The sequence below is a fragment of the Lissotriton helveticus genome, chromosome 2_1, assembly GCF_964261635.1.
Source record: "Lissotriton helveticus chromosome 2_1, aLisHel1.1, whole genome shotgun sequence".
Taxonomy (NCBI): Eukaryota; Metazoa; Chordata; class Amphibia; order Caudata; family Salamandridae; genus Lissotriton; species Lissotriton helveticus.
The window spans coordinates 2047641198-2047929555 of record NC_136059.1 but is presented as its reverse complement, the minus strand read 5'-3'; the positions used below and the strand labels follow the sequence as shown (position 1 = coordinate 2047929555).

Sequence of the window (288358 nt, the reverse complement as noted above, 5' to 3'; positions counted from 1 at the left end):
GCAGCCTACACAGGTCTTCTCCCACTTCAACTGCCCTTCAACACCCCCCATAGAATGTTGCAGCGCAAGAGCAGAGAGACAGAAGTTTGAAAGAAAACAATTCTATAGAATAACAATACATGTGATCATGACACAACACATCTTCCCCTTTTCAGAAATAAAAATAAAAACACAAAAAAGTCCAAAGAAAATATAAATAATAAATCAACAAACAAAATCTTTCAACCATTTAGGTTTAGATACAACACGTTTCTTCAATGCAGATTGTATAACAGGAGTTGCAGAAGCAACAACAGAAGTATCTGTATTGTTAAATGCTTCAGGTGATATAGAAGTTTCATTATCACCAACATTTTCAGATAAAACATTTTCAGATGTATCAGTGGAAGTTTCAGATGTATCAACAGAAGTTTCAGAAGAATCAGATGTAATCACATCACCTTGTCCCTTCTCAACAAAATTATCAAATGTGTCTATATTCTTCCTAGTGGAAGACACAGAAACAGTATTCTTACCTTTGTAAATAGAAATTCTTCTAATGTTCCATACCTTCCCATCACTTAAAAGAACTGCATTGCATAAAACTTTTTTTAATTTTAAGTGGTTGGGAAAACTGAGACTCCCCTTTACAAACTTTCCAAGGTATTTTAACTTAGACCCATATTCCAGCTTTAACATCAGCAAAACCTCCCCCAAACTTGTTGCCAAAAGTACATTTATACTGTAAGTGTTTCTCAAGAACATTGTTGTTAACTGAATTCATGCAAATGTCATGACACACATTTTTATGCAACCAATCAGGATTACATTTGGTCCTAGCTGTATGTCCTCTCATGATATCAAAGGGAGACATTTTCAAAGCATCATGGATGTTAGTTCTGCACGTCCAAACTGCTTTAAATACTTGAAGTTCCCAATTACCTCCTTTTACTCCAGCAATTTGAATTGCACTTTTGAGAACTTTATTAAATCTCTCACACATGCTGTTACCACTAGGGTGATATAAGGAGGTAGTTCAATGTTTAACACCAATTCTTTCAAAATACGATTTAGCCAATTTAGATACAAATTGTACCCCATTATCACTGATAACTTGAACTGGAAGACCTTCCTCAATAAAAACTCGATCCAAAAATTGAAAAACCGCAGCAGAATCAACCTTGTCAACAATGGTGATACATGGCCATCTAGAGAAAATATCAATGATCGATATAATGAATTTCGAATTGGGGCCAATAGGACCCATGATGTCTATAGCAACAGTGTGCCAAGGCCCATCCGGAACAATTGGTTCACACATATCAGGTCTTAAAGTTATAAGAGCCTTGTCTGAGTTTGCACATACAATGCAATCCCGCACCATTCTTTCTGCATTTATATCCATACCTGGCCACCAATACCATTTTTTAACATTCTGCTTAGTCTTGACTATTCCACAATGATCCCCATGACACAATTCTAAAATAGCATTTCTTAAGGATGAGGGAGGAATAGCCTTGTCTCCTCTGAAAACAGTAATGTCTACAACAGAAATTCAGTTTTTAACTTCCCAAAAGGGCTTGAGATCAGGGATTACTTTAGATTTTTCTGGCCAACCATTCCAAATGAAAGAAATGAGTAAAACTAAATCGCTTTCCTTAAGATACTCTTCACTCCATTTTCCTTTTTCAATACAAAATTGGATATCATCATGAATTAAAGCCACTTGTAACGAATCCCATTCATTAAACTCACATTCTTGTAATTCAGATGGCATGCGAGATAAGAAATCCGTTAAAACATTACTTTTGCCTGGAACATACTCAATTTTGTAAATGAATTCCTGTGACCGCATGGACATCCTAGCAATCCTAGCTGAGGCTTTAAATAAACCTTCAGTAGTTAAAAGTTTTACCAAGGGTTTATGGTCAGACCTAACCGTACATTCCTTTCCCCATTCAAAACTTCTGAAATTTTCCAAAACCCAAACTACTGCTAAGGTTTCCTTCTCAATGACTGAAAACATACACTCTTTACGTAAGAGCTATAGATGCATAAGCGATTACACATTCTTTACCACATTCATCAATCTGTGATAGAACACCCCCAAGCCCTTATTGCTTGCATCAACTGTGACTATAGATTTCCTATCCAAATCAAAAGCAGACAAAACAGGGGCATGAATAATAGCTTCTTTGAAGGAGTTAAACTCATTTTCACACTCCTCAGACCATGAGAATCTAACATTGGACTTAAGAAGTTGTCTGATATTAAACACTCTACTTGAAAAACCCTGGACAAACTTAGAATAAAATTCCACCATACCTAAGAAAGACTTAATTTCATATTTGTTTGATGGAGGATGAGCATGCTTTATATCCTCAACCAATTTAGGTTTGTTGGCTACATCATCGGCACACAAAACATGACCTAGATAAGTAACAGATTTAACAGCAAATCTACATTTTGAATGTTCCACGGTCAAACCCTTCTCTTCCAAAGTGCTTAAAACCTCATTCAAAACAGAATCATGCTCATTTTGATCTTTTCTGAAAATGAGGATATCATCTTGGAAAAATCATACTTTCGGGTGCTTGCCAAAAAGTTGGTGCATAATGCGCTGAAAAATGGCAGCAGCAGACGCCAACCCAAAAGGCATTCTTTTAAATTGAAAACACCCCATAGGGGTAATAAAGGCAGTAAGATGTTTGCTCTCATCATTTAATGAAATCTGATGATAAGCCGATGACAAATCAATCGTAGAAAAGAATTTAGCATCTTTAACTAGAGACAACATTTCGGAGATTTTAGGCAAAGGAAATTTATCAATAACGATATTTTCATTTAGGTGGCGTAGGTCTATGCATAAGCGGATTTTACCATTAGAACGTCTTGCTACGACAACTGGTGAAATCCACTCAGAGGACTCAATGGGTTCTATTATATCTTGTTTGACCAGTTTATCCAATTCATTTTCCACTTTCTTGCGTAATGTGATGGAAATGTTTCTAACCTTGTGGACTTTAGGGTTGGCTTTTTCTTTTAACACAATACGATGAGAAAAATCTTTGAAATTACCAATTTGTCCACTAAACACTTTACTAAATTTCGAAAGCATGGAGTCCCCAATACCACTTCCATCTTCAATCACCATAACAGGGTCAGAGCTATTGGGATTCAAAATGATGTCAAGATGTCCTTGTTCCGTCCATCCAAGGACAGAAGGTCCTTTTTTTGCGATGTACATTTTCCTAAAGATTCCCTTCCTTTAAACCTAAAATTCAAAAGTCTAAATTCAATCAAATCATTTTTTTCCCCTGAATAACTTTCAGGAGAAATATCAGGAGCGTAAAGTGTGTTACCCAAAAATTTGGAACATTTTAAATTCCACACTTCTTTACTAATAATAGTGTACGGGGATCCCGAATCAGCATATATATCAATGGATATACCTCCAATTGACATATTACAGATTGTTTTTTTAATCAAACTTTTGTTTCTAGGGTCTCTAATGTTGAATAAAAACAGTTTTTCCTCCTGCAAATTTTCTTCGTCTTCAATAGAACAATGTAAAATTTTCTTAACAATAAATTCATCTTCACTAGAACTGGAATCACAAACTATTTTAACTTTCTTGTTCTTCTTTCTAATACAAGCTTTAGTAAAATGTCCTCTTAGACCACAATTTAAACATTTTTCCTTAATTGTGGGACACAATTTACTATTAGCAAAATGTGACTCACTACCACATCGGAAACGTTTTAAAACCGAATCTTTTCTAACTGTACTAGATTTGTTCTTAAATTGTGGTTTCAGTTTTTGCTTGTGTTTGTCTTGAATTTTAGAGACGACTTGTTCCAAAATGTCCTTATTCTCTTTTTTATTAGCTTTGGCACTGCGGCCTGAAAGCTCAGCTTTTCTAACAATGACAAGGACATCCTTTAAGTCAGCTTCAGCATGGCTCCAAAGTCTATCTTGAATTGCTGGGTCATTGGCATGCATAACTACTTGGTCTCTAATGAATTGTTCCTGAAGGTGATCAAATTTACAATCCTCCACAATTTTTTTTAACTCAGCTACATAAACATCGATAGTCTCACCTGATTGTTGTTTCCTGTGGAAAAAAATATACCTTGTAATGCCGATGCAAACCTTAGGAGAAAAATGGTTATCAAAGTCCTTTAAAAATATTAAAAAAAACATTAGAATCACCCCCACCAGAAGTCTTGACCATGTCATCATAAACTTTTAAACCACCAGCTCCAATTGAATGTAGAAATAATTTCTTTTTCCTTTCTGGTTTCATTTTATCTTCCTCATCAATTGTCTCAATAAAGTACAAGAAATAGGCCTTTCACTGTAACCATTTCATGCTAGGTTCCGGGCCAGAAGGCCAGAAGGCCAAAAGGCCAAAATGCTTGAGGAAACAGAATGGTAAAATTTTGTGTGGCCATAATGTGTTAAATATATTGTACTTAAATATAATGAGAACGATTTTCACATTAAAATACACATACTAGGAGATTCAAATAAAGTATATAAAATGTTTTTAAGTATGGTTTGAGATCGATGCTCACAGAAATATAGACCTTTAAAAATGAAATGCACGTTTTCCACTTTAAATGCACTCACTTGGAGATCGACGTTAAAGAAAAAAAGTTGTTGTCAACAATCGTCGTGAAACACGAATAAAGATGTCTCAAGTGTGCGTGTTACTGAAATTATTGCGAGTGTGAGCGTGTCACAGTGGTAACACGATACGGGGAAATACTCCGATGTGTAAATCTTAAGTGTGCGTGTCACTGTTGTTGTAACACGCTGTTTATAACATTGAGTAAAAAGTCAAACTTGCAAAAGTGTGCGTGTCACTGAAGTGGCACGCAATATTTCAAATTCACATCAAAGATGGCCGGCACGTTAGACGCGATGAGGTACTCTCGCGTTGAATCATGGGTAACTAACGTCGTACGTCTTCAATAGAATACAGGAAGCTGAAATGGACGCTGCACTCCAGAGCGAAAACACCTTCGAGATGGTGAGTGTTCCACAAGGTACTTCAACAATGAGGTGACATGTGATCACTCGTGCAGGGTTATGACAGCTCTGTTAAAGGCTCTAGTAGTATTTAAAAAAAAGCTAAACTAGACGTGAAGTTTTTAAACAGTAAACATCATTTCCGGAGATGCAAGCACTACTCAAAACAGCTTTTAAAGTCTTCAAAAACACTCCAACACTTTGTCGATCTGTCAGCGCCCAACTATTTCTCAAGATTTAAGAAAAATAAAAATTCCTTAAACTTTTGGCAATATTAGGGGGCGCATAAGATAGAGTGCTAGTTTCCAATCCAATATTCAATTAAACGAAAGATGGTAACTCTCAAAGAGCCACAGTAAGCTTGCAGTAAAGGTCTCTTAACGTTTAGCAGAAGTATCTTCAATAATTAAAAGGTTAGATCCATCTAAGTGACTGAAGAAGGTTAGTTAATCAACTATTCTTCACCTTAAAATAGATCGTAGTAAATTTATTCTTCCAAATAAAATTATCCAATGAAGAAAGTACTCACATGGAAGATTATTTTCAGTTCAGTTCCAAAGTAGTTCACGTTGAAGGCAATTTTCTAAGAAAATTTACGCGATAAAATTGTAAATTTAAACGGGTTTGGTGGTGTCCTAGTGTTCACTGCGAAGTCCTCGTAGCCAATTGTAAGATCAGGACACTGGTTATTTAAGTAATAAGAGGTTTATTACAGGAACAAAGGAGCAAGGTAGAACGTAGCCTACACAGGTCTTCTCCCACTTCAACTGCCCTTCAACATCCCCCATAGAATGTTGCAGCGCAAGAGCAGAGAGACAGAAGTTTGAAAGAAAACAATTCTATAGAATAACACTACAATCATGACACAACAGCCACGCCCCTTTTTACACCTCTCTGCAAGGCAGCCCCCTGGTGTATACTGGAGGTTCCTGACACCCTAGACCTGCTCACAGGGTCCCAAAAGCATCCCCAAGGCCCAAAAATGTTTTTTTTTTAAATCCCGGGATACGCGCAGGGTACGCGTACCCTGCCGATCCCCCAAAAAAACCATAAGGCACCACTCTGCAAACGCGCTTGCAGAGGGGGAAATAATTCCCCTTGAATACTAGGGGTCCCTGTGGGCCAAGTAATGTAAATGTATTGCGACTTATATAGCGCACGTATCACCCGAAGGCATCAAGGCGCTTGCTTAGGGAACCCGTCCTGGTATTCCCCTGTGAGATACCCCGGCAGGGTATCCACATGGTGAAAGCCAGGCATCCCGCCACGAGGGGCCGTAGTGGAGATTAAGCAAGCTATTGCCCAGAGTCGCAGAGTGTGACCCCGTGAGTCAAGTAGGCACCAGAGCGAGAATTGTCGAGTCCGTGGAATTTTTGAGCCCGAGTCCCACCGAGGCGTGGAATCGAACCCTGGTCCACGGCCGATCTCAGCTTCCGGGTCTGCTGCCTCTAACCACTGAGCCACGCTTCTCCACTGTAGCCCACCAGGAACCTCCAGTATGTGCTAGGGGACTGCCTTGTCAAGATGTGTAAAGAGGACACGCCCCTTCTCTGCAACACAGCCCCCAGGCGCATACTGGAGGTTCCTCGTGGGTTAGTTGGCCTCCAGGGACCCCCAGTATTCAAGGGGAATTAGTTTTCCCTCCACAAACGCACCAGGGGGTGCGTTTGCGGAGTGGTGCAATCCGTCACCTCAAGCCCTGCCCCCTCCCTGCACCACTCTGCAAACGCGCGTTTGAAGAGGGGGAAGTAATTTCCCTTGAATACTAAGGGTCCCTGGGGGCCAACTAGCTCACCAGGTACCTCCAGTAAGCGCCACAGAGCTGCTTTGCAGAGTGTTGTAAAAAGGGGCGTGGCTTCATTACACCTCTCTGTAATGCAGCTCCCTGTTGCATACAGTAGGTTCCTGGTGGGCTAGTTGGCCCCCAGGGACCCCCAATATGCAAGGGGAATTAGTACCTCCTCTGTAAACGCGCCAGGGGGCTGCGTTGCAGAGAGGTGTAAAAAGGGGCAGGGCCTCCTTACACCTCTCTGCAATGCAGCTCACTGGCACATACTGGAGGTTCCTGGTGGGTTAGTTGGCCCCCAGGGACCCCCAGTATGCAAGGGGAATTAGTTCCCCCCCTGCAAACACGCCAGGGGGCTACGTTGCAGAGAGGTGTAAAAAGGGGCGGGGCCTTATTACACCTCTGTGCAACGCAGCCCCCTGGGGCATACTGGAGGTTCCTGGTGGGCTAGTTGGCCCCCAGTGACCCCCAGTATGCAAGGGGAATCAGTTGCCCCTCTGCAAACATGCCATGGGTCTGCGTTGCCGAGAGGTGAAATGAGGCCACACCCCTTTTTGCACCTCTCTGCAACGCAGCCCCCTGGAGCATACTGGAGGTTCCTGGTGGGCTAGTTGGCCCCCAGGAACCCCCAGTATTCAAGGGGAATTAGTTCCCCCTCTGAAAACGCATCAGGGGGCTGCCTTGCAGAGAGGTGTAAAAAGGGGCAGGGCCTCATTACACCTCTCTGCAATGCAGCTTACTGGCACATACAGGAGGTTCCTGGTGGGCTAGTTGGCCCCTAGGGACCCCCAGTATGCAAGGGGAATTAGTTCCCCCTCTGCAAACACGCCAGGGGGCTGCGTTGCAGAGAGGTGTAAAAAGGGGCGGGGCCTTATTACACCTCGGTGCAACGCAGCCCCCTGGGGCATACTGGAGGTTCCTGGTGGGCTAGTTGGCCCCCAGTGACCCCCAGTATGCAAGGGGAATTAGTTGCCCCTCTGCAAATGTGCCATGGGTCTGCGTTGCCGAGAGGTGTAATGAGGCCACAGCCCTTTTTGCACCTCTCTGCAACGCAGCCCCCTGGCGCATACTGGAGGTTCCTGGTTGGCTAGTTGGCCCCCAGGAACCCCCAGTATTCAAGGGGAATTAGTTCCCCGTCTGAAAACGCACCAGGGGGCTGCCTTGCAGAGACGTGTAAAGAGGCCACGCCCCTTTTTACACTTCTCTGCAAGGCAGCCCCCTGGCGCATACTGGAGGTTCCTGGTGGGCTAGTGGGCCCCTAGGGACCCCCAGTATTCAAGGGGAATTAGTTCCCCCTCTGCCAACGCGCCAGGGGGCTGCCTTGCAGAGACGTGTAAAGAGGCCACGCCCCTTTTTACACCTCTCTGCAAGGCAGCCCCCTGCCACATAGTAGAGCTTCCTGACCCTGTAGGCCTGCTCAGGGGGTCCCACAAGGACCCCCAAACCCCCCCAAAAAAATTGGGGGGGGGGGAATCCCGGGATACGTGCAGAGTACGCGTACCCTGCCGATCCCCCCCAAAAAAACATTAAGGCACTACTCTACAAATGCGCCCCTGACGCGTTTGCAGAGGGGGAAATACTTCCCCTTGAATACTGGGGGTCCCAGGGGGCCAAGTAGCCCACCTGGAACCTCCAGTATGCGCTAGGGGGCTGCCTTGCAGAGACGTGTAAAGAGGCCACGCCCCTTTTTACACCTCTGTGCAACGCAGCCCCCTGGCGCATACTGGAGGTTCCTGGTGGGCTAGTTGGCCCCCAGGGACCCCCAGTATGCAAGGGGAAGTAGTTCTCCCTCTGCAAATGAGCCAGGGGCTGCGTTGCAGAGAGGTGTAATGAGGCCACGCCTTTTTACACCTCTCTGCAATGCAGCTCCCTGGCGCATACTGGAGGTTCCTGGTGGGCTAGTTGGCCTCCAGGGACCCCCAGTATGCAAGGGGACTTAATCCCCCAACTTAGAACGAGCTACGGGGCGCGTTTGCACAGTGGTGAAGGTAGGGGGTGGGGCTTGAGGTGATATGTGTGCAAACATGCCCTGTGGCGCGTTTTAAGTTGGGGAATTAATTCCTCTTCAATCCAGAGGTTCCCTAGGGGCCAACTAGTCCAACAGGTAACTCCATTAAGCGCCACGGAGCTGCGTTGCAGCGTGTTGTAAAAAGGGGGTGTGCCCTCTGAACACCTCTCTGCAACACAGCTCCCTGGCCCGTACTGGAGGGACCTGGTAGGCTAGTTGGCTAACAGGGGACCTCAGGATTGAAGAGGAATTAATTCCCCAATTTAAAACGCGCCACAGGGCGTGTTTGCACACATGTCACCTCAGGCCCCGCCCCCTTTCTTAACTATTGAGAACAATATTCCTCTAAAATCAGCGGAACTACGAATTCCAATTTACTCACCTGTTATCACGAGAGACGTCAGTGATGCATCTTTGAGCCCAGTACGGACCCTGAAAAGTAAATCTAAGCGTACTTACCAATAACTTGTATTTCCTTCCATAGGAATCTATTGTGTGGTTTTCACCAGAAAAGTTTCTAAGTGTCTATTTTTGAAACGTACAAATATTACTCTAAAATCAGCCGAACTATGAATTCCGATTTACTCACCTGTTATCAGGAGAGAGCTCACTGCTGCATCTTTCAGCCCACTACTGACCTGGAAAAGTAATTCTAATCGTAGTTACAGTAACTTAAATTTCCTTCCATAGGCTAACATTGACTCTTTTCACATGGAAATTCTTCTAAGTGTGGAGTTTTGGAACTTTAAAAAATTCCTCAAAAATCAGCCGAACTACAAATTCTAATTTACTCACCTGTTATCAGGAGAGACCTCAGTGCTGCATCCTTCAGCCCACTACTGATCCCGAAAAGTAATTCTAACCATACTTACAGTAACTTGAATTTCCTTCCATAGGCTAACATTGACTGGTTTCACTTGGAAATTCTTCTAAGTGTGCAGTTTTGGAACTTAAAAAAATTCCTCAAAAATCAGCCGAACTACGAATTCCGATTAACTCACCTGTTATCATGAGTGACCTCATTGCTGCATCTTTCAGCCCACTACTGATCATGAAAAGTAATTCTAATCGTAGTTACAGTAACTTGAATTTCCTTCCATAGGCTAACATTGACTGGTTTCACTTGGAAATTCTTCTAAGTGTGGAGTAGGGGAACTTAAAAAAATTCCTCAAAAATCAGTCGAACTACGAATTCCAATTTAATCACCTGTTATCAGGAGATACCTCAGTGCTGCATCTTTCAGCCCACTACTATTCCTGAAAAGTAAATTTAACTGTACTTACCAGTAACTTGAATTTCCTTCCATAGGATATCATTGCCTGCTATATAAAATATATATAAATTAAAAAAATATTAAATAAAAAAATAAATATTACAATTTCAATATTTTTAAAAACATTTTTTTTCAATTTATATTCAAAATATGTAATGTAATTTAAAAAATAAGATGTCTAAAAATAAATACTGTAAAACAATGTAGTAAATTAGTATAAAAAAATATATCAATTAATACATTTAAAAATTATCATTTACAAAACCTTTCAAATTCACTGAAAAAACCATAGGTTTCAGCCACGTTAAAGTTAGGAATTAGCATTTAAATAACCTTTGAAATTCACTGAAAAAAACATAGGTTTCACACATGTTATAGTTAGCTGGGCATTTCACTATACAAAACCATTGAAACTCCCCTGTTATAGTTAGTTCAGCCAACTATAACTCGTGCGTCCGCAATGCACTGCTCATGACATCACATATTACATCCTTCACGACATGGTCAGTGACATCACTCATGTCATGCCCAGCTAACTATAACATGTGTGAAACCTATGGATTTTTCAGTGAATATATATATAATAATTCATATATATATATATATATACTTAAAAAATATATATACATATAATTTAAAGAAATGATTACAATTATTAAATAAACATTACATTACTTTTAAATATCATTTTGACACAATATTAGTGTTACTCGATATTAAAGTTCACATTGTTGTGTTAGTGAACTACTTTGACAAATACATATGAAATTTTGCAAACATATATCATCCACCAAACAAATCTGTGTCTGCATGTTATTCCCATCTCAAGGAATGAATACTCATGATAGCAGGATTTATGTGTGGTTATACTGGCCAAAACTTTTATTTCTGAGCACATAGTGTCCCTGAAGCTATAGCTGGTCACCTTGTAATGCAGGTCTTAGGGCCTGATTACAACATTGGCAGTCATGAGCCGGTTTTCTGCCGACACAGCACCGCCAAAGCCGTGCATGGTCCACCCGCCAGATTATGAGTTCAAATCTTGTCTGGCAGGCTTGTCTTATGCCGTTCCCACAGCAGTGCCATGAAAACAGGCACTGAAATGGGAACACAAACGCATTTCCAGCACGGCATAGACTGTGAAATCCATGCTGTGCTGGAGCTTAGGGTGCATGCAAATAGGGGGGCACATGTTCGGCCCCACTGAATGCATACCCATGGTGGCGGAGCCCTGTATGGCCTCCATTTGTTTCCCCACCACCAGCCTTTTCATGGCAGGCTCACCGCCATGACAATGGTGGCTTTGGGGAAACATGGAAAATGCTTGCTGGACAGTGGCAGTCCCGTCTTTTATATTGTACACCCCTGACCACTGCACCACCACCAGGGAACATTGGTTCCCTGGCATAGCCAGCACAACCAGAGCAGTGGGAGCTACTGCTAGAAAGTGGGCAATTAATTTTTTTCCGGAAGTACCTCTCTCTAGTGGATTCCTGCTAGGGGTTCGCCATAGGAGAATGATCGCCAAGGAGTAATCCACCCACTGCACTCCAGTGAGGAGGGGAAGCAGCCACCCGGGAATGGGAACGTGCCCCCTCCAACTTGAAAAAAAATAGTATTTGTGCCCTACTTGGGGAGACAATTGGGAGTTTACCAACAATCTCCGCAAAAACCCACTAGATACCAGAGAAATAAAAAGAAAAAAGAAAGAAGGGATGGTGGCAATTCATCCTGACATTGGTACAGCCTTTGAAATATGTAGATACCCATTAAATGGCACAAAACATATGCACTTTAAAAAAAAAAATTAGACTGTAGCCCACACTAGCTGTAGTATGTGTCTGAGCCCCTACTATGCACATCCTTCAACACGTGGATATGTTTTTACGGACAGTCAACTACCCTCATACACCAATGCACCATTAGGTGTCACACAGACTTCACCCTGTGCAAAACTCTTCAAGGAAAGCACTTTCCATCTAGAAAGCCAAGCGTGTTAGGTGATCAAAGTCCTACTATGTACAGTCCCCCCTACATTGCTCTTCACTGAGACCCACTCCTTCTGGGCATCCAAGCCTTATTAGGTGTCAAACCACCGACTAAACATAGCGTTCGACATGTGCACAGATCTTCACAGTGCGCTCACTCTCTAAAGACACCCAAGCCCCATTAGTTAGGTAAGCACCTACTACACATAGATTCTATCATGACTCTTAATGGAATTAAAGAGACCACTACCTCCAAACATCCAAACCCTATTGGGTTGCAAAGCCCTTACTATGTGTAGCTGTGACCCAGTGTTCAGCGTCTCACAGAGAGGTCACTAATTATTTGCTGGTTGTTTTCTGACAAAGCGTCTTGCCCTCAGGATGGCGATAGAAATGGAATAATCCTTCAGGGATGCTGGACAGCCCCTTGTCTAAGAGACTATGGCTGAATATATATTGTGATCAAGTCCCCTTTGTGGGACAAAACGCCTCATGGCTGCCGCTGCATCGCAAAAGGATTACCATTAAAATTTGCAGCTGATTTAGCCCATGTGGTCCGCGCTCTTTCTTTCACGCTGGATGTGAAAATAAGGGGGAGAGTTAACTGATATATATATATATATATATATATATATATATATATTCACTGAGAAAACCAAAGGTTTCAGGAGTGTTATAGTTAGTTGGACATTTCACTCGTATAAAACCATTGAAATTCAAAACAGGGTTAGGAGACGTATGAATAGGAGAGGGGGGATCATTTTTGGGTCTTTTTGGTTTAGTGCCTGTGAGGGTAGATTTAATACTACTAGCGTCATGAGACATGGCAATGGATGGATATTACTGTAGAAGTCAGAGAAATAATAGACAACTGAAGAGAATGACTTGCAAGTTTAAAAAAAAAAAAAAAATCAACAAAAAAAAAAAATCGCAGAAGCACAAAGTTGAAGGACACAACCGCAGAACAGCAGCAGAGGTATAGCAACTGCAACTTACATCTGCATTTTATGCTCAGAAGCCACAATAAAGGAGGAGGGTGGGGTCTTCAACCTTTTATGGCTGCCACTAATGAGAAACGTAAGCAAATTGAGGGTTATGGAGGGTAAGGTTCTGAACCTGGAACAGCGCGTCAGGACATACAGGATGCTTCTTCTAAAATTCCGCAACTGGAAAAAGAGATTAAAATGCTCAAGCTTCACACAGAGGACCTTGAAAACCGCAATCGAAGAAATAACCTACATTTATATGGGATTCAGGAGAATGTTGAGGGGTCTGATATGGTGTCGTTTGTCTGGAAATTCCTGCATGATCTCTTGGATCTCCAACCTGCGTCTCACCCTCTCAATATCCAGCGAGCGCACCGCCTAGGGCGCCTTCATCCTAATGCTTCCAAGCCTCATGGTATCATTGTATTATTTTTGGAAATTACTGAACTAATGACTGTGCTCAAATCTGCTCGTCTTAAACGTAGACTTGTTTGGTCGGGTCATAATATTTTTATTTCTCAGGATTTTTCCAATGCCACCAATGCCCGACGAAAAGAATTTTTGAATCTTCGTCCTCAAATGCGACATCCTTGTTTCTGCAAGATCACCCATAATGGACGGACCCGCTCTTTCGATGATCCCCAGAAGCTCCACGCTTATCTACAGTCTGCTTCCTGAGCGGACATGGACACTAACGTCTAATTTCTATTTTACAGGCTTGCATTTGTTGTGGTTATCTGTTTGCTCTGCCCCGCCATGGTTCTTTCCTTGTACCTCCCTCCCTCTTGAGGCTTCTTGGTTTCCCTTTCTTTATGCCCGTTCTTGCTCTTCTGCTGCTCAATGGGATCCGTGTCCTCTTTGGTGCTTCCTAGCCCCCGATGCCTTGGCTATTTCTGTTCTCGCAGACCTGGCTTTTCTGCCTTGATCTGTCTTCTTGTTTCTTTTCTGTTTCTTCGTTCCTTTTTCTTCCCTCTCTTTCTTGCGGTCTTTTCCTCTCCATCCTTCTTCTGATTTGGGCATTTTTCCCTCTCTCTCTCTCTAGACAATCTATACTTCTCTTCTCTTGGTTTCGCTGGTTTTTGTTGTCAATCATAATGTTTTTGATCATATTGATTCTGCATTTTCTTCTTGTACTGGGTTCTTTGTACTGGTGTAACGTTTTGCTTTGTTGTGTCTTATTTTGTAGCTGTTTTCCTACAGTATGTCCACACCGAATGTTCTGCCCCTTCCTTTCCTTCCGTCATGTGTAATTTTGTGACGTGGAATGTTCGTGGTCTTGGTCATCCTGTCAAGCGTCAGAAGGTATTGTCTCATTTATCTAAAATTAATGCTCAAGTGGTTTTTCTTCAGGAGACCCATTGTACTAATGTTGAATCTTCTAAGTTAAAAAGGCACTGGGTGGGTCAAGTGGTTTATTCTCCTGCGGTCGACAAGAAGGGGGGGGGGGTTGCAATTTTGTTCCATAAGGGATTGTTGGTTCAAATTTTATCTTCTCAGAATGATGATGAGGGACGCTGGGTAATGGCAAAGGTTGTGATCCACAATACAACCTTGGTTCTTTTAAACATTTATGGTCCAGTTCGACCAGATCCCAAATTTTGGAATGAAATCAAAGTTCTTATATCTACTATAGAGTGCCCTAATATTGTCCTCGCTGGTGATTTTAATCAATGGATTGACCGATTTTCAGATAGACTTTCATCCCATAAATTGCAACCTGATAAGACTCATAGATGTTTCCAATCTGCCATTACCTCGCGTCCCTTTTATGATGTATGGAAAACATGTAATCCCGATACCCTTGAATATACTTTTTTCTCGAACGTCCACCATACCCGTTCTAGAATAGACTATATTTTGGTTAGTAGATCCCTCCTTCCCTCCATTCAAAAGTCCGATATTGGATCAATTTTTTTGTCTGACCATGCCCCTGTGCTTGCGACCATTGACTTTACCATTACATACTCCAAATTTAATCGTTGGAAACTCAATACATTTCTATTATCTGACACGGTTTATGTCAAGGAAGCTACGGCTTTTATTAATGAGTTTTTTATCCTTAATGACCCCTCTGCCACCTCTATTCCTAATAATTGGGATGCTTTTAAAGCTGCTCTTCGAGCATTTACTATTTCTTATGTTGCAAAAAAGAAGAAACCTAATAGACTCAAATACGAAGACCAACTTAAGAATATTAAATCTCTCGAACATTTGTATTTTTCCTCAAAATCCAAGGATGCCCTTCAGAGTTTAATTAAAGCCAAATCTGAGTTAAATAAGATTGCATGTAACACCCTCTTAAAAATTAAATCCAAATATCATGGTGGCCAAAACAAAGCAGGTAAAATGCTGGCAAACTATCTCAAAATCAAATCTGAACGTAAAACGATTGGCCCAATTTTTAATGATCAAACTAATAAGTTGGTATCCTCGGATGAGGATATTGCGGAAGTTTTTCATAATTATTATCACACCCTCTATACAGATGATACTCATCCATCAGACACTAACTTAACGTCTTTCTTTGAGGGTCTCCCCTCTCCTCCGTCCTTACCCGATGAATTTGCCCAACTGGAGAAAGCCATTTCCTTGCAAGAAATCCTTCAGGCCATCTCTTCCCTCAAAAAGTCTAAAGCTCCAGGTCCAGATGGACTACCTATTGAATTTTACTCGGCTTTCCCCACTATATTTGCACCTAAATTACTTCAACTTTTCAATTCCTTCATCTCCTCTGCTAAAGCCTCTGGCTCATTTTTAGAAGCCCTAATTATTATAATTCCCAAACCTGACAAGGATCACTCCCAATGTAAGAATTTTCGCCCAATCTCCCTAATTAATTATGATTGTAAAATCTTTGCTAAAATTCTTGCTTCTCGTCTTGAATCCCTTATCCCCCTCCTGATTAAAACTGACCAGGTTGGATTTGTAAAAGGTAGATTGGCCTCAGACAATGCCCGTATGTTTACTAACATAATTTCTCACAGTAAATCCTTTAAATATCCCCTTGCTGCCATGTCTTTGGACGCGGAGAAAGCCTTTGATCGGATTAACTGGCAATTTATGTTCCGATCCCTGCAATGGTTTGGTTTTGGTCCCTCTTTTATTTCCTTAGTTAAGCTGCTTTACTCTTCTCCATGTGCTAGTATTTTTGTTAATAACCAGTTTTCTAGATTTTTTCCTTTGTCTAGGGGCACGAGACAGGGTTGTCCTCTTTCTCCATTATTATTTATCTTATGTCTTGAGCCCTTTTTGGAACGTATTCATAATAACCCTAATGTTCAGGGCTTTAAATTATCGTCTGTTGAAACAAAAATCTCTGCTTACGCAGAGGATATCCTTGTTTATATTGCTAATCCGGCCTCCTCCCTCCCATATTTCATTGATGAAGTTCGTCTCTATTCCTCCATTTCAGGTTACAAACTTAACTTATCCAAAACAGAAGTCCTTCCCCTAAACTCCGCCTGTTACCAATATATGTTTGACTCCGCTGACTTTACTTGGTGCCCATCCAAAATAAAATACCTTGGTATCTGGTTTTCCATTTCTCTCATTGACACACTTAAGTTCACTTTTGATTCCCTTGTCAAGAAACTCCAATCCCTCCTTCAAAGCTGGTCTCCCTTATTTTTATCTTGGTGGGGTAGGCTTGATACTATTAAAATGATGATTACGCCACATATTCTGTATACATTATCTATGCTCCCCATAAAAATCCCTTCTTCTTATTTTACTCGTTTGAATTCTCTATGTTCTAAATTTTTATGGAATGATAAGCACCCCCGCATTGCCTTACAAACCCTCATCCGTCCCAAAACTGAAGGTGGTGTCCGTTTCCCCAACTTTAAATTATACCATTCTGCCTTTTTGTTAAAACAATCCTTCTCTTTAGCTTTTGATTTTTCTCTTTCCCCAGTACCCAGTTGGGTGGTGTTGGAACGGTCCTTATTGAAGGACTTCCCTTTTCAGCATATTGTCTTTATGTCCAATTGTTCCTTTTTGCCCAAACACCCAGTTCTAAAATACTCTCAGTCGCTGTTACATGACACATTTTCCAAAGATCTATCTCCGCTTCAACGCTTCCTATCGTCCATTGTGTGGTATAATAAGTTTCTCAAGTACAAGGGCAAGTCTTTTTACTACAAATACTGGAAAGAAAAGGGAATTTCCTTTGTGCACCAATTGTTTTCCAATAACTCCCTTCTTTCTTTTCATGAGTTGCAGAATACTTATCAACTGCCCCTTTCATGTCTACAGGAGTATACCAACATAACCAATGCTATTGATGAAGGGTTAAAATCACGCTCTACCATCTGATCACCAGAAAGAGCATCTCATAGCTATCTTGATAGCAAAATGTCACATATGGCCCTGCCAGAGAGAACCTGAAATATGCTTAAAAACCCTCAATTTTTGCTATGCATGATCAGCATATTAAATCCCACTAACTCCCTGAATCCTGGGGTTATAGACCCAAGGCTGAAGCCAAAAAGACATGTCTTGGGCTAACAAAATGCACCAGGCCACAATAATGTTAAAAATGCATTTCTCTGCTGCACTGAAAAATAACGTGGTAAATTGGCATAATGTGAAGTAGTAATTTTCCACAGAGGCCAACGCCCACACACACACGTACACCAGACTCAGCTGGCGCAGAGGCAGATTGACACATTTCAGGGACTTTCCACTGAAGTCTTGTTTTTGAAACTTAGTTTGTCGAAAGAAGCCACAAGCTTCTTGCAAAACTAGCACCTGGAATAAGTTTCCGGTCACACGTACATCTTTAGAAATATGTACAGAACAAGATGTTCTCGGCCACAATGTACAGAACAAAATGTTCTCGCATGACCCACCAACTGTTAGGACACCTGACCGTCCCCACTGTCCTAAGACAATGCGGTCAAAACCACCTGCGTCAGAAAATACATCAGGGCAGTGTTAGTTCCTTATTTTTAGGTATGAGAGATCCACCATCACATTTAGAAGGCAGAACTTTCCAAGCTGACTTTTTGGGCTGTTCTCCAGTCGACTGAAATATCTGATTTGGGAACACGCAAACCTACTCTACCAGGTGATGCCTTCCTGAATGAGATAGTAGCTTGAGCTCTCTTAATGATCTCAATTTGCTAAATGCTTTTTCATCAATACCCAATTCCTTGCAATAGTCATAGGTATCTTTCAGCATTAGATCTGCTAGGGTTCTCTCCCCTAGGCAGGTGCTCTCAGGCACTAGGCCTGATAGAAATGTACTTTGAATAATCAAGCTGAAATTCTAGTATGCTTCTTTAAGAATCTGAACCACTGTTACTTTATTCTTGCTAAAATGTTTAACCTGCAATGATAGTTCTCGGCGGAGACATTGTGTAAAGGCAACGTACTTCCAAAGGCAACGTACTTCCTCGAACAGTTAGAAGCCTTCGTAAGCGTTTCCTGCTTACACTGAAAGTCGTCTTTTAATAGATAGCCACTTCTGTTTGCATCGCAATAGCTTTTAGAAATAATTGATTCCTAGCATACTTCCTGGCAGAGTGAAGCCAGAGCTTTTAAGAGTGATCTCTAGCATTATGCGTTATTGATACACATGTGTTTGCAATAATAAAACGTGCCACTCCAACTTGAACAGTCGTCATCTCACATTATTGCTCTTCCTTCTACCAGTGCCTGATTGAAACGATTATCCAGACCACAGTGAGCGTGACCACACCCTAAAAAGGGGCTCGAGGCCTCTTATGCCCTCTGTCAGCTGGCGCACCACGAAACAGATCCTGCCAAGATTTTGCCGCCATTGGGTCAGGAGTGCAACAGCGGATTGTGCCACAGGGTCCGGTTTCCTCTGCTGACCAGGGGGTAAGTCAAGGATTTTTGTTTTTCCCTTGGGGTCTGATTGGAGGGGGCAGGTTCTCTGGGGCCTCTCTGCTGCCTCTTGCCCCGCTGTCGACACTCTGTCTGGCCAGGAATAGTACCCTCTACCCTCTCTATCTCTCTCTTTGTGTGGTCACCATTTGTAGCTTTTTCGCTAATACCAGTTATAATTTACTGTACCCGTTTCTCGCATGTGGTTCAGTGTTTCCTGTGGTTTTAGAAATTTGCCTTCCAACGCCGTTACTTTGTGGCTTTCTCCTTTTGGGCTTACCCCTGCCGGTTCTAAAGCCCGGAGGGGATTGAGAGATTTTGTGGTGTACTCCTACGGTTATATATTTACGCACCCTCGGCATTCCTGTTACTGCACGGGGTCGGTTTTTGGTTTCCGACTAAACTTAGTTTTGGGTCCTACGCATGCATGGCGTTGAGGTGGTATTCCTCGACAAATTCTAGGTTTATACTCCCTCAGCAGCTCGGGGTATGTATGGGGTCCAGGGTTTTAATTCCTGGACAGATGATTTGATGTGCCTATACTCAGTGTGATTTCCCTGTACAATAATACGACTGGTGTGTCTCACTGCATTTCCCTGTCTTACATTCTGGTTTCCCTTCCGTTTTATATTTGATAACAATGTCATTTACTCTTCATTATGCTGTAGTATATACAGACATCATTTAATGGTTTTTCTCATGCTTTCAAAATTACCCGTGTCCTTTATGAACACGGCCTTTCCCAATTTCATTTCTCCCCTTCTTTCTTCTCCTGATTTGTTTCTGCAAGGATTGGGTATTCTTGTTCACGGAGTAGGTAGTGTTGTATATCTAACACTTCACATTGTCAGAAGGCAGAGACGGCAAGACTTATTGCCTTTGTCAGCTTCTCCTTTACACGCACAGAAAGAGGAAGGGCTCTGTGCTCTTTGTAGACAACACCCTGCTGTGGTCGCTCACTTAATAGCATGGCACGTCACACCAGACGACCCTGAGCACCTGTCTCCCACAGCCCCCATCTACTGACCCCCCAAACCCTTTCCTCTCTCCTTCACTACTCCTTCGTCCATCTCTACATTTCTCTCTCTCTCTCTCATCCCCCAGCCCCCCCCTCTCCTCTACCCTCTGCATCGGCACACTGCCTCACGTCTTACTTACCTTTTTCTGCCTTCTGCGAATGCAGCCTCACCCGTGGCTTCATTTCCTCCCTCCCCTTTAATATACTGACGCATGCACACACTTTCAATCCAATTTTTCACCTACGACATTTTCTGACTACATCGTTTTTTTCTTTTAATAAGCATTTTTTGCTCCAGCTAAAAATACCTTTTTCATTGTTTTTGCCTTCCGTCTCCTGTTTATGTGTTGTGCTTCATGTTTATGTCTGATGATACAGGTCATAAGTCTCACTGCTTGTGCTCACGGTACCGGTGCTGCTTCTGTGCCGTGCTTTATGTCAACAGGCTCTGCAGCTGTGCTCGTAATATTGGCCCCATTGCCCTCCTTGCCCCGCACCTCTCTCCAGCCCTCCCGATGTCTGGGGTGCATCCTCACTGACATTGCCCTTATTGCACTCTCGCTAGGTAGTCTCGCCTTCTCATCTACAAACTCCACCCGTGCCTCGCCCTTCCCCCACTTCCAGTACATTCTTTTGCCTCTCACTTGCGCATGCAACTGAGTGCCAAAAGAGATGGGCTACGAACTATCTTTCGTCTTGGACCTTGCCCCCCGGTTTCTGCCCCCCCACACCGGTCATGCTCCGCTTCTCCCTATTTCCGTAATGTCCAGCACCCCCCCACATATACTTCATTGCACTATTCAGTTCTCACACGGCAGGCCTGAATTAATTCACAATACCGCTACCAACGTATTCACTTCCCTTGACGACGAACTCCGCACTATACTCACAGACGCCTGGGCAATTTTAGGAATTACCCCTACGCCAGGCACCCAGCTTAACATCTCTACCCAATCTCTTGACATCCTCCCAGACATATTTCTTGCCCCACCATCTCCAGACACTACAGACCCTCAGCTGCTGTATACAGAAGAGGCCTCTGATTCTTCCACCCTGTCTGCCCCCCACTCTCTTCCCCTTGGATACCCAGGGTACCCAAACAACCCTGCTACCTCACCCATCCTCATCACTGATGACGAGTCTTCAGTAGACTCCATAAAGTCTGGTGCAACATCTGAAGTAGCGTTCATCCCACCGCCAGAAGGGAAGGGCCCAGACTCACCCCCGGCATCCGCCTCCAACTGCTACTCCTATCACCCACACCTTCAAAACGATACAGCACCGCTTTTAAGAGCTCTACTGACCGATTACCCATAAAATACTGTGGGCCCTGCATTCTGCCACACCTGCAGAACCCATCTCACTGTTCCAACTTCACATAAGGGAATGAATAATAATACCACTGACAATATCACAATATTCCTGATCAACAATAACGTTGTAGGCATTTCCGACGGTCAACCATCTTGCTTCATCCACGTCACACCCCTCAGTAGCTCTGTCCTTCTCACAATATTTCAGGCACTCAACATTGACTACGCCTACCCTCGCCAAGTCACCCTATCTCTCGCACCAGCATTTTCACGCCCCGCCACGCCTACAGTGAAGGCTCTCTCGCACCAGCATTTTCTCGCCCCACCGAAAATATAGTAAAGGCTCATAGCACTTCTCACCACACCTCTGGACCACCTGCCTGTCGCTCACAGGAGACAAGCCCCATGCAGGCTCTTCAGGCAGTATACGAGAAACGAATATTTGGCACTTCAGTGCATAAAACACCAGAGTGGATCTACATACGGATCCGCCTACTATCCCCAGGCCTAGAACTACCTACCGTATTCACGTCCTCCTGGCCACGGAACCCACTGCAAAGCAAAATTCACAATACCTTTGCCCGTCACAATCTTGAATTCCCTGACTTATCCCCAGAAGGAAGATACAGGGGACCTGATGAATTAGATTTAAGATTCATACTCTACAATATTGTCTGTAATGAAATAGGAGAGGAACTTATCAGAGATCTGCATCCTCACGTCTGTAGCCCTGAAAACATCTAGGCAGGGTTTGTCTGTCCCTCCATTCCAACATCAGACTGTATCCCACACAGTGTTGCCCAGCAACAGCATATGCATTGAGTAACCTTATGAATAGGATACTGAATTCCACTGTGTATAAGACACCTACTGGCTATTATATATATTTTATTTTGCGCCTTGCAAGTTGGGAAGGACCGACAGTCCTATCAAGCGTTTTCCCCTAACACCCATAACAATATAAAATAGCTGACGCTTGCTTTGGAGACCAACTTCTTTTCCCCGGGTGCACTCCCTTCCAGAATATTGAATTACAAAGCGCCATATATGACTGCATCCTTGAGGCAGTAGCAGGTGAACTTATACGTGACCTCTAGGACCGCACAGACCGCACCGCCCCCATTGCAGAGCCTAATTTGCTTCCACACAAATATCTCATCATGGCAACACCACTCCAACATGTCCTGAAAATGTTTAGTAGCCAGGAACAGTGCATACTCAAACATTGTAGGGAGCTTCACAAGTTAACTAGAAATATGAACTATCGATGGCCCTCAGAAGGAACTTTTGACGTAAATGTCCTTGAGCACGCCACCACCTTCCTAGACACCAAATACTCCGGCACCAAATTACAAAAAAGGAAGGCCACCTTAAGTCTCTGGCGTATCTTTAAAGAGGACAATACGCCAGAACACACTGCCACCCGGCCCACTGCCCCTCCTGCGCCCCCACCGTACCAAGCCAATGGCATGTATCCCGCAATAGCATCCGGCGAAAATAAAGAACTGGACTTACAGTGTACAACTAATAATATGCCAACTGTAGGGTATAGTCAACTCCCGAGTGATATCTTTACCACACCCGCCCACCCTCCACCTGTCACTGACGATAGTGCTGCCCCATTGACAACACCCGGCACCAGCAGTGGCCCAACAATACCCGTTACAGTGCCAGCCACCATACCCACGTCAGCTCCAGCCCCAGTCAGCCCCCACCTGGTACACTTGCCACCAGTGGCAGTCCAACATTGCACGCCACGGTCCCAGGGTTACCAGGGCAAATAAATGTGCAGTTTTCGCTACAACTGAACCCCACTTCTGTCTCAGTCCTGCCTGTTGAGGGGGAAGAGGAGGCGACCAACAATGTGTCCATCGCCTCATCAAACCACTCACGCACGTCATCTCACCACTCATCCGACTCGCCTCGCCAAGCACTCCCCCACTACCCCGATCTGAACAGCCTCCGTGACACCAATGCTCCACAACTTCCGGAGCAGGAGGCCACCTCACAAGACCATATGCCATTCTGCGGTCCAAACACAGGTGAACCGCTGATCACATTCACCACTGTCCAACAACAGAATAAGGATAGAGAAGTACAGGGCCCGCCAGCACCATATCTAGTCCATTATGACAACTGGAGAACAGCCACAGAATTCAATAAAAGCTTAGAGTGCAGTCCCAATGGGAATGCCCGAACTGACATGTTCATCCGAGAAAGGCCACCCAGCCCTGAACACGACGACATATCCCTGGTGGTCCGACGCGCCTCACTGAAGTTAGAACAGATAAGTGACAGATTGTCCGAGACCCTCAAGCTTGCCCACTTTAACTCACCGAATACCCAAACAACAATGAACACTTGGCGACAACTCACCGAACAGGCAGACATCTTTAAAAGCACGGGAGGGATTGGGGAACTAGGCCATAGTAAACGGCAGACAGCCCATTTCCCCTCCACACCTTTGCCAAGTGCGGGTCCCTCTCGGGACATAAGAGATTATGAAGGCCGGCCGGAAGTGCAGTACCATAGGTCCCCCTCCCCTTGCCGCCAGACAGCTGCGCCAGACAACACACATACGACGGCTGAAACAACTCAGGTCCAGCCTACACCCCCAGACATACCCCCACGGTGCCCCGCACCTGTAGCAGACCCGTTTGCCCCACCATCCGCCACAGCCATGACAAATTCCTCCAGCCAGCCACACGCCATCAATGGGACAAACACATCAACAAACCCGATCTACCGACATCAGGAATTCCAAAACTCGGGGGTTGTGGGCGGGACCAAGAAGAAGAGAAAACAGAGGTAGAAAGACTTGCAGTATTGGGAACACACGGACGACCAGAGGACATCGCATACGATGTCCCTGGCACGGACGCTCACATTAACTACCAGGTCACTGGCACCGCCTCCATGAGGAACATTCGAACTAGACCAACTATGGCATGTTCCTCAGCAGGCAATGTGCCCTGCGGGACAAGGACTTAACTCCCAACAAAATAGTGACAATAGGCGAGAATTCAGATTACGCTGTCATCCCCTTCACAGACAATTTGGCTGAATGGACAGAATCCTTGGCCCCGCAGATGATCCCCTGGCCAAGAGAAGGGTCCTTCGACCCTCAGCATATGGCCACTGCAGTAGAACGTATACTGCAGGGTGCAGGGGATGAGGATTGGGACTATGATAATATGGAAGCCAGTCTCAAAATTTGGCAGAAATATGCTATACGATATGACACCACAAGACCGATGCTCCCAGGTGTAGGGATTAGCCGCCAGATGCCGCTAATATACAAAACAGCAAAAGACCCCCCCCATATATAACTGCTGGTCTTATGCGGAAAAGGAAGCCATTAAAAAGAACCTCCCGCCCCTCACGGAGGGGGCCAGCAAATGGATAGTGGCCCTAGAGAAAAATACTACAGGCACCAAACCAGGGGTTGGCGATATGAAAAGTTTGCTAATTTCCTTAATGGGAGGGGAATCAGAGGAAATTTTCACAAGTATCAGTAGAGGACTGATAACTATGAACGACACAACATACGATGGAGAACCATTTGATAAAATTAGGGCGGCAGTCTGGACCAAATTGCGATTAAAATACCCTGATGTGCCAGATATTGGATCTCTCATGTCACTGACTATGCAAGCAAATGAAGACCGGATTAACTTCATTTCCAGAATGAAAGAAAAGCGGCACCAGGAGTTAGGTGACTCCTGGAATACAACTGGAGGAAATAGCAGACTCTTTTACCACATGGTCAAAAGAGGGCTGCCAGACGATGTGCAGGAAAAATTAGATGGGGTAGTAGCCATGGAAGGAAAACCATGGCCTGAGATACAAGACCACATTATACACTTCTGCAAAAAGAAAATAGCACAGGAAAAAAGTAGACAGCTAGCTATAGAAAATGCAGCTGCAAAATTGGTGCAGCAGAAGCTTAATAAGAAAAAAAGACGCCCTAGACACTATCATGTTGGCTGCACCTGTCAGCCAAATGACAGCAGTTACCACCTTTCCACAGGCCGCCCAAAATGCGCTTACTACCAATGTCCAGTCCCCACAACAAGTGCAGCAGCCTGCCATGCAGCCTGTCATGCAATATGTGCAAGCACAGACACAACAGCAACAACAGCCCGACATACAGTACTCGCAGGCTACACCACAACAAGCAGTACAGTATGTACTGTAGTGTAGCTCCTATTTTCCCAATAGGCTCTGCGCATTGGAATAGTACCTACAGCAGTAAAGGCCTAGACCAGACGTTAACTAGGTCTACTACTGTCGATACTAGACTTAATTTTTGGGTTTGCCAGCTAAGCTCAGAGTTCGCTAGAAACTTTCTCGAATGTTCAAGGAAGGAATTAACTCCCCTGATTAGACAAGAAGGGATTTAGTTTCTGACAACCATAGAACATGACAACTTTGCTCTCCCCTAATCAAGAGTCAATCTCGAGAGTCGTGTGAGCACAAGGCAATTATTTTACTCAGTCAGTACGTGCATTCTTAGTCTCATCAGATTGTAGAGAAAAGGAAGAGACGGGCGTGTTCAATAAAAAGGTGTTATTTATTGATCAGTCTCTTTTCTCATACATGAGAAATGGATCGATATTATTGCAATACTTATAGTTAAGTAAAGTGCATACATTAAAAGCAATAGTATAAAATAATACTGTAAAAACATTGATATGGTTTCTGAGCCATATGATGTTTAAAATGATTAAAATATATTTACATACACATATACATTTGACTAAACGTACTCAACTGGTGTTTCTAAATACGCCTACCCCGTGTACCTGACCTAAGTCTAATGCGTGGGCGGGAATAGAAAGTTACAGTTTAAGTTAAGTTTGTTTTTGCCAAGTGAATAACTAAAGAATTCTCTGTGAGGGGTTTCAGTTCTGTACCTGGAATTTAGGATGGATGAGGAATAGTATCTCTTTCTCTGCTCTCGATATTCCAGGCTGCCTGCGAGGGCTGCCCAGAAACGCCGGTGCTGGGTCTCTCGGCTTGAGATAGCAGCGCGTCTCTCAGCGCGTCAGGAAGGCGGGGCTGCTGCCAGCGGGGTCTGCTTCTGCTCTCGGCTTCGGCAAGTATGGCTGCTCCGTCTTGTCACCACGCGTGTGTTTGCATAGGGCAAGGTCGGCAATATTTATACCTTAAAGGTGCCGAGATTGACGTAAGGATGGACATAGATACGTCAATAAAGATGTCATACGACTTGCTCGTTAGCACATTCTTTACTAAAGTTCTCTGTGAAATCAAAACAATGGGCGCACGGATTATCCAGGTTGTCATAGGTTTGATTTGTTATGAGAACGTCGTATGCCTTATCAGGGGCTGGAGGAATGTCGCTTGTCTAATTAGATCTCAAGCGTTATGACCTAATCAGATAACACGTTCCTGTGCCGTAGTGTGACTGCGTCAGATAACGGTATCTGCATCATGGGGGTTTTCTTGCCTCATGGGCTGACTGTTAGTTAACTTGATAGTTAGTGTAACCAGAATAGGGTCAGGAATAGGGGGACTGATTCAGAACCTATAGGAATACACGACACCCACTCCACGCTAACTATGGTCATATCTACTAATCTATGCATAGTATAACATAGTACAACATACTATAGAGTATAGTGTATACCTTACCACCCCAAAATACATAAATGCATTTCGAAATTTTCAAATATACTGAAAAATTGCAGTCATATATATTGTATGCACTTAAGCTATGAATTAAATGCAAAAGTAAACACGCATTTTTATGCATTATTGCTTATTGGTATATGAGAAATACACATGAAATGGCTCTCAATATGGCTATACAGAAAGGAAGTTCGAGACCATTTCATCACATAATAAAATATTTGTGAACATACCAGCGAGCAGCTAAAGTCTATAAAGTATCTAAAAATAGAAATTTTTTAGTTCTCTAGGAATAGTTTCTTACTTTAAGCAGAAGATCAGTGTCCCGGGAAAAAAATATGTAGAAAAATATTTTAAGGGGCTTGCTGAAAAATATTGCTGTCCGTGAGCTGGAGTGAAATTGTTCATGTAACTTTATTTTTAAAGTTGAAGGCCGAATTCAGGGAACGCCGTGTGCGAGTTTACTCAAAAGTCTCTATTTCTGTTCTGGAGAGAACATCATATCATTCAGGCTTTCAAAAAAACTGTCAACAGCTTCATGGGAAAGTTCCACTAAGTCGGAAATAGGGGTAACCATGCATTCGTGCGCATGATTGTCTCCATTGACATTCTGATTCGCATTGCTGACAGAAGGTCGTACCTGTTCGATGTTGCTTTCATCTTGAACTTCACTACTCTTCAATCGTAGTGGTGAAGATTCCAGGAATGCCGTCATCAGGATTGGCAGCCTTTGAGGGCAGCACAAAGCGTGAACCTTGGTAGGAACCAACAGTGTATCTGCATCCACTGGCGCATCCGATTGTAGCGTCAGACAGGTGTCTAACACGCATTCTTCTCCGCATAGCAGACACCTTAGTACAGGTAAAACACACCTTTGCCACATTGGTCGAAATGATAGAAACCAAGTCATGTTCAGGTCTCTAAGCCGGGAGAGTCCCAGGATTTTTGATATCCGGTCCCGGTATCCAATGGCTAGGATCGTATCTTCCATTGTCGCGAGAGTTTGATCTGTGACATGGGTTGCGAAAAATAAGGACTAAGAATAGGATTCCTGCAATTAGTCCCAGGATCAGGGGAAGTCCGCCAAAAATCGAATGGACGAAATCTGGAAAAATACCCAGTATGGCTTTGAATGGTGTTAATGCCATCGAAAATACTGTCTTAAATACCTTTGAGACCCCAGTGGTATCAGAAATATTTAAGATTTCGCTCAGGATTTCCGCGAAATGTACGGGGGAATTAGTCGATAATAATGTATGTATCTCTGCAGTCGTCCTTGCGACTTGTAGATCATACGTTTCTTTTGATGACGTGAGCCTTGTAGGCGTCTGTAGAAGCACTGTTTTCATTCTGCTTAAAGTATCTATTCGAAAAGAAGTAATTTTCAAATTGGGCCATGCCCTTGCCTCCCTGTCTGGGAAGGAGCTGGGGAATAAAGAACGTCCACAGCACTTGACCTTCGCCGTTGTAGTGACTAGATAAGGAGTCCCGGGCATAAGACTACAACATCTGCGGTCTACAATAAGAATGTAACTCCCATTATAGAGTCTTTGAAAGAATGGTTCTATTTCAGTTGCTGGTGCGCCTTGCTGTTGACATGAAAGGTTGTATGAATTCCCTTCACAGGTTCCATGCAAACTAATTCCGTTACACAGAAGCGTGCCGCTTAGTGACATAGCACAATTGTTGCCACTAAGAAACACTTTCTGTCCTTTATTACTGACACATGCATGTGAATAGGGCAGGTTCCAAGTTGTTTTAAGGTACCCTTTTCCCAATTTCTCGTACATGCCAGCCTGTATATATTTTTGGCAGTATTGAAACCTGAAGGTTGAGATTGGAATATTTATGATTCCGTGGATTATCCATTCACTGACAGGTCGTTCTGACATTGTCAACGGTAATCTTTCTAGTTTTTCAATGCTCAAGATTGTATAATCAGCACCATTTTGCGCCATACCGATTTGTCTATCAGTAAGGTTAAAGATTTGGAATAGTGACGTTGTGTTGATTAAACGCCAAGGCACATAGCCTGAACGCAGATTTTGTAACGTCCAGCCAAGCTGTACAATGGAACGCAATTGTGACTGACCATGTTGTAATAACAGTAAGTCTTGCGATAATATATCGATTGCTGAAGACACAATGCTGTCCAATGAAAAAATTCTGGAGGACAGAGTCATTAACCCATTGTCCACTACAGATAGTGATTTTTCCAAATTAATACGGTCAATTTCCCGTATTCTTTCTGCTGTCTCAATTTGAGTAACCTTCCAGGCCTCATTGTATGCTGCATATACAGAGGCTGCTATGAAACGCTTTTGACGCTGTTTGCGTGGTCCCAGTATGAAATCACGCAAGTCAGCACCATCAGTAAGTAAAGTTAGGTGTTGCTTAATTTCAGGCAGTGTGGAAGTCTGTAGCCATTGAAGGCATAATTTGCCCACACTGTAGGTTGTTATTATCCCTGGGTGATGTCTTTGGGGATATCTAGGGTCTGGCCTGGTCATTTTGAAACCCTGTGTTTTATTCAGGAATCTATCTTGACAGTGATTTGTATCTGTGGGCCAGATCAACCATTGTTTCCAATCAGGATGTGTTCTGTTTTGGTTTAATATATGGTTTACGTCTATCTCTTCATCTGTATCAGAGCTATTGCTAAACATTGTTGGCTTTGGAATAGACGGTTTATTTAAATCTTTGATTTTGGCTAGGCCAAGACAGGTGGTTTGTTGAACAGTGTCATTTAAAAATATCATTTGTTCTGGGATCATGCAGGCTCTAAACAAAGCTTCTATACCCTGTTCTTGCCATTCTTTTGTACCCCAAACACTTTTCAAATCAACATTTTTGTCCCAATAATCAAATCCAAAGGTATTCATTTTTTCAAAGAATGAATCTGAATATATCAATTTTGTGTTGGTTATCATGGTTTTCATCCCTGTCTTGTTTGACAATTTAAAATAAAAAGTTTCAGCATTACTTGTGTTAAAACCTGAAAAATATGAATATTTGTCATAAATGGTTCTTGAGCTCCCTTTTGGAGGTGTAGCACAATGTTCCCATTGATTATAATTTAAAACATTTCTAGGTTGTGCGGATTTATGCAAAAAATGGTTACCATAGTGGTTATAGCAATACATACTGTCATAATTTGTAGAACCTTGCAAATAATCATGTTTTGTAAATTTAGCAGACATTACTAAGTCAGACATCATGTTGTTAATACTTTCGAAGTCCCAATCATCAGCAAATGAGTTTGGTTTTGCAAAATCACTCAAGGAGATCTTGATTTGGTGTGGATATTTCAGGATCTCGACCGGACCATAAATTTCATAGTCAGTGTTGTCCCAGGCTACCCCACCAGGTATCGGATTGGCTGTGAAGTTGGCTGAAGAAAGTTCTGAAGAAAGTTCTCTTTTCTCGACGTGTGAAGATGTGTGTGGTTTGAGGATCAAGTTGATGTTCTGACTTGCTGTGTCCATTTTAGCATATTTTCCCTCAATGAAGCGTCCCAAAGTAAATACCATGATGAGACAAAGTATGAGGATAAATGCACCAAAACCCACCCAAAATTCAATCCATGGAGAAACCAGATATGTTTCTTTCAGATGTTTCAAAAGTTCCTTAGCTTTGTCTTTAAAGGATTTTGATGATGGCTGTGTCTTTGATTCACTGAAGCCGTCAGAGGAATCATCGAAGTTGATGAAGTAACCGGATGCAGTTCTGTCAATTGTTCCAATTGGTTCAGGATTTCTGTTTTTTGCATTTTCACTTGGTACTTCAGTATAGATTGGTGTGTCTCTGCTAAATGTCTTTATTTGGGTTTTCAGAGGTCTGAGTTCTATTGCATTGTTGCATAGTCCTTCTTGTTCTTCTTTAGGCGTTTCGAATGTGATGAGCCTTTTTGTTAGGACCTCTGTGCTGGTAGCAAACCTTGGTGTTCTGCTACTTATTGGGAGTCCACTTGGCCTACTGTTTGTTATTGGCCACATGTTGTGGTTTTACCAGGTCGATGGATACAACTCGGTTCTCCTTTTTACCAGCAAGTGGCGGTAGTACAACTGATCTTGTCCCGTTGACAGACAAGACAGGAACTGCTTTTCTGTAAGAAGGCCCAAATTCCTTCTTTACCGCGATCTTCTCCCTGACTAGATCCCCGACTTTTGGAATCCAGACAGGTCTTGCTGGGACAGGTGGTGATTCTTCAGTGGTCGTTGGCTGTTGTTTCAACTGTATGTTGCTCAGGTCTTTTCTTGTTTTGTTTAAGTCCTGCAAAATAGCCAAACGGTCTTTGACATCAAAGGTTTTTTCTATTACCACTGAAGTCTGACTATCAAGGTCAGAGATCAACATCCTAGTTCCGAATAATAATTCGTACGGACTGAATCCCTTCAGAGAATTTCTTGGCAAGTTATTTAGACTACGTTGGACACTTATTAGATGTTTGACCCATCCAGCTCCTGAACCTAATATCCTTTCCATTATAGATTGCTTTCTGCCTTGGTTTTTTCTTTACACCATCCCGTACCCTCAGGAAGGAAGTGATAAGATTCCTGCTGGGCTGTGCTCATTTGGCCATGTTTCCCCCCCAGACTGGATTGCCTGAGTGAAAACAATGGTCGAACGTAGCATGCTCTTAGCGTATATGCCATTTAGACTCGCAAATCTTGTATAATAGTCCGGACGTCAGCCGAGTGCTGAGGATCTACATTATAAGTGGAAACTAGCCTGTATATGTTAATCGCAAGCCATTCTTTTTGCTGGTAATATTATCTGCCTTGATACGACGAGGTATTAAACTGCTTCTCTCCCCACTGCGATCTCTGTTGCAGTTTGGGCAGTTTTTTACAAACATGGTGTAGTGCAGGCTCATGCCTGGCCACCAGTACCGTGATTGTAATTCTTCCAGAGAATCTTTTAATTTAAGGTGTCTGAGACCCTCGCCCATGTGTGCGTCTGCGATTAACAAGTTTCTCCTGTCCATGTTTGGAATCACTCTATCCCCCACTCCAGGGATTCGAGCAAAAGGGACGGAGTTTGCATCGATTATGTATGTATAATTGAGTGGATAGTTGATCGGTAACGCTGAGCAGTAGCCTTTTAATGACGTTTTTACCGCCAGCAATGTTTCACCGTCAATGTATTTTAATGTACGCTTTTTTCGATCTACGGGAGCCGGTTTAGTGGCTGCCGCTGCGGCTGTTTCAGCCAATGAATTCCCTACAACGTGAACGCCATCACGTTGATGACTCAGTGAGTGAGTCACGTGAGTCTTTGGTAGTTCTTTTTGTAAAAGAGCTATTTGTTCCCAGAGCAGTTTCTGTTTTATTTGTGCATCTGTGTCATCTTTGTAACCGTTTTGAATCCATGTCTGCAAATCGCTGTTATATGATTTGACGCAGTAATATGAATCTGACACTATAAGTGTCGGGAATTCGCGATCCGCATTATCTAGCGCCATTTTCAATGCTATTATTTCAGTTTGTTGTTCTGAATTAGTTTCTACTGAGTGTGATTTTGTTAATAGAGGTTTTAATATACCTCCGCGCCACACTTCTTTTGTAATCTCACATGTGGGGTTGTATGCTTGTTCTCCCCAAACGGAGGGTTGAGCATGTCCGTCTGTATAGATTACACAGGCGTAATGTCGTAGAGGAAGAATGTCGATTGGCAGAGGATACGTCTTTTCATATTTTAGATTTTTTAATTCTTCTAGTTCTGGATCAAAGTAGTAGTATACTTTGTCCGTTGTGATTGAGTTCACCCATTGTATCCATTCCGGATTCAATGTTGTTGTTGGTAAATTACACGGTGTTGTTAGTGCCTCAAAGGCTGATTCTGCTGTTCTGACTGGGATATGTCTACCGTCAGCCATGTCTTTTTCTCTAGCTATTGCGGTTTGAACTGCACGAATTATTTTTTCTGTATTACTGAATTTCTGTTCAGCTTCTGTGTACATGTGTGATTTGAATGCAATTGGTACCGTTTCTCCCTCATTAGAGGTCAGGTATGTGAATCCGCATCTCCCTGGGATGACTCGGATCACAAGGTTGCGTGTGTTATCACGTGTTTCTAATTTTGTTTTAATTAGCATGTCTGTTTGTAAGGATCTCAAAATTTCTGTGTGTGTTTGAGTCCAATTGGATCTTTTAAAGTCTGGTTTAATTAGATCATAAAGGGGTTTGACCCTTTCTGCGTAATTTGCAATGTATGTTCTTCCGAAATTTAGGAAGCCTAGAATTGACTGTAGGTTTTTTAGTGTTTTAGGAGCTTGGATTACGGCACATTTCTCTAGGAAATTGTCTGCCAGGCTTTTGCCTTCACTTGATAACTCATATCCTAAGAATAGGACCGTCAGATGGGCAATTCTGGATTTTTTAAAGTTGAATTTGTAACCCTCTGCAGCGAACCCAAGTATTATGGTGTTCACCCTTTTCAAGTGAGTCTCCAAGTCATCATCTGTTAAGTAAATGTCATCGACATAAGATAATGCTTCATCATCATATAGTTGTAGTAATTCTGTTACTCTCGCTGAGAATACCCCCGGACTGTTCTTGTACCCCTGGGCTAACCGACAGAATTGTTTTTGAGTGCCATTTACTGAGAATGCAGTTAAATATCTGCTCTCTGGTGCTATGTTTTGACAAAAGAATCCATTGGAGATGTCCAAGGTTGTTTTGTATTTTTTGCGCACTATGTTATTCATTAGTGCAGCACTGTGTGAGTTTTGCACTGCAAAGGTTTTGCAACATGTGTTAAGGTGTCGGTAATCCAAAACTAGACGATATGAATTGTCTGGTTTGGAGACCGGAAACAAAGGATTGTTCATTTGTGAGGTGCAAGTTTCAATCACCCCCTGGTATTCTAGCTGATCTAGTATTTCATTTACCTGTTTTTTAGCTTCTTGCTTAATTGGGTACTGCCTTTGTGCAGTAGGTTGTGATTTTAACTGGATTTTGTGAGGAGGAGAATCCTCATCCCATCCTACATGATTTTTATATAAAGCAGGTGCTAAGGCCACTGCCCACTTTCTAGCAAGTGTGTATTTTTTATGAATCGGTATTTGATTCGAGAAGGCAGGCATAATTACTTCTTCGCCATGAGGGCACTCCCTGACAAACTCTGGTGGCCAGTCTTTTTCAGCTAGAAGGATGTCATAGCCTTTGGAGAGGTTATCCCAAAATAGTCCCCTTATTTTCCTAGTCTTATCTTCCTCTATACGTAATGTTATCTCGTATATCTTGTGGGGCTTGCTAACTCTGGTGTCTGCAGTTTCCACTTGAAGGTATTCATTCGTGTCCACTGTCTCCAGATGATTCATAAGGACTTTGCGAGCTATGCTCACCTCTGCTGCGCTGTCTAGCATTGTCTGAGCCCACTCTCCGTTTTTCAGTTGTGTCCTCAGTATTCTCGGCATTTTTAACTACCTTGATACTGGCTACCTTCTTTTTTGGAAATTGTAATTTCTTTTTTTGTTGAGCAGGTTCCTTGTCTTTGGACTTGGCGTGCTCTTCTGATCGTCCTCTTCTTTCCGATTTCTGCGAGGAATTCTGAAAAGATTGAGAGGGACGTGTATCAATGTCTTGATATCTATCAGGTTTTTTAATATTATCCCTATTTCTAAGGTTATATCTATTCCCCGAGGGGTCACTCTGCGGTGACCTCTGTCTTTGGTTTGGAGATTTCTCTCTTCGCCTAGGAGACCTTCCTCGGGACTGGAATTTCTTTTCTTTAGGATTGGATTGTTTGTTTCCATCCCAGTTCTTTTTTGGTGAATTATTATTATTAAAAAATATTTTTTCTGGACTTGTAGTCAGTTGCGGTTTTACTGGTATTCCACCTAGACTATCTCTGCCTAGTTCTTCATAGGATTTTTCTATGATTCTTGCAATTTCAGCTGGTTGGTCTGCTATATCTGTCTCTTTTAACCTCTGGCGGATCGCCACGTTTGCTGCCTCACCTTTTATGTTGGCTAATAATATAGCCGAGACCTGCTTGAAGTCTTTTAGTAATTTCATACCAAGAGTTAAAGCAGGTTCTGGACCGTATTCATCTTGAATTTGTTTTAGCACATCTGGTATTACCGAAATGGATGGAACACCGTGCGTTTTTGTGTAGATGGAAGCAAAGACTGTACCCCAAGTGTCACAGTCCTCAATGTGTGGTGCGATTCCCATTGGGAGACATATAGTCAGAATCCTGTGTTTTTCTAATGGGGTGGTGTCAGGAAACACCGCCTCTATTTGGGTGATTTTCTGTGCCAACCAGAATGGTATCTGTTCCCGTTTAGCTGGAACTTTACCTAGGCAGGATTGGATGTTCTGTGGTGTAATTTTATTTGTGTTCCCCTGGTGAGGGGTCAGCTGTGGAAGTTTAATCGCTGGCTGAATTGTTGAAGTCCGCATTACATACTGAACTAATTGTCTATGAATTTTTAGTAGTTGTTTTAGCTGTATTAACAGCTCTCCTGTAGACATTCCTTCGATGTCTGGGTGTGGTGTGTATCCGGCTAAGACCGGCCACGTTGCTCCTGGTCTACCTAAAGGACCGAGCCTGGTGATGTGATTATTATGTATTAGGGCGCCATCAAATAAGAGCAAATGCTCTTGGAATTTGAGTGGTACTTCCACCTCCTCGAAAGGAGTGTAAATGTCGGGTGGAACCTCTATTTTGTAATAGTGGAAGTACTTTGTTACAGCATTTGCTGCTGGAAAATGTATCCATGTATAGTATACCTCTGTCTGCCGATATTCGTGTGCCTCAATTACGAATATGACTGTGCCACCTCTAGGTGTCAGTCCATTTTCTATAAGTTTTAAGGTTATAGATCTCCTTTTAATGACCGGAATGAGTGTTATATTCGGGTCTGCTGCTTGCATGGTAGCATCAGCATCTGCGAGTTCAGTAGCTAATCTAACTGCCTCTCTTTCTTCATCACTGTCTCCCATTTTACAGACAGGATGGTATTATGTCTATTTGCAGATCAGGTTTCTTTGTGGAACAAAGATTAGATGCACAATATTTTGGAACTGTTTATCCTTCAACGTTGACTTGACCAAGAACCATACATAGGAGTTCCCTCCTGCGAGGTTTTGGAGGATATAACCTTTCACCCACTCCAGACGTCTTTGGAGTATTTGGGAAAAGGGGTCTGAGTGAGAAAGCACGACTGAGTTACTCTAAATGTCTTACGTTAGTTTTATCGCCCTTTCCAAACGCGTTGGGCGCCATGTAGTGTAGCTCCTATTTTCCCAATAGGCTCTGCGCATTGGAATAGTACCTACAGCAGTAAAGGCCTAGACCAGACGTTAACTAGGTCTACTACTGTCGATACTAGACTTAATTTTTGGGTTTGCCAGCTAAGCTCAGAGTTCGCTAGAAACTTTCTCGAATGTTCAAGGAAGGAATTAACTCCCCTGATTAGACAAGAAGGGATTTAGTTTCTGACAACCATAGAACATGACAACTTTGCTCTCCCCTAATCAAGAGTCAATCTCGAGAGTCGTGTGAGCACAAGGCAATTATTTTACTCAGTCAGTACGTGCATTCTTAGTCTCATCAGATTGTAGAGAAAAGGAAGAGACGGGCGTGTTCAATAAAAAGGTGTTATTTATTGATCAGTCTCTTTTCTCATACATGAGAAATGGATCGATATTATTGCAATACTTATAGTTAAGTAAAGTGCATACATTAAAAGCAATAGTATAAAATAATACTGTAAAAACATTGATATGGTTTCTGAGCCATATGATGTTTAAAATGATTAAAATATATTTACATACACATATACATTTGACTAAACGTACTCAACTGGTGTTTCTAAATACGCCTACCCCGTGTACCTGACCTAAGTCTAATGCGTGGGCGGGAATAGAAAGTTACAGTTTAAGTTAAGTTTGTTTTTGCCAAGTGAATAACTAAAGAATTCTCTGTGAGGGGTTTCAGTTCTGTACCTGGAATTTAGGATGGATGAGGAATAGTATCTCTTTCTCTGCTCTCGATATTCCAGGCTGCCTGCGAGGGCTGCCCAGAAACGCCGGTGCTGGGTCTCTCGGCTTGAGATAGCAGCGCGTCTCTCAGCGCGTCAGGAAGGCGGGGCTGCTGCCAGCGGGGTCTGCTTCTGCTCTCGGCTTCGGCAAGTATGGCTGCTCCGTCTTGTCACCACGCGTGTGTTTGCATAGGGCAAGGTCGGCAATATTTATACCTTAAAGGTGCCGAGATTGACGTAAGGATGGACATAGATACGTCAATAAAGATGTCATACGACTTGCTCGTTAGCACATTCTTTACTAAAGTTCTCTGTGAAATCAAAACAATGGGCGCACGGATTATCCAGGTTGTCATAGGTTTGATTTGTTATGAGAACGTCGTATGCCTTATCAGGGGCTGGAGGAATGTCGCTTGTCTAATTAGATCTCAAGCGTTATGACCTAATCAGATAACACGTTCCTGTGCCGTAGTGTGACTGCGTCAGATAACGGTATCTGCATCATGGGGGTTTTCTTGCCTCATGGGCTGACTGTTAGTTAACTTGATAGTTAGTGTAACCAGAATAGGGTCAGGAATAGGGGGACTGATTCAGAACCTATAGGAATACACGACACCCACTCCACGCTAACTATGGTCATATCTACTAATCTATGCATAGTATAACATAGTACAACATACTATAGAGTATAGTGTATACCTTACCACCCCAAAATACATAAATGCATTTCGAAATTTTCAAATATACTGAAAAATTGCAGTCATATATATTGTATGCACTTAAGCTATGAATTAAATGCAATAGTAAACACGCATTTTTATGCATTATTGCTTATTGGTATATGAGAAATACACATGAAATGGCTCTCAATATGGCTATACAGAAAGGAAGTTCGAGACCATTTCATCACATAATAAAATATTTGTGAACATACCAGCGAGCAGCTAAAGTCTATAAAGTATCTAAAAATAGAAATTTTTTAGTTCTCTAGGAATAGTTTCTTACTTTAAGCAGAAGATCAGTGTCCCGGGAAAAAAATATGTAGAAAAATATTTTAAGGGGCTTGCTGAAAAATATTGCTGTCCGTGAGCTGGAGTGAAATTGTTCATGTAACTTTATTTTTAAAGTTGAAGGCCGAATTCAGGGAACGCCGTGTGCGAGTTTACTCAAAAGTCTCTATTTCTGTTCTGGAGAGAACATCATATCATTCAGGCTTTCAAAAAAACTGTCAACAGCTTCATGGGAAAGTTCCACTAAGTCGGAAATAGGGGTAACCATGCATTCGTGCGCATGATTGTCTCCATTGACATTCTGATTCGCATTGCTGACAGAAGGTCGTACCTGTTCGATGTTGCTTTCATCTTGAACTTCACTACTCTTCAATCGTAGTGGTGAAGATTCCAGGAATGCCGTCATCAGGATTGGCAGCCTTTGAGGGCAGCACAAAGCGTGAACCTTGGTAGGAACCAACAGTGTATCTGCATCCACTGGCGCATCCGATTGTAGCGTCAGACAGGTGTCTAACACGCATTCTTCTCCGCATAGCAGACACCTTAGTACAGGTAAAACACACCTTTGCCACATTGGTCGAAATGATAGAAACCAAGTCATGTTCAGGTCTCTAAGCCGGGAGAGTCCCAGGATTTTTGATATCCGGTCCCGGTATCCAATGGCTAGGATCGTATCTTCCATTGTCGCGAGAGTTTGATCTGTGACATGGGTTGCGAAAAATAAGGACTAAGAATAGGATTCCTGCAATTAGTCCCAGGATCAGGGGAAGTCCGCCAAAAATCGAATGGACGAAATCTGGAAAAATACCCAGTATGGCTTTGAATGGTGTTAATGCCATCGAAAATACTGTCTTAAATACCTTTGAGACCCCAGTGGTATCAGAAATATTTAAGATTTCGCTCAGGATTTCCGCGAAATGTACGGGGGAATTAGTCGATAATAATGTATGTATCTCTGCAGTCGTCCTTGCGACTTGTAGATCATACGTTTCTTTTGATGACGTGAGCCTTGTAGGCGTCTGTAGAAGCACTGTTTTCATTCTGCTTAAAGTATCTATTCGAAAAGAAGTAATTTTCAAATTGGGCCATGCCCTTGCCTCCCTGTCTGGGAAGGAGCTGGGGAATAAAGAACGTCCACAGCACTTGACCTTCGCCGTTGTAGTGACTAGATAAGGAGTCCCGGGCATAAGACTACAACATCTGCGGTCTACAATAAGAATGTAACTCCCATTATAGAGTCTTTGAAAGAATGGTTCTATTTCAGTTGCTGGTGCGCCTTGCTGTTGACATGAAAGGTTGTATGAATTCCCTTCACAGGTTCCATGCAAACTAATTCCGTTACACAGAAGCGTGCCGCTTAGTGACATAGCACAATTGTTGCCACTAAGAAACACTTTCTGTCCTTTATTACTGACACATGCATGTGAATAGGGCAGGTTCCAAGTTGTTTTAAGGTACCCTTTTCCCAATTTCTTGTACATGCCAGCCTGTATATATTTTTGGCAGTATTGAAACCTGAAGGTTGAGATTGGAATATTTATGATTCCGTGGATTATCCATTCACTGACAGGTCGTTCTGACATTGTCAACGGTAATCTTTCTAGTTTTTCAATGCTCAAGATTGTATAATCAGCACCATTTTGCGCCATACCGATTTGTCTATCAGTAAGGTTAAAGATTTGGAATAGTGACGTTGTGTTGATTAAACGCCAAGGCACATAGCCTGAACGCAGATTTTGTAACGTCCAGCCAAGCTGTACAATGGAACGCAATTGTGACTGACCATGTTGTAATAACAGTAAGTCTTGCGATAATATATCGATTGCTGAAGACACAATGCTGTCCAATGAAAAAATTCTGGAGGACAGAGTCATTAACCCATTGTCCACTACAGATAGTGATTTTTCCAAATTAATACGGTCAATTTCCCGTATTCTTTCTGCTGTCTCAATTTGAGTAACCTTCCAGGCCTCATTGTATGCTGCATATACAGAGGCTGCTATGAAACGCTTTTGACGCTGTTTGCGTGGTCCCAGTATGAAATCACGCAAGTCAGCACCATCAGTAAGTAAAGTTAGGTGTTGCTTAATTTCAGGCAGTGTGGAAGTCTGTAGCCATTGAAGGCATAATTTGCCCACACTGTAGGTTGTTATTATCCCTGGGTGATGTCTTTGGGGATATCTAGGGTCTGGCCTGGTCATTTTGAAACCCTGTGTTTTATTCAGGAATCTATCTTGACAGTGATTTGTATCTGTGGGCCAGATCAACCATTGTTTCCAATCAGGATGTGTTCTGTTTTGGTTTAATATATGGTTTACGTCTATCTCTTCATCTGTATCAGAGCTATTGCTAAACATTGTTGGCTTTGGAATAGACGGTTTATTTAAATCTTTGATTTTGGCTAGGCCAAGACAGGTGGTTTGTTGAACAGTGTCATTTAAAAATATCATTTGTTCTGGGATCATGCAGGCTCTAAACAAAGCTTCTATACCCTGTTCTTGCCATTCTTTTGTACCCCAAACACTTTTCAAATCAACATTTTTGTCCCAATAATCAAATCCAAAGGTATTCATTTTTTCAAAGAATGAATCTGAATATATCAATTTTGTGTTGGTTATCATGGTTTTCATCCCTGTCTTGTTTGACAATTTAAAATAAAAAGTTTCAGCATTACTTGTGTTAAAACCTGAAAAATATGAATATTTGTCATAAATGGTTCTTGAGCTCCCTTTTGGAGGTGTAGCACAATGTTCCCATTGATTATAATTTAAAACATTTCTAGGTTGTGCGGATTTATGCAAAAAATGGTTACCATAGTGGTTATAGCAATACATACTGTCATAATTTGTAGAACCTTGCAAATAATCATGTTTTGTAAATTTAGCAGACATTACTAAGTCAGACATCATGTTGTTAATACTTTCGAAGTCCCAATCATCAGCAAATGAGTTTGGTTTTGCAAAATCACTCAAGGAGATCTTGATTTGGTGTGGATATTTCAGGATCTTGACCGGACCATAAATTTCATAGTCAGTGTTGTCCCAGGCTACCCCACCAGGTATCGGATTGGCTGTGAAGTTGGCTGAAGAAAGTTCTGAAGAAAGTTCTCTTTTCTCGACGTGTGAAGATGTGTGTGGTTTGAGGATCAAGTTGATGTTCTGACTTGCTGTGTCCATTTTAGCATATTTTCCCTCAATGAAGCGTCCCAAAGTAAATACCATGATGAGACAAAGTATGAGGATAAATGCACCAAAACCCACCCAAAATTCAATCCATGGAGAAACCAGATATGTTTCTTTCAGATGTTTCAAAAGTTCCTTAGCTTTGTCTTTAAAGGATTTTGATGATGGCTGTGTCTTTGATTCACTGAAGCCGTCAGAGGAATCATCGAAGTTGATGAAGTAACCGGATGCAGTTCTGTCAATTGTTCCAATTGGTTCAGGATTTCTGTTTTTTGCATTTTCACTTGGTACTTCAGTATAGATTGGTGTGTCTCTGCTAAATGTCTTTATTTGGGTTTTCAGAGGTCTGAGTTCTATTGCATTGTTGCATAGTCCTTCTTGTTCTTCTTTAGGCGTTTCGAATGTGATGAGCCTTTTTGTTAGGACCTCTGTGCTGGTAGCAAACCTTGGTGTTCTGCTACTTATTGGGAGTCCACTTGGCCTACTGTTTGTTATTGGCCACATGTTGTGGTTTTACCAGGTCGATGGATACAACTCGGTTCTCCTTTTTACCAGCAAGTGGCGGTAGTACAACTGATCTTGTCCCGTTGACAGACAAGACAGGAACTGCTTTTCTGTAAGAAGGCCCAAATTCCTTCTTTACCGCGATCTTCTCCCTGACTAGATCCCCGACTTTTGGAATCCAGACAGGTCTTGCTGGGACAGGTGGTGATTCTTCAGTGGTCGTTGGCTGTTGTTTCAACTGTATGTTGCTCAGGTCTTTTCTTGTTTTGTTTAAGTCCTGCAAAATAGCCAAACGGTCTTTGACATCAAAGGTTTTTTCTATTACCACTGAAGTCTGACTATCAAGGTCAGAGATCAACATCCTAGTTCCGAATAATAATTTGTACGGACTGAATCCCTTCAGAGAATTTCTTGGCAAGTTATTTAGACTACGTTGGACACTTATTAGATGTTTGACCCATCCAGCTCCTGAACCTAATATCCTTTCCATTATAGATTGCTTTCTGCCTTGGTTTTTTCTTTACACCATCCCGTACCCTCAGGAAGGAAGTGATAAGATTCCTGCTGGGCTGTGCTCATTTGGCCATGTTTCCCCCCCAGACTGGATTGCCTGAGTGAAAACAATGGTCGAACGTAGCATGCTCTTAGCGTATATGCCATTTAGACTCGCAAATCTTGTATAATAGTCCGGACGTCAGCCGAGTGCTGAGGATCTACATTATAAGTGGAAACTAGCCTGTATATGTTAATCGCAAGCCATTCTTTTTGCTGGTAATATTATCTGCCTTGATACGACGAGGTATTAAACTGCTTCTCTCCCCACTGCGATCTCTGTTGCAGTTTGGGCAGTTTTTTACAAACATGGTGTAGTGCAGGCTCATGCCTGGCCACCAGTACCGTGATTGTAATTCTTCCAGAGAATCTTTTAATTTAAGGTGTCTGAGACCCTCGCCCATGTGTGCGTCTGCGATTAACAAGTTTCTCCTGTCCATGTTTGGAATCACTCTATCCCCCACTCCAGGGATTCGAGCAAAAGGGACGGAGTTTGCATCGATTATGTATGTATAATTGAGTGGATAGTTGATCGGTAACGCTGAGCAGTCGCCTTTTAATGACGTTTTTACCGCCAGCAATGTTTCACCGTCAATGTATTTTAATGTACGCTTTTTTCGATCTACGGGAGCCGGTTTAGTGGCTGCCGCTGCGGCTGTTTCAGCCAATGAATTCCCTACAACGTGAACGCCATCACGTTGATGACTCAGTGAGTGAGTCACGTGAGTCTTTGGTAGTTCTTTTTGTAAAAGAGCTATTTGTTCCCAGAGCAGTTTCTGTTTTATTTGTGCATCTGTGTCATCTTTGTAACCGTTTTGAATCCATGTCTGCAAATCGCTGTTATATGATTTGACGCAGTAATATGAATCTGACACTATAAGTGTCGGGAATTCGCGATCCGCATTATCTAGCGCCATTTTCAATGCTATTATTTCAGTTTGTTGTTCTGAATTAGTTTCTACTGAGTGTGATTTTGTTAATAGAGGTTTTAATATACCTCCGCGCCACACTTCTTTTGTAATCTCACATGTGGGGTTGTATGCTTGTTCTCCCCAAACGGAGGGTTGAGCATGTCCGTCTGTATAGATTACACAGGCGTAATGTCGTAGAGGAAGAATGTCGATTGGCAGAGGATACGTCTTTTCATATTTTAGATTTTTTAATTCTTCTAGTTCTGGATCAAAGTAGTAGTATACTTTGTCCGTTGTGATTGAGTTCACCCATTGTATCCATTCCGGATTCAATGTTGTTGTTGGTAAATTACACGGTGTTGTTAGTGCCTCAAAGGCTGATTCTGCTGTTCTGACTGGGATATGTCTACCGTCAGCCATGTCTTTTTCTCTAGCTATTGCGGTTTGAACTGCACGAATTATTTTTTCTGTATTACTGAATTTCTGTTCAGCTTCTGTGTACATGTGTGATTTGAATGCAATTGGTACCGTTTCTCCCTCATTAGAGGTCAGGTATGTGAATCCGCATCTCCCTGGGATGACTCGGATCACAAGGTTGCGTGTGTTATCACGTGTTTCTAATTTTGTTTTAATTAGCATGTCTGTTTGTAAGGATCTCAAAATTTCTGTGTGTGTTTGAGTCCAATTGGATCTTTTAAAGTCTGGTTTAATTAGATCATAAAGGGGTTTGACCCTTTCTGCGTAATTTGCAATGTATGTTCTTCCGAAATTTAGGAAGCCTAGAATTGACTGTAGGTTTTTTAGTGTTTTAGGAGCTTGGATTACGGCACATTTCTCTAGGAAATTGTCTGCCAGGCTTTTGCCTTCACTTGATAACTCATATCCTAAGAATAGGACCGTCAGATGGGCAATTCTGGATTTTTTAAAGTTGAATTTGTAACCCTCTGCAGCGAACCCAAGTATTATGGTGTTCACCCTTTTCAAGTGAGTCTCCAAGTCATCATCTGTTAAGTAAATGTCATCGACATAAGATAATGCTTCATCATCATATAGTTGTAGTAATTCTGTTACTCTCGCTGAGAATACCCCCGGACTGTTCTTGTACCCCTGGGCTAACCGACAGAATTGTTTTTGAGTGCCATTTACTGAGAATGCAGTTAAATATCTGCTCTCTGGTGCTATGTTTTGACAAAAGAATCCATTGGAGATGTCCAAGGTTGTTTTGTATTTTTTGCGCACTATGTTATTCATTAGTGCAGCACTGTGTGAGTTTTGCACTGCAAAGGTTTTGCAACATGTGTTAAGGTGTCGGTAATCCAAAACTAGACGATATGAATTGTCTGGTTTGGAGACCGGAAACAAAGGATTGTTCATTTGTGAGGTGCAAGTTTCAATCACCCCCTGGTATTCTAGCTGATCTAGTATTTCATTTACCTGTTTTTTAGCTTCTTGCTTAATTGGGTACTGCCTTTGTGCAGTAGGTTGTGATTTTAACTGGATTTTGTGAGGAGGAGAATCCTCATCCCATCCTACATGATTTTTATATAAAGCAGGTGCTAAGGCCACTGCCCACTTTCTAGCAAGTGTGTATTTTTTATGAATCGGTATTTGATTCGAGAAGGCAGGCATAATTACTTCTTCGCCATGAGGGCACTCCCTGACAAACTCTGGTGGCCAGTCTTTTTCAGCTAGAAGGATGTCATAGCCTTTGGAGAGGTTATCCCAAAATAGTCCCCTTATTTTCCTAGTCTTATCTCCCTCTATACGTAATGTTATCTCGTATATCTTGTGGGGCTTGCTAACTCTGGTGTCGGCAGTTTCCACTTGAAGGTATTCATTCGTGTCCACTGTCTCCAGATGATTCATAAGGACTTTGCGAGCTATGCTCACCTCTGCTGCGCTGTCTAGCATTGTCTGAGCCCACTCTCCGTTTTTCAGTTGTGTCCTCAGTATTCTCGGCATTTTTAACTACCTTGATACTGGCTACCTTCTTTTTTGGAAATTGTAATTTCTTTTTTTGTTGAGCAGGTTCCTTGTCTTTGGACTTGGCGTGCTCTTCTGATCGTCCTCTTCTTTCCGATTTCTGCGAGGAATTCTGAAAAGATTGAGAGGGACGTGTATCAATGTCTTGATATCTATCAGGTTTTTTAATATTATCCCTATTTCTAAGGTTATATCTATTCCCCGAGGGGTCACTCTGCGGTGACCTCTGTCTTTGGTTTGGAGATTTCTCTCTTCGCCTAGGAGACCTTCCTCGGGACTGGAATTTCTTTTCTTTAGGATTGGATTGTTTGTTTCCATCCCAGTTCTTTTTTGGTGAATTATTATTATTAAAAAATATTTTTTCTGGACTTGTAGTCAGTTGCGGTTTTACTGGTATTCCACCTAGACTATCTCTGCCTAGTTCTTCATAGGATTTTTCTATGATTCTTGCAATTTCAGCTGGTTGGTCTGCTATATCTGTCTCTTTTAACCTCTGGCGGATCGCCACGTTTGCTGCCTCACCTTTTATGTTGGCTAATAATATAGCCGAGACCTGCTTGAAGTCTTTTAGTAATTTCATACCAAGAGTTAAAGCAGGTTCTGGACCGTATTCATCTTGAATTTGTTTTAGCACATCTGGTATTACCGAAATGGATGGAACACCGTGCGTTTTTGTGTAGATGGAAGCAAAGACTGTACCCCAAGTGTCACAGTCCTCAATGTGTGGTGAGATTCCCATTGGGAGACATATAGTCAGAATCCTGTGTTTTTCTAATGGGGTGGTGTCAGGAAACACCGCCTCTATTTGGGTGATTTTCTGTGCCAACCAGAATGGTATCTGTTCCCGTTTAGCTGGAACTTTACCTAGGCAGGATTGGATGTTCTGTGGTGTAATTTTATTTGTGTTCCCCTGGTGAGGGGTCAGCTGTGGAAGTTTAATCGCTGGCTGAATTGTTGAAGTCCGCATTACATACTGAACTAATTGTCTATGAATTTTTAGTAGTTGTTTTAGCTGTATTAACAGCTCTCCTGTAGACATTCCTTCGATGTCTGGGTGTGGTGTGTATCCGGCTAAGACCGGCCACGTTGCTCCTGGTCTACCTAAAGGACCGAGCCTGGTGATGTGATTATTATGTATTAGGGCGCCATCAAATAAGAGCAAATGCTCTTGGAATTTGAGTGGTACTTCCACCTCCTCGAAAGGAGTGTAAATGTCGGGTGGAACCTCTATTTTGTAATAGTGGAAGTACTTTGTTACAGCATTTGCTGCTGGAAAATGTATCCATGTATAGTATACCTCTGTCTGCCGATATTCGTGTGCCTCAATTACGAATATGACTGTGCCACCTCTAGGTGTCAGTCCATTTTCTATAAGTTTTAAGGTTATAGATCTCCTTTTAATGACCGGAATGAGTGTTATATTCGGGTCTGCTGCTTGCATGGTAGCATCAGCATCTGCGAGTTCAGTAGCTAATCTAACTGCCTCTCTTTCTTCATCACTGTCTCCCATTTTACAGACAGGATGGTATTATGTCTATTTGCAGATCAGGTTTCTTTGTGGAACAAAGATTAGATGCACAATATTTTGGAACTGTTTATCCTTCAACGTTGACTTGACCAAGAACCATACATAGGAGTTCCCTCCTGCGAGGTTTTGGAGGATATAACCTTTCACCCACTCCAGACGTCTTTGGAGTATTTGGGAAAAGGGGTCTGAGTGAGAAAGCACGACTGAGTTACTCTAAATGTCTTACGTTAGTTTTATCGCCCTTTCCAAACGCGTTGGGCGCCATGTAGTGTAGCTCCTATTTTCCCAATAGGCTCTGCGCATTGGAATAGTACCTACAGCAGTAAAGGCCTAGACCAGACGTTAACTAGGTCTACTACTGTCGATACTAGACTTAATTTTTGGGTTTGCCAGCTAAGCTCAGAGTTCGCTAGAAACTTTCTCGAATGTTCAAGGAAGGAATTAACTCCCCTGATTAGACAAGAAGGGATTTAGTTTCTGACAACCATAGAACATGACAACTTTGCTCTCCCCTAATCAAGAGTCAATCTCGAGAGTCGTGTGAGCACAAGGCAATTATTTTACTCAGTCAGTACGTGCATTCTTAGTCTCATCAGATTGTAGAGAAAAGGAAGAGACGGGCGTGTTCAATAAAAAGGTGTTATTTATTGATCAGTCTCTTTTCTCATACATGAGAAATGGATCGATATTATTGCAATACTTATAGTTAAGTAAAGTGCATACATTAAAAGCAATAGTATAAAATAATACTGTAAAAACATTGATATGGTTTCTGAGCCATATGATGTTTAAAATGATTAAAAAATATTTTTACATACACATATACATTTGACTAAACGTACTCAACTGGTGTTTCTAAATACGCCTACCCCGTGTACCTGACCTAAGTCTAATGCGTGGGCGGGAATAGAAAGTTACAGTTTAAGTTAAGTTTGTTTTTGCCAAGTGAATAACTAAAGAATTCTCTGTGAGGGGTTTCAGTTCTGTACCTGGAATTTAGGATGGATGAGGAATAGTATCTCTTTCTCTGCTCTCGATATTCCAGGCTGCCTGCGAGGGCTGCCCAGAAACGCCGGTGCTGGGTCTCTCGGCTTGAGATAGCAGCGCGTCTCTCAGCGCGTCAGGAAGGCGGGGCTGCTGCCAGCGGGGTCTGCTTCTGCTCTCGGCTTCGGCAAGTATGGCTGCTCCGTCTTGTCACCACGCGTGTGTTTGCATAGGGCAAGGTCGGCAATATTTATACCTTAAAGGTGCCGAGATTGACGTAAGGATGGACATAGATACGTCAATAAAGAGGTCATACGACTTGCTCGTTAGCACATTCTTTACTAAAGTTCTCTGTGAAATCAAAACAATGGGCGCACGGATTATCCAGGTTGTCATAGGTTTGATTTGTTATGAGAACGTCGTATGCCTTATCAGGGGCTGGAGGAATGTCGCTTGTCTAATTAGATCTCAAGCGTTATGACCTAATCAGATAACACGTTCCTGTGCCGTAGTGTGACTGCGTCAGATAACGGTATCTGCATCATGGGGGTTTTCTTGCCTCATGGGCTGACTGTTAGTTAACTTGATAGTTAGTGTAACCAGAATAGGGTCAGGAATAGGGGGACTGATTCAGAACCTATAGGAATACACGACACCCACTCCACGCTAACTATGGTCATATCTACTAATCTATGCATAGTATAACATAGTACAACATACTATAGAGTATAGTGTATACCTTACCACCCCAAAATACATAAATGCATTTCGAAATTTTCAAATATACTGAAAAATTGCAGTCATATATATTGTATGCACTTAAGCTATGAATTAAATGCAAAAGTAAACACGCATTTTTATGCATTATTGCTTATTGGTATATGAGAAATACACATGAAATGGCTCTCAATATGGCTATACAGAAAGGAAGTTCGAGACCATTTCATCACATAATAAAATATTTGTGAACATACCAGCGAGCAGCTAAAGTCTATAAAGTATCTAAAAATAGAAATTTTTTAGTTCTCTAGGAATAGTTTCTTACTTTAAGCAGAAGATCAGTGTCCCGGGAAAAAAATATGTAGAAAAATATTTTAAGAGGCTTGCTGAAAAATATTGCTGTCCGTGAGCTGGAGTGAAATTGTTCATGTAACTTTATTTTTAAAGTTGAAGGCCGAATTCAGGGAACGCCGTGTGCGAGTTTACTCAAAAGTCTCTATTTCTGTTCTGGAGAGAACATCATATCATTCAGGCTTTCAAAAAACTGTCAACAGCTTCATGGGAAAGTTCCACTAAGTCGGAAATAGGGGTAACCATGCATTCGTGCGCATGATTGTCTCCATTGACATTCTGATTCGCATTGCTGACAGAAGGTCGTACCTGTTCGATGTTGCTTTCATCTTGAACTTCACTACTCTTCAATCGTAGTGGTGAAGATTCCAGGAATGCCGTCATCAGGATTGGCAGCCTTTGAGGGCAGCACAAAGCGTGAACCTTGGTAGGAACCAACAGTGTATCTGCATCCACTGGCGCATCCGATTGTAGCGTCAGACAGGTGTCTAACACGCATTCTTCTCCGCATAGCAGACACCTTAGTACAGGTAAAACACACCTTTGCCACATTGGTCGAAATGATAGAAACCAAGTCATGTTCAGGTCTCTAAGCCGGGAGAGTCCCAGGATTTTTGATATCCGGTCCCGGTATCCAATGGCTAGGATCGTATCTTCCATTGTCGCGAGAGTTTGATCTGTGACATGGGTTGCGAAAAATAAGGACTAAGAATAGGATTCCTGCAATTAGTCCCAGGATCAGGGGAAGTCCGCCAAAAATCGAATGGACGAAATCTGGAAAAATACCCAGTATGGCTTTGAATGGTGTTAATGCCATCGAAAATACTGTCTTAAATACCTTTGAGACCCCAGTGGTATCAGAAATATTTAAGATTTCGCTCAGGATTTCCGCGAAATGTACGGGGGAATTAGTCGATAATAATGTATGTATCTCTGCAGTCGTCCTTGCGACTTGTAGATCATACGTTTCTTTTGATGACGTGAGCCTTGTAGGCGTCTGTAGAAGCACTGTTTTCATTCTGCTTAAAGTATCTATTCGAAAAGAAGTAATTTTCAAATTGGGCCATGCCCTTGCCTCCCTGTCTGGGAAGGAGCTGGGGAATAAAGAACGTCCACAGCACTTGACCTTCGCCGTTGTAGTGACTAGATAAGGAGTCCCGGGCATAAGACTACAACATCTGCGGTCTACAATAAGAATGTAACTCCCATTATAGAGTCTTTGAAAGAATGGTTCTATTTCAGTTGCTGGTGCGCCTTGCTGTTGACATGAAAGGTTGTATGAATTCCCTTCACAGGTTCCATGCAAACTAATTCCGTTACACAGAAGCGTGCCGCTTAGTGACATAGCACAATTGTTGCCACTAAGAAACACTTTCTGTCCTTTATTACTGACACATGCATGTGAATAGGGCAGGTTCCAAGTTGTTTTAAGGTACCCTTTTCCCAATTTCTCGTACATGCCAGCCTGTATATATTTTTGGCAGTATTGAAACCTGAAGGTTGAGATTGGAATATTTATGATTCCGTGGATTATCCATTCACTGACAGGTCGTTCTGACATTGTCAACGGTAATCTTTCTAGTTTTTCAATGCTCAAGATTGTATAATCAGCACCATTTTGCGCCATACCGATTTGTCTATCAGTAAGGTTAAAGATTTGGAATAGTGACGTTGTGTTGATTAAACGCCAAGGCACATAGCCTGAACGCAGATTTTGTAACGTCCAGCCAAGCTGTACAATGGAACGCAATTGTGACTGACCATGTTGTAATAACAGTAAGTCTTGCGATAATATATCGATTGCTGAAGACACTATGCTGTCCAATGAAAAAATTCTGGAGGACAGAGTCATTAACCCATTGTCCACTACAGATAGTGATTTTTCCAAATTAATACGGTCAATTTCCCGTATTCTTTCTGCTGTCTCAATTTGAGTAACCTTCCAGGCCTCATTGTATGCTGCATATACAGAGGCTGCTATGAAACGCTTTTGACGCTGTTTGCGTGGTCCCAGTATGAAATCACGCAAGTCAGCACCATCAGTAAGTAAAGTTAGGTGTTGCTTAATTTCAGGCAGTGTGGAAGTCTGTAGCCATTGAAGGCATAATTTGCCCACACTGTAGGTTGTTATTATCCCTGGGTGATGTCTTTGGGGATATCTAGGGTCTGGCCTGGTCATTTTGAAACCCTGTGTTTTATTCAGGAATCTATCTTGACAGTGATTTGTATCTGTGGGCCAGATCAACCATTGTTTCCAATCAGGATGTGTTCTGTTTTGGTTTAATATATGGTTTACGTCTATCTCTTCATCTGTATCAGAGCTATTGCTAAACATTGTTGGCTTTGGAATAGACGGTTTATTTAAATCTTTGATTTTGGCTAGGCCAAGACAGGTGGTTTGTTGAACAGTGTCATTTAAAAATATCATTTGTTCTGGGATCATGCAGGCTCTAAACAAAGCTTCTATACCCTGTTCTTGCCATTCTTTTGTACCCCAAACACTTTTCAAATCAACATTTTTGTCCCAATAATCAAATCCAAAGGTATTCATTTTTTCAAAGAATGAATCTGAATATATCAATTTTGTGTTGGTTATCATGGTTTTCATCCCTGTCTTGTTTGACAATTTAAAATAAAAAGTTTCAGCATTACTTGTGTTAAAACCTGAAAAATATGAATATTTGTCATAAATGGTTCTTGAGCTCCCTTTTGGAGGTGTAGCACAATGTTCCCATTGATTATAATTTAAAACATTTCTAGGTTGTGCGGATTTATGCAAAAAATGGTTACCATAGTGGTTATAGCAATACATACTGTCATAATTTGTAGAACCTTGCAAATAATCATGTTTTGTAAATTTAGCAGACATTACTAAGTCAGACATCATGTTGTTAATACTTTCGAAGTCCCAATCATCAGCAAATGAGTTTGGTTTTGCAAAATCACTCAAGGAGATCTTGATTTGGTGTGGATATTTCAGGATCTCGACCGGACCATAAATTTCATAGTCAGTGTTGTCCCAGGCTACCCCACCAGGTATCGGATTGGCTGTGAAGTTGGCTGAAGAAAGTTCTGAAGAAAGTTCTCTTTTCTCGACGTGTGAAGATGTGTGTGGTTTGAGGATCAAGTTGATGTTCTGACTTGCTGTGTCCATTTTAGCATATTTTCCCTCAATGAAGCGTCCCAAAGTAAATACCATGATGAGACAAAGTATGAGGATAAATGCACCAAAACCCACCCAAAATTCAATCCATGGAGAAACCAGATATGTTTCTTTCAGATGTTTCAAAAGTTCCTTAGCTTTGTCTTTAAAGGATTTTGATGATGGCTGTGTCTTTGATTCACTGAAGCCGTCAGAGGAATCATCGAAGTTGATGAAGTAACCGGATGCAGTTCTGTCAATTGTTCCAATTGGTTCAGGATTTCTGTTTTTTGCATTTTCACTTGGTACTTCAGTATAGATTGGTGTGTCTCTGCTAAATGTCTTTATTTGGGTTTTCAGAGGTCTGAGTTCTATTGCATTGTTGCATAGTCCTTCTTGTTCTTCTTTAGGCGTTTCGAATGTGATGAGCCTTTTTGTTAGGACCTCTGTGCTGGTAGCAAACCTTGGTGTTCTGCTACTTATTGGGAGTCCACTTGGCCTACTGTTTGTTATTGGCCACATGTTGTGGTTTTACCAGGTCGATGGATACAACTCGGTTCTCCTTTTTACCAGCAAGTGGCGGTAGTACAACTGATCTTGTCCCGTTGACAGACAAGACAGGAACTGCTTTTCTGTAAGAAGGCCCAAATTTCTTCTTTACCGCGATCTTCTCCCTGACTAGATCCCCGACTTTTGGAATCCAGACAGGTCTTGCTGGGACAGGTGGTGATTCTTCAGTGGTCGTTGGCTGTTGTTTCAACTGTATGTTGCTCAGGTCTTTTCTTGTTTTGTTTAAGTCCTGCAAAATAGCCAAACGGTCTTTGACATCAAAGGTTTTTTCTATTACCACTGAAGTCTGACTATCAAGGTCAGAGATCAACATCCTAGTTCCGAATAATAATTCGTACGGACTGAATCCCTTCAGAGAATTTCTTGGCAAGTTATTTAGACTACGTTGGACACTTATTAGATGTTTGACCCATCCAGCTCCTGAACCTAATATCCTTTCCATTATAGATTGCTTTCTGCCTTGGTTTTTTCTTTACACCATCCCGTACCCTCAGGAAGGAAGTGATAAGATTCCTGCTGGGCTGTGCTCATTTGGCCATGTTTCCCCCCCAGACTGGATTGCCTGAGTGAAAACAATGGTCGAACGTAGCATGCTCTTAGCGTATATGCCATTTAGACTCGCAAATCTTGTATAATAGTCCGGACGTCAGCCGAGTGCTGAGGATCTACATTATAAGTGGAAACTAGCCTGTATATGTTAATCGCAAGCCATTCTTTTTGCTGGTAATATTATCTGCCTTGATACGACGAGGTATTAAACTGCTTCTCTCCCCACTGCGATCTCTGTTGCAGTTTGGGCAGTTTTTTACAAACATGGTGTAGTGCAGGCTCATGCCTGGCCACCAGTACCGTGATTGTAATTCTTCCAGAGAATCTTTTAATTTAAGGTGTCTGAGACCCTCGCCCATGTGTGCGTCTGCGATTAACAAGTTTCTCCTGTCCATGTTTGGAATCACTCTATCCCCCACTCCAGGGATTCGAGCAAAAGGGACGGAGTTTGCATCGGTTATGTATGTATAATTGAGTGGATAGTTGATCGGTAACGCTGAGCAGTCGCCTTTTAATGACGTTTTTACCGCCAGCAATGTTTCACCGTCAATGTATTTTAATGTACGCTTTTTTCGATCTACGGGAGCCGGTTTAGTGGCTGCCGCTGCGGCTGTTTCAGCCAATGAATTCCCTACAACGTGAACGCCATCACGTTGATGACTCAGTGAGTGAGTCACGTGAGTCTTTGGTAGTTCTTTTTGTAAAAGAGCTATTTGTTCCCAGAGCAGTTTCTGTTTTATTTGTGCATCTGTGTCATCTTTGTAACCGTTTTGAATCCATGTCTGCAAATCGCTGTTATATGATTTGACGCAGTAATATGAATCTGACACTATAAGTGTCGGGAATTCGCGATCCGCATTATCTAGCGCCATTTTCAATGCTAATATTTCAGTTTGTTGTTCTGAATTAGTTTCTACTGAGTGTGATTTTGTTAATAGAGGTTTTAATATACCTCCGCGCCACACTTCTTTTGTAATCTCACATGTGGGGTTGTATGCTTGTTCTCCCCAAACGGAGGGTTGAGCATGTCCGTCTGTATAGATTACACAGGCGTAATGTCGTAGAGGAAGAATGTCGATTGGCAGAGGATACGTCTTTTCATATTTTAGATTTTTTAATTCTTCTAGTTCTGGATCAAAGTAGTAGTATACTTTGTCCGTTGTGATTGAGTTCACCCATTGTATCCATTCCGGATTCAATGTTGTTGTTGGTAAATTACACGGTGTTGTTAGTGCCTCAAAGGCTGATTCTGCTGTTCTGACTGGGATATGTCTACCGTCAGCCATGTCTTTTTCTCTAGCTATTGCGGTTTGAACTGCACGAATTATTTTTTCTGTATTACTGAATTTCTGTTCAGCTTCTGTGTACATGTGTGATTTGAATGCAATTGGTACCGTTTCTCCCTCATTAGAGGTCAGGTATGTGAATCCGCATCTCCCTGGGATGACTCGGATCACAAGGTTGCGTGTGTTATCACGTGTTTCTAATTTTGTTTTAATTAGCATGTCTGTTTGTAAGGATCTCAAAATTTCTGTGTGTGTTTGAGTCCAATTGGATCTTTTAAAGTCTGGTTTAGTTAGATCATAAAGGGGTTTGACCCTTTCTGCGTAATTTGCAATGTATGTTCTTCCGAAATTTAGGAAGCCTAGAATTGACTGTAGGTTTTTTAGTGTTTTAGGAGCTTGGATTACGGCACATTTCTCTAGGAAATTGTCTGCCAGGCTTTTGCCTTCACTTGATAACTCATATCCTAAGAATAGGACCGTCAGATGGGCAATTCTGGATTTTTTAAAGTTGAATTTGTAACCCTCTGCAGCGAACCCAAGTATTATGGTGTTCACCCTTTTCAAGTGAGTCTCCAAGTCATCATCTGTTAAGTAAATGTCATCGACATAAGATAATGCTTCATCATCATATAGTTGTAGTAATTCTGTTACTCTCGCTGAGAATACCCCCGGACTGTTCTTGTACCCCTGGGCTAACCGACAGAATTGTTTTTGAGTGCCATTTACTGAGAATGCAGTTAAATATCTGCTCTCTGGTGCTATGTTTTGACAAAAGAATCCATTGGAGATGTCCAAGGTTGTTTTGTATTTTTTGCGCACTATGTTATTCATTAGTGCAGCACTGTGTGAGTTTTGCACGGCAAAGGTTTTGCAACATGTGTTAAGGTGTCGGTAATCCAAAACTAGACGATATGAATTGTCTGGTTTGGAGACCGGAAACAAAGGATTGTTCATTTGTGAGGTGCAAGTTTCAATCACCCCCTGGTATTCTAGCTGATCTAGTATTTCATTTACCTGTTTTTTAGCTTCTTGCTTAATTGGGTACTGCCTTTGTGCAGTAGGTTGTGATTTTAACTGGATTTTGTGAGGAGGAGAATCCTCATCCCATCCTACATGATTTTTATATAAAGCAGGTGCTAAGGCCACTGCCCACTTTCTAGCAAGTGTGTATTTTTTATGAATCGGTATTTGATTCGAGAAGGCAGGCATAATTACTTCTTCGCCATGAGGGCACTCCCTGACAAACTCTGGTGGCCAGTCTTTTTCAGCTAGAAGGATGTCATAGCCTTTGGAGAGGTTATCCCAAAATAGTCCCCTTATTTTCCTAGTCTTATCTCCCTCTATACGTAATGTTATCTCGTATATCTTGTGGGGCTTGCTAACTCTGGTGTCTGCAGTTTCCACTTGAAGGTATTCATTCGTGTCCACTGTCTCCAGATGATTCATAAGGACTTTGCGAGCTATGCTCACCTCTGCTGCGCTGTCTAGCATTGTCTGAGCCCACTCTCCGTTTTTCAGTTGTGTCCTCAGTATTCTCGGCATTTTTAACTACCTTGATACTGGCTACCTTCTTTTTTGGAAATTGTAATTTCTTTTTTTGTTGAGCAGGTTCCTTGTCTTTGGACTTGGCGTGCTCTTCTGATCGTCCTCTTCTTTCCGATTTCTGCGAGGAATTCTGAAAAGATTGAGAGGGACGTGTATCAATGTCTTGATATCTATCAGGTTTTTTAATATTATCCCTATTTCTAAGGTTATATCTATTCCCCGAGGGGTCACTCTGCGGTGACCTCTGTCTTTGGTTTGGAGATTTCTCTCTTCGCCTAGGAGACCTTCCTCGGGACTGGAATTTCTTTTCTTTAGGATTGGATTGTTTGTTTCCATCCCAGTTCTTTTTTGGTGAATTATTATTATTAAAAAATATTTTTTCTGGACTTGTAGTCAGTTGCGGTTTTACTGGTATTCCACCTAGACTATCTCTGCCTAGTTCTTCATAGGATTTTTCTATGATTCTTGCAATTTCAGCTGGTTGGTCTGCTATATCTGTCTCTTTTAACCTCTGGCGGATCGCCACGTTTGCTGCCTCACCTTTTATGTTGGCTAATAATATAGCCGAGACCTGCTTGAAGTCTTTTAGTAATTTCATACCAAGAGTTAAAGCAGGTTCTGGACCGTATTCATCTTGAATTTGTTTTAGCACATCTGGTATTACCGAAATGGATGGAACACCGTGCGTTTTTGTGTAGATGGAAGCAAAGACTGTACCCCAAGTGTCACAGTCCTCAATGTGTGGTGCGATTCCCATTGGGAGACATATAGTCAGAATCCTGTGTTTTTCTAATGGGGTGGTGTCAGGAAACACCGCCTCTATTTGGGTGATTTTCTGTGCCAACCAGAATGGTATCTGTTCCCGTTTAGCTGGAACTTTACCTAGGCAGGATTGGATGTTCTGTGGTGTAATTTTATTTGTGTTCCCCTGGTGAGGGGTCAGCTGTGGAAGTTTAATCGCTGGCTGAATTGTTGAAGTCCGCATTACATACTGAACTAATTGTCTATGAATTTTTAGTAGTTGTTTTAGCTGTATTAACAGCTCTCCTGTAGACATTCCTTCGATGTCTGGGTGTGGTGTGTATCCGGCTAAGACCGGCCACGTTGCTCCTGGTCTACCTAAAGGACCGAGCCTGGTGATGTGATTATTATGTATTAGGGGGCCATCAAATAAGAGCAAATGCTCTTGGAATTTGAGTGGTACTTCCACCTCCTCGAAAGGAGTGTAAATGTCGGGTGGAACCTCTATTTTGTAATAGTGGAAGTACTTTGTTACAGCATTTGCTGCTGGAAAATGTATCCATGTATAGTATACCTCTGTCTGCCGATATTCGTGTGCCTCAATTACGAATATGACTGTGCCACCTCTAGGTGTCAGTCCATTTTCTATAAGTTTTAAGGTTATAGATCTCCTTTTAATGACCGGAATGAGTGTTATATTCGGGTCTGCTGCTTGCATGGTAGCATCAGCATCTGCGAGTTCAGTAGCTAATCTAACTGCCTCTCTTTCTTCATCACTGTCTCCCATTTTACAGACAGGATGGTATTATGTCTATTTGCAGATCAGGTTTCTTTGTGGAACAAAGATTAGATGCACAATATTTTGGAACTGTTTATCCTTCAACGTTGACTTGACCAAGAACCATACATAGGAGTTCCCTCCTGCGAGGTTTTGGAGGATATAACCTTTCACCCACTCCAGACGTCTTTGGAGTATTTGGGAAAAGGGGTCTGAGTGAGAAAGCACGACTGAGTTACTCTAAATGTCTTACGTTAGTTTTATCGCCCTTTCCAAACGCGTTGGGCGCCATGTAGTGTAGCTCCTATTTTCCCAATAGGCTCTGCGCATTGGAATAGTACCTACAGCAGTAAAGGCCTAGACCAGACGTTAACTAGGTCTACTACTGTCGATACTAGACTTAATTTTTGGGTTTGCCAGCTAAGCTCAGAGTTCGCTAGAAACTTTCTCGAATGTTCAAGGAAGGAATTAACTCCCCTGATTAGACAAGAAGGGATTTAGTTTCTGACAACCATAGAACATGACAACTTTGCTCTCCCCTAATCAAGAGTCAATCTCGAGAGTCGTGTGAGCACAAGGCAATTATTTTACTCAGTCAGTACGTGCATTCTTAGTCTCATCAGATTGTAGAGAAAAGGAAGAGACGGGCGTGTTCAATAAAAAGGTGTTATTTATTGATCAGTCTCTTTTCTCATACATGAGAAATGGATCGATATTATTGCAATACTTATAGTTAAGTAAAGTGCATACATTAAAAGCAATAGTATAAAATAATACTGTAAAAACATTGATATGGTTTCTGAGCCATATGATGTTTAAAATGATTAAAATATATTTACATACACATATACATTTGACTAAACGTACTCAACTGGTGTTTCTAAATACGCCTACCCCGTGTACCTGACCTAAGTCTAATGCGTGGGCGGGAATAGAAAGTTACAGTTTAAGTTAAGTTTGTTTTTGCCAAGTGAATAACTAAAGAATTCTCTGTGAGGGGTTATTCAGTTCTGTACCTGGAATTTAGGATGGATGAGGAATAGTATCTCTTTCTCTGCTCTCGATATTCCAGGCTGCCTGCGAGGGCTGCCCAGAAACGCCGGTGCTGGGTCTCTCGGCTTGAGATAGCAGCGCGTCTCTCAGCGCGTCAGGAAGGCGGGGCTGCTGCCAGCGGGGTCTGCTTCTGCTCTCGGCTTCGGCAAGTATGGCTGCTCCGTCTTGTCACCACGCGTGTGTTTGCATAGGGCAAGGTCGGCAATATTTATACCTTAAAGGTGCCGAGATTGACGTAAGGATGGACATAGATACGTCAATAAAGATGTCATACGACTTGCTCGTTAGCACATTCTTTACTAAAGTTCTCTGTGAAATCAAAACAATGGGCGCACGGATTATCCAGGTTGTCATAGGTTTGATTTGTTATGAGAACGTCGTATGCCTTATCAGGGGCTGGAGGAATGTCGCTTGTCTAATTAGATCTCAAGCGTTATGACCTAATCAGATAACACGTTCCTGTGCCGTAGTGTGACTGCGTCAGATAACGGTATCTGCATCATGGGGGTTTTCTTGCCTCATGGGCTGACTGTTAGTTAACTTGATAGTTAGTGTAACCAGAATAGGGTCAGGAATAGGGGGACTGATTCAGAACCTATAGGAATACACGACAGTACATGCCCCACAACAGCCTACAGTGCAGTATGTACAACAGCCCCCTGTACAATACGTGGCACCACTGCCTGCTTATGGGAATGACCAACAACAGTACCACAACAATGACAGAAACTACTCCAACAGTAACATGGGCATGCAGGGACGAGGAAATGGAATGGGGCAACAGAGGGCCCAACAACAGGCAGGAACACGCACTTGTTTTTATTGTCACAAACCAGGTCACATGATGAGGGAATGTCGCACTAGACTTCGAGAGCAAGGCCAGCAACTCATGGCCCCATCCACCAAGTCCCCATCCAACAAATAGTACCACAATTACAACAACAACAGACGTTTTCACGACAGCCCCAGATGTTGTATGCTTATGCCCAGCAGGCCCCACAGCAGATGCAAGTCCCCATGCAGCCACAGCAGATGCAAGTCCCCATGCAGCCCCAGCAAATGCAAGCTCCCATACAGCCGCAACAGCAAGTATCCACGTACCAAATGATGTCCCAAGCCCAAAACACAACACCTCAAGGAGGAGTGGTGATGACTCCCAACAACTCCTTCACACAGGGCACAATCCAGCAGTACCAAGCTGGAGGATACGCTCACTAGGACAGCCCACAGACAACTCTTGTGTGCCCAGTTTTATCATGCATCATGAGCGGTGAAGATGACCCCACCGTTCTGGTCACGATAAATAACAAAACTTACAGCTTCCTCATTGACACAGGCGCCACATACTCCTGCATTACAGGCGGACACCTGCCTATTTCTGATCAAGTAGCGGACACACAGGGATTCTCTGGGGCAATAGCAAGGGTCCCCTTTACGAAGCCAGTACCCCTACAAATAGGAGACCGGGTGCTGGAGCAACAACTGCTTTATTCACCACACTCTCCAGTCAACTTGTTAGGTAGAGATCTCATGGCAAAATTAAACATGACAATTCACTTCCATGAGAACGGTACCATGATTTGTTCTATGCCAGGTACACCCCTAGCACGGATGATGGCACTTACGGTGGACTCTTCAGATCAAATGAGGGCTCGCTCTGTGGATGAGCAAGCGTTCTCCACCGCGGTGCACATCGTTATAGCCAACACCCCTGAACTACACCAGCGCACTGTCCAACTCCCAAAGGAATTTCTCCTCCGCCCACAGTCCCAGCACTACCAAATATCGGACAAAAGTATGATCCTAGGCATACTCGCTCTTCACATTACACCTACTTATGGGGCATTCCTAGCAGGAGACGACAATATGCGCTCCTGGGCCTGTGTAATTTTCATCGAACCAGGACACCAAGTGAGAGACATTGCAGATGACTAGCTCTTTGGTGATCCTGACAAATACCCCATAAAAGAGATCATCTATCAGTATGAGGTACCCCTCTCAGTGACAGTGGAATACAGAACACCAGGTGCCCCACCAACATTTGATTCAGTGCGTGAGGCAGACTTGGCACAAGTCCCGCCGCATCTGTGGACCACTGGTCCAAATGATGTAGGCCTCATCCGTTCAGCCACTCCTTTTAAAATAACACTGAAACAAGGCGCGATTCTACCCAGAATTAAACAGTACCCACTTTCCAAGGAAGCAGAGGAAGGCATTGCCCCAACAATACAATCCCTGCTAGAGCAAGGAGTCATATACCCCTGGGTATCTCCAGTTAACACCTGTCTTTTTCCTGTCCGAAAAGGCAAGACCAATCAGTTGCGTTTAGTTCATGATTTGCGTTCGATCAATAACATAGTGGTACCAGAGTTTCCCATCGTCCCAGACCCTTCAGTCATCCTCACCAATGTTCCCCCGAATGCGCAATACTTTTCGGTGATCGACCTGAAAAATTTGTTTTTCAGTGTTCCCCTTCACCCAGACAGTCAGTACCTATTGGCTTTCTCGTTCGGCGGGGTGCAAATGACGTACAGACGACTCCCACAAGGGTACTGTGAGTCTCCCAGTGTCTTCAACAGTCGTCAAAGAGGACTTATCGAACTTCCAATGTCATAGCACCTTGCTGCAGTATGTCGATGACATTTTGCTCTGCAGCACTACAGAACGACAGTGCAGAACTGATACAGTCTCTCTGCTCACCACGCTAGCCCACAGAGGTTATAAAGTAGACAAAAACAAACTCCAGTACTGCCAAAGAGAGGTACAATATCTAGACCAGATACTCTCAGCATCAGGGAGACGAGTCACGCCAGACAGAGTTGAAGCCATAAAAATTACACCTGAGCCACTAACTGTAAAAGACATGCAGAAATTCCTTGGACTAGTCAATTATGTCCGTCAGTGGGTCTTTGATTTCTCCACCATAACAGCCCCCTTGCTGAAAGCCGTTAAAAGTGCAAAAGACAGGCGAAACAAATTAGATTGGACACCTGAAATGACAGCTTCCTTCAAACAACTCAAAGATGAGATAACAAACGCACCAGTGTTAGGCACACCCGATTACACAAAGGAATTTTACCTGTTCACTCACTGCAATGGTCAGGTCATGACTGCAGTCCTTACTCAGAAATACCTCATGGGCCATAAGCCAATTGCCTACTTCAGCGGGATGCTAGACTCAGTCATGAAAGGTCATTACCCCTGCGAACAAGCCCTGGCAGCTGCAGCCTTTGCTGTAGAGAAAAGCACCCCCATTGTCATGGGATCCTCGCTAACACTGTACACAGAGCACGCTGTCTTTGCTATAATTCAGAAAGCCAAGACAACATTGACTACACAGAGAGTTTCAGGTTACGAAGTCATCCTGTCACTGCCCTCCCTAAAGGTTGTCAAATGTCACACAGTCAATCCTGCCACCTTCTTTGCCCATCCCATTGCAGCATCAGACGACGACACTCATGACTGTGCCACATACTCCCCAGATGAATCAGGAGCAGCAAAAGAGGACCCCCTGCCGGACAGCACAGTATACTTTGTTGACGGCTCCTCCACCATTGACCAGGAAACAGGGATCAGGTACACAGGAGCCGCAGTAGTTAGAGCCCAGCAGCACGAGTCCGCCGATTGCTTTGACATTGTACAGCACCTCACATTGCCCCCACATTACTCAGCCCAAGCTGCTGAATTAGTGGCACTAATTGCCGTTCTGAACTGCGGGGCCGATGACTGCATCACAGTCTACTCAGACTCTGCATATGTCACCACAACGACACACTCGAGCATCCTGCGCTGGAAAAGGCGCGGGTTCCTCAAATCAGATGGAACACCCGTGTGCCACAAAGATTTGCTGGAATACTTGATTGAAGCACTCACACTTCCAACTGAGGTAGCCATTGTCAAATGCGCAGCACACACGAATGGACAGGACTTGGTTTCCAGAGGTAACGCCCTCGCAGATTGGGCAGCTAAAGCTGCGGCCAGGGGCCCCTTACCCGTACCTGCACCATACCACCCTATCTTACTTCCTCAGGCTATTGCCCCGTCACAACAAACAATTACACTAGCGGAACAAGCGCAAAGGAATGACGATGGTGTAGCTCCAGCTCACCACTCAGACACAAATAATGACAATTCTGACGCACCTGGTTTCTGCCCTATTGATGACGCACAACAATACGATCACATTGCCCAACTACATCTTAGAGAAGTACAAGAAAGTGCACCACAACAAGAGAAAGAGCTATGGAAGAAGAGGGGAGTACAGCAGGACACTGCTGATTTTATCTACAGACAGACCATATCAGGGAAACCAGTCATGCCACAAGCCTTACTGCAAGTGGCACTGGACCAACTCCACCATCCCGCACATGTCTCCCGAGATAACATGTCCACAACACTGCAAGCAGATTGGTTCATTCCCAATGCCCACAAACTAATACAACTCTTTGTTAATAATTGCCTCATCTGTCAACAGTATTCACCTAATCCAACGCTCAAAACAGTCACTTCCACCATTCCCAAACCCTCTGGCCCCTTCAAAGAACTCCACCTCTACTATGTGGACATGATTGATCGGTGCCAAAATTACCGATATCTCATTGTGGTGGTATGTCCCTTCTCGCGATGGATCGAAGCTGGACCTTGCGTCCACTGCGATGCCAAAGCAGCTGCCACATTCCTACTACGTGAGGTTGATAGAGCGCGCGAGGCCACCCGGCCAATAGTTTTCGCCGTTTCCGGCTTCAGGGCCCATATACTTTTCAAATCACCATATACATCGATCGGGTGACTTCACGAGCTCTATCAAGTTGGTGTGTGTGTGTTCCCTGCTACCAAATTTCGGTGCACCCGACTTACCATCCACCGATGCGGGTGCCTAATAACCACAATGAATCAGGGAGCTAGCTGTAAAGGAAAGGCAGCAAAATACAAACCCAACCAATAACATTCAAATACTGTTTAAATGACCACGGACAACTGGAAGTTTTAAAATGTTTATCTAAAGTTCAATATTTTCTTGCATGAGGTACAGTAAAATAAGGCAATCAATAACCAAGATAACGTAAATCACATAGGCAGAAAGAAATAATGACAGAGTAATCATCAAGGTACAAAATAAATGTAACGAGAAAATACTATGTAAGTCAGTATTATCTAGACAGGGATAGACTAAGTGTGTGTGACTATAGAAGAGTCTATAATGAATAACACGCTTCACTTAAGGTGAAGGGGCCTTTGAACAACCTAGGCAACGAAGTTCTAGACCATATCAGAAAATGACACACTGCTATGCAAAATATGATTTCCAACAAATGAGAAGACATAGGAATAACTTTGCAAAATTATAAATGACTGTTCAATAGTTGCGGAAAGGCATGGAAATATAACATATGCAATGTTGAACTTTATTTAAGCAAAAGTTAGAAAATCAGAAGGTGCAAGAATTTCAAGAGGTTCAGAGTAATATTTACCTAGAAAAGGTGTGGAAACCAAACCCTGGCCACGGGTCAGTTAAGGACAGGAAACCCTCAAGGAAGATACCCCTCAAAGGACAGCAGGTGCAGAATGGACACCCAGGACAGGACAGGATACCCTCGGAAAAAGGAATCAGGACAGGACCTCAGGACAGGACAGCAAACCCTCAGGACAGGACCCTCTTCAGGACAGGACCGGAACCCACAGTTCGGAAGCAACGCCTGCGCTCCACCCGCTCTGCAGCTATCGATCAAGACCCCGATTGGGTCAGCGAACTCCCAGCTAAGTGCTTTGCCAGCACTTTAAGGTTCAGTAGAACCTCAGTCTATGGTCAAATTCGGACAGAGTGCTCCGCAGCGCTCTGTATCTTCAGTCACCTATTGAGTGCGTTGGGTCAGTGACAGGTCAGCTAAACCAGACAAGTCGGACGGTTCACTAGGTGAACCCAGGGTAGATATACAGTTTGGGGACAGTGTACCACCCCCCAATGTTGCAAAGTGTCAGAATCCCTCAATTTCGATTGGTCCTAAGGTAGGGTTTGGGTAACACACCAATCACAATACACGATTTGAAGCCTTCATTTACATATTTGGGTACCGCCTAGCAGATTTGGGGTTCCCATGAGCTAACAGTAGCGCAATATAACAATGTATCATATAAGAAGCCACATTCGCTGTTCTCGCAGGGCAGAGGTGACTTTCTCAGGAGCATCTCGCCCATCACTGCCAGCTGGCTATGTTCCATCAGCCAAGGTCCCTCGTGCTGCCGAATGTCGCACAGGCGCAGAAGGGACCCCCAATATGGCTCTCCTCTCACTCAGACCCCCATTTCCCGCGGTACATGAAAAGTAAGCGAAAACAAATTAATACATAATAATGTCATTAGGAAAACACATCACAGGGTTTGTACTTTTAACTCATCATCAAGAAATAAACTTAATTGCATTAAATGTTAGCTACATTGACACGGACACAAGAGCAGTGGCACGAGCTGTACCACATGATAAGCACAGCTATGAATTACGCATGCGCATAACTTTCCCTCCACTTCTGCAGACGCGTCAGGACACGTGAGTGTGGCTGACGCATGCGCAGTAACTAAAATACAAGCGGCGGCCATTTTAGAGGACATGGATTAAATTCATTAGAAATACACATAGGCAAGCGTCTTAAACTTTGCTCAAACTTAATATAAATGTTAGTAAGACGTACATTTATTACCTTGTTATACATAAACGAGGTTCTTGATTTCGGCAAGCCGCAAAATATGCGAAGCTTTGCTTCATCAATCCCCTCTTTGATGATATTTACTATCATCACAAATTATAATGGAACCAGATGCCAACTTTCTTTCACACTTTATAAAGTTCTATTTCTTCCAGCAACCGCTCTAACTTTTCTCTTTCAGTTTTAGCAGGGTGAGAAGTTTTCACCTTTTTGTATATCTGATCATTCACTTCCTCTAATTCAATCTCATCCACACTTCGTTTCACTCCTCTTGCATTAACCTCGTGCTTTTTGGTGCGCTTGCGGTATTTACAGCATAAGAAAATGGAAAGTATAATAAGACCTATAATACCAATTGGCATCAGAATTTTGAATAATAAGCTTTTACCTATGCTAGCAAGCCAATGACCTACATTTGAGAGACCATCTACCAGTCTCTTCCAGGCACTATCAACCTCGAGTGGTTTGAGTTCCTTTGCCAAATTAGTAATGTTTTTCACATATCTTTTGATCTGTACACTTTTGTCCGGAATATAAGTGCAACAATGTTGCGCCTTCAACATCCGGCAGACTCCGCCCTCTTTCGCTAATAAGGTGTCAAGAGCAAGTCGATTTTGTAAAACCATTGATCTGATCGCAACCATTTCGGTATTGACCAGCAGAAATCCATGAGCTGTTTCAGTAGACAGCACATCTACTATAGTAGACAATTTGCAAATTCTGTGAGTGTTCAGAACCACTCCCACTCCAGGTATCAGTGCACTGAAAATACTACCCATAATTTCACCTATACTTTCTCTTTTACTACGCACTAAGCCATTAGTATCTTCATTGCTTCCAGCTTTTCCATTCACATGGTATATTTTCGGGAAAACAATGCCAAAGTAGCAGCTTCCATACCAGTGATCCGGCAATTTGAAATAAGCCTTGTCCCCACAAATATAATAAATTCCAGGAAACACAGGCTCTGACCCATTTTTGAAACCCCAACCTCCAATTACCTTGTAATTATGTTCGCATTCACTGGAACCAATGAAAACATTATTATAATAGCTAGTCTTCTCGCGGTGAAGACATAGCTTGCCTTTCTTTTCAAAATCCAGCAACAGAGCAGGACCCGCTCCACCAGATGAGGTGCCTTCCATGTTTTCTGCCCACTTTGGCTTTTTCTGACTTTCGTCATTAGCCTTCTTCTGAATTTTAATTCTCCTTTTCTCTGCCATGTTCAGGAACATCTTTTCCTGCTCACGCAAAGAACAAGTCAAGTTATCTCTGTGTGCGTCTGCTATGTCAATGTTCCCTATAGTCAGAAAGTAGTCTCCCATATATCTTATGGTGTCAGTTTTGGTATGTACAGGATTCAGGTTCCCACGTATAGGAAGTTCAGAAAAGATCACGTCATTGTTAGAGTAATAATACTGTAACGGTCCCCTTTTGTAAAATAAACTAGCTAAAATGCTACAGGAAATTCCATATGTTAATGGCAGATGATGGTATGTCACGCCTTCAGCCACCGAAGTAGGTAGCTTCATGCAGACATAGCAATCTTCAATTTCCATAGTCTCTACATAGTGTATTAACAAGTTTGCGAAAACATTCAAATGTGTCCTGTTTTTCATTCCATGGTAATGTAGTCCTTTCTCATCTGATGCTTCTAAGTCTCGTTTAGTTTGTCTCAATGCTCTCTCATGTCTTTCTACACTCTGTGTTGTCAGCTCCTCATTGTCAGTATTTACAACTTCAGTAGGGACAATGTTAGTATCTTTACTTACAGCAAAGGGAATGAAAATTGTTAATCCTATCCAGATAACTATCAGCACTACTACACTACATATACACACCTTGCAACACGTCTTAAAACGGCTGCAACTAGGACTACCATTCACTGTTGAATCAGACATTTTAGCTCAGTAGGAGTGTTCTCACCCCTCTTTTTTACTTTTTACACAACTAGCTTACTTTGTGCAAATTCACGGTGGCTCGTCTTCCTCTTCAGCTGAGTACTCTGGGACAGGTTCTCCGTCGCTTACGTCAGTTATATCAAGATCTTCAAGTTCTTCCAAAACCAGTGTCCATTCAGGAGACTTGTACTTTTTGTTTTGTCTTTTTATTCGCTCACTCCTTCTTTTGGAAGAGTCTTCTTCTTGTTCTGCTATTCGAGCACTTCTTCTTGCTTCTGCACGTTTTTCTTCCACTGTCTTTATCCTTAGTCTCAGTCTTTTTACAAACCTAGGCTCAAGGTTGTTTCTTTTCTTTAGTCTCTTAGTCGGTACTTTGACTTCACTTTCTTTTCTTATTCTCTTGTTTTCTTTATCTTGTGGTAATTCTTCTCCACTTTCTTCTTCTTCTTCCCTTATCTGACTAGTTCCAGGGCTAGCATCAAATTTTTCTGCCTGGTTACTAATCTGGCCTTGTTCAGGAATATTTTGTTTTTGGCTTTCAATTGTCTCTGTTTCTGTTTCTGTTTCTGTTTCCTGAACCCGTTTTTCTAACCCTATCTGATCCTGTTCAAGCACTTCGATCTCTTGATTTTCTTCTGCTCGAACTATTACTCTATGTCTAGTCTGTCCCTTATCCACATCAGGAGTTAGCGGAGGAGTATCAAACACTTGCTCTGTATCCTGCACTTGTTCAGTATCGGGTATTTGTTCAGTCTTATTCACTTGATCTGTATCAATCACGTGCTCTGTCCCTGTCTGACCTTCTCCTTCCTCAGTTTTGATTTGAATCTCAAGTGGCTGAGGATCTTCGCCTGTGCCTTGCTTTTCCTGACTAGTCCACTCTCTACCTTCACTAAGTCGTTCTCTTGTTCTGATAGGATCTTCGGTCAGATCAATCATCGGTATCCATTCTTCTGGCCATATGCTTGGCAGCTCGTCTTCAGCTACTCCTGGCTCAGTTTCCTGGACCTCTTCAGCAGGCTGGTTTCTTGGCAGTTCGCAGTCAACTACTCCTGGGCCAACGTCTGCTGTTCCTGCAACCTGACTGGTGCTGGGCTGCTCGTTGTCAGTTGCTACTGGTCTGACTTCTTCAGGGTCCTCTGCTGGTTGCCCTGGTTCTTCAAATCCTTTGTCGGGCAATACCTTCTGGGTGTGTCCGGCGTGGATCCACTGGGGAACACCTGTGACTTTCACTGCAGTGGTTGTCACCAGGATTACTTGGCGTTTCTTTCCCCACCTTGGTGCCAGACAGCTTGATCGAGTGTGCTTCTTTATTTTGACCCAGTCTCCTGGAACCAAGTTGTGGAGAGGAGTCGTTGGATTGAGGATGCCGTCGTCTCCAATCTGGCGAGAGATAGAACGCACTTGGTCACCCAATCTTCTGCAGTATTCAAGCACCAAATCATCAGTAATACTCAACAGTTTGCTTCCTGGCACCCATGCTTGTCTCATCACTCTTCCCATAATGATTTCATGGGGACTTAGGCCTGTCTTGCGGTCTGGAACACTTCTCAGCCCCATCAGGACCAGGGGCAGGGCCTTCACCCAGTTCATGCCAGTAGCATCTGTCAGCTTTGCTAGTCTGTTTTTGATAGTTCCATTTACTTGTTCCACTATTCCAGAAGCCTCTGGGTGGTATGCACAATGGAGTTTCTGCCTTATTCCAAAGGCCTTACAGAGTTCAGCCAGTATGTCATTCTGGAAATGTCCACCCTTATCTGATTCAATAATGCATGGTATTCCGAACCTAGGTATCAGTTCTTTTAGTAAACACTTCGCTACTGTCAGTGCGTCACTTTTGGGAGTAGGGTAAGCTTCTACCCATTTCGAAAATACGCACACAATGACAAGGACATATCGCTTTCCTTCACAATGGGGCATGGTGATGAAATCAATCTGTATTTTTATAAAGGGACCCCCTGACCTCCCAATCTTGCTCAGTTCAACCATTGTCCTCTTGCCTGGGTTCATCTGTTGACATGACAGGCACCTCTGGCAGAGGGACTCTGCTACCTTCCTGAACTTCTTGCTGTACCAAGTCTGTTGAAATACCAGAATCATGGCATCCCTACCAATGTGTGATCCTTCATGTATTAATCTTGCCATTGTGCCAAGCAAGTGTCGGGGTAACACAGGCATACCAGTTGGACCTATGATGACACCATCCACACGTCTCGGTCTACATCCATCCTCTTTCCATTTCTCTCTTTCTTGCCAAGGAGCCGACTCCTGCCACTCTCTCACCTCATCCCATGTAGGCACTTCCTCAAACACCTGAAGCTGGCAGCTGGTTCCTGGCCCCCCTCGTTTTGGATTTACAATATACCGATCTTTGGCACACCATTGAGCCACTCGATCAGCATAATCGTTTCCCAGAGATACTCTGTCCATGCTCCTTTGATGAGCAGTACATTTTACCACTGCCAGTTCTTTGGGTAACTGGATGGCCTCTAAAAGGTCATGAACAACTTTTGCATTCCGAATGGGAGTACCTGAGGAAGTCATGAATTCCCTTTGTAGCCATAATTGGCCAAAGTCATGCACAACGCCATAACAGTACTGACTGTCAGTATACACTGTTATGCGTAAATCCTTCCCAATTTTGCAAGCCATTATCATGGCTATCAATTCGGCTACTTGTGCAGACTTGATGTTATATAGGTAACCTGCTTGTTCAATTTTTGTGAAAGACACTACTGCATAAGCAGCACTCAAGCCTCCTAATTCATGTCTTAGGCAGGAACCATCCACAAATAGTTCTTTATCATGCTCAGGCAATGGTACTTCTTTTATGTCAGGGCGTGGCTTAGTACTGAACTCTGTCAGATCAATACAATCATGTTCATCATCATCCCCACCTTCCATTTCCAAGGGGTCGGGGAGTAAGGTGGCAGGGTTCAGAATACCGCACCTAACAATGCTCACATTTGCTGCACCCACAAGAATCCTCTCGTATTTAGTCAGCCGACTAGGGGTGAGATACTGTGTTTTAGTTCTGGTCAATAGAATTACCACTCCATGTGAAACATACACGGTCACAGGATGTCCCATGACAATGGACTCACTCTGCTCCAAACTTGCACAGGTAGCAGCTACTGCTTTCAGACAGCCTGGCAACCCAGCGGCTACTGGGTCCAGTGTGGCAGAGAAATAGGCCACAGGCCTCCTGGTCGTGCCATGTTCTTGAGTCAGGACAGACAATGCGCAATTATCGCGAGTGTCACAGAATAGGGCAAACTCTTTGGAATAATCTGGCATTCCCAACGCAGGGGCTGTACACAGACAGTTTTTCAATCTTGTGAAAGCCATTAGACTTTCATCGTCCCACTGTACAACCTCTGGCATTCCTCTCGTGGTCATTTTTATCAAGGGCCTGGCTAAGGCTGCAAATCCCAGAATCCACTGCCTGCAGTACCCTAATACACCCAGGAACATTCTGACTTCTTTTTGAGTACGGGGCAACTGCATTTTTTGAATTATTCTCACTCTTTCTGAAGTGACTTTTCTGACACCCTTTTCTATCTGGTGTCCTAGATATTTCACTGATTTTGCACAGAACTGTAGTTTGTCAGGGGCCACTTTATGCCCTTTCTCACACAGGTGATTTAGGAGGGCAATGGTGTCAACTACACAGTCCCTGTGACTTTTAGACGCCAATAGAAGGTCGTCTATGTACTGCACTAACACAGAGTTCCCAGGCAAGGTCAAAGTCTCTAGACATTTTTTCAAGATCTGATTAAAGATAGAGGGACTCTCTGTATACCCTTGAGGGACCCTGTTCCAACAATACACGTGACCCTCGAAAGCAAATGAGAAAAGAAATTTTCTGTCGGGGTGCAGGGGTATCGAAAAGAATGCATGACACAAATCAATCACAGTGAACCACTCAGCATCCCAAGGAATCTGGTACAGAATTACTGCAGGGTTCGGGACAATAGGGCAGCAAGGAACTACAATTTTGTTAACCTTTCTCAGGTCCTGCACTACCCTATACTTGCCACTAGGCTTTTTGATGCCCATAATCGGTGAGTTGCATGGGCTGCTCATCACTTCCTGTATGATGTTTCCTTCCAATAATTTTTGTATTTCCAGAGTGACACCTGCTTTCACTTCAGCATTCATTCGGTAGGGCCTAGTGTTAGGATATACTGCATTGTCCTTGATGGCTATTTGTATGGGGTCCACATCTTTCATCAACCCCACATCCTTTCCAGTGAAATCCCACACCTCTGGCTTTACGGCTTCCTGTAGTTCTTGGGGCAAGTCCTGCAGGGTCAATCTTTTAATTTCTGAGTCAGGTCTAAGCAACAATAATTTATAAATGCCATCTTCATCTGGGGTCTGTATTTCAACACCTTTTGGTGTGCAAAAGATGGTACAGTTCATTTTGCACAGCAAATCACGACCCAGTAGATTCACTGGACTGGTGTCACAGACGACAAATCTATGCATCTGTTTAAAATTTCCAATTGAAATCTCCATTGGTTCGGTAACAGGAGTACTAATCAATTGATTAGATACACCCACTACTTGGATATTTTCTCCCGAGAGGGGTAGGTTTGGAACGTCCACTGTTCTTACAGTAGAACGGGTAGCGCCAGTGTCCAACAGAAAGGTGACATCATTTCCGTCAACCTTTCCTTCAATATATGGTCCAGACTGGTCTACCGGCAAGGAAGCGCCAAGTACGCACTCCTCGTCCTCCCCTCTCAGGCCCCGTCAGTCCTGATCATTACAAAGGAAGGTATCATTCAGCAGATACTGCGAAGTTGCTGTATTTCTGTTCTCCCCGCTTTCCCAAACCTCTATCTCTTCATCTTCTGCCTGTCTTCCCCTGTATACCTGCTTGGGTGCTCGAGGCACCTGAACTGTTTTTACCTGGGGTTGAGTCTTTCTTGGTCTTTCTTTCTGCGTCTGTGGAGTTAAATCAGGAGTGTTTTCATTAACATCGACTAATTGGGGACACTCGTTTCGCCAGTGTCCAATTTCGCCGCACTGATGGCAGGGAAATTTTTTCATAGCCTCTTCCCTGCTAAATTTGGGCCGGGGCTTTCCTCCACCCCCTCCCCCAGGACTTTTGTTCTCAGCATTTTTAACCATGTTACTCAATTGTTTTTCCTGTTGTTCTGCGAGCTTCACCTGAGCCCACATAACCTTCTCCTTAAGGGCCTTTTTCTTTTCTGCCATCTCGTCCTCGCAGTACTTAGCGTACCGCAGGACCTCATCCATTTTCTTAGTATGCCAACAGATTTTATTGTCTTTTATCCACTGACAAATTTCAGGTCTTAAACCATTCACAAACCTGTAAATAAAGTGCGTCATATCCTTCAGGTCGATGTTGTCAATACCACTGTATGTTTTAAATACCTGCAATAACCTCTCATAAAAAGAGTGCACTGTCTCGTCCCTTTCCTGTGTTGTTCTATCTATTTTTGTCCAATCAGTTTCCTTAGCGGGCACCTTTTCTTTCAAGTGCTGAATTACCTGCTCATATTTTCGCATGACTTCCTTTGATGGCTCCCCTGTTTCCTTGTTTCTGGGATACTCTTCACTGGGCCAATTTATGTTTATTTTACACTGGGTCCATAAATCTACTGGAACCACAATGTCGAAAAACCCATCCAGGTCTTTCCACAGACATTTCTGTACCTTCACGAACCTCTCCACCTGCCGGTACCAGTCAACTGGTTTCTCTCGTAATTTTGGAAAATCGTTCGTGAAGGACACAATATCCTGCCTAGACCAGGGGACATGCACATATTTCCCCCCTGGAACTTCGCGCATGGGGCATAACTGCTCAGGTTTTTCTACCTCTCTTAAAGCAAACTCGGGAGTCACTTGTCGGGAGCGAACCTCTTCCCTCTTTTTCGCCCACCTGCTTCTCCATTTTTCCACATCTCCCCATTTCTGCAGTACCCCCATTAATTCTTTAATCTGCAACTTCTTCCCTGCCACATTCAGGTGTTCTATATCTTTGTCTGAGAAGTCTGCTCTGTACGGTTTCTGTAAGGGCTTGGATTTTGAGATATCTACCCCCATACTAACTGCTGTTTCGGTCAGTTTTTCGTGGAGCACTCTGGTGTTCCTTGTAAAGCTTTTACATATGAACGACAATTCTTCCTCAGAGTAGGTATTCAATCGATCCAATCCCACATTTCCTGCCATTAATTCTTCTATTTCAACCCTCAGCTTGTAAAGGTCTAAAGGCTTTGTTTGCGGAGTCTGCTTCTCTAATTCACGACTCCAACTCTCAATTTCATCCGGAGTTACCAGAGAGACATTCCTAGTACCTGTTGCTGTCTCTAATTTAATTTCTTTTGTATTAAAAGGGTTATACCTCTGCTGTGTTCCCTTTACAGTCTGTTTGTTTGGTAATTCCAAAAATGCAACTTCAGACTCGCACTCACTGGACTGATCATCTATGATGATTGGTTCCTGTCTCGGGGTTGCTATGACTGGGGTCATGACTGGAGTAATCGGATTTCCCTGACCATTTCCGTATAACGGGACCACCGGTCCAATAGTTACTGGAATAGTCAATGCCTCAGGACTGGTATTTATCTGAGAAATTTTCTGAATTATTTCTGTTCTTTGTCTAGCTAGAGCCTCTTGCTCCTTTTCCACTAGTACCCTTCTTAGAGTTGTGTCATGTAATATCTGTGGGGTCAATGGAGGAGTAAAACTCGGGGCAGTAGGATGCGTTTCACTTGGTCCTCCCCCATAATTTGGTTTCGGGAATAAAGTTCCAGTATTAAAGGACCTGCGCTCTTCCCTATATGGAGGTTGAACAAAAGGCAGTCCTGAATTCGAAGGTTTCTCTTCGCTTTCATACAAGGGTCTGGGGAAAAAAGTTTTCGTACGTGGATATTTTTCTTCCTGACTTGCGGGCACTTTGGGATATATATCCCTTGTTTCCGCCAGTTCGGGTTTTTCAGGATAGGGCAATACTTGACCACCCCCTCCCAGTCCCAGGGACCTGTCTTCTTCTTTTAGGAAGTGGCGTCGGGGAACATCTCCTACACTGGAAGGTCGGGTTCCCTCATTGTAAGGTGGCGGACTTCTGGTACAGATGTCATCTATTAATTCATCATCTGAATCCCCCAGGGCCCCCCAATGCTTACATTTTTCAGTACTTTTCTCACCCGCTCCAATGTTATGACATGCCGGCATCATGGGAAACAGACCCTCAACAATCATGCTCTGCCTCCACTGTTTCATCCTTTTATCCCTGGATTCCTGTTTCTGCCTGGGGTACCACTTGGTCAAACCCTTGTCCATTCGGGGTCTTTCTCTTTCAAAAGCCTCAATCTCCCATTCCTCTAATGCCTCATACTGCGTTAGTCTTGGTCTGGGATGCAGTTCATTCATTCGGGTTCTTAAATTAAATAAGATCCTACCATTGAAAGTACCATCTAACGGAAAAGCCAATACTCCGTCATCTTTTGTATACTTCACCCAATTCTCCAGCCACACACAGGTATTGTACCCTCGGTCAAACATCATGAATGAGGCGGGAGTATTGGGTGCTGGGACAAGAACACCTTCCCTAGATTTGATCGGTTTGTCCGTTTTAAAATAATTTTTCACCTTACTTACAAGGGACATTTTTCTCTTGGTTCCGTACATAATATCGTATCTGTTAGCCTTCCACTGATCCCTTTCAAACCCTAGATGCCTTGGATCAGGTCGCGTCTCTGTAGTCCGCGAGTGCCACATACGACTTCTGCGCTAACTTTGTTTACAAACTACCTCCAATCAGAATATGCTTCAGAAAATTCGTGCAACCAATGGGTGCGCGACACAAAATAAGCTCCGCCAATGGGTGCGCGGCCCCTTCGTGAGACAGTTCCCACGCTCTGGCGCTCACCCCTCCTTTACAATTTTCAGCTCCGCTACCCGCCCGCTGCTTCTACCAATCCCAGCGCGGCACAGAGTGACGTCAGAGGCGCTTCGCGACTGACTCCCTCCCTTCACAAGGTAACGGAAACTTTCTTTCTTTTAAAGTGCTCAGTGCTTGGTTATTTTACAACAAATACACATTCGCCACAGTGCTCAAGTGTCTAGACAGAGTAAGAATTCTTTTACAGCAAGTAAACTACTTCCATTTACTTTTCACTCGCTGCGGGCAGATCTCTTCCGCCTACCCTTCACTCTAGCATCGGTGAACCTGTTATTCCCCTAAACTCATCCACTTCTTTCAGGGATATATTCCGAGTTTTAAGGTTTCTCAGCGGACCCCTCTGCTTTCACGCTAGCTCCGAGGAACCTGCTACTTTTCCGATGTGACCCTTACTAGGTTACGCCACTATGGGAATTTTGCCAATGAACCCCGTTACTGTCATTTATTCACACATGTATTCAGAAAACCCTAGTTAGTGCTTCCCGGTTATCCTAACCTGCACCTAACTTTCCTCGAACCTGTGACCTCAGGACAATGGATTCTATTCACCACTTGCCCTTTCAATTCCCCGGGGAGTTCCAGACGACATATAACAATTACGAACGCATGGGTTAATACATATATCAATATAACAGTAAAAAAAAAAAACAGTTTAAAACATTTCATGAATTTTCAAAGCAAACATTTCAAGTGGGTGATCAATCCTCCCGAAGTGCCTACTCTTGTAGCAGCATCGATATACTAGCAGCTTCCGACTTAACTAGCCTAACTAGTCCCTGCCTTACTCTCAACTAGTCCCTAACCATCCTCTAGCTACCAGAAAACTGATAGAGCGCGCGAGGCCACCCGGCCAATAGTTTTCGCCGTTTCCGGCTTCAGGGCCCATATACTTTTCAAATCACCATATACATCGATCGGGTGACTTCACGAGCTCTATCAAGTTGGTGTGTGTGTGTTCCCTGCTACCAAATTTCGGTGCACCCGACTTACCATCCACCGATGCGGGTGCCTAATAACCACAATGAATCAGGGAGCTAGCTGTAAAGGAAAGGCAGCAAAATACAAACCCAACCAATAACATTCAAATACTGTTTAAATGACCACGGACAACTGGAAGTTTTAAAATGTTTATCTAAAGTTCAATATTTTCTTGCATGAGGTACAGTAAAATAAGGCAATCAATAACCAAGATAACGTAAATCACATAGGCAGAAAGAAATAATGACAGAGTAATCATCAAGGTACAAAATAAATGTAACGAGAAAATACTATGTAAGTCAGTATTATCTAGACAGGGATAGACTAAGTGTGTGTGACTATAGAAGAGTCTATAATGAATAACACGCTTCACTTAAGGTGAAGGGGCCTTTGAACAACCTAGGCAACGAAGTTCTAGACCATATCAGAAAATGACACACTGCTATGCAAAATATGATTTCCAACAAATGAGAAGACATAGGAATAACTTTGCAAAATTATAAATGACTGTTCAATAGTTGCGGAAAGGCATGGAAATATAACATATGCAATGTTGAACTTTATTTAAGCAAAAGTTAGAAAATCAGAAGGTGCAAGAATTTCAAGAGGTTCAGAGTAATATTTACCTAGAAAAGGTGTGGAAACCAAACCCTGGCCACGGGTCAGTTAAGGACAGGAAACCCTCAAGGAAGATACCCCTCAAAGGACAGCAGGTGCAGAATGGACACCCAGGACAGGACAGGATACCCTCGGAAAAAGGAATCAGGACAGGACCTCAGGACAGGACAGCAAACCCTCAGGACAGGACCCTCTTCAGGACAGGACCGGAACCCACAGTTCGGAAGCAACGCCTGCGCTCCACCCGCTCTGCAGCTATCGATCAAGACCCCGATTGGGTCAGCGAACTCCCAGCTAAGTGCTTTGCCAGCACTTTAAGGTTCAGTAGAACCTCAGTCTATGGTCAAATTCGGACAGAGTGCTCCGCAGCGCTCTGTATCTTCAGTCACCTATTGAGTGCGTTGGGTCAGTGACAGGTCAGCTAAACCAGACAAGTCGGACGGTTCACTAGGTGAACCCAGGGTAGATATACAGTTTGGGGACAGTGTACCACCCCCCAATGTTGCAAAGTGTCAGAATCCCTCAATTTCGATTGGTCCTAAGGTAGGGTTTGGGTAACACACCAATCACAATACACGATTTGAAGCCTTCATTTACATATTTGGGTACCGCCTAGCAGATTTGGGGTTCCCATGAGCTAACAGTAGCGCAATATAACAATGTATCATATAAGAAGCCACATTCGCTGTTCTCGCAGGGCAGAGGTGACTTTCTCAGGAGCATCTCGCCCATCACTGCCAGCTGGCTATGTTCCATCAGCCAAGGTCCCTCGTGCTGCCGAATGTCGCACAGGCGCAGAAGGGACCCCCAATATGGCTCTCCTCTCACTCAGACCCCCATTTCCCGCGGTACATGAAAAGTAAGCGAAAACAAATTAATACATAATAATGTCATTAGGAAAACACATCACAGGGTTTGTACTTTTAACTCATCATCAAGAAATAAACTTAATTGCATTAAATGTTAGCTACATTGACACGGACACAAGAGCAGTGGCACGAGCTGTACCACATGATAAGCACAGCTATGAATTACGCATGCGCATAACTTTCCCTCCACTTCTGCAGACGCGTCAGGACACGTGAGTGTGGCTGACGCATGCGCAGTAACTAAAATACAAGCGGCGGCCATTTTAGAGGACATGGATTAAATTCATTAGAAATACACATAGGCAAGCGTCTTAAACTTTGCTCAAACTTAATATAAATGTTAGTAAGACGTACATTTATTACCTTGTTATACATAAACGAGGTTCTTGATTTCGGCAAGCCGCAAAATATGCGAAGCTTTGCTTCATCAAGGTCATCTCACGCTTTGGAATTCCTGCCGCCATAAGAACGGACAATGGAAGTCATTTTTCAAACGCCATCTTCTCCTCCCTGACCACGATGCTAGGCATCAGACACAAACTAACATCTGCCTACCATCCCCAAAGTAATGGTATTTGTGAGCGCCTCAACGGTTTGCTCAAAAACGAAATAAGCAAAATAAGCGCCACCATCGGTAAGAAATGGCTCATCGGTAAGAAATGGCTCTACTGCCTTCCACTTGCCCTCTACTTGGTTTGGGAACCACTACTGTGCCCACAGCTATCTCTCACTCCCACTGTCAGGGTTTTGGGGGTGGTCCACCCTGGACCGGTATGGTTCCATCCTCCATCCGGTGGTTCTCTCCTTCCCACTGCCATCACACCCCAGCCCCTCCTGCCTAACTTGTTATTATTTTTATTGTTGTTTTATTCATGTGTTTTAATTGAAAACATAAACCGACGAGTAGCTTCATATTCTTGCAAACTGAGATTGTGCATCCTTTGTATAAGCTTTAGTTTGTGAAATCAAGAATGTTGTCGCAATTTGTATTCGAACATTTAGTTGTTTCGCTCCCTATTTGACACTTTATCTGTTTGCCGCCGTTTTCCCTTTATTACAAGCGCATTTTTTGTTTGAATTGTTTCCAGCTCATGTCTGAAGCTTACTTACGTGTTTTCGTTCATCACAGGCCTTATTTTTGCAGACTTATTTGTGTTTTCTAGCTTTGTTCCGTATTTGACATTCTATCTGCTTTGCATTTGTTTTTTTAATTACCGGCACAATTTTTTTTGGTTTCATTTGTTTCCTGCTCATGTTTCAAGACCAAGGCATCTGATGGCCCTGGTGATTTGGGTACAGTGAAATCAAATCAAGCACTGCTAGTCCCAGAATGTCCTGATCTGTGTAAGAAAAAGCCCAGAATTGGAGTAATCGTGTCCTCCTCACACGGAGAGATGGCATTTCCATGGAGGTGTGAATCAAATGGGTTGTGTGGTCTATTCTTGACCACTTTGATGCATGTGGTCTTACAGTGCATTACACAGAGAAAGCCACACACCCACCTTTGGCGCATGCTTCAAAGTTGAGCCTAAACTTCGATTAATATAAAGCACTAATGAATCTGTTTTCTCCAGGAGGGCTGGGCATGTACACCGTGACACTGATTTCTAAAGTGCCCGATACGGTCACGTAACCGGTTTGTGAGCACATATAAGAATAGATAGGCTGCTAAATACACTGCAAAATGCCTATGGTCACACAACTTGTGTACGTTCTGAACTCATGTTTAGCCTCCAGGTCTTCAGTAACAATACCTTTTTTTTTTATACTCTGCTCCACATTTACTTAATTCACTAAAATGTGCGGTACTGGACAGATCACTACATTTCCTTGAGCCTCGTGCCCACTACCTGCAAAAAATAGATGTGGTTGGAAGGACTCATACGCCACTGTTAAGAGCCATATAAATAGACTGTAGGAAATGACTTTTTTATTTGTTTTTTTATAGCTTAAAAGTTACATCGGAAAAACTTTACCTTATGACAATTCACGTTTAAATGGTACTCTCCGTAGACTGAAGTACGGGTAGAGGGTATTTATTAGGCATGAGGGGTAATTTTGTTCTGCTCTGGTTTGTGTGTCTGTGTAGCAGAGTTGGGTGTACAGTGTTGCCAAGCTCAGTGGTAGGTTACATGAAAAGCACATTAATCTACAGAGCTGCCAGTGTTTTGTCCCAGGTGTTAATTCCTGTGGTGGCCTCAACTTAGAGACTGTGACAGTTAATAATATATGACAGGGTGGCTTCAATAACATAGTGTGACATCAAAGATCCTAAAGTGAGGTTATAGCATGAAATAAATAATAGACATCATACCATAACATGCATCATTTAACTGCACATAATTACACTCTACTCAATACCAAATAAATACACCCCACATAAAACCACTGTCACATAGCAACAATCCATAGATACTACAGACTATGCTACATAATTCCACTCAACCCCACACAATCCCACTCCATATAATTCCATATGATTCCATTACTCTCAATGCCACATAATTCCACTGCACAAATCCACACCACACAATTCCACAAATAACAATACCAATTCAACCCACAAAATTCCAGTCCACACCACATGCATCCATCCACTCCAAACAACAACATATGGGTAAAAGACATCGCCATTTACAAGGCCAATAGGTCTAACTCTCCCAAATGCGAGACCTATTGCATTGCAAAGGCTTGTTTTTCTTCAAATTCCAGCACTGCCAGCTAATATTAGAAATGCTATATGCCTTAAGCAACTACCGTCTCGTGCCGCCCTGGGTCCCTCCTCGTGTTGGGATCACGACCAGCCTAAACCCCAGAAGCAAATGCCAAACGAAACTGCATGTTGCCTGTCGTGAATAGACCATGATAATTTAAAACAATCGGTCTCTCTTATCTCCGTGGTCCAGTTTCGTTTCGCTTAGCACCACCTTCCCGTCTCCCCCGATTAAGAATGAGGACGGAAGCGGCTCGGTTGAACCAAAACAGGCAGGCATCAAATAACTAAAGTTTAACCCCCAACTAAAACACTGCTTTCCCTTCTACACGTGGGGCGCTCACTAATTGTATAAGAGGGCGGATCGGGCAAGCACGTGCAGACTCCTCAACCAATCACTATTGTTAGACGCATTATGATTGGCGGCAGTGCCTCTAATGCTCGAATCCCAAGTCACCTTACACATTAGCAGTAAGATCTACTCTTAGACCAAGCCCAGAAATGTTTAGCCGGGGGATTGGTTGTTATTTGATCCGGAAGTGCTAAAACTACGAACACATAACATCCCTTTTAAAAAAAAAAAAAAAAAAAAAAAACAGCGGTGGACGGCGGACGCGAGGCTGACTGCATGGACGGTTCATGTGAGTAGCTGACGGGTGGTCACCGTTAATGTACAATCATTAAATTTTGATGTTATGGCAATAGCTGCTGATTTTGGAGCTGGGTAATCTAGTGCCAAAAGATGAATGTGTCCTTATTTAAAGTAACTGTTGCTCATGTAAAAGCGTTTCAATGCCCTCGGTTCGAGTTCGCAGTATAAAAAATTGCAAAAATATTGTTTTTAATCGATTTAGGGTCAGCAAAAACAGACGTCAAATAATGCCCTTTAATCTAGTTTTATGGAAACACAGCCCAGATTAACATTTTTTAATATACGTGGGGCCAGCCTGTAGTATGTATGACAGAAAAGTGCTTCTGAGATCATTTTTTAGAGAGGCATCTTCGTGTTCTGGTGGTCTGATGCGCAGCTGGCAAGTTTTCAGATTACTTATGTGTGACATTTTGGTGGCTCCAGTGTGCTCATGAGTGACATACACTTGTCAAATGTGTGATAAATTGAGTAACACTTTATAGCAATTAAATCGAAGCAGTAACTAGTATTTGCATGCTTTGGGTGAATTTGCTATTATTACGTCTAAGCACATCATCAAAATAAACATTCTGAAAACAACCTGTTGACATGTCCATTAGTTGTTAATAGTATCAGCTAAATGAGTAATACTATTTTGTTGTGATTATATTTGAAAATATTTCAGCTTTTCAAAGTTTCTCTGTCTGTTCACTCCTGCCCTCCCTTCACATTGCATTCTACTGCTGTCTTTCACTGTTTGAGACTTAAGTCCCTATTCTCCTCATCTTTTTGAAATCCTTAATCTGTATAGCTTACGTGTCCTCTCTTTCTTCTTCATCACTGTTTTTTCCACTCTGTCCTGCATTCACTACTTGTATGGCCTTTGGTACCAGATATCACTACCCCCTCTGCAACACATTTACTTCCCTTGCTATCAATATTTCATAATCTGTGTATTACTACTTCACACACTATCATATAAAGTAGTAATCACAAATGTTCGCATATATAAGAACAATACTGTATGCTTTTATTTGACCTACGTCATGCACTGTGAGAAACAGTCACTTCCTTCAGCCTCCGCAACACCGCTTTCTATTGTGCCCCAAAATAAGCACCAACTCTCAACTTTAAACTAACACAGACACCTATAACCAACTCAGAGGATACACTGTTCTATATGTTTCATGAACCTTCTACAGGAACATCATCTGAAAATTGTAAACACTTTTTGAAAAAGTGTAAGATAGAGCTGAGGGCCATATTTACCAATTAGTTGTATCGCCTTTGCACCACGTGACAGGGCACAAGAGCAACATGGCTAATAAGGTAGATTTATGAAGCCTTTCAAGGCCCCTTGCATAGCTCTGAGTGGTTTTATAAATATAGTTCTGCATCGCAGTGCTGTGTTGTTACTCTGCCTCAGGGAAGATTTCCATGTGTGGTGCTTGGGTGTTCCGATACAACACCTAGGGGTTTTGGTGCATTCCCACATTTTTCATTACAGGAAGACCTAGGAATGCTTGAAAATGCTGCACATCCGCTGGGGTGGCATAACAAAGAGAAATATTTGTATTTCTCCTCTGTATTTTCCTCCTTCTATATGTTCTGCATTCTGCAGCACACCTACAAAGAGATAAATGCCTTGGTGGTCCCTTCCTATACAAAAACAATCCTGCTTTCAACACAAGCACCATGGTGCAAGGGTGCCTGCTTTTGCACTAGGCAGCGCATTATGCGCCAGTGCTGGAAAAAGAAAGGAATTTGTCGTATTATGTTCAATATGGGACATTGCTGCTCTTTCCCTAACATGCAACGAAGCAAGGTGGGTAGCTGTGCATTTTTTTAATAAATATGCCCCTGAATGTTTTTAAAGAATTAAGATGGTCTGATAATGAGGCACTCTGTTGTACCGCTGTGAAATCTAGGTGAGAAAAAGTTGGCAAGTGCGATGCATGTTCAGTTCTCTATTTCACCAATGCTCTACAGGTGAGAGTGGCATGGGGCTACCTTAATCATGGGGAGTGGCTCAATTACCTTGAGTCAGGCCATGTCTCTCCTTTTTTCCCACAAGTCTCCAAAGCAGCTTCAGCACATGGTGACATAGGCTCCCACTGATGCAATGTGTAGCCACATTATACGCATAAGTGTTCACGATTTAGCATGAGTGGATAATGATTGTGCGCCTTATTTATAGATAACCGCACCATTTCAGTAAGATCAGGCCTCCAAAAATCTACTTGCCCACTCGCAAATGAGCTATTTTTAGCACCTACTATTCCCATCTGGCAGTGAACTTAAGCTGCAAAGGGACAGGTGTTCTGTTCATTCAGAAAGTGAATGAGCAATAAAGATGCCATTAAATCTTTGTTTTTATCTTGACGCATTTGCCGTCTGTTCAAGGAAAGAGGTTAAATGATGATTGGAAAGTGGAGTTTATTTTTCTTTATCTTTACCTTTTCAATTGGGCGCTCCTGCCGGTGCTGGAAATGTGCTGGGGTTTTAAACAGCAAGCCCCACAGTCTCAATGTCCCCTTGACCAGCTATCAAGGATACCACCCAGCAAGAACTACGATGGACTGAGTCTCCTCCCTCCACCTAAAAAGAATTCCCGACTTACTTTGATAATGTCAAGTCTGTCGGATAGACCGGAACGTGCAGTGTACTCTACCGAGCCTCTCCTCTGGTCGTAGAGCTCCGGTTACTGGTCTCACACTGCAGTCCTGTCAGATGGGGGGTCGTTTCTGGCTTTCCCCCTTCTTCTACGACTTCCGCACCCTCAGCCTTCCACACGGGGAAGAGTACGTTCTGGCCCGGCCTCGCCTCTCAGCCCGCCCCTCACCTTCCTCGCCTCCTCCTTACTCATCGGGCGGGGCTTCGCTGGGCCTCCGTTGCTGGGCAACCCTCGTAGAAGCAGCTCTGCTGCCTCACGCTGATGCCGGCCACCTCAGAGCGCAAGGAAGCGCAAATTGCACGCTCCTCTCCGCAGCGGACTTCAGACCAGTAGCGGTGAGAACAGGTGAGCGCGAAAAGCGCTGTGCCGCCCAGGATCCGTTTTTATATAACGAACCTCCTACAAAGTCAACTCCACAGCAGGCTTAGGGGAATAGCCTGAAGTGCAGTTTCTTCAAGGTTTTGGGACGGCAGCCAGGATGAGTAAAACTAAGACAACGAACTTGGGTCCCTAACGTGGCAGTTGCCCACACCCTCCAACTCCTGGCTCAACGGTCTTCCACTCACCAGGCTGACCCAGGGTTCTCTTCAGAGGGTAGGGGGGTACCAGAGGGGAAACTCGCCCTGGGGTCAAGAATAAAGACAGGGCTAGGTCATCAGACAGGAGGGGGCGCCATCAGAGAAGGGTAGCAGGCCCGCAGACAGTCAATTCCCCCCTCAATGCGCCAACCTCTCCTTCCCAAAGCCGCAGCTCCTGACTGACCCCAATCCTCACACCAAAATCTAAAATGGCCGCCCAACATTCCACCTTTTATAGCCTGGGCCAAGAGTGTCTAGAGTGGACCAGAAGGTTCTGGAACCCCTCATGACAACCTTATGGCCCCAGGCTATGAGGTAATCTGGTCAGGCCACCATTTTGTGTTGAGCACCGACTCTTCCCTCATTTTAGAGGAGCACCTGCGCTTCATGGTTAATTAATTAAGGTCAACACCAAAAAAATGTAGTGGACAAAAAGAAAATGGGAGGCAAAAAGGGAAAAAAACAAGGAAGGGCCACCCAAAGGGCTGACAGGTCTGACAGCCATGTCAGAGCTCTTTTACCTAAAGAAGATGCCCAGTCGACATACTTGTGTGCCATTGTATAATAAAGTAAATGCTAGGCACACAATTTCTGTGAGGTAGGGAATGGTTTTTTGAGTTGTGATGTAGCCTGTCATGAAAGCAGTGAGCAGCTCCTGCTCTGGATATGATAGACACAGTTTACTGATGAGAGACCTAAATTCTTGGATTGTGCAATAAATTTCCTTGGGCAGTGGTACTGGCACGAAACACATATTCTTACTGTGACTGTATTTAAGTAGTGTATGATTTTGTGTATGGTGTAATAATGCAATGCTCACTGGCAATTTTCCTGCTCTTAGGATGGTTTAAAAATGATGATTTGAAATCCTAAACGTCTTGGACATTACTTTTCTTCTCCTAATTCATCCACTGCAAAGAACATACAAAACTGCAATGTGTCAACGCTTAAGTTTTTCATACTTTTATTTTGAATATTTTTCAGGACATTTTAGAGTGCGTTATGGAAATGAACCTGGTGGCAGAGTCATCTGAGAATGTTGGACCTGATGAGCAAACGCAAACCGAAAGCACTGAATTCCTGGTGCTTGAACAGAATATACCCTCTATATTTGATTCTAGCACTGTCCAGGATGACATGATTTCCATAACCAACCAATACACAAACGACTGCAATGGCTCAGATCAACTGCATAAATTACAAATAGAAATTACAAAAACTAACAGCAAGGAAGCACTTGGAGACATAGTCCCTGAAATAATGGCTTGGGAAAACCAGCTTAAGGAAGGTATTTCAACAGCAGGAGATGAGAATTCTAAGAAGGTGGTGGAGTTTCAATTGAGTGGTCTATACTCCGAAAATGGGTCCCAGAGGAATTCTGATGATGTTCTCTCAGCTGTAACACACCATGCTCCAGGATACGATTTTGTACCCATACAAATCAAAACGGAACTACTTTCATCTGAAGATTCTTCTTCTGACAGGTTAGTTGAGCATTATTTACTTACATAATGTTTTGCTACGACATTCTTGTTCACATTTTGCCTTCATTACCTGTGTATTTATTGTATCTCTGCAGTCACAACACCTCAGCAATAAGGGTACCTGCCTAAGATTGAGCAAGTTAGGGGTCTTTTACATATTTGTGAGCAAACACATCTTTTTAAAGGTGCAAATGTAATCTTGATGACTCCCATAAAATCGGTCAAACTTTACATACTAGTTGGCCTACAATCCTAGTGCTTGCTCACTTATGCAACTCCTGCTGGACATAGTCCAACATACTTGTTCTTAAAATCTGTAGAAACATTCCCTATTTTCAGCTACTCTATGAATATGATATATTCTTTATGAAAGAATTGACAAGTTAGGCACCAAGCATCCTTTGCAGTGTCAATATTTATTTATAAGTTCAGTTTATCCCAAAACAGATGGGTACAATCCGTCGTTTCAAATCACATCCTTGGTTTCAAGGTCTCTATAGGTCAGCTTTCTTCTGATATCCCTCCCTATGGTGAGCTCACCGGTCCTCTTTATCTTTCTCGTAGGGTTTGCACTGGAGCAAGTTTCTCCCTTTCTAGGTATCCGGTACTAGGTTTTAGTCTCCTCTTCACTTAGATAAAGTGAAGAAGGATGGATAAGGGGCTTGGTTGTATTCAGAGGTTTAGGGTTATACGGCCAGATTCATCAACGTGAAATCGGCTCGCAAAGGGCCAGATTCTGAGAATCCGGCCCTTTGCGAGCGCTATTTTTGCATTTGGGATTCATCATCCCAAATGCAAAAATCGCAATTACAGACATCGCAAAATTGCGAAGAATCTCAATTAGAGATTCCTTAAATGCTATTCATGAACATTTATAAAATTGCGATTTCGCAATATGGGGCCGCTATTTACTGCGAAGTGTAACTTCGTGGTAAATAGCGAAACCTTAGAAAAATGCACTAAAGTGCATTTTTCTAAGTTGCATGTTGCGCACACACATGTCCAAAGGACGTGTGTGTGTAACACCTGTGTACACTTGCATTTCAGGGGTGCTACAGGGTGTCCTTTGGACACCCTGGCACCCTTGAAATCGCTTCCTTATTTGCGATTCGCTAATTGCTAATCGCAAATAAGGAATGACTCCCCATTGGCCCATAGGAATGAATGGGGAGTCATTCCTTATTTTTCCTTATTTGCGATTAGCAATTAGCGAATCGCAAATAAGGAAGCAGGAGAAATCGCATTTAATTGTGCGATTTCTTCATGAATCCCGTTTTGCGAGTCCTTAATAGCGATTCCTTTATAATCGCTATTAAGGACTCGCAAATCGGGACATTGATGAATCTGGGGGATAGTGTGTTCCTATTAAGGCAGACAGATGGGTTCTCACTCAAATCCACTGTGTCTTCTCAAGTCAGGCCATCGAATATGACCCACAAATGCAAGGCTCCAGCTTAAGCTGTCCTTGCTTTTCATTTGTGATGCTGCTGTGGGCAGCAGCTCTTCTATTCTCACTTCCTTACCACTGATGCAGTCTCTGCTGAATCGCCGTTTTGACTGTTCAGAATTTAGGTTTTACTTGACCATGGGTTGAGACCGGTCAATCCATCAATGTAACATGCCCACATGCTGAGAGTCATATTTTGTGTTCCTTGAATCCTTACTTGATGGTGAATAGTAATTGTTCTTCAAATGATATATTTTAACTATTCATAATTTTTTTTATTTTTGTCAGATTCTTTTTTACATTTACTCTCACTCGCTGTCCTAGCCAGAATGCAAAGTTACTGGGCTTCTTCAATGTTTTGCGCCTATGCTTAAAAAAAAACACCAATGCATGAAATCAAATCCTACCGCCATATAGATGTCTTCAACACCTGCTATAGTACTTGCCAAACGATAGCAGACAGCCCCCACCCCGTCTTTGTCACTATTGTGAAAATGAAAACCTTTCAGGTCAATTGGCGTTTCCTCAGGAATGACATGTCATTTCAGGGCTGGGGAAAGAACACCTGTGGGTTACAGGACTGACATTCAGAGGGTTTGCTTTTCCCACGAATTCCATAGACCCTAGACTAATTTTAAATAGTGTTGGATTTGCTTACTTTACATTAGTTAGCGTTGGAGGACAAGGGACTGGTGAACTTAACACTAGTGCATTCTTTCAATCATTAGATCTTTACTTCAACCAAACAAAACAGCCATAATAGTATGTACAAAATCAATAATCAAAAACATAAAACAATTAATCACAGATTAAAAACACTTATTTCATACATTAAAACACCAAAATATTAAAATCAGATAAAATAAGTGCCAGAACACCATAAAATTGCTCAGTTTGACAGCCGATTTTTTTTTTTCTTTTCTTTTTTGTATAATTAAAAAAAAGCCCTTTGGGATCACCGGGCAAGATGGCATCTGACTAGCTGCTCGATACCTCGGAGGTCCCCCCCTCACCTTTTGTCTGATCATGGTGTGGAGAAGCGTGGCTCAGTGGTTAGAGGCGGCAGACCCGGAAGCTGAGATCGGCCGTGGACCAGGGTTCGATTCCCCGCCTCGGCGGGTCTCGGGCTCAAAATTCCACGGACTCGACAATTCTCGCTCCGGTGCCTACTCGACTCACGGGGTCACACTCTGCGACTCTGGGCAATAGCTTGCTTAATCTCCACTACGGCCCCTCGCGGCGGGATACCTGGCTTTCACCTTGTGGATACCCTGCCGGGGTATCTCACAGGGGAATACCAGGACGGGTTCCCTAAGCAAGCGCCTTGATACCTTCGGGTGATACGTGCGCTATATAAGTCGCAATACATACATACATACATACATACATACATACATACATACTCTTGAGCGGCAGTGCGATGCTGGAAAGCGGGCGAGTGATGCTGGAGGGTCCGTGGCTTTTCGGGATTGCCTGGAGTTCTACGGACCGTCTCAGCTGTGCGCTCTTGAGGCGGACTGCTGGATGGAGACGCCGAGCGGTGTTGGCTGTTGTCTACGGTGCCCTGCTCTGCCCCTGGAGAGAAGCTGAGGCAGGTGTGCCTCACGGCTATTGCTGGACAGGTTAATCCTGTCTCACCAATGGCCGACAGAGGGTCTAAGACCTCAAAGGTGAGACTCCAGAATGCTATGGCCATAGCTGCTGGTCCATCCTCTGTTGGGACTACGAAGCCCAGCATGCATCATGAAAATCCTAAGGAGGCTGGCACGGAATCAAGTAACAAGAAGAGAGGGGATGAATAAATTGCTATCATTGGCAAGCGATCGACTCTAGGAGAATAGTTGGATGGCAGTTGTGAAAGGGTAACCAGCAATTTCTGACCTTTTTCCACTAAAACTTCCTAGGTCCCTAAAAAATCAGGATAAGGTTACCGCTGCCCCTACCAGTCACAGCATCTGCTTCCGCCATGTGCCGGAGGAGGTGCCTGAGATTGTGGCAGACTCCTCCAGAAGTCCAAAATAAGTTGAGGATACATTTGCAGGCACCCTGATAGTCAATGTAGGGGAGAAATGCAGTTCAGAACCATTGAGACTGCTTATCTTAGGAGACAATGGATTTCCCCTTCCTCCCAACCAACTAAATCAGACTCAATCTTATTAGGCTGTGGCTCTCTGGGGGACCCTAGGCCGTTGTCCTCACCTGATTTTATGGGCGGCGGAGAGACATTTTTCTCTTTAACTGATGAATTGGACTCCTCCATGCCCAAATTAGGCTCCTCAACTTCCACGCTGTCCATCTCGTCTAGTAGCAGCTCACTGGATGAATCTGTTGTCTTTGCTAGCTGAAAGAAGAGACCCGGAGGCTCGAAAATTAAGAAAAAGATCTACAAGTCTGAAAAAGAAACAGATGGCAAGTGACAAAAAAACAAGTAAAAGCTGTGTAGATTCTCCCAGGAAAGAGACCCCCATGCTCCGATGGAATTATTCCGCAGTACAAATCCTTGACAATTCATAACTGGTCACGGAGGATGCCCCACCCTCCCCCTCCCGGGCATCAGCCCCGATAACCTGGAACTACACAGCACTGGAGCCTTCACCCTCCCTGATTTTGCCCACGATCAAGCAAATGCAGGCGGAGATATGGACGGATAGCAGACTGGCACGACAAGCTTCTACGAAACTGCAGGGTGCTGTCAGGTAAATAAGTAAAACCTGTTCCGAGATCTGACTGTTTGACCTGCGTGGAGGCACGGACCGAAACCCTTGAACTGGAGGTTGCAGAACTATAAACTTTGAGTACCTCCAAAGACCCCAAGCTTACAGAGATGATGTGGAAGTTGGAGGAGCATGAGAACAGACAAAGGAGAAACAATCTGAGAACATTGTGGATTCCAGAAGGGGCAGAAGGAGGTAATCCCAGGGACTATGTAGTCAAACTCTTAAAGGGTGCATTTCCCGAACTCACGAGTTGGGACTGGGAAATGGAAATACAGAGGGGTACACAGGTTTCCCCCTCAGAGAGACCTAATAAAAAAAAAAAATATCCCTAGTGTCTAGTGGTCTTTCTGCTCCTCCGGTGGGGCAGATTGGAGGCTACTGCCCCATCTGAACCCTGGGGGAGGTAGGGGGGGAAAGAGTGACATTTATGTGGGGGGAGGTGGGGGCATTGCCAAGCCCTTTTTGGGCAGCCACCCACCCCAACATCAATAAAAAGACATCCCTGGTGTCTAATGGGCTTTCTGCCCCCCCAGGGGGAGGCAGAATGACTGTTGTGCCCAAAAGAAAATTGGGGGAGCAAAGGCCTTTGCCCAAAGGGCCGCTCCCCCCTCCCTAGTGCTAGTGTTAGTCAGTCAAAATACTTTATTCGATTTAAAAGAAAACCATAAAAAGACATTCCATACATAAAGTGCCTAAGTACATTTTACAAATTGCTTCAGCTACGATCATATTTAAAAAAATTAAAATACATATCCAAAAGTATTACAATACATCCTTAAAAACAACTGATTAGGGAAATATCTGCAAGAGCAGAAGGCTGTGCAAAATGTCAATGTAATCTACAGTAAAGGGGAATCATTAGGTACTGTCGATGAGTACATGTTTATCTTTAATGCGCACTGCTGCGGCCAAGAAACTTCCCATACAGAATATTGTGCGGGTGGTGCTCATAGACTGTAGATAAAGGAGTGCCGGTTTAACTTGTTTAAAGCCAGCCTCCCTTAAAATTGGAATTAAGTATTTCTTTCGGGGCACTAAGAACAATGGACAAAACAGGACAAAATGCGTGGTGTCCTGAATTGAGTGATTGTCACAGGAGCAAGGGTGGGCTGACTCTGGCTTAGCCCACGATGGATAATTTCCCAGTTGGTAATGAATCAAATTAAATCTAAGTTTTGTCAAGAGAAACCTGTGAAAAGGTCTATTAACTATAGTAAGGTAAGGTTCCATGGCAGTAAAACATTTTGTTAAATAATGAGACCTCACCGGGGGCTTCTGAAGTTCTTTTTCCTCTCGGATAGATCTTGCCAGGGTCAGAAACTGCCTCTTGATCAAGACTACGTCTGTGATTCTTATGCATAGAGGGGATTAAAAAAGTTCCGGTCTTCCTAGCCGATGAAAAGACTTCCTCACATAATCCAACCAAGGGATCTTTTTACAGTGCTCCAATGACATAACATCCTCCATAATAGAGTGGTTCAGGGTTACCTCCTTGTTAAGCTACGTCCTTAGCCAGTAAATCAGCGGAGCCAGGTTAAGCCTGTCTGTTATATAGTCCATACCCACCTCCGAGTGAATGGAGTAAGTTGGGGTTGATGGAGGGACTGACAATAATGAACGTAAGAACCTATTTTCGGCTCTCTGAATAGGTTCCAGCTGTGCATAACCCCAAATTGGGGTACTGTACATGGCGATTGACAAACATTTTGAACTATAGACCTTCAATAGGGCCTCCATTGATTGGCCTGGCCCCCAATCTTTTAGAAAAGGCCATAAGGGCTGCTGATGACCTGGTCACGATAGACTTTTTGCCCTAACCTGTGGGCCCCACGACCCCCTCTCGTCGAAGAGCACCCCCAGGTAGGGAAAAACTGCCGTTCTGGAGACCTCTTGGCCCTTGCATCTAAAGGTTTTAGTCATCCCTTTACGCCTGTGTGCTCCAACTATCGTTGTGTGGGATTTGCCAGCATTGACCTTCATATCCAAGCCGTCCATGAATGTACCAAATGTGTGCAACAAACTCTGTAGGGCGTTACCAGTGCGGGCTATAAGGACTGCGTCGTCTGCGTATAGGAGTGCAGGGATCTTAGCTTCTCCTACACGCGGGACGCCCCCCCCCCCCCCAGTCTCCTCCAGGCACCTCCCCAGGCCGTTGATATATATGGTAAACAATAGGGGGCTAATATGCAGCCCTGCCGTACCCCACGCATGGACTTAAAATGGGGACTGCATCTTCCCTCACTGGTGACCCTGACCGTAGCAGACAAATCCTGATGTAAAGAGGCCATGAATCTAACCAGGGCCCCATCTATCCCAATCTTCAGCAGCATGGCCCAGAGCTTAGATCTGTTCACCAGATCGAAGGCCGAGGAGAGGTCCATAAATGCTAGAAATAAGGACCCCTCCTTGGCGACCGTATACTTGGCGATCAAGAGGTGTAAGTTGGAACACTGTTCCACTGTGCCCCTCTTTTCCCTGAACCCGTATTGGATGTCGGCCAGCCCACCGCATTTCTCTATACTCCCCCTCAGCTTAGTTATCAAGACTCTGCCTAGGATCTTAACGGCAAAGTCCAGGAGAGATATGGGCCTATAACCGCCTGGGTCATCCCGGTTGCCTTTCTTGAAGATTGGGATGATAATGGAGGTTGCCCAGGAAGATGGATGGAAGCTGCTGGTGGCCGCATTAAATACATTGGTCAGAACGCCTGCCCAAAGACCGGGGGAAAATTTATAAAGATCGGCCGGCACCCCATCAGGGCCTGGTGCTTTGTTCTTTGAAGTATCCTGGATGGCTTTTTCCACTTCTCCTGTGTTGAAGCTCAAGGGGATAGTCTCTAGGGCAGCGGATGGACTGAGGGTACAATCCATGCACTCCCCACCATATACTGCGCTAACGTGACTAATCCATTTTTCGTCCGGAATCACACAGTCCATGTCTGGTGCTAGTGGATGGATCCCTGCTTGGGGGATCACCCTCCAACGATACCTCATCTTTTTCAGTGCTCGAGGGGCCGAGATAGCCCCACAAGCACCGAAACGTTTCAGTTTTGATTTCATTGTAATGACTATAGCGAGCCATGCGTGCGATAGTCATTTTAATGAAATACAAAAATCGGCCTGGGGAGGTTGGGGAAGCTCCTCACACTAGAACTTGTGCTCGTGACTGAACCATTCTGTCGTGAGCATGGAAGGGGTTAAAACCCAAAACTTAAATAAAAGGCATTGTCATTTACAATGCCAATAGCTCAAACTCATGTGAATGCGAGACCTTTGAATTGCAAATGCTGGTTTGTTTTTTAAGCTCTGCTTTTATTACATGTGGATAGTGGAAATGCATTATTGCAAGGTCTCCCCGAGAGTACCTGTTTGCACCCTCAGTTTATTTTATTAGCATGCCCATTTGTGAGTACTAAACAGATTGACAGGATTACTCCAATTCTGCTAGCATTTACTCTAATTCTTAGCCCAGCACAGTGTTGTCTGGGCTATAAGGCTTTGTCCATCTACCTATTCTCCGGATGAGGACTCCCTTCTTGTAAAGAGAGACACATTTTGTACGGTATGTACCTCTCTGCAAACTTTCTCAGTACCAGTTTCTCCATTTTGGATTTTTTTAGCCAATTGCTCAGTTTAGTCAATTTCCTGTTGTGTTTTAGGCCTCAATTGGAAACGTTTCTTTTTGGACTCCTGGTTTGCTATTGTCTAAAATATGTTTTCTTTATTTATATTGTAGTCTTCTTTTTGAAATGTTAAATTTAGTTGTTGACGTTTATGCTTTTATAATATAGTAACATCCTGGCAAAATTTGTGATGTGTAAATTTGTATTTATTAAATAAATTAAGTTATAGCCCTTATCTTTTTGTCTTATTAAAGAAATAACGTCTCTGAAATGCTAGTGTGCGTGCAATGTCTGTTTAAAACGTTAATCTAAATGTGAGACATGGGATTTTTGGGCATATTTTGGAGAGGAAACAGACTTTGTATGTGTTATCCACATAATTCTATAGGCTAAGTGAGACGTAGGATTTCTGAAAGTCCCTTCAGGAGTTTAATCAGTGAGGCTTCCTTTTTCAGAAGTGACACGTTTTTTAGTATGTCGATCATCTGTTGAGTACAGAAACGCTTTTAAGTGGTGAGTAAAGCTGGGAACACCTTGGGAGTGCGAATTGACAGGAGTATGTCATGCTGTGCAGCACGAACTCTTAGGTAAAATGTGTGAGAACTATTTTCCGCTAAGTTATTTGTACTTTCAGGATGCAAATTTGATTAATATGTTTTTGGTGTCGTGTTGTGCCAATGAATAGGCAGTTTCTTACAGGTCTTAAACTGCTGGACTTTGTGGGAGGCGTTTTGATGTGCCAGGAAAGTTTTATCAGAGCTTGTTGTTGGTAGGCCATATGTTTACAATTTCTGTAGTTTAATTGAAGATATGGCTGATATTTACTATATTTTTCTGGTAGTGATTCAAACTCTGATTCTTCCTCTTCTTCATCGTCTTCCTCCTCTGAATCTACATCCTTCTCATCTGTGTCCTTGTCTGCTCTATTATTGGATGGAGATGATGATGAGGACACACCAGGAAAGGATGGCAAGGGCTTTCCTGTCACACCCAAAGAAGTATTACATCTAAACGTAAGTGAATGTTTCTGGTGGTCAAACTATGTAACAGACTTCCTAATGCATACAAAGTAAGGCAAATCTAATTGGGAGGGTTTGTAATCCAATGAGTTAAGTGAAGTTTTAAAGTATTGAACATTACACAAAACTTGGGTTCACTAGTCGTTCGTGGAAGCGTTTGTGAGAAACGATGGTTCTCTACCAGTCAGCGCTTTCTACGCTGTTGCTCCTTTTCTAGAAGTATAGTATGTTCTTTAAGTTCACTTTCCTACCCGGAGTGAAGTTTCTTTGTAGGTCTGGCCTTTAAGACCACATTAGCTGTCTCACCAGTCTATTGTCTTAAAAAAATATTTACATAAATACATATGGGGACTTTCTATTAATGTGTCACTGAATTTATTGAGAGCTTTGATCGGCGACAGTAAAGCAGCCCCGCTGATGTGATGCTCCATCATAGGAAAAAAAAAATATTTTAATTTTTTAGGTCTGCCCTGCTGACCCTGCTGTTGCTGTCGCTGCAAGGGGTATTCGTAGTGTGAAGCCTGCCCATTGCTTACCATCCATTGGTTTCATTGTAACTCTTCTCTGCTGCTTCTTTTTTGACCAGCTCATGTTGGAATTCACTGCGTCTTCTTTCATGTGGGGCATGAACTAATGATTGATTTTGTGTGATTAGTGTACCTACTCGGTCCTTCCACTGCTCACGCTGTGATTCAGGTACTATTTTATATATTTGTTTCTTCCCCTTCCACCCCCACCTTTATCTGTGTTGCTTCTTCTCCTTCCCGTGCTCCTTGTTGCTTCTTCCCCTCCAACCCTGTGCTCCTTGTTGCTGTTGCTTCTTCCCCTCCGACCCCGTGCTCCTTGTTGCTTCTTCCCCTCCCACCCCATACTCTGTGTTGCTTCTTCCTCTCCCACCCCATGCTCCTTGTTGCTTCTTCCCCTCCCACCCCATGCTCCTTGTTGCTTCTTCCCCTACCACCCCTAGCTTTGTGGTGCTTCTTCCCCTACCACCCCTAGCTTTGTGGTGCTTCTTCCCCTACCACCCCTAGCTTTGTGGTGCTTCTTCCCCTCCCACCCCTAGCTTTGTGGTGCTTCTTACCCTCCCACCCCTAGCTTTGTGGTGCTTCTTCTCCTCCCACCCCTAGCTTTGTGGTGCTTCTTCCCCTCCCACCCCATGCTTTGTGGTGCTTCTTCCCCTCCCACTCCATGCTTTGTGGTGCTTCTTCCCCTCCCACCCCATGCTTCGTGGTGCTTCTTCCCCTCTATCCCCATGCTTAGTGGTGCTTACTCCCCTTTATCTCCATGCTCCGTTTTGCTTCTCCCCCTGCCACCACTGTGCTCCTGTTGCTTCAGCCCCTCCCACCTTCTGTTTTCCTTCCTGTTTCTTCTTTCCCGCCTGACTAGATTTGTAGTAGGCCTCCTTCAGTTCTTCCTACCTGTCCATATGATCTGCCTATGTCCGGAGCTCTTCTGTTATCTGGTTAGGATTCATGCAACATTGTTGTTGAATCCACTAAAAGTACAATGGTGCATTGAGCTCCTACTGTGTGCAGTACGTGGATAGTACAGGGATTCTTCAATTTTGCTCGAAGGCTGTTTGCAGCTCTCCTGACCATTTAGATGTGGTCCCCTGGGCTGCTGTTCACTTGACTTGTGGAAAGATGTTAAATGGATAAATATGTATACACTTTAACTGAAGTAAAAGGAAAATAAGGTGTCTACTAACACTTATCCTTAGCAAACGCATCCATTTTTACACACATTTTGCACCAAACATGTAAAAAATGAGTCTTCAAAATTTAAAAAAGTGTATTTCAATATAAAAACGAAATAATTGTTGTGTTACGGCTCTGTTAGCTATTACTTACTACCAGAGTTTAGTTTGATTTAAGTTTCCCTATCTGTTAAAACGGGAGCAGAGAAATATGTTTAGAAAGTGATTAACCAAGAGCCCACAGTTTGTCACGAGTGGGAGGCAAAGGTTAATTAAAGCCATGCCTTCTTGTTCCATAGTTTCCATCTTCCTCTTTAGTCAATAATTGGGGTGGGAGTGGTTCAGATGGCGAGACTCTGGGTCTACTTTCACCAAAAATATGCCTTTGTGCTTTAAAACTTGCCCATACTTTAAATAGAGATTTTACAACCAGTATATTTTGGTAAGGTGGTAATGCGAGGATTGCATGTCAATTCTCATAATGACATGGCTAAAACGTCTCACTTCCCCGTGACTAGCGGTGGAGGTAGGGTTTTCGTGACTGCCCACCTCATTGAATTGCACACCTTGTTGAGGTCTTAGTGAAGGATTTTTTATAGTACTCGCTATCTTAACCGGGCCTGTTTCTAAGCACTCCTAATGTTTACATATTAGACTAAAGGCATAATGAGATTTTCAGTCCACCATGGCCAGTCCCAAGCCCAGCTGCGTAAGGAGGAGGGCTATGCGTGGGGTTAGCTACTCCACCATGTGAAACAAATAAAATCCTAACCACAGAAATGTCAACTAAATGACATCCCGGCCTTCGGGAGAGAGGAATCTTATTCACCGAGAACTATGATTCCTTGTGGTCAAATCAAAAGAGATCCCTGAAAGTCAAACAGCTGATCCATCAGCTTTTGACCAAGGCCATCACCATCAGGATGTGGAACTTGAGGGCCAAGTACGAGACGAGCAAGACAGACCAAGTAGCAGCAGAGATGAAAAAATACAACTTTGCTCTTCTTGGCATTAACGAGACAAGAGGGACACAGTCTGGACAGAAAAGACTGGCTCTAGGAGGAATACTGCTTTATTCTGGTTTTGAGGAAGAGATGTACTCGGGAAGTAGCACGGATGCAATCGCAAGCAGCCAACAGAGCTCTGATTTGATGGGAGGCCCACAGCAACCTTCGACACAAATTAAGAGGATCAACATAAATGTTATTCAGTGCTATGCACCTACAAATGACACCAAATATGAGGAAAAAACAAGTTTCACAACAAACTCCACTTCATTCTGGAGTAATGCCTTGAGCGAGACATCACCATGCAGATGGGGAACCTCCATGCCAAGACTGGAAGCGACAATAATGAGTACGAAGAAGTCCTGTGCCACCATGGCCTTGGCAACATGAATGAGAATGGTGAAAGGCTTGCAGATTTCTGTGCCTCGAGCAATCTAGTGATAGGTGGTAGAGTTTTCTCACAGAAAAAAATACACAGGACAACATGAGTGTCACCAGACTATCCAAGGGAGAATCAGATTGACCATGTCTGCGTTGCCAAGAAGGCTGGAGGTCCCTGCAGGATGTGAGAGTGGTGAGAGGAGCAGAAGTGGCGTCAGACCATCACCCCGTCATGGCCAGACTAAAGTTGAAAAAAGCATGGATGGAATTGACAAACCAAAGCCAGCGATACAACACCTTCCTCAAAGATTCACAGAAGCTGATTGAATACTCAGTCACACTCCGTAGTCCTGCAAGAACTAGAGTACAAGACAGATTCAGTAGAAAGTCAATGGGAGAAGAGCAAAGACACTGTGACATTAACCTGTGAGGGTGCACTGGGTCAGTATGGAATGAAACTCTCTAAACTCCACAGATCACTTCGCCCACAGTGTACATGCTTCACTTTACTTACCCCCACCTTAAATCTCTCCCCCATCCTACCCCTCCCCCGGCCTTTGCTCCCCCATCCTGCTGGCACCACAGACAATACATTTTGGCCCCTGGGAAAATTTTTGTGAATACCCATGGGATACTATGTATAAGGGTAATCGGTTTCCCTGTACTGCTTGTCTGCTCTGTGTTGTCCTGCTTTTGTTGTTCTACTTTAGAAAAGGGAACTGGGGAAGCATGTGCTGCACAATTTAACATTCCATCAGCCTCACACTTTCCTTACCGTACGGATGAAAGGCAGCAATTTATAAACACATCTGGTCTGAGCATTTCTTTAACAACCAGTCATGAATTGATAAAGCAAGAATCGTCTCAGCAACCTCACCATATGCTGGGTTTTCCATAGTAGATGTTAGCCTCGTTATCCACTAAATTTGTTCTCCCGTCTTTCCACTGCTTCTTTTTAGTTTTTTCTATGTAGACTTCCAGCTTTCGCTGTTTTGTATGTATCTCTTTATTTTTATGAAGTTTTCATACGTAAGCATGTATTATAACAAACCAATATCAACTTTATGAGGCATGTTTTCTAGCTCGCTCCACTTTATATAGAACTAGTGTTTAAAAGGTCAGGGCTGTGCGGCATGTCCTGCAGGAAACGACAAAGCCCCTTGGACATTGATAGTTTTAAATCCTCCCCATCTGGAATAGCTGGGTTCTAGTATAATATGCTGCGTTGAAAAACTTTAATTGGATCAGAGTAAATTTGTGAGATCCCATGGCTCGTCGTCGGGTCCAGCACCCTATATGCTTGTGGATATTCTTCGGTCACGTCTATCATGAGGGCCTCATATCCTTGTAGCATGTGTCGCAGGTGCTGGTATAGAAGCAATTGGCTCCCCGTTAGTTCATATTCTGCTTGTAGTTAGGAGAAGGGGTCAAGTCTCCATCTCGCGAGACGTCCCTCATTTTGGAAATGCCCAGCGTGTTCCATTTCCTGTAATCTTTTATTGCCCGCAGGCTACTCGGCTGATCTGAGTCGCACTGGAGGGGAGGGGGACCTGTAGCTCACATTTGACCTGCAATCCCAGGGCCTGAGTCTCCCATCTGGATATCTTCATGACACTGGCTCTTGGTGGGGGCAGCAGACCCATCCCCCTCTTTTCATAGAGCCTCCGAATATAGCACTCTAGGTCCGCTGCAGGGCTTTCTACCATCATTGATGGCTCTTGTGCCGAGAATGCCCAGTCATTTATTACCAGCAACTGTGTGGCCCAATAATACATTAAGAGGTTGGTATGGGCTGTCATCCCTTTCCACCCTAGCCCCAACGTCCTCCCACCCTTCCCACTGCTCTAGTTTTGTTGGAAAAATAGGCCCCTTTCTCTATTATGTAGATTCCCATGAATCCCCTGCCTGAATCCCCTGCCCTGCTAACTGGGGCGGTGGGTGGGGGGGGGGAGGAGGAGGAGGGATCTTAAATCCTGGCCTAGCTCAGCATCAGAGAGTAGCAACGCCACTGACTTATGGATACAGCCATGGGATCCACAAATTCCGAAGGTGTGTAGAACTATTGGGAGGGAGCACTCTGGGTCCACTAGATATTGCAGGGTATCATCCCCATAATGCAATACGATATCCTTCCATTGAGGGTCGCCGAGAACACTGCTGGGCAGCACATCCTTGCTGATCCATGTGGCTAGTGGCTCAAGCATTACTGTGAAAAATGGTGGGTGCGGGGGGAATATGCTGCCCTGCCTGGTTCCCCTATACAGCTTAAATTCCCCTGAGAACACCCCATTGACCATGACTACAGCTACGGGGTCTGTGTAAAATAGCCTCACCCAGGACAAGAAAACTGGGTTGAAGCCCATCCTCCTCAATATGGCCCTCATATATGACCTTTCCAGGTTGACCAATGATTTTTCAGTATCTAGGAATAGCAGGATGGCTGCCTCGTCTGTGCAATCAGTGCTTGGCAAGCACGCGGCCTGTTGCCGCAGGTTGTACCTCATTGCTGAAACACGATTGGTCTCAGATGTCCACTACCTCTATATTGGGGTTCACAAGTACCTTTGCCAATATCTTTGTTTCCACATTCAACAACTTAATTGGCCTATAAGAGGCACAGTTCTCCTGTTATCCATCTGAGGTCTCTCGGGAGTATACCGTTCTCTCTGGCCCTGCAGAAAATCTTACAGATCGGACCCAACTCCCAGGATCAAATGCTTTTTAAGAATTGCGGTAGTAGGTTATTGGAACCCGGGTTTTATTCGCTGTTCAATTGAATCAGGGCCCCTGAGATTTTGGTCTCCGTCATCTCCCCGAAGATCAGTGATGCCTGGAGATTTAAACAGCAGCAACCATGCTACCTAACCAGCAGTGACAGCCCCAGTCACAAGAAAGGATACAGGAGCTCAAGCAACACACCACTCACAGAAGAGCAGTGACTGCTCATAGCAGCGATGCTAAGTAAAGAGTGAAGGAGACACAGACCACAGTGAGGTATTCCCAGGGCTGGCAGAGATTGGGCCCCCTCGTTGTGTGCTTGAAGGCCAGGTTGGCGACATATTTCCTCAGAGTTTCGCCCTCCTCATTATTTAGGCTTTGTTTGGAGTCCAGGAATGAACAACAAGATCAGGAGGAGGGAAGGCAAGCCATGGCATATGTCAACTCGTATTCCATTAGATTGACCAACTGTTTAGCTCTTGTCTTGCCTCCCATTTCTTGTCGGGTTTTGTTGATTAATTATCCTGTTATCTCGGACTCTGTCCATCTACTCACCTTTCTGTAGGTCTGTCCCTCTTACCATGTATTGGCAACAACAAAGGGTCTAGCTTTAATGTGCTAACACATGCAAACAAAGGTAAGCACTCATGCTGTTTGCATGTATTAGCACTGTAAAGTCAGACATTTTTGCAGTCTGAGTACTGGTTTATACCTCACTGTCCCACTCCTGATTTGCAACGGACATTGTCAGCGTTTGTTTCTTGGTTATCTATTTTCTACTTACTGAACTATCTGTAAAGCACTCTGATACCCTTCTAGGATCAAGTTTGCGCTATATAAAACGTTATAATTTTTTTTTTTTAGGACATTGCGATGGGTCCAACTTAGATTTCACCTCTTTACTACATACCTGTCTTTTTCCAACATTGCTCTCCATTCACGTTACATCTGCCTCTCTGCCTATCCTTTTTTCCTGCCTCAATTCAGCCAGAGCACTCCCCACCTACTCTTTCCCTTCATTGTTTCATCGTCTTCATATGTTCTTCTGCGCATTGCTTGCTTACCTACCTGCCCCAACTCTACATCACTTTACCTTCCCCAACATCACTACCATGCGCCTTGTTCCTCCTTCAATCTCCTGTCTGGCTTTTTCTCGCTGCCCATCCTCTTTCCTTGCATACGTGCATATAATTTGTGCTAGCGCATCTGCACATGTAAACAGCAAGGAAACTCCTACCATTTGGCTTTGCTAATGCTTGTGGTTTTATCTGTCGCTTCAAAAGCAGCGCTACTTCCCTTGGCATATCGGGGAATAATAATTTCAGACACAAAATTAAATACAGGCATACCTGTTAATACCACCCACAACGGCAGATCGGCCCAGAGACACTCCTCCGACATTGCAGAGCTCGTCACATCAATGGATCTTGACCTAGCCATACTGACGGAAACCTGGCTAACTGAAGCCTCCACGCCCATCATGGATATACTAGTTCCCCCCAATTACCACATCATCAGACTCGACAGGACCGGCAAGACGGGCGGGGGAATAGCATGCATTTTCAGGAGCAATCTATCCGTCACCAAAGTCACCTCCCCCTCCCTCACCTCCTGTGAACTCTTCTGCCTCGACATCTCCAGTGATGGCAAACCAGTATGTGCTCTACACCTCATCTATCACCCGCCGGGGGATAACCTCATCTTCTCTCAACAACTCATGGACACTATTACTTCCAACGCCGGTCGGCAGATCACTCAAATCTACCTGGGTGACTTTAATCTCCATTGGAACGATCAGAAAGACACAGTGGTGAATAGTCTTAAATCTTTCCTTAATGCGCTTGACCTCACCCAAATATGCAACAGCCCAACACATGATAAAGGTGCGATACTCGACCTTATCATCGCCAAAGAGGACTCTACCCAACTGGGGTCAATCCAACCCTGTGACTGGTCAGATCACCACATCATCACCTTCTTTATCAATGAAAAAATCAAACCCTCCCCGGCTCAACCCACCAAATGCAAGATCTGGAAAAGGGACATGAAGAATCTCAACCCTAACTCCCTACCGCCCCACACTTACAGGCTCCTCCTTCCACCTGCTGGCGTCTCTGATGTTCAAACTCTGACAGACCTCTACCTCGACTCCATGACCTCTATAATCAACGAAGCAGCCCCACTGCAACTAAAGAGAGTCTCCACCAAGAATTCGAACCCCTGGTATGACGGGAGACTCAACGAAGACAGGCGAGCTATGCGATCGGCAGAGCGCATTTGGAGATCGGATCCCTCATCACTTCATCGCAAAAAGCTTAAGAACAAGAGAAATGCCTATTTTAGGAAAATTAAGTGTGCGAAATCTGACTTCTTTCGCCTCCAGCTTGACCAAGCGAAAAACCGACCAAGAAAATTGTTCGAACTAGTCAAAAGTCAAACAAAGCCGCAGCCCTTACAACAAAACAACCCAACAAGCGATATCCCACACAGTGAAGACTTTTCCACCTTCTTCAAGCAAAAGACCGACAACATAAAGAATGATCTCCTCAATGATGTAAGCCAACACCCTGTGCACATCAGAATGTCTAACGCCCAGCCAAAAAACAACGCATCGTGGGCCTCCTTTGACATCTACTCATAAGATGCAATACTCAAACTGCTCGGTACCCTGAAACCTTCTAATCACCTCACAGACCCCCTGCCTGCTAACGCGGTAAAAGACTTCACCACCATGCTCCTCCCACTCTGGACTAAAATCATTAACAGCTCCCTTCAACAAGGTCTCATCCCGGACTCACTCAAGGTGGGGCAAGTCACGCCCATACTCAAGAAACCCACAGCTGACCCGTCCGACCTAAACAACTACCGTCCCATCACAAACATCCCCACCTTGGCCAAACTGCTGGAAAAATGTGTACAGCTTCAACTAACAGAACACATTGACAAGTTTGATCTCCTCAACACCCACCAATCAGGCTTCCGTGCGAAACACAGCACGGAAACTGCCATGACTCACATAATTGACGACGCCCACCAAATCCTCGATCGCAATGATTCATGCCTCCTCATCCTCCTTGACCTTTCCTCAGCTTTTGACACGGTCAAACATGAGAACCTCCTTGAGCTGCTAAACACTAGAATGGGTTTATCCGGGACTGTTCTCAAATGGTTCACGTCCTTCCTACATAACCGGACTCAGAAGTTCAAGATTAACAATGTGTTATCCTCGCCTGTGCCAGTCGACCTAGGCGTTCCACAAGGATCCTCCCTTTCACCCACACTGTTCAACCTCATCATGGAACCGCTTGCCTCCTTGCTCCAAGCATCCAATGTACACTTCCATATGTATGCCGATGACACTCCACTCTACCTAAAGGTACAATCCCCGGATGATATCAAACTCCTGAATTACACTCTCACAAAGACCCAATCGTGGTTGGCCGACAACCACCTCAAAGTAAATGCTCTGAAAACTGAGTTCCTTCTGATAGCACCCCCTGCGAAATCTACCACCATCCAACTTTGGCTCAACAACTTAACTGCACTCAATGTCCGGCCCACCATCGTGGACTCCGCGAAATCCTTAGGTGTCACACTGGACGCAAAGCTCAACATGCAACAGCACATTAGCAGAGCGACAAAAGGAGCTAATTTCCAAATCAACACATTGAGAAAGTTGAAACCCTTCCTCCCAGCCAAAGACTTCCAAAATGCAGTTCAAGCCCTAGTCATCCCCCGCATTGACTATGGAATTGTGACCCTCAGTGGTCTCCCTTTAGCAACAACTGCACCCCTAAGAGCTTCCTTGAACGCTGCCGCGAGACTCATCACGGGCTCAAGAAAACACTCTCATATAACCCCTGACTTGAAATCTCTGAAATGGCTGCCCTTTGAAGCCAGAATACATCTGAAAATCGCTGTAATGACACACGCGGCTGTACACCACAATGCACCTAACTACCTCACTCAAAAGCTAACTATATCAGGAGGGTCGAGATCCAATAGAAGTTCAAAAAACTTACTCTTGAAACCTCGCAGATTCCGGAAGGAAAGAACATACAAACGCTCCTTCTCAGGAATGGCGCCGAGGATCTGGAACGCACTCCCTCCCGAAACCAGGCTTATCTCCTCCACGGCCTTCTTTAAGAAAGAGGTGAAAGCCATCCTCATGGCCAAGTTCACCTGAACTTTAATGTCTGTTCCTCATTGACTTTCGTGACGCTTGGGTATTACTGGTTTCATGATTGTCTAATGTCAAATAATGTCATATTTTGCATGACCTAGATCTGTTTATTCCTCTTGTATGCCACAATTACTTGATGGTCATTCGATCCTTCTATGCTATTCACTAAATATCTATTATTAGACTATTCATGTTAGCCTATTGTATATCGAGGCCCCTTCCCCTACAACTTTTAGATACTTATAGTATAAGTTTTCCTGATTTTATCGTAATTGTATGTAAGACCCAGTCTCGTCTTTTATTTTTCGCTTATCTGATTGTTTACTGACTTTCTATTTGAACATGACTGATATCCGATCATGTTACTGAAGTTTATATTGCACCCAATATTATGTCGCATCACCCTCATGCTATCGTCACCCCCTGTTTCTGTGAAGCGCTCTGATATCTGTAAAGATCTTGTTCGCGCTATATAAAACTCTGAATAAATGAATAAATAAATAAATAAACCATTTGTATCAACAGAGGCTTTTATTTTAACAGTGTTTTTTCCAAAATTACCAAAGTGACATATTTGATGTTTGCGCCCAAGCTGGCCAATATTTAACTGTGGTGATTAACTCATGAAAATGAAACCTGCAGAATAATAATTTAACTTGTAATTCATCGTGCAAACTGACATATTTAATTAGATAAAAAGGTGTGCAAAAGTAAATACCAATCTTTCCTGAACGTAATAATGGGTAGGGTATAAAGTGTCAGAGTATTGATTTCATGTCTTTGTATGTTTATATCTTTAGCAGTCTTCCATCCTTTAACTTTAATTACACACAGGTCGAGAGTATAGTGTTATATTAGCGTTAGACAGTTTTGTTTCTAACTTTTATGTAGTTTTTTTATAAGTGTAATTTTTAATCAAATAGTTGTATGAATGCTTCCATTTTCCTCTGTAGTGTAGCTTTCTGCCAGACTGTGGAATTGTATTTGCATCATCTTAGCTTAAGTAATTAACCTAACCTGGTGCTGGCCTAAGAACTTGCTAAGTGGTACGTTGTAAAGCCCCATACTAATCAGTATTGAGAAGGCAAAGCATTCGAGCTGTGTCTTCAACCCATCCAACAAATGAGTCTCACGGAAAGGGGCCAGAGTCTTCAGAAATGTTGGAAAGAATTGGAACCGAATAGACCTTAATTATGAAAAAATGTATAACATTTAAGGCCAATCCGCCAATAACCTGGATCTCGTGCCTCCCATCCAGTTGATATATATCACTGCCGAGATATTGTCCATCTTCAATAAAATGGCGCAGGATACCTTGTTGTCCGCCAGGCTCCGAATCGCGATGGATTCGGCTAGCAGTGCCATAAATATGATGTGTAGAGACTGCTCTTGTTCTGACCAGTGACCGCCTGTGGTAATATCTCCACAAGAGGCGCCCCAACCCTGTTGACTGGCGTCTGATTCGATCACCAGATCCAAGGTTCACCCGTATATCGCCCTCATGTTCCAGGCCTGCATATGTTCGAGGCACCATTGAAACTCCGTCCGAGCTTCCTGGGAAAGGGAAATCCCCTGTGTGTTCGTCAGGCCTTGTTGTAGATGCTTCATCTTCAGGCGCTGTAAAGCCCGATAATGCAGCAGGCTTGGAAAGATTGCCTGGGTTGAAGGCGACAAAGTCTCACGATCCAGGCTAAGTGGCGTAAGGAAACATTTTCTCTTGCAAAAGTTCACCATAGCTCCCTGCGAATCAAACACATATTTTGCTGGGGTAACCTGAGACATTGCTGTAATGTATCTATCTCTAATCCCAGGAAAATCATTTGTTGTGCTGGCATGCATTCTGACTTTTGATAGTTCACAATGAAACTTATGACTCGCAGCTGGACTTGAGTAATCCGGAGATGTAAGAGTAAAATCAACTTCTTCTGGTGAATCAGGAGGATGTTGTTTAGGTACTCTGAGATGGATGCCTTGCACCCAAAGCCATTCCATGACTTGCCTCAACACCTTGGTGCGGCACCAAGGCGCTGAAGACTGGTCGAACGGTATGCAGGTGAATTCGTATATCTGACAGTCCCACAAACTGTAGAAACAGTCTGTGTGGTGGCGCTCTTTAGGTTGAGTTGTACCATCCAGTCGTTGTGCAACAAAACGTCTCTGAGAAGATGAATACCCTCCATTTTGAAATGGCAGTATACCACCCAATTGTTGAAATCTCGAATAGCGATCACTGGTCTGAACCCCTTGTTCTTTTTGACCAGAAAGATATTGCTCAAGAAACCCCTGGGGTGGAGGGTTGAATGAACGATGGTCCTTTTGTGTAGGAGCTCATGCACTTCTCTATTGACCACCTGTATTGCTTCCTGTGAGAACTGGAGAACGGGTTTGGGGAAGTTGACGCAGAGTCCCTTGGAACTCTATATGAAACCCGGTCACAGTTTGGAGTATCCATGCATCTTTAGTAATGGACTGCCACTTGTGGCTGAACCACTACCTTCTTCCCCCCCACATCTGGTAGGAAAATAGGGTATTTCTTACTGGTGGATCCATCTGGCGCATTGCTGGCTCCGTGGAAGTTCCTCTTTCTGGCGCGTCCTCTGCCACGACCTCTCGAAGGGTAGAACCTTCCAGATTTTTTCCCGAACCTGCCACTGCATAGAATGTTTCATCTGAAGTTTGTGGGGATGGAGGTTTATGACCGCCCTTCCCCCCCCCCCCCACACTCCCAACAAAATAATATGCTGGCTAAAGACCTTTTTAGGTCTCGCCTAGCGTATTACATAGCAATCGCTCTGTGAGAGATATAGAGAGCTGCTCCAGGAAAGCTTACCAAGGGGCTTTTCAATGCGGATTATCAACAGTGCATGTGCTTTGTGTGCGCGCTTGCCATTTGCCCCCCCCCCCTTTATCCGACTTGAAAGGAAGCCGCTCGCCCACCACCATTCCACCATTTGTGCCTCGCATCACGTCAAAGGCTCCCACCCCATCAGACTTCAAAGGAATGCCTCCTCCGCCACAGCAATGCCGAGAGCTTGTTTTTTTTTTTCTCAATGCCCGTCTTTGTTACTGTGCCCTTCTTTATGTCTGTGACCCGTCTCACATTTTATATCCCTTCTAGTTCACATCGTCTTTTCTTTTGTTCTGTGCCTCTTCCTTCATCTTGTTCTGTAAGCCAATGTGCCGTGAGCACTAATGCATGCCCTCGCTTTACTGCCATAAAATCAACAGTGGCGGTCGCCACCCATTGCCTCCTCCCGCTGCGCTTTAATTTAAGCGCATTTCTTTTGTCAAGTACTCGGCGCGCAAACATGTTTTCTTATTGAAATTGACAACACAGGCGCCGTCAAAAGTTTGCGTGCCGAGTTCACAACAAAAGAAATGTGCGAGTGCGCCATATCAAAGCTAAAGCATCCATCAGCTGCTCCCGGCAGCTGCTTTTGCCTCTTTCACCTAGTACCCCAGCCATGAGGAGGGAAAGGAAGGATCCGTCACTGTTAACATCCCTGTGGCTCGGGTGAGGAAATCCGTCCCTATTTTAATAACTGTAGAAGGCTTTAAAACGTGTGTGTTTGCTTAATTAGCGCTTGTGTTTTCAGCAAATCTACGTTAACTGCTTTAAACTAATGAGGATAATCTGAAATCCCAACCGCTTGCAGCTTGTTTTCAGCCTACCCTCGCCCCCCCACCCCCCAGCCCCTCTAGCCTGGTTTACTCTATCGGCAACCAAACCGAGCATAGTTCCTAATTCACCCCTGCCGTTGCTGCTCCGTCTTGCATTAGTTTCCTTCCTCCCCCGCCTCCTCCCAGCTGTTTCTGATTGCTTTACCACCCCCTGGCACACCACTCCACTTTTTGTCCTGCTTTAATTACCCCAATATTCCTCCCTCGTGTTTCTTGTTTCCAGTATCTGTAGATATTTCCTCTTTTAAAAACACTTCCTCCCTGCTCTACAGCCAGACACACGCCGTGCTTCCTGGGACCCATTCCTGCTGAAAATTGCTGGAGGCCAGGAAGGAAGCAGCAAGTTTTTTAAACCATAATATACTTGCTACGCACCCACCTGAAATAGGTACCTAGTGCTTTCACACCTTTCGCACCGCCCTAACCTGCTCAAGGTTCATGTGACCTCAGTGACAGTCACAGTGACTGGATCACTGTTGCTCTAGAGTGTGCGGCTTCTTAGGCCTGCCGGCAAGACTGGAGATTGACGTCAGTATGGATTGTGGTGGACAGGCCTTCAAGTTTAACCCACAATTGACACCACAAGGGTACACTTGCTTGTGCGAAGACATCAGGCCTTCTAAGGTCTTTCGGGGCCTTCAAAGGTCTAGCATGGTAATATGCTCCCTCAGTAGAGTGGTCTAGTGGACTGGTCTTGAAGGCTGAACCCAGTTCCCCAGTTCCAAATTCGACAGCTCTGGCCATAGTCCCACATCCTCTCCCCCACTGAACACCATACTGCCCCATTGAGAGAAACCTGCACTGCCTTCAGCAACAACCAAATTGTGCCTGCTATAAACACTTGGATGTGGCTCAATTCAAATTATGCACTTGATAACAGTAATATCCGGCCTAAAAAAAAAAAAGTATAAGCAAACACTCATAGGGAGTGCAAGATTAAGTAAAGCATGTCAAATGTAAGCAGAAACAACATGGTACCTTAACGATTTCTCACTCACTATTCAGAAATCAGCTAGTGGTTTTACCTTTAAAGTTAAGGACATGACTACAGGGCCCTGAAGGGAACCGTTTCAATGTCCATTGCTTATATCCTTAAAAAATGTAAGCAGTATGGTTTAAAAAGACCACGTCCATAAACGCAGAGCCATGGTACACATTTAGTTTTCCAATCCACCCATCAACCAGGTATTGCAAAACGTCCAAAAATTATACACTTCCCCACCTGGGAACAACAATGCTGTTCAAAGAAAGATGAGTAAACAAAAGTAGCACTTCACTGCAAAGTCTGTAGTGTGAGGCTGATGTGTTTGGATCTGAATAAAACCAATCTGGCCACTTTGCAACCACTCTGTCTTGCTTTATTTAGTTATGTATTTATTTTTCATATTTAAAACCTTTTATTTCTCTCCATCCTGAGGCTGCACTTTGGAATAGAAAAATATCTGAAAAAGGCATTTCCCGCAAGAGTGTTTATCTTTTTGGGATCAATTTCACAGGGAAGCAACTAAATGAAAGAAGGAAAGAGGTTGTGAACCGTTTCTTCAAGTCACGGTTTTCAGTAAGCAACAAACGCGTGTCTGCCTTGTAGTGTGAGCGTGCGAGGCAGAGCAGACGCCATGCGCGCGCACATTGCTGTCCGTGCGTGCACATGGTTTGTCTCCCTTCGCTCCCAAACCCCATAGAGTATCGCCAAGCGAACAGCGCATGCGCTGCGTTCGCTAGGCGAGACCTAAAAAACATTCAAAGAAGGTGTGTTGATGCCCATGTGACTATATGTGAATGGTATTTGGTATGCTTGATGACAAAAAACATTTAAACATGGCCACCCTTTCATGTGTGCAAACGGGGCTTTCTTTGAATGTGTTTTAGAACAAATTAAACATTTCAAGATGACTTCTATGCGCGCCCATTGGTGTCCTTGTGATATTTTTTCACATCTTTTATCATTCTTCACCGTTACAATGTGACCTGCTTGTTGCTACTAAAGTCATCGGGCAGCAAGAAATGGCAGTATCAGATGGTTCTGCGGTTGGATATAAAAGCAAAAACTATTTGTTTTATGGGGAAGTCAAACCTGGAATGGAAAGAAACAACTGGAAACCAAGCAGAGGCATTCAATGTTATTGTAGCGAAAAGGACATAAATAGGTCAGATGAATCTTACCTGCCTGTTGTAGGTCTGTCTGCACACAATGGCCAGCTGGGATAAGCCTGTGATGACGATGTGTTACAGAGACATGCTCTGACACTCCTTTATTTCTACTTGTTTGAGTAAGATAGCATGACCATATCCTTGACGTTGCTCCTGCCAGCTAATGCATATATGGCGGGTATTTACGGTTTCCATAAGGAGTTTATGGTTTATGAAAGTAAACCAAACTTCATAAAATTTGTGGAGCTATATAAATAAACATCATTATTATTTTGCATAGGAATAAACAACCCCAACACATTCTAGCATGTTCCTGTATTTCAGTAGCTCAATGTATTATGAAAGGTTTAGCAAACTCGAAGTGTAAGTAGGTTTCTGTTCAGAGGCTGCACTCTCTTAGGTGGCCAATCCTGATACATGAAAAGTATAGAAATGTAAAGCAAAAGGTCTCCGAATTAAAACGTTTGGGATGGTGTCCTCTTATAAATGTTTAATTGGTATCCCAGTTTTGAGCAACCTGTGTACATCTTGATTTCATTAAGGTAATTCCTCCAGGTAAAAGAACATTGAGAATGTCACTTCCAGTACTCACTGCTATTGACAATGGAGTGCAAAGCGTAGCTTGCATTGTGATTATTATTATTATTATTATTATTATTTATTTAAGTGGTTTTATTTTTTGTAGGAGTTGCCTGCAGTTGATGATCTCAACATCACTTTACCTGACAATGTTGAAATGAAGCCTTTTGGAGTAGTTACTAGCATTGTCGATCAGTTGGGTATGTGATAAATATTGTTTGTTTTGCACGTTTTCTTGCCTACCTTATTTTGTGTTGGAAATGTTTTCCTCTTTGCGATACCAAGGTTCCTCATCTCATTGCCACATCCTATTAACAAGGATCAGTTGGCCTGAATCTGTAATAATTTTAAGCCATTCTACAGTGGGAACCCACTAAGTAGTACTCATGTTCACACTGTAAATAACTGAAGGAAAAAGTGAGCCAATGAGCTGAAAGGGCAGAGCTCTCCTGGTCCCCCTAGAGACCACCATTGCACCGATTTTGTATCACAAGCATGAAGGGTGCATATAATGGAAGTACATTTCTGACCTGGGAGGAGGGAGGGTGGTATGTGATATATCAAAGATACCAACACCGGAGAGCTGGAGCTGCATGGAAGTACCTAATTTAGTTCCCAGCATTGTAACTTTCATATTTTTACATGCTTGAATTAGGATGGCAGACAGTACATATTCATTTAATAAAGCATGAGACAGGCTCATCTTATTTAAGTAAGTTACTTAGAACTGCTTGTCGCACTGCAGAGTCAGCTGCTGCAATCCTATCTAGACAGCTGTATTTGGTGAATGTGTGCTTGCTTTTCCACATGGCGCCACAGCAAATGTACTGCAACGCCACTGACACATTGACTGCTGCTGCCGCAGCCATGCTTCAGGTGGTGTTCTGGCGTGGATTCTTAGCTTTATTGTATCAGAAAATGATTCAGGCAAGTAGCCAAAATGCGAGGCCAGTCTTTGTTTGTCGGTGGCCTCTTTCTCCAGTATTAAGGTGTCTTTCATAGATTCACATGCTTGAATATCCCCCTTCGTCGGAGTGGGAGTCCCACGGTAAATAAAATAGCAATAATATACTATAAATATATATATGTAACAACATAAAACCTGAAATATGTAATAGAAAAAAGGCATAAAAAGCCTACACATATTTCTACATAGGAATGCATGGAAAAGGAAAAAAATTATTTGCAGCCTATCATTGTCATTATGTTGGTCCAAACCATAGCCAATCAGGCGCCAGCAGCCCTCTAGAACCTTCTCCTCAGAGCTCAGCACCTCAGATTTTCTACCGCACGTCGTGTGAAGGGAGTCTCCCTGAGCTCTGCTCAGTTTTCTTCAATTTTCTTCAATTTTTTCTTCTTAATATCACAGTTTTGTAATGTCTTCTTACATGAAGTCTACGTTCAGACCCTGTGTCACTTGTAGGAAGCTGTGACCTTTTCCTGTGAACCCTCATGAAGAGTATATGGAAACACTCTGCTTGTCTCTGACATGGTAAGAGGAGAAGGGGTTGTTCCTGTGCTTAGACTGTACCGCCCTTCTGATGTGGGAGGAATTTTTTTGTTTGTCCTGCACATTAAGGTTTTAAGTGATGCTTCTCCTCTACTTCACCAGCTGAAGTAACATCACAATTAAGGGGTCTCTGGCCTTCTTTGAGTCTGCCTCCCACATCTACGCCCACGAGATTTACTCTCAGGCGTCTAGACTCACTCTGCGCACTTTTCTACGTGAACATGTGCCAGCTTGTCGACGATACGGTCTATGTACCCTCTGACGACAATCTTTGCCGTCTCTGTTGCTCTGCAACGACTACTCCTCCAGGCATGCGTCGACGACAGTGAGGACAGTGCCCTCTTGTCGACTACAGGCTCGTAGCAGTTGGCCTCATCGACGTAAGGCTCGTCGACGTAAGGCTCGTCGACGTAAGGCTCGTCGACGGTAGGCTCGTCGACGGTAGGCTCGTCGACGGTAGGCTCCGTAGCCGCTGAGCTCCGTAGCCGCTGAGCTCCGTAGCCGCTGAGCTCCGTAGCCGCTGAGCTCCGTAGCCGCTGAGCTCCGTAGACGGTGAGCTCTGTAGATGGTGAGCTTCGTCAACATTCAGCTTAGACGCCAGTTGGCTTCGTTGACGGATGACCCTGTCAACTGTTGGATTCGTCGACTGTTGTGCCCGTCGACAGTTGGTTTCACACACTGTTGACTTTTATGCACAATGTGTTTTGGGTAGACGATTTATCTCGTCGACTGCAGCTTTCTGCTACATCCACGTGATGGCTTTTTACTCCTGCCTTTATATCTTCTTCTAAAAACTGGAGCTCTATTGCATTCACCTCCGGTGAATATTAGAGGTTTTTCCCTCCTTATGAAGAGAGCGGCGAATCATTTTTCCCTTTTCCCCTCGTCCTGGGGAAACCACAGAAACAAGTTCGTTCAGTTCCTATCATAGACTTTATTTAGCAAGAAGGTGTTAGACTCTTGCAGAGGCCAAACTCTGTGCCGGCGGTTTGTTTTCCACGCCTCGACAAGAAATGTGAAGCTCCCCACTATTCAGCCTACCCTGACTCGGTCATTACTCAGGCAGCACAGCGATTATCTTGCAAGCCAGTTGGGCAGTTATGCCGCCAGATGTGCTCTGACATGTTGGCGCCAGTAGCACTTATTCCAGAATCCTCCAAGCCTCACGCTTTGAAGATCCTGCAGGAGTGAGAGAGAGAGAGAGAAGTGCATCAGAAATGATACACTGTGAACGGACATTGCGTGTACAGGTTTTCCACAGCTCGCTATAGGGGCAGTCTGGGAAAGACCATTTTGCTTCAATGCTACGTCTTTCGCAAGGAGGTTCAGACTTCAATACTTCACTTGTTCTTTTGATTGAGGATCCCTTCTGGCCAGCATGTTGATGAGGCACTGCAGACCATCTTAAAGGACACCGATACTGCCCGCACCTTCGGGATATAGAAACGCAGCCTTTTCGTGGTGCCGAGGACGTAGCTCCACGTCCTTTGTTTCAAGTGAGTTCCATCCAGTATTGGCTCCTACAATCCGAACCAACTGCGTTACTCAAATCAAACGCAGTCACATAGGCACAGTACCAACAGGTCCGACATAGACAATCATCATACAGCCGAGGCAACTCTTCTAAGAAACAATGGATTACCGGCAACACACATTTATTCCCTCCAAAAACGTCAGAGATCTAATATCTCACTTTTACTCCAATTGGTCAAAGGTGACAGAGGACCGTTGGGTTTTTAAACGTCATGCCCAAGAGCACACTTTAGAATTTGTCAAATTTTCCTCTTACTACACCTCCAAAGGGACCTCCTTCTCATCTACGGGTGTCGTTTGCACAAGTGTCTATATGGATACAAACCGGGACCGTCGGAGTGGTTCCGAATCTCCAACAGCGTTAGGGTTTACTCTCCAGTTCCTCATCAACAAGCAAATGAGGAGAGTAGCGCATGATTTTATATCTTTGCGCAAACTTTACAAATGTTGTCCCTCAACAAAATCCTAAAGTTCTTATGCCAGAACGACTTTATAACTACTCTCAACCTCCAGGATGTCTATTTTCATGTGCCAATCCTTCCTAAGTTAGGAAGTGGCTACGCTTTACAATATGTACAGAACTTATTCAATTGAAGTCCTACCTCTTGGATTTAGGTCCGTTTCACGTGTCTTTACGTATATCCTGGCACCAGTGGCAGCCTATCTACGTCTGCAAGGCATACAAATTCATCATTGCTGAGACAACTGTATAATAAGAGCTCACTCTTATTTACAAGCAGTCCAGCAAACCCAGACAGTCAGTCACTGTTTCAAAACCTGATTTTCAATAAATCATGACAAGTCCCAACTAGTACTAGCTCCGATATCAACGTTTCTCGGAGCATCAATCAATACAAACCTAGCAAAGGTGTTTGTCTCACACGAACGACGGGCCTGCATCTCCCACTTGGTGGTTCTTCTAAGTTGTTTGCAGGTCTCCAGTTCCTTCGAAGATCTCATTCAAATCAATCCTCTGATGCAAGAGGCCTTTTTGTTTGGTGGGTCCAAGAAAGAAATTTGTAGAAGGGGTGTGCGTTATTCCTTCAAGAAGCGCCAAATTACACAATCACCACAGACGCATCCCTTCGAGGGTTGGGGAGCATATCTTCAAGGGCTGAAGGTCAGCAGGGAATGGAACCCTCAACAAAAGGCTTGGCACATCAATCGGCTAGAGCTAGGTGCCATCTTCTTAGCCCTCAAATCCTTTCGTGTTATCATTCAAGGGGCCACAGTATTGGTTTGCACAGTCAATACTTCAAGTATACCTTACTCAAACAAACAGGGAAGAACGAGGTCGGTTCTTCTATCTCAGAAAGCCCAAGAGATATGGGCTTGGGCGATATGGCACAGGATCAAACTCTTGGCTGTTCATGTGCCGGGAGTTGCTAATGTGCTGGCGGACACCCTCAGCAGGTCAACAGGTGTCCAACCACGAATAGGAACTGCGTCCGCCAACGGCGGATCGAATCTTCCAGCAGTAGGGACCTCTGCGACAAAAAAAACCACAAAAAAAAACCGCTAGTGCCCGTTTCTTTGCAAGCTGGCATCCCCACAGGGACTCGCAGGGGAAGGCGTTTTTCGATAAACTGGTATCAAATATATGCTTACGCCTTTCCTCCGATACCGTTGGTTCCGAGAGTTCTCCGTAAGATGAAGAAACAGCCGTGTCGTTTGATTCTCATCGCCCACAGGTGGCCTCGCCAATACTGGTTCACCGAACTACTCCTCTCAGAGTACGATCCAATACAGTTTCGAACAATTCCAAATCTCCTCTCCATTCAGAATGGTCAAATTTGCCATCCGATCCGGCTTCTCTAAAATTAGCAGCTTGGCGCCTGAGCACCTTGAATTAGCTCATCTGACTATCTCGGCGGATTGTAAGGAGGTACTGGCTTACGCGAGAGCACCTACTAAAATAAAGACATTTGCCCCCACATGCATCATCCCGGCCGTTTGCGAATTCTAAATTGCGAAAAATAGTGAAACGCAATTTAGAATCCGCAAAACGGGATGCATGAATATTTTCTAATAATAATAGCGATTCGGTAAAATTCACATTTTTTTCCGAATCGCTAATATTATGCGAATTCTAATTTGCTAATTTGCATTTACCATTGATTCCTATGGGCCAAAAGGCCCATAGGAATCAATGGGAATTGCGAATTAGCAAATTAGAATTCGCATAATCTTCATGCATTCCATGGGTGCAGGGGGGGGTCCAAAGGACCCCCGCCCTGCACCCCTGAAATTTATTTTTAAGTGGATGTTTCACACACACATGTCCTATGGACATGTGTGTCTGTAACATGCAAGTTTTAAAAATGCTTTTTTTTTGCTTTTTTAACAATTTTCGCAAATTAACACGAGGGTCAACCTAGTGTTAATTTGCACTTCCAATTTTCAAATTCGCTATTTTTTAAAAAATGATGCATTGCATTTAAGGAATCGCAAAAATGCGATTCCTTAAATGCATTCGCAATTTTTAGAAATGCTAAAAATAGCGAATTATGCACAAAAGTTTGATGCATCCCAAAAACGGATTTTGCATTCGCAAACGGCCGTTTTTCCGAATCGCACCATTTGCGAATGCAAAAAACGTTGATGCGTGTGGGGGACAGTCTTTAAAAAAAAAAAAAAAAAAAAATCTGCATTTGGTGTTAATCTGCTGGGGTTCACCCATTTCTTGCAACGCCGGACCAGATATTACCTTTTTTCTTGCACCTGGCAAGATCAGGCTTATCTCATACAACGTTGAAGGTCTTTTTTTGGCAGCCATTTCAAGGTAACGTCAGGATGGGTCCATCTCTCTTTATTCTTCAAGTATGCAACAGTTCTTTAAGGGACTACTCAGAATGTTTCCTCCTGTACGTCGTCCGCCTCCATCATGGCATTTTAATGTAGTATTAGCGCAGCTCATGCGCCACCCATTTGAGCCACTTTTCAGGATGTATTTCAAATTCCTAACATGCAACGTTTTTTCTCTTTGCTAGCATTAACTTCATCTAGAACAGTCTGTGATGTTCTAGCTCTCACTGTCAATTCACCTTTCTTACAATTCATGCCCAATTCTGTGGTGCTACGTACAAACCCAAGGTTTATGCCTAAGGTCCCTTCGGATTTTTACCTGAATGAACCAGTTATCTTAAAGAAGTTTTTTCCTAATTCGCAATCCCCTGCGGAGAGGGCATTACTTGCCCGTGACATCATAAGTGGTTTTAAAATTCTATTTGCAAAGGACCTCTGTCATTCTCAAATCCGATCAACTGTTTATTGCCTATGGAAATATACGGCAAGGACAAGCAGTGTCTAAACACACCATAGCTAGATGGATTTATGCAGCTGCTGACATTTGCCATCTTCATAGCTTATGGACGTTTCCACTAGGGCATCCAGTTCCCAAACCTACAATTGCTTGTGGGGTTTCCTCGGCCATTGCTTTCTGCCATCAACCGGCAGGCAAGCCTCTACAGTCTTCAGTGAGGATCCATTCTACCAGGGCGATGTCGTCTTCAACTGCCCTGTTTGCCGGTGTGCTGCTGCATCAGATCTGCAGAGCAGCCATGTGGTCAAGCAGGCACATGTTTACGAAACACTACTGCCTGGGTACCATTAACAAAGCAGACACTGCAGTGGGACAGGCTATGCTTCGCTATCTTTTTCAATAAGGTGAGCCTCTGTCTTCCCTCCTCCATTATGGATTACCTTATTACTGTATGTCTTTCATGACTATAGACCTATTTGGTTTTATAAGTCTGTGCATGTGTATCATGCTGGGAAGTTTTCTTCGGATATTACTGCTTTCTATTCTATATTCAAGCATGTGAATCTATGAAAGACACCCTAATACTGGAGAAGAACAATTGTTACTTACCTGTAAACAGGTGGTTCTCCAGTATTGGTGTCTTTCATAGATTCACATGCGACCCACCCTCCTCCCCTCAGAGGCTCTCTTTTCCTCATAGACTCTGTGGTCACTCTTGTGCTACGAAAATCTGAGGTGCTGAGCTCTGAGGAGAAGTTTCTAGAGGGTTGCTGGCGCCTGATTGGCTGTGGTTTGGACCAACATAATGACAATGATAGGCTGCAAATGTTTTTTTTCCTAATCCATGCATTCCTATGTAGAAATATGTGTAGGCTTTTTATGCCTTTTTTTCTATTACATATTTCAGGTTTTATGTTACATATATATATTTATAGTATATTATTGCTATTTTATTTACCGTGGGACTCCCACTCCGACGAAAGGGGATATTCAAGCATGTGAATCTATGAAAGACACCAATACTGGAGAACCACCTGTTTACAGGTAAGTAACAATTGTTCTTCTGAATCACTAAAAGAAAGATACCAACACTGTGGAACTGGAGTTATAGGTCAGCACATCTAGGTCATTCAGTGGATAACTGGCTAGGCTGGTTCACCGACTCAATCTATACTTCTACTTTCTTAAGTTAATATAGAGCATTTCACTTCGGTTTTCTACGCCTCCCTCACTTCCTCCTTATACCTGTTAGAAGTTTGAGGCATGGTGAAGGGTTGACCCACACTAAAGGTTGCTTCACTTTATTCCTTTAATTTCATAATATACTTGTACTGGCGACAGTCCCTGGCAACCTTGGCATCAGGCGTACCTGTAATTTTTCCTTTCTTCTCCAACTCCCCCTCTTACTGTTTTCTTTTCAGCACCACTTTGAGGGCACCTGTTTCCTAGAAAGTACCCCCGACTGCAGATGCATATTCATAGGACCATACACCTGGATAAGTAGTGAAAGGGAGGCTTCATCTGCTATTCCAGACTCTTCTCCCTTAGAGTGGCAGGTTGTCCGTCTCGTTGGCTAGAACTTTAAAACTGTAGGGACGACATTGACATTGACTGGGCTTTGAGCTTCAAATAACTGCCCAACTTATCTATATTATTGAGCTGCCCAGAGGTTCATTAAGCATTATTTAAATGAAGGAGATGTGTGAACATGTATTGCTGTGGTTCACTCCTTTTGTTAGGACCACACCTGTGCCCTGAAAAAGGTTTGCTTTATGTGGTTCTCTACGGCATACCAAGAAGTCCCCAGAACCTCCGACTACACTATCCCTATCCATGAAATGGTGTTCTCTGTGGATTCTGCAGGCCAGTCATCTCATGGGGTATGGCAACTCCGTGATAACTGAGAAACCTTGCCCAAGGAACTCTTTAATAGTGGTTGCACAGTCAAGATTTACGGTTTTACATAGAGCACCTGAAACTCCATTACAAGAGTGTACGCTAGATCGTCTGCACTCTACTACCTATTTCCATCACCTAATTATAAGGGAGATCAGTTCCATATGTTATATTAATGAAAGATGATTCCGCAGTTTTGACACTTAAGCATCTTCATAGATTTCCTAATCATCCAATATAATATCTGTCCCAAAATTACTTGCATAGGATTCTTGCCTCTGATAACCATCCGAATTATAATGAGAGAGACGCCTATTTAATAGACCTTGTTTTGTCCATTGATACTCATGGACTTTTGCAGATGTGATAACCTTATTTTTTGGTAACATCAACCTAATAATAACAAAGCAATATAGTAGGCAGCTACCTATGAAAGAAACAACTCTGAGATTGCAACTTTGCTCATCTTACTTTGTCTGGGGTGCGATTGTCCTACATCTTCTAAAAACGTCTAACTGGATGTATTTACAGATTTGTCTCCACTGCCAGGTATGATAACCTTGATATGTTATGTGCTATTTACATGGGTCCTTAATATTTCTTATAACACCCATCCTTGCCCGTAGTAATTTGTCCCCTATCCCTTTGTATGTGCAAATTGGTGTCCTATCTCATTGTTGCCTTTAACAGTAATCTGGGTGCTGCACAGTCTTGTCATTTCCAATGTATACCAAAGCTTGACACCCTGTTACTGGTTCCTGCTATAAAACAGTTTTTTTAATAATAAGCCAAACACCGAAACGTTCCAGTTATGTTTTTGAATTAGATAACAGGATCTTATACATTTTCTTATTGTTAGGCCTCTATTGTATTTTAGTTTTATATTGTCATTTAAACGCTTTAAAGTTTCGGTGAAAATAAATCAGCATATTTCCAAGTCTCCTTCCCCCAAAAGCTGTGTCTTCATAATGAATAGCCGACATAATATGCCAAAGAAGGCCACCTTATACCAGGGCCAACATAATGCCTTTAATACCTAGGACTCACAAAATATGTCCAAGGGAACCGCCTTTTGCAACTATGCTCTTTATATAACCACTACTATATCCTCACCCTCAAGATTCTTTCACAGGCACGTACATATGCTCACTTGCATGTGCTCAAAAACTCACACAAACAGGAGCAGATATTTACATGCGCCCACATACATACTTGACTTCCCCTTACCTGATTCCAATCCTAATATTGCTCCTTACATGGGTAGGGACTGCTGGGTGCCTGATCAGTGGGCATTTCGAGCAGCTCCTAACCAAGCAGCGACATACAGCATGGTCCCTGAAAATGTTGATTCTTCACCGTGTGTAGTCGTATAGTATTCATGTTTTGCTTATCTATCAGTGTGTGTGTGTGTGCACATGTTCATATGCCTCTACATGGCAAGACTTGCGTCAAGGATTTATACAACTCAATAGAGTTTCTCCTGCATTCTGCCAGATACTTGAGCTGTCACTCTGGGTAGGTGATGCAGTTTCCTACAAGAAATAATCATGATGTTGCATCTGACCAAGGAACCATGCTACTGAAGTGCTTTGAGCTAGTGTGATCAATCACACGATAGGCCATTAAATAGGGGATCACTGTGGCACATGGGGCAAAGAGCGCTTTATTTTCTTTGTTTGTGAATGTTTGTGGTGATTTTTGTGTGCCACTGTGTTAACTCGTGGTTAACTTGAGTATCTCTTAATGGTTTTAAAATACCTAGGAATTGCTAATACAAATACAAAGAACACATCTGCTTTCAGACACCATTATGGTTTATGATCAGCGTCAGCCTTCATGTGGTGGTATACTGAAGACATTTTTATAATTCAGTGTAGGATTATGTTCCATAATATATGGCACGTTGGCATGTTTCAAATCACTTAATGAAATATTTACCTATAGGTTGTCTCACCCAATATTTTTTTGCTCAACTCTTGCCAACGCCAAGATATAGTTTATCAAATGTTCAATTTTACTTATGACTGAGGTGTTTTTATTCTTTTAGTAATCTTTGAATCTCTGTTCAACCAGCCTGTGTTAAGTGAAGGCAGTGTAATTTTCAAAGCAAACCGATCTTCAGCTGGAAAGGTGAGTTCACTAAAATATTGCTGTTTTAAATACATTGTTTTGTGTATAGATTCAATGTTTTTTGATTTACTGACCAATTCCACCATTTAGGGGCTTAGAGCACTGGGAATGGCTATCTGAAGCAAAACTCAGCTTAGCTACAGGCCACACAGATTACACAATTCGTAGGAAGGCATATTTAAAGCTTTGCTCTACTTTAATTCTGAAAGTACTTGTGTACAGAAGAGAGGGGCTTATATATGAGAAGCAGTTAATATATTATGTATAGTTACATAATGGATAGCAACCCGGGTAGAGTTGCTGTGTGGTGGAGGTGCTAAAAAGAACTCCTAGTGTTTAAACTAAACATCACAACCAGGAATGATGGAAATGAAAATTGATTGAAGATCACTACAAAATCTTAAGAACGTGTGTCTGGTGGAAGGTGTCCAGTAATTAACTGTTGGTGTAAGATACTCAATGTAGTTACTCTTATATTGGTAGCCATTAATACTCCCTTTCTGTAAAGAGGTCCTGATTGCTATCTTACTGCCTTTCCTTCTGTATTGGCAGAGGAAAAAGGTCTGAGAAGCTCGACATACAGGTGAGCAGAGCCTGTAGCGCCAAGTCTCAGTTTGCACAATTTTATCTCTGGTTGTGCAAGCTAGGTTCAGTCACTTTGGTTTGTTGTTAAGATATCCCATGTGTCTGAATGACGGATGGCGGTCTGGTAGACTATGAACTTGGAGTGAAAGAGTAACTGCACTATATAAATTCCATTTATTACATCTCCGCTTGTGTGTCAAATGTAATGGTTATATTCTACCTGAACATATTCAAGGGTATCGAGGGTATACCCATCTAAAGATTTGCTGAGCTTCAATAAAATGTTTGACTTTTTATCATGTTGTTTTCTCCGATATATTGTATATAACATTTAAAACTATACTGTGACTCTGAATAATCTTATTGTGGACAACTATGAGTGAGTGGGCAAAAGTTGTCTTGCTCCCGCCGCGATTCCTGAGAGTTAGGAGTGGTGTGTTCTGGGTTGTCGAATTATTGGTAGCTTCACTGTTTGTCGGAGAATGAACGAGATACTATTGCCTGTCGGTTTCTGGGATTTTGGGTACTGAGGTGATAGGTTGGTACACTATCTACCAAGGTCCTGGTTTCCTGCGTATAGTTTTGTATGGGCAGAATCCCTGCAACAGTACCATCACTATTAATACCTTCAGTACCACCACTATTAATACCTTCAGTACCACCATACATTTAAATTGAGACATTCTGGCTTTGCCAGTGCTTGCTTAGAACACATTGGATCTATAGTTGCTGACTTGGGAATTTTATTTGGCTGCATGTCTGTTTTAAAATCCTATTTCTTATGAAAGTGGAGTTTTAAATTCTGAGCGTATGTTTCTCTTAACATGTCATTAAGGTAATTTGGTAATCATGTGTGTAAAAGAGAAAGCTGATAGTTACATAAATTCTTTTAGATCAGCAAAATCCTTTGGCATCCCAACTGCCCTCTGCATTTTCCGATAGAGCTCAACTGCTAACTTGTAAAACCAATATAATACGTTGTCTTTGCCAAGAGCAATGATGTTGGTGCACATTTGGTGCTGATAAGATCTAGAGGCCCATTAGGATGTCGGCCGGATTGCCCCCGCCAGGCTGGCGGTAGCCACCGCTGGCCTGGCGGGGGCAATCTGCCGACATCCACTCCCAAATGCCCCCCCCCACCATATTAGTATGGCGGGGGGGTCGGGGGACAGCGACGGATGGAAAGACCGTCCGCCGCTTTTCCGCCCAGGTCGCCTTGCGGCCGGGGAGGAAAAGGATTAATATGGTGGTGGTGTCAAATAGACACCGCCAGCCATATTGTGATGGGCCAAATCGGATGCCTTTCCGTGGCGGCGATGCGGTCTTCACTCTGGGGGCCCCCTCCGGGCCCCCAGAGTGAAGGAGGGGTGGGGGGTGCACACAGGGGGTACCCGTGGTACCCCCCAGCATTTGCATAAACAAAGCTGCAGGCACCGCGCGGTGCCTGCCGCTTTGTTTATGCCAACATGGCGCACTGTCTGTGTTTGTGTACGCATCACACCTACTTAAAGATGCATCACAGCACATACGGCCAATGTGCCCTATGTATAGTACTGCCTCAGATATTCATAATGAATTGCAAAGTTGCCTACAGTTCTCTTGGACTGACTAGTTACATTTAATGAGCTACAGAACAATGGAGTATCCCTTTTGGAGCACAGGAACGGCTCCTTGAAGGCTAGTATAGGACCAGTGGTATGTCGTGGACGGCACACTCACTTACAGGGATGGGAAAGGAAAAGTGACCCTTTTCTTTATATAACCCTATAGTAGTGGCATGCTTCATCATCGGGTTCACCCAGACTCCCAAAGGTCTGGGTGGACTCTACCGTATTCCAAGGAGCACTTTATGTAGAAAAGGTGTAAGAGGGCATAACTTTAAAGATGAAATTCCTCACCCACTTCAAAAGTATCCTTTATTGGCAGAGTGGGACGGAAGGATAGAACATGTTATAAGGGTCATGTGATGGTCCTATAACCCTATATCACCAACATGTTTCAGCCCTGTTTTACTGGCCTCTGTGAGGTCCTGGGCTTTCGTCAGGGTGGGTTAGCAAAGAGGTCACTTCCCCATTGACGTGACTAATGTCTGGTTATTGTTAAGGGCATGAGATTAGCATGCGCAAGATTAAATAATTGCAAAGCATATTTATATATACTTGCCCCTGTTGGGAATTTCCCAAGCAAAGTCGGACAAACGTCCCCACAGGGACATGCAAGCAGGGGAAGCCGAGCCTAAGATAGGTATACAGACGGGATGGGGCCCTTGTCGAAAATGTTACTACAGGGCCGCCCTCTCATGCCCCCGTGGAAACTGTTGTCCCACTCTGCTTTGGTAATCATATATATATATATATAAAGGAATCCTGCGGTAAGGTGGTTGATGCGGTTGGGGACGCAAGGAGGCACTTAATTTCAGGACTCCTGGACATTGGGGTTCTATGCGGCACTGATCCACCCTACGCATTTCCTACCGGCATGAAGAAGTGCATGCTGGGACCTGTAGGCGCTGTTCATGAGGCGTCCACATGGAGGTTAAGGCGATAGGATTGAACCTGAGGGGGCGGAGCAGTGCCTTCAGAGGCAGGGCGGGGCAGGACATTTAACTCTGGGATACTCACCTGCTCTCTGACTGTTACACCCACGGCGCTGAAGAAGGCAAAGGACGCCGAAATGCATTCGCCACAGCGGGTGTTTTGAACTTCATTTGCCATCTGTTCTGGAATAAAGGTGTTTCCAACGTTTCCCCTGCTGTGGCCTTTTATTCTTTCAGGAGGAGATTTGTGGACATCAATTTTGCGCGATTTCCAGTGTCGCGCTCAAAAGGCCCCCGCATTTCCAAGAGGCTTTGGTTTCGCTGGTCTACACTTCGGTGTTTTTTTTGGAATCCTGGGAACAGGAATGACCAAAGCCCACCCCCAAGCCCGGGACGAGAAGGAGCGGTGTTGATGTCACTGCCATCACGCTGGGCGAGGTGACACTGTTAACCTTGCCCCCGCTTAAAGGAATCCTGCGGTAAGGTGGTTGATGCGGTTGGGGACGCAAGGAGGCACTTAATTCCAGGACTCCTGGACATTGGGGTTCTATGCGGCACTGATCCACCCTACGCATTTCCTACCGGCATGAAGAAGTGCATGCTGGGACCTGTAGGCGCTGTTCATGAGGCGTCCACATGGAGGTTAAGGCGATAGGATTGAACCTGAGGGGGCGGAGCAGTGCTTTCAGAGGCAGGGCGGGGCAGGACATTTAACTCTGGGATACTCACCTGCTCTCTGACTGTTACACCCACGGCGCTGAAGAAGGCAAAGGACGCCGAAATGCATTCGCCACAGCGGGTGTTTTGAACTTCATTTGCCATCTGTTCTGGAATAAAGGTGTTTCCAACGTTTCCCCTGCTGTGGCCTTTTATTCTTTCAGGAGGAGATTTGTGGACATCAATTTTGCGCGATTTCCAGTGTCGCGCTCAAAAGGCCCCCGCATTTCCAAGAGGCTTTGGTTTCGCTGGTCTACACTTCGGTGGTTTTTTTTTTGGAATCCTGGGTACAGGAATGACCAAAGCCCACCCCCAAGCCCGGGACGAGAAGGAGCGGTGTTGATGTCACTGCCATCACGCTGGGCGAGGTGACACTGTTAACCTTGCCCCCGCTTAAAGGAATCCTGCGGTAAGGGGGTTGATGCGGTTGGGGACGCAAGGAGGCACTTAATTTCAGGACTCCTGGACATTGGGGTTCTATGCGGCACTGATCCACCGTACGCATTTCCTACCGGCATGAAGAAGTGCATGCTGGGACCTGTAGGCGCTGTTCATGAGGCGTCCACATGGAGGTTAAGGCGATAGGATTGAACCTGAGGGGGCGAAGCAGTGCTTTCAGAGGCAGGGCGGGGCAGGACATTTAACTCTGGGATACTCACCTGCTCTCTGACTGTTACACCCACGGCGCTGAAGAAGGCAAAGGACGCCGAAATGCATTCGCCACAGCGGGTGTTTTGAACTTCATTTGCCATCTGTTCTGGAATAAAGGTGTTTCCAACGTTTCCCCTGCTGTGGCCTTTTATTCTTTCAGGAGGAGATTTGTGGACATCAATTTTGCGCGATTTCCAGTGTCGCGCTCAAAAGGCCCCCGCATTTCCAAGAGGCTTTGGTTTCGCTGGTCTACACTTCGGTGTTTTTTTTGGAATCCTGGGAACAGGAATGACCAAAGCCCACCCCCAAGCCCGGGACGAGAAGGAGCGGTGTTGATGTCACTGCCATCACGCTGGGCGAGGTGACACTGTTAACCTTGCCCCCGCTTAAAGGAATCCTGCGGTAAGGTGGTTGATGCGGTTGGGGACGCAAGGAGGCACTTAATTTCAGGACTCCTGGACATTGGGGTTCTATGCGGCACTGATCCACCCTACGCATTTCCTACCGGCATGAAGAAGTGCATGCTGGGACCTGTAGGCGCTGTTCATGAGGCGTGCACATGGAGGTTAAGGCGATAGGATTGAACCTGAGGGGGCGGAGCAGTGCTTTCAGAGGCAGGGCGGGGCAGGACATTTAACTCTGGGATACTCACCTGCTCTCGGACTGTTACACCCACGGCGCTGAAGAAGGCAAAGGACGCCGAAATGCATTCGCCACAGCGGGTGTTTTGAACTTCATTTGCCATCTGTTCTGGAATAAAGGTGTTTCCAACGTTTCCCCTGCTGTGGCCTTTTATTCTTTCAGGAGGAGATTTGTGGACATCAATTTTGCGCGATTTCCAGTGTCGCGCTCAAAAGGCCCCCGCATTTCCAAGAGGCTTTGGTTTCGCTGGTCTACACTTCGGTGTTTTTTTTTTTTGGAATCCTGGGTACAGGAATGACCAAAGCCCACCCCCAAGCCCGGGACGAGAAGGAGCGGTGTTGATGTCACTGCCATCACGCTGGGCGAGGTGACACTGTTAACCTTGCCCCCGCTTAAAGGAATCCTGCGGTAAGGGGGTTGATGCGGTTGGGGACGCAAGGAGGCACTTAATTTCAGGACTCCTGGACATTGGGGTTCTATGCGGCACTGATCCACCGTACGCATTTCCTACCGGCATGAAGAAGTGCATGCTGGGACCTGTAGGCGCTGTTCATGAGGCGTCCACATGGAGGTTAAGGCGATAGGATTGAACCTGAGGGGGCGAAGCAGTGCTTTCAGAGGCAGGGCGGGGCAGGACATTTAACTCTGGGATACTCACCTGCTCTCTGACTGTTACACCCACGGCGCTGAAGAAGGCAAAGGACGCCGAAATGCATTCGCCACAGCGGGTGTTTTGAACTTCATTTGCCATCTGTTCTGGAATAAAGGTGTTTCCAACGTTTCCCCTGCTGTGGCCTTTTATTCTTTCAGGAGGAGATTTGTGGACATCAATTTTGCGCGATTTCCAGTGTCGCGCTCAAAAGGCCCCCGCATTTCCAAGAGGCTTTGGTTTCGCTGGTCTACACTTCGGTGTTTTTTTTGGAATCCTGGGAACAGGAATGACCAAAGCCCACCCCCAAGCCCGGGACGAGAAGGAGCGGTGTTGATGTCACTGCCATCACGCTGGGCGAGGTGACACTGTTAACCTTGCCCCCGCTTAAAGGAATCCTGCGGTAAGGTGGTTGATGCGGTTGGGGACGCAAGGAGGCACTTAATTTCAGGACTCCTGGACATTGGGGTTCTATGCGGCACTGATCCACCCTACGCATTTCCTACCGGCATGAAGAAGTGCATGCTGGGACCTGTAGGCGCTGTTCATGAGGCGTGCACATGGAGGTTAAGGCGATAGGATTGAACCTGAGGGGGCGGAGCAGTGCTTTCAGAGGCAGGGCGGGGCAGGACATTTAACTCTGGGATACTCACCTGCTCTCGGACTGTTACACCCACGGCGCTGAAGAAGGCAAAGGACGCCGAAATGCATTCGCCACAGCGGGTGTTTTGAACTTCATTTGCCAGCTGTTCTGGAATAAAGGTGTTTCCAACGTTTCCCCTGCTGTGGCCTTTTATTCTTTCAGGAGGAGATTTGTGGATATATATATATATATATATATATATATATATATATATATATATATATATATATATATATATATATATATATATATATATATATATATATATATATATATATATATATTACCTACTGGCGGTCGCCAGTAGGTATATATAGTTAGGATTTTTTCTCTATGGGTTTTTTGAAAATTCTATGTCTAATAACTTTGGCGTTTGTGGACGGAATCGGCTGAAATTTTCAGGAAAATGGCACATTTTGTTTCTGAGCAGCCCTTGAAAATTTGGGGGGGGTTCGTCCAGTGGGGGCCGAGAAAAAAGGGGGGTCCCAAAACGTGTTTTTAACATTGAGTTTTCCATAGGGCGGTTGGCCTCACTTTTAGCCCGAACGGCTGAATGGATTTGCACGAAACTTGGCAAAATTGTAGGGACTGGTAGCCCGATGTGCCTTTTGTAGGTCTCAATATATGTGCTCCAGTGGATTTTGAGAAATTAACGTTTAAAAAAAGATATATATCTGTAACAGCGGACCGGTTAGCGCTCTGGTTCGCGGACTTTTCGCGCAACGGAGCTTTGTGAAGCGAAGCTGATTGGTTCTCCGGCGTCTGTCAACATTCCAAACAGTCCGTAGCGGCCGCCATCTTGTCTCTCGGTAGGATCGAGAGACAAGAGGAGGTCAAAACAAAGGGGGAAATAACTATAAGGGGGCATAGTAGATCCTCGCTGACCCCCTAGGTTTGATGTGGAGGTTTTAAAAGGGCCCCGCGGGGCAAAAAAAAACCAAAATAATAATAATCGAACGGCTGAATGGATTTGCACGAAACTTGGCAAAATATTAGGGACTGGTAGCCCGATGTGCCTTTGCTAGGTCTCAATATATGTGCTCCAGTGGATTTTGAGAAATTAACGTTGAAAAAAAGATATATATCTGTAACAGCGCTCCGCTTCGCGTACTTTTCGCGTTACGGAGCTTTGCGAAGCTGATTGGTTCTCCGGCGTCTGTCAACATTCCAAACAGTCCGTAGCGGCCGCCATCTTGTCCCTCGGTAGGATTGAGAGACAAGAGGAGGCCAAAGCGAAGGGGGAAATGACCATAAGGGGGCATAGTAGATCCTTCCTGACCTCTTAGGTTTGATGTACCATTTTGCCAAGTTTGGTGTAATTCCGTTCAGCCATTCAGGCTGTAGACGTATGTAAATGTCCTATGGAAAATTGCATGGGGAAAACACATTTGAAAGTGTTGAAATTTAGAACCAATTAAAATGTTACTTTGGTTTTGTATTTGTGTGTGATGAAAGTTAATTGGTTATGTATATATGTCAAATGAGAGGAAACCACAGCCATTTTGTGATACTACTGTCTGAGGTACATTTGTGAGGAATTTTTGGTGGTGAATTTCTGGTGTTTGATTTACACAGTACTAACACTTCTGCTACTTTTAAAAAGGTGAGTTGTTAATTTGTAAGGGGAACTATGTTGTACACTTGAAGATAATTTGAAAAATGTTTTCTGTTATTTATTTGCTGTCCTTCTGTTATACTAAATACTTGATGAAGTTAGTTTTATATTATGTATTACTAAAAACGATAAATGAAAGTGATTATTTTTTTCTGCAATTTACAGCAAGCAATTTCAAAATAAAATGGCTCACAATGAAGAGACCGTGGCAATTTCTTTTGAATTGTCCACTACATTGATTGAAATTGAGAGCACCAATAATGAAATATTGTCACAAGGAGGACATGACTTGTATGATTCCATTAGATTGATTGAAATGGACAGCACCAAGAATGAAATATTGTCACAAGGAGATGACTTGAATGATTCCACTACATTGATTGAAATTGAGAGCACCAATAATGAAATATTGTCACAAGGAGGAGATGGCTTGTATGATTCCATTAGATTGATTGAAATGGACAGCACCAATAATGAAATATTGTCACAAGGAGGAGATGACTTGAATGATTCCACTACATTGATTGAAATTGAGAGCACCAATAATGAAATATTGTCACGAGGAGATGACTTGAATGATTCCACTACATTGATTGAAATTGACAGCACCAATAATGAAATATTGTCAGAAGGAGGAGATGACTTGAATGATTTTTTTGATCAATCTCTTGATGGCGAATTTATCGAGTGTTTGGAGACCATAGAGTTACAAGAATCATCATTGCAGACTTTTAATGAGGAGATTCCAGATGAGATGATTGAAGAGGAAATTACTGATGAGGACATGTTAGTAGTTGTTTCAAATTTAGAAAATTCTGAAGAATAAATTTATATTTAGAAATCAAAAATTGTTTGAGACATTATTTATTTTTATTTTTAATTTATGAGGTTGTAGCGAAGTGATTGTAGTATAAAATGAGACTTATAGTATAGAGTGCAACATTTTTATGTTACATGGTAAGTTTACTCATATTTACTTCCCTTCTGCCACTATATTATCTCCAATGTGTATTTGACATGTCTTCTTCATCTCCGGCCTCCTTTCTCTCACTGTGTGTCTCCGATGCATCTTATCGCTGGTATTTTGTGTAATTACAGAAGAGAGTAAAATAAAATAGTTCGGAACGTGAAAAGGGGGCAAAGTAGAGTACTCCTCACCCCCTAGGCCTTTTTAGGCGGTCCCAAAAGGATCAGTTTCTGCTTTCCTGAGAGATTATGGTATGAGTTCCATATACCACAATAACTTGCATTACAACATGCAAGATATCTATCTCCTATTACCAACTTTTGGAGATATTCGCGCTAAGCGCGAATATCTCCAAAAAGTAACACCTGCCCTGAGCAGTTCTTAGCCATGTTATCCAATGGGAGGTGGATAACATGGCTAAGAGTATTAGCTCGGTAATGCATGAATATCGCTGAGTTTTTAGCGATATTCATGCATTGCGGCCGTTTATTATCGCATTTGCGATAAACCTTGATAATAGTAAGGTTTATCTTCGATAATTTCTGACGATGCTTAGTGGTAAAAAATTGGTTGGTAAGCATCGTTAGCGATAAATATCGCTTAACTTTGGTAATATGCCCCAACGTCTGTTAACGTTCGATTCGAAGGAAATGAGGAAGTGTTGAAAAACATTGTCTGCGCCATCTTGCCTTTTTTGAAATGCCACACTTTTGTCGTGCACGGCAGCCATTTTAGATGTCTTGACCAGACCCACTCTCTGCACGCTGTCGATTCGTAGCATGGCTCCTCACCCTCGTAAGCATCTCCCCCAGGCACTGGTCACCACCGCTCTCTGTCTTATGCATGGGCAATAAACCTTCCCCCATCTGCGCTGCTCTTCCCTGAGAATCACACTCTGTGCCCGCCCGACACCTCCCTTTCGCCCTATTCACTACCGCACCCTCTGACACTCCTCTTCCTCTGTGTCCGAATGTCCAGGCCGGTCCTAGGCTATCAGCTAGCCCTGCAGATGTAGTTTATGGCCCCAGCTGTAAAGAATCACCCCTCTTCAAAGGAGTTATAGTAGATCAAGGCCCACACCCGATGTGATCCGTCACAGCACACGCGTTCCTACTATCTGAAAACCATCCTGTATTGTGATTGGGGAGAGGACCGAGCCTGAAGCGGAAGATTCCAGGAATGACTCTTTGTACATCAAAGTTTTTACAATTATGTGTCACATTAAAAATATATAGCACTCCAACAAAGTAGTAGGAATATAAAACTTTAATAACATATAAATATATACAACAAAACAAAAACAGTAAAAACATTTAAACAACGAAGAGACCGTGGCAATTTCTTTTTAATTATCCAATAGATTTATTGAAATTGACAGCACCAATAATGAAATATTCTTGTCAGTAGCGGTCTGTTGTGCGAATAGTTCCAAGGCAGCAGAACGCGCTGAAATCTAGATGGCACGAAAGTGATGTCTAGCAAGTTGCCGCCCAGCAAATAACGGCGTGGGGCGCCGCGGGGGTGAGTGAGTCCAGTAGGCACCACAGCTATTCTTACCGGCATTGCAGAATTACTGCTGGGGACAATGCCTGTGCTGTAGCAGGGTCACAGCAGAAACAAAAAGGATTCTGTTGAAGATGTTGTTGGTTTTCAATTTGAAAACAGTTCTGGTGTCAACTGCTATGCTAATGTAGTGGTTAATGTTTTGTTTTCTCTAGAAAATGTAAAAGAGGGGGAGGCAGTCCAAAGTTCCGTTAAAAGGGCAAAGGAAAGGATCGGTGGTTTGAACTATCAGTCAAAAAGGGGAGGGGGTGCAATAATTTTTCCTACCGGGTCACACTGTGCTTTCACCGGAAGTGAGGTCTGCAGGATTGTAGTAATTCAAAGTGAGGCTGGCGCCAGCATGGGAGCGCCGACGTCCCGCGGATACAGTTTCGTCACTCCACGGGCGATCATGGCAGTCATTCCCCATCGGGGGTCGGAGACTCCCGCGGCTCCTCTAGAATCTTCAAGGTCGTGGAGGACTACGGTGGTGGAGTCAACCAGTGACCGGGCCATTTCTTTATGTTGGGCCCGCTCTTGCCAGGTCGACCGCCATTTTGAGAGTTCGGCAGCTACCGGCGATCGCGGGGTCACATGAGCGGACGGGCTCCACCCTGCCGGGCGAGACGTTGCAGCATGGCCACAGTGGAAGAACCGTTATCTAGGTCGTTCCGAAACTGTGCAGCACTGGAGTTGTTAGGATGCCACCGCCTGGAGCGCTGAGGGTGCAGCTGGGAAGCCTCCACCTGGGGAGGCGGGAGAGGCCTGTTCGCACCGTCTCTCCCTCCCAGTGCACCCCACGGCGTCTCGCTTGAGATTTGTTATGGCCGGACCAGGCGATGAGGACGAGGGGGGGTCGGAGGCATGTGCAAGACATCCCCCTCCAGTGTTGTCGCAGCCATTATAAAAGAAAGAAGTGTCCCGTCCGTCTTCGGGCCGGGCTTCCGGTGGATGTCGGCCGGACGCCCCTGGCTCTGGCCCCATGAACGGGTTTCTTGGTTTATCGGCTGCAGCCGGATCCCGTCGGCCTCGGCCCCCTGACCGTTGGTGGCCGGACCGGAAGAGCATGTGGCGGGACTACCTGAAACTCTCAAGGGCCACCGCGGCCGGACTGGGAGAGAGAGGGGAGGGTCGAGGAGACATTCCCCCCCCCCTGCAACTGTTCAGCGTTGTAAAGGCAATCCCCTGGCCGGGTCCCGCTGGTCTCGGCCTCTCCTCCGGCTACACCCTACGTTAGGATCTCCTGGCCGAGGCGTGGCAGCAGAACCTGCCTTATATGGGCTGCTCCCGGCTGGGCGTAGCCGGAACCCTGCCCCACCTTGGAAGTTTCCAGAGTGGGGGTGGATGTTCTACTGACTTGCATTTTCCCTAGTCTATCGATTTTTTTGGCGTGGCAGGCGGTGGGACAGCGAGGGGTGATTTGGTTTCTCTTACTGTTTTTCTGGTCTCTCACCACTGGCATATTTTAACGTTTTCTTGTTTCTAGGACATTAATAGGTTTTATCATTACGTTATGTTATCGTTTCTTTGTTCGTTGTTTAATAAAAGTTCATGTTCATCAGTGGCCTACTGATTTTCGTTTTCCTATTTTTTTCTTTCCAGGTTGTTTCATGGTAAAGTTTCTGTTAACAGGATACAGTGATCACTTCGTTATTATTGCATATGTCCTTTTCACTAGGGGTGCTCTCTGGTCGGGCCAGATGACGTATCTCTAGTAAATGGTCCGGGTGAAAAAGGTGCATCAATCAGTGGGGAGTAGATAGGCATGACAGATTACAACGGGGGAGAACGGTCCGCATTACGTACCCTTTCACTACTTGCAAAGATTTTCCTACGTTTATTTGCAAACAGGGAATACCTCCAAAAAGAACTAATTCCCAAACAGTCAATGTTCGGACAATCAATCAATCAATGAGGAATGAAATAGGTACGACGTGTTAAAGGCTTGCGTTACCTACCCTTCACTATCTGCAAAGGGAGATAGAATATTCCTATTCTTCCTCGTTTGCAGGTAGAGAAGATCGTTAAGAGAATTAACTTCGAACAATTCAATGCTCGATTGAAACAATCAACAAGGGGTACTGTGAACACAAATGAACGCCGCTTATATACATACGCATTGCTATTTTCAACAGGTTGTTCCTAATGTTTCTATTTTAGCGAGGTCAAAAGAGATCCCATTAGTGGCCTACTGATTTTGCTCGATTCCTTTTGTTTTTTTACACGATTTTTCGCTATCTGCAAAGACTAAACAGAGTATTGCGACTCTGTGCTTGTTTGTAAATAGAGAATGAACCAAAGAGAACAATCAATCAAATGGAGAGAGAAGCAGGCACGACGGATTACAAAGGGGGAAAGGGCTGCATTAACTACCCTTCACTATCTGCAAAGAGAGAGTACTCCTAATAGAAATGAGGGGTGGGGGGCAGCAATCAAAGCAGATCAGTGTGCATAAACACGAAAAAAAAAATTCTTACCACGTACTTGACATTCGACAGCTTATGATATTTGCTATTAAAAAACCATTGAAATTCACTGAAAAAACCATAGGTTATAGACCATATATAGTTAGGAATTAGCATTTACAAAACCTTGAAAATTCACTGAAAAAACCATAGGTTATAGACCATATATAGTTAGGAATTAGCATTTAAAAAACCTTATTTTACTCACACAAAACCATTGAAATTCCATATATAGTTAGTTGCACTAACTATATATTGCGCACCCGCAATCCACTGCTGATGATGTCACATATTACATCATTCATGACATGGTCAGTGACATCACTGATGACATCACTGATGACATCTCAAATGACATCACTGATGACATCACTGATGACATCTCATTTGACATCAATGACCACATCACTGATGATATCATTCATGTGACAATACAATGCATCTCCTCACATTTTAATATAACCTCTGTTTCACCCAGTGTTAAAAACAGAGTATAATTTTTGAAACCATTGACACACCAATACTAGTTACTACATACGTACTCACTGATTCCTACGTCTACACACACATTCACTCATTCACCCATACAATCATTCATACATACAATCACTCATGTTTACAACACAATCATATGCACTCATACACCTATACAGACACTCACACTCTGCCACTCATCCATGGAGTTACTCACACACCTAGTCAGTCCTGTAAAGAATCAATCACACTTCCATTTTCTACTCTATACAGTTAAACATAGAGCACCTTACGTTTTCAACCATATACTAACACATACTTACTCTCTTATACAATCATTGATACAAGTACACATTGATCTGTACAGAGTCACACACCTCCCATCCAGCCACACACACACTCAGTCTCCCATGCAAATATTTGGGCAATCAATCAATAACCCATATAGTTACTCATATAGCTACTGATCAACACATGCAGCAGTTTACAGAACAACAGACATAATGATGCACAAATTAAGACAGTTTAGTCACTAACCCATGCACTCAGTGAGACACATTTAATCACTCACTCATACATTCAGTCATGCACCTACTAAATCCTTCGTCCAGACACTTATACATCCACTCATTCTTCAATATGTAAGACATATTTTAACTTTACAGAAACATAGTCACTGGATGTTGTCATCAGTGATGTCATCAGTGATGTCATTTGAGATGTCATCAGTGATGTCATCAGTGATGTCACTGACCATGTCATGAATGATGTAATATGTGACATCATCAGCAGTGGATTGCGGGTGCGCAATATATAGTTAGTGCAACTAACTATATATGGAATTTCAATGGTTTTGTGTGAGTAAAATAAGGTTTTTTAAATGCTAATTCCTAACTATATATGGTCTATAACCTATGGTTTTTTCAGTGAATTTTCAAGGTTTTGTAAATGCTAATTCCTAACTATATATGGTCTATAACCTATGGTTTTTTCAGTGAATATATATATATATATATATATATATATATATATATATATATATACACACACACTGAAAAAACCATAGGTTATAGACCATATATAGTTAGGAATTAGCATTTACAAAACCTTGAAAATTCACTGAAAAAACCATAGGTTAGAGGCCATATATAGTTAGCTGGACATTTTATTGACATAAAACCAATGAAATTCCATATATAGTTAGTTGCACTAACTATATATCGCGCACCCGCAATCCACTGCTGATGATGTCACATATTACATCATTCATGACATGGTCAGTGACATCACTGATGACATCTCAAATGACATCACTGATGACATCATCCAGTGACTGTGTGTTTCTGTAAAGTTTAAATATGTTTTACATATTGAAGAATGAGAGGATATATAAGTGTCTGGATGAAAGATTCAGTAGGTGCGTGACTGACTGTATGATTGAGTGATTACATGTGTCTTACTGAATGCATGGGTTAGTGACTAAACTGTCTGAATGTGGGCAACAATATGTCTGGTGTGTAAGCTACTGCATGTGTTGATCAGTAGCTATACGACAGGCTATATGTGTTATTGATTGGTTGCCCGAGTATTTGTATGGGAGACTGAGTGTGTGTGTAGGTAGCTGGCATATATAAATGACTATACATAAGAGCCACTAATTGTGCGAGTGGATGTATGGATCATTGTGTACTTGTATCAGTAATTGTATACCAAAGTAAGTATATGTTAGTATATGTTTTAATAAGTAAGGTGTTTTGTGTATAACTGTATAGTTGAGGAAGTGTGATTGAATCTTTGCATGACTGACTAGATGTGTGAGTAACTCAATGGATGAGTGGCAGAATGTGAGTGTCTGTATAGGTGTTTGAGTGCAGATGATAGTGTTGTATTGATGAGTGACTATATGTATGAGTAATTCTATGGGTAAATGAGTGGATGTGTGTATAGACCTAGGAATCAGTGTGTGCATATGTAGTAACTGGTATTGGTGTGTCAATGACTTCAAGAATGGTTGTCTGTGTTTAACACTGGGTGTATCAAAGGTAATATTAGAGTGTGAGGACGTGCATCGTATTATCACATGAATGATATCATCAGTGTTGTGATCAGTGATGTCATTTGAGATGTCATCAGTGATGTCATCAGTGATGTCACTGACCATGTCATGAATGATGTAATATGTGACATCATCAGCAGTGGATTGCGGGTGCGCGATATATAGTTAGTGCAACTAACTATATATGGAATTTCATTGGTTTTAGGTCAATAAAATGTCCAGCTAACTATATAAAATGTCCAGCTAACTATATATGGTCTCTAACCTATGGTTTTTTCAGTGAATTTCAATGGTTTTTTAATAGCAAATATCAAAACCTTTAAAATGTATTCTTTAAATCGAAAAATATATTTTGTTTTTAATATGTATTTTTTTTAAATTACTTTTTTTGTTTCGCTCCCGGTACGCGAACCGGTGAGCTTCCCGTTAGCTCAATTTCTTGCCGCGACCCGGTCCGCGAACCGGTAAACGTTCCGTTTGCTCAACTGCCGCGTTACGAAACAACATGGTGACGCGTCGCGTAACCGCAACGTATCGCGTTGTCGCGTAATGCGTCATATGACGCGTCGCGTTAGCGCACCCGGAAGTGCTCCGGTACGCGAAGCGAGGCGCGAAGAGCAGCTTCCCGGAAACGATCCGGGACGCGGCCCGGAGCGCGTAACGTAAGCATAACAGGTCATGTGACTTGTTAATAACACTTTTCATTGGTTCATTTCACTTTTGGTTTCCTAATGTTGTTAGGCTAGGTCATGTGACCTAACAATAACACTTTTAATTGGTTTAGAACTATTTTTTTTTCCCAAATGATGAAAACCCCTCCTTGTTTTTACCTCATTCTTACTTTCTACTTCCAGAGAGCAAGACCTATTTTTGACAATGGCTTCTGTAATAGCTGCAGCTTGTGCTTCTCAGCAACCACCACCACCACCACCACCAAAAAGACCACCTCCAACACTGGACTTTGGTAGAGAGGAAGATAATGAGGACGAAGAGGAGGAGGAGGAGGAGGAGGAGGAAGAGCAAGTAAGGCAGTTCCTGCCAGAAACACCAAGGCAGAGCCATATTAAAGAGCACTACATATGGCAATTTTTTAAAATTCCACCTGGACAAAAGAAGGTCAATGCACCCCAGGTGTCTTGTTTGATATGTAAAAATATACTTTCTCGTGGCAACCCCAACAAGAAATACAGCTTTGGGAATCATACAATGATTCGCCACATGGAGCGATGGCATCCTAATAATCTTTCCCAAGCACAAGTAAGGGATCTTGCTGCCAACCCCCCAAATGTCATCCCCAGCACCTCCAGTGGACAAAGCTCATTCGCCGGACCAGAAGGCCGAGAAATAATCCACAATATTCAAGCTCCTTTTGAACACTACAAAATAGTTTGTATATATTGTGGAGGAACTATTTGTTATGGAGAGAAGAGTATTACTTTGATTAACCGAGCTGGAGAAAATCATAAATGCAACAAGATGAGAAAACAATGAATCCTTTAAAAATTTTTTGCTCCTGTTGAGACATGTTCAAACCCTGCTTTTTTGTTATTTCCCCTAAAAAAACACAAAATAGTTTTCAAAAATCAAAAAATTGTTCAGAAAATTAATAAAAAAAGAAGAAAAAGAATAAAAACAGTTCTTTTCAGAACTACCTTCCATTTATAACAAATTGCTAACATTTTTATACCCTGTCTTTCTTTTTTCCTCATAGTACGCTCCCCAGACCGCTTCCCGGTGCGCGTACCGGGCGCTCCCCACGCCCTTTTAAAGCCTCCACATCAAACCTAGGGGGTCAGGGAAGATCTACTATGCCCCCTTATGGTCATTTCCCCCTTTGTTTTGGCCTCCTCTTGTCTCTCGATCCTACCGAGAGACAAGATGGCGGCCGCTCCGGACTGTTTAGAATGTTGACAGACACCGGAGAGCCAATCAGCTTCGCTTCGCGAAGTTCCGTTACGCGTCAGGTACGCGAACCGGGGCGCTGCCCGGAGCGCGCTTACAGATATATATATTTTTTTGAACGTTAATTTCTCAAAATGCACTGGAGCACATATATTGAGACCTAGCAAAGTCACATCGGACTAACAGTCCCTACAATTTTGCCAAGTTTCGTGCAAATCCATTCAGCCGTTCGGGCCAACCGCCCTATGGAAATTAACATGGGAAAAACGCGTTTTGGGACCCCCCTTTTTTCTCGCCCCCCCCTTGACGAACCCCCCCAAATTTTCAGGGGCTGCTCAGAAACAAAATGTTCCATTTTCCTGAAAATTTCAGCCAATTCCGTCCACAAACGCCAAAGTTATTAGACATAGAATTTTCAAAAATCCCATAGAGAAAAAATCCTAACTATATATACCTACTGGCGACCGCCAGTAGGTAATATATATATATATATATATATCGCTTGTGCATGCTAATCGCATGACCATTACAATATACCCCAAAAAAGGAGAAAAGAAAGCCCTAGCTTATTTTATGACCTTTCTGAACTAATTTTTAAAAGCTACTTAATCATTAGGATGAGGGTACTGTCTTTGAAAGAACTTCTTTCTGAAAGGAGAGTTTGGCATAGTTAAAAATCAATTGCATGGAAATCGGTTTATGGTTTTGCCTTTGAAGGGAAATGTCACCCCATTATTCTGTAGATATGCTTTTATTATTAGTCCCAGCCACATACTATATGCCATTTTCAAAATGTATTTTTCTGATTGCTAATACTTATGCTGCTGAGTATCTGTGTTGCTTTCTTTTTGCTCAATTGTGTGTACGACCAGAGTTAGACAGTTCAGCTGCCTGCTTAGAACACCGGTAGCCACACTGCTTTCCTTATCTAAGAGCTAATAGCATAGAATACACTTAGGTTTACAATACGCCTGGTATTAATGGTTATGTCAACAGTATTGTTAGTACCCTGACATTTTTATCTCTTAAAACTGCGCCAGAAGGGTGGTTACAGTCGTCTGCTCTCTAAATGATATGACTTATGTTTGTGCTTAATATATTTCTAAGTATTTTCTTAGGTTCTGCGTTTTGTGGAATTGACCAGCCACTGTTTCCCTGTGACATTACACATTAAATTCTCAAATGTTTTCTTTTTCAGATATTTGACATATTTGGACCGATCCCACGCCCCTCTTACTTGTTGCGATTTAATTCCGAAGAGCACATTGCAGCACATGGAGTTAAAGTGGAAGATATCGTGTATTTTGTCCCCAACTCTCAGGAATTCACCAAATATTTAGAAACTGAGAAACTAAAGCAGTAAGTATTTTTTGTCAGTTTACCTGTCCGTTAGAAGGGCCTGCTTACTTTTTTCCTTCAAATACTTGTAACATAGTTGTTAGACTCAAAGAATTTTGTACTGCTTAAGTTCCCCCTAGGTGTGAAAAGAAAATGTGATCCATTGGGATAAAATGCACAGATTCTGAAAGTATTTATGGCAATAGCTTCAATTTACTATTACAGAATGTGTCCATACGCTGGGATAATTCTCTATCAGCCCTACGTTTTTAGGGTAGATGCAACTACAGTAATATGAAATAGTTAACTGAGAAGGTGATTAACGCAAAGTCAAAACATTGTGGCCCCCAGTGTTTTCAGGGCTCGTCCTATTCCATTCCGCAAGGAATGAATAGGACGAGTCTATTGTGGTGAAACTAAGAGCTAAACTAAGCTCTCAAAAAGCGGTTTTCAACGAGTGCATGAGGTCTCGTGAACGCGCTTCAATTCGCCCGAGCTGCCTGCCTCCACATCAAAGCCATCTGTTGCTTTGCGCTCGGCCTCAGGCCGGCATTTCTCCTCCCCTAATTATTCACTGCATGGCCGGCCAGCCGGCACATCAAAGGCTGCTGCTCCCCATGCGTCTCGTCAGCCCCCCATTAAACAGCACAAGCGTCAATCCTGGTTTCCTCTATGCAGCGCTTCTTCCCCTCAACATGCCATGTTGACCAGACTACTCCAAAACCTTTCACCACTGCCTCTCCTTATTTATTTGGGAGTGATGCCACAAATTATATTTTTAGGGCTCGTCCTTTCCTATTAAGCGCAAACTCGACCAACGTAATTGGAGTGCTTTACTTGTCCTAAAATGCCGTGTTGTCTGTCCCTCGAGCTTGCCGTTTTTTTTCTCCGGGTATCCTCCCTTGTTATAGTAGTGTAGCCACGTGTCTCTTCTTTAAGCAACTTCCGGGCCAGATCACATACATTTGGCACTGGTGCAAAAAATAGCGCACATGCTTGTTTGCACCCCTTAGCTGCTTATGTTATATAAATTGGAGCAAACGCACTCTGCAGTCCATATTACATAAAGGCTCCTGCTCACCTTTCGCCGTTCTGGGTTCTCCATCCCCAACGTAACCTCACCCCTCCTCTTTTCGCCGTTCCACCTTTGCTCTACCTCCATTTGCCCTTTCTCTGCCCTCTGCCTCTCCTTCCCCTCCAGTCCACTCCACCTCAGTCTCTCCTTTCATGTATCCTAAGCCACCTCCTGTTTTTTTCCTAAAACCCCAGCGTGCGCTCGGCCACATGCCAGCATTTCTCCTCCCTTAATTATTCACTGCACGGCCGGACAGCACATCAAAGGCTGCTGCTCTCCGTGCGTCTCGTCGCCCGTCCTCCCTTGTAATTATTTACTTCACTTTACTTTAACAGTTTTTCTTCATCATCTCTGGTACACGCAGTTGAGTTTCATTGACCTTTTTTCCTCTTAAACATTAGTATAGCGAGATAACAATCCCAGTGATTTTCAAAATGTGGGCACTTAATGTTTTGTTCTCGTCAAAATCCCAATGTGTTTTTAGCTTTTACTGATCTAACAGTTGCTTGTTTTAGCTATAAAGCCAATAAAATGGGCTATCGTGGTAATAATTCCTGTTCTTTACATTATGCCACGGTTTTGGATTTGAGGTTTTCTACAGTGTGGTCCGTCGCATCTAGATGCCAGAACACTTAGTTTACACAGTTGTTTAACAAAAAAGTATAAGCAAAGTATAAAATCAGAGCCACACCAGTTATATTTACATTAAATTAATATTCTAGAACCCAGTTTATTGAACTCGGTGTATACCTTCATGTTTTAGTGAAGGAGGAAAGTGTTTTTTAAAGGTCTCGTGCTTTTCTTCCAATAGTTAATTAGTTTTTGTTTGATCTTGGGTTATATAATCAAGAACATTTCAGGAGTTAGATTATCCCTTTCAATGAAGGCAGCATATGATGTTCTGGGTCCTGAGGTAATGTTACCAATTCTCGAGGCTGCACCATAGTTTCACGTTTTGTTTCCTAAATGTAAGACTCTGCTGGAGGTCTCTCTATGACTGTCTGTCACCCCCCCCCCTCGCGCGCTCTCTCCTCTGCAGCCCGTCTCTGCCCCGCTCCCCATGCCGCAGTCTCTCCCTTTATCTTTCATTTTTGGCCGAGGCGCCACCAGCCAGAACCAAAACAAACCGCAGAAATATTTCCTGTTTCTGTCTCTCCTCCTCTTTCTCTCTCTTTCGCCGCTCTTTCTACTCTAATATATCTGCCTCTCTCGTGCCCTCTTTTCCTCTGTCTATCGCTCTCTCTCTCTGTGCCTTTGCTTCTGTATCTTTTCCACTGAGCCTGTCTCTGCCTCTATTTTCAGCTTTCGCTATCTGCCTCTCTCTGTGCCTCAGTCTGCGCCCCTCTCTTTTCCACTGTCATTCTTTGCTTCTCTCTATCTTTGCCCCTGAATGTCTCTGTCTTTTCAATTGTCTGTCTCTGTATCTATCTTTCCACAGTCCGCCTCTGCCTTGCTCTGTGTATCAGCCTCCCTGTCTCTGTGATTTCCACTGTGTCTGTCTCTGCCCCTCTTTCTCTCTTCCCTGCCTGTCCCTGCTTCTCTCTCTTCCACTGTCTGTACCAGCCTCTCTCTCTGACTGCCCGTCTCTCTTTCTGTCCCGCTGTCTCTCTTTTCTACTTTGCCTCTCTCACTTTTCCACGTTCTATCTCTGCCCGCTCTCTCTTTTTGACTTGCTCTCTCTGCCTGTTTCATTGTTTTCTTGCCCTGTCTCACGCTTTCCCAGCACCACCACAGCACCACCCAGCACCACCACAGCATCACTCAGCACCACCAGAGTATCACTCAGCACCACCACAGCATCACTCAGCACCACCACAGCATCACTCAGCACCACCACAGCATCACTCAGCACCACCACAGCACCACTCAGCGCAACCACAGCACCACTCAGCGCAACCACAGCACCACTCAGCGCAACCACAGCACCACTCAGCGCAACCACAGCACCACTCAGCGCAACCACAGCACCACTCAGCGCAACCACAGCACCACTCAGCGCAACCACAGCACCACTCAGCGCAACCACAGCACCACTCAGCGCAACCACAGCACCACTCAGCGCAACCACAGCACCACTCAGCGCAACCACAGCATCACTCAGCGCAACCACAGCATCACTCAGCGCAACCACAGCATCACTCCGCACAACCACAGCATCACTCAGCACAACCACTTCATCACTCAGCAACACCATATTATCACTCAGCACCACCACATTATAGCACCACCACATTATCACTCAGCACCACCACATTATCACTTAGCACCACCACAGCACCACTCTGCACCATCGAGAAAGCCATCAACAGCCAACTCGCCACATTCATTGAAGAACACAACATCCTCGACTCCTCCCAATCCGGCTTCAGAAAAAACCACAGTACGGAAACCGCCCTCCTCGCCGCAACAGACGACATCCGCACCTTACTGGACAAAGGAGAAACAGTAGCCCTCATCCTCCTCGACCTATCAGCGGCGTTCGACACAGTCTCCCACCGCACCCTAATACGCAGACTCTACGATGCAGGAATCCAGGACAAGGCCCTCGACTGGATCTGCTCCTTCCTCTCCAGCAGGACGCAGCGGGTCAGACTCCCCCCTTTCCTCTCGGACCCCACACCTATCACCTGCGGAGTCCCCCAGGGCTCCTCCCTCAGCCCGACGCTCTTCAACATCTACATGGCTCCACTTGCCCCCATCGTCAGAACCTACGGACTCAACATCGTGTCATATGCAGACGACACCCAGCTCATCCTCTCCCTATCCAACGAGCCCAACACCGCCAGACGCAACTTTCGAGAAGGCATGGAAGCCGTCGCCAAATGGATGAAAAACAGCTGCCTACAACTAAACACCAACAAAACAGAAGTACTCCTCATTGGCCCAAACCCCGACGCCTGGAGTGACACCTGGTGGCCCACCGCCCTCGGAAACCCTCCAACCCCCACAGACCACGCACGCAACCTGGGAATCATCCTGGACTCCGAGCTCAAAATGGACCGCCAGATCAACTCTGTCTCATCTTCCTGCTTCCACACCCTCCGCCTCCTTCGTAAGACCTTCAAATGGATCCTCCTCGAACACCGAAAGACAGTCACTCACGCCCTGGTCACCAGCAGACTCGACTACGGCAACGCACTCTACGCCGGAATAAACAAAAACTTCATCTGCAAGCTACAGAACATCCAGAACGCCGCCGCAAGACTGGTCCTCAACCTGCCAAAACACTGCCACATCTCCCAGCACCTGCGCACACTCCACTGGCTCCCCGTCGAGGCGAGAATCACCTTTAAGATGCTCACCCACGCACACAAGGCCCTCCACGGCACCGGACCAGCATACCTGAACAGCCGACTCAAATTCCACGCACCCCAAAGGACCCTACGATCAGCCCAGCTTTCCTACGCTGTGGTCCCCCGCACCAGAAAGACCAGATCGGGAGGCCGCTCCTTCTCCTTCCTCGCGGCCAAAGCATGGAACGCCCTTCCGCTCCACCTCAGACAGACAACATCTCTCCCCATCTTCACAAGAAACCTCAAAACATGGCTCTTCGACAGACCCCCTCCTTGATGGAATGGAACCTGCACCCCCCCCAACCCCCCCCCACCCCTAGCGCCTTGAGACCCTTACGGGTGAGTAGTCGCGCTTTAACAAACTCCTGATTGATTGATTGCACCACCACAGCACCACTCTGCACCACCACAGCATCACTCAGCACCACTACAGCATCACTCAGCACCATCACAGCATCACACAGCACCACTCAGCACCACCACAGCACCCCCACAGTACCCCCACAGCGCCCCCCCAGCGCCACCACAGCACCACCCAGCGCCACCACAGCACCACCCAGCACCACCACAGCACCACCCAGCACCACCACAGCACCACCCAGCACCACCACAGCACCACTCAGCGCCACCACAGCACCACTCAGTGCCACCACAGCACCACTCGGCATCACCACATCATCACTCAGCATCACCCCAGCATCACTCAGCACCACCACAGCACCATTCAGCACCACCACATTATCATTCAGCACCACCACAGCACCACTCAGCACCACCACAGCACCACTCAGCACCAACACATCACTCAGCACCAACACTCAGCACCACCACAGCACCACCACATTATCACTCGGCACCACCACATTATCACTGAGCACCACCACATTATCACTCAGCACCACTCTGCACCACCACAGCATCATTCAGCACCACCACAGCACCACCACAGCACCACTCAGCACCACCACATTATCACTCAGCACCACCACAGCACCACCACACCACCACCACAGCACCACCACACCACCACAGCACCACCACAGCACCACCACACCACCACCACAGCACCACCACAGCACCACCACAGCACCACCGCATAACCACCACAGCACCACCACAGCACCACCACAGCATCACTCACCATCACCACAGCATCACTCAGCACCACCACAGCACCACTCAGCATCATCACTCAGCGCCACCACAGCATCAATCTGTGCAAACATTCAACAACAACTCGTTCAAATACTTTCTAGCAATGTTTCAAGCTTTATTACAAATGTCATACAAAAATGTTAAATGTTTTCACTTCTGTTCTTGTTAAAACATTGTGATTTGTAAGATCAATACATGTAAGACAGGGGAAAACAAAAGATGTACCTTTACTAATGCTATACATGTAACATTTGATAATTTCATAACTATTGCCATTTCTAATAACAAAATTAATACTTTTATATTTAAAAAAAAAGAAACTTCACAAAATATTTACATTTTCCACACCAAAAGCTCAAACTTTTCTATTGCGAGACCTATTGCATTTCCAATCACCAGGCATACACACCACCAGCCATCTGTGCACTCTTTCACCAGGCATACACAGCACCAGCCGTCAGTGCACACTTTAACCAGGCACAGACACCATCAGTCATCAGTGCACGCTTTCACCAGGCACAAACACCACCAGCCGTCTGTGCATGCTTTCACCAGGCACACACCACCAGATGTCAGTGCACGCTTTCACCAAGCAGACACACACCACCAGACGTCAGTGCACGCTTTCACCAGGCACACACAACCTCAAACTCCAAATCCACCCTCCAAAGCCACCCTCCAACTCCACCCTCCAACTCCACCCTCCAACTCCACCCTCCAACTCCACCCTCCAACTCCACCCTCCAACTCCACCCTCCAACTCCACCCTCCAACTCCACCCTCCAACTCCACCCTCCAACTCCACCCTCCAACTCCACCCTCCAACTCCACCCTCCAATCCAACTCCACCCTCCAATCCAACTCCACCCTCCAATCCAACTCCACCCTCCAATCCAACTCCACCCTCCAATCCAACTCCACCCTCCAATCCAACTCCACCCTCCAATCCAACTCCACCCTCCAACTCCACCCTCCACCCTCCAACTCCACCCTCCAACTCCAACTCCACCCTCCAACTCCAACTCCACACTCCAACTCCAACTCCACCCTCCAACTCCAAATCCACCCTCCAACTCCAAATCCACCCTCCAACTCCAACTCCACCCTCCAATTCCACTCCACCCTCCAATCCAACTCCACCCTCCAATCCAACTCCACCCTCCAATCCAACTCCACCCTCCAAAGCCACCCTCCAACTCCACCCTCCAACTCCACCCTCCAACTCCACCCTCCAACTCCACCCTCCAACTCCACCCTCCAACTCCACCCTCCAACTCCACCCTCCAACTCCACCCTCCAACTCCACCCTCCAACTCCACCCTCCAACTCCACCCTCCAACTCCACCCTCCAACTCCACCCTCCAACTCCACCCTCCAACTCCACCCTCCAACTCCACCCTCCAACTCCACCCTCCAATCCAACTCCACCCTCCAATCCAACTCCACCCTCCAATCCAACTCCACCCTCCAATCCAACTCCACCCTCCAATCCAACTCCACCCTCCAATCCAACTCCACCCTCCAATCCAACTCCACCCTCCAACTCCACCCTCCACCCTCCAACTCCACCCTCCAACTCCAACTCCACCCTCCAACTCCAACTCCACACTCCAACTCCAACTCCACCCTCCAACTCCAAATCCACCCTCCAACTCCAAATCCACCCTCCAACTCCAACTCCACCCTCCAATTCCACTCCACCCTCCAATCCAACTCCACCCTCCAATCCAACTCCACCCTCCAATCCAACTCCACCCTCCAATCCAACTCCACCCTCCAATCCAACTCCACCCTCCAATCCAACTCCACCCTCCAATCCAACTCCACCCTCCAATCCAACTCCACCCTCCAATCCAACTCCACCCTCCAACTCCACCCTCCAACTCCACCCTCCAACTCCAACTCCAACTCCACCCTCCAACTCCACCCTCCAACTCCACCCTCCAACTCCACCCTCCAACTCCAACTCCACCCTCCACCCTCCAACTCCACCCTCCAACTCCAACTCCACCCTCCAACTCCACCCTCCAACTCCACCCTCCAACTCCACCCTCCAACTCCAACTCCACCCTCCAACTCCAACTCCACCCTCCAACTCCAACTCCACCCTCCAACTCCAACTCCACCCTCCAACTCCAACTCCACCCTCCAACTCCAACTCCACCCTCCAACTCCAACTCCACCCTCCAACTCCAACTCCACCCTCCAACTCCAACTCCACCCTCCAACTCCAACTCCACCCTCCAACTCCAACTCCACCCTCCAACTCCAACTCCACCCTCCAACTCCAACTCCACCCTCCAACTCCAACTCCACCCTCCAACTCCAACTCCACCCTCCAACTCCAACTCCACCCTCCAACTCCAAATACACCCTCCAACTCCAAATACACCCTCCAACTCCAAATACACCCTCCAACTCCACCAGGCACACACACCACCAGCCGGCAGTGCACACTTCCACCTCAGCACCACCACAGCACCACTCAGCACCACTACAGCATCTCTCAGGGGCACCACAACATCACTTGTCCCCAAAACAACATCACTCAGCGCCACCACAGCATCAATCTGTGCAACCATTCAACAACTGGTTAAAATATTTTCTGTCAATGTTTCAAGCTTTATTGCAAATGTCATAAAAAGATGTTAAATGTTTTCACTTCTGTTCTTGTTAAAACATTGTGATTTGCTGCTAACATAATCTTCCACAAAATTATTTGCTAATGTTTCAGCTATTGCCATTATATATGACAAATTATTGAATTTAACTATTAAATATTGGTAAAAAAAATGTCCTAATATTAATACATCTAAGTCATGTAAAGACAACACATATTGCATTACAAATGCTATAGGTGTCACATTTCCACAAGTTAACACTATTAGCATTGTAAATGACAAAGTTATTATTTACCAAAATTTCAAAACAAAAACCTAAATAAAAAATGTGTCATTTACAATAATAATCCCTCAAACTTTACTATTGCGAGCCCTATTGCTTTGCAAATGCTTGTTTTAACATTCAGTGTGTGCAAAAAGGCCAGCGTAAGTGTGCAAATATGGATATGAAAAAAACTGACTGTGTCTCAATTTTAAGCCTATTGGACCAAGGCCTTTTGAGTTTAATACAGTTATATAAAAATCAACTTTTCAGTTTGCCCTCTTGATCCTTTGGTCAGTTTTAGCAAGGGCACGGAATTCTATGCCAGGGTCGGAGGCATGGATTATGCTTTCTTTCTTCATTTTTATTTAATAACAACCATGTGGAACCTTTAAACTCTAACTACATATCCCACAAACACTTGGGCTAGAAAAGGAAGTACATCAGCTGAACCAATCCGAGTACGTATGTCAATTTATAGTCCTTTGTCTATCTGATCTCTACCTTCTTTTTTTATTTTTATTTTTTGCTGCTCCTCGCAGCCTTTAGTTAAGTTCAAGGCCCGTGGGCCACTTTTCCTTATTGCTTTTGAATGTTCATGCGAGTGACTTTTGCATTTAGCCGCTGTATTTAAGAGCGGACTACTTTGCAGGTGTTTGCCCATGCTGAAACGCAACCGCTTCTATGCGGCTGAGGTGCTTGCCTCGCTGAGGCATGTAGGGGCTGTTTGGCACATTCTACCGACCTCTAGGGGCACCCACACAGCTCTTCAGAGGCTTTGATCTTGTGTGCACTTACCCACTGATCAGACCGCAATCCTCTGATAACGTTTGAGTCACCGCTTGCGGCAGGCCACCTATTGTGCTGTACCGAGGGCCGGTAGTATTAATACCTCTCCTGAGGTTCATATGTTGCCGCACAGGCATTTTCACCACATTTTTTATCTGTATCAGAGGTCAACGACCTCATGTATTTCAGCACTCTACGCATGCTTTTTGTAAGCAACGGTAGCCCTTTGCAGGGTATTGGGTACACTACACTCAGGCCTATATCACAAAAAGTATATAAAAAAAATAGACACTTGTAATTTGCAGTAGACCTGTCAATCAAAGGGCAGTTATGGCCCGACCCACCCCATATAAAGATGCCTGTTTAGGCTCCCCGATCTGTCTGATTTCACTAGCCCATAGTGCTCCTGGAATGCAGGATATTCACATTTCTTATATGGAAGAAGAGGTTACCTACCTCCCCATTGACAACGACTTCTGTGGTATCATGGATGCCGTCGCCTTCTCACTTTCACACCCTGGTCCTGAAGAAAGCCCATTGATCATTTTGACGATAAGGGCTGAAACATGTCGACCTTTTAGACCACGAAAATAGGTAGGTTAGAGAACCCTAAAAACTCTATGAACGCATACCAGGAATATTTTCACCATAATTAACTCGAATCCAGAATAATAAATTCACCTTCTGGCTGTCCGAGTTATTTTAAACTTCACCACCTTCACAAATCACTGGACACTACTGCACATAACCTTGGATGACTCCCTCCTGGTGGAGGCTGCATACAAACTAACCCTGTGATTATGTAGACACCCGAGTGCTATAGTGGAGAATCAAGATATACCGCTATTTACGACAACTCGAGTGCATGAGGGTTTTTTACCGAGGGACGTACTAAATACCTGAGGAATCCAGGTTGGCAGGACAAGTGATCTACCCCCCAATTGATTGAAAGAGCATCATGGATGCCTTCATTCAACGGGCTGTCTCGGAACCCATAGCACTGCTGGAACAAAAAGTGTTAAATCTAGCAGCATAGTGCCTTAGACCTGAGGGCAGAACCTAAAGGGTCATCCAGCATTCAGCCTACGGGCAAACCCGAGAAGCCGTAGCCTTCTGGTAGGAAGCGCATAGGCATAGACTTGGATGCCTTTGACTGCCTGAACTGCGCTTTCCCGGGCCAGAACACCCTTGATCACCCACCTGCCCCTCCTCCCTCACGACCTGACTTAAGTCCAGTGCCCCTGTCCCCAAACGGTGATGAATCTTTTCCCTCAGATGGGGACATTGAGCCAGAGAGAGCTGGCATCCTAGCCCTTCCCCAAAACCATCTGACGCTCAATCCTAACGACCTCCTATATAACCCCGCCTCAGAGTGGGTTCCCGCTGACAAAGTCGCCAAGTACGTGGCAGAGACACAGGCATAACCATCCTTTAAAGAGGTTCGTAACTGCCTCAAGGCGGTGTTCCCCTACCTATTCCAGGCAGGTAAGGTATCCATCACCAAAGATCGATCCCTGCATGGCGAGTTACCTCACCAAATACATACCTGACCCCCAGCAGGGCATTGCCCGGTCCTGGCTATCCTTCCAGGACAAGCTCTGGATATTGCAGAACTGCTCCCAAAAATGCTCGACATTGGGGATGCTAAGGCCTCGGTTCCCTGCTAGCCCCAGAGATTTTCTCAAGATGGCCGCAGAGAGCAATAATATTTCTTGGCAATGCCATCTGTGCCCTATCGACAGAGAGGAGGAGGTCCCTACTGATAAAGATTGACCCAAGCTAGCAGACCTAGCTACTTGGGAAGCTGGCCCAGTAGTTAATTCAAGGCGGCTTGTTTGGGGAGCCTTTTATTAAGGAACTCAGCAAGTTCGTCTCTACCTTTAATTTGCTGGGAAAGACAAGACTGCAACAGGCCTCCTCCGAGGGCAAGCCTCAAGAAGGGGCCAGTACCAGAACCAGACAAGATTTGGTGGGTTCTACCCCACATGCGAATGTCTCTGACTTCCAACGGATGGGTCCTCCAGACCATCTGGGGTTTCAGATAGAGTTCTACAGCTCCCCCATACAGTCCCTAGTTCCTCCTCCCCCATACACTTCTCCAAAGAGGAATCCTCCTTGGTCGAAATTGAAATCCAGGTACTCCTGTCCAAAGAGGCCATAGTCCAGACCTACCCACATCCCTAAGGTTTTCTCAGCAACCTATTTTTAGTGGACAAACCGACGACGGGAAATGTAATTCATCAATCTCAAGCACTTCAACGAATTGCTGGTCTACCACCACTTCAAAATTGAGGGTATTCATCTCCTCAGGGACCACCTCCTTCCCAATAACTGGTTGGCGTATCTGGATCTAAAATACGCTTACCTTATGGTCCCGATATTCCCACCACTATGTTCTATTAATTCCAGTGGCGTCACCCCACATATGAGGTCACATCTCTCCTGTTTGGACTGTCCTCGGACCATTGTGTTTCACCAAGTTCATTTGATCTGTGGTGGAGCACCTCCGAGCCAGAGGCGTCCATCTAATAGTGTATTTAAACAATATCCTGCTTGTGAACCAAAGCGATATGACCCTGAAGATATCCCTTCAATTAGCAGTCTACCTATGACAGTCCCTGGGTTCTCTCATCAACAAAAACAATTGGTTCTATCCGCTATGCAATCCATGGTCTTCCTCAGGTTTGTTGTGGATTCTGTCCAGGCCACACTGAACCTCCCCTCCAGGAAGATTACTAAGATCCGACACGAGCCGACTCTCACTCTGGCCAAACCACAACGTCCCTTCGTCAGCTTGCCAGGGTAGTGGGACTTCTCTCTCCTTCCACCCAAGCCATTTATCCTGGTCCCTTAAACTATAGGTGCCTTCAACAGCTCAAGATTTCCCACCTCCTGAAAGGCCTGAGATACTCTGTGTAGCCCTCTAACACATGAGGCGAAATCGGAAATCCGCTGGTGGCCAGCGCACATGGAGGCATGGAACGGGCGTGCCATTTTCGGGTCTCAACCGAACCTGGTAATCAAATCTGTGGGTAGCACAATGTGGGGGATTCCCCACCAGAGGAAAATGGTCAGAACACTGGAGCTCCTTTCACATCAGTTGTCTAGAACTCCTGGCTGGTTCTTTTGTGGTCAAATGTTGGACACAGGAACAGACCCAATGCAATGTGTTCCTCAAAATGGGCAATGTTATAGTAGCCAGGTACATCAACCATTTTGGGGGGAACATGGTACAAGCCTTTATCGGATCTGACCAGGAGCTTTTGGGAGTATTCTCTAGATGACCAGATCTCCGTTACAGCGTAACAACTCCTGGGCTCATGCAATCAAGTGGCGGACTGGCAACCTCGGAAACTAGATCCTTCTGTGTTCCGGGCTCTGATATCCAAATGGGATCCCTCCTCAGTGGACCTGTTCACGTCCAGACTGGACCATCAGGTGTCCAAATACCTCAGATCAACACAACCCCTTCTCTGGCGACTAATGCCTTTCAACAATGAGGGGGCAAGCAAAGGAGACATGTGTTCTGTCCATTCTTGATAAGTGACTCTCTACCCAGGTTCTCCGACAACGGGTGAATGTGGTAGTAATCACTCCCCTTTGGAGGTCTCAAGTATGTTTTCCAGTTCTGATGGAACTTTCTTAGGATCCAATCCATCTACCCCTGTTTCTAGCCCTCCACCTGGATCACTCTGGGAATCCCCACTATCTGGTTCTGGAGGGTTTGTTGGAACTCAAGCTGTGGAGGATTACCAGGGAAAATGGCATGGCCTTGGACTTTCGCCCCAGGCTGCAGACCTCCTCTCCAGGGCATGGGCAGGTAACTCAATCAGCTTGTTCCAGATGGTTGGCCTGGTGTCGTCAATGACATTTTGAACCCGTGGGGACAAACATTACTCATATCCTGAATTTTCTAGCCTCACTCGCATTGAAAGGCATGGCTTATAGGACGATCTATAACTTCCTATTAGTGATTCCAGCAGGGCATCCCCGATCTATGCACATCCGGTGGGTGAGCACTCTCTAACCTGGAAACTTCTTAGGGGCGTGCAATCGTCTCTACCCCCAGAACCTTGACATTCGGTCCTATGGGATGTGAATGCGATGCTTAATGTATTCCCCTCTTTGCTGAGTAGCAAGCACCTTTCGCAGAAACAGTTGTTGGCTAAGCAAGCCTCTCTCTTGTCCCTAATCTCTTGCAGACGAGTGCCCGATGTCCAGACGTTCACTCTCACAGGACGAGGTTTTACCCCAGAAGGGGTCACTTTTCACATTTCAAAAAGAACAGAAAGATTAACTCCAAAAAAGGCTCTTACCCAGCTGTCCTGGATTCCATGAAGCTGTGTGTGTGTGTGGGGAGGGGGTAAAGTGCATTTAAATCATGTGAATCCATGACAGATAAATTCCGTCTCCCAGGAGATTGACAACTCCTTATCACCCTTAGAAAGCTACATCGAGCGGTGTCTTCTGCCACCATCGCTAGATGGGTCAGATGGGCCATGCAAGAAACTGGTATAAACACACAGATGTTTTTTGCCCACTCTACCAGAGGAGCTTTTGGCATCTAAGCCGTTCTCTCTGGCAGCTTGCTTGGAAGATATCCTGGATGAGGTGGATTGGTCCTCAGACAAGCAGAAATAAAGGCTAATTTACGGCTAAATGTCACACGAAGAAAGAGGAAGAGCTCACATAGACAAAGGACTATTAAGCGGACATTTGTACTGGTTGAACTGATGAACTTCCTTTTCTATCCCAAGTGTTCATGAGATACGTAGTTTGTTTAGTGGTTTCACATGGCTGCTGTTAAATTAAAGCTAAGAAAGAAAGCATAATCCTCACCACCGTGTCCTTCATAGGATTGCAATTTTCCATTACAAAAGCAAGATAATTTTACATTCTTTTTCCTTTTTGTTTATTGGAGAAGTAGGCCCAATCTGCTTCAGCCAAAAATCCTTTAGCTGCCCGTTTACTGTACCAAAGTATGAATCTGAGGAAGAAGCGTGTGCCACTAAAGACAAGATTTAAATCCATACGTACAAGTTATTCAAACTTGTAGATATGATTATTACTAAAAACGTTACTATTACCGCAAGAAATACAGTGGGCTGTGAACTGAGCTTGTATTACTGACGGTGGTGCCAGTGTAAAATCGTGTACATGCCCCTAATTATATGCAAAAAATGTGTATAAGCATGAAAGCAAGATTGGTGATTGTTTGCTGTCATAATAAAATGCACGCAAATATTTGAGACGTACAACAAACCTTTCGCTAAACTATAGGCTTACGAACTACAATTTCTTAAGACATTATTATGTAAAACAGTATTATGTTGCATGCCAGTATTAGAAAATGCAATAGGTCTAGCCTTTTATTAAGTTAAAGCCATTTGCTTTGCTATACAATACCATTAGAGAAGCAAATGGCTTTAACTTAATCAAAGGCAAGACCTATTGCATTTTCAACGCTTGTTTTTTACACCTTTAAGCTTTTGCTAATTTTGTAGCAGCCCACATCATACTGTCTGTAATGTAAGTTTAAAATAATGCCTTACATATTCACAGTGCTTTCTGTCTGATCTGTCAGATCTTTTGACTGGGTATGAGTGTTTGATTGGTTCAGATGCTCCATCCATCACCACCCCCTTTTTACCGCTTTGTTCGCCATAAGTTGTCAGGGTATGCTCAGACGTGAGTCCCTTGCTCACTTTGCCACTGGATTCAAGCAAGCCTGGCTGAAGACGGCTGTAATGCCAGAAACCGGTCCTAGGAAGCTTGAATCCGGTCCAAGGAAGGCATGGCTTGGCAGTTCGGGCTGGACTGTTCCCATGAGGCACAGGGCCAGACTGATTTGCATATGGCCATGTCTGAAACGGGGTGGCAGAGTGGGCTAAAGAACGGTGATGGATTAAACCCAGATCTGTTCACTGGGTGTGAGTGTTTGATTGGTTCAGATGCTCTGTCCATCACCACCCCCTTTTGTTCCGTTCTGGCACCTCATAGCAATATTCTCCACTGCACCAACCATGATTCAGTTCTGTGGTGCGCTGGTACACACAGCCCTCTGCAGTGGATAGAGGTTTCACGATGTACAACAGTACATTTCATACTGATTAACTTAAATTTATGTTTCATTTAAGTTGTGCGTCATTTCCTATGTAGTTATCGGAAGTAAAAGACAAAAAAAGTTAACTTTTTTTGCCAAGCCTTTGATCTCGTCCCCACGCTCACCTACCCAGCCCCCGTGCACACAAGTTCACAGTTCCTTACTTTTTTCTTATTTACTTCGACTGCAGCTCCCAATACATAAACGTGGCCAGTTGACACTCCTCAAACACACCTTCAAAAGCATAACATAACATGAGCACAGTCTACCTACGACAAATCTTATTTCACAAACCATCCAGACGCCTCTGCTCGGAAAGTTTCCTATTGGCACACATCGCATGCATAAACCGAGCTGGGACCGGATGTCGAGCCTTCTCCTCCATTGCTCTTAAAGCCTGGCATGGCCTGCCTGTGCACATCAGAACCGCTTCTTCTATTTTTGAGTTCCGCAAGAAGCTGAAGGCCTCGCTTTTTTAATAGACCTACTCGCCAGGCTAGTGTTGCAGCAGCGCTGGGATACCCACCTGGATGACAATGTGCTTTACAATTATACATTAACATGAAGTATAAACAGGGGTTGTATTGCCGACATGGGTTGCTTTAATGGGTTTTTATAGTGAATACGGGGTTCTAATTACTTCCGGGTCTGAGACCCATCAGAAACTGGCCCTCTTGAAGCCCTGTGCTGCTCTGAGATGAAGAAACGTCAACTGTGGTGGTTGCAATAAATGCAGCACAGGAGTCTAAGACCTCGCCGCCAGAGGGTGCTAGGACGGTTGTTCCCAATGGGTCTGTACTTTAAATCACCCACTTGTGCTTCCCCCTCTGCCACTCCACCCCACAAAGACACTCCGCCTCTACCAACCATTCCAAAAACGCATACCCCACTCTCACTGGCCAGAAACATCTGCATGTAAAATTACGAAGTTTGCCCCAGACGTATATGTTTCGCACAGCTGCTCTTCCCTTCAGCATCCGCATGGGTAATGCAACTTGAGGAACAAGCAACAGCTGGTTTTAGTCTGTCATGGACACGTGTCTTCATTATATTCACACAGATGATGGTCTTCGTCAAAACACTGGTCTGAAGGACAGTGTGGGGCTGGCTCAACATCTTTACATGCTTATACGTTCATCATACCGAAAATAAACACGCCTGCCTCGTCATAAATGCCCGGCACCTGCCACAAATCACGCTGGTGAAATAAAACACACACCTTTGTTTTTTGCCGCAGTTTGCCCACACATTGACATCTGAAGAATTTGTGTTGCCTTAAAATGGAGCTTACAGTCTGAGGATAAAAGGCAGGCAAGGCTACGATGCTCAGAGGGGTAACCAACCGCTGCCAGTCAGACTAGTCTAAATCAACCTTCGCCCGACGGCCGCAAGCCCGTCACCGGCCGGCTGCTGCTGCCCGCAGGTTTTAAGACCATGCCTCCCCCTGGATGCTGAAAATTAGTCATGATTTCACACCTGTGTGCCAAAAGCGCACCGACAACATGTCATGAGCAATGCCAATAGATCTACCTTTAATAATGCCGAGACCATTGCATTGTAAATGCTTGTTTATTTATATGAGTCACAATCCTGCACCCTCAGATACATGTCCAATGATACTCATTTATGACTTTCAAGAATGCCCAAGAGTTTCCAGAAGCAGCCTTGTCAACCGTTCTCCTAGTAAACTGTTATAAAGTCCTTTTTTCATGAGAAAATATACTTGTGTATTTTTGCTGATTCAAATGTATGCTGAGCATTTGCAAATTCACTTTCCTTACTCCTCTTTTTTCGACCCCGGAAAACGTTTTACTCCTGCCCTTTATCAGGAGTAAGTTTCCAAACTTTTCCAAAGTGGGAAAAGATTGAAAATGATTTGGTGAATACCCTTAAGCATGTTAGTTTGTGAGTGTGCACAGATTCATATGGGTTTTAAACCCATGAACTACCACTTCTCTCCACCTTCCAACCCTTGTATGTATATTTTCAAAAGGTATCAAATTCAGTGCCTAGCTGGAAATCAGCACTGTGGTAAGAGGCCTTCCGTATTCAGACAGAACATTATTCAAGCTCTTTCATAAGAACACTGCCATCAGTTTCCCCCTTATATCATGGCACCAAAATTGACAGTTGGATTTATTTTTACAGGACAAGTACATTTCTGAAGCATCTTCCTTCTGGAACCAGTAGATATTTTATAATAATTCCACACCACTGATTTTAGTGTCATTCATATTTCTGTTCTGGCCACCATTAGAGCTAGACTATCTCATTGGGCATTCCATGGAGTGGTTGGAACCATTGATGCATGTTTTTTGCAAATCCCACACTTGTCATTGTTGCTTCTGTCACTATGTCCAATATGTCAAGAACAAAGCTGCTTGAAAATCTGAGCTTGAAATAGTGTGCTTATGTAGCCAAGTTTATGCCTGTCATTTTATCAGCTGTAGCTGCCAGGATCTTGATGTGCACGAACACAAACTATTTAGGATTAGGCCTGACAGACTTTCTTTTTTTATGTATGTGTCCCTTCCCCATAAGCTTGGATCGGAATTAACATCTTAAGAATCTCATTCCTCTACTGGAACATACATGTAGATTTTTCATCAGTAAATTGGGGACAACGGAACATGTTCGGCAGATACTTGTTGAATTACGCCAGTGATAAAATCATTAACAGTTTGCAAAGTTCTCCACTGTTTGATCTTTCCTAGGTTCACATGCGGGAATCATTTCCATTGTTAAGTGGAGAGTCCCACAGTAACACTAAAATAGTAGTAGGGGACCTTATATTCCTGAAAGGCTTTTGGGAAAAGACCAAAACCCCAGGCAGTACATTGGCAGGGCACTCAATCCTACTTCCCCCAAATATCAATAAACCTTAATTTTCTACTGCATGATTTGTGAAGAGAGTTCCTGTAAACTGTGTTCAATTTTTCAAGGTCTATCTTTCTATGGATATAAATATTTGATTAGTCTACCTTTCTTTGGATTACCAACCCATTTGAGTAGCCCTGATCTGTGAGTGTGTAGTCTCTACTATTTAGACAAGTAATAAAAACCTTTGATCTTTGCAATGACTGACTCTCCCAAGACTTCCCTATTCAGCCCACGTGGAGGAATTTGAAGAAAAAAAAAACACCTGTCTGCAGGTGATCCACTCCATGAGCACATTTATTGTCTAGACCTCAAACATAAGGCCAAAGACTGTAGAACCTACAGAAAATTCTCATCAAAATATCTGAAGGACTGTGAATGTCACTTTCTCCTGGTACTTCAAAAAAGCCAAGGTACAGGATCTCTTTTCTCTGGAGATGAATTGGTGCAAAGTTCTCTTTGATCTCATTATAAGAGGAAGTGAAAGAGCATATACAGAACCAAGAACTCTCTTCTGACAATACAGCTATTACTAAAGAAGTGTGCTTGTAGAGTCATAAAAAGGTAGATAGAAAACAAATAAGATGGACATTACAGCCTTTTCCTGAGGTGATATCAGAAATGAAAAGATTCTAGTCAAAGACAACACTGTCAATTGCTGGAGCAGTGCTGATCTCTGTGGCTTTAAGGCTGGCATTGATGACTCCATCTCAGGATGCTCAATTGTCTTCTTTGTTTGACGCTAATGGAGAAACCATATCTGACACCACCACTGTTTAAATCTGTCGAGTTGGCAGTCCCACAGACCAAGAGGTAATTGTTGAGTGACTGCCAGCTGTGGCTGTGCCTCTGATGTTTTCCTGGTCATTAGCCAAGTAAATTGAAGCTCTTGTCCTTATCTCTGCTTCTTCGTCATTGACAGCAATGACCACAACAGTTAGGGCTGCCAATTTCCATTGTCAATGGGGCCACGACAGAAGTCATCGAAGACCTGCATCATATTGATATTAGGGAAAGGCACCACTGCATTTTGTTTCTAGAACATACTTCACCCAGCAACGTTAATGCCACACCTCCAACCCAAGATACTTGACACAGCTGTAGAAGCTCCTACAAGTTAAGAGCCAGTAGGACGAAAAGGAGGATGACCCCAAACCAAATGTCCAAGATGACCCAGATGATGAACACACGGTAGACCCTAATCAGCTGTATTATTAGAATGTGTACGATAATATCTGCTGTTAGTCATCCTCATTGTTACTGCTACTATGATCTTTACTTGGATGATGACAGATACCAAAGCAACTTTGGGGGCCCATTGTAGGGCCCCTTTGCCACCGAGGCTTACGGTAGGTGTTCAAGGTGGTACCTATGATACCCACCTGTAAAACCCTACATGGGCACCATGGGCTGTCTGCCACACAGTGCCGGGTTTTACACCCCCACCCACCCCATTTCTTTATAGGAACCTGTATTACAGACGGTTCATGGCCGTAACACAAACGCCCATAGAGAAAAGTGAGTATGCAACTGTTCGGTCACATCATAATCAGGAGGTCAGAACAGCTGAGTGGAGGTCGGTCGGCCCTGAGACGCTCCAACCGACATTGTAATACGCCCTTAAATGACATACCGTACTTATAACCCTTTTAAAAATGTTGTATCCACAATTACAAAAGAATACACCGTGAAGCTGTTCCCTCTCATAACGGGAATGATTTAACATAGTGGTCACCAGCAGAGGCAGGACATCTCAGACATGAAACAGTACCTGTGAGTGTATAGTCTACTCTTAGGTCTACGTAGAACTACTTCTGCAAAGCCCCTCCCTGCACATGTGGGTGCAGGGTTTTAAAATGAGGAAACCCAGTTAAATAGACCTAATGAAATGTTTAACTGAAATTAAATCCATTTTATTGTGCCATTAAATGAAATCAATTATAACAGACACACTAAAACCATAACTTATGTACATAATCAAATTGAGATCATGTCAGACACTACCTACAGAAACATAATGCCTGCTTATCACTTCTCTCAAATCTAAAATATATAAAACCCTGTCCAACCCGGCTGCACGTTCTAATTCAGATTTCACTTTGATCCTAACTCACTCAGCAATCTATTTGTTTCCCTGTGAAAACTCAATGAAACGAGCATACCAGTGACATCTGGTGCACACTATGGACATACCATCATGGAAACTGCCTTATAACTTTGTTTAGCAATCTTTCTGTCGAAGAGATGTGTTTTGATACTTTGTCAGTTTCTGTATAGTGAGGTTCTCTTTAAGAGCGACTGCTGTCAGATAGAGGGCTTTGCGGTCCAACTTCCTGATTATGATCTCGGCGGTTGACACCTAAACCGGCGGATCATTCCTACTCGGTTCTGACCAGCTCTCGGAGTCTTCCCGCCAGTCGGAACCGCACCGTAATCCCCTATGGATTGTGTTTCCGCTGCCGGGAAGGGCTGCCCGACTCTGAGACCGGCAGAACCACACTGTGAGCCTGGGAGCCGCCGGGAAACTTTGTGCTGGAGATGGGCCAGACTTCTATTTCCTCTCTGTCCCAGCCGCAGGAGCACCAGAAGGAAGTGTACTGTGCCTGACCTCAAGATGGTGTCTGGATAATCTGACAATCTGTGAATACACCTGATCGCTACCCTGACTGGAGTCTGAGCATTATGTCCGACGCCTGGTGGAGCTGCTCTGTTCAGCTATTGAGGAGATCGGCCTTGGTTCATCCCCTCGAGCATCACCTACCCAGCCGGACTTTGGGCACTGTTTCTCCCAGTCTTCCTGTCTCGCCCATTCCGCCCCCCGCGTTTTTCTGTAACTCTGCTTTTTCCTTATCTCCTATCTATCTATCTATCTATCTATCTATCCGATGCCTATCCTGACAACGGAGTCCGAGCATTGAGTCCGACGCCCGGTGGAGCTGCTCTGTTCAGCTAATGAGGAGATCAGCCTTGGTTCATCCCCTTGATCGTCACCTGCCCAGCCGGACTTTGGGCACAGTTTTCTCTCTGTTTCGCCCATTCCCCCCTCATCGTTTTCTGTAACTCTGCTTTTACCTTCTATCTATCTATCTGTCTATCTATCGATCTGTCTGTCTGTCTGTCTATCCCTCCCAATGGAGCTACCTTGAGAGCTATAGGGGTGATTGACTGTTGATTCCCTCCTCGGCCGTCACCTACCTAGTCGGTCATTGGGCAGACTTTCCCTTCGTCTCTCATACCGCTATCCCCTCTTCCTCTCCCTTCTCACTCCCCCTCCCCCCCTTTCCGCTCTATTTTGTCCCTCCCTCTCACTCTTTAAGGTGTTGCATATATTTGATGTAGCGTGTAATTGCTATCATTGTTGTAACATTGTTGATCCTTATGTAAAGTGCTCTGATACCTACGGGACTAGCCAGCGCTATATAAAACTCTTAAAAAAATTAAATACCTTGATCAACCAATATTGCAAGTTTCCGTAGATCTGATTAGGAACCTATAACAAATGATTCCCTATTATAATACCGGGCACATTATGTGTCTTTTGCTATTATAATACCTGGCATACAAATCGCCTTTCACTGGTTGCTCCACTGCTGCAGCCAGATGCCGTACGCCAATATGTACCATTATTTCTTCCACAACAGCCTCTCTCTCCATTTTAGCTGTCTCAAGATCTCTCCAGTTCTTCCCGATTATCCACAGAATTTGACTGAAGTGGACACTACAGAGTGACAGGATGTAAGACAGAATAGTAGGGAGCAGTCCCAGATGAGGCCGCAGTCGGGGCTCGTTGTGAGTGAGTTGAATACATTGATCTGTCTCTGAGACCACTGATACCTGTGCCAGTGGACCTACCCCCGAATGACATCACCAGTATTCATTTTTTGCTAAAAAGGCATCCTAGCGATATAAGCAGACATCCGCAAGGCGGCAGTTAAAGCAAACATTGTTATTCCCCATATCTTTCTGTAGGCGTTAGCGATTCTGTAAAGCCCAGCCATAGTTAAGGCGTTGGCCTCACAGCTAGATAGGAAATAAAAAGCAATAGATGATTCATCAGCCTGCCTCATCTATACAAAGGAGGATTTCTTGGACAGTGTGGACGTCAAATTCAGTCTGATAGCGCACCTTCTTGGGAGCTATTTTCAGAAGATATGCGGAAGAACACCTAAGACTTCCTTTGAGGTTTGCTGGTGGTCATTGAATCTGCTATAGACATTGATTGAGACCTCTGGTGGAGACCGCTAGTCTTCAGTAGGCAGGGATAGTTGAGATGTACGCCCTTGAGCCTGAAGGCCAAGAAATAGGCACCTTATGGTGAGGCCCTTTACTGGTCCCTTGTAGACATTGGCATCATAGCAGTATGCAAACACCGACCTGTTTCTCGAGTTAGTGGCAAGAACCAATCATTTTACTGGGGGAACTCTCTGCGATATCACTACCAGCCTTAAAAATCTCAAAAGTAGTACCATCTTACGATATGGAACCCCAATACATGATCACTAGTGCTCGAAACAGGGCATCCCGCCTAAATCACACAATTGCAGCTCCTTCCATTCACTAGTGACTGCCCCACCATTCCTGCATAAGGAAGAACCAGTAGGGGGCAGGATCTCCGCTTTATCCATGAGACGAAGGCTCCACCATTAGGCAAATGAGTCCTAATCGTAATGTAGAATGTTCAGATCCTCAGACTCGCCATGTAAAATGTGCACAGCACCTCCATCGCCTCCAGTCCATGATTCTTTCCATGCTACTGAAAGGAACTTTTGAGCCTGTGTAACAAGGGGTTTTGTTCCAGATTCATCCAATCCTAGATCACCTTCAATTGAATTAATTTCTCAGGAAGCAGACATTTTGCATGATCACGCTGATAAAGGTCTGCTAACTCTTCCTGAAAGCCATAGTTTTTAGAGAGCAGCTCAGTAGTTGGTAGATGATGTGTAAATTCCCCATTAAGTCTTTGTTTGTGCAATCAGGCAGTTGATGATATTTGTTTAATGGAACAGCGAGGCCTGTTATTTCAGCTAAATAATGCCGATTTATGTATTGCCTTACTGGTTTTCACGAATAATATAAAGTTTGCTTTATAAGCAGTACAATTACTTTTTTAGATTGGTTTGTCAGATTCTGTAACTGTATTTATTGGTGTTAAAGACCTTCATCTACTCTTTTGTCCTGTTAATAAATCGCCCTTTAATTTCCCGGAAATCTTTGGTTTTCAGTCAGTATTTCTTGGAATCGTATGTGCACTCTGTGACCAGCGTGTGTCTCAGCAAGAGCTTTTTTTTAGTAACACATCTAATGGACTTCCGGCTGCTTTCTTATCTCTCATGCTGATTGTTAAAGTTCAGACCTGGACTCCTGGCTCCGCGAGCATCTGACATATGGAAATCTATACAAACTACCAACATTGCTAGATAGCGTACCCGACTAAAAGCTAAGGACGGGGATAATGAATGTTCTCTGAACTTACTACGAAATCACATTATCAGTGGTTTACTGAAATCTGTGTAGCAGCCTTCCTTGCCTCCTTATATTGTCTTGTGAAAAATAATTTACTAAAATATGTTGAAAAGTACGGATGATAAAAAAAATAACTTCGTTAAATTCAGCATTTTCATCTTATTTCAGCATAAGAATTGGTAAAATACACGTGTACGGTTGGTAGCATCTACCTGTAGCAGGAAAAATGGGATTCATTAATTTTTTTCTGATAACGGTGACTTTGTATAAACACAGCCTTGGCTTCCAGTTCCCTTAGGTTCTTGTATAACCTCAACGTTTTGTAAATGCATGCTTTCAAGTATTCAATTAATAAGGATAATAAGTCATTTGTTTTTTACAGGGCTTCATACTATACGTTTGCTCTTTCAAAGCGCTGTGTTACTAGTATCCAATTTATGGCAATCAATTTATCACCCTCTAATGGGTGGTAATATTATACTGCAACATATGTGATTGAGATTCAATGTCTGATAATGCCCTCCATTTGTGATATTTTATTTTGCAGTGGCTGAGTCCAGTTAATTTAATGTTTAATGTGGTGTGACCAATTAGAAGGTTCCTTTTCATGTACTATCTTTCTTAACATTACACGTTTGTTGGAAACATAATGCAGGCAGTAGACTTCCTTTGTCTAGAGAAGCTGCATGTCACTCAGCATCTTGTGTCATGTGAAATCCGAGGCATCCAAATGGATCATACTTTACTTTTGAACAACTTTAGAAGACATTCGAACTAGCATTTAAAGAATCTCTTTGTCAATATTTACCTTATTTACCCACCTGTATTCTCACATTACTATGATCTTGCTGTTACTGCTTGCTTTGAACACAGCTTTAAACTGTCAATATTTCCCTACATATGCACCTCGCGCTTATTTATACTTTATTTCCCAAACTTATCATCTGACCTTGCCAGAGCCGTGGTCTAATAGTAACCTAGCAACAGACTAACTGTTCGCCTGATTCTAGTGCCTATGAAAGAGTACTTAATATCTCACTTACAAAGGATTTTTTTTCTACAGTCTCACATCCTCAAATTCCATGCTATCTCAAACATCATCCTCTATATTCTTGAAGCCCTGCATGAAAAACTGAGCTTAACTTAAATCGTCTGATTCCCAACCATGCTTCTTTTTCTTGTGAATTGCCATCTCCTCTTCTTCCCTTTCATTCTTTACATGCCTCCTCTGAGCACACCCTACTCTGTCACTTGCTTGTTTTCGATAATCTCTGTTAATGTATTTCAGCAATTCACCCACAGCTCATGTTAAAGATCATAAACTCTTCTCTTGGAAAGTCATACCCCTGGCAACCTAACAATACCTAATCCCTTCTAGCTCATCTATTAACCCCACCAACCATCTCCATCAACCACAACATCTAATCTACCTGAAGGAAACTGCAGTAGTTGCAAGGATTAGTTTGCTTGAGCACACAAGATAAAACCCAATAACTGACAATTACCATCAATAATCAATAACACTGGACTAATCTTGTAATCCGGAGCAGCATGCTGCCTGGTGTGAAGTGCTTCAGTGTTTCATAAGGGTAGTAAGTTCAATATATATGCCATTATAATACAATAAAATCTGTGGTGGCATATTGAGAGCAAGCATTGGCAATGCAGAAGGTTCCACCTTTGCTACCGGACACTGACCTGTTAGCTATGATAATGATTTTTTTCCCCTTATTCTTTTCTTTATTTGAAATTCCACAACTAGATTGCCACTGGGCATACATGATAAACACAAAAGAGGGGTGGAGAACAACAAAACATATACAATAAGGATTGTTACAAAGAATCACAAGTGTGCAAACATTGGCACACTCATGAGTGATGAAAAACTGCCCTCACTCACACACAATGTGTGTGACATGCTTCATCATCTGGTCTGCTACAACGCCCGGGTGTAGCCACACTCCGGGCGGAGCATAGGGAGGGGGAACAAAAACTTTTTGTATATACACAAGGACAACGTGTAACACACAACTGAAAATGACAACAGTGTTCACAGACAAAGACCAACGGGTCAAGACTGAGTACAGTGATAGACAAAAAATTGCAGTAGAGAATGATTAAAACTGGCTCCTGGATACCAGATATCAATTTTATTAGTAGGTTCCAAGGTCAGGATTAAAAAACACTGGATGGTGGTACTAGGGAAGGGTATTAGGACCCCCTAGTGCCCCTCCTTTACTGCTGTAGTCAATATGTTTCGACCCCTTACGCCCTTCATTCCTGGGTAACCTGGGTCTTCTTCAGGACGTCTTACTGTCCCAGTCTAATATAGTGTTTCCCTTACCTTAATTAGATTGTTAACAGAGGTGTAGGTCACTCTTGCCCATCAATAAGAGGCTATGTGGAGGGAGTTCCGCCAACACGGTGACACAACGAGTTTATTGAGACAGATCACTTGACCTGGTGCATGGGGGGTGGAGTCCCAAAGAACACAACTGTTCTGATGGAGTCCTCCAAGGACAGTCGTGCCCCTCCTTGGTGCGCCGCGCCGGTGTATTATAATCATTTTAGAATGTTTTGCCTTTGTTATTGCTTTGGAATCCATTTAACAAGCAAGTAAACTCAAGATACCAACGTGCAAGGGACAGCTGATTTCAACAGGGGCCCTCTGGGCGGGTTGGAGTATGGACTTTGAGGCATAGACGACGACAGGTGAGGGCACTAAAGAATGCAGAGGTTACCCCAGCCATTACTCAAAATTCTCATGCAACCTTCCAAGAAATTTCATGACTTTATGCTCAGCCCTTCCAGCCAACTGCAACTTCTTAAAAATCCCAACAGACAGTTTCTCAAGGGGACAGATTAAAAGCTCACTGTTATGTACTTTATTGCTGTTTGTATATCTATTGGTAACATGATGTCTCCAACATAAAGCTTCAGCCATATGCAGACAAGACTTAAAATAATGGCCAACTGACACGTGGAAATATCAGTCAGTTTCTAAACACAATATTTTCATTAAAAGAGCAGTTGCTATGTTCAGCGAAACTGTAATCGGTTACTTGATCATTATCTTGGACTCATTAATACTGCTTTTCAAGGCCCCAGCAGCTCTTGATAATTTTGACCGCTGCTTAGATTTGTGACTAAATGTGTCTCGACCAATCCCTAATTCACAACGTGTTTCATATTTAGAAACCACAAATTCCTGCTTCTATTATTATCCCTCACATGCTCACGAAGTTCAAACGGCAGATTTTCCCTCAGTCCGGTTTATGTAATTGCCTTTTAAAAATATTAATTTTATTGACTTAATTCCTTTGTATTGTGCTCTGTATTGTGTGACTACCAAAGGTTTTAGTTGTAAATGTGTTGGAATTTCGTAGATTCTTTTCTTATCTCTTTTAATGTTTTACTCCACCTTTTCAACATATTTAACTAGCCACACAATCATGTATGTTTACTTGTAGTAAAATTTAAACCAGTTTAAGAATATTGCGTAAACGTATTGTATGTCTTATGTAGCTCTTCCTACTGTTCCCCTTCATATTGTAATTATCCATTCAAATTGTTGCTTTTCATGGTAAAGAACATCCCTTGTTCATGTCTCGTCAGACATGTTGTGTATATATTTAATGTTTCCACATTTTTATTTGTGCATTTGGACTTATATTCTTTAGGTTGTGTATATAATAGATGTGCTGTGGATAAGTAATTCTGCTAGTGATGCTGCAGCAATATCCTCACAATAGAAATAATAATGGATTTACTGCACGTGTTTAAATGTCAGGCTACAAGACAATCGGTGTGATGAGTATTCTCACATGAACATGTTCACAAAGCAAGGGATCTTTTGAAGGATTGAGAATGAAAAAGTCTACTTCCTGAAAGAAAGATGATGGGTCTACTTTTTTATTCCAGTAGTGCGTCTTTATCACCAGCCGTTTTACCTTTTCTCTGCCTCAGAACTGGTTTCATTAAAAAAGTTTCTTTGTCACATTTTTATATGTCTAGTTAGTCTAGTTCCCGTCTCCCTAGCTCTGTCTTGCAGTCATATAGAATCACTTGGTTATGTAGCACCAGGAACTGGGTGTCGACCTCCGGCTGCTAGGCCGAACTACTCGCTGGTGCTGCTTTTGGAAAGTTCTCCAGCCGGGAGTTATGTTTAGGGGCTTGAGGGACATGTGTACTTGCGACTCTTGGCGCGGTCTTCATCTTAGTCCCAAATTGTTGACATGCCACAGTTTGAACAGGTCAAATCACATTTGCAGAGAACCTGAAATGGGATCATGTGTGTTTGTAGAATTACTATCTTTCCACTGTGTGGACATCAGTATCTCTGTTCTGCTAGAGTGTAGTGTTTTCATTTATAAGTTATAGTTTGTAATTTACAACTTGTGTACTGTCAGTAAGGTGCCTTTTTTTTGGTACCCCGTAGGCAGAAAGGGTCTGATGCGTCATGGACAAATGATGATGAGCCACCTCCTGATGTAAGTAATCCTTATGTTCACTATTGTTACACCGTATATACTTTTCTTTGAATATATAGCTTGTTTGATGTATATTAATAGGAGATAAACATTTGGAGAGAGATTATAATTGTGTTTTTTAAATATGGAATATTTTCATTTGGGCTGGGCAGAGTGCTGGTGTTCAGGTATTTCCGGTTCTGTGTATCCCGTTAGCCAAACAAAATGTAAATGCCAATCATCCAAGTCAGAATAGCCAGGATATAAATATTGTGATTCTGAAATATTGTGGCCTAAATAGTAACTACCAAACTTTTACGAAGGTAAGTATAGATTTACTTTTCCTAACCCCACACCTGCGTACCCTGAAGATTGACCTCCAGGTACATTCTTGTGGAGTTATCTGTGGAATACTTAACTTGCCTGTATACATTCACCATCACAATATTTGGTAGTTGAAAACTGTGTTTGAAACATCATGAACCAAAGTATCATATCCAGATTATCAAGTAGCATACACCCCAGCATATTGCCAAGCAATATCTCACTGCCCAAGAACTGAAAAGCCCTAACAACCCATAAAATTAATGTGCCTCTTCTTTCCCTATCCAGTTCAACATTAGTCTCCACATCTATCCTTACTTATTCGGTTCGCAGGGAGCCACCTTCTCCACCCGATCTCTTTGTTAGGCACACAGCCAACCAATATTTCATAGCTGTTCGCCCACCATGTAAAAGGCTTATTTATCTGCCTCCCTCATGCTTCTGCTAACTTTGCACCTCTGTTCCCAAGTGCGTCCGTAAGCCCCTATTCTGCATCTTAGGAATCCTCACTGAAGTAATAAAAGTACAGTTTTCCTGCTAGTGTTTGGCAATCCCCAAAGTGCAGGAACATTTTCAAATGTATGGCAGAAACCTTTTTAATTGAAGGCAGACATTTTAAAGTAAGTCATTTATATCCTTTTCATACAGTGAAGCAGGAAGGCTTTTAGCCTAGTTTTTTTCATTGCAATAACCAATTTGGAGAAAAGCAAGAAACCTTGATTGCAACACCTAGCTGAAAAATGTTAGTTTTCTAGGTAAAAAAAAATGTGCAACCCTGAATTCCAGTAGAGAAAAATTAGGAAAATGAATGCCTGCTAGGTTAAAATACAACATGTCAAAAATAGGACACTGATCCTTGAAAGGTTTCAGCACCTCACCTCTCCATGCATGCTCTGTACGTACAGTTTGCCTCTCGCATTCAGCATTTTAAATGCCAGTTTATAATATTTAAGATATTAAAGTAAAGTACTGTTGTGGGGACTTTAAAGCGAAATTATCTGATACGATTACTGACCATTTGTCCAGGAATGCTCGTGCGGCTTCATCCCTGTTAATTAAATGAGAAGCGTTCAAGGTGGTGGTGAGAGGCACCACCATTGGAAATACGGTAGGAGCTAGACAAGAAATAGTGCGTAGTCTGACAAATGTGGAAGGACAGTTGGGACCGCTAGAAAAAGCAGCGTCTGAAACCCCAGCTAAGGCAGACAAACTATAACAGGCATGCTGACCTATTGGAGAGGCTAAGAGTGGTAGATTATATGACAAATGTACTACTTTAACTAAGATTCGCTCCTCCCTTGGATATGTGAGGGATACCCAACTAACGATAAATGCGGCGTTTCAAAAATATTACAGACACCTGTGTAGTGCACCTGAACGTTTAAGCAGGCAGGAAATCGTGGAATTCCTTTGTGGTGTGAACTTACCACAGCTGGATGAAGCAGAAACAGATGACTTAGCGTCGCCGATCACTACAGAGGAAATTTAAGCGGCTATTCAGGACCTTCCATGGAATAAGACCCTTGGATTACTTGGTCTGCCCACAGAATTCTACGCAGCATATGCCAAAGAGTTAGCACCTCAATTAAGTAAGTTGGATGTAACCGCATTGGAGGAAGGATCGCTTTCCCAGACTACAAAACGGGCACTGGTGATTTCATTACTGAAACCAGGCCTGAACGCCACTGATACTAGAGCATACCGACCCTTGTCACTTTTAAACACCGAATATAACATTTTAAGCAAAATCTTAACGGCACGTTTAATGCCATGCCTAAACAAGTTAATACATGTAGATTAATGTGGGTTTGTGCCACCAAGGAGCACTGCATACAATGTGAGGAGGCTGTAATCCAGTAATGTGGGCCCCCCTGGATCAATACCCAACGGCTGGATGTCTGTCCCTGGACATGAGACAGGCGTTTGACATGCCGAGTTGGGAGGATATGCTAGCAGCATTAGAATGGTATGGTATACCAGTCGAATTTCCGAATTGGATCAGACTACTGTATGTGGCACCAACTGCCCGGGTATGTTCGGGCAAGCATATTTCTAGCGAGTACAAGATTTACAGAGGCACAAGGCAGGGTTGCCCGCTATCTCCTTTGCTTTTTATACTAGTTCTGAAGCCATTGGTGCATAAATTGCGTGGATCGGTACCGGACTGGGGAATACCTATTGAACCAGTGATGCATATGGCATCATTATATGCAGATGACATAATATTGTATACTAGAGATTTGCATAGTGGGCTCCATGTGGCTGCAGCCCTTTTCACATGTTCAGCCGAGTGGCTGGACTACATATCAATTTTGATAAATCAGTAGCCTTCTTCAAGCAAACCGAGGCTCCGCATATGCTTGATATTGGGGACAGTAGAATACGAACAGCTCTGAAAACATTCAAATACCGGAGAGTGCATATATACCAGACGCAGCAAGACACGTTAGATGGTAATGTACAACGGGCAGTAGCCTCAATAAGATCTCCAATAGCGTTCTGGATAACACTACCGCTATCTACCACGGGCCGCTTGGCTATTGCGAAGATGGTCATGTTGCCTAGGTTATTGTATTATTTTACAACGATCCCGATACTAATACTCATAAAAGTGTTTAAGGTACTAGACTCACTGCTGAGAGCTGATGTGAGGTGTAGTATGGTGTAGGGTGGCGCTCGAGAAACTAACACTGTCAACAATAGAAGGTGGAATGGGAGCTCCAGATTTTAAGGCCTACTGTATGGCGAGCCTACTGTATGGCGAGCCTACTGCAATGGCTCTCATACTGGCTAGCAAGCTGAAATCTGCTAGAAATCAGATACACGCCTAGAAAATTACATGCCAAATTGCACAGCCCGCACCCAATTAATACCACAGACTCCCCGCTATTGCAGATAGTATATTTTACAGCATATATCCAGTATTTCAATGCTAAGTCACATCTACCTTACACGCTGAACACCCCGTTGCCAATACCAACAGGAACTGTTACGCAGGGTCAAATGAATTTTTGGGAGGAGTGAGGAATAACAGTAGAGACGATGTTCCAGGAGGGTACACTGTTGTCACACGCAGACTTTGTCAGTGCTAATGGGCTACCGGACACTTCATTCCTATTGCACGCAGGGTTATTGCACTATTTGCGTAGGGAATGGGCCCCCGATGGTCAAGAACCACCAACAAATAGACTAATCTAAATGCTGTATTCAATGGGGAACAGCAGGCACTTGACAAAATGGCTGTACGCGGACATTAGAGAATCACAGGCTTCTCCATTGGGAACCTTACATAAGAAATGGGTGGCCGACATGGACATAGAACTGACGGATAGTGAATGGGCGTCACTCCTGGCCTATCCGAAAGTAGTGTCGTGTAACGCACAATTAAAATGTATCCAATACTTAATCATTCAAAGGGCATATCTAACTCCACACAGAATCCACATTATGTTCCCCACAGCATCATCAAACTGCCCGAGATGTATAGAAGAAGATGCAGGGTTTGTATATATGATATGGGCATTTCCAGCACTCACACACTACTGGACACAGATAGCACAGGTGCTAGCAGATGTGGTAGGTGGACAGAACTGGAATACGGCAAAGGGCTGTATACTAAATCGAAGGGGTATAAAGTGCAGGCACGATTCGTGAACTTAGCGCTACTACTAGCAAAGAGGCTCATTACTAGAAGGTGGAAGGCAACAAGCCGCCAAAAATAGAAGCATGGAAGGAGGAAGTAGTGAAGGGTTTTGCTGTAGGGGGTTGAGTCTACTAGCCCCAGGGACAAAATACAAACGAAAACGTGTTGCCCTTGACCCCAAACAATATGTCCCGGGCATCAGGCTATAGAAATTCCACACCCCTGCACAGACAACTGAGGGTGGCAGAGTGGACAGGAAAGGCACATGGACAAAAGAGGGTAGTCTGGAGGGGCTTGGACATGTACACGGACAACGGTGGGTGGGCAGGAGAGGAATGGGGAGGAATACAGTGAGGGGAGAATTATACAAGGAACACAGCTGGAAAAAACACATTCGTAGAGAGCTTTAGCACAAACACACCTAGTGCCTCAAAATGTGAGCAGTGGCAGAACACAGTAATTGCATCCATACTTCAAGGGACAGACAAACGTAAGAAGAGTAAGGAAAGCCTGTGGAAGATGACTCATAAACAAGCAAATGAGTGACAATGAAATCAATAATTGGTAAGCAGTGGGCAGCCTCCAATCCCACTGTAAGGTAACAAAAGATCTCGCAAGTGACAGTGCCTGCCCTGTGTTAAGCAACACCTAAAATGGCGAATGGCACAGATGCGGTGTTTTTGGAGACATTTGGTACTTCAGCTGCCAGCTACCCTAATGCAAGATACCCTTTTCCTTAGAAGTAGCTCTGTCACTTAGGCATCTCAGTTCTTCCAAATGAATTGAATCCTCTTTTCGGACAGAAAATAACTAAAATCATACCTAGTCTCTCAACCCTCGCAAGTACGTTCTTTTAAATGTCTAGAAACAATTGTTGGCAGTGTGCAAAACCCAAAATAAAAATATAACTGCATAGTCTCATTACAAGTTGTGGTAACTTGAGCCCTTCAAACCACCATCAATTTAATTCGGAACTTCTAAAATTATGTAAATCTTTTCAGAACATAAATGCTCTCATTGTTTGGGAAGGTTGGGTCCTAACCTAAATAGATTAACACAGGATTGTAGACTGAATATATAAAACATGTTTTGTCTATAACCGTATTAGAAAAGTTTTTGGATAAAGTCTGGGGATTACTTAATCGTTTTACAATCATTACTTGATCAGTCCCAATGATACACAATAAAATGTTTTGAATATTGAGAGTTTAGAGATTATCAAAGGAAGGTTATCTAATGAAGGTTAACATGTGCACTTTAGGTTTTAGATTTCAGCGATGATGAAAAAGAAAGGGAAGCTAAGAAGCAAAGGAAGGCAATACACGAAGGACGAAAGAAGACAAAGACTGAACAGAATGAAAGCAGTAAGATTTGCATTTACGAGTTTCTTTAAATGTGTGTAAAATTAATCATAAAACAGATGATTGCGCTCCCATTAATGTGTGGGCAAATAATTCCACACCTGCGGTGGGGTTTGCGGAGTTTTAGCTACTCCTTATTCCGTTTGGAACGCGGAGTTCTGGCAAAACTCCGCCAAGCAGCGCCTGGCTGAGTTTTTTTTTTTCTTGCATACGGCTCACCTACGTTAAGTTGGCGAGTGAGAATTTTACGTCCACTAGCTCGAATAGAAAATCCACTTAAACAGTAGAAAGAAGCAGTAATCTATTTCTGCCTATCTGTATTGGTGAGTTGTTTGATATTGGATTAATGAATGTGCCAGAGATGAATACCATAACCTGTTGGCGATTTCACAGATGTCTTCAGTTCCATGGCCTTGAACAAACGAGGGTTGCCACTGTCACAGTTGATTGTCGAGGGTGTTTTTTCCAATTGGTTCAGCTGATAGAAACGGGCAACAGCAGAATTAACTAATTCATTAAATGCAATGCCAGTGCATGATAAGGATTTTCAAATAATAGGAAAACTGCTTTCCTTATGCTAATATAGGCAGAGAATAACCTGGAGGAATTTCTCACAATTGTAATGGGCACACCTTTAAGTATTTTTTTGCAAATCCGCCCAACAATTGCATTCTGGGCCTGCCAGTTTACCTTTTAGTGGTGAAAATATAGTTTCAAAATATCCCAGCATGCAAAGGTAGCTTGCTGAAAGTAAAGAAAGCAGTCCCGTATCTGACATGGGACCACTTGGCCGCTACTAATCCCGGAAAACAAATAAAAAAGACCTGCCATCTTTGTCAGCCACACTCGGAATCGTTGACTCAAAGTTCTTTATGCTGCTCTATTGATCACATTACTGCTATTAAGATCTTTAATCGAGAAATTCACTTTAACGTTGTATACACATTTATATGGGTATACCTATTTTTCACTGAAGGTGTAATTGTTTATCGATGTTCAAGGTGATCATTTTACTCCATCTTTTACAAGAACGCAAGAGTGCCAGCCGTGGACTTCAAGTAAATGCATTAATAAATATGTGAGCCGTCCCTTTTGGCCATTTAAATTGAACCAATGGTACAAGCAAACCTGAGCACAATAGCCTGTAAAAAAAAAAGCAAAAGTATGCCTCTGTTGGCCAGTATTAACCCGTATATTGGAAAAGCCAGGAAGTACTTCTGTCTGATGCCTGTGCTTGATAAATTGATGATTATGGTTTGAAGGTAGTAAAGATCCACAGGGCAGTCTAATCCATTGTGCTTGATAAATTGAGGATTATGGTGCGAAGGTGTTAAAGATACACTAGGCAGGAGCCTATGGAGTCCTGGGTTAGTAGCCTGTTTTGGGGAATTAACGTTATATTTGCCTTTGATTTTGAATATTGACAGTATTGTTTTTGATTAAATAAAAATGAGACCATTGATTTTCCAGATCATTAAATGTAAGGTAGAATCCATTACATTACAATTGGTTTACTTATCTTGTTTTATAGTCCACTCTCTCGTTTGAGAACATTGGTCCTACTTGCTACATTGTGCCTATTTTAAAACTGAATCATATTTAACTGTTTCTAAAGCTCCAATACCCTAGTGAGAGGGTACGCGCCATGTCAAACTGCTAAATAAATAAGATTCAAGCTTTAATAGACACTGTTCCAAGTTAAAAGTGGCAATAGCGTGCAATGACTGTGTTCTTTGATTAAAATATATAGGCAAAAGACTTATTCAACAGTAATTAAAGAGATGTCCGTTGTAGACAAAATAACAAATTAACAGCAAAGTTATAAAAACTCATGCATATAGCGAGATCAGGAGCTCACAAACTAACTAGAAAGTCAAATGTAACTCAAAATGTATGATGGCATTATTAGTATAAAGCCGGTATGAAGGAGAAAAAAGGGAAATTGGATGGTTTGAAGAACAGCTAAACATGTACCCTAAGAGCAGAAAAAACTGGGCTAGCTCCATGTGCAATAGTGGAAAACCGAAAAACGTTGGTACTTATATCTGTTAATGAAGGAAGGGGTTCTCCGATTAATAGGGAGTTGAGATATACAATTTGTGTCAGGGAATATTAATGAGCTAGCATGAAAAATTAAACAACTTCCTGGGATCAGCCAGTCTGTCAGTTAAGGGAAAAGACTATTACTATGAATTGGGAGGTGAACAGGCGCAGCTCTCCGCTTTATCCCTTTTTGGTCTCACGTTCCTCTTCTCATGCTTCGTTCCTCTTATCATGGGTTGTACCCAGTGCCACTGCACCAGAGCAGGGAGTGGACACGAGTGGTAAAAGACTGCCCAGGTAAGTGAAGGGTTAGCGGCGTGCCTAGGAAAGTGCAGGGTTCAACACATTAAAGCTACACCAGTAGGCATTGCCACTGCACTGTACTCAAGACCCCCCACTCCCCCAAAGTCATTCCTTGTGCAGAGTGGGGGTTTGCACAGACAATCTCACAGGAGAGTAGCAAATGCACAGAGTGCAAGCCCAGATTACAATACCTTATTAGAACACGTCGACCACCGTGAGATTTTAGGGTACATTTGTAAATATACTTGCCCTGTTGGCTCTACTTCCAGCCATACTGACCCAGTTTGCATCTCCTGCCATGGTTTAGAAGTGTTGTGTACGAGGATGCTACTGCGCCCCTCAGGTGAGCTTTGGGTCCTCCATATTCTCTTCCACAATCCCATTATCTCTTCACTAGACCGCATGCCTGAAATTGTGCTGCTTCAGTTCATTATTTGTGACTATTTTCACTTTTAAAAAAAATGTGTTTTTCATTTATCCGACGTCTACATCGAACAACTTTTAGATGATGGCATGTGAGAAAAAGCGGTGTAACCCAATTCAGTATGCATAATTGCAGATATTGCACATTTAACATAATGATTTTATCAACTCCTTCCAGTGCAGCACTTTATCATGTAATGTCTCCGTTTATGTTGTCGCACGTTAGCTTCGTTCATAGCATTTCAACTGCATCACACAGGTAAATGCCAAACAACCCCATAGGCAGATGTGAGCGTTGTGCATTTGTTGGATATTTTTCTGTGGCTGGAGAGATCACCTTTGGATTAGAGTCCACACCATATTTTGTTCTGGCTATACATCTTATAGAAAATACATGTTTTGAAAGTGTTGATATGAATGATTGCTGCTTTGGCGTTGAATCTTTGTAGGGAATGTAATGATTATGGGACGCCAGGTGGTGAAAAGTGAGTGTGATATGTAAACCATCAGGTGGAATATTATAGCACCGATAAGGAGCTTTTAATTCATTTTATGCCATTTCACTGTAGTCTGGGCCTCATCTCACTACCATCAATATATAGAGAGGCTTATATAGTTCTAATTTTTATAATGTATTTGTAACTGGCATCCATTGTGTTCAATTACTTATATTGGCGTACTAGAGATACAAATGTAAAACTCCGCTTTTTTCTGTGTTACAAAGTAATGTTTGTTTAAATGTCTGAATAAACAAACCTTTGAACTTTGAGTGTGCTGTATTGATCCACATGCTATCTAGAAGGTAGGATGTATGATTGTGTTTCCCTGAACCTGTGTTTAGTAAAGTACCAAATGTAATTATTTATCTCGCCTTTACAGAGCCGTTATCTCTTTAGTTCCCTTTAATCTTCATAAAGTAGAAATAGCGCTGATGTTCAGTTTGCGGATTATTCTGTCTACATAGTTGGTTGTAATTAAATTAGCAAACCATCTTAATTTATTAGCGGGAGATTGATTTTGTTAGTGCAAACAGGAGATGCATGATTGTTATAAGTAGCAAATTGAACAAACAAGGAAATCAGGTTTTCGCTTAGTTGAAATAGGATGTGAAGTGTTTTCTTTTATGGTGTGCATTCTGTTCATTGATATTACTAATCCCGTGTGACCTTTGTCCTTTTAGTTTAATTGCCGATCCTAACGCTGCATATGGATTATCAGTACATAATATGCATTGCGAGCCAGTTTGAATTGCTTTCATCTTCTTTTGCCACATGTGGTTGATATATCAGAATTTCTGCAAATTCATTTTGCATGTAGTGAAAACAATTTATGAATGTCTTCCCCAGGTTGAATCTTTTAATATGGTTTAACATGGTGGTTTCTCACGGCAGCTGCATGCTATCTTTCAGACGGAGGGAGGGAGGGAGACGGAGGGAGGGAGGGAGGGAGACAGACTGAGGGAGGGAGGGAGACGGAGGGAGGGAGGGAGACAGACAGAGGGAGGGAGGGAGACAGAGGGAGGGAGGGAGGGAGACAGACAGAGGGAGGGAGGGAGACAGACAGAGGGAGGGAGGGAGACAGACAGAGGGAGGGAGGGAGACAGACAGAGGGAGGGAGGGAGGGAGACGGAGGGAGGGAGACGGAGGGAGGGAGACGGAGGGAGGGAGGGAGACAGACGGAGGGAGGGAGGGAGACAGACGGAGGGAGGGAGGGAGACAGACAGACGCACAGAGGGAGGGAGAGGGAGGGAGGGAGACAGACAGACGCACAGAGGGAGGGAGAGGGAGGGAGGGAGACAGGGAGGGAGACAGACAGAGGGAGGGAGACAGACAGAGGGAGACAGACAGAGGGAGGGAGGGAGGGAGACAGACAGAGGAAGGGAGGGAGGGAGACAGAGGAAGGGAGGGAGGGAGACAGAGGAAGGGAGGGAGGGAGACAGAGGAAGGGAGGGAGGGAGGGAGACAGACAGAGGGAGGGAGACAGACAGAGGGAGGGATGGAGACAGAGGGAGGGATGGAGACAGAGGGAGGGATGGAGACAGAGGGAGGGATGGCTACCCCAGCAATGGGGCGTCCCAGCGCTGTAGACCACTGGGGAACCCGTCCTGGCTTTCCCTGTGAGATGATCCCTGCTGGGTATCTCCAAGGTGAAACCAGGCATCCCCGGTGTATGTGGGGGGCCGTTGTGGAGATGAGGCAAGCTAATGCCCAGAGTTGCCGAGTGTGACCCCTGGTTAGAGTAGGCAACGAAGTGAGAATTATCGAGTCCGCTGACCCTGGTCCACGACCCTGCCGCGTCAGGAATTGAACCCTGGTCCCAGGCCGTCCTCTGCTTCCGGGTCTGCCGCCTCTAACCAGTGAGCCACACCACTCCACTATCCCAATTACATTAGAGGCACTAAAAACATGATCTCCCGTTCAGTTAGGAAAGCCAAGGGCCTAACGGCCTTCCGCAGGCACTGTTCAAATCAGACATCGACCTGTGGTCAGACCACATGGCCCCCCTGTTTCTCCACTGCAGACTAAATAATAACATTCTCGGAGTCCTGGAAAGGCGCTATCATCCATCCTAGCTACAAATGTGGCAAGAGAAACTCCCCTAACAATTATAGAAAGTTTGCCACGATTTCAAGGAGAGCTATCAACTACGCCAGCAAGAGCTGTCGTCCTGGGCAGACACAACGAAGCACCATCCATTTAACCAGACCGGCTTCGTGGCCAACTCCGGAACAACTACCAATTTATTCACTCTGTCAGTCTTGATAGAGAAAGCGGCAGCCCAACACACCCAACTTCACTGCTGCTTTGTTGATTTTAAAGTGGCCTTTGATAGGGTGCTCTGGGGCCATTTGTGGCAAAAACTTGAGCTCTGGAGCATACTCCCGGCCATTTTAAACGCTTTAATTCAACTAAACGTGGATAAGAATTAAGCTGGGAGAAGGTTCCCATGTTTCCTGGAAGATCGAGACCAAAAGTGGAGTCAAACAAGGCTGCATGCTGGCCCCTCTCCTTTTTAGGTCTCGCTACGAACGCAGCACATTCGCTAGCGTGACTCTATTGCTGCCACTGTGGTGCTGGAAGGGTGACAGGAGGTGGCACCCGCGGACAGGAGATGTGCACTCCGTACGCGTGCACATCTCCTGCCTGCGCGTGCCAACTCCTGTTTCCCTTCAGCAGAGAAACCGGCGGCAAAGCACGTGCATCGCGCACTTTCACTTTCCCTCCCTCCCCTTCAAGAACCCGGACATTCCACGGCCTCGGCTTGTTGGATATGGTCGAAGGAAGGCTTGATCTGTGAATCTCATCGTGAATTTTGAAGAATGTTGACCTCTTTGTGCCTCACACTGAACGCATAGCATCTATCCTTATCCTCTGATTTACTGCAGACTCCTTGTGTGGCCCTCTACCAGTCTCTTTACATTGCCTGCTCTGTGTAGCCTCTTCTTAGTCCCGGTCTCTCTCTATACCTCTGTCTAACCCCGGTTTTGCCACAAACCCCTCTGTGACACCCGGGGAGTCTTTCACCTCCCCGTACCAAACTCTAATCTCGGCTCTCCCACCGCCCTTCTGCGCAACTTTATTACCTCCGTAACCTTAGTTGAACACCTCTGCTGTTGATTCTCTCAGTCCCAGGTCATGTCTTCCTTTCCCTAAGCCTACAATTAATCTTGGCTAGTCTGCTGACAAAGCGTGAACTTCGGCAGGCTGTCCACTTCCATGTGCTTCGACTTTTATTTTAATTTGTATGATCGCAGTTGGGACTCTTACTCCCCCTCCCCAACTCAGTGTATCCCCGCTTATGACGCTTACTGTGTGACAAAGGTTAGCCCATTCACTTCCTGTGCCTTTGAACTCTGGTGTGTGACTGTGACTCTCCGGTGAGCCTCGTCAACCCTGTCAGCTCTGTCAAAACGCCGTTTGTTGAGACACTAGGCTAGTTCCCAGCACCCCTCTGCCCCAGTCGACTCTACCGCAGACCCTGCGCTTGCAACACCGACCAGACCCTCGTCCCTTATATCCACCGCAGATTCTGTGAGGTGGGTGATCCTGGGCAAGCCGCCTCAAGCTTCTCACGTCCCAGTCAGCTCTGTCAAAAATGCTGTTTGTTGAGACAGTAGGCTAGTCCCCAACACTCCTCGGGCCCCAGTGAGCTCTGCCCGGGGCCTGCGCTTGGAACACCATGCTACGCCCACGAGCTCCTATCTACCCCGCCCCAATCAGCTCTGCCACAGATTCTGTATGGCGTGTGACATTGGGCGAGCCCCTTCAGCCCCTGCTCCCCAGACTGTGTTTGTAACAGTACAGTAGACCCGTGACCCTCTGCATCCCCCCACGCCCCAGTCAGTTGTACCACAGAGCCTGTGAGTGGCCTGCCACGCCACCCTCACGTGGCGGCTGTCATCCTCTTTCTTTTTCACTCCTGGCAAAGAAATCCCCTCCGTAGAATCAATGGGGTCACCCCAGGGCCAGCTTTAGGTCTGTGCGACGGGGGCAGCTGCAATTGGTGCTAAGCTTAGGAGGGAGCTGTGATCAGAAATAACGTATTGGTTTAAAGACACCTGCTGCAGAGTTCCTTGTGTGTCCATCAGTTTTCAGGTAACGATAAAAATGTCACGTTGACTGGTGATTAAGAGGCATCAGTTTTGCCTAGCAACAGTTTAGACTCATCGTAAATTAGTGCAGAGGGTTAATATGCCTGCTGCAAAGAACGTGTACCATGCAGTTCACAGAATTGAAATCTATGTAGATAGCTCAGTGGGTTACTGCTTTTGTCACAGAGATCCTTTTGTTACTTGCAGTTACAATGCTAATATAGTACAGTGAGCTATTCCTCTGCAAACTTTATCTGTGTTACTCATTTTAAGAAAGTGCGCACAGATGGTAGGTCTTTTAGTTTCACTGCCTCTAGACTTTGGAACGCCCTCCCCGTGAAGCTTCGACAATTGAACACCTTGTCTGCATTCAGGAAGGAACTGAAAACTAGCCTGTTCCCTAGAGATTAGGTCTGCCTTTTTTTTTGCTCTGTTGCTCTGGAATCTAAGCGCCAGGATACCCTTGGGGTGACAGCCGTGCTTTATAAGTGAACCTTACATTACATACATCACATGAACTGTTATCAAACAGCTGCATACAAACTGTGTGGTAGAAGTTAGAACATTTGTCATTTTCCCCAGTGCTTCCTTATCCTACTGTGGTTAAAAAAGGTTTGTTTGGGTACAAATACATTATTATTAGTATAGTCAATCCCAACCACTGTGATACACTTCAAATTCTTAGTTTGTACTACTGCAGACCAAACACAAGGGGCGTAATACAGTCCCATACAGCGCATTGGGGCCCCTAGCCCTTCAAGGGGCCCTCACTCTGACCCAGGCCAATAAATATCTGTTAAGTTATGGGATATTGGAAAGGAAGGGGCCCCTATCACATTCTGCAAGGTGGCCCATCATTTTGCATTACGCAACTGCCAAACACTCTTAAAATATTCTGCCCACTAGTACTACACCTTGTAATCCCACTTGTTTTATGTAACATTTCCTATAGACTAATTTACACACATGATTCATTACCTCTCTATAATGTGTGCTATGTAAAGTGCTCTCACACTCTACAGTGGTATGAGTAGCGCTTTAAAACAAATGAAATGTATGTGAGAGAGAGGGGCACTGTTGGAGGGTGGTAGTGAGGGAATCTGTGGAGAAAGTAATGCAATGGGGTCTCCAACAGAGATTGTCGCACCAGGCGCCACCAATGCTAAAGTAAGCCCTGGGTCACCATCTTTTCAAATCGATTTCAACCTCAAACAAGCATTTGCAATGCAATAGGTCTCACATTTTTGGGAGTTTAAGCTATTGGCATTGTAAGTGACAATGCCTTATACTTATGTTTTTAAAACCAAAACATAAAAAAGGCATTGTCATTTACAATGCCAATAGCTCAAACTCTTGCAAATGCGGGACCTATTGCATTGCAAATGCTTGTTAGGTTGTTTATCTCGGCTCCATCCCCAGTACTCAACAGTGTTAACAGCCACCCTCCCTCCCCCAATAGGTGGAATCCGTATCAGCAACTTGTTATATGCCGATGATCTTGTGCTATTAAGTCACACAAAAGTAGGCATATAGAGGCTACTTGCCGAGCTGCTCCCCTACACCACAAGAAACCTCTGTGAGCTGAACTTGTCTAAAACAAAAATAATTTCTTTTTGGAGGCAAAAGCGGCTGCATGGAGGGTAGTTCTTTAACAATGCAAAGCTGGAATCAGTGCCTCACTATAAGTATTTCGGAATTTACCTTGACACCAGGTGCTCTTTTTCTAAGCAGAAAGATGCATTAAGGGACAAAGTTCTTGCACTTGAGGTTGCCTACTTGGTCCGAGTCTAAATCCGATGCTGAAGGTGATGAAGGCGAAGATAACAAACGCTCTGTCTTACAGGCATGAGATAATGAAGGGTGCAATAAGTATTTTATTAAACAAACTAAGCACTAAAAATGTTAAACGTGCCTTCCGTCTGCCAAAATCTGCTTCGCTAGCCCAAGTTAGACTCGAACTAGGCTTATTAGAGGGAGGTGCATTTATAAAAATCAGCAATAGACTGCACACTGCCCGGGTGGGCAGCCTGGAGGCCAGACTCTGGAACGAAATATCGAACAGCCACTTTAGCCATAAACAGCAGCATCACCTGGACTACTGCCTTCAACTACTTAGTGTCAAGGAGTATTGGGGAACAAACCCTTCCCAGCTGGCACTAAAGGCCGTCATTAAGAGAAGCGTTTGGCTGTGGTCTTTACATTCAGATAGGGCAACACTGTCTGGAAGGAAACACACCTGGGCAATAATCTGAGATTTAAAAATTTTAAACCGGGGTCGAATTATCCTACTTATCTAGCACGTTTGCACTTTTCTGGAAACCAAAGTTCATGGCCCCGAGAATGGGGGAATGGCCTTTTTTAAAGAACCTGCCTGAACTGCGCCTCCCCGGCACTAGTATCAAATGCAGGAAGTGCGGCTATCACTCCCAAGCTATGGAGTATATAGTCTATGTATGTCCTGCTATGCTCACTGACAGACGGTCTTTTTGCGGGTCGAATGGAACAACCTTGGAATACAATCCTGCCACCAAGCCATAATCGAAACCCTAAACCCAGACAATACGAAGCTGAACATTCGGTTCACCAAATTTGTAAACAGACTGGCGAAAATGTTGGGGGATAACAGAGCTGCCAATCTCCATCATCCCGGCTGAGTTGTAACCATGCTCCAGGGTCAAATAATGAACTTTTGATTGCTCTCTGCTTAACATTAATAGTTTATAGGTCCCTAGTGAGCTTTTCAAAGCACCAGTTTCGTCGTTTCTTATAAAAACAAGCATTTACAATGCAGCGGTCTCGCCTTTGCAAAAGTTAGAGCTATTGGCATTGTAAATGACACCATTTTTGTTTGTGTTGGTTTTGAAAACCGATAAATAAATGGCATTGTCATTTACAATGTCAATAGCTCAAACTCGCGTAAATAACCAAGAGGTAAAATAAAAATACATATGTTCCCTAGTAATTGACGTATACCATGCAATAATATAACATTATGAGACATAACAAAGAGTCCAGTTCTAATAAACAGCATCAGAAAGCACTATAACAAATGACACCCCATCATAGCACATAACATTACAGCAGCATACAAAATAGTATAGTATAGCATAACAGGGCGACATTATAACAGCACAACTGAACACATGTTATAAGACGGCAAAAACAAAATCATTGCATTCTAAAGCAAAGCATAACAGGTTGACATTACTGCACAACTGAAAACATGCTATAAGACGGCAAAAAAATATATTCAAATTCTAAAGCAAAGCATAACAAGGATTAACAAGCAATGACTAGGAAGGGGAGGAGTGGTGGACACGAGGGAGGATGGGTGAAGTAGCAGCGAGAGACAGCATGGGTGTGTACTATGCGTTCCGGTCTTGCCCCTAAAACTGATGTCAATTACAAAGCACCACTAAAGCTCTTGATCCAACTGTACTCTTCAGTTCCAGGATCCCTTCAAGCGTGTCAGCACTATAACAATCCGAACACTACTTCCTAGGGTGTATCACACCCAAACAAGCTCCTGGAACATTAGGCTGTGCCACTTTCAAATCATCCAAAGACCCTGTACCCGCCACAGAACATTACGATGTGCTTACCCGCCCTCCATCCATGATCCATACACCCTGCGGGCTGTGACATGACATCCCTGCACCCCATCGAGACATCCTGCAGGCAGGCACCCTCCCTGGACCGCACGGGCTGTGATGACACCTCCTTACACCCCCCACCCCCATGCTGGCTGTAGACTGGCCCCCTGCGCAGGGAATGCACAGTACAGTTAGGCACAAGGACCAGGACACCATGATGTCTTATCTTACCATGCACGGTGGCTGCCTGTGTCTTCTTACCGCCAGCACCCTGTCCACTCACCGCGCCAGGACACCAGGCTACTCCTCAGCACCCCGTCCACTCACCGAGCCCAAGCTGCAGCATCCCTCTGCACCCTGCCTACCCCCTGCAGGCTGTTACTCTGCCCTCCACAGCCTCTGCCCCTCACCTTCATCTCTCGCTCGCAGAAATGTCTCTGGTCCGGGGAGGGCTGCACGGATGGCTGAAAATCTTGCTCGCCCTCCTCCTGGGGGTCCCGGGAAGCTGCCTCCTCCTCCTCCGTCGGCTCCTCTCCCAGCTCTGCGGCCGCACACCTTTTGCCCAGCAGCTTCTTGGCGGATTCGCCCTGGCCCAGCTTTACACTCATTGTGAGAAAGAGAGAGCATAGGCGTGAGCTGGGGTCAGGGCTGACAAGGGTTAGGAGTTGAGATTCCCTCAAAATCCAACCCAGACAAGTTCTGACGAGGGCTCTTCCCAAAACGGTGGCCCTTGTTTGTGACAATCCCCGCCGCTGTCCCGGGCGGGCTGAGTGTAAGGACTGGGGTGCGGGTGCAGAACTGGTGTGTGCACGGGCGTATCTAAACCCCGTCTGGGGAGTTAAGTCCCACAAGAAACGAGACCGTGCTGATGGGAAAGGCGCAGGGACGTGAAGCCTGGTGGCTACCATGGTGTGCGATGTCAAGCTGCAGTTATGGCTCTGGGACGCACCCCCCAATGTCCCTGCTCTGCTCTAGCCCCTGACCCTATCACCGGGGAATGCCCGTCACCCCCGACCCGTACTCACAGGGGCCCCGTGCTGCTCCTATTCAGGCAGGGGCGCTGCATGGCCCAGATTCCAGTCTCTGCACTCCCTCTACGGGGCTCCCTATTTGAGCCTTCGCGGGCTCTCTGGTCCCTCAGCCACGGACCTCGGGACACGGTCTGCCCATCTCGCATGGCCCCTTGAGGGTTCCCCGCAAAACCAGCTCCGAAAGCGAAACCTTCCTTGGGGCGGGACTTCCGTCTTCGGAAGCCCGCGCACGCACCCACGGGAAAGCAGTGCTGGTGACGCGGGGCTCCTGCCCGAGGGAGAGCCCCGCGGAGGCTGCAAGACCTTAGAATCACGGTAAGGGGGGGGGGCGATTGCATGTATGGTGTGGGGGGGGGCGCTTGCATGTATGCGGCACCTGGGGGGGCACTTTTATGTATACGGCGGTGGGGGGGGGAACTTCTATGTATGCGGCGGGGGAGGGGGGGGCTTATATGTATGCGGCGGCGGCCAGGGGGAGGGGGGGCCCTTCTATGTATGCGACGGCGGCGGCAGGGAGGTGGGTGGGGGGCCCTTCTATGTATGCGGCGGCGGCAGGTGGGGGGGGACTTCTATGTATGCGGCGGCGTCGGCGGGGGGGGTGGGGGGGCTTTGTATGTGTGTAGGTGCGCTCCTATGTGTGTGTGCCTTCTTGCCTGCATGTGTGTGTTCAGTGTGCCTTTCTTTGCATGGGAATATGAGGGACGGCGACGTGCGCGCTCACGAGGTAGAATCTCCGGCAGGAGACGCTCGTGACAGTCTGCTGTCTACATTCCCCTGAAAGTGATAACATTAGTTGTCTCGCTAGACGCAAAAGCTTCGCTTTTGCACGCAAAAGCTTCGCTTTTGCGTACGTCTAGCGAGACCTAAAAAGATAGGGGGAGATGCCTTGATTGACTTGACACCTCAGTATTGGACTGCCACCGGTAACCATCATCGTGAGGGTCATTATCACCGCCCCCCCATTTTCAGAGTCTTTTAGTATTACCTTAGTCCTTTTAATGCCTATCTCCTGCATATAAGAACCGTATGAGGTTTTTTCAATGTAAAATTGTAATTGTTTTAAGTAATCACACAATAAATAATAAAAATAATTATGTATGTGAGCCAAATTTCATTTAACAATGTTTTTGCCGAGAAGGCGGAGTTTTATTTGCCTAATTTTATCTATTTGTAAAATGCTAAACAATTTTCATTATTTTTCCACATACCATAAGTAAAACGAGGAACCAAATCTCAGTAACCAATCCACAATTGTGAATTAAATAGTGACATCGTCGTTTCATAAAGTATCATCATGTTGACAAGGAAGACCTGATTAAGCAGATATGACCAGATCATAAATATATTACAGCACCCTGATCCTTAACTAATTGTAATATTTGAAAACATTGTAGTGTTTGAAAGAGTGAAGCCAGTTTCAAATTACGTTTTTCCTATGTAATTAAATTTGTGTTCAAATATAAAAATGCTCATAACATAAAAAAGCTCTTGATATAGTTGTAGATACATTTTAGGAACATGAATGCATATTTTTGTTTTTTTAATTTCTCTGCTAAGTAATGTTTTCTCTTTCAAACAGGAAATTCTGAAGTGAATGAAAAGCAAAATCCTCAACAGTGCCCTTCTTCACAAGTGCTACGCAACAGTCCTGGTTTCTCACAGAAGAAGTTTACTAATAAAGCACACCATGAATCTAGACAGCAGATCAGTTCATATCCCTCACACCAATACAGCAATCCAAAACTAGCTAGTTCAAGAGATTTTCCTTCAAACAAGTGGAACCAGAGACCCAATATGTGCCCACCAAATTATCGGCAAGGATTTACTGTAAAGCAAGAACAAAATACTTTATGCAACCAGGAGTATTACCCAGTTCGTGAAACAATGTGGCAAAGTTCTCCCCCTCCTATAAATACAAACATGAGTTGGCCACAGCATAACGTGCCATATATTTATAACCAACCATACTCGGTGCCTCCACCACCACCACCCCCTCCACCACATTTAGCCCCCATGTCTGCAACAGAAAGCCCTTATCAACAATCCTATAGCCATCAATTCTCAACAATTCCTCCACCAACCCATCAACTTTTACACACACATCAATTCCCATCACTGCCCCCTCCATCAACCACACCACCTACTTCCATTTCCCACTCGTGTAACCCTTCATATTCATCCATGCCACTGTTATTCTCATCAATGCCTCCACCACTATCTCCACATCATTCCCCACATTTGCAGAGTCTTCCATTCTCATCAATGCTTTTACTGCCTCCGCCACCACCACCTCCTTCTCCTCCTCCAAGTGATTTCAATTCCTCCTCTCAATGTTAGTCTTAATGGAGCCTTTCCACAGTCAGAAAAGTATGAAGAGTTAATTGTCTCGCCTAGAGAAATATGTTTGGTTGATCTGCAGTTTTCTTTTTAAACCGGTTATTCTTTCCCTCTTATTCAAAATAATCATTCGTAGGTCACAAAATAAAATTAATTAAAGCTGTAAACGCTATATTTCCAGAATATGTGCTATCAGTTGCTCATTTTTGGGTATAGGCAGTGAAAGATATTAGAGATGACCTGTGAAATTAGTTTTTCAAAATATATGTTACTATTTGTTAGCCAGTGCCATACTCGTATGTTGGATACATAGCAGTTCAATGAGCATACAGTAATATATCCATGCCCTTGCACCCTGACTCTAATAAAAAAAAAATGTCCTCCGTTATATATTGGGGAGGAATCAGGCCTTGTGACCCCAATTATAAGACTGTTTAGATGCAGCTATTCTGCTATTTAGATGTCGGAATCCATGTCCTTTATAGAAGCTTGCCAATGGAGTGCCCGTGCATGGTACCTGATTGCGACATGCATGGTTGATGAGACAGGGCAACTGTGGAGCCCATCGACTGATGATACCTCCTTCCCTTTTCTCATTTTCCTTTCCTTGCATTAGAGGGTCAATTAAGGTTGCTATTCCTCTAATATTCTTGCGCATTACGAATATTTAAAAATAAGAATGCTATGGAGAGCTGATAGGTGCTCCCCGAATCCATGGAGTGGAAACACAGGTTCAATTGCAACAACACCTTGGGAGTTCCAGCAGTGCCTAGCATTGCCTTCTCTGGGATACTAGGAAGAGCAGATTTTGACCTTGGCTAGGATTTGTGTGGTAAGTTTTCCTCCACGTTAGAAATGTCTTTTTAAATACCTACGTCCGAAATGGGGATATGTGAGGTTGTAAACAGCGTAATAAATTTGTTGTCATGATGTAGCTGCTTTACCTACAACTTGCGAGTAGAACTGTTTTATTATTTTTGTTATTGCTCAACTAAACCTTTAGTTTACATGGTACTTTAAAATTGTCTGGAGTTGGTTTATTTTCTTACTAAGCTGATTGAAAGTTTTCACGACAGTAGTTTAAGGAACACCGACTTTGAAATAAGTAGGACAATGTCCATTTAACTTGCATTACATTTTGAACATTTGTCTAAATAGAAATGTTTTTACTTGAATATGTATTCATTCTGCGCCGTTTTGATTCAGCTTTGTCAGTGATGTATTACATACCTATATATATTTTTTTAATAAATCTACATCTTTGGCGAATATTTTAATTTTTATAATTTAGCAACGCGTTCTTGTAGATGCTTAAATCTTCTCTCTGCACATCATCTTTTAAGAAAGAGTTTCTTTGTTAACTCCAGTAATGCTTCTAATTTGTTTGCATGATGTGACGTGTTCGCAAAGCAGGTCTGTTAGTTGAGAGCATACAAGAGGAATACATGGAATATGTTATTATATTAGGTGTAAGGATTTGGAGTATTCTTTGAGGGAGCTGTAACTACCCGCCTCAAGTAATAACTACAATCCTTGTCAGGGAGAATCACTAAATTAACCTTATCTCGACCCCCTGGTAGCTAAAGCCCACCAAACTTCTAATCAATGTGCATATGTGTACCAAAACAGTAATAAAGTCGAAACACCACACACACAAAAATTCCAAAACCAGTTTAGAAAATTAAAATATCATTTTAATAAATACAATGGCAAGAAAACAAAAATCTAATAGAAGAAACTGTAGATATGCATTTTTAAAGTTCAAAATTGTGCCAAAAAGCATATACCACCAACAGTGGTCATCTGGTTGCACTTGACCGGTACCTAATCGTGAGTAAAGGCTATTGCAATGGAGCGTGGTTCAGATACAGAAATCAGGTTTGACATAGTTGGAAGGTTTACTGTTGGACTTGATCTCTGAAATTGAAGTCCAAAATCCTCAGTGGGGCAAGACACCAGGCTGTGGTAGTAGAGACCTCCACAATGTCGGATAGCTACTGAACAAGGTCCCTGTGAAGCACTCGACTTCTGAAAAGAGAGCTCCTAGCAGAAGAGATTTTAATTTCACACACATGGAAGGCCCCTTGCTAACTGGATACTTTCGTCCCCTGAGCCCAGTGAAGATTTATACATTCAGTTGTAGTAATGCTGCAGTCTTTTGCTGAACAGGGTTCCACGAGGCTTGATGCTTTCTTCACAAGGTTCCGCTGAATCTGATTTGCTGCTGCAAAAAAGCTCCACGCCTGAGCAACTTGAATCTACTGCTCAGTGGCAATGCACCTTCGTCAGATTGGCTTGGCACATTTGTGCCAGTCCTTCAGAGATCTTTGAAACCAAGAACATTTTAAGTCTCAGGTTTCAGGAGATGTTAGGAGGAGTGCCTTTGACACAGCCTTGGGTTCCAGGACGTCAGGAACGCACTTGGGGCTCAAGACTCACGCCAGCCTGTAGAAGCCACAAGCAGAGTCCACGGTGGGTCCAATTCAAATGGTCAGCTGCAGGAAATGCGTCTTGTAGATTGTTTTTTCCCTGTAGCTTGCACAAAAGGTCAGGTCTATAACTCTTGGAAGCCACTTCTTTGTCCGTGGTATGGAAGGGAGAGCACATCCAGTCCTCTAGACTCTTCTCAGGCCTCAGACATCAGGTGCAGTCCTCTTCTGATTGTCCACAAGTCCAGTAGTGTATTTAGGACGGTATAGTGGGTGCCCCATTTAAGCCTGGCACCAGCCTGAGGATGGGGGTGACTCCTGACTCCTCCCTAACCATTAAGACAAAAGCTCTAAGGTTAACCTTACCCACTCCTGAAGACCTTCCAATATGCTCTACAGCAAACAATCCCATAGTTCTACTTCATCTAAATCCAAGATAGCAGAACGTTTCTTCCCATGTGCAGTGCTTTTTTGCCCACCGTGGGCTTGTGACCAGGGAAATTAGCAATCCCTCCTCTGTGGTCACTCTTAATCTGTTCTGAGGGAAGTGCCCTTTCACTGTGATTGTAGGCAGTGCCAGCTAACATTTGCATGTGACAGGCTAGGCAGCCTATGAAGATAATCAAGTTCCTGGGCACAGCCAGAAATGTCATCCTTTCATAGGAAAGGGAATACCTCCGCACATCCAAACATTTGTCTCATGCTCAGGGAGCCATATTCCCAGCTCATTCAAGGCTAAGTATTTGGAGGACTGCAGCAGGAGCCTAATGCAAGTTAGCATCCAGAGGCTTAACCCCTTCCACGTGAGGCTAATTCTCCTGCTGGGGGTGCTCGAGACGAGCCCAGCTAGTCATGCTGCACAGTGGAGCTGTGCTCATGACGAGCTGGCCTCGTCATGACTCCGCCCACTCCAATAGAACCCCCGCACAGGCGGGGGAATTAGCCGCGCGTGGGCTGGCCGCAGCAGTTATGACGAGCTCAGCATGAGCACAGCTCCACTGTGCCTCATGACGAGCTGAGCTTGTCATAAGCATGGAAGGTGTTAAGCCAGGGAAAAGGTAACTTTACTAAAGTACCTTCACCTCAATATTTATCAATAATTCAACTTCATCAGTAAATGTGACTTTTAATAAATATTACAAAGAGTCCAAGAATGAAATTTGTAGGTATTTTCTAGCAAAAGTTAACATTTTGTAATTGAATATTGCATCCCAGTTTTTCCCATTAAACAGACAGCCCAGCTACTGTGAAAATAAAGTTTGGGGCTTTATCTCTTTAACATCATGTTTTACATTACATTTCTACATGTACTACTTTTAAATACCATGCACTCGGCCTTATAGACTGTTAGGCATACTTAGGGGTGAATTTGTATTACTTAAAAGAAGGGTTAGCACTGTTGGAAGGGTTTCTTCCGACTGGTGGAATTGGAATTTAAAACCTGCTTCAGCCAGGCTATAGTGGTATGCCGGAAGGCATGGTGTATACTGTCACTGTAGTGGATGGCACAATGGGTGCTGCAGTCCACTAGTGACATGTAACATAAAGGCCTTGGGTTCACTTGTACCATATACTAGGGTCTTGTAGGTAAGTTAAATATGCCAATTGGGGTATACCAATTTAATCCTGTTCTAAGGAGGAGCACAGGCGTGTTACCCCTGGTTAGCAGGTGTAAAGTGCACTGAGTTCTACAGCTAGCAAAACCAGTTAAGGCAAAAATCTGGTAGTTATTTCACAAACTAGGTGTGTGTATTTTTTTTATTATTACTTTTTATTTTTAGTTTTGGCATAGTGACACACACAGTAACACTGGGGGCAAACCTTTGCATTGTAAATGAGCCCTGGGGCAGAAAGTAACAAACTGCATCATTTACCGTAAGACATGCAAAGATTGATCTATATTACGTATTGCTGTGAGCATGGTGCCCTTTTAGGATATTTGCTGCTTTTGTGTAGCTCCTTAGTCCCTATAAACATAGTTCTCTAATTGTAATTGTTGTCTGGGCTCAGCTCCCTTTGTCCATGTTGCAATTCCCTATGAACCCCTTTTATAGGAAGCTTTGTCCAGCTGCTTGTGTTACTGTTGCTTCCTACTTCCTCCCTCCCAGACTGCACATATCTCCGATATCTACCTACTACTAAATGACAGTCACTGCTTATCCTGGGCAGCTCTGTTGGATGCAGTTAACTGGATGGTTCTTCTGCCTCCTATTACATCATTCAGCCCTACCTTTGCTCTTCAGGACAATTACAACCTGTGCTGGAACAAAGTATTGTTTCAGGATTATGCCTACTTAAGAGTAGACCTAACAACATTTTTTGGTTTCTCCTGCACAATCTCTTCTAATTAATACATCTTAAAAGGGGGCTCTGATCAGTTCCCATGGCCGAATTACTGTGTTTGTTTACTTTTGTATGAAACATCTCCTGGCTGCACACATTTACAATACTTATACTGAAGCTGTTCACATTGTGTAAGCCTCATTTACTGTCAAGATAAGAACTCTTCCCAAGGAAAAGGTCTACAGTTTCTAACAGTATGGTGGAATGCCTGTTTTTTATCACTTAGTTGCGTAAGGAAAATGCTTTAGCCTTAGAAAGTTGGTGGCATTTCCTATTCATGTTTCATTACCTTTCCTTGCACTCTGTAGGCATTATCAGATTGTTTTTTTCAACTTAGTCTATTTGGTAATTATGATCAAATTCTAAGTGTTGTAATAAGCATTATGCGTTAAAAATAAAGTTAATATACAAGAGCTGTGCTATATTTTACTACTAAACAGGCAGCCACAAGTGCAGTTAACTAACAGACAACAGGGTCATGATTTGAATAGTGCAGGAGGTGCAGTAGCACTGAGCCCAAAAATTGTCAGAACTCCTCTAAACACATACTATTGTTATATTTGACTACTAAACAGGCAGTCACAATTGGAGTTACCCTGTACTTAAAAGGGACGTGATTTGAATGATGCCACCAGGTGCAGTGACACTGGGGCACTGGGGCCAAAAGCTCTAAGAACCCCACTACCCCAGATTATTGCTAAATTTCACTACTTAACAAGACAGTCACAAGCAAATGTATCTAGCAGGCATTCTATTATTTCCCTCTTTCGTTTCATGGTTCAAAATGTTGCTATTACGTACCTGCACTATACCACTAGTAACAGCAAAATATCTTGCCTTTTTGTACAGAAACAAGTCATAACATTTTAACAGATGTTCTGTAACACATATTGTAAAACTACTCAGCAAGCTACAACTTGCAACAAAACACAGCTTAATTATAATTAACCTAATGCATTTACCAATGCTTGTTATTATTATGCTGATCAGTGTTAGAGATTCACCATAACTTTATCATTTACTGTCCCTATTGAATGCAGTGCACAGCTGCCTGATAAAGTGGCAGTTTGATGCATTTATTCATCCATGCACCCATTCCACTCATTCATTCACCTACTCAACTCTCTATGCATAAACCCACTTCTATCTATGAAGTCACCAATCTTGTGACTCAATGATCCATCTATCGACTCACCCACACATCACACCAATCAGGTCACCGGTTGCCACTCTTAGGCATACTTCTTACTCCATTCGATACGATAATGCTTTATTCGATTTTGTTTTGAAATCATAAAAGCGTACATATAAAAACCATCTTAAAATGAAAACATACATACAATGACAATATGACTACAAGTTAAAAGGACATATGCCCAACCTCAGGGTTCCATAATAAGACATGTTATTCATACAGTTTATCACTATCGACTGTGGTAATACATAGAGCACTCAACAGTTACGACAGTTGTATAATGGTTCGAATCTATTGGGGGCGGAGAAACTAATGCCATTGGGTACACGGACCCCCCTTCCCAGCGGATGGTGATGCTCTACTGTTGGTCTAAGCAGGGGGATATTTGGCGTGCATGGATAAAAATCAAGTAGATCCCAAGTTCATATAGGGCCATCTCCTTCTTGGGGCGGGCAAGATCTTAGGTACGGGACGATTTTCCTGTTCCTGAATTTAACCAGTATCAAGTCCCCGGGAATGTTTTTTGGTAATGAGCCCAGCCAGCCCACCCTTCTAACGCTCAGGATTCCACCATCTTGATCCGGGGGTAGGGGTCTATTTTTCCCCAACCAGAATATGACCTTATTTAATAGGTCCTGCTGTCTTTCGGCTTCCCGAGAGCAAGTGCTGGTACTCCTGAAAGAACGATCACATATGGCGCGGCTTCTGGAGGAAGGTGTATACGTGGTGGTTTGTTTGATTCAGTTCTAACACCTGTGAACCTTGATAGAGCAGGTTTGAAGGGGGCTTTGGGTACAATTGGGGCTGGGATTTTGAGTGGTTGTGATGTGAGTTGGGCGTTAATACGTTTAGCAGTTGACTTAGATGTTTCCAAGGTTGTAAGTGACTGGGAGCAGTTAGATGTTGCCATATTATTGATAGGTGTCAGAATGGTCGTGATTGTATTCTCTAGTCCTGTGAGCCTTTTCCCTATGGAATTGATTTTTTCAACTAGTGGAGAAATGATGGCTTTGGCAAGATGCTCGATCTGGGTCAATAGAGTCAACTGGGGGTAGAGTATTGTTTCGTCTGATTTGTCTACAGACTCCATGGTAGTAGGGAGGTTATTGGCAGGTAATGTAGGACTTGCGGATAGTTTTTGTAATTTGGAATGAGTCCCTTCGGGATTGTTCTCGTAATGCTTCCTTTTAGTGGGTAAAGGCCGGGGGAGGGCTGGATCTTGGATATTGTCTTTCTTAGTTGAAAAGGGAGCATCCCGTAAACTGCCGTTAATACTTGAGTAGCTAGTGCCTTTAACAGGAGGAGGTGATTCCACTACGACATACTTGGTATTGCATAGGATGTTTAATTCGTCCCACAAAGACGGGTTTTGCACTCTTACTGGAGTTTGTAAAGGAGATTGCATACTGATTGAAGAGTGGCAAGGAGCGTTGTAGTCTATCTCATGAACAGTAGGCAGTATGCTGGTGCTATTCATGTGATGCTCTTGTAGACCTTGGCACGGGCCCCTCTCAGAAGCAATGTTTGTTCCCCCCTTGCGTGACATTATTAGAGTAGGATTAATCGGACCACGAAAATAGCCAAATAGTAGTTAGGATCACTATACCTCCTCTCACAGTAGGGTCAAGGGAGTGGGGCCCGTCCCGACCCCTTCGGTCCACGGAGGGCCACAGAGTGCCCGCCCTTTGTCCGGGCTTAGCCCGGCGCTGCCCGCGACGCGTGGTCTCTCGCTGTACTAAGAGCACCTCCGGGGGCGGGACAGGGCGTGCGCGACTTCCGGTCGCGTATGGGCCGCTGGGGGATGTAGTCCCCGTTCCTCCGTGGGCTGGGTAGCAAGATGGGCGTCAGGGTGCAAGAGTCTGCAAAGAGGCTGCAGACGGCAGCGGTAAACACCGCGGGAGAGAAGCGCTGCTCCTTGGCTCTCCCCCGCAACACCCAGGTCAGTGTGCTCAAGTCCCCCGCTCCCCCGGGGCTCTTGCTGTACTAAGAGCACCTCCGGGGGCGGGACAGGGCGTGCGCGACTTCCGGTCGCGTATGGGCCGCTGGGGGATGTAGTCCCCGTTCTTCCGTGGGCTGGGTAGCAAGATGGGCGTCAGCGTGCAAGAGTCGGCAAAGAGGCTGCAGACGGCAGCGGTAAACACCGCGGGAGAGAAGCGCTGCTCCTTGGCTTTCCCCCGCAACACCCAGGTCAGTGTGCTCAAGTCCCCCGCTCCCCCGGGGCTCTTGCTGTACTAAGAGCACCTCCGGGGGCGGGACAGGGCGTGCGCGACTTCCGGTCGCGAAGGGGCCTCTGGGGGATGTAGTCCCCGTTCCTCCGTGGGCTGGGTAGCAAGATGGGCGTCAGGGTGCAAGAGTCGGCAAAGAGGCTGCAGACGGCAGCGGTAAACACCACGGGAGAGAAGCTCTGCTCCTTGGCTCTCCCCCGCAACACCCAGGTCAGTGTGCTCAAGTCCCCCAGAGCTTGACGCAACAACAAAGAAAAACTGTCCACCATGCCATGAAACCTATCATGCATATGCAACTCCTTAAGGGTTTGCTGGGTGAACCCCAAAACAAATAAACAACACAAGAAAACTGGTGGTCTAATGAAAAAAAGAAAAATAAACAATCACACAGAACAGAAATAAGCACAAGACCTACATCAAATCAATCCTCAGTCTGACTGTAAGTAGTAGTAAGAGGATGATGACGGGAATGCGACTTCATGTCAGGAGAAACCCTGAGGAGGGCAGAAAAGTAAGGATTTCCATCAACTGCCCTCGGTCATCATTTGGAAAACCAAAGGCGCCCCATGTCACCTCAGCTCTTCTGGCAATGAGCCAAACCTTGGTAGACTAGGCGTGTTGTGACAGGGGAGGAAAGTGCAGTGCAAAAGAATGTGTAAGTGTAAGTGAATTAAAAAAGATACAACAGTGGTCCAAGATGCCTTTATTAATGACCAATGGTGAACTTATTAAAAATACAGTGTCGGTTTAGAACTAATCTACCGAAAATGGTCTACTAGTTTCAGCCGCAGTGGGTTGCAGAACCCCGGCTTTCTTCAGGACCCAGTTAGTATAGCTACTGCATAAAGTGTAATATTGAAAACAGTGATAACAGAAAACTAATAGGTATCACAATGTTACTACATGTGACCAATCACAATACCTCTGTGCAGGATGGATGATTGTTCATACCTGTGGAAATAAAACAAGCATCAAGCACCAAACTCCACAACGCAATGCTTTCTCACTTGTTACCTACTAAACTGTTCTGTGTTACCAAGAAAAAAGTGTAGGAGTAATACACTCACCTATCCTGTGTGAGGTAACAGGCCTCACCTCACCTGGCTCTGACTCGGGTCAAGAAGGAGGCACCTCCCTACAGAATGAAAGTAACAAATACAGGACATCCCGATGAGCCAAACATGCAGTCAGCTATGTGTATGGACTAACTATTATAGTAGGGCTAGTTTCCTAAAAATAAAAATAAAATTTCATCTGTCCTCAAAATTAAAATATAAAAATTGCATGTATAGCATTTCACCCAAAGACAAGCATGAAGTACAGAGGATAGTTGATGTATATGACTCAGCACTCCGATATATTAGAGCAGACATGGCATCATCAAAGGACCTGATGTGCTTGCCTCTACCAAGAGCTGGTATTCGTAAAAGTGAACTCTGTCACATAGGTGAAAGAAGATTAGGAGGGATCGACAACAAAGGGAGTACTGCTCCCTCCCAGCGTGCTGCGTGAATTGTAATATCATTAATCACTCAGCCAGCGCGCCGAGAGTCTCTAATAGGTGAAGCGAGGAAAGGAAGCATTACACTATTGTTAAATAAAAACCGATCATATTGCTCATCATAGCGCTTACCTAACCGTCGATACCCCAGGTTGTGTCCTGAGGCAGGGGGAGGTAGCGTTGCTCTCAAGCCAGCCGCCATTAGTGCTTGCCAAGGAGGATCATGTGGCCCATGACGTCGCTAGGGCTGAGCCAATGAGAAGCTGAAATTACAAGATGACGCCATCAGACTGCAAAATGTAGTCCAGAATGTAATAATGTGTATCTTCTCCGATATACATTAAGAGTATGCGCGGAAAATACCCCTAAGACCCTCGAGTGTCAGAAAGGCCCGGGCATGAAGAGGAAAATCATTCTAAGGCAAACAATGTTTTGAAGCCAAACGAAGCATCCACAGAGTTATTGCTTACATGATAATGTTCCCTTAAGTGTTTGAAAGGGTTGGACATGCAATAAGGGGCTACCCTAGCCATATATTATTATGTCTGCCCAAATAATCAGAGTCATGTAAAGATGTAAAATAAAATTAGAATCATACACATTCCTCACATATATATTGGTGTTGATATGATGTTACAAAGTATATAACCTACGACAAAATGCTCTCCGGATCACATCTATGAAGAAGGTATTCATAGCAAAGTCCAAGGAATATCATCGTTAAGACCTTGTGTATCACTTTTGAGCCTGAACACCCACCTCTGTTCCTTCAAGAACAAATATTTAGTCCTGTCACTCACATGGAGGGGTATGGTTGGTTTCTCCAGGAAAAATCTTCAGGTTTGTGTTTTAGCTCTAAAAAGTGTCTCGTGAGTTTAGTATTGGATTTACCACAGCGAAAAGTACTTTTGTGTTCCAACATACGTTGTCGTACCTTTCTTGTGGTAATGCCCACATACCGTTCTTTACAAGGACATTCAATTAAATAGATTAGATGGTCACTATTGCAGTTAGAGAACTGTGTCTGAATCCAAGGTCTTGGAGTGCCAATGTCTATGGTCTTAGTCTGTTTGGTCTGAGGGCATATAGAGCAATTTCCACAAGGGAAATGCCCTTTAACCGGAGGGAAGTCCCTCTTAAATGCAAACAGGGGCATGCGAATACGTTCATTCCGGGTGTTCAAAAAACGCCAGTTCTTCCGGATGCATTTCTGTAAGGCCTTGCTCAAAGTACTGAAGGTGTTGACAAAAGTCATGCGTTCCAAAGGGGGTTTCGCAACTTTAGGTTCCAACAGAGCTTCTCTGGAAGCTCTCTTGCAGGCCGTTTTTACCAAGTGTCTGGGATACATCTTATCCTGCAGCTGTTTGGAGAGATTCTTAGCATGGTGTTTGTACGATTCTGATGTAGAGCAATTGCGCTTCTAGCGTAAAAACTAGCCAAAAGGGAGATTCTCCCTTAGGGATTTAGGGTGCTGGCTATCAAATCTCAATAGAGAATTGCATGCCATCGGTTTCCGATAGAGTTGGCTTGATAGACCAGTAGGAATGACATATATAGAGAGGTCCAGAAACTAAATCTTATGTCTGCTCATTTCCAAAGTAAACCTTAAATAGCGGTTTTGGGTATTGAGCCAAGTATGGAAAGCTCGGACTGACTCTTCGTCCCCCTGCCAGACCACCAAGATGTCGTCAATGTACCTCTTCCAGAGTCTAATCGACTCATGGAAGGGATTGGTGGCGATCAGGACATGCGTTTCTTCGAACCTGTGCACATACAGGTTCGCCAGGCTCGGTGCATAGACACTGCCCATACTTGTCCCTGACACTTGTAAGTAGTAGGTCTCCTCAAATTGAAAAAAGTTTTCTTTCATGGCAAGGTAAGCCAGGGTCATGATTAAATTGACCGGAGTTATTGAATTAAGTTCAGTATGGCTTAGTACGTCCTTTGTACTCCGACTTTTGCCTGCCGTGGACTTCAATCCCGACCTCGACATCTTAGTATCCCTAGATGTTGTGTCATTATACACATCGATACCACAGGACGAGACCCTTGAAACTATCTCTGACATCCTAAGCCATACTGAACTTAATTCAATAACTCCGGTCAATTTCATCATGACCCTAGCAGACATAAGATTTCGTTTCTGGACCTCTCTATATATGTCACTCCTAGTGGTCTATCAAGCGCACTCTATCTGAAACCGATGGCATGCATTTCTCTATTGAGATTTGATAGCCAGCACCCTAAATCCCTAAGGGAGAATCTCCCTTTTGGCCAGATTTTACGCTTGAAGCGCAATTGCTCTACATCAGAATCGTACAAACACCATGCTAAGAATCTTTCCAAACAGCTGCAGGATAAGATGTATCCCAGACACTTGGTAAAAACGGCCTGCAAGAGAGCTTCCAACAATCACAGAGAAGCTCTGTTGGAACCTAAAGTTGCGAAACCCCCTTTGGAACGCATGACTTTTGTCAACACCTTCAGTACTCTGAGCAATGCCTTACAGAAATGCATCCGGAAGAACTGGCGATTTTTGAACACCCGGAATGAACGTATTCCCATGCCCCTGTTTGCATTTAAGAGAGGGCGCAATTTACGAGATGCCCTGGTACATACGAGGCCAATGATGAAACCCAGCATGAACAACACCTTATGGGACTTACCTCCGGTAAAAGGGCATTTCCCTTGTGGAAATTGCTCTATATGCCCTCAGACCAAACAGACTAAGACCATAGACATTGGCACTCCAAGACCTTGGATTCAGACACAGTTCTCCAACTGCAATAGTGACCATCTAATCTATTTAATTGAATGTCCTTGTAAAGAACGGTATGTGGGCATGACCACAAGAAAGGTACGACAACGTATGTTGGAACACAAAAGTGCTTTTCGCTGTGGTAAATCCAATACTAAACTCATGAGACACTTTTTAGAGCTAAAACACAAACCTGAAGATATTTTCTGGACAGTCCTGGAGAAACCAACCATACCCCTCCATGTGAGTGACAGGACTAAATATCTGTTCTTGAAGGAACAGAGGTGGGTGTCCAGGCTCAAAAGTGATACACAAGGTCTTAACGATGATATTCCTTGGACTTTGCTATGAATACCTTCTTCATAGATGTGATCCGGAAGAGCATTTTGTCGTAGGTTATATAATAATAATAAAGCCATTTCTAAAGCGCCTGGCTGCACTAAGGATAGTGTGTCCCCGCGCTAGAATTGATGCTATATCTCAAGAGGTAGAGGGTTTTAGGAGAAAACAAGGTCGAAGTCAGGGAGATAGGAGGAAATTAGATGGTTGGAAACAGGTGAGTTTTAAGTTTAGCACGAAATCTGATTTCTGAAGGTTCCATTCGAAGGTCGAGTGGTAATTTATTCCAGTACCTAGGAGCCAGGTGCCTGAAGGAACAACCTCCCATCCTGGCTCTGCGAGTGCGGGGGAGTTTAAACAGCATTGCTCCGGACGACCTCAAATGCCGGGTGGGGCGGTGAATAGTGAGGAGCTTTTGCAAGTAGCTAGGGCCTTTGCCCTGGGCGATGCGATGCGTAAAGCATAGGGCTTTGAATTTGATGCGTTACTTGACCGGTAGCCAGTGAAGTTTCGCTAGAGCATTCTTCCCAGATGCTCTACGAGGTAGGTTAAGTACCAGGCGGGCAGCAGGGTTTTGAACACACTGCAGTTGGTGCAGGCCTTTTTTACTTAAACCTAGGAGCAGGACATTTCCGTAGTCAAGGTGGGGTGTGACTAAGGCATGGACAAGTGTCTTCCTGGCGTTGATGGGAAGCAGGTCAAGGACTTTGCGGAGGGTTTTCAGTGTACTAAAACACCTGCCAGTAACTTTGCTAACCTGGGACCTGAAAGGGAGATCTGAGTCGAGCATCACTCCAAGGTTTCTGACGGAGTCTACGGGAGTGGGAAAGTTGCCCAGTTCTGCGGGCCACCACATGTGTGACCAGGCAGTTGGGGATTCACCGACAACTAGAAGTTCAGTTTTTTTGCCATTCAGGCGCAGACAGTTGTTGTTCATCCAAGTTGCCACTGATGACAGGCATTTGGAGAAGTTAGTGGCATCTTCCGTGTGGTCAAGCGTAAGCTTGATCATCAGTTGGGTATCGTCGGCGTAGGTGACAATATCTACCCGAAAGCTTCAACTATATGAGCCAGGGGTTCCATATAGAGATTGAATAAGGTAGGGCTCAAACTGGAGCCCTGTGGAACCCCGTGTCTCAGCTTATGGGGGGAGGATTTGGAAGGGGGGCAGTGCATCTGGAAACTTCTGTTATCTAGGAAAGATTTTATCCAGGCAAGGGCGGATCCCTCCACTCCCATGTCGGAGAGGCGAGACAGCAGCGTTGTGTTCAGCACGGTGTCAAAAGCTGCACTCAGGTCTAATAAAACCAACGCTGCTGTCTGTCCTTCGTCCACCATCTGTCTGAGGCACTCAGTGGAGTAGAGGACGGCTGACTCCGTCGCGTAGCCGACTCTGAATCCCGATTGAGTGGGGTGGAGGAGGAATTCCTCCTCCAGATATTTCATAAGTTGCCCGTTGACCACTTTTTCCACTATTTTCGAACAGAAGGGAAGAAGGGATATAGGGCGAAGGTTTTGAAGTTGGAAAATGTGAGTGTTGTTTTTTTTCTTTCAAAGGAATGACCTGGGCTGTTTTCCATGCATCAAGCACATGGCATTCTTGGAAGGAGAGGGTGACGATATGAGTGATCTGGTCGATCATGCTCTCTAAGACTCCCTTACAGCGATTAGGGGGACACACGTCGCAGGGGGAACCAGACTGTATGCTGTTAGCAATATTCAGCAGTTCCTGCCTCTCAGGTACTTTAAAGCATGTCAGACAGGGTTTAACGGTGGAGTTGTCTCTAACTTCCACATTTTTGCTAGAGGGATCAGTGTTGTCTGTGAAAGTGGCGTGGATTTTGCCGACCTTGCCGACAAAATGATCAGCTATGGAGTCACATAGCTTGCTGGAAAAGGTGTCTTGCGCTTCGAGTCTGGTCGGGACCGTTAACTCTTTGTAAATGGCAAAGAGTTCTCTAGTGGGGTTATCGGCGGATTCTATTCGACCCTTAAAGTGGGCGCCTTTCACTGCTCTTACAAGTTTATGATATTTGTTTAGTTCTGTTCTATAAAGTGACTTACATTCTTGGTTATAGGTTTTCCTCCATTGTCTTTCCAAGTTTTTGCATTTAGCTTTGGATATTTTAAGTTCTTCGGAAAACTAGGGGGCAGTTTTGGTCCGTCTTGCGGGCGGTTTGTGTCCAGGGTGCTACCGTATCTAACGCATTAGACACCCATCTTTCGTAACTGTTCTATGCCTCCTGTAAGGTGTTGCTAGGGGGCGGGGGTTTTTCAAGTAGGGCAAGATTAAATTTCTCCTGCTTGAATTTTTTCCAGTCTCTGCGCTTCTGGGGTAGGGGATAGTTAGATCTGGATTCTAAGGGAATCCCTTCTATTTCAAACGGGATGATGAAGTGATCAGACCAAGTCGTTCTTTTCGGGGAGGAGACATTGACGCCCCCCCAATTGGCAAAGATGGGGTCTAATAGATGGCCAAATTGGTGCATGGGGGATTTGGATAGTAGGTTAAGCTCTAGGGCATTTTGTCGTAGGTTATATACTTTGTAACATCATATCAACACCAATATATATGTGAGGAATATGTATGTGTATGATTCTAATTTTATTTTACATCATTACATGACTCTGATTATTTGGGCAGACATAATAATATACGGCTAGGGTAGCCCCTTATTGCATGTCCAACCCTTTCAAACACTTAAGGGAACATTATCATGTAAGCAATAACTCTGTGGATGCTTCGTTTGGCTTCAAAACATTGTTTACCTTAGAATGTTTTTCCTCTTCATGCCCGGGCCTTTCTGACACTCGAGGGTCTTAGGGGTATTTTCCGCGCATACTCTTAATGTATATCGGAGGAGATACACATTATTACATTCCGGACTACATTTTGCAGTCCGATGACGTCATCTTGTAGTTTCAGCTTCTCATTGGCTCAGCCCTAGCGACGTCATGGGCCACATGATCCTCCTTGGCAAGCACTAATGGCGGCTGGCTTGAGAGCAACGCTACCTCCCCCTGCCTCAGGACACAACCTGGGGTATCGACGGTTAGGTAAGCGCTATGATGAGCAATATGAGCGGTTTTTATTTAACAATAGTGTTATGCTTCCTTTCCTCGCTTCACCTATTAGAGACTCTCGGCGCGCTGGCTGAGTGATTAATGATATTGCGATTCACGCAGCACGCTGGGAGGGAGCAGTACTCCCTTTGTTGTCGATCCCTCCTAATCTTCTTTCACCTATGTGACAGAGTTCACTTTTACGAATACCAGCTCTTGGTAGAGGCAAGCACATCAGGTCCTTTGATGATGCCATGTCTGCTCTAATATATCGGAGTGCTGAGTCATATACATCAGCTATCCTCTGTACTTCATGCTTGTCTTTGGGTGAAATGCTATACATGCAATTTTTATATTTTAATTTTGAGGACAGATGGAATTTTATTTTATTTTTAGGAAACTAGCCCTACTATAATAGTTAGTCCATACACATAGCTGACTGCATGTTTGGCTCATCGGTATGTCCTGTATTTGTTACTTTCATTCTGTAGGGAGGTGCCTCCTTCTTGACCCGAGTCAGAGCCAGGTGAGGTGAGGCCTGTTACCTCACACAGGATAGGTGAGTGTATTACTCCTACACTTTTTTCTTGGTAACACAGAACAGTTTAGTAGGTAACAAGTGAGAAAGCATTGCATTGTGGAGTTTGGTGCTTGATGCATGTTTTATTTCCACAGGTATGAACAATCATCCATCCTGCACAGAGGTATTGTGATTGGTCACATGTAGTAACATTGTGATACCTATTAGTTTTCTGTTATCACTGTTTTCAATATTACACTTTATGCAGTAGCTATACTAACTGGGTCCTGAAGAAAGCCGGGGTTCTGCAACCCACTGCGGCTGAAACTAGTAGACCATTTCGGTAGATTAATTCAAAACCGACACTGTATTTTTAATAAGTTCACCAGTGGTCATTAATAAAGGCATCTTGGACCACTGTTGTGTCTTTTTTAATTCACTTACACTTACACATTCTTTTGCACTGCACTTTCCTCCCCTGTCACAACACGCCTAGTCTACCAAGGTTTGGCTCATTGCCAGAAGAGCTGAGGTGACATGGGGCGACTTTGGTTTTCCAAATGATGACACTGGCCACCGAGGGCAGTTGATGGAAATCCTTACTTTTCTGCCCTCCTCAGGGTTTCTCCTGACATGAAGTCGCATTTGCGTCATCATCCTCTTACTACTACTTACAGTCAGACTGAGGATTGATTTGATGTAGGTCTTGTGCTTATTTCTGTTCTGTGTGATTGTTTATTTTTCCTTTTTTCATTAGACCACCAGTTTTCTTGTGTTGTTTATCAGTAGGATTGGGGATTGAAACTGGATGGGTCGTTAAATATTTTCCCTAGGACCCCCACTCTCTCCCTCCCCGGGAGTAGAGTAATGTGTGATTAGTTTTGAACCCCAAAACACTCACCTCCATTTTGTGATCTGTAGTTTCCCTGTGCCCAAAATTGCAGTGAACCAAAGACCGGGAGGTGCTAAGGAGGCAGACTAGTGCTGTTGCTTTCCTAAAATGTAGAAAGCAACTTTCCCTAACTACGATTGCATCCTTTTTTAACTGTTTTTGATTGTGGTTGTTAGTTTAAAAAATGACGTTTTTAACCTGTCTGTGATTGCATCATTTCTCACTTGCTTTGTATAGAAACTTGTGCTTTTTACTTGAGTGTGACTGTTTCATTTAATCTGTTGAACTGTGTAATTTGCAGTCCAAAAGCTGTTGTTTTTTTCCTCGCATTCCCCTTGACTACTTGTTTTTCCCTCCTAATTTCTCCCTTGCTCTGTGCTCAGACCTGTATGTTAAGCAATCCTCCCCCCGGCTCCCATTTTGTGTTAGCAAGTAAGTAAAACCAGACCCCCCCACACACACTTTTCCCCCTTAGCAACAGGGATATTCTGCATCAGAGAGTGAACAGAGGGTGCTCTGAGACAGCAGTAATTTGCTGTGAGCTGCTTAAGCTGTGTTTTTTTTTTTAAACTGATTTTATTAGTCAAGTAGCATATATCAAGCAGCTCCCCGTAACCCGGAGGCAACTGCACAATCATTACAGCAAGTTCACATTTGCCCTTGACTGTTGTAAAGAATAACCATACGGCACTCACCGTCAACCCCACCACCCCCTCGGCGCATATCTTTAGAATTGCATGCAATCTCCTCCTAGCCCGGCCGTAACTGCTCAACCGCCACCGGGGGATCCAGCCACAGTCCCCGATATTCTGCCCACCTGTGCCAAATTTTATAATGCTTGCGTGGACACCCCCTTGACACAAAAATAGGCTGCTCCAGACCCATGCAGAAATCAAGACCGTTTTTCCAGACTGCTACTGATGGGGCCCTCGTCGCTTTCCACGTCTGTGCAATGTCTCGTTTTGCTAGGGTGAATCCTAATAGCAGGAGGTGTCGTTTGTATCTGTTACCTCCCTCCCCCTCCAGTACATGTAAAAGGGCCAACCGCGGTGTGCGGGCTAGCTGCCATCCCAGGACCTCCTAGAGACATGCAAAGACCCCCCCTCCCCTCCCCCCACCAAAACGCTCTAGTGCTGTACAATGCCAGATTGTGTGGAGAAACGTGCCTTCCGCCTGATCTAAGCGCAGACATATCGGTGACGAAATCATCCCTGCTCGCCAAAGGCGTGTCCTAGTGAAATATACCCTGTAAAGGTATTTAAATTGGACCAGCCGAAGTCGCATTGCAATGGCTGCCCCCCGCGGGGACGCCAGCGCCTCCACCCAGTCCTCCTCCAGCACACCCACGTCAGCCTCCCAGTCCCCCCCGCAGCTTCTGAAGTGTAGGGGAGCAGTGCCTCACCAGGGTCTGGTATATGCGCGAGATCTTCCTATCCCCCAGATCTCCCATAAAGAGTTTGGCCTCTATAGGACTGAACTCGGGGATGTCCTCCAACCTCTGCAAACTCGGGGATAGCGCGTGCCTCAGCTGTAAATATTGATAAAACTGTGCAGGTTGCAATTGATATTCCTCCTGTATATTCCGAAAGGACTTAATAGTATTATCAACCACTACGTCACCCAGCGTGGAGATGCCGATGTCATCCCATCCCCTGAGACCGGTCAGGGCAGCCAACTGGGGCAGCCGTCCGTTGTTCCACAAGGTGGTTTCCCGTGTCAAAACCCCCCACCATCCCATGCGCCGTAGCGCCTGTTTCCATATCGGGAACACCACCTTCGTGGACGGCGGCAGTGTACCACGTATCCTGGCTGAGTACAGTATAGTGTGTAGTGTGTGCTGACCCATCAGACAGCGCTCTAGGGCATACGCCGGGTCCCCCTGTCCCCGTACAACCAGTCGTTGAGGACCAACAGGTGCGAGGTCTGATAATATGATAGGACGTCAGGTGAAGCCAATCCCCCGCTGTATGTAGAAAGAAAGCATGTGCGCACTGCCACCCGACCCCCCTCCCCTCCCCCACAAAAACTGCCCTAACACAGAATTTACCATGCGGAACCACAGAGCTGGAATCGGGAATGGATGGTTCTGTAGCTGGTAGAGGAGACGGGGAAGTGCCACCATTTTAAAAATTGCATATTTGCCGAACAACGTCAGAGGCATGCGAGACCAGGACCTGATATTTGCCTGCGTCCTATCCCACATAGGTGCCACGTTGCGCTCCCATGCCACTGCTGGAACCTCTGACAATACTACCCCCAAGTACTTCAATCCTCCTGCAGCGAGCTGTATTGTGGAACCCACGATCCCACCGTCGTCTGCCCGTCTAGGACCCACAGTGTGGATTTGCAGGGGTTCATGTAGAGGCCCGACATCTCCCCGAAAATCTGCATGATCTCCAACAACCGTGGACCCGTTCTATCAAGCGCCGTTAGGAAGAAGCGCACATCCGCATATAGGGCTATTCTGTCGGAAAGACCCGTGTCCCATTCAAACCCATGGGCCTGCACATCTATGCGCACCCACGCCGCCAATGGCTCCATGGCAAGAGCAAACAGGTATGGCAACAGGGGGCACCCCTGCCGCGTACCCCTCCGAATCTCAAACGCAGGAGAGACCGCCCCCACAACCCGGACCGTTGCCGTGAGGCCAGTATATAGCAATTTTACATATGATAAGCGCGCACCCAGGTTGAGCTGAGGCAACAGGGCAAATAAATAGACCCAGCTCGGAGTCGAACGCCCTGTCCATATCCACCAGGAACAACGCCGCTGGTTCTCCCAGCTGCCGTATCGCCGCAATTGCCACCTGCACCCTCCGGATGTTGTGCCGCGTAGCCCTCTGGGGCATAAAGCCCACCTGGTCCGGGTGTATCAGGGATGTTATATGTGGCAATAGACAAATGGCCAACGCCTTCGCCAAGACCATGGCCTCCACATTTAAGAGAGAGACGGGCGGTATGACGCATGGCTCTCCAGGAGGGGCCAGGTTTCTGAAAGACCACCACCTCCGCGTGCCTCCAATCAGGATGGAACGCGCCCCCCTCTCCCGGGCCTCCTCCACCACTGCTCTGTAGTGCTTGGCCAGCTGCAAATTATATCGGCGGAAGAATTCACTGGGGAACCAGTTTGGGCCGAGAGCTCTCGACTCCCCCAGAGGCACCCCGAGCTCCTCCTCTGAGAAGGGGACCTCCAGCTGATCTCGCTGGTCATCCGATAGCGCCCGAGGCGGCAGGTCGGCTGTGAATTTGTCTATCATGTCCGCCTCCAAGCATTCTCAGGTAGCATACAGGTCGGCGAAGAACTCGGCAAAGCTCTCTGCAATAGCCGATGGGTCACTAATACGGCCCCCTCCCGAGTCAAGTATTGCAGGCAAGGGCTGCGCGTGCATGGTTCCCTGGCACAACCGATGCAGCATTTTCCCCGACTTGTCCACCTATTGGTACACCCTGCTGCGTGTGGCGAGCCAGGCCTGTCGCGCCTCGTCCATCAGCATGGCCGCGCATTCCTGACGAGCCAGAAGTAACTGCCTCACCCCCAGCTCACTGCCCGACTCTCGGGTCTGTCGCTCAAGCTGTTCTATGTGAGCCTCGGCTCATACCAGCACCTCCCGCCGCTGCTTGCGGGCGGCCGAACTCCACGATATGTCCACTCCCCGCAACGTGGGCTTCAGTGCCTCCCAGAGCGTGGCCGCGCTAGACACAGTGCCCGCATTTTCTGTCAGGTAGTGGGCGATGGACTCCCCCATGTGAGTCACATATTCCGCTTTCTGCAGGTTCCACACAGCCAAGCGCCAACGAAATGACTGTCTAGTCCTCCCAATGTCCACCTCCATGGTAATTGGGGAGTGGTCCGAAAGACCTCTGGGCAATATCTCAGCTGCCAACACTCTACCCGCCCCAGCCCTGGGTACAAATAAATAGTCTAACCGAGAAAAGGTTTTATGAACTGGCGAGAGATAGGTGTATTCCCTGGCCGTTCCGTGTGTCCGACGCCACACATCCACCCAATCCATTCCTGTCACCAATGCGTGTAGCTTCATGGGTGAACCACCCCTGACACCCGCACTAGGCCCCGACCTATCGAATGCCACTTGCATAACGTTATTCCAGTCCCCCCCATTACTGACAGATCATCAGGCATCTCCGTCCAGAGTAACCACAGCTTTTCTATTAAAGTCCATTGCAGTGGAGGCGGTGCATATACACTATCCAGTATAATGGGGAAGTCACCAATCTTGCCCCCAATGACCACATAGCGGCCCTGCAAATCATACCATTGCTGTTCATGTGAGTATTGAACCCTCCGGTGTATCTGTATAGCCACCCCCTTTGAAGCCCGAGTGAAAGACCTGCTGGAAACCAAAGCGCTGCAAGCACATGACCCTCGTGCCCATAAGATGTGTTTCCTGCAACAGAAGGATATCCGCGTGCTGGCACTTCGCGTGCTGGAGTACTGCCCCCCGCTTGACCTTATCTTAACATTCCACGAACATTCCAACTCACAGTACGGAGGCCCTCTTGCCGACCATGCCCCCCTCCATTCAGGATAGCCATTCGAGAGACTGGTCATGTAGTGCGGATATTAAGCCGCGGTGGTGTGAGTGTGTGAACCCCATCGTACCTGTAGTAAACAACGGACCTGGTGACCAAAACAACCCCCGCCCAACCAACCCCCCACCCCATAACTCAGCCCCAACTCTGAAGTATCTATCGTGGCGGAGCTAGGCCCATGTCCCCCACTGGAGGACCTGGTCCTCCCCAGCCAATGGATCCCTAATTCACAGCCCAAGTACATGTAGTCGAGCTTCCGCCATTCCACTCCCAATGGAAGCACAAGCCCAGTTCATGGCAATCTGGCGTGTGTCCCAAAGAATGCGCCACACTCCTGCTGCTGCCCCCATCATTTCTCCAGGATCTGCTCTTCCGGGGCCCGCCTCTCTCGGGAGACCACCTCCCCGGACCGCAGGCACCTCCTCCTGGACCGCGACTGCCGTTCTCTGCTTCGTTGCCGCTGATCGGGATCCCCCCGGGGCCTCTCACCCGTCAAGGAGTTAGGCGGGGTGTGGGGCCGTATACGGACCGTCTCATCTGTCCATCGAAACACCTCCTCGGGGCTGTGGAGAAGTGAGTGTGCGACTGGAAGACCACCCGAAGACGTGCAGGAAACAAAAGGGTGTATGGAAACTTAAGCGCCCTTTGCCGCGTCTTCGTGGCCTTAAACGACTGGCGCTGCTGTTGGACCTGCCGTGTATAGTCGGGGAAAATCAGGATACAAGCATTTTTTGTACAACAGTGGTTCTTTGGCCCGGGCCTGTTTCAGGATAACATCTCGATCCATATAATTAAGTAGCTTGGCGATAACTAGCCGCGGTCTGGCCCCCACCGGGGGTTTTTGCAAGAGCGCTCGGTGGGCTCATTTTATCACGAAGCATCGAGACAGCGATTTCGGCGACAGCCAGCCCTCTAGCCACGTTGTGAGGAACCGCTCCATATTGCCCTCCTCGCAGCCCTCCGAAAGCCAACAAAACGGAGGTTGTTTCGGCACGCCCGGCCCTCCGCATCCTCCGCTCGAAGTACCAAGTCCTTCCGGACTGTTTCCATCGCCGCCACCTTCCGCTTGAGTTCTGTAACGTCGTCTTCCACCCCCGAGATGCGAGTCTCGGCCTCTGAGATGCGTGATACTGCATTGTGTAGATCTTGGCGCAATAGCATGACGTCCGCCCCAACGGCCCCTATCTTGGCAGCTAGCATGTCTCTGGCCTGGGTGATGGCGGCCATAAGGGCCGCGATGTCCGGCTTTGTGCCCTGCTGTTCCCCAGTCGCTCCAGACCCTCCACTCGTACCAGTGAATTTGTCTATGGGCCCTTGTTTAGTCGTGCCGCGTCCCCCTTTGTCCCTTGTCATAGCTGCTGGCCCGGCTGCACGGTCCTTCACCTAGTCCCCCACTTCACCCGGGCACGCCAGCCAGCCCACCCCGCTCCAGCGGATCTGCACTGCACTCCCCCCGCGCCACAGGCCAGGCCAGCCACCCACCGCCACGTTCTTCCCGGCCTCTGCTCTGTCCCCGGCCGCGTACTGATCCGCCCGCCAGAAGAACCCCGCAGGATCCGTGTTGGCACGCCGGGCTTCGCTCGTCCTCTGTTATGCAGAGCCCATCCTCCCTTCGGGGCCAACATCGTGACTTCGGGCGGGGGGGGGTCTTCGGACCTGCACTCCAGCCGCCTCACTTATCCCTTTCCCTCTCTCCGTAACAGCCTCCACCTGCCCCACTCCCCTTCATGCAGCAGGGGGGGAAGGAGGAGAGAGACGCCCGTTCCTGAGCAGCCCCCCCGTGGCCCGACTGAGCCGCCGATCCCACTACCGGGGGTGGGGTGGTCTCTCACAAGGAGTCCAGCCCGCTCCTCTCACCGGCAGCCTGGCCCCTCACACCTCGTCCGCCCCTCCGAGCCTTCAGATGGATGTAGGTGCTGCTGCCCCGTAGCGCGGCTGAAGAAGCCGTCCGGTCCCTTACGTCACGGCCTGCCTTCACCTGCCGTCTGTCACCACTTTGAGCAGCAAATCCACTGTACCCCCGGTAGGCCCCCGCGGCTCGACTAAGCCGCCGATCCCATCACCGGGGGTGTTTCTCACAGGGTGTCAGGCCCGCCGCCCCTCTCACCTGCTGCCTGGCCCAGCTCACCTCGTCGGCCCCGCCGGGCACTCTGGTAGAGGCAGGTGCCGCTGCTCCGTAGCGCGGCCAATGGAGCGGTCTGGTCCCCTCCTCGGCCTGCCCTCGCCTGCCACCAGTCACCACTTCGAGCAGCCAGCCCGCGGTGCCCCGGGGGGCCCCCCCCGCGGCCCGACTAAGCCGCCGATCCCACTACCGGGGGTTCTCACAAGGAGTCAGGCCCACCGCCCCTCTCGCCGGCTGCCTGGCCCCGCTCACCTCATGCGCCCCGCTGGTCACTCGGCGGGATGTAGGTGCCGCCGCTCAGCAACGCGGCCGATGAAGCCGCCTGGTCCCCTCCGTCGCGGCCTGCCGTCGGTCACCACTTCGAGCGGCCAACCAGTTCACCGGGGGCCTCCCCGGACCGCCCACCTTCCGCAAGGCCTCGCAGCTCGGCCCAACAGCCACCACAGGTCAAACCCACCGCGGTCTCGCCACCATGTTTCTCCCGGCCGCCTTGCCGCCACAGGCCTCCGCCAGATCTCTTCCCCAGGACGGTCCCGGCAAAAATAGAGGGACACCGCCTGATTACCAGGATAACTACAGGATAATGTATGGGCTGGACGGAGCCTGCTCAGAGCACGTCCGCCATGTTTGGCTTCCAAGCCACACCCCCAAGCTGTGTTTTTTTTAATCTATTGTGCACTTGATTTTTTTGGGCTAGGAGAGTGAGTAAAGTTTTAGTCAAACCGTATTGGACAAAGTTTGTTAGGCTCGTACCTACAGAAGTCCAACGTGTGGATTGAGTTGATCTGTCTCCTGAATAGAGGAGCAGCTTCCAACTCCCTGGCTATCAAACCTTGACTGATGTCGCAGGGACCTTATATAGTCTGCTATTGGATGGTACATGTATGCACTGATTTATAGTTGCATCTGGTGTTTCTATTGGATTAGGGTTAGTGTTCTAATTGGTTGGTTATGTGAGGGTTTCTGGGTCAGTGATTCTATTGATGTAGGGCTTGGGGTTAGTGATCTGATTGGTGGATAGGTTTAGGGTTTCGGATTTGTTCCTGGGGCTGGATTTTCTATTGGTCCTAGGGCTTAGGGTTTCCTGTGTGATTGGCTGCTAGGACTAGGGTTGGAGCTAGGGCTTTCTATTGGATATAGGGCTTAGGGTATCTTGTGTGATTGGTTGCTGGGAATAGGGTTCGGACTAGGGTTGGGATTTAGGCTTTCTATTGGACGTAGGGTTTTGTGCCTGATTGAGTGATTGGACTAGGGCTATGATTGGTTGTAGGGGCTTGGTGTCCTATTAGATCTAGGGTTTAGGGCTAGCGTTGTGACTGGTTAGGGCTAGTGCTCCGATTGGCTGAAGGGGTCACCTGATTACTTGGGCTATATAAGGCCTGGGCTTAGGGCATACAATACTATACATTTTCCTCACAGACCGTTATACCTTCTCATTAGACATTGTTCATATGCATTTCAATGAATATCAGAATACAGCAGTGACAACTCCAATCATCTCATTATTTTATCAAAACATCTTTTTTTTAAAGTTCATTGTTTTCTTTTATCAAAAAACGTTATCTTTTTTGGATGATTGTTTTATATTTTTCTGTAAAACACTTTTATACATTATACATCTTGGTTTATAAAATCACAAATACATTTCTTTTGAGCAGTGATTCTATATATGTATAATGCAAAACCAATTTTTGGAACAAATACACACAGACAGACACCCCTTTTGGAACAAATACACATAGACAGACACCCCTGGAAAAAAGTACAATCACACTTCAAACATACCAACTTGTCTACTTTCACACCTTCTACCAACATGCAGTATCTGTACACAGTTGAGTAATCTGTGACAAAAGAAAGCCTCTGCCACGAACGGAATCACAGTGCCGGGCACAAGGCTCAACACAAGGTCGACTAACGTTTTGGTGGGATCATGATGTTGGAACCACCTTCCTCAGGACGTTTCCAGATACCTAGCTTTCACTTCCCAGGGGACATAAAACTAGTAAGGCAGTATTAATTCGAAATATTGATGAAAAGTACATCAACTTGGGTTCCCGAAACGGAGTCCATCCGGATCTCCAGTTGGAAATCTCTCAGTAGACCAATGATTCTATGAAGTCAGGATCTAATTTTTCTAAGAAGGACATTGCATCTCAAGTATCATATGACGAATAAATAAACTGGTAAACAATCTCATGTGGTCGGGTATACTTCAGATTTTGCTTCCGTTTATTAGAGTAGGATGCTTTATCCTCAACACCAAGGGCGTTCTATGTATTTTTACCTTAACGTTGTGCAAATGACGCTTCCGGGTCGGCCGCCCAATGACACCATGACGTAGTAACGATGAGCTTAGGGCATCTCAGCCCGGGCGTCGAGGCTAAGGGTGGAGAGAAGGGTGAGTGCCAGCTTGAGCCTGTTCAAGACTGGTCAGGACTATGGCCAGAAATGCTGCCCATTTTTAAATACACCAGCGCCCACCCACATCCACAGAGTAACACCCTCACACCAAATGTACTCCACTAATTTACTACAAACCTCTAATTACTACCAACAGATCCCTTTTAGTAACTAACAAACCTATACTCAGCCTTCCATCATTTCTCCAACCAACATCCTTTTCTTTCTACTACAATAACACAACCGCACAACTCTTACACTCCACTGCACAACACATATTACTTCTTGCAGCTTACAAGTCTAAGTTGAACACTTTACTTCATCACATGCAAAGAAATCCAGCATCAGTTGTTACAATGTGTCGAGGCTACAATGTTATGATTAGAGCTAGGTGCAATGGACCTGGGACGTGACGTACACTTCCCAAGAAGGTGGTATACAACCCACCGAAAAAAATTAAGCACAAGTGACCTGACCTTGGGTAATTTCGCACATCTCCTCCAGGGTGCCCGTGTCTCGTGTCCCTCTCGCCCCCGCTGCTGCCGAGGGTTCGCCGCCCCTGGTGACTGCTTGGCTGTACTGCTAATCTTTTTGTATTTTCTCCGAACTTGTCCTTTTAACCTGCCTTTTGTTCTTTGCTTTCTGTAACTTGCCTTCTTGTTTTTGCTGTTTTGGTCTCTCTGCTTAAGCGCTCCTCTTCGCCACTGCCCTCTAAGCCCCCCCGCTCCCTGCCGCTGCTCCCCTACGGCCGTGCCCCCTTTTTGCCTTTTGTCTCCCTCCCCTCGCCCATTGGCCGCCCCGCTCCCAGCTGCTCCTCCCTCCCACTTGGCCTCTTATGGAGGGCACCGCACGGCAGTGAGTGTGACCTGACCTTGGGTCACTCCCCACGCCGCACGGCTCCTCCAGGGTGCCCGTGTCTCGTGTCCCTCTCGCCCCCGCTGCTGCCGAGGGTTTGCCGCCCCTGGTGACTGCTTGGCTGTACTGCTAATCTTTTTGTATTTTCTCCCAAACTTGTCCTTTTAACCTGCCTTTTGTTCCTTGCTTTCTGTAACTTGCCTTCTTGTTTTTGCCGTTTTGGTCTCTCTGCTTAAGCCACGGCCCTCTAAGCCCCCCCGCTCCCCGCCGCTGCTCCCCTGCAGCCCCGCCCCCTTTTTGCCTTTTGTCTCCCTGCCCTCGCCCATTGGCCGCCCCGCTCCCGCCTGCTCCTCCCTCCCACTTTGCCTCTTATGGAGGACGCCGCGCGGAAGCTCAGCAGGCGCGCCAAAGGCAAGCCCGTCTGCGCCCGGCGCCAGGAACCTGGACCCCCCGCAACGCCAGACTGCACTACGACTCCAGCACCCTCCATGCCCTCGACACCGGACGAGACCACCCCTGCCACCGGGCCACCCCTAAGCGCACACAAGGGCCCTTCGCCTGCCGGACCTGCAGATTCATCAGCATCCAGCCCATCAAACCACCAGCCAGAGAACCTAACCACCTCCGCTGTATCCTCCTCAACACCTGCTCCGCTCGAAAGCACGCCATCGAACTCTGGGTCCTCCTAGACTCCACGGCTCCCAACGTCACCTTCCTGACGGAGACCTGGCTGAACGCCACCTCAGCACCAGACATCGCCATAGCCATCCCACAGGGCTACAAGATCTCCCGCAGAGACCTCACCAACTTAGTGGGAGGGGGAATCGCCATCATCCACAAGGACACCCTCAGAGTCACGACCAACACCGACGACACCCTCACCACGGCCGAGCACATGCAGTTCCAGATCCACACTGACCCAAACACCATCCTCAGAGGAACACTCATCTACAGACCGCCCGGACCACGACCACAGTTCAGCGACACCATCGCTGACCTCGTCAGCACCCACGCCCTCGCCTCCACGGACTACATCCTCCTCGGGGACTTGAACTTCCACCTCGAGAACAACAACGACGCCAACTCCACTGCCCTGATTGCCAACCTCGGACTCAAACAGCTCGTGACGACACCCACCCAAGCCGCCGGATACACGCTGGACCCCATCTTCTCCACAAGCCCTCACGTCTCCTTCAACCACACCACCGAACCCCACTGGACCGACCACAGATGCATCCACTTCACCTTCAGGAAACCCACCACACACCACTGCACCCAACAGCTACCACACCGCTGCTGGGGCAAGGTCACCAAGGACCACCTCACTGCCACCCTTGCCCTGAGACCACCCGCTGACCCCACCGACCCAGACACTGCCGCGACCAACCTCAAAATGTGGTTCAACGACTGCGCAACACCCTCGCCCCCCTCAAGACCTCCACAACCAACCACACCAACAAGAAAGCCGCCTGGTTTACCAAAGACCTCCGGATCTCCAAGCGCACCTGCCGGAAGCTGGAGAAGAAATGGCTCCTCAACTGAACACCAGACAGCCACACAGCCCACAAGAGCGCCACCCGCAGACACCACCAACTTATCAGGACCACCAAGAGGATTGCCTTCAAAGACCGCCTAGACAACAATGCACACAACACCAAAGAGCTCTTCAGCATCGTGAAAGAACTCTCCAACCCCAGCTCCAACACCAACAACATCCCACCATCACAAGACCTGTGCGACCCCCTGGCCACCTTCTGTCACCGCAAGATCACCGACATCCATGACAGCTTCAACTCCGACACCCCCGCACCCACCATCGAGTCCACCACCCCTGCGACCACCAGCCGCCTGACCGCCTGGTCCCACGTCAGCGACGAAGACCCATCAAAACCATGAACTCCATCCACTCCGGATCCCCATCTGACCCCTGCCCTCTCCACGTCTTCAACAAAGCCAGCACAACCATCACGCCCCACCTCCGGAAAACAATCAACAGCTCCTTCGAGACAGCAACCTTCCCGGAAAGCTGGAAGCACGATGAGATCAATGCCCATCTGAAGAAGCCCGAGGCGGACCCCAAAGACCTCAAGAACCTATGGCCCATCTCCCTGCTCCCATTCCCGGCAAAAGTGACAGAGAAGATTGTCAACAAACAGCTAACTCGCTACCTCGAAGACAACATCCTGGACCCCTCCCAATCCGGTTTCCGCAGCAACCACAGCACTTAGACCGCCCTCATCGTCGCCATTGACGACATCAGGATCCTGATGGACAAAGGAGAGACAGCCGCCCTCATCCTCCTGGACCTATCAGCAGCCTTTGACACAGTCTGCCACCGCACCCTATGGGCACGTCTCCACGACGCCGGAATCCAAGAGAAGGCCCTGGCCTGGACCTCATCCTTCCTCTCTGGAAGAACACAGAGCGTCCGCCTCCCACCCTTCTGCTCAAAAACCACCAATTTCATCTGCGGTGTCCCACAGGGATCCTCCCTCAGCCCGACGCTGTTCAATATCTACATGGCACCGCTCGCCCACGTCGCACGACAACACAACCTCAACATCATCTCCTATGCCGACGACACCCAGCTGATCATATCCCTCACCAAAGTCCCCCACACCTCCAAAGCCAACCTCCGCAGAGGAATGAAGGCCGTAGCCGACTGGATGAAGAACAGCAGACTGAAGCTGAACTCAGACAAGACGGAGGTCCTCATTCTCGGACCCACCCCATCAGCCTGGGACGACTCTTGGTGGCCCACATCGCTAGGCACAGCCCCGGAACCCACAGACCACGCATGCAACCTGGGGGTCATCCTCGACTCCACCCTCTCCATGACCAGGCAAGTCAATGGCGTCTCCGCATCCTGCTTTAACACACTCAGAATGCTCCGCAGGATCTTCAAATGGATCCCCGCCGACACGAGAAAAACAGTCACTAGGCCCTCGTTACTAGCAGACTCGACTACAGAAACGCCCTCTACTCAGGAACAACATCCAAGCTCCTGAGACGACTACAACAAATCCAGAACGCCTCGGCACGACTGATCCTCGACGTCCCCCGACGATCCATATCACACCCCACCTGAGAGTCCTGCACTGGCTCCCTGTCAACAAGATCACCTTCAAACTCCTCATCCACGCACACAAAGCCCTACACAACACCGGACCTACATACCTCAACAACCGACTCAGCTTCCACACCCCCACCCGAAGCCTCTGCTCAGCCAACCTCGCCCTCGCCACAGTCCCTCGTATCCAGAAAGCCACCGCCGGCGGCAGATCCTTCTCCTACCTCGCCGCCAAGACCTGGAACACTCTCCCTAACCGCCTTCGACAGACCCAGGACCTGCTGGTCTTCAGAAGACTTCTCAAGACCTGGCTCTTCGACCAGTAGCGCGCTTCTCCCCCTCCCCCCCCCCTGTCTGCCCCGCCCGCGCCTTGAGACCCTCACGGGTATGTAGCACGCTTTAGAAATGTGTGATTGATTGATTGAAGTGGTCCTGCACTCAAAACAACACATGGATAATTAATAAAGAAAATTATTGCCCATAGTCCAACACAAAAAAATAGATATTTTCCTAAATGAGAGAACAATGGTCGTATTTTTGATTGTAGAAAACGATTCAGTTTTTTCTTTCAATCCATAGAACATTTCTTTAAAAATACAGCAGACAATGGTCAATACTGCTGACACATTTCATCCCCCATGGGTCTTCTTCCGGGCTTGATAAATAAGTGATATGTATCATATGTTCTGTGGAATGTAGTTCTTATGTAAGCATTCAGATCCATAAAAAGACAAATAGGTTATCTGTACCCAAAAGTATATGGCAGTGTCCAGTTCAAAAAGAGCTGAGCACCCACAAGATGCACAGTATGTGCCTCTCCTGAAGTGATAACACGGGGTATGTGTCTCCCAAGCGTTTGATGGTGTCCAGTTCAAAATAGTTGAAAGTTTCGGCTATTTTGATTTTTTGGAACCGGCCACCGCCATATACTTTTGGAGAAAGACAATCTATTTGTCTTTATATTGATCTGAATGCTTACATAAGAGCTACATTCCACAGAACATATGATACATATCACTTATTTATCAAGTCGTGAAGAAGTCCCATGGGGGACGAACTGCGTCGGCAGTCTTGTCCATTGTGTGCAGTGTTTTTAAAGACATTTTCTATGGATTAAAAGAATAAAAGGAATTGCTTTCTACTATCATAAATATGACCATTGTTCTCTCATTTAGGAAGACCTCTATTTATTTTTTTGTGTTGGACTATGGACAATTATTTCCTTTATTAATTATCATTTGTTGTTTTGAGTGCGGGACCATTTGTACTGAACTCTACTTCATCCCCTCTTACTCACAACGTACACTCTACTCACAAATGCATCACCACCCTTTTACCTTACAACTTCCACTCACAAACAATACTATACAAACAAGTCCATCTTAAAAAACAAATACATCAGCAACTCTTTTCACTACTCAAAAACAAAACATATCGCACACACCAGCGCAGCAAAATCTCTCAAGTGGAACACCTCATAATAGTTACCATCACAAAATACAAACATACACCCACCTTTCAAATTACACAAATGAACAAACTCCGATACCAAACTGTCACTCTTCCATTACACCAAACACATATACACCATCACAACAACTCTCTTTTAACTGCCTCTCATCCATTCGACAATTTAGAGCCTTACTACATGACCCACATGCTGCACTGCCACTCCCAACTCATACGCCTTCCGTCCTAAACAGACACAAAATAAGCAACGTGCCATACCACAACATGGCTTCTTCATGTCTACTGCACAACAAGGTTACACTACAAGAACAGCACAGCAACTCTCGATCAAACACCGTCTCCACCACCTACGCATGCAAACCCATCAAAATGCCTTTGTAGCCTACTGGACGAATAACACAATACAGAAAAGTTGAAAGAATGCTATCCTCATATACCTTAACCAACACTAAGTAGACACCAGCTCCAAGCCCACAAAATACTGTGCACTCCTCTACAAAACAAAGTCACACTATCTCCAAAGCACATTGTCTAAACTGTCTACTAATGAATGCTCAATCCCTCTCTAAGAACACATATCACACCCACAACCTCACTGATGCAAATCCAGACATACTATTCATTATTGAATCATGGTTGGGAGATATGGCTTCAGTTCTGCATGAAGCCTTTCCTCAAGGCTAGCAAAGATCACCCAAATCATGTAGGCAAAAAGGGAGGTGGCCTAGCTGTTGTGTTCAGGCAAACATTCAATATCACTAAAGTTGACAACCTCTTTATAAAACGTCCTTTTCACGAGATGCAATCCTACACCGTCTTCCTCCTGTAACTTCCTGCTCTTTACAGACCTCCACCTAGCAAGGCAACTTTCCCAGTCGCGCTTCTAGACACTGTTTTAAACCTGATAACACTACACTCCAACCTGTGCTTTCTGGGTGAGATCAACATTTGGTTTGACAAATCAAATCTTCCCCATCCGAAAATCATCATCTCTAGCCTAGAAGCACTGAACCTTCATCAGATCATCCACGAACCCACACACATCGCTGGACACACCCTAAATGTCATTTTTGCTAATACAGAACTAGTTACCTTTCAAACGATGACTTGGGTCACATGGTCAGACCACCATTTGTTTGTCTTCCAACACTAAGCAATGCACCTAAAATCACCTTACATGCATCCACCTATTGCCCGTGAAACAAATTCAATTTGGAACACTTAAAAACACAACTAACATCCATTAGAGATCTAGTAACAACAAATTCTGTTTAAAAACGTTGTGTGGCTACAGGAAGCTTTTTATATCCTGAACTAGAACCCACACAGCAGAACAAAAGAAGGCAAGCACCTTGGAGAAATACAGAGATAAAACAACAAATTACAAAACAACAACATGCCTGGCTCAAAACAAACGCCTACCAAGACAAATTTCACCTACAGAAAAATAACATATTGTATAAGTCCGCTATCAAAAAAGCGGAGAAAAAATTCAAAGTGCTAAATGTGCAAATAAAGAATTCTATAAAATTCTCAATGCATTTCGTAACCCAAATTACCTAGTAGCAGCTCATCCCTTTACTCGAGTTCACAGACAAACTGGTAAATCTTTACAACGACAAAGCAGACTCGTTGGTTACATACTTAAAACAGACAACGCATCAGCACTAACCCTTTTAGAAAGCTACAATCCAAGAGTACTCTAACCCTGTAACTCCCTTCCTTCCAACGCATTTCACACGATGAATTAATGGACCTGGTCAAAGCAAGCAGGCCTGCCGGCAGCCCTTCCGACCCGTGTACACCGCAAACCGTTAAGGCAATTCTTCTAACGAGCTCTTCAAGGCAATTCTTCTAACAACCTCTGCTGCCACTCCAATATGGAGAATCATCAACAACTCCTTAACCACCGGAATATTTCCAGAAGAACTCAGTCATACATATGTCCATTGCTGAAGAAAACAATCTTGGACAAGCTGAAACCTAACCATGGACCTTTCCTGGGCAAACTGATAGAAAGAGCAGCTTTCACCCAGATGTCACTGTTCATTGAAGGGAATGCCCTACTTTCAGACTTCCAAATGGGATTCTGTCCAGGAAGAGGCACAGAATCTGCCCTCTTTGCCATCTCGGATTACCTGAAGAACACAGTTGACTGCAACAGGGTTGCTGCGCTACTTCTCTTGGACCTCTCGGCTGCCTTTGACACGGTTGACCCTGATGCTCTGATACAAAGACTTCACGAAGCCGGCATAGAGGGGACTGCTCTAGACTGGATTGGGTACTACCTTTGAAGCAGAACTGATGTCATCCATATCCCACCTTTCTCGTCCAAACTGTACTTCACAAAGGCAGGATTCTCACCCATGCTTTTTAATATCTACATATAGTCATTACTGGCACTGATCAATCAGTTTAACCTCATGTTCTAGAACTATGCAGATTACACCCAAATACTCCTTCAACTGCAATGCCCCAAAGAAATTGGAAACTCAACAATTTTCAGTTGTCTCGGAGCTTTAGATCAATGGATGACGTAGAGCCATCTCAAATTGAATGCTCCCAAAGTGGAAATACTCATGTGTGGCAATTGGAAACATTATGACCTACTTGCCATGTGGCCTGATTATCTTCCCCTCCTTCCTTTTACTCACCCCCTTCACCTCCCTTTTACTCATCCCAAACCTCAACCTACTGCTATGAGCTCCAAAACAAATTCTAAATACTTCCCTTCTATCCCTCCATTATCATTTTCAATCCAAATAACAGTCTAACATGTCTACCACTCAAATTGTTTTCATATTTCACTATATTAACTCATCACTAATCCTTTATGGGTTCCAGAGCAGCTTGATACTCGACAATTAAAAAGCACGTCCACCCCCCATCGGGGGTAGCAACGCTATATAAATGCACACCTTTTTCCCTTCTCTATCCCTCCATTATCCTTTTCAATCCAAATAAGACTAAAAGGTCCACCACTCAAATTTCTTTCATATTTTCACTATACTAATTCACCACTAATCCTTTATGGTTTCCGGAATAGCGTGCTACTCGCCCAAAAACACTCTCTGACGCCTTGTCAGGGGTAGTAAGTGCTATATAAATGCAATTACAATACAACACCACACCCTTCTACCCATTTAGCAGCCTATCCATTTTCCCATAGTCTTGTAACTCCTTCCCTGACACACCCAACGATCCAAACAAGTTTTTTTGGGCTAATAAACCTCTATGCGCTCACACAGTAATGAAGTAATATTTTTCTAAAGCGCTTGAATACCGAGGCATCTTAGCACTAGTGTGCTGCCACTAATCGGGTAAGAAGAGATGACTTACTTAACTCTAGACACAAAGAGCCAAGGATTTCCTTAAAACACACCCTGTAACCACATCCTATTCCTCCACCCACCAGCTACAACTTTTACTTGGCACTATGATGCTCTCTGTGGATTGATACTATATTAATTTGACATATTACAGAACACTGGTCCAGACAGAAAATATTTTCATGAGCTTCTCAGTTCCTCCCTAGTGGAAGGAGCAGTAGTCCTACAGGACCTGATTCTGTGTGTTCCACTGAGGTACTGGACTCTTGATTCTGGGTAAGAACCCTGCTCTTAGATGTCATTTTAGATTGCAAGGGCTGTAAATCCTAGTTTTTCAACTTTCAGATGAGAAGACTGCATTATTTTAAGCATCCGCAATGCAGAGAATAGGTACTTTTGTACATCACCTCACTCCCTTAGGCACCAGCTTTTAAATATTATCCCACCAAGCTGTAGCTCAGTGACTGAGAATAGTGGTTCCATCCTGGATAACCATGGGGCTTCAACTGTATCTGCTTTTTTATCTACTCCTTTTACCTTTTAGAATTTTTGATTTAATTTTACTCTTTAAAAAAAAAAAATCTTATGCACTCAATGAGAATTAGTGATGGTTAAAGTCTTCTTAACGGCAGTTCTCACAATTTAATAGACGTCAAAGGTAATTTAGGTGCACCTGTATGATGTATTTGATGGTTGTTTGATCGTAGCATGTCTCTTCTGCTACCTCTTTTATTCTTGGGAAATATCACAAGTGGTTAAGATTCCAGAGACAGTGCACCACCAGGCATAGCCGTGAAGCAACAATGGCCTGACAGGTAGTCAATAAATATTATAGAAGGTACAACAGTTGGCTTCCAATGACGTAGACAACCACCAGAATGACTCGCACACCCATCTTGTCAGCTGTGCCACCATTTTGTGACATGTGCGCCCCGAGAAAGTAAGTATGAGCCAACAGGTAAAGATACTTATCTGCCACTTATACAAATTGGAAATCTAAAACGTAAAAGCTGGAGCAGATAATACAAAGATAACTCCAGGTCTGTACAGAGACTTGCGAAAAGGGAGAATTGCCTACGAGGCACCTAAGTACTAAACTGGGAGTAGGCAGTCACTTGAAACATTTTGCTTCTGACTCAGGGAAATTGAGAGCACCCCTCTTTATGAATTTCCTAGAATTCAGATTTTGTTCTGTAGTTTGAATTAACCACGGCGATACAATAACTGTAGATCTGTATCATCTTCATGAATCTATCGTCATGTGTCTTCTTATTTTCTTAGTGGATATACATTGTGCCACCATGGCAACCAAGGCCACAAATCATATGTTACTATGTTGCATGGCATAATTAGATGTTACTGTGTTCTTGAATTATTAGAGTATAAACGTTTCTTTGTCCCAGATTTATGTATAATGCGTAGAAGTACAAAGGAGAGTCATGCATATCCCAGTCTGAAAAAAAAATTGGGGGGAAAAATCTAAATGCTTGCAATGCTTGCCTACAGGTGGTCACTGAATTAAAAAAAATCTATTATCCCAAAGCACAACCATAGCATGCATTTCTCTCTACAAATTGAAATGTCTTTAATTACTTTTTTTGGGTCTCCTAGCTTCTATGTACTCATGCTTACAGAAATGTCAGAAAAAGTGAATGACTCAAACTTCGCTGACCAAAATCATTTGTGGCTCTTGAGCCAGAAAGAACATTGAGTTTTACTCAGGGATACCTTATTCTGCCTCAAAGTTTGGATGACTTGAGTTTTATACTTTCTATAAGAGTGAGAGTAGTCATTCTGAGTCTCTCTCACCTCACCATCTAATTTGTTATCACAGATCCCAGAAGTAAAGTAGAATGCACTATTTGTATTTCCTTCCATTTATCTACGTTATGACTTAGTCACGTTAGGGATTTTGGAGACCGAATATAAATAATAATCAGAACCCAGAATGGAAAATTGGCAGTTAGACTTCAAATCTGAATGCTCCATTTTGCTGGTTGCAAAGAAAAACTTCTGTGCTGGACCAGCTGCCGACATCCCTCCTGTGTGTTTGTAGACTGTAAGAGTGTATAAGGAGCAGGAGTATAATCCGCCTCAGTGCACCTGAATAATCACATCAACAAATCAACATACAGGGGCCCATCACATTAATGCGCCCACAGTACTGATACACGAATCACAGGCAACTTGCAAACCACTATACACATCGCCAGCCAACAGCCACACCCTGCCAGCCTGTGTGAGTAGTGGGTGCAGTGATTTCTGAGTCACTCCTACCTTGACCATTAACCTTCTTCCTACAAGAGATCCCTATGAAAACAAGTCTTGGGTAAGGTTTGACTATCTGTCCATGTCTTTGTCTTACTAGGGGACATGACTAGTACCACAAAGATTCACCTTTACTAAGCCTTCCCTCTGGGGTCCTGGAAGACTGCTAAGGCTCAGGAAGATGTGTCTCTTATGTGTCTTTTGTGCTCTTATTGATTTAAATCCAATTCCTTCCACTGGTTTGTAATGAGTTGTGGACATCTGAGGATGTCTTTGTTAACCCATGCATCAGACAGTGGGTTCATAGCTACATTCGACAACTTGAGTAAACATGCTGGGCAGACTAGTCTCCTAGGTTCTTAAATAGCACTTCCAGGAAGAATAGGGGCCTTAAGGTTTAGCAGATAGGGTACTTCGTCAAAGCTAGGCACACATCCCATTGGCAGTTATGTGGAGTGCATTGACTGTGCTACACTTGTAATACAGCAGAGGGAACATCCGGCACATCGTTATGCAGTATGACTATGGCAAGCGGGGCACAAGCAAGACCAATGTGTACTTATTTACGAGAGGCAGTAAAAATGTTCCATGCTGCGTACAAACTCTTCATTGGTGTTATGGATTATTGTTTTTCTCTGTTGTGTAAATGGGGTTGGCACAGTGCCGACACTTTAGTCTTGCAACGTCCTCCACAACCGATGAAGTAGAGGCTATACTGCTTTTACTTTAAGTCAGACTTTGAGTAACGGCCAACTGAAAGTAAAGAAAGGACATCCGTCATCCCCTGTAGGTCTGATGACAAACAGCATAAGCATTGTAGGTTGTGACTGGATAAGGTGGGTGACCAATTCATTATGTGTTTGAACTACCTGGCCATTTTTATCCAATCAAGTTTACAAGTGGGCTTATGGATTCCTGCCCATTGACCCCCAACTGACAGAAAAGTGCTCTGATCATGAATTGTAAGCGCATATACTTGTCACCTATATGAGAATGTTATAGCTAGCAGTAAGTTGCAATGCAATGCTTTCCTATGACTTTATTGGAACATTATAAACAAGCTCTTGAAGCAATCCTTTGTGGTTGCATTTACAAAAATCTTAATTTATAGTTTCAAAACCACAAAGTACAGCCATATCAGAGTAGTGCGATTGAAATATGGCAAATATGGTAAAAACGGTGTGGAGGCGGCCACTGCCATAAGTGACTTGTCCTGGTGGGGGTCAGCAAGTATGATTGCCAAAGGGGTAAAAACCAAAAGGGGTAGGTAAAGGGGTGAGAGGGAGCAAAAGGGCCCCGGGTCTACTGTCTGGGGTCAACAGTCATTGTCCAGTGATGGATTCCAATCCTGTTGGGAAGTGTCAAGGCAGTAAACAAGTGTATAAATAATTTTCTCATAGGAGGCTGTCTGGAACATCGGAGTTTACCATTCAGCGTGTGTGGAGAGCACCAATGGCAGAGGTTACAAATCTTGGCTGAGGTCAATGTTGTAGAAAGGAAGCAGCATTCATTATGTGTCAGTGGGGAGTTGTCCCTATTGCCATGTATGAAGACCACATGCCTTCAGGGGTTTCGAGGAGGTGAGAGGCAGAGCCCTGGGAAGCGTATCTGCCACCGAAACTCAAACATCCTGAATGACATTACATTTATGTAGAATATGCGGTAATGCAGCTCATGTGGTAGCATCAGCAGCACCACGAATGGTGGAGGAGTCCCATGTGTTCCAGTTTTGAGGGATCCAGTACCAATCCTGAACCATCTTAAAAAGGCATCCCTTCATCCTAGGCTAGTCCTTTGGTCCAAATTGTCATTGTCTGTAGAGTCTCTTGCCACACCATTCGCAGTAGTTGCGACTGAGGCAGGGAGTACTCATACAGACATTACCTTTTTATAGTGACCCCAAAGGCGAAGATAGTAGACAGAGAAGAGGGTGCCAAAAGTCACATAGGTTCCTGTAAAGACAGTGGTGGATTTGAAGGTATCTCCAGATCTGGTTGTGGGACACATGATCAAGAACCTGAGAGCATCAATTCCCATTTGGCGCCACACAGGCCAGTCAGGTGAGGTTTTGCCTATACGGGCACCAATCGTCTGCCAGAGGAGGGCCACCTTGTGAAAGAATGGGTTGACCAAGTGGAGAGTGTGTGCAAGTTTCCAGGCATGAACCATAGTGCAGATCATAGAGTCAGGAAGACCGAAGATGAAACCTTATTAATCTGGTGTTGAAAAGTCAGGTTATCGTCAAAGATGATGCCCAAATTCTTCACTTACTCGACTGGGACTGAAAAATCTCCCAGGCTGGCTGGCCACCAACTATTCGACCAAAAGGATGTGTTTGAGCCCCTCCTTTTTACTCCCGTTCAGCTATAGGCCGTTTGCGTTCATCCACTGGTTAACACAGGTCATACAACGGTTAAAGCTCGCTGCTGTTTCCTCCAAATTACTGGAGATCAACACCACTTACTGAGTATTGTCCGCATAGGAAATCACAGAGAAGCCAAACTATATAAGCCAAGGGGATCACATATTTGTTGAATAATGTGGGGTTCAGTGAGGAGCCCAGCGGCACCCCAAATGGAAGCATGAACTGTTCTGAGGTAGGAATCTCCAAGCTGAACATATTGAAACCTATTGTTCAGATAGGATTTAATCAATTTAAGGGCAGAATCCTTAACACCCGCCTCCGAGAGCCTTCCATTTAGGATATCATGGTTAGCTGTGTCAAAAGTCGCCGATAAGTCCAAAAGTACCAAGGCGGCTTTGGCACACAAGTCTAGTATTGCTCTGAGCTCCTCTGCTGCCATGACTAAGGCAGTTTCCGTACTATGCCCTTGTCGGAAACCATATTGCAAGGGATCTAACACCCGCCGATGATATGAAGGCTGTCAATTGGATATTTAAGATTTCTTCCAGGACCTTAGCAGGGAATGATATCCTGGCAATTGGTCTGTAATTGCTGGCGTCACTAGGATCCCAATTAGGATTTTTTTTAAAAGAGGAAGGATTGGGACAGTCTTCCAAGAATCAGGAAAGATACCAGTGCTAATAATCCCCTTACTAAGTTGCTCACTGATGAGGTCAGGTGCCATCTGGAATATTTTGGGGTCAAGGGTCTGAGGGTGCTCCGGCCTTTGATATTCTGACCACCTGAGATATCTGTTCTATGTTTGGTGGATCAAAGGACACCAATAAATTATCGGAAAAGGAGAGTGTTTCAGCAGGTGTTTTACCTATACAATTGGTGCCCTTGTCTATGAGAGATCTATAAACAGTCTCCACCTTATCCTTGAAAAACTGTGCCAGTTGGCTGCAAAATTCCACACTGCTGTCCCTGTTAGATGTTTCTGGTAATTTAACTATCCTCTTTAAGGTTGCAAAGAGTACTTAGCTAGAAAAACCAACCTTGCAGAATTTTCTCTGAAAGATGCTCACTTTTTTTCTGCCAATATCATTTTCTTTTAGTCAGTCAATGACTGTGCATCACAGAACCAAGGTTCAGAGGTTTTTTTACGCTTGGAAGTGAAGGTTTTTTCCGGGGCTAATGTGTTTGCCGAAGCTTTGATCCAGTTGGTAAATCTGTCAGTTGCCATGTTCACCTCGGAAGTTCAGTCAGGTGTGGAGGTTACTAGAGCAGATTGCAGTAGCCTGGGGTCAATTTTCCTCCCCTTTTTGTGCTCTATGAGGATTTTGGGGACAATCTATATGATGTGTGGTGATTACTGTAAACAATATGGCTTTATGGTCTGACCAAGCAATTGGAAAAACCTCTCGGAATTTCAATCAGCGATTCAAGGTAAAAATGCCATTTAGTGTATGTCCAGCATCCTTTGTGGAGTGCTTGACCATCTATCTTAACGAGACACTGGCCATCATGTCCGCAAGAGAGGCTGTGTTGTGGTCTTTTGATTTTTCTAGATGGTAGTTCAAATCTACCAATATTGAAAAGTTTCTCAGTTTCAATACTAGATTTGATAACAAAGCTGATAATTTCTGATAAACTATTTTTTGCACCAGGAGGTCTGTACAACAACAGTCCATTAAACTTCAACATTTTGCAACATAGTTTCAAGAGATGATCGTTTCTTTACTCTGCAGGCGTGTCCAAACTGACTGCTTGTTGAATAAGACAAAGAGAGTGCTCGGACTTAATAAGGCAAGTTGCTTTACAGCATTTTGGGAATACATTGAAAACGGTTATATGCACTTTTGTTCCTGAGAGCAATTACGATCATTTAAAGCCTAAAACAGTCAGGCCAGCATCAAATCTCTGTCCCTTTCTGATTAAGTACATATGCTTATCACCCATATTATTAAATAAATAACAGGAGATATATATGTATATCAGCAAACTGGTCTCAAGTTCATCTGAAAAGGAAACTGTTCCTACTAATTGACAGTGTATGAAGAAAAATGTATGTATTTCTTCCTGTGACCCCTGTTGTGGTTCTTTGATTCTGATCAGGAAGCACCCCCTCCTTATAACTGCTACTGGCAGGGAAGCCCCCCCATTGTATATAATTTTCCTACAAAAGGACAAATTAAACCTAAAGCGTCCACATGAATAGTTACGGGCCATGCTTATCACGGAATGTTAAACCCAAAGCATCCATATGAATAGTTACGTGCCATGCTCATCACGGAATGTAAGGATAGAGGTAAACCACGCAGGGCGCATCTTCAACCGGACAGCAAGCGATTTCTAAATAGCCAATATTAGGCTGCATAATACTGGGCCTTCATATGAATTTCATGCACCGCTACAATCAATCAAATAACTACGATTCCAGTGCCTTGTCTAGTCCTGTCACAAGCTTGTTTTTTCCTCCCCTACAAAAGCTTTTGGCATGCATGACTTGTGTATGATTGGCCCTACACGTCTGAATGACATTGTGTGTTCTTTTAAAACAAATCAGTTATATTAAAAAATGAATACGTTACATTTTGTATTATCTTGTCTTCTAAATTTCTTTTACAGGTAGTTTTCAGAGGTGGACGCGAATTACGGTCAGTCCACTCAGCATAATTTAGCACACCTTAGTGCGTGTGCTACAAAATGCATACACATATGGCGTAAATTACTTTTGACACTCACTTTTCACTTTTTCACTTACACCACTATTTTAATTCACTGTGAGAAAGGTCCTGATGAAAGCCCTACTCATTTTTTTACACGGGCTTAAACATGTCGACCTAGAACTCTTTTTTTGTTATCCACTCTTTTTTAATACACCCTGGACCACTGGGAATAAAGTCATTATCAGGTAGAGACCCAGAGGTATTTTTAATACACCACTTCATCGCACGTACACCAAAAAAACCAGCTCCCCTGTAATCAGGTGTCGCAGCACAGCTGAGTAGCATTCGGCTACTCAGGTGGGAACCCGATAATGAAGCATGTCACCAACTAGATCAGTGTGTGAGGGTTTTTCTATAAAACCCTTGTGGTGCCAGGCACTGCAGTATCGGACAAACTACTAGACGGGTCCGTCCTAGTTGTTTACTAATATTTACAGAGGGACAAGGACTTACCACAAAAAGTCCTAGCTCTCCCATTTGTTTATCCCACTACCTATGCAGTGCAATAATCTCCCTGCTACTACCTCTGCACTCTTCCAATCACCCAGCCAGTCCCATGTCCTTATCCAATCACTGCGCCAAAACCCAAGCACTTATAAATTCACCATACACTCTCTTCGCAGTACTCTAATCATCCAGTCACTACCCATGTACTCATGCAATGATCCAGGCACTAACTGATCACTGCTACAATCCCGTATGCACTACCCATACAGTCCTCTAACCACTTACATACTTCTCCTTTGCTCCTTCAATTACCCAGGTAGTACCCATGCAGTCCAGCATTCACACCGTCACTCCCTGTGCACTCCTCCAGTCACCCAGCTACTACCATGTACTAATCCAAACACTCTGCCAATACCCAAGCACTTATACATTCCCCACGCACTTTCCTTGCAGTAATCTAATTATCAATCACTTAAGTATTTTTTTCTTTTTTAAACCAGTAGAGGTGGCTCCATGAGAAACGTTTTTTTCTCAGAACAATTTAAAAAAATGTTCATTTTTTTAACTTTTAACTTTTTTCGTGTGTATTTTATTTTAAAAACAACCAACAAAAATGAAGATCAGGACACAATCTCTCAAACAAAAACAAAAGCACATTATTAAAAGACAAATTAACATTTATATGTTTTTAGAGCAGCAGACATAACGTCCACACACTGCTCTCCAATACAGAGTTTGTTGTCGCACTTAATGCAACTAACTGCTGCATTAAAAAAATTCAGGAAGAATGCGGGGCCTTGGAGCAGGTGGAAGCTGTGCTGACGTAGATGGAACATTTAGATCTCGTTTGGCAGCAGCATTCAACTCCCTTCTCTCCTCTCTTGCCAGGTGCATTGGGTGTATAGTCTCCAGATGTTGCTTCATGCTGCTGGTACCGCACAAATATTTTTGTCAGCCCCTCTAGACAGCACTTTCTGGCAAATAATGCAACAAACTTTTCAGGCGTTCACCTTTTTTTCACCCTCAGGAACAGTGAAAAAAAAACTCACACTGCTTTCTTTCTTCTTTTTGTTCTGGTACACCTTCTGTTCTTCCTCCTCACTGGCCAAAGGATCAACTTCAGCAAGACTGGAAGCCATAGTTGTTTTATGAAATAAAGAAAGACACAAAAAAGGTAAAGTTTTAAAGTAAAGCAGGAAACAGGTCTTGTCTCTATAAAAGACAAAAATAAGGGGAATATCAAGAGGGTGGATCTGTCAGAACGCTAAAAGATGTACAGACCGTTATGGTTACTCGGTTACCAAGAAGACCTAACCAGAAGAAGAAAGGGTGGGCAGGAGGCAGCAGTTGGTTGGACCTGCAGCGTTCTCTGAATTCCAAGATTGCCACTGATCTTGGAAACCGGATTGCGGTCTAGTGGTTAGCCTCCAGTTGCTCACCGGTGTTCTGAGGTGATTAGTAGCGCGCGCTGAGAAAACGCTGCGCACTTCACCGAGGATTCGAAGCAGAGTGCACCGTGATATGAAGAGTCCGTTAAGCAGTAAATAAACCTTAGTTTTTTCCGAGTCGGGTTCAGCCGGTTTTGCGTCCACGACCCTCGTCGGGATTAGGCCTTCCCTGGTAATAACTTACCGAGTGAATTTTGAAAGAGGCCGGAGTATCAGAGGAGTTCGAGTTGGAAGTGCGCCAGTTTCCTGAGAAGAAAAGAACTCCAAACTAAGTAGCATGAATTGAATGGGTTAATGACAGAAAAACTTAACTCATTGATATAGACAAATACTTACCGTTATTTAAGAGTATACCAGTGATTTGGAACCTAGAGTGAAGAGAGAAAACAAGAAAACATTAGATATTCGAGAATAAGTCTGAGAGAAACCCTACGCTTAAAGGCTTAGCAAGTCTACAAGAGGATAAGAAAGAAAAAACTAGAGATAGATACATATATACAACATCGTGAATCAGTATGAAAAGTGAGTAACGAAATCATAACAGAATTGCAGAGAGGACAAGGAAAGAGTAGAAGGTGATATCTAACATTGTCTTATAGGTTTAGTATCTACTGAATCACGTAAAACAGAAAAGAAGAAATTGAACAAGAAAATAGAAGAGGAGCTCAGTTCTTGAACAAAAGTGGTATGTAAGGTAGATAAGGAACAGGGTAGAGATAGACTAGAGTAGGATAGGAGTTAAACCAGTGTGTTTTCTATTACAGGTTCACATAGGCAAGAGGTCTGAAAGGCGGACAGGTGTTGCCTGAGGTTGCGACAACCGTTTAGTCAGGACAGAGAGACCTTAGACTCCTCAACGGAAAGCTCAAATAGGATGACGACACAAGTAATTAATTCCTTGTCACCTGTTATTCCGCTGGCGCCCCTGGAACGATTTGGCGGGGACCCACAAAAGGCACACATTTTTATCACACAATGCTCCCTACACTTTATGTGTCGCCTGTTACCTTTACCATCCGGCTATGCCCAACGCTGCAGAGGCGAAGATTTGCCCAGTCCCCTGCCCGAATCCCTATGCGGTGTACTGGATTTAAAACGCAGCACACCATTCACTGGGGCGCAGGGAGAGGAACAAAATAAGGAAGGAAAAACCAGATTTCTGAATTTCTGAGGGATTGAATGCTCCTGCTGCTAGTTGGCCCGAGTTGTAACGAACAACCCACACCCAAAGGGATACCTGGAGTCGAAGACAAGAGCATACACAATCTGGGGTTAGTACAGGAAACCACTCTGGGTCAGCTGTTTCTTTGATCATGTACAACATAAATCCCACTCTCTTACCGGCAAGGTCTCTGGGCGTCTTCTGAACTGGCCGGCAGGGATAGCTTAGTGAAGCAGCAATGATGATCTGTATTTGAATAATCCACGTAAGGTTCTCCGACCTCCGTATTGAACTTAGGGGAAAAAGTCTGATGACAGAAAAAACCCCTTCTTGAACTGTTTCACATATTGTAGGGGGCTAAAATCTAAAATAGCGCGATTCGATGGCCACCGAAATAACTCGCACTACAAAAACAAACAGGGTAAACTCCTCGTCCGACACAGTCCGGAAAAACACCCAAAACCTCACACAACGACGTAGAGAGGTTGCCAATAATACCGGAAGTGTGTCGGCATCCACTATGCAGCCGCGTATGAACCCATTAGTTATCGAGGAAGAGTAAATGCAGGCAAGAACGCTGAACCAACGCTCTCCAGAGCTTTAGCGTGCAAACAGAAGGGATCAGAAAATCGGGTCCGACAGCCGCCAAACTCGAAAAACCACAGGAAGGAACGAAGGAATCCAAGAAGATCCAAGGATGACAGACAAAGTCACAGCTACCAATCTCCAGGCAAAGGCGACCGGGAACAAAACCAAGCAAGGAAATGAAGGTAGGTGCAGTATTTATGCCCCCATTCCCCGCCTCCTTCAGATCAGGTGACCGTCTGTACATGAAAAAAGAAAGAGGATGGGACCTAATCCCTAACAGTACCCCCCCCCCCCCCAAAGGCCTCCCTACTGGACAAGGCTTGGATGGATGAGCCACATGGAATCTACGCAGCAATCTAGGGGCATGTAAGCCACTAGCTAGTTCCTATGACCTATCTTCTGGAGTATAGCCTTTCCGGTCGACTAGATAATACAACCTCCCTCTCCTACGCCTGGAATCAATAATGGCATGTACCTCAAACTCCTCCTGACCGTCGACCATCAAGAGAGGGGGAGGAGGCAAATTCTGCATGGATTCCAAATAAGGTTTGATAAGAGAGGTGTGAAAAACAGGATGTACCCCATACTCATCAGGAAGATCCAACTTCATTGCCACAGGGTTAATCACCTTACATATAGGAAAGGGACCTATATACCGGGGCTGTAACTTTCTTGACCCTTTAATCTGTAAATTCTTGGTGGCCAACCATGCTCGATCACCTACTGCATATACCGGGGCGGGTAACCTATGCTTATCAGCCTGTGCCTTCATTACCACCTTGGACTTCTGTAATTGTAACTGCCATCTCCCATATATGTGTCAAGGACTTGCTCAGTTCATCTATAGCAGGCACATGTCCAGACGGTTGAATAGGTATGGCTCTAGGATGGTAACCCATAGAACAGAAAAAAAGGGGTCATTCCTAAGGCAGAATGCTCACTGTTATTATAGGCGAACTCTGCCAAAGGAAGAGCATCAACCCACTCACACGACAAAGAAGACAGAAGACAACGGAGACACTGCTCCATCGTTTGATTGGTGCGTTCTGTCTGGCCATCCGTCTGCGGATGGTACGCAGACCATAACCGTATCTCCATTTGTAACACTAACCACAACTCCGTCCAAAAAAAGGAATATAAACTGCGCTCCCCTATCTGATATTATGGCTGAGGGTAACCCATGATGCTTTACGACTGAGTTAATGAAAACTGCTGCCATTTCCCTGGCAGTGGGGATTTTAGGCAATGGGACAAAGTGAGCCATTTTAGTGAATAAATCCACCACCATTATTGCAGTGTACCCTGCTACTGAAGGCAAGTCTGTTACAAAGTCCATACTAATGGTGTGCCAATGAGCCGGAGGAACAGGCAACCGATGCAACATTCCAGAAGGGCTTAAATGGGAAGGCTTACTAATGGCGCAAACAGGACAAGATGACACATAAACCTGAACATCACGCGCCAATGTATCCCACCAAAACCACCTCAGACAAAACTCCTTTGTCTTGTGAATATCCGGATGTGCAACCAAAGATGAGGAATGACACCATTGAAGAACCAAATCTCTTAATTCAGGGGGTATAAACAGTTCTCACGATACAACAACCCCTTTCTTTCCTCAAAACAATGAGTGAGATAACCAGGGCACCAAATCAACATTCTGCATCTTTCTTTTTACAATAGCACAGAAGTCGTCAGCAGACACCGCCCCCACTATCCTTTCACCAGCAATCATAGGTTGCATGTCCTTCTCTTGTTCTGCATCAGCCTGTTCTACATGGATGCGGGATAGGGCGTCTGACTTTACCTGTTAGGCTGCTGGTCGATATGTTATGACAAAGTCATATTCATTAAAAAACAAAACCCAACGCATTTGCCTAGGTGTTAATGCTCTTATGGTCGGTTTAAATAGTAATCAAATGCCTGGCTCCCCATAAGTGATGTCTCCATTCCTCAAAAGATAGTTTAATTGCCAGCAATTCTCGTTCTGCCACAGTGTAGTTGCGTTCAGCTGGCAATAAAGTTTTTGAAAAGAACAAAACAGGATGCATAAAACCTGTTTCCTGGTCCCTCTGTGAGAGCACTCCCCCTACAGCACACACAGAGGCGTCGGTTTCCACAAAATAAGGCAAAGCAGGGCCAGGATGCACCAGAACAGGGGCAGAGGTGAAGTGGTGTATTAACTGACAGAAGGAGGCCTGTGCCTTAGCTGTCCAAACAAACTGAACCCCCTTTTTAAGCAATTCCGTCATGGGAGCCACCACATCTGAGAAATAGAAATTGGCAAAACCTAATAGGACCTGCACATCCTTAACACACATAGGTTTTGGCCATGTTACAATAGACTCTATCTTTTTGGGATCCATCTTGATACCGTCTGATGAAATGATGAACCCCAGAAATTCTACACTGGTGGCATGAAAACAACATTTCTCCAACTTCACAAACAAGTGATGTTCCTTCAATTTCCGCAAAACTTGGACTACATGTGACTCGTGCTCAACTGAAGACTGGGAAAAAATCAAAATATCATCAATGTAAACTATAACACTTACATCCGAACATTCCCTCAACACCTCATTAATAAAAAACTGAAAAGCTGCCGGAGCATTACATAAACCAAAAGGCATAACGCAATACTCAAATAAACCAAATTTTGTTTTAAAAGCAGTCTTCCATTCATCACCGGGTCGAACCCGAATCAGATGATATGCTCCCCTTAGGTCGAGTTTGGTAAATATGGTAGCAGTTTTCAGCTGGTCCAACAATACCGGAATCAAAGGAAGGGGATATTTATTTTTTACAGTGACTTTGTTAAGAGCCCTATAGTCCACACAAGCATGCAGACTACCTCCCCTTTTTGGTATACAAAAGATAGCTGAGGACGCAGGTGAAGACGAAGGATGAATAAATCCCTTGGCCAACATGTCATCGACATACTGCTTAAGATGTTTTTCCTCTGGCTCAGATAAGGCATATATGCGACTGCATGGCAAAATAGCTCCCGGTACCAGATCGATTCGGCAATCAAAGGATCGATGGGGTGGAAGACTATCCGCTTGACCCTTATCAAAAACATCCCTGGAAGTGGAGTAGGGGGCTGGTAACAACGGGACCTCTCCACACTCACTACCAGCACACGTCAAAGGAGATATCCAGTCAGTAGCCACCTTGTAACAATTTTGTAAACAATGAACAGAGTCTAACGTCACTGTACGCCTCACCCAATCAATTCGAGGATTGTGCAGTTGCAGCCAGGGCACACCAAGGACCACACCAAACGAAGGGGCATCAATCAAATTGAAACCTATATCCTCTGAATGACCGTTATCAAACAACAAACATGGCAGTTCAGTCTGCTGTGTTATGGATCCAGATGACAGCTCAGTGCCATCAATAGCACGTACAGGTTCTGGCTGCTCTTTGTTCACACACGGAACCATCAGTCTCTCAGCCAACCTAATATCTATAAAGTTGCCTGTGGCTCCCGAGTCAATCAATACTGAAATTGTAACCCTCCTAATACTTGAAATCACTAGACAGGCTGAGATGGTAAAGTGTTTCGGTACTCTCTGCACGGCCCCTATGACCTCATATGACGTGTTGTAATCTTCTAATGTGGTAACCAGTCCCTGTTTCTCTACAAATGCCACTCTGTTTCTTGGCGGAGTCACATTAGAGGGTTTTAGTGGACATTCGCGGGCAAAATGACCTGTACCTCCACAATACAAACAGAGATTCAGGTCCCGCCTTCTCTTCTTCTCTTCAACAGTCAACGGACCCCTGACCCCACCAATCTCCATTGGTTCAGGTCCTGGCTGCTTGGACTCAACAGCAGGTTTCCCTTCCTGTTTTACCCACGCAGTTCGTGAAGACTGAAACCTATTCCCCTCCCCACGCCTTTCTCACAGCCGATGGTTGAGCTTCACCACCAAATCAATAAAAGCCACACAATCAGTGGGAGGATCAACAACCTGGGACACCACATCTTTTAGATCTTCACACAATCCCTGATAGAACAGAGAAGTCCTTTTCTCCATTGGCCATTGTGTTTCGGATACCAGACGATTGAATGCGGCTATATAAGTCAGTAAATCCTGCTTACCCTGCCTCAACTTTAGTAATTCCACGTCACTGGCTTGCATAAAGGCGTGTTTTGCGAATAAACATCGCATCTGGTCTTTAAACACCTGATAATTATACAAGACTCTAACATCATTGTCTACTAATGGGACTGCCCATAAAGCCGCTGTACCTGCTAAATATGAAATGATAAATGCCACTTTAGCTGAATCGTCCGGAAAAGCATTAGGACGACACATGAAATGCAGATGGCAATGGTTCATAAATGTACTATATTTATTGCAGTCACCAGAAAAGCATTCTGACGCTGCCAAAGGTACTGGTACGGGAGTAGTTACAGTCACAGAAATAGGGGGCACTCCACTGGCAGTCTGTCCTGCACCTCTCTCAAACTGAAAGGTGGCAGGTTGTAATACCGGTCCCTGGACTTCACCCCGATCCCTTGCTTTAACAACACTGAGCTCCTGTCTCAAGCCTACATTCTCTTGTCTTAAGTCCTGCATCTGGGATTGTAGGGAGGCAATGGCACTCATTAGGTCTTATAAAGTAGTGCCCTCACCCTCACCCATTGAAGGTCCATCCTCATTCATCTTCGCCCGGGCAGCATATAAATTCGTGGGCTTGGTTTTCTGTTACCTTTACCATCCGGCTATGCCCAACGCTGCAGAGGCGAAGATTTGCCCAGTCCCCTGCCCGAACCCCTATGCGGTGTACTGGATTTAAAAAGTAGCACACCATTCACTGGGGCGCAGGGTGAGGGTGGGAGAGGAACAAAATAAGGAAGGAAAAATTGGATTTCTGAATTTGTGAGGGATTGAATACTCCTGCTGCTTGTTGGCCCCAGTTGTAGCGAACAACCCACACCCAAGGGATACCTGGAGTCAAAGACAAGAGCATACACAATCTGGGGTTAGTACAGGAAACTGCTCTGGGTCAGCTGTTTCTTTGATCATGTACAACACAAATCCCACTCTCTTACCGGCAAGGTCTCTGGGCGTCTTCTGAACTGGCCGGCAGGGATAGCGTAGTGAAGCAGCAATGATGATCTGTATTCGAATAATCCACGTAAGGTTCTCCCACCTCCGTATTGAACTTGGGGGAAAAAGTCTGATGACAGAAAAAAAACCCTTCTTGAACTGTTTCACATATTGTAGGGGGCTAAAATCCAAAATAGCACGATTCGATGGCCACCGAAATAACTCTCACTACAGAAACAAACAGGGTAAACTCCTCGTCCGACACAGTCCGGAAAAACACCCAAAACCTCACACAACGACGTAGAGAGGTTGCCAATAATACCGGAAGTGTGTCGGCATCCACTACGCAGCCGCGTATGAACCCATTAGATATCAAGGAAGAGTAAATGCAGGCAAGAACGCTGAACCAACGCTCTCCAGAGCTTCAGCGTGCAAACAGAAGGGATCAGAAAATCGGGTCCGACAGCCGGCAAACTCGAAAAACCGCAGGAAGGAACGAAGGAATCCAAGAAGCTCCAAGTCACAGCTACCAATCTCCAGGCAAAGGCGACCGGGAACAAAACCAAGCAAGGAAATGAAGGTAGGTGCAGTATTTATGCCCCCATGCCCCGCCTCCTTCAGATCAGGTGACCGGCTGTACATGAAAAAAGAAATAGGATGGGACCTGATCCCTAACATCGCCCTTCCATTTTTCCAGATGCGCAGTCAAAAGTAGCCTTTGTCCTGTCATACTTGAACGGTGACGCAGCGTCATGGTCCATGCCTTTAGTTACCAGAGATGTTCCTTTTCTACAAAATTATGATGAGTTTAAACAAGAATTTCTGAGAATATTTGACCGAAGAAGAATCTCGCAGGCAGCTGATAACGAACTGCTAGACTTACGACAGGGAAACCGAGACCTCGTGGCATACCTTGCCCAATTCAACGAGTTAGTGGTGGAGACGGATTGGCCGGAGAGCAAGAGGGCAGCAGTCTTTTATCGTGGCTTAAGGGAAGAACTTAAGGATGTACTAGCTCAGATACCAAATCGGCCCACAGAAATTTCGGCTTTGGTGGATTTGGTGTTAGAGATCGACTTCCGCCAAGGAGAAAGGAAGGGCGAGAAGAGGAAAGAATTTAAACCAATTGTCCCATGGTTTGACAGAGTGAAATCTGAGGGCAGTAAGAAAACAGAAGGACAACCAAACACAGAACCCATGCAGATAGGAACGATAAGCGGTCCTTTAACTAGAGGAGGAAAGGAGAACGGGCAACTTGTGCATGTATTGGTGGTTCAAGTGGACATTTTGTTAGGGGCTGCCCGAAAAAACCAAAGACCCCATTCAAGCCGAAGGAAAACTAGCAGCACCACTTGTAGAGGCAGTTGAACGAGAGGATGCAGATCAAAAACCAACTCCGATTGAGCATCAAGTAGCAAATACCCTACAGTCATCGGCCCCGCATCTAGTATTATCAATGGTTGCAAACTTTAGGGATATAACACTGACTGAAGTTTCCGTCATGATCGATTCAGGGGCGATAGGGAACTTTTGTGATTTACGATTTGCAGCTAAGGTGGGTCTACAAGCAATCAAGAAATTCAAAAAAGAATCAGTCAGAGCTGTGGACGGGACAAATCTATCCTCCGGACCCATAGTGAGTCACACAGAACCGTTGCAACTAATCTCTAATGCTGGGCATGAGGAAGTCCACCAATTCAACTTAATTGATGCACCCCAGTTTCAGCTGATATTAGGTCTACCGTGGCTTACAGAACACAACCCAACCATAGAATGGAGTTCCCGAACTATTGTAATGAATTCAGACTATTGCCAACAGAACTGTTTTGGATCCAGAGAAAAGAAACCGGTGTGTAATCCAGCTCAATCTCTATGCACGACAGGAGTTTCGGTGTGCGTAATCCGGTCCCAAGAAATACCTGCAGAGTATCAAGATTTTGAAGATGTATTTAATGAAACCGAGGCAGAGCAACTCCCGCCACATCGAGTATATGATTGTAAAGTAGACTTAGAACCTGGCTCTAATTTACCCTGCAGTAGAGTATACGCTTTAACTGAGAAGGAACATCGACATCTAAGAGAATCTTCAAACATCAGTGTTCTGCACGGATTCACATCAATCTTTATGGTGCACAACCCGTATTTAATCGAATTAGCCCGCATCCAACAACATTCTTACAAGGACAAGCATTTCTTTGTGTTGTATTTGACATTTTAAATGTCATCGCCAGTAAAGGCGGAAAAGGCTGTGGGTGCCATTGGCAGCTGTCTGTTGAGAGGACAGTGCTTCCAGCTACGAGCTGCATTCTGATTGGCATCATCAATTGAATTTTCCTCCACTTGTCCCCCGGCAAGATGATGCAGTCGATGCCTGCATGTCGCAGCAGTAAACCAAAGTCAGGAAGAACTAGGTTAACGAAAACCCCATCAACAACAAAGTAATTATCAACCTGTCTTCTTCTGAGTACCACAGATGGATGGATTGCTTCCTTTTTGGAGAGTTGGGCTGGAGTGGAGTTAATAATCTTCATAGATCAAGAGGGTGCTAACATTAACAAATATCACTCGGACAAGTCACATTTTCTATTTTAAGGGCTATATCTGCTCTCAGGTCTGTCTTTCTGTTTTCTCATACTGGTCTAAGGCACAAGCAATTCAGTGTTCAACTCTTTCCGTTAACTTGATAGAGGAATTAGTTTTGCTTCCCTCCCATTCTAGTGTAATTCAAAAAATAATCGTAGAGAGCGGTTCATGGAGAGTTTAATCTCTGCTATATTGATCAGTATTTCCCCCACTTGGTTGCACACTGCATTCGGTTTATATTGAACGGCAGCTCTGCAGTGGACACCTGCAGATAGTGATAAGCATACCAGTGAACTGACAGTGCAGTGGCTTCTCAAAAGACAAAACATGGGAAATAACCTAAACTGGGTGATTTCTTTGAATGGCACCGTACTTTGTGTTACTGAGAATATCGTTTCGTTGCTCCACCTAAAGCTGTCAGAGCTATGCCTTAGAACTGTGTACGAAATGCATACAGATTAACAACGTATGTCTAGTAGAGATCCAATCATGTCAATTTATCTTGCTTTGTAACTCAGAAAAATACTGTTTTAAACTGCAAAGTAAAGACGTTTAAAGGCATGGGCATAGTGGGCTCAGGAACCCAGCCTTTTGCGGGGCCCTCCTGCTAGAGCCAACTCTGTTCTGCAGAGAGTTCGTGCCCTGCTGACCTTGAATAATTCTTTTAAACAAATTGTTTTAAATACTGTTTTCCTTTAATTAAATGTAATGTGGGTGATGTGTGAGAGTCTATCACTGACACTTTGCAAAGAAATTTTGTGTTTATGTTTTCTGTAACATCCATAAAAAGTTTCTTTTAGATCAAAACAGGACCTCGTGTATTAGAAATAGATGGAAGCCCCAGAGATTATTTGCAGTAATATTAGTGAGGTGCTGCCCTGTTACAATATTGTCGCTTTCCGTGAATTTTAGATGTAAACACATTTAGAATTTGGACAAGTGTTCATGTGAACTGTCAATTACCTGGCTAAACAAGGCATAAAATGGCTGAAATTGGATTATAAATTCAAAGCTGTTCCGAACAGGGGCCCCCAAAGTACGTTTGCCCTAGGGTCTCCAAAATCCTTAAGATGTCCCTGCAGCATAGCATTGCACATTCAGTATTTTCATATAGTTCTCTATTTGTATTTTCTTGTGTTGACAGCAAAGTTATTTGAATGTTTCTAAACAAAAAAAACACCAGGCCTGTTCCTAAATGGACTTATAACCAAATGTACATTACTTGAAGTCCAACTCGTCCGTGTCACAGTCATCACCTCTTGGTCAGAAAAAAACCCACATGAGAATTGTAAGTAATCCCTACCCATGCTCCTGGGTGCTAAATAAATGGTAGCCTACTACTTCGTCCAAGCAAATTCAAAGGCTTGGAGAGAGGGTAGGTAATGGCTGATAAGGATGAGAAGGACTAAGAGTAATGAAGGTTACCAGTACTCATGATCGATTCAGCGGCTATAGGGAACTTTTGTGATTTACGATTTGCAGCTAAGGTGGGTCTACAAGCAATCAAGAAATTCAAAAAAGAATCAGTCAGAGCTGTGGACGGGACAAATCTATCCTCCGGACCCATAGTGAGTCACACAGAACCGTTGCAACTAATCTCTAATGCTGGGCATGAGGAAGTCCACCAATTCAACTTAATTGATGCACCCCAGTTTCAGCTGATATTAGGTCTACCGTGGCTTACAGAACACAACCCAACCATAGAATGGAGTTCCCGAACTATTGTAATGAATTCAGACTATTGCCAACAGAACTGTTTTGGATCCAGAGAAAAGAAACCGGTGTGTAATCCAGCTCAATCTCTATGCACGACAGGAGTTTCGGTGTGCGTAATCCGGTCCCAAGAAATACCTGCAGAGTATCAAGATTTTGAAGATGTATTTAATGAAACCGAGGCAGAGCAACTCCCGCCACATCGAGTATATGATTGTAAAGTAGACTTAGAACCTGGCTCTAATTTACCCTGCAGTAGAGTATACGCTTTAACTGAGAAGGAACATCGACATCTAAGAGAATATCTGGACAAGTACCTGGCCAATGGGTTCATTCGGCCCTCGCAATCTCCGGTATCTTCGCCCTTGTTTTTTGTGCCTAAAAAAGGAGAACTGAGAACCTGCATCGACTATCATGCAATTAACAGAATTACCAAGAAGAATCGCTACCCACTACCCCTCATTTCGGTGCTGTTGGATCAGGTTAAAGGAGCGCACATTTATACGAAACTAGACTTGAGGGGAGCCTATCACCTATTTCGAATGTGTGAGGGCGACGAATGGAAGACGGCTTTTAGGACCAAGTTTGGATTGTTCGAGTATCAAGTGATGCCTTATGGCTTGTGCAACGCTCCGACTGCCTTCCAGCATTTTATTAACGACATCCTCAGTCAATACATAGACCAATGTGCCATTGTGTACATTGATGATATTTTGATTTATTCATCTGACACCAGTAAACATCAGGAACAAGTAAGAGGAGTTCTGCAAAAGTTAAGAGAGAATAAATTGTTTGTGAAATTGGACAAGTGTGCGTTCAGCGTTTCCAGGGTGGAATTTTGGGGATTTGTACTTTCTCCCATTGGGATCAACATGGATGAGTGAAAGATCAAGGCTGTAGTCGATTGGGAGTCTCCTACTAGTGTTAAGGAGGTTCAAAGCTTCATTGGATTCGCAAACTTCTATAGAAGATTCATAAGTGAGTTCTCACGAAAGATTCTTCCACTTACCCGGTTGCTAAGAAAGGGAATTTATTTTGAATGGTCGAGGGAATCGGAAGAAGCCTTTCTATCCTATGGGCAAGATTGCCTTTCAACCGTGAAAAACGAAATGACGGTTATTTCACTGTCAGGACATGGTACACACCTTGGTACATGCCCTACCTTTCACATGCACTTCACCCTGCCAGGGGGTACCCTGGACCTACCATAGGGATGTCTGATGTACATAGAAAGGAAAGGGTAAGGTCTGGCATGTGGGTGCACTTGTCAGAACAACATGGCAGTTTAACAAACCGCGCGCAGGCACTGCATTGGCAGGCCCGAGTTCCCTTTTTACGACTACTTGTGTGGGTGGCACAATTAGTGCAACAGGCCCACTAGTAGCATTTGTATTCCCAGCCCTGGCACACATTGTGCACTTTACTAGGGCCTTTACTAGTAAGGCTAACATATCAATCATGGACAACCAATTACCATTACACTTTATACAGGAAGCACTTGCACTTCGACACTGTTTAGCAGTGGCAAAGTGTCCAAAGCATCTAAGTTGACATAACAAAATCTATCACAGCCCCAAAAATAGGAGGTAGAGGCAAAAAGTCAGGGGTAATCACGCCAAGAAAGGCCAGGTCTAACAATATCCATTAAAAAAACAAAGGACATTATAGTTAGGCTCAAGTTTCACTCCCACAAAACCAGTGAATTTCAGCAGTTATATTTGGCTAAGCAAACTATAAGTTGCACACCCGCAATGCTCTGCTTCTGACCTCACATATTACATCACTGATGACCTCAAATGACATCACTGATGACATCCTCCAGTGACTTTGATTGGTTTTTAAAAAGTTTGAGTATTAAATGTATATACCAAGGTGTATTGGTGAATCAGTGGGTGTATGAATGCCTGTATGGAGGATTTAGTGGGTTTTAGACTGACTGTATAAGTGAGTGATTAGATGCATCAGTGACTGTATGGGTGACTGGTTATGTGAATGTATCAGTTTGTCAATTGGTGTCTAACTGGCTGTGTGGGTGTGTGAGTGGGAATGTTACTGGCTGTATAGATGAGTGATTCATTTGTTTGTCTGAGTACCTGCATGGGTGTCTGAGTGCCTCTGTGGGTGGGGTAAAGGGTGTGTGACTTCCTGTATGGATGAGTGAGTGGGTGAGTCAGTGGCTGTATGGATTAGTGAGTGCATGTGTGAGTGGCTGTATGGTTGAGTGTGCGCATGGCTGGGCAGGTGATTGAGTAGATGCATCCGTGGTATATGGGTGAGTAACTGGGTATGTGAAAGGCAGTATAGGTGAGTGATGGGGTATATGAGTGACTGGGGGTGAGTGAATGTGGCTGTATGGATGAGTGTGTGCTTTTGTCAGTGACAGTATAGGTGAGTGAGTACATTAGTATTTGTCAACGGCGGATGGTAGATTTTGAAAGTGGTGTGGCGCAAAATGCTGAACCCTAATGCAATAAGCGAGCGTGCGAAGAGAGTGATCCCGAACTGCAAAATGAGGGTGTGGGGGGGAATATGCCCCGCAAGAAAATTTAGGAAAAAATGGATTCAAATGGTGGGTTTTACACCACATATTTACTGCAGATTGTTGAAAAAAGGGGGATCCAAATATGGCATTTTGAAGCACAAGTGTGAAGAAAACATTAGAATCAAATCAAAAAAGTGCCCAATCCTCAAACTGGTCGGTTTGCAAAACGAGCCCCAAGCCAAGCACATACAACCAACGGAAACAGGCCCTCTAAGTGTTTTCTACCTGTAACACATCTCTGTACCACCTATGTTTTCATTGTATATAATAATGAAAATGCTGTATTTTGTTCTTATTTATCTTATGCAACTTGCAACCATTGACAAAGCCTATAGTCCTGGCTGGTTGTAGGTTTAATGTCACTTGTATTATATATCTGGAGGCAATGACAGAAGAAGCACAATACCAGTGGGCATTGCTTGCAGAAAACTATAACTAGTGTGAAGCTCAGCTTTACAGCTTCTTAAGCTTCACACTAGTTATAGTTTTCTGTGCGAAATTTCGAGGTTGCAAGAAGAAATGTTTGGCAATTCTCAAATCTATAAAAAAAAATACCTATACACCATGTAGCACAACAAGACAGAACATAGCACCCAGCAAAGCATATGAACCAGTGGCGACTGGTGACATTCGAAAGTGGTGAGGTGTAAACATTTGTCATGAGTGACCTGTGGCGAGCGAGCTCGACAGTCCCAGTGGGGGGTTTGTAATATTTTTTAAAAAGAGTGGACAAATGGTGCATTTTCAAGCAAATTTGAGAAAGTAAAGTGAATACCGCAATTGTCAAATTGTAGTTATGACATCAATAAATAGATTTCATATAATGATGTAGGTAGCTGCCTATTCACTATAAGCAGAGAACTTCATAACAGACTTTGAAATAGCAATGCAGAGTTCAAAACCATTGGCTTAAGCAAAGGCAACATTTATTATTAGATCATTGAGTATTGCAAGTGCACAGTTACCTTACCTAGAATATTCTAGAATGTTACTCTGACAGTGAGTAGTGACTGTACTAAATATCCACAACGTAAGTACAAAACAATTCAATTCTCAAAAGTACGAAGGTGCAAATAACAAAACACATACACAAGCTGTGTTTTGGTCAAAACAGCCTCTGCTGACCATACTACCACAAACAAAAAGAACTCTATTGGTGCTATCCCATGAAATGTTACTAAGGCCTGTGAAGTGGTTTATGACCAGACAAATGGCTATAAAGTTATTGCTTGCATTCCAGAGTGTGCCTGCTTGTAGGCTGCAAGCCATTTGTCAGGCCATAAAGATGCTGACTGCAAGAACACAAGGTTTAGGAGGACGGGCTGTAAGCCGTGACTAACAAACTATCCAGTAATATGATCACCCAGCTCTCTTATGGTGGTCTTTTACACAACAGGACCTTAGTCGCCACTCACCTCCATTATAAAAGCTGTCCACCCTGTCTATTTCCTTGCCTTTTCACCTCAGCTCACAGTTCTCCAATACAGAGATTGCTCTGAGTCTGATATTACCCCTCTGAGACACGATTCCAATAGCTAGCGCCAGGATCTACTCCCTACCCAGGACTAGCATCACTACACACGGCAAGCATGCATAGTTAATACCTAGTCCAGTAACTAGAGCAGGCCATCGGACAAATATCGGTGCGCAGTATCCAAAAATGGTACATCAGACGAGTTGCTTGAATTCAACCACATGCAGTTCAAAAGGCGCCAAAAAATGGAAATATTCAGCCTCATAGCACTTTATAACACGGCACAATAAATAAACACCAACAAACATGACAACCGGATGTCCACACTTACTTCTCTTCCAGCAGCTGCTTTTTGCATTCTACTCGTCATATTCTTCTCAGATAATTGCTCTGGGCCTCCACTGCAGACTTTACCCTTCTCCTCGGTAGCAAAATGAAGATTTCACAAATTTTAAGGGGCAGAGATTTCCGAATAAGAGCTGGAGAAGCCTGCCCGAGCCTCTGGAGCTGAAACTTTGCTGTCTGGCGCTGTGGCACGCATGGGACTCACAAATAGCTCCTCAATCATGTGGTGAAAATTATTCTTTTATAAAAATAAAAATAATGACCTCTCTTTGACAAATAAGAGTTGTGTAGCCAGCTAAAAATTATAACTTCATACTGTTCCAGTATGTTTCATGCATCCAAGGATCTCAGAAACATGGTTTCACAACAGTGAATTTGTGTTTAAATTCTACTTAGTCTATGTACTGCACATCTCTGAAATTCACCTTTCTCACCTTCAGCAGTCCTGTTTCCATTCAAACTCATTTTGCTTTTGGGAATTGGCCTCACCAGGCATGTTTTCTTGCATGGCGGTTGTAAAACCTGTCAGCGTGGACTCTCGCACCTAGCTAAGTAACAGCAGTTGAAATTTTTAAATAGAATGTTTTTGTACTGGATCACATCCCACAGTGTGGCCGCTAAGAGCTCTCTGGGTGCCTGAAGGTTGACTCTCATGTTCTTGTAGTGGAGGGGGGCACAGTCCTATGAAAAGATCGCTTTGCTTGTTAAAATGCAGATATGCTTACAAAGGGCCAGACTCTCATTGCCTCATTTACAGCCAAATAATCCAACAAAACGAATTTCAGGAAATCCGTATTTCTGCAGTGACTCGTGCGGGAAGCACTCACTGGTCAAGTCTGCGCAGACTCAATTCCTGCTTCCCACCTGCCGCACCACTTCCAAACTCGTCACAGGTTGGGGTCCCACCCACGCTCTGTAATGAGTTGGGGGAGGGTGGGATGCCAATGTTCTCCACTCTATGATTTACGTGGAGGCTTAGCAATACCGGGCTTGGTTTTCAAACGCCCATGGCGAACTTTGCCTCCACGCTATCAGGGGGTGGAGACTGGGCCCTGAATCTAGGTCTCTGGCGAGCTGATGACCTCACAGGCTTCAGGGCTGTGAGGTTGTCAGCCTGGCAATACATTTGGCTTCATTTGGGCCCGCCCGGGGAACAAGCATTGCAGAGTCGCATCACGTGACACTAGTGACGTAAACGTGGTGTCGGTAAGTGGGGAAAACAGTGCCGGACTTAAATAAAAAATTACAATAGTGGGATTTTTTTAAATAAAGTTTGTTAAAACATTTATGAGCAGGTGTGGGGGCGGGGTGGAGCCCCGATGCCTTATGACCGAAACAGCCACTGGTATTTGTATGAGTAATTGCGTGGGTGTGGATGTATCTGTATGGGTGAGTAAGTGGCTATGTGACTGATTGTGGGTGAGTGAGTAGATGTATGGGTGACTGCCTCAGTGCATCAGTGGGTATATGAGTGGTTGTATGTGTGTGTAAGTGGCTGTATGTATAGCTCTATGAATCAGTGAGTGTGTGTGTAAGTACTAGTATTGGTCTAGGAATGGGTTTATGAATGGTTGTGTGGGAGTGGGCCTATGAAAGGTTATATGGGGGTGTGAGTGGGTGCTTCAGTGATTTTGTGGATGATGTCATAAGTGATGTCATGAGTGATGTCATTTAGGTTGTCCGTGATGTCACTGAGAATGTCATAAGTGATGTAATGTGTTAGGTCATAAGCAGTGCATTGTGGGGTGTGAGTTATAGTTATAGCTCAGCTAACTATAAATGCTGAATTTCACTCATTTTGTACAAGTGAAACCTGAGCCAAACTAAAACGTCCCTGTAACGTTTGTTTTTTCCAGTAAATTTTTAAGTTTTTTTAATTCCATTTCCTAACTATATCATCCCTATAACCTTTATTTTTTTTAGTGAATTTCCAAGGTTTTTTTAATGCTAATTCCTAACTAACGTCCATGTAAGCTTTATTTTTTTCATTTAATTTCTATGTTTTTTTTAAATAGTAATGTTTGGAGAGTGGTGGAGAAAGGAGGCAGGGCCTTGCCTCCAACTAGCTCTCAGGAACCCACTGTGTAGGACTTACTGGAGGTACCAGGAGGGCTGCTTGGCCCCCAAATTCCCTCAGCATCCAAGAGGACTTCATCCTCCAACCTGTAGTGCACCAGGAGGCACGTTTACAGGGTTGTGGAGAAGGGGGGCATGGCCTCAGAAGACCTCTTAGCAATTCCACTCTATGAGACTTATAGGAAATAGTAGGAAGGGTTGCTCGCCATAAAAGACCCTCAGCAGCCAAAAGGAATTCATTCCCCAACTAGTAGTGCACAAGGAGGCCCATTTGCAGAGTGGTGATGAAAGGGTATGGCCACAGACAACCTCTCAGCAACCCAGCTGTGTGGAAATACTTGAGATAAAATGAGGGGGTGGTTGGCCCCCCAAGGACCCTCAGGAGAAAATAGGATTTCATCCCCCAACCAGTAGTGTGCCAGGAGGTGTGTTTGCAGTGTGCTGGAGAAAAAGGGGTGGCCTCAAGAGCTCTGCCGATCTTGTTAAAAAATGTATTTAGGGAGGGGAGCCATGTGGCACCCCTTCCCAGGGCAGGGCCAATTTTAGCCCCGGGGACCAATCCTCCTGGGCCCAGCTTTAAACATTTTTTTTTACTTAATAACTTAAAGAGAGGGGGCAGAGGGACCCCGTCCCTCAAGGTCCGTCTTTTTTTAAACTTTTAAAATAAACTTAAAGAGGTGGGCTAAGCAGCCAATTTCAGCTCCAGAGTCCCCATCTCCTGGCCTCAATTGTGGGTGCTCTGGTCCCACCTAGGGTACTCACTTTGTTGGGGACCCAAGGGGGAGCCTCAAGTCCCTGCAGTCCGTGGCTGCTTCCCATCTCGTGTGGGAGCCGGCATTATTTTGACAGAGAGTGAGCTGCTGAATATCCAGCTCCCTCTCTGTCACATCAATTGTGCTCCCCTTCTAACAAGCGGGAAACATTTTTATGCTCTTACATGCCAGATGTAGAATACAGTTTGCTCTGGCTTGGTGGGAGTGGTAAAGCTCCCGCCAAGCCATAGCAAACAGTTATGTTTCAGAGGTGGGCATTCCAAGACATAGCAAGAGCTGGCCTGGGGGGTGGAGGTCCCCGGGTCCATCTTTGGCTCCAGGAGTGGGGCCATGCGGCTCCTCATACAATCTTTACTTTAGCCCCTGGGATGTGGTGGCCCCCTGGGGGCTGCAACGGACCCCCTGCATTATATTATTTGAGTCCCAGGGTGGTGGCAGTCCCCAGAGCTGCAGGGGGTGTGCGGGACCCTGCATTTCTAAAAGTTAATTGTCCTGGGTTGGTGGTGATCCCGGGAGCTGCGGTGGGGCTACATGGGCCCCTCTGCACTTCTATAATTCTTCACCCAGGGGAGGTGATGGTCCCTGGGACTGTGGGGGGGCCACATGTCACCCTTCTTGCTATTACATATACCCCCAGGACCTGGCTCACCTGGGGATTTTTTAAACACAAGCACGGGAGCCCACATTTGTGATTGTTTTATATTTACTCAAATTTGCAAATTTGTCACAACCTCATAGTACATTATGCTTTTTTTACGTGATGGGGTCCCAGAGAAACCCCAAGACCATGGCTTGAGGTCAGGGTATTCCTACCCTGTCCACTTTTATGGGGGGCTCAGTGAAGCAGAGTCCCAAGATCACTGCCAGCACTTCCTGGTTGAAGTGTTGACAGCCAATCATAGCTGTGCATTTTCCTGCACAAGCTCGTCTTTTCCTGCATAGGCTTCGCGGTCACAGATATTAGTAACATTTTCTTCTTAAATTTCTCAAAAACTACTTACTGAATTTACACAAAATAACAAATAGCACAATCTGCATAACAACATCTAACTTTCTGCCAAATTTAGTGTAATTTCATCCAGCAGTTTGAGCTGTAGATTCGACTACATGTCCTATGGAAATTAACAGGGGAAAATACGCTTTTTTTTAGCTCCATTTTCTCAGTCCCATAAAAATGTAATAAAAAAAAAAAAAGAAAAACCACGAGTACATCTCACTTTTATGGGGGGGCTCGGTGAAGCAGAGTCCCAAGATCACTGCTAGCACTTCCTGGTTGAAGTGTTGACAGCCAATCATAGCTGTGCATTTTCCTGCACAAGCTCGACTTTTCCTGCATAGGCTTCGTGGTCACAAATATTACTAACATTTTTCATCTCGAATTTCTCAAAAACTATTGACTGGATTTACACAAAATAACAAATAGCACAATCTGCGTAACAACATCTAACTTTCTGCCAAATTTAGTGTAATTCCATCCAGCAGTTTGGGCTGTAGCTTCGACTACACGTCCTATGGAAATTAACAGGGGAAAATACACTTATTTTAGCTCCTTTTTCTCAGCCCCTACTTGACCGATCACCCCAAAACTTGCATCGCACCACAAGACTTACTGTAACACTTTTCTTTGGGAAATATTTGTGAAGATTCGTCAACCGTATCAAAGATATAAGAAAGTCCAAAAACACTTTTCCTATGGAAACTACTATAACTACCTATTGGTGGCTGCCAGTAGGCTTAGACCCAAGCCTGCTTAGATATGGTGTGTCCGCGGCAGGGTAGCAAATGCTTATCCATCCCAACTCATGCATAAATCTTCTGTTTAGGTTGTTTTGGCCGAAACTGAAGAGAAGCACACCGTGGCCCAATGTATTTCAAGTGTTTATTTGATCAGTGCAACAATGCTGCCCAATGCATTTCAGAGCTCTCGGCTCCTTGGTCAATACACCTTTAACTGCCTGATTATTTTAACACTATGTGCGATTTCTAGTGCATAACATATATAAAAAACAGATTTTCTGGTCTTCGAACACAGAGTCAAATTTCAGCTTTTCAACAGTATCCCATTAAATAATCGCCATCAATAAAAGCCGGAAGTAAATATTTAACTATATTACTTATGTATTTTAACATGAATAAAAACAATTTCAAAATTAAATGGTGAATATTATCTTATTTTTAATATTTTTTACAATACTAAACATCATTCAGTTTTGGTTGGAAAAATGTTAAACTTCAGAATACATACATATATTTGTATGTTTTCAGGCAATTCTTATTCCAATTCATCAATTCTACTTACATGAATTCATCTGTTATGCACTAGAAATCCCATATGGTGTTAAAAGAATCAGGAAGTTGAAGGTGAATTGACCATTGATCAAGGAGCCGAGAGCTCTGCAATGCATTGGGCAGCGATGTTTCATTGATCAAATAAACATGCTTGTAATACATTAGAGCAGCAGTGTGTTTTCTTCGGTTTCAGCCATTACAACCTAAACAGAAGATTTATGCACGAGTTGGGATACATCTATATATATATATATATACTTCAAAATACTTACTTTTTTATTATTAAGGCATTCGTGGCAAAGGGATGTGCGTGATAAAGACATTTGTTATTTCTTTATTTATTTAAGAAGTTTTGTATAGCGCTAGCCTGACCGGAGGGAATCGGAGCGCTTCACAGCAATTGTATAGCAAGACATGCGAGAGCATAAATGCATGCATGATAAACATGGAGTCGTTGTAATGCAACATGTAATGGCATGTCTGGTTCCATCATACAAACACATCCAGGAACTTGAGGCAGGGAAAAAGTAACTTTCTAAACATTACTTTACCTGAAAATGCATTAAAATCCCACTTCACCCTTGAATTGGAGTTTTAATAAAAATATAAAAATAGTTGTTAAAATATTGTTCTAATTAATTCCATTACTGAGATACGGTATTAGGATTTTAATAGAAACTCTGTTTTTTTTCTTTTTACTTTGGGCCGTTAGGCCTGCCACAGCAGAAGTAGCTTTTGGTTGCTAGTGACTGTAAAGACACTATAACATTAAATGTGTTTAGGTTCTACTTTCAAATACCATGCACCCTTTCTTGTGGACTACAAGGCTTATATAAGGGTGACATAAATATCTAAAAGGGAGGTATTGACCTGTTAAACTGGTTTACTTTGACAGTTTGAATTGCAGTGTTTAAACAGTCAGGCTACAATGGTAGGCCTGAAGCCATGTTTTGCACTGTCACTGTAGGGCAAGGTGCAATAGGTTCTGCGGTTAACTAGTGACATTTAATTTAGAAACCCTGGGTTACATTGTGTGCCATATACGAGGGATTTATAGGTAAGTTAATATGCCAATTAGGTATATGCCCACTTGACCATGTTTAAAGGGGGAATATAGGCACTTTACCATTGGTTAGCAGTATTAAAGTTCACAGGTCTAACACCAGCAAAAATATAGGGTCCAGCAAAAGTTAAAAATAAGGGATGACTGCTGAAAAGGAAGATTTCCTACAATCGCCAATGGCAGTAAATGTCCCTCATCAACTCATCAACACCAGAGGAATAAATTACTAAAGACGGTTGGTTTTAACTTTTCTCATTCCTTTATTTTTACTCCTCAGCAGGAAGCACTTTGCGCTGAATTCTACAGGTCTGCAAAAATGAAGCCTTTTACCTCAAAAGAAACTCTGGTAGCAAATGATAAACAGAAGAGTGGCAAACCTCCTGGTCTTGATACAATAATGGCTGTCCATTACAAATCAGACCCTGTTCTTTAGGGATGCTACATTACATTTATGAGCAGTGGCATAGTAAGCTGACCCCTATACTAACTTCTTAGCTTTGTGCAGAAATAATGTAAATACACAAGAAGGTCAATAGGTATTATCCAGTTGCTACTCCCTTGATTAGCCTACTTAACAATTTACAAAAAAATATTTTCCTGTACTGTTCTCTAGCCTCGAGAAGTGGGTTGCAACCAACATAATCTTGCTCCAGAATCAGGCGTAGCTCAGAAAAAACAACGGGAACAATTGATCAGGTTCCTCCTGATTCTGGAAATGTTTGCCAAATTAAAAGGAGAACCCCTGTGTTTTTTGTGAATATGACATACATATTCGATTATGCTCCTAGGCACTCATTGTGGAAATCTGTCCACAGTATGAGTATTTCCTTGGAATTTTTAAATATTCTGATGTGCCTCCCGAACAGGAACTTTGCTACTGTTAGATGGTCACAGCGGGAGAAACAATGCAACTGTTTGTGGCCAATCAAGGTGCCCAGAAAGGCTGCTCCTTGGCTCTTGTTTTGTTTTCATTGTTCATAAACCCAGGGGTCCAGGAGGTTAGCAAATGTATCAATTCTGCACCGAGCATAAACGGGATCATGAATCCAACATTATTATTTGCTAATGACACCCCTTTGGTGTCTACGTCTGACAAGGACATACATAATTTGTTTTCTGTAAATGCAAGTGCCTAGCAATTAACACTGGTAAAACAAGTAACGTTGAGGTTACACAACGGAGTGAAAAATAATTTTCATTCACAATAATTTCATCGTCAAACAGGTGGATAAATTCACTTACCTAGGGATTATTGTGTCAAGTATCATATTGAAGTCTCACATTTCTAGAATGAGGAACCTCTGGCACAACGCACTGGAGCAATGACCTTTATTTGCAATGGAAAATGGGGACTGGGGAAGTATTTGTTTTCCCCTGCTCTGGAGGTATATATGGCACAGGACCAAAATGTTTTTTTAACTATAGCATAGTACAACTCTGGGGCCATTTGAACATCACACACTTGTCAGCTTATAAAAGAGAGTGCTTCAAAACATTCTGTCACTAAATTATTTTACTTCTAATTGGGAAAATTCATTCCTGTAAACAAATCATTGTCCTAGCTATGTAAATTGCATTGAACATTTCTTCTTTGTCAATCAGATGCTGTTGCAAGGATAAAGCGGTTACTGCCACTAAGAGTTTTAGGTGTCGGAAATCTGTAAACAGTAATCTAGCCATTAAAGATTTCCACGGCAAGTGCAAAAGTGGTGGTCATATCTAGTTTTCTATTTACTTCTGGGTTATCAGCTACCAGACTTCTATTTCGTGATGTTGTTCCCTGTCATTTGAAATTTTATATGCATTTTTTATTATGGGATCTATTTTATTCTTTTATGTTTTATGGGTTGTGCCCTATATAAGCACATTCCTATTCTGTAGGAGGAGCTTCTTAATATTTGTTTACCATGAAAAACCACGAGTACATCTCTCACTAAGAAACACCTTGAAGACATGCAGCAGGTGCAGTATGTAGATTGTGCAATATTTCTTTCCTGTGACATATTACAGAAATGTAGTTTCCAATTTGAATTCTTTCAAGTGATATGTGTCTCAAACATCATGAGTCTGATACTTACAAAGGCCCTAATTTGGATGTCGGTCGGAGTTGCCTCTGACCGACATCCCTGCTGTTTCGGAACCGTCCGACCTAGGGTCGGCGGTCCGATACGGCAATTATGATGCAACCACACATGGTATGGTTGCAAACTCCCGTTTTCCTATGGGAGCTTGTACGGCAGTCGGAAACCGGACGCAGCCCAACCTCCTGTAGAGAAATGGAAGTTACTGTAAGTCCCTGCACCGTGTGGCAAGCACCTCAGGGTGCCTGCCACACGGTGCAGTAATTTTACAGTGGGGCCCCATAGGTGCCTTCTCAGATCCCAACTGGAGGCTGTGTAAGGAGGGGCCCTAGTCGCTTTTAGTCAGGCCTTCCATGTCGAAAAGCCCGACATTTAAAGCCTTTTTTGAAACCGACATAATTCCGATGGCTGAAACACCTTCCATAAGGGATTATGTTGTTGTTCCGACGATGGGCTCCTTCAGCCCATTGGAAGCCAGCCGGATTGACCGGCCAGTTTCAAATCCGACTGCTGTCATTGTAATAAGGCGTTCGGGTTTCAAACCTTGGATGGCAATGGAAAGGCTCCGACCGACATCCAAATTAGGGCCAATATGTTTAGTCCAGCAGCCTTTTAACTACATCTGAAATTACTATTAACACTGAAATAAAGCAAGTGCACATTATCTTATACTTGAATGTTGCAAATCAGTTGATTTATTTGAATAACTTTCTAGTAAACAATAGTTGTTGGGGTGTTACCCCTCCTTTCCCAATCTGAAAAGGGATTCACCCTTACACTAGAATGGGACTGTTTTGAGTGTGGTAAAACATCTGCAAATCATTTGTGAATGCAGAAATAAGTTTTGAGATGTTTACTCTATTTTGCAGGTTTTCCCACACTGGAACACCCAGCACACCCACTGTGAAAAGAGTTTCTCACACCTAAAATTACCCCATGCTGTCATAGTGCGCGTATATGCTTTTTCCAGTGCACATTCGGGGTTGTGCACAACAAAGTGGATTTTGCACTGGTAAATAAAGTGGTTACGGATACTTGGGTTCTAGAATAGCTTTGTGATGGCATGAGCGAGTTTTTTGCTCGGATGCTAAGTGAACATTCTAGTATTGATGTATGATGGGAAATGGTAGGTAAACCGTATGAGCTGAGCACTTTCAGGAAGGATGGTTCGATTTATTTTTTCTGCAAAAGAGAAGCCCAATATTTTGTAGTGGATGGAATACCTGCTTTACTTGAATATTGTATGCTTTTAACAGGATACAGCAGTACATCTCGTGTTCGCATCTGATTGTTACCTGTCACTGTGCAGTGTTGGCATCCAACTGCTTCTGTTGCTTTGTGGCCTGCACATCTCAAATATTGATCTAATAATATGATGTTCAACCCATATCTTCAAACATCAGTGTTCTGCACGGATTCACATCAATCTTTATGGTGCACAACCCGTATTTAATCGAATTAGCCCGCATCCAACAACATTCTTACAAGGACAAGCATTTCTTTGTGTTGTATTCGACATTTTAAATGTCATCGCCAGTAAAGGCGGAAAAGGCTGTGGGTGCCATTGGCAGCTGTCTGTTGAGAGGACAGTGCTTCCAGCTACGAGCTGCATTCTGATTGGCATCATCAATTGAATTTTCCTCCACTTGTCCCCCGGCAAGATGATGCAGTCGATGCCTGCATGTCGCAGCAGTAAACCAAAGTCAGGAAGAACTAGGTTAACGAAAACCCCATCAACAACAAAGTAATTATCAACCTGTCTTCTTCTGAGTACCACAGATGGATGGATTGCTTCCTTTTTGGAGGGTTGGGCTGGAGTGGAGTTAATAATCTTCATAGATCAAGAGGGTGCTAACATTAACAAATATCACTCGGACAAGTCACATTTTCTATTTTAAGGGCTATATCTGCTCTCAGGTCTGTCTTTCTGTTTTCTCATACTGGTCTAAGGCACAAGCAATTCAGTGTTCAACTCTTTCCGTTAACTTGATAGAGGAATTAGTTTTGCTTCCCTCCCATTCTAGTGTAATTCAAAAAATAATCGTAGAGAGCGGCTCATGGAGAGTTTAATCTCTGCTATATTGATCAGTATTTCCCCCACTTGGTTGCACACTGCATTCGGTTTATATTAAACGGCAGCTCTGCAGTGGACACCTGCAGATAGTGATAAGCATACCAGTGAACTGACAGTGCAGTGGCTTCTCAAAAGACAAAACATGGGAAATAACCTAAACTGGGTGATTTCTTTGAATGGCACTGTACTTTGTGTTACTGAGAATATCGTTTCGTTGCTCCACCTAAAGCTGTCAGAGCTATGCCTTAGAACTGTGCACGAAATGCATACAGACTAACAACGTATGTCTAGTAGAGATCCAATCATGTCAATTTATCTTGCTTTGTAACTCAGAAAAATACTGTTTTAAACTGCAAAGTAGAGACGTTTAAAGGCATGGGCATAGTGGGCTCAGGAACCCAGCCTTTTGCGGGGCCCTCCTGCTAGAGCCAACTCTGTTCTGCAGAGAAGTCGTGCCCTGCTGACCTTGAATAATTCTTTTAAACAAATTGTTTTAAATACTGTTTTCCTTTAATTAAATGTAATGTGGGTGATGTGTGAGAGTCTATCACAGACACTTTGCAAAGAAATTTTGTGTTTATGTTTTCTGTAACATCCATAAAAAGTTTCTTTTAGATCAAAACAGGACCTCATGTATTAGAAATAGATGGAAGCCCCAGAGATTATTTGCAGTAATATTAGTGAGGTGCTGCCCTGTTACAATATTGTCGCTTTCCCTGAATTTTAGATGTAAACACATTTAGAATTTGGACAAGTGTTCATGTGAACTGTCAATTACCTGGCTAAACAAGACATAAAATGGCTGAAATTGGATTATAAATTCAAAGCTGTTCCGAACAGGGGCCCCCAAAGTACGTTTGCCCTAGGGTCTCTAAAATCCTTAAGATGTCCCTGCAGCATAGCATTGCACATTCAGTATTTTCATATAGTTCTCTATTTGTATTTTCTTGTGTTGACAGCAAAGTTATTTGAATGTTTCTAAACAAAAAAAACACCAGGCCCTGTTCCTAAATGGACTTATAACCAAATGTACATTACTTGAAGTCCAACTCGTCCGTGTCACAGTCATCACCTCTTGGTCAGAAAAAAACCCACATGAGAATTGTAAGTAATCCCTACCCATGCTCCTGGGTGCTAAATAAATGGTAGCCTACTACTTCGTCCAAGCAAATTCAAAGGCTTGGAGAGAGGGTAGGTAATGGCTGATAAAGATGAGAAGGACTAAGAGTAATGAAGGTTACCAGTACTCATGATCGATTCAGGGGCTATAGGGAACTTTTGTGATTTACGATTTGCAGCTAAGGTGGGTCTACAAGCAATCAAGAAATTCAAAAAAGAATCAGTCAGAGCTGTGGACGGGACAAATCTATCCTCCGGACCCATAGTGAGTCACACAGAACCGTTGCAACTAATCTCTAATGCTGGGCATGAGGAAGTCCACCAATTCAACTTAATTGATGCACCCCAGTTTCAGCTGATATTAGGTCTACCGTGGCTTACAGAACACAACCCAACCATAGAATGGAGTTCCCGAACTATTGTAATGAATTCAGACTATTGCCAACAGAACTGTTTTGGATCCAGAGAAAAGAAACCGGTGTGTAATCCAGCTCAATCTCTATGCACGACAGGAGTTTCGGTGTGCGTAATCCGGTCCCAAGAAATACCTGCAGAGTATCAAGATTTTGAAGATGTATTTAATGAAACCGAGGCAGAGCAACTCCCGCCACATCGAGTATATGATTGTAAAGTAGACTTAGAACCTGGCTCTAATTTACCCTGCAGTAGAGTATACGCTTTAACTGAGAAGGAACATCGACATCTAAGAGAATATCTGGACAAGTACCTGGCCAATGGGTTCATTCGGCCCTCGCAATCTCCGGTATCTTCGCCCTTGTTTTTTGTGCCTAAAAAAGGAGAACTGAGAACCTGCATCGACTATCATGCAATTAACAGAATTACCAAGAAGAATCGCTACCCACTACCCCTCATTTCGGTGCTGTTGGATCAGGTGAAAGGAGCGCACATTTATACGAAACTAGACTTGAGGGGAGCCTATCACCTATTTCGAATGCGTGAGGGCGACGAATGGAAGACGGCTTTTAGGACCAAGTTTGGATTGTTCGAGTATCAAGTGATGCCTTATGGCTTGTGCAACGCTCCGACTGCCTTCCAGCATTTTATTAATGACATCCTCAGTCAATACATAGACCAATGTGCCATTGTGTACATTGATGATATTTTGATTTATTCATCTGACACCAGTAAAAATCAGGAACAAGTAAGAGGAGTTCTGCAAAAGTTAAGAGAGAATACATTATTTGTGAAATTGGACAAGTGTGCGTTCAGCGTTTCCAGGGTGGAATTTTGGGGATTTGTACTTTCTCCCATTGGGATCAACATGGATGAGTGAAAGATCAAGGCTGTAGTCGATTGGAAGTCTCCTACTAGTGTTAAGGAGGTTCAAAGCTTCATTGGATTCGCAAACTTCGATAGAAGATTCATAAGTGAGTTCTCACTAAAGATTCTTCCACTTACCCGGTTGCTAAGAAAGGGAATTCATTTTGAATGGTCGAGGGAATCGGAAGAAGCCTTTCTATCCTATGGGCAAGATTGCCTTTCAACCGTGAAAAACTAAATGACGGTTATTTCACTGTCAGGACATGGTACACACCTTGGTACATGCCCTACCTTTCACATGCACTTCACCCTGCCAGGGGGTACCCTGGACCTACCATAGGGATGTCTGATGTACATAGAAAGGAAAGGGTAAGGTCTGGCATGTGGGTGCACTTGTCAGAACAACATGGCAGTTTAACAAACCGCGCGCAGGCACTGCATTGGCAGGCCCGAGTTCCCGTTTTACGGCTACTTGTGTGGGTGGCACAATTAGTGCAACAGGCCCACTAGTAGCATTTGTATTCCCAGCCCTGGCACACATTGTGCACTTTACTAGGGCCTTTAATAGTAAGGCTAACATATCAATCATGGACAACCAATTACCATTACACTTTATACAGGAAGCACTTGCACTTTGACACTGTTTAGCAGTGGCAAAGTGTCCAAAGCATCTAAGTTGACATAACAAAATCTATCACAGCCCCAAAAATAGGAGGTAGAGGCAAAAAGTCAGGGGTAATCACGCCAAGAAATGCCAGGTCTAACAATATCCATTAAAAAAACAAAGGACATTATAGTTAGGCTCAAGTTTCACTCCCACAAAACCAGTGAATTTCAGCAGTTATATTTGGCTAAGCAAACTATAAGTTGCACACCCGCAATGCTCTGCTTCTGACCTCACATATTACATCACTGATGACCTCAAATGACATCACTGATGACATCCTCCAGTGACTTTGATTGGTTTTTAAAAAGTTTGAGTATTAAATGTATATACCAAGGTGTATTGGTGAATCAGTGGGTGTATGAATGCCTGTATGGAGGATTTAGTGGGTTTTAGACTGACTGCATAAGTGAGTGATTAGATGTATCAGTGACTGTATGGGTGACTGGTTATGTGAATGTATCAGTTTGTCAATTGGTGTCTAACTGGCTGTGTGGGTGTGTGAGTGGGAATGTTACTGGCTGTATAGATGAGTGATTCATTTGTTTGTCCGTGTACCTGCATGGGTGTCTGAGTGCCTCTGTGGGTGGGGTAGAGGGTGTGTGACTTCCTCTATGGATGAGTGAGTGGGTGAGTCAGTGGCTGTATGGATTAGTGAGTGCATGTGTGAGTGGCTGTATGGTTGAGTGTGCGCATGGCTGGGCAGGTGATTGAGTAGATGCATCCGTGGTATATTGTATTGTATTGTATTGTGGTATACTTATATAGCGCAAACCTGTCACCACCAAGGGCATCCTGGCGCTTCGATATGGTATATGGGTGAGTAACTGGGTATGTGAAAGGCAGTATAGGTGAGTGATGGGGTATATGAGTGACTGGGGGTGAGTGAATGTGGCTGTATGGATGAGTGTGTGCTTTTGTCAGTGACAGTATAGGTGAGTGAGTACATTAGTATTTGTCAACGGCGGATGGTAGATTTTGAAAGTGGTGTGGCGCAAAATGCTGATCCCTAATGCAATAAGCGAGCGTGCGAAGCGAGTGATCCCGAAATGCAAAATGAGGGTGTGGCGGGAAATATGCCCGCAAGAAAATTTAGGAAAAAATTGATTCAAATGGTGGGTTTTACACCACATATTTACTGCAGATTGTTGAAAAAAGGGGGATCCAAATATGGCATTTTGAAGCACAAGTGTGAAGAAAACATTAGAATCAAATCAAAAAAGTGCCCAATCCTCAAACTGGTCGGTTTGCAAAAAGAGCCCCAAGCCAAGCATATACAACCAACGGAAATAGGCCCTCTAAGTGTTTTCTACCTGTAACACATCTCTGTACCACCTATGTTTTCATTGTATATAATAATGAAAATGCTGTATTTTGTTCTTATTTATCTTATGCAACTTGCAACCATTGACAAAGCCTATAGTCCTGGCTGGTTGTAGGTTTAATGTCACTTGTATTATATATCTGGAGGCAATGACAGAAGAAGCACAATACCAGTGGGCATTGCTTGCAGAAAACTATAACTAGTGTGAAGCTCAGCTTTACAGCTTCTTAAGCTTCACACTAGTTATAGTTTTCTGTGAGAAATTTCGAGGTTGCAAGAAGAAATGTTTGGCAATTCTCAAATCTATAAAAAAAAAATCCCTATACACCATGTAGCACAACAAGACAGAACATAGCACCCAGCAAAGCATATGAACCAGTGGCGACTGGTGACATTCGAAAGTGGTGAGGTGTAAACATTTTTCATGAGTGACCTGTGGCGAGCGAGCCCGACAGTCCCAGTGGGGGGTTTGTAATATTTTTTAAAAAGAGTGGACAAATGGTGCATTTTCAAGCAAATTTGAGAAAGTAAAGTGAATACCGCAATTGTCAAATTGTAGTTATGACATCAATAAATAGATTTCATATAATGATGTAGTTAGCTGCCTATTCACTATAAGCAGAGAACTTCATAACAGACTTTGAAATAGCAATGCAGAGTTCAAAACCATTGGCTTAAGCAAAGGCAACATTTATTATTAGATCATTGAGTATTGCAAGTGCACAGTTACCTTACCTAGAATATTCTAGAATGTTACTTTGACAGTGAGTAGTGACTGTACTAAATATCCACAACGTAAGTACAAAACAATTCAATTCTCAAAAGTACGAAGGTGCAAATAACAAAACACATACACAAGCTGTGTTTTGGTCAAAACAGCCTCTGCTGACCATACTACCACAAACAAAAAGAACTCTATTGGTGCTATCCCATGAAATGTTACTAAGGCCTGTGAAGTGGTTTATGACCAGACAAATGGCTATAAAGTTATTGCTTGCATTCCAGAGTGTGCCTGCTTGTAGGCTGCAAGCCATTTGTCAGGCCATAAAGATGCTGACTGCAAGAACACAAGGTTTAGGAGGACGGGCTGTAAGCCGTGACTAACTAACAAACTATCCAGTAATATGATCACCCAGCTCTCTTATGGCGGTCTTTTACACAACAGGACCTTAGTCGCCACTCACCTCCATTATAAAAGCTGTCCACCCTGTCTATTTCCTTGCCTTTTCACCTCAGCTCACAGTTCTCCAATACAGAGATTGCTCTGAGTCTGATATTACCCCTCTGAGACACGATTCCAATGGCTAGCGCCAGGATCTACTCCCTACCCAGGACTAGCATCACTACACACGGCAAGCATGCATAGTTAATACCTAGTCCAGTAACTAGAGCAGGCCATCGGACAAATATCGGTGCGCAGTATCCAAAAATGGTACATCGGACGAGTTGCTTGAATTCAACCACATGCAGTTCAAAAGGCGCCTCATAGCACTTTATAACACGGCACAATAAATAAACACCAACAAACATGACAACCGGATGTCCACACTTACTTCTCTTCCAGCAGCTGCTTTTTGCATTCTACTCGTCATACTCTTCTCAGATAATTGCTCTGGGCCTCCACTGCAGACTTTACCCTTCTCCTCGGAAGCGAAATGAAGATTTCACAAATTTTAAGGGGCAGAGATTTCCGAATAAGAGCTGGAGAAGCCTGCCCGAGCCTCTGGAGCTGAAACTTTGCTGTCTGGCGCTGTGGCACGCATGGGACTCACAAATAGCTCCTCAATCATGTGGTGAAAATTATTCTTTTATAAAAATAAAAATAATGACCTCTCTTTGACAAATAAGAGTTGTGTAGCCAGCTAAAAATTATAACTTCATACTGTTCCAGTATGTTTCATGCATCCAAGGATCTCAGAAACATGGTTTCACAACAGTGAATTTGTGTTTAAATTCTACTTAGTCTATGTACTGCACATCTCTGAAATTCACCTTTCTCACCTTCAGCAGTCCTGTTTCCATTCAAACTCATTTTGCTTTTGGGAATTGGCCTCACCAGGCATGTTTTCTTGCATGGCGGTTGTAAAACCTGTCAGCGTGGACTCTCGCACCTAGCTAAGTAACAGCAGTTGAAATTTTTAAATAAAATGTTTTTGTACTGGATCACATCCCACAGTGTGGCCGCTAAGAGCTCTCTGGGTGCCTGAAGGTTGACTCTCATGTTCTTGTAGTGGAGGGGGGCACAGTCCTATGAAAAGATCGCTTTGCTTGTTAAAATGCAGATATGCTTACAAAGGGCCAGACTCTCATTGCCTCATTTACAGCCAAATAATCCAACAAAACGAATTTCAGGAAATCCGTATTTCTGCAGTGACTCGTGCGGGAAGCACTCACTGGTCAAGTCTGCGCAGACTCAATTCCTGCTTCCCACCTGCCGCACCACTTCTCAACTCGTCACAGGTTGGGGTCCCACCCACGCTCTGTAATGAGTTGGGGGAGGGTGGGATGCCAATGTTCTCCACTCTATGATTTACGTGGAGGCTTAGCAATACCGGGCTTGGTTTTCAAACGCCCATGGCGAACTTTGCCTCCACGCTATCAGGGGGTGGAGACTGGGCCCTGAATCTAGGTCTCTGGCGAGCTGATGACCTCACAGGCTTCAGGGCTGTGAGGTTGTCAGCCTGGTAATACATTTGGCTTCATTTGGGCCCGCCCGGGGAACAAGCATTGCAGAGTCGCATCACGTGACACTAGTGACGTAAACGTGGTGTCGGTAAGTGGGGAAAACAGTGCCGGACTTAAATAAAAAATTACAATAGTTGGATTTTTTTAAATAAAGTTTGTTAAAACATTTATGAGCAGGTGTGGGGGCGGGGTGGAGCCCCGATGCCTTATGACAGAAACAGCCACTGGTATTTGTATGAGTAATTGCGTGGGTGTGGATGTATCTGTATGGGTGAGTAAGTGGCTATGTGACTGATTGTGGGTGAGTGAGTAGATGTATGGGTGACTGGCTCAGTGCATCAGTGGGTATATGAGTGGTTGTATGTGTGTGTAAGTGGCTGTATGTATAGCTCTATGAATCAGTGAGTGTGTGTGTAAGTACTAGTATTGGTCTGGGAATGGGTTTATGGATGGTTGTGTGGGAGTGGGCCTATGAAAGGTTATATGGGGGTGTGAGTGGGTGCTTCAGTGATTTTGTGGATGATGTCATAAGTGATGTCATGAGTGAGGTCATTTAGGTTGTCCGTGATGTCACTGAGAATGTCATAAGTGATGTAATGTGTTAGGTCATAAGCAGTGCATTGTGGGGTGTGAGTTATAGTTATAGCTCAGCTAACTATAAATGCTGAATTTCACTCATTTTGTACAAGTGAAACCTGAGCCAAACTAAAACGTCCCTGTAACGTTTGTTTTTTCCAGTAAATTTCTAAGTTTTTTTAATTCCATTTCCTAACTATATCATCCCTAAAACCTTTATTTTTTTTAGTGAATTTCCAAGGTTTTTTTAATGCTAATTCCTAACTAACGTCCATGTAAGCTTTATTTTTTTCATTTAATTTCTATGTTTTTTTTAAATAGTAATGTTTGGAGAGTGGTGGAGAAAGGAGGCAGGGCCTTGCCTCCAACTAGCTCTCAGGAACCCACTGTGTAGGACTTACTGGAGGTACCAGGAGGGCTGCTTGGCCCCCTAATTCCCTCAGCATCCAAGAGGACTTCATCCTCCAACCTGTAGTGCACCAGCAGGCACGTTTACAGGGTTGTGGAGAAGGGGGGCATGGCCTCAGTAGACCTCTTAGCAATTCCACTCTATGAGACTTATAGGAAATAGTAGGAAGGGTTGCTCGCCATAAAAGACCCTCAGCAGCCAAAAGGAATTCATTCCCCAACTAGTAGTGCACAAGGAGGCCCATTCGCAGAGTGGTGATGAAAGGGTATGGCCACAGACAACCTCTCAGCAACCCAGCTGTGTGGAAATACTTGAGATAAAATGAGGGGGATTTTGGCCCCCCAAGGACCCTCAGGAGAAAATAGGATTTCATCCCCCAACCAGTAGTGTGCCAGGAGGTGTGTTTGCAGTGTGCTGGAGAAAAAGGGGTGGCCTCAAGAGCTCTGGCGATCTTGTTAAAAAATGTATTTAGGGAGGGGAGCCATGTGGCACCCCTTCCCAGGGCAGGGCCAATTTTAGCCCCGGGGACCAATCCTCCTGGGCCCAGCTTTAAACATTTTTTTTTACTTAATAACTTAAAGAGAGGGGGCAGAGGGACCCCGTCCCTCAAGGTCCGTCTTTTTTTAAACTTTTAGAATAAACTTAAAGAGGTGGGCTAAGCAGCCAATTTCAGCTCCAGAGTCCCCATCTCCTGGCCTCAATTGTGGGTGCTCTGGTCCCACCTAGGGTACTCACTTTGTTGGGGACCCAAGGGGGAGCCTCAAGTCCCTGCAGTCCGTGGCTGCTTCCCATCTCGTGTGGGAGCCGGCATTATTTTGACAGAGAGTGAGCTGCTGAATATCCAGCTCCCTCTCTGTCACATCAATTGTGCTCCCCTTCTAACAAGCGGGAAACATTTTTATGCTCTTACATGCCAGATGTAGAATACAGTTTGCTCTGGCTTGGTGGGAGTGGTAAAGCTCCCGCCAAGCCATAGCAAACAGTTATGTTTCAGAGGTGGGCATCCCAAGACATAGCAAGAGCTGGCCTGGGGGGTGGAGGTCCCCGGGTCCATCTTTGGCTCCAGGAGTGGGGCCATGCGGCTCCTCATACAATCTTTACTTTAGCCCCTGGGATGTGGTGGCCCCCTGGGGGCTGCAACGGACCCCCTGCATTATATTATTTGAGTCCCAGGGTGATGGCAGTCCCCAGAGCTGCAGGGGGTGTGCGGGACCCTGCATTTCTAAAAGTTAATTGTCCTGGGTTGGTGGTGATCCCGGGAGCTGCGGTGGGGCTACATGGGCCCCTCTGCACTTCTATAATTCTTCACCCAGGGGAGGTGGTGGTCCCTGGGACTGTGGGGGGGCCACATGTCACCCTTCTTGCTATTACATATGCCCCCAGGACCTGGCTCACCTGGGGATTTTTTAAACACAAGCACGGGAGCCCACATTTGTGATTGTTTTATATTTACTCAAATTTGCAAATTTGTCACAACCTCATAGTACATTATGCTTTTTTTACGTGATGGGGTCCCAGAGAAACCCGAAGACCATGGCTTGAGGTCAGGGTATTCCTACCCTGTCCACTTTTATGGGGGGCTCAGTGAAGCAGAGTCCCAAGATCACTGCCAGCACTTCCTGGTTGAAGTGTTGACAGCCAATCATAGCTGTGCATTTTCCTGCACAAGCTCGTCTTTTCCTGCATAGGCTTCGCGGTCACAGATATTAGTAACATTTTCTTCTTAAATTTCTCAAAAACTACTTACTGAATTTACACAAAATAACAAATAGCACAATCTGCATAATAACATCTAACTTTCTGCCAAATTTAGTGTAATTTCATCCAGCAGTTTGAGCTGTAGATTTGACTACATGTCCTATGGAAATTAACAGGGGAAAATACGCTTTTTTTTAGCTCCATTTTCTCAGCCCCATAAAAATGTAATAAAAAAAAAAAAAAGAAAAACCACGAGTACATCTCACTTTTATGGGGGGGCTCGGTGAAGCAGAGTCCCAAGATCACTGCTAGCACTTCCTGGTTGAAGTGTTGACAGCCAATCATAGCTGTGCATTTTCCTGCACAAGCTCGACTTTTCCTGCATAGGCTTCGTGGTCACAAATATTACTAAAATTTTTCCTCTCGAATTTCTCAAAAACTATTGACTGGATTTACACAAAATAACAAATAGCACAATCTGCGTAACAACATCTAACTTTCTGCCAAATTTAGTGTAATTCCATCCAGCAGTTTGGGCTGTAGCTTTGACTACACGTCCTATGGAAATTAACAGGGGAAAATACACTTATTTTAGCTCCTTTTTCTGAGCCCCTACTTGACCGATCACCCCAAAACTTGCATCGCACCACAAGACTTACTGTAACACTTTTCTTTGGGAAATATTTGTGAAGATTCGTCAACCGTATCAAAGATATAAGAAAGTCCAAAAACACTTTTCCTATGGAAACTACTATAACTACCTATTGGTGGCTGCCAGTAGGCTTAGACCCAAGCCTGCTTAAATATGGTGAGTCCGCGGCAGGGTAGCAAATGCTTAACTGCCTGATTATTTTAACACTATGTGCGATTTCTAGTGCATAACATATGTAAAAAACAGATTTTCTGGTCTTCGAACACAGAGTCAAATTTCAGCTTTTCAACAGTATCCCATTAAATAATCGCCATCAATAAAAGGCGGAAATAAATATTTAACTATATTACTTATGTATTTTAAAATGAATAAAAACTATTTAAAAATTAAATGGTGAATATTATCTTATTTTTAATATTTTTTACAATACTAAACATCATTCAGTTTTGGTTGGAAAAATGTTAAACTTCAGTATACATACATATATTTGTATGTTTTCAGGCAATTCTTATTCCAATTCATCAATTCTACTTACATGAATTCATCTCTGGTTTTGTTTTTACCTGTTATGGACTAGAAATCCCATATGGTGTTAAAAGAATCAGGAAGTTGAAGGTGAATTGACCATTGATCAAGGAGCCGAGAGCTCTGCAATGCATTGGGCAGCGATGTTTCATTGATCAAATAAACATGCTTGTAATACATTAGAGCAGCAGTGTGTTTTTCTTCGGTTTCAGCCATTACAACCTAAACAGAAGATTTATGCACGAGTTGGGATACATCTACATATATATATACTTCAAAATACTTACTTTTTTATTATTAAGGCATTCGTGGCAAAGGGATGTGCGTGATAAAGACATTTGTTATTTCTTTATTTATTTAAGAAGTTTTGTATAGCGCTAGCCTGACCGGAGGGAATCGGAGCGCTTCACAGCAATTGTATAGCAAGACATGCAAGAGCATACATGCATGCATGATAAACATGGAGTCGTTGTAATGCAACATGTAATGGCATGTCTGGTTCCATCATACAAACACATCCAGGAACTTGAGGCAGGGAAAAAGTAACTTTCTAAACATTACTTTACCTGAAAATGCATTAAAATCCCACTTCACCCTTGAATTGGAGTTTTAATAAAAATATAAAAATTGTTGTTAAAATATTGTTCTAATTAATTCCATTACTGAGATACGGTATTAGGATTTTAATATAAACTCTGTTTTTTTTCTTTTTACTTTGGGCCGTTAGGCCTGCCACAGCAGAAGTAGCTTTTGGTTGCTAGTGACTGTAAAGACACTATAACATTAAATGTGTTTAGGTTCTACTTTCAAATACCATGCACCCTTTCTTGTGGACTACAAGGCTTATATAAGGGTGACATAAATATCTAAAAGGGAGGTATTGACCTGTTAAACTGGTTTACTTTGACAGTTTGAATTGCAGTGTTTAAACAGTCAGGCTACAATGGTAGGCCTGAAGCCATGTTTTGCACTGTCACTGTAGGGCAAGGTGCAATAGGTTCTGCGGTTAACTAGTGACATTTAATTTAGAAACCCTGGGTTACATTTTGTGCCATATACGAGGGATTTATAGGTAAGTTAATATGCCAATTAGGTATATGCCCACTTGACCATGTTTAAAGGGGGAATATAGGCACTTTACCATTGGTTAGCAGTATTAAAGTTCACAGGTCTAACACCAGCAAAAATATAGGGTCCAGCAAAAGTTAAAAATAAGGGATGACTGCTGAAAAGGAAGATTTCCTACAATCGCCAATGGCAGTAAATGTCCCTCATCAACTCATCAACACCAGAGGAATAAATTACTAAAGACGGTTGGTTTTAACTTTTCTCATTCCTTTATTTTTACTCCTCAGCAGGAAGCACTTTGCGCTGAATTCTACAGGTCTGCAAAAATGAAGCCTTTTACCTCAAAAGAAACTCTGGTAGCAAATGATAAACAGAAGAGTGGCAAACCTCCTGGTCTTGATACAATAATGGCTGTCCATTACAAATCAGACCCTGTTCTTTAGGGATGCTACATTACATTTATGAGCAGTGGCATAGTAAGCTGACCCCTATACTAACTTCTTAGCTTTGTGCAGAAATAATGTAAATACACAAGAAGGTCAATAGGTATTATCCAGTTGCTACTTTCTTGATTAGCCTACTTAACAATTTACAAAAAAATATTTTCCTGTACTGTTCTCTAGCCTCGAGAAGTGGGTTGCAACCAACATAATCCTGCTCCAGAATCAGGCGTAGCTCAGAAAAAACAACGGGAACAATTGATCAGGTTCCTCCTGATTCTGGAAATGTTTGCCAAATTAAAAGGAGAACCCCTGTGTTTTTTGTGAATATGACATACATATTCGATTATGCTCCTAGGCACTCATTGTGGAAATCTGTCCACAGTATGAGTATTTCCTTGAAATTTTTAAATATTCTGATGTGCCTCCCGAACAGGAACTTTGCTACTGTTAGATGGTCACAGCGGGAGAAACAATGCAACCGTTTGTGGCCAATCAAGGTGCCCAGAAAGGCTGCTCCTTGGCTCTTGTTTTGTTTTCATTGTTCATAAACCCAGGGGTCCAGGAGGTTAGCAAATGTATCAATTCTGCACCGAGCATAAACGGGATCATGAATCCAACATTATTATTTGCTAATGACACCCCTTTGGTGTCTACGTCTGACAAGGACATACATAATTTGTTTTCTGTAAATGCAAGTGCCTAGCAATTAACACTGGTAAAACAAGTAACGTTGAGGTTACACAACGGAGTGAAAAATAATTTTCATTCAGAATAATTTCATCGTCAAACAGGTGGATAAATTCACTTACCTAGGGATTATTGTGTCAAGTATCATATTGAAGTCTCCCATTTCTAGAATGAGGAACCTCTGGCACAACGCACTGGAGCAATGACCTTTATTTGCAATGGAAAATGGGGACTGGGGAAGTATTTGGTTTCCCCTGCTCTGGAGGTATATATGGCACAGGACCAAAATGTTTTTTTAACTATAGCATAGCACAACTCTGGGGCCATTTGAACATCACACACTTGTCAGCTTATAAAAGAGAGTGCTTCAAAACATTCTGTCACTAAATTATTTTACTTCTAATTGGGAAAATTCATTCCTGTAAACAAATCATTGTCCTAGCTATGTAAATTGCATTGAACATTTCTTCTTTGTCAATCAGATGCTGTTGCAAGGATAAAGCGGTTACTGCCACTAAGAGTTTTAGGTGTCGGAAATCTGTAAACTGTAATCTAGCCATTAAAGATTTCCACGGCAAGTGCAAAAGTGGTGGTCATATCTAGTTTTCTATTTACTTCTGGGTTATCAGCTACCAGACTTCTATTTCGTGATGTTGTTCCCTGTCATTTGAAATTTTATATACATTTTTTATTATGGGATCTATTTTATTCTTTTATGTTTTATGGGTTGTGCCCTATATAAGCACATTCCTATTCTGTAGGAGGAGCTTCCTAATATTTGTTTACCATGAAAAACCACGAGTACATCTCTCACTAAGAAACACCTTGAAGACATGCAGCAGGTGCAGTATGTAGATTGTGCAATATTTCTTTCCTGTGACATATTACAGAAATGTAGTTTCCAATTTGAATTCTTTCAAGTGATATGTGTCTCAAACATCATGAGTCTGATACTTACAAAGGCCCTAATGTGGATGTCGGTCGGAGTTGCCTCTGACCGACATCCCTGCTGTTTCGGAACCGTCCGACCTAGGGTCGGCGGTCCGATACGGCAATTATGATGCAACCACACATGGTATGGTTGCAAACTCCCGTTTTCCTATGGGAGCTTGTACGGCAGTCGGAAACCGGACGCAGCCCAACCTCCTGTAGAGAAATGGAAGTTACTGTAAGTCCCTGCACCGTGTGGCAAGCACCTCAGGGTGCCTGCCACACGGTGCAGGAATTTTACAGTGGGGCCCCATAGGTGCCTTCTCAGATCCCAACTGGAGGCTGTGTAAGGAGGGGCCCTAGTCGCTTTTAGTCAGGCTTTCCATGTCGAAAAGCCCGACATTTAAAGCCTTTTTTGAAACCGACATCATAATTCCGATGGCGGAAACACCTTCCATAAGGGATTATGTTGTTGTTCCGACGATGGGCTCCTTCAGCCCATTGGAAGCCAGCCGGATTGACCGGCCAGTTTCAAATCCGACTGCTGTCATTGTAATAAGGCGTTCGGGTTTCAAACCTTGGATGGCAATGGAAAGGCTCCGACCGACATCCAAATTAGGGCCAATATGTTTAGTCCAGCAGCCTTTTAACTACATCTAAAATTACTATTAACACTGAAATAAAGCAAGTGCACATTATCTTATACTTGAATGTTGCAAATCAGTTGATTTATTTGAATAACTTTCTAGTAAACGATAGTTGTTGGGGTGTTACCCCTCCTTTCCCAATCTGAAAAGGGATTCACCCTTACACTAGAATGGGACTGTTTTGAGTGTGGTAAAACATCTGCAAATCATTTGTGAATGCAGAAATAAGTTTTGAGATGTTTACTCTATTTTGCAGGTTTTCCCACACTGGAACACCCAGCACACCCACTGTGAAAAGAGTTTCTCACACCTAAAATTACCCCATGCTGTCATAGTGCGCATATATGCTTTTTCCAGTGCACATTCGGGGTTGTGCACAACAAAGTGGATTTTGCACTGATAAATAAAGTGGTTACGGATACTTGGGTTCTAGAATAGCTTTGTGATTGCATGAACGAGTTTTTTGCTCGGATGCTAAGTGAACATTCTAGTATTGATGTATGATGGGAAATGGTAGGTAAACCGTATGAGCTGAGCACTTTCAGGAAGGATGGTTCGATTTATTTTTTCTGCAAAAGAGAAGCCCAATATTTTGTAGTGGATGGAATACCTGCTTTACTTGAATAATGTATGCTTTTGACAGGATACAGCAGTACATCTCGTGTTCGCATCTGATTGTTACCTGTCACTGCGCAGTGTTGGCATCCAACTGCTTCTGTTGCTTTGTGGCCTGCACATCTCAAATATTGATCTAATAATATGATGTTCAACCCATATCTTCAAACATCAGTGTTCTGCACGGATTCACATCAATCTTTATGGTGCACAACCCGTATTTAATCGAATTAGCCCGCATCCAACAACATTCTTACAAGGACAAGCATTTCTTTGTGTTGTATTTGACATTTTAAATGTCATCGCCAGTAAAGGCGGAAAAGGCTGTGGGTGGCATTGGCAGCTGTCTGTTGAGAGGACAGTGCTTCCAGCTACGAGCTGCATTCTGATTGGCATCATCAATTGAATTTTCCTCCACTTGTCCCCCGGCAAGATGATGCAGTCGATGCCTGCATGTCGCAGCAGTAAACCAAAGTCAGGAAGAACTAGGTTAACGAAAACCACATCAACAGCAAAGTAATTATCAACCTGTCTTCTTCTGAGCACCACAGATGGATGGATTGCTTACTTTTTGGAGAGTTGGGCTGGAGTGGAGTTAATAATCTTCATAGATCAAGAGGGTGCTAACATTAACAAATATCACTCAGACAAGTCACATTTTCTATTTTAAGAGCTATCTCTGGTCTCAGGTCTGTCTTTCTGTTTTCTCATACTGGTCTGAGGCACAAGCAATTCAGTGTTCAACTTTTTCCGTTAACGTGATAGAGGAATTAGTTTTGCTTCCCTCCCATTCTAGTGTAATTGAAAAAATAATCGTAGAGAGCGGTTCATGGAGAGTTTAATCTCTGCTATATTGATCAGTATTTCCCCCACTTGGTTGCACACTGCATTCGGTTTATATTAAACGGCAGCTCTGCAGTGGACACCTGCAGATAGTGATAAGCATACCAGTGAACTGACACGTGCAGTGGCTTCTCAAAAGACAAAACATGGGAAATAACCTAAACTGGGTGATTTCTTTGAATGGCACCGTACTTTGTGTTACTGAGAATATCGTTTCGTTGCTCCACCTAAAGCTGTCAGAGTTATGCCTTAGAACTCTGTACGAAATGCATACAGATTAGTAACGTGTCTAGTAGAGATCCAATCATGTCAATTTATCTTGCTTTGTAACTCTCCTGACTCAGAAAAATACTATTTTAGACTGCAAAGTAGAGAGACGTTTTAAGGCATTGGCATAGTGGGCTCAGGAACCCAGCCTTTCGGGGGCCCCACTGCTAGAGCCAACTCTGTTCTGCAGAGAGGTCTTGCCCTGCTGACCTTGAATAATTAGTTTAAACAAATTGTTTTAAATGCCGTTTTTCTTTAAATACATTTAATGTGGGTGATGTGTGAGAGTCTATTACAGCCATTTTGCAGATAAATTTAGTTTTCATGTTTTCTGCAACATCCATAAAAAAAGTTTCTTTTAGATCAAACAGGACCTCACATATTAGAAATAGGAGGATGCCTCAGAGATTATTTGCAGTAATATTAGTGAGGTGCTCCCCGTGTTACAATATTGTCGCTTTCCCTGAATTTCACATGTAAACACGTTTAGAATTTGGACAAGTGTTACTGTGCAATGTCATTGACCTGGCTAAAGAAGGCATACAAGAGCTGACATTGGATTATAAATTCAAAGCTGTTCCGAACAGGACCCCCCAAAGTACGTTTGCCCTAGGGTCTCCAAAATCCTTAAGATGTCCCTGCAGCATAGCATTGCACATTCAGTATTTTCATATAGTTCTCTATTTGTATTTTCTTGTGTTGACAGCAAAGTTATTTGAATGTTTTAAAAAAAAAAACTACCAGGCCCTGTTCCTAAAATGACTTATAACCAAATGTACATTACTCGAAGTCCAACTCGTCCGTGTCACAGTTATCACCTCTTGGTCAGAAAAACACATGGGAATTGTAAGTAAGCCCTACCCATGCTCCTGGGTGCTAAATAAGTGGTAGCCTACCCAGATTCCTACTACTTCATCCAAGCAAATTAAGTCTTGGAGAGAGAGTAGGTAATGGCTGATAAGGATGAGTATGACTAAGAGTAATGAAGGTTACCAGTACTTAATCGGGTTATTACCTTGTCATCACTTCTCATTGCACTATGAGATATGCCACATGACATGCCCTTGCCAAAGAAAATACAACACTTACTAAAACTATAAACACCCAAAGAAATTAATATATTCTAATAATGTGACCGCACACCATGTAAAAAATATAAACCAGTTTGCTCAGGAACTGAACTCGCAACCCCTGCATCAAATTCATTGAAAACAGCTGAACTTGTTTTCTGAAAGCTTGTGACCTGTTAAGATAAATGAAAAGAGCTCTTGTAACATCCTATGTGTCAAGAAGACGCTCCTCCTCTGAACAAGGGAAAGGGGGAAAAAAGGAGGATCACCTCCTCTGAGTTGTTGAAAGAGGAATAAACTTTGAGAAGGAAACATGGATCCGGTCTCAGGATTATTCCACCATTGAAAAATCTTAAAAGACAAGGACAGCAGAGTAAAGCTGGTAGTTCCTCAATTCTTTGTGCTGTGGTAATAGCCAGAAAAAAACAAGCTTATAGGAAAGAACTTTCAAGTTTCTTTCATCTAGAAGTTCAAAAGGGGGAGTTTGTAAAGATTTAAAAAGCATACGCAGATCCCGAGAAGGAGAGGAACGTTTCAAGACTGGCCTCAACATCCAAAATATTTTATAGACTCTGTCAATTAGAGTACCAATTTCACCTTTAGGTTCAGAAAACTCTCTAAAAGTCTTAATAGTTAACCAGTTAGATTTGAGTGTAGAGAGAAAAATTAAGCTGACAACCCTCCAACAAAACTGAAAACATGCAGTGGATTGACAGAAAAAAGCCAAAAAACATGTAAGGAGCACCATTTGTGAAATGCCTCCAATGACTTGAGTCACTCTTTAAGGTCGAGGGTCTACTTGAATTCTGTATGGTTTTGACAAGATAGGAGAAAGACCCTTTCTCATTAGAATCAACCTTTCAAATTTCAAACCGAGTAAGCAAGATCTAGAGGAGGAAGGAAAGGTGTACAGAAGGAAGATTGAGCTGGAAGAAGAACCCAGAGGGGGCAAATTGCCTGTCTCTTCAAAATTCGAAACCAAGATTGTCTTGCTCAATAGAGAAATATCAAGGTTACTTTCGCCTTCTCCTGCTGGAAGTTTGCCAATGTCGTTCTTATTAGCGTAAAAGGCAGGAAAGCATGGAGCACTAGCAGTGGCAAATCCACCAATAGAGCGTCTGCTCCCCAAACTTCCTTCTCTTTAAACTTTAAGCAGAACCTCTGAACCAGTATGTTGTTCCTTGATGCAAAGAAGTCTAGAACCGCCTGCAGATTTACGTGAAGATTTTGTGAAATAATTATAGGTTCATTGAGGGAGGAAAAACCCTGCTTCGAAGATCTGCCTGAGGGTTGTCTGTCCCCATGCTGTGTATCTCTGACAGACTCAGTAAATTGGTTTCTGCCCATAAACCAACTGATGTCGACACCTGATTTGGGGATCTGGAGCTTCGCTGTTGATTTATGGTTGTAACAGAAACAGTGTTGTCCCACATCTTTCTGCAAATCTGGGAAAAAATCTTTTCTCGGGATCTCTCCATTTATTCTTAATGACCTCCAAAACAAATTGATGAACAAGCAGTCCCCAATTGAGAGGTCTACAGACCTGAGGCAAAACTGTATCTTGCAAGGAGGAGGACTTTTCCACAGTGTGAGAACCCATATTTTCCCTGACGTGGGAGAGGATCTCCTGCATGAATTCCTTGGGGATGTATTATCCCTTGTAATCAGGAAGAGAGGAGTTCTCACTATCCAAAGAGATGTCAAAGGCAGAAAGGTCTTCTAAGTGACTACTATTTGTTATCCTGCTTCTTTGAATCACCTAGGAATTCTTTTGAAGTCTGAATTCTCTAGTTTTGCTCTCCACCATGCCTGCATTTCTTAAGAGCAGGAAATGAAACCCGATCCAAGAAGGAGCATAATGGGGATCTAGAAGACGAGAGGTCTCTTTTTGGAACAATGTTTCCCAATATAGTTTGAGACAGGAATTCCCACCAAGAACAGAATGGCTATTCAAACATAGGAAAACCCAAGAGGGAGACACTTATCTCTCAGAAAGCATGCTTTAAATACCCACTGAAGAGTGTTCTCCATTGAAAATGCAGAAACTGAAAGGTCACGCCTGTGCTGAGTTGACAACTTCCCACGCACTTGCGTGGCCTCCGCAGCACTGCTCATTCAGCATACCCACAGCATGTTGAAGAAAGCAATTGGGCACTAAATAGTGAGATATATTCAGCAATGCTCGGTCACTAGCTGCAACCTGGAAAAGGAGCACAACATCTATGAACTACTACCATCACCCTTTTTACTCCTGCTAGGAGTTTCATTGTTGTATAGGAGGAGAGCCATGAGCCCAGCAGGTAAGCAGTCATCCCACATCCTACTTCTTCCTCCTAAGTTATTTGTCCCCTAGTTCCATGAAGACAGGGAAAAAGTATGAGGATTCTGGGTAAGATACAACAAATATAGCACCCACGAAGGTGGGTAGTGCCTTCTTAGAATTCACCTGTATTTCTTTTGTCCAAGAGGTGGAGTCATTTCACAGGCTAATGACTGGTACAAGGGACACAGAGGTAATACCAATTAGCATGAAATGCAAGTCCAGCACAATTGTTCCAATATTGAGGGAGAAACACGTAATTGACTGTGAGTGCAAACTTAATTGAGATTCAGGTAAACTATAGTGGGGTGAGGGACTATTTTATGACTCTTGCTGTCATTTTAGAGAAATATTTTGGGCCATACTCAAGTGCTGTTAATGTTAAAGCACCACTTGTTTTATGTGCCACCAGCAACCTATGTGCGAGCTGTGTGCATGCTTCATCAATTATCATTAACTTTAGGTACTCTGTCAGACTGCTGATAAGGTGTTATCTAGTTGCTCTTTCACACTGATAGTGGGTTTTAATCTGGCTGTTGTATATATCCTGTTTTAAGGTTTTCCCTGTTTTAAACAAGTGCACTTATTTTATACATCATTTTTTATTTGTCTTTTATTGATTGTTTGCTGTGTATATTGAAGGTAAATTCCTCAATGAATACCAAGACTTCGGTCAGGGTAACATACTTTGTAGGCAATCAAGGTACCATACTTTTCAGGTCATCCATTTCCCTCTACTGTGGGCCATTCAGAGCTCTCGTTTTCCTGAGCCTTGCAGTAGGTAGGGGCAGTATTTTGTCTCTCTGCATTGCATTATGTTAGGGGAACATGTTGGACCATTTCAAGTGCTTCAGTCGTTATGTATTTTATCACCAGCCTCTGTTTAAGCATGGATGCTGCACAGATGCCACCAGCATGATGCCCGTTCTATGACTGGGAAATTACAAACTCTGAAAGTCCCTAATGGAAACTATACTACCTCTTCATTAAATACTCTCTGTAGGATCTTTGTATTCCTCACTACCAATTACCCTTAATGTAATGTTACCCTTAGCTCAAAATAACTTCTTCAAACTAAAGTGTTTTCTCTCTTATCTTCTATCGCAGCATTGAAAATTAATATAGAGTTTTTACACACTCGTGCAAACTTAAAGCCCTTCGCTGAGATGCTAGATCTGCTTTAAAACAGAGTTCACAAATTGCTGAACTATGCAAAACCTTATATATAAACCTTTGTTGCCTTACTGTGAACTGGTTACATGACACTGCTTAACATTTTAGAGTTCCCACCTATTTATTTAATTATTGAGAAATAACCCCAACAAATGTGAGGTCATTTAAAAAAAATTCTCTTAATATCTGCCTGTCACACTTCAAGCTACTTTTTCTGGTGACATCTTAGGCTGTCAGGTGGAAACTGGCTCATTAACTTTTATTTACATTTTTGAGACTTGAAATACTCCCAAAGAAGACCCGGAAACATTTCTTAATTATATTTGTAGGTTTAATAATCACAATGTGGTTGGTTTTTAGGAGAGTTAACGTTTTTGTTGAGCAACATCCTGGCCTTGGTGCATCTCTTTTTGTTGACTTATACATAGCATACCTAGTTTTATTTTATTTTTACAAAATCAAGAACCCACTCTCAATTCATGACACTTATTAAAGACCCTTTTACTTCTCTTGATCTTTCCTGTTTCATTTGGGAATACCTCAATTTCCTATCCCTGTTCTCTCATGACCCTTCATGTTTAATATGAATCTGTTATCAGAGCCTAAACAAACAAAATCTGGAAAAACTTGGAAAAGGCTCTCTTGATGAGTTTTTATTCACTAAGTTTTATCTTTAAGCCGTACTCCAACACTTCCAAAGCTATCTCTGAGCTATACTTCAACACCTCTAGAGGAAGAAATCATCTCATAGGTATGCTAGTAAAAACAAAATCACAGACTGTTTAGATTCCGTTTTACTGTTGCAAAAACAAATACCACACCATCAATCCAAAACAGAAGGTTAACCCCTGGGTTACTACTGAATTAACTTTCCTAAAGTTTGAAGCATGCATAGCAGAAAGGCACTGAAGATCCAAATACAACCCTACAGGCAAGTCATTATAGTTAGATGGACTAGCCAATTACCAACAAAATATAGGTGCAGCCAAATGTATTTACTACAATTTGTATATCTCTAGTCCGCAACATTTAGTCTAGGAACTGTGTACAGTTATTGAAGCCTTTACACAGGTGTTATGTGACAAACTTGCCTCTCAGTTCAGAGCCAAAATTACCAACATTAGCTCTAACATTAAATCTGGGCTTAAAAAACACACATATCTTGGTATTCAGAGTTATTCCCCTCAAAGAACAGTTAATCATTCTCTTTCAGTCCAGTTCTGGTAACCAATGGGCATATTATCAAGGACGGCGTTAAAAATCATCGCCGGTTTAGCGGCAGAAAACTGCCGCTAATCCGGCGATAATGGGCTTGATAATATGCCCTTGAGAATGCCAATAGAAGTCCATGTTCTGGTGTGAACATGGGCTTCTATTGGAATTCTCCAGGGCATATTATCAAGCCCATTATCGCCTCTATAGCTGCAGTTTTCTGCCACTAAACCGGCGATAATTTTAACGCCGTTCTTGATAATATGCCCCCAAGTTAGTTTATGCAATCAAAATATCAGGCACTTCATCTGATATTTGTCCTATCATGACATTTAAGCCCATTACCCTTCAAATATTACCTGATCTGGTCTTTTTAGTCAATTAATGTTTGGTTCTTTGATCAGTCCACTATACTTGGAAGTCCACCATGGTGAGACTTATTATGAAAAATACAGTTATAGCGAAGGACGTCCCCAGAAAATATTGTCCTCTGTACTGCCATATCTAGCAACTTTTCTAATAAAATTGACTTTTATATAACTTCAAATGTTCATAGAATCAAATATTTACCAGGTTTATTATTGGCTAGCTTCAGACCGGTCGTAGTATGGAGTTAGTCCAAACTGCTGTGTTGGGCAATCTCTGTTGTTCCACATTCAATACCATTGACCACGCCATTCTTCTTTCAAGAGATGGTTCCTTTTGTTTGAATGATAGCATTACCAAATGGAGTACATTGTTCTAGAAAAACTGTTATCAAATAATTGTATTTCTTTCCTGAGATGAAGAGTCCTTCAGGGCTCTTTTCCTTCTTTAGTGTTTAACCGGGGTATGACCCGTTTGGGCCATACATTAACAAATATAGGCCCACACTTTTATACATATGCAGATGATTCTCAAATTCTTTTCAAATGTACTTATAAACACAATAATCCCATCAATCATGATAGCAATGTGCATAAGGTTTTGAGTTTAACTGTTCTTTGATGGCACCAAATGTTGTGAAGTTAAATCCTTTCAAAACTGAAATTCTAGTAACAGAAATCATACAATCATATTGACAAATGGGGCCCATATTTCTGCCCTTTCTTCTACCTTCCTCAGTAAATAAAGTAAACAACCTAGTTATTATTCTGGATGCAAATGTGCTACTAGAATTTGATTCGAAAGGTGTCTAGCAACCTAATTCTCGCAGCTTAAGCTATTAAGAAGATTCCCCCTGTATTCCGACAAGTTTTCATGAGCAAGTTGTAACCTCTCTCATCCAGTCCTTTCTGGGTTACATCAATGTGTGCTACTTAGCCCGACCTAAAACAGACAATACTTCAACAGATTCAGAATGCCATAGCAATCTTAATCTTTAAATGTTCTCTCAAGCAACACATCACTGCTGTTCACTTTCAACTTTGCTGACTGCCTTTTGAACGAAGAATCTGTTTCAGGCCCTTAGTCATTCAACACAAGACCATGCATGGTCTGGCTTTTCATTTGCTTGCAGACAGATTCTGCATTCATTCTACCTCAAAAGCTTTATACTCTATGTGCTTGATATTCCCACATACTTAATCAATTAGATTGAATATACACAAACTATTACATAAAACAAAGATGCTTCATAAAAAGCATAAGAGTTCATAAAATGTTAAAAGTTCAAAAGATAAGTATTGGCTATGAAGAAATAATCAGGTCCAAAATGTTGCTAAAATAACTACGCTCATGATCATTTTGTGTTACAGCCATCTCTAAACCACATATCTTAAAATTTAGATCAATATTCACTTATAAGTGGATGCTACTATACAGCCATACTCTAGTGGTAATAAGTCTCTCTAGAGCTTTTGCCACAAATATGATGCCCTCATATTTAGATGGAATATCTGAGGATAAGCCAACCAATATCAGATTGGTCAATGGGCAGCTAGGAAAACTGATTGTTATGAAAGATCTTGGACAAAAACTCTTGGCTCTAATACAGTAAACAAAAAATATGAGCTCTGTCAGTGGCAGAGGTGGGGCATCTCAACCATTGAGAGATTTAATGACAGGCTCAGACATATAACCTTTTAGGTAGATAACAAACATCTGGACTTAGTTTAAATTGATGAGCCTTGAGGCACGAGACATTCAAATGTTGTGCTCGAAGCTTATATACTGTTGGCAATTTCATCTGCTGTAATCAGTTCTGCAACTTTATCTGTCCTTCTATATGCCAGTACATACAAATTATCTTGTTGTCCTCAAGATAAATATGATAAGGGTTTCTGATGACACCTTTGCAGGACGTTGTGAGAAGTACAGTTAGGTAAAAGATGAAAGATTTAAGTTTGCAGAGGGGGAACTAATTCCACTTGAATACTGGGGGTCCCTGGGGGCCTAGCAGCCCACCAACAACCTCCAGTATGCGTCAGGGGGCTGCCTTGCAGAGACGTGTAAAGAGGCCACGCCCTTTTTTATACCTCTCGGTAACGCAGCCCCCTGGCGCATACTGGAGGTTCCTGGTGGGCTAGTTGGCCCCCAGGGACCCCCAGTATTCAAGGGGAATTAGTTCCCCCTCTGCAAAAGCGCAAGGGGGCTGCCTTGCAGAGAGGTGTAAAAAGGGGTGGGCCTCATTACACCTCTCTGCAACACAGCCCCCTGGCACATATTGGAGGTTCCTGGTGGGCTAGTTGGCCCTCAGGGACCCCTAGTATGCAAGGGGAATTAGTTCCCCCTCTGCAAACGCGCCAGGGGACTGCGTGGCAGAGAGGTGTAAAAAGGGGTGTGCCCACATTACACCTCTCTGCAATGCAGCCCCCTGGCGCATACTGGAGTTTCCTGGTGGGCTAGTTGGCCCCCTAGGGACCCCCGGTATACAAGGGGAATTAATTTCCCCTCTGCAAATGCACCAGGGGGCTGCCTTGCAGAGAGATGTAAAAAGAGGCGGGCCTCATTACACCTCTCTACAACACAGCCCCGGCACATATTGGAGGTTCCTGGTGGGATAGTTGGCCCCCAGGGACCCCAGTATGCAAGGGGGATTAGTTCCCCCTCTGCAAACGCACCAGGTGGCTGCCTTGCAGAGAGGTGTAAAAAGGGGAGGGGCCTCATTACACCTCTGTGCAACTAAGCCCCCTGGCGCATACTGGAGGTTCCTGGTGGGCTAGTTGGCCCCCAGGGAACCCCAGTATGCAAGGGGAATTAGTTCCCCCTCTGCAAACGTGCCAGGGGGCTGCGTTGCAGAGAGGTGTAATGAGGCCATGCCCTTTTTTACACCTCTCTGCAATGCAGCCCCATGGCGCATACTGGAGGTTCCTGGTGGGCTAGTTGGCCTCCAGGGACCCCCAGTATGCAAGGGGACTTAATCCCCCAACTTAGAACGCGCTACGGGGCGCGTTTGCACAGTGGTGAAGGTAGGGGGCGGGGTTTGAGGTGATATGTGTGCAAACATGCCCTGTGGCGCGTTTTAAGTTGGGGAATTAATTCCTCTTCAATCCAGAGGTCCCCTAGGCGCCAACTAGTCCAACAGGTACCTCCATTAAGCGCCACGGAGCTGCGTTGCAGAGTTTTGTAAAAAGGGGGCGGGCCCTCTGAACACCTCTCTGCAACACAGCTCCCTGGCGCATACTGGAGGTACCTGGTGGGCTAGTTGGCTCACAGGGGACCTCAGGATTGAAGAGGAATTAATTCCCCAATCTAAAACGTGCCACAGGGCGTGTTTGCACACATGTCACCTCAGGCCCCGCCCCCTTCCTTCACTATTGAGCACAATATTCCTCTAAAATCAGCGGAACTACGAATTCTGATTTACTCACCTGTTATCACGAGAGACGTCAGTGCTGCATCTTTGAGCCCAGTACAGACCCTGAAAAGTAAATCTAAGCATACTTACCAGTAACTTGTATTTCCTTCCGTAGGAATCTATTGTGTGGTTTTCCCCAGAAACGTTTCTAAGTGTCTATTTTTGAAACGTACAAATATTCACCTGTTATCAGGAAAAACCTCAGTGCTGCATCTTTCAGCCCACTACTGATCCTGAAAAGTAATTCTAACCATACTTACAGTAGCTTGAATTTCCTTCCATAGGCTAACATTGAATGGTTTCACTTGGAATTTTTTTTAAGTGTGGAGTTTTGGAAGTTTAAAAAATTCGTCTAAAATCAGCCGAACTACGAATTCCGATTTACTCACTTGTTATCAGGAGAGACCTCAGTGCTGCATCTTTGAACTCACTACTGTTCCTGAAAAGTAAATTTAACTGTACTTACCAGTAACTTGAATTTCCTTCCATAGGATATCATTGCCTGCTATATAAAATGTATATAAATTAAAAAAATATAAAATAAAATAAAAAAATATTACAATTTCATTATTTTTATAAACATTTTTTTTCAATTTATATTAAAAATATGTAATGTAATTAAAAAAATAAAATATCTAAAAATAAATACCTTAAAACAATGTAGTAAATTAGTATAAAAAACATAACAATTAATACATTTCAAAATTATCATTTACAAAACCTTTGAAATACACTGAAAAAACCATAGGTTTCAGCCACGTTATAGTTAGGAATTAGCATTTAAAAAACCTTAGAAATTCACTGAAAAAAACATAGGTTTCAGCCACGTTATAGTTAGGAATTAGCATTTAAAAAACCTTAGAAATTCACTGAAAAAACCATAGGTTTCACACATGTTATAGTTAGCTGGACATTTCACTCATACAAAACCATTGAAATTCCCCCGTTATAGTTAGTTCAGCTAACTATAACTTGCGCACCCGCAATGCACTGCTGATGACGTCACATATTACATCACACATGACATGGTCAGTGGCAATAACGAGCATCACTGACATGTTCACCTATAAAGTGTAAATTTCAAGGACATCATGCCAAGAAAGACGACATGGGCCATTAGTCTCACATAAAGAGATTTAATCCTTTGAAGAAGGATAAAAGCCAAAATAGGTTAGAACCTTCCAAAGGAAAAGTCAGATGACCCTCAAACATCTTTTCATCATCCAACTGGAGCATCCCTATAAGATTGCCTGTAACATCCATGATGTCAAAGGTTGCTGGTACCGATCAGTATAAACAGTGGTATCTCACAAAGAGAGAAAGCCATGGTGCATATGGTCAATCCACTGTTATTTCCAGGGAGAAATGCTGATGGTTAAAATGTTGGTACAACCATAGTTGATAATAGAAATTGGGTGATATAGCGTGGAGGACATGGATATTTATCCTTTTAAAAAAAATGTATTTGTCTCTTTCCTTGAAGAAAGGGGGTTGAGAGTATTTATCAGAAGAATTAAATAAAAATAATAAAAAATGGTCCTAAGACTGAAGAGAATGTTTCATAAAATTGATTAAATCTGAACCAGTTGTTGTACCTCAATAAATAGTCCTTTCAAAATCCTTATTCTTTCTAGCTGTGCTTGTTGAACCTTAGTCATACAGAGATAATTGATATCTGATAGAGATTTGTGTAATGTTCTTGCCAGACCAAAATAACTGCTTCTGTATCACAAAAAATCTTTCTCTGGTTTAATGGAGCAAAGTTAACGGCAACAGTCACCGAGGTCAAAGGAGGCTATAATAAGGTAGAGAGCTGTATCATATACAAGAAGCCACTCTCAGAATAGCTGAATCCTTGTCCGGTTGGATAGACATCACTAAAGATAATCAGGGGGCCATCCTATGTAGCACGTTCCTGTGGTACATACTGAAATGATGTGTTATCAGTGCTCCTAAGATTGTGAATGCCTATTGTTGTAATTTACCCTAGTCATATTTTGTCAGATGTTTTATGGGGAAATAGAATCTGAGGAGAAAAATATCTAAGCTCTTTATGTCTATAGCAATTTATGTACTTCCACCTGGAAGACCACTCTTACCCCAACTCAAGAACACTCATTGAAGATTTTGGAACCCTGGCCTCACCTGAGTAAAGGACTTATCCACATTGCCGGATATCTCCTGGACCCTTTTTGCCAATTTCGGCAGCATCTGATTCCATCAGCTCACACCTGTCCCCTGGATAGACCACACCCTCTTCATGTTCAACTTCCTCATTCCAGTCCATGCGCTACCACCAGACCAGCCTACCAAAACTGGTGTATGGTATTACAAAATGCACTGTCCAAACAGTAAGGACTTGTAAGGATCACTATTCCTGTTTATTGTAAGTAGGGCTCCTGCTTTTATGGAATTCATTTTTTTGCCATTTCTGTCTGTATATATCCATATTTACTTTTTGCAAATTTTATTTATATTTATTTTGGGGTTTATGGAAAAAATAAACTGAAATTAGTATCTTTTCACATTTATTTAACAGAATAAATATGCACGCATGCTTGGTTGTCTGTCAGGTTTCAGAGCAGAAGATAAATCAGTGCACTTTGATACCGTGCACCATGATATATTGCTACAACGTCTTGAACACAGAGGTTAAGGACCATGCACTTTCCTTGATATCATCGTTCTTGAAGAATAGAAAACAGACAGTGTCCTTAGATCAGTTTCAGGCAACTCCATACGAACTACCGTGCGGGGTCCCTCAGGGCTCTTTGCTATGCCCATCCTTGTTTAATGTTTACGAATCAGAACTCCAATACAGTTTCAAAAAAATCTGCTACTGGATGGGAAGACATTGTCTTAAGCTGAACTCTGATAAAAAAGGAAGTGGTGATCTTTGGTAACCTTCACCCTAAATGGGATGGATTATGGTGGCCGGCCGAAATTGGACAGCTCCCAAAGAAGGCCAAAAATCTTGGGGTGCTGACGGACAGCAAAGTTACCTACTCCCAACAAACCAATGCCACAGTTTCAGCCTCATTCTATCTGATAAGGAAACTTGAGAAGGTAATGCCTTACATTCCCAAAGATCTCAGGAGAACAGTCGAAACAATGTTGGTGCTGTCAAATTAGATTATTGTAATGGCTAATACCTCGGGCTAAAAAAACAACATCTGAAAAAACTTCAGATGGTGCAGAATGCTGTGGCCAGGCTTTTACTGAACATACCTAAGCACCAATCAATCAAAGAGGAGATCCAGAAGCTCCACTGGTTGCCTTTGGCGCAACGTGTTACATTTAAGGCACTCTACCTTGCCTATAAAGCATTAAATAAAATAGGACCCATACCTTTGAAAAATCTCTTCTCATGGTACAACCCATGCAGACAGTTAAGATCTACCAATGCCAGATTAATGTTGGTACCAAGGATCCGAACTGCGAGTTGGAGAGGCCGTAGTATTAGCTATTGCACGGCCAAGCTATGGAATACACTCCCTGCTCACATGAGAGTGGCCAACTATCTCCTCTCCTTCAGAAAATAATTGAAAACTTGGTTATTTTTAAATTAACTCCACCTCCTTCCTACCTTCCCAGGGTTTACGTTCCAGTTCAACGCCAAGACCCCAGGGTATTTGCGCGCTTTAGAAATCATACTAACTTAACATCACATAACTTATATGAACATTTCAGTATCAACCTTGTGCATATCTACTGCTGTTAAAAACCTATTCGCTAAAATACCTTTCTTTTATAACCCTCTTATCTATAAATCCACACATCTATTGCCCTGGCAGTCATGGCAGACTATATTTGGAATTACTCAAAAAGCAACCCAAGTTCCGCTTTTACCCACATTTAAAAATGAATACGGACAATTAAATGAAAGTTTTCTGTCTGTATTTACCTGTAAAAATGGAAAAGAGGGAGCCTTAATTGTAAGGTATAAACAAACCGGTAGTCTTTCATACAGATGATCTACAACTTAATGTTGTTTGTGGATGAACAGCCAACACGTGTTTCGTCACTGCATGACTTTTTCAAGGCTTTATAGAATGTATGTAGATATTCATTCCTTTGTCAACAACATAGTCCAGAGGTAAATCGTCGAATGGTCAAAGTCTGTAAATAGAAAGGGTTTTCCATTGTGGGAGGGTAGTTGTAAAAGTAGACCTGATCACAATGAGTATAGGACAATGGCCATATGTTGGCAGTGATTAGACTAAGCATGGGCTGAAAATTCGTTCCGCTCGTGGAATTTGCGGATTTTCCGCGATTTCGCCGATCCGCGAATCTCGCGAAATCGCGGTAAAATCCGCGAATCAGCCCGGACGAATTTTCAGCCAAGCACTTACAGGGTTACAGCAGCAGGTGCAAAAGTTGAAGCTAATTTTTTGTAACCTTTTACAAAAGGGTTACAAAGAAATTAACTTCAACTTGGGCACCTGCTGCTGTAATCCTGTAAGTGCTTCCTGGCGCCTCGTTGCCTACTTGCAACTATTCTCTGACCCTGCTCTGACCCTTGAAGCAGGGTCAGAGAATAGTTACAAGTAGGCAATGAGGCGCCATTCACGAAAATTAAACCTCAACAGGAAGCACTGACAGATATAAAAACAAGCATTTGCAATGCAATAGGTCTCTCATTAGGAAAGTTTGAGCTATTGGTCTTGTAAATGACAATTTTTTTTATTTATGTGTTGGTTTTGAAAATAGCTAAATTAATAGCTTTGTCATTTACAATGCCAATAGTTTTAACTTTCGCAAATGTGACACCTATAGCATTTGTAATGCAACATGTTTTGTATTTACGTGACTTGGCTCTATT

The 288358-nt window shown here is 44.0% G+C and overlaps 1 protein-coding gene across 1 annotated transcript; it reads left to right on the top strand.

The window, feature by feature from the left end:
• The first annotated feature begins 80442 nt into the window (after positions 1 to 80442).
• Positions 80443 to 188695, top strand: NAF1 (nuclear assembly factor 1 ribonucleoprotein). The gene is made up of 9 exons (XM_078677007.1): positions 80443 to 80628; positions 84855 to 85354; positions 93982 to 94153; positions 110662 to 110755; positions 120804 to 120886; positions 139529 to 139689; positions 167745 to 167796; positions 173004 to 173106; positions 186667 to 188695. Exons 2-9 carry the CDS (start codon positions 84873 to 84875, stop codon positions 187422 to 187424), a joined length of 1905 nt encoding a protein of 634 aa, XP_078533133.1. The 5' UTR covers positions 80443 to 80628; positions 84855 to 84872; the 3' UTR covers positions 187425 to 188695.
• Positions 188696 to 288358: the final 99663 nt, after the last annotated feature.

Coding starts and splice junctions, on each gene's coding strand:
- NAF1 (XM_078677007.1), top strand. CDS start 84,873: ATGGAAATGAACCTGGTGGCAGAGTCATCTGAGAATGTTGGACCTGAT. Junction 110,756..120,803: donor TAGCATTGTCGATCAGTTGG/GTATGTGATAAA, acceptor TTATTCTTTTAG/TAATCTTTGAATCTCTGTTC. Junction 173,107..186,666: donor GACTGAACAGAATGAAAGCA/GTAAGATTTGCA, acceptor TCTTTCAAACAG/GAAATTCTGAAGTGAATGAA.